We start from the raw sequence: 288,358 nt of genomic DNA on the forward strand, positions 1-288,358 counted from the left end.
GGTCCGCCAAACTGTTCACAAAATTACTGGGTTCGCACCATTCGAACTGTTAACTGGTCGCCTAATGCCAGGTCCTAGCTCCACCTTGGTTCCGCCGGCTGACTTGCCGACTCCGGATTTAACACATGCTGCGTACTGGAAGTATCTTCATGCACTTGTATCCAGTGTGTCTGCACAGGTCACGGAAAAGGCGGCTGTCAACACTTTGTCAACACCACGGGATCCCGGCATTACTCCATACGTCGACCTCCGAGTGCTGTCCCGGAAGTGGACTGACCCTCGCTGGAAAGGACCGTTAGGGTTCTGGCTAGAACCTCACACGCCATCCAATTGGAGACCAAGGGCCATAAGTGGTATCATTACTTAGCAGTTGAGACCGGCACCTGACTTTGTACCTGACAATGGTGAGCGTAAAAGTTGACTGCCCAGAAGGGCAGGTCAAGAGAGGAAAGGTGAAGATGATCAGAATTGAGTCTAAATCAAAGATGTCAACAATGTCAACAATGTCTGTGTCTGAAAAACAATTAGGACGCGAATGTCCGAGTTCTTTTACGATTACGATTTTATTGCTTTGCCTCGCATCAATATGCTTTGTGTGGACCATGCTGGCGCTCGAATCTGTTATACAGGATGAAAGAAGTGAAGGAGTGACTGTGGACAGCAATGGAACGGTGTGGTATGAGGCACGGCAAGGTGGTGGTGCTGAGCTGACACAGACACAACAAAAACTGATGAGTTTAAAATGAAATCAACCGACACAGGTGAGCACGTGGGGAAGCCTTTTTAATTGGACACCACAATGGAGGGATCTGGAAAAGAAAGTGGACACAGTTCGGCCCCAGGAGGTGTATTGGAACAGAGGCAAGAGGAGCATGGGTGAGAAGGTGGTCAGGATGAGGGAGGTTGGCCGACTCGGACGGGACCCATGCGGACAGGAACGAGACGTGGTTACAGACCAATTGTATTTTTGTTATGGGCCAGGTGTAAACGAGACAGTGATCATGTTAGACTTGAGTACTTTATCAATTGGGGGGTGGGCAGCAACCAAGTGGCTGCCATATGTATGGTATTTGGATTTGAGAGGATATGAGAGATCGCCGACATGGAGGACGGTCTCTCATATCATCAGTCAGACGTGGGACAGAGCAAGTTATGGGGGCAGTGAAAAAGCACAAATCTGGCAGGATAGACTTAGGAATGTAAGAGTGACTGGACAGGGAAACACCAAGTTTTTATCAATGACTCTGAACCAAACAAATTACCCCCTTCCAGGGAACGTGCCAAGGGGAGGAACTGAGTGGGCACCGGGATGTACGACGATAAGTGTTTGTGTTTACAAGGTGGGATGGGATCCCTGTACACATGTTTATTTGTGCCCCAACAAGGCGGCATTTGAGGAGTACGGTAGGAAGAATCAAACAGAGAGCAAAACCATCCTGACTAGAGGAGGAAAGTCGGTAAGTCTCGTTCAGGTTAAGGTGTTCCCCGGCTCAGGAGGGTAGATGATTGGTTCCTAAGTCACACGGGCATTTCATTGGTAACGAACAATTGGTTACTAATGGCTGAACAGGGAGCCAACACGACCAATGATAATTGTTTAGTGTGCCTTGAGGCACGCCCTCTTCTCTGCATAATTACAGCGGGAGTAATTGCCCCCAATTGCCTTGTGCAGTTTTTGTATAAGAAAATTTTAACTGGTAACTGCACTGAATTGGATAAAGTTTTCCCACTGACCGGGATGGAAAAGAAAAAGCCCATGATTAACATCCAGGTCGTGAAACAAAATTTTACGTCTCTGAAATTAAATGGAACTGGCGCAGGGATCGGTCGAATCCCAGAGCCATGGTGTATTGAGAATGTGTCTCTGCCACCAGGTACACCCCTTGCACATGCGGATGTATGGCTGTGGTGTGGAGGAAAAGTGTTATACGATAGATTGCCACCCAATGCCTCAGGTAAGTGCGCCCTGGTTACTCTGATCATGCCAGTTAGCGTGACGGCAGTGGATCTGGAACATACGCAGTGGGACCAGATTAATAGATTAGTGAAAGCCCCATTTTTAAATAGAAGGAAAAGAAATATGGCCGAATGGCTTAAACAAGGGGATCCGACATATATTGATCCAATTGGGGTGCCTAGAGGGGTACCTGATGAATATAAATTGGTAAATCAAGTGTCAGCAGGATTTGAGAGTATCTTCATATGGGTAACAATTAATAAAAATGTGGACAGGATTAATTACGTCCATTACAAAGTTCAGAGATTGGCAAATTTCACCACTGAGGCACTGACAGCAGTGCACGAACAGCTGGCACCCTCATCATTAATGACATTCCAAAACAGGATAGCTATTGACATGCTATTGGCAGAGAAAGGGGGTGTGTGCAGCATTTTTGGGGACCAGTGTTGTATGTTGATCCCCAATAACACAGCTCCAGATGGGCGACTCACCAGGGCATTGGATGGACTTCGGACACAGAGTAAGAAAATGAAAGAACACTCAGGAGTGGATACCAATTGGTACACTGAATGGCTGATTATGTTTGGAAGCTACAAAGGTTTGATCGGCTCTGTGCTAGTTTCTATTGCTGTGTTTGCGGCAATCATGGTGCTATGCAGATGTTGTTGTATACCATGTATTAGGTCTCTCACAGTCCGGACAATCGAGCGGACCCTGGGACTGCTCCCACCAGGTGGACAGTACATGATGCTTCCACAGAAGGACCCCCGGGAGGAGCAGACGGCTGTCGCCCTCAGAGAGTTTGGAGTGTGAATTGGCGGTGGTATGGCCTCAGTGGGCTGAGGCCATGAGAGGGAATAAAGGAAATGTATAAAAGTTAATCAACAAGGCGATGTATTTGCAATACTGCCTAATGTGTGAAAGTCTGTGGATGAAAAGTTGCAGTGTGAGAATGTGGCAAGAAAGTGATTACAGCAGATAGCGTGCTCGAACGGAATGTTCTTAACGGTTGGTGGTGACCACAATCAGGTGTGGGACGACGCATGACCCAGAGGGAGCCGGGAGCAACAAACATCAACAACCGCAGGCGGGAGGAGTCGGCCCACCATCCTGCGGACAAAGAACGACCAATGAGAGAGCGCTAAGGATAACTGCAGGGGACACATAACCAATAGTGAATTTGTAGACTGTACTTTTAAATTGTCCTGGGCAACTGTGATGTGGAGTACGTCGGCTGGAGGGAACGGAGACGTACAGGGTTGTATTGAGAGGGACCCGAGACCCAGTTGTTTGTACTAGTTTTGAAGGAATAAATCCACTCGCGTGTGAAAACGCCGGCTTCCTGGTCCTTTCTCTTGCAGAACGAGCGCGCAAATTGTTGGATGAGTGGTGGTCGGGTAAGGTCACAATTTGGAGTCAGATGATTAACGGACTTTTGTATTGATCTAAAATAATATCCAACAGTAATCAAATTGGAGCTGTATCGTTCGCGTCGCTCGGCCTAAGTTAGCCTAGGTTAGACTGCTAACAACAAAATGGCTCTTTTTTCTAATATTTACTGAGAAGGAAAACAAACGCTAGTATCTACACATCCTGCAAAACCTACATAATCTATATTACGAGGGTAGTGAGGACTCATAAGAAGTTGGCCAAGTGGAAACGCCAACTTAAAGTTGCTTATCGGCCTAGTATTCCTTAGCTTAGCTTGCTAACGAAGAGACGCGCTTGTGATCATTTCGTGGATATTGAAGAAAGATCAAACGTAAGCAACTTCATAACTTGTACAACGAGGGCTGTGAGGACTTAATGGAAAGTCTTATCTTAGTACATTTTGTACCCAAATTGGTGCCCTATTGTTCACATTGAAGCTGCTCTGCCCAAGTTAGTCTAGCCCGCTAACAACATTACCTACGTAGAGTATACACTGAGGACCAAACATTGAACGTGGACTCAACCTTCAACGACGAGAGTGACGGCCATTGCAGTTTGAATCCCTTCCATCCTCATATCATTTATATTTTCACACAGGTACCATGTGATTTGTGTACTGTCAGATTCCGCTTATCCGCAGGACTAATCGGGAGAAATGTCCTGACCGACTCTCCAGTTAAAGGATTAATCTACCCCTTTATCCCAGCCGACTCTAACGCCGTGCGTGCAGGAGGACGGGAGCTTCTTAAGTCGGTGTCGAGATGAATTCGCCTAGGTGTACTAACTGCCTTTAGTTTAGCAGAGCCAATCCGGTCTGCCATCACTTATCAGCCCTTGTCGAGTAACCTTACAGAGTAACAGGGTGATAAAGTGTTCGCTCTGCTTTTACAGCAGCTCCATCTCTTATGAATCGATTGCACTTGTCATTGACCTAGTAAATTTAACAATCCTTATTAGGATCGTACGGATTTGTTTTATTTTAAGCCAGAGATTATCAATGAGTGACTGATTAAAATGGAATTTTTACGACTAAATGATGTTAATGTCGATGACGTTCGATCTTTAATGAGGTAGAATGGTAATAATGAGATAACTCAATATAAGAATGACGAAGATAGATGGAAATTCTAAGAATTTAATAAAATGTTAAAAATGGTTCAGACAACATTCATTATACAGTCATTCCCGCCAGATGCGGGGTATGGTTGCGATGTTAAGGCAAAATTCGATGTTAATTGAACATAAATCAATAAAAGGAAAAATGATTAAAATGATAATACTGATTGTAAGTAGGATGAGATAAATGATAAAAATAATAAAAAGTAATAAAATGAAGTAAGATTAAAAGCATTCAAAAGCATTAGAAATTCGGGAAAATAGACATTTTTGAATGAGCCTGTTAGGGGTGATCAAGTCCTACATAGCTCGAAGCCTAATTTAGTAATAAGGATTTTTGGGATTAAGGATAAATTGTCAAACCAACTTGTCCTCCATAGGTAACCACGTAATATCGCTGGTATTATCCTGACATTACCTTATTATAGTAGTTGTTTTACTTGCACGCAATTTAAATGGAGTAGTCAAAAAAAGGCATCCCAAGTTGCACGAAGACTTCGAAGACTGCTTTCATTTGACCTTAACTTTAACATAGACTAGTCAGTATGTGAATTGTGTAACTTATGTGCTGACTTTGTTTATTTGATTGCTTCTTCTTTTTGACTATCTGCACCCCGTTGGGCAGAACAATATTGTGCTACAGGTCGGCTGGTCCCAACCCCAGATAAATGCAGAAGGGTGCATCAGGAAGGACATCCAGCGTAAAACTGAGCAAAACATATATGACCATTCATCATACGAATTCCATAACGGTTAGGTCATGGCCTGGGCTTCCTACGCCCGCCCGAGTGGTACTGCATGCCACATGCAGTCTGGTGTGGTGGAGAAATATGTTAGAATATTACAGGACATGTATGAGGGCATCAGAACATTGGTGAGATGTGCCGTTGTTGTGTCAGAAGAATTTAAGGTGCAGGTGGGACTACATCAGGGTTCTGCGCTGATCCCCTTCCTATTTGCGTTTGTAATGGATAGCCTGACAGACGATGTTAGACTGGAATCCCCTTGGACCATGATGTTCGCGGATGGTATTGTGAGGAGGCGGAGGAACAATTAGAAAGGTGGAGGAACGTACTGGAAAGGAGAGGAATGAAGATTGCCGTAGTAAAACAGAATATATGTGCATGAATGAGAGGGGCAGAGGAGGAAGAGTGAAGCTCCAGGGAGAAGAGATACCGAGGGTGGACAACTTCAAATACTTGGGGTCAACAATACAGAGCAATGCAGAGTATGGTAAGGAAGTGAAGAAACAGGTCCAAGCGGGGTGGAATAGTTCGCGGACGGTGTCTGGTGTTCTATGTGACAGAAGAGTCTAGAATAGTCTAGGATGAAGAGCAAGGTTTATAAAACAGTGGTGAGACAGTGGCCCTGAAGAGACAACAGGAAGCAGAACTGGAGGAAGCAGAAATGAAGATGCTGAGGTTCTCGGTCGGAGTGAACAGGCTGGATAGGATTAGAAATGAGTTAATTAGAGGGACAGCCAAAGTTGGATGTTTTGGAGATAAGGTCCGAGAGAGCAGACTTCGATGGTTTGGACATGTCCAGAGTTGAGAGAGTGAGTATGTTGGTAGAGAAGTGCTGAGGATTGAGCTGCCAGGCAAAAGAGCAAGAGGAAGACCAAAGAAAAGGTTGATGGATGTTGTGAGGGAGGACATGAGGGCAGTTGGGGTTAGAGAGGAAGAGGCAGGAGATAGGCTAAGATGGAAAAAGATGACACGCTGTGGCGACCCCTAACGGGACAAGCCGAAAGAAAAAGAGGAAGAAGTCAACAGTGTTCTAAGTTTTCAGGGTTCAAAAGATTACCAACATACCTCTGCAACTTGTCTTTTAACAAAAGCTCTTTTCAGTTTTAATACTTTCTGTGGGGGGGCTTCTGAGCTTGTTGCTCCTTGTCCAGGTTCAAGTTCATTTTTTGGTCCCATGTATGGTAGGCACTGATCCAGATTTCAATGTTGTTGTTTTTTTTACATTTAAAACCAGTAAAAGTCTGCGGTGAAATGTTCACTGCATAAGACAGACTGCTGACTGGGTTTGCACAAACTTGACCCACTGTCTTCTGAGGATTGGATCTCTGGAAAAATAATGTAAACTGTGACCAGAATAATACAAATTACTACAAAACTGAACCACACGCTTTTTTGCCATTGTTAGAGATTGACTTTAACTTAAAATCACTGAGGAATTCTCGAAACAAATTATTACAGATTTTTCTTTGGCGTCAACAAACAATGGTGCAAGTGTTATGTATATTTGTATTCTTTACTCTCTTTATTTTCCTTTCATGCTTTTACGTCGTTATGACGTGGATCTTTGTGATGTTGTTTTCCTTTCATACTTATAAGTCATTGTGATACGGTTTCCTTTCATGCTCTTGGGTCATTGTGATGTGGATCCTTTGTGATGCAGAATTTTAGAATGTTCCGAGGAGTGCCTATATAACGACAAGAGACTGTCAACGAGGCTTCTTACGACCTCACCGCTGCTCTGGGACAAAGTATGCTGCTTGTGACCAACTAGATAGACACCTGCTGCCTTTCATCTTTGGACACCTCTGGAAAATTCGCTAACTTGGAATATTCCCTGGAAAGAACATTTCCCTGTTTGGGAACATCCGCTAACTTGTAATGCCCGGTATTTTATCGTGTTTGTGTTGTATTGATCTGTGAGATTGAATTGTCTTAAACACAATACAACTGCCTTGTCACATTTTTCTGGTTTGAACAAAGGGGACGTTAGTCTAAATTCACACTTAACAAAATTGGGGGCTCGAGTTGGTGCTCATCCTATTGTCACTGTTTCTCCAGAGTGTTCGCCCAGTACAGTGAAGTTAGAGTGTGACTTTCCGGGTATTTTTCTGTCTTGTGCAGTGACTCGTTCAATGTCAAAAGATGTTTCTTCCAAAACTTCTTTGCCAAATTATTCCATTTGTGATTTATCAGATACATTTATGGTTCATTCTTTAGCCTCAGAGACTTACCTATGAACTCTTCCGGTCCTACTGATAATTTTTTTTTAAAGAACAAACAAATGAGTTGTATTGCTCTCATCTCCTCACCAGTTACTGATTGTACAGTTAATGATGATGCAAGCGTCAATGACATTGCTGATGATGTTGTGAGCATTGTCAAGTTTGATGATTTGAGTGATAATGCTTTGCCAAAGTTGTGAAATTCTAATGTGCTCGCTCACCTTGATGAGAAGTTGACACATTTGTCAGCTGACCAGAAAGCTGAAATGTCACAATTGCTTTTTGAGTTTTCTCACCTGTTTCCAGATGTGCCTGGCCGCACATACCTGGTTAGTCATGATATAGAAGTGGGTGATGCTGTGCCTGTGAAACAACACCCATATTGAATGAATCTTGGGAAGGGTAAAATTCTGCGGAAGGAGGTCTAGTAAATGCTTGACAATGACATGATTGAACCCAGTGACAGTCCGTGGAGTTTACCTAGTGTACTTGAGCCGAAGAGTGGTGGGGGTGGTTGGCGCTGTTAATGCATTGTCACGAACTGACCCTACCCTCTGCTGAGATTGGATTATTGCATTGATCATGTTGGTCAAGCTACGTGCAAAGTGATGTCGTTTGGCTAGAAGAATGCAGCAACATTCCAACGACTCGTCAAAAACGTGAATGATGTCATCGTTTACACCATGGAATAAGATGTTCACCTGAAGAGGATTCGGGATTTCTACGCGAGACTGTCGACTGGGAAACTGACTGTCAACCTTGCGAAGTGCAAGTTTGGAAGGGCTCAAGTTGAATTCGTGGGGCATGTTGTAGGGGACGGCCTGGTACAACCAGTTGGTGCTAATGTGGAGACTGTTGCATGTTTTCTAGTTCCACAGTGTCAGAGAGCTCATGAGATTCCTGGGCATGGCAGGGTATTACAGGAAATTTTGCCAAAATTTCTCTGGTTGTTGTGTTTCCACTTACTAACCTTTTGGGGAAAAGGGTTATATTTCGGTGGGATGGCAGTTGTCAAACTGCATTTGAAAGGGTCAAAGCCAGACTCATGAATTCTCCAGTGCAGTAGTCACTTTTACCATGGACCCATTCATATAAAAACATTGTGTTACCGGGCAGCTTTTGCTTCTTTAGGCTATCCTGCCAGAAGACGGTGCGGCAGATACCTAGATAAGACCTGGACGTCTGTATTGTACATTCCTTTGTAATAAATCCATTTGCTGTTAACTCGTCTAATCATTGGTCATCTCTTCCTCGATCCATGAACACGCATAGGGTCCAAACTCGCAAATCCCTACAATTTCTTGGTGACCCTGATCGTGAGTCGTGGGAGGTCGACGGACGTTGGCCATCGACAGATGACATTTTTTGGAGACATATGAGAAACACAAGAGTGTTTTACAGACAAGTCGAGGGTGATTGCCTGTACTTCTGACTTCTCCAGGTCGCAACGCACTTAAAAACAAAGGTAAGCAGAAGCCTCTTACTGAATGTCGAATTCTGCATATTGAACTGGCTAAATTTGAGAAGTCATTGGTATCAGATTTTTTCATGCCTCATGTGAATTATTGAATATGTGATGATAAAGAAGTGAGAATAACAGATAAAGAAGTGAGAATAAGAGAAGTTGTATATCCTGTTGTAACTGACGTATATTGTAGACCTACAATTACACTGTGAGGTTTAAATGTTACACCTAAGGGGGATAGGATCCCTTAAAAACAGAGGGTTTGCTGTCGGTTTGAGCCTGGGACATTGCAAGGTGACGTACGAAAAAAAACGAATAGTAAAGAAGTTCTGATTAGTTGTGCGATAGGAATTCGGTTGGGTTTAGTCGAAGAAGAGTGACCACTAAATAATCATGGATGGTGAATTTGATCATGAATATGCTGAATATAATCCGACTAAAGATGAAATGTACATTGAAATTGAGCGGCAAATGATGGCTAATGTTAACAAAAAAAAAAAAAAAAAAAAAAAAAAACAAAGAAAGGAAGCGTGCATTAAAATAATGGCAAAAGCACAATTTGCTTAAATTCACGATTGGGACAAACTGACGAAGTTATAGGAAATTGACATGACTATGTAAAACAGGGAAAGATGTGAGGGACAGATTAGATAAGGCCTCATGGAACAAAAAGAGCAAGTGTAAGAGAGAATTGAAAGAGGTGGACAGAGAAAGGCGCACTGTGCATTTAATGACAGTGACGATGGCAATGTAGAAGAAAAATGGTAATGGTAAGTCGAACGAAGGTAAAGTAAGTAAAGAAGATGGTACACTTACTCCCGGACCGGAGCCGACCGTGCCTCTGTATCCAACACTCCCTGCAGGCTCATTTAAAGTACTCATTGGAACCATATTGAGAGCACACTTCAGGCATCTGGCCACACCTGTCAGAGAGAGGTTCCCCACTCCTGTTACAGCCGCACCCACTTCTTTCCACTTTGTTAAGCGACCCACTTGAGCACTTGGTTAAGTGTACTAAACTTTAGACTGAATCAACTGGACGTCACCCTGGACAGTCTGGTTCGGAGGAGTCTATGTTCAGGACTGCGATCCTGGCAGGTCTCCCTTAACCAGTACAGACCACTTTTAAAGCTGACCCTGATCTCCTGTCCGGAGATGAGCCCAGATTGAGACGACACTTAATGCATCACCTCAAAATTTATTTAACCCAACAACAGGGTGAGGCTAATGAAATTACTGAACTCCAAAAACAACTTCTTAAATTACAAGTAGAAGGAAAAGTCCAAAACCACACCAGATGTAATTTTTTGGCAAGCACAACCACCTCAACAGGCACGTGGGTTCCGAGGTAATAGCCAGGGTAGATACGCAGGAAGGCGTGGAGGGGGCCGGGAGAGAGTGCAACAACATCAACGTGATCAAGGGTATTTTGGTTGTGGTTCTCCTGATCACTGGGCTCCTCCACCACAAGGTCCAATGCGAGGGCGTGGTGGCTGGTCCAACAATCGAGGGGGCCAAGGCACCAAACATCACATATGTTTCCTCTTCCGTATTAACATCTGCTCCCTCAGCCCAGGCAATAGAAGTGCTGGCACTCTGTCTTGGACTGGAACTGGCGGCCGGACAATCTGTCACTGTCTATTCTGACTCCGCTTACGCTGTCTTGGCTGCTGTGTTGGAATTGTCTGCATGGAAATGGAATGACTTTAAAACAGCCTGATGGACCTTTACTCCGTGATGTTTTGACTGAAACTCACTCTTTGGCCAATATTGGTCCCAGAGCCATGCTAACAAAATTCACATGTGGTGGCATCCTAAAATGTTTGACTTGTGTCACGCCCACTGTCATGACTGTAATATTTGCCAGCTACACAATGTTCACCCCACCCTTAGACCATTGCCAGGTTCTTTTGACCAAACCACCTGGCCCGGTGCTGAACTGGTCATGGATTTCACAGACATGATCACTCCTGTTCAAGGTAAGCGCTACCTTCTTGTTTTTGTTGACACCTTTTCCAGATGGCCTGAAGCCTACCCCTGCACTCGCGAAGACGCCATGTCGGTAATGAAAGCTTTGGTGAACCACTGGATTCCAACGCAGGGTTTCTCCACTCTTATCTGCTCGGACAATGATCCAGGACACTCTTCCATCACCACTTCCTGCACTTGATCTTCCTGAGTGGTCATTTGTCCATCTTAAATTACTCTCTCGTAAGTGGTCAGAACCCCGTTGGTCTGGCCCACACAAGTTGACTGCTCATACCTCCAAAGCCATCCGCTTGTAGGGAAAAGGAACTCAGTCGTTTTATTATTCTATGCTTCGCCCTACTACAAACTCTTAATTGCACTTTTATTTTATTGCTAACCATGATTCTTACAGATGGTCCGATTGCTTTTCGGACCAAGAGAGGGAGCGCAGGAATCTATCGTATTCTTATTATTGGTGTTACTATTGTTCTTGGTATTTTGATCTGGGAAATTGCTCAAAAATACCCTATACCCACCCCCTCAGTACCAGCCGTTAGCACAACCCACCCAGAAAATATTTATCAAAGAGCTAATAGCATATGGGGTGTGAGGTCTCGCTTCTCCTTCTTATTATTATTTCTTCTTCTTATTATTATTATTATTATTGCCGACGTTAGCCAAAACCGCAATGGAAAAATTGGAAAATCCCTGTGATAACCCCGACAAACGAATGGATGAGCTTTATTTTTGCTACAATGCTTCTAAATTCACTAGTGTACTTGTGCTAAATCTGAATTTGTTTTCTATTGAAGGCTAGTGAGTGGGGAGACTATGATTGGTATATAGATACGAGCAGATACACAAAGGCTGGGGGCTGGGGATATGTCTCACACCACTTTTGGGGATGGTGCGATAAGGTATCGTATGGATGGGAAAAATCCGCCAGAGACTGGCAACAGCGACTCTCTATCAGAAGAGGGCTGGCAAATAGAGAACCCCATTTGTTTCTGACCCTAAATACCACTTTTTCCCCTCTATTGGGATCTCCCCCTGCCGTTCATAATACCCCTCATTTCTCCTCCCCCATTAAGTGTTACACATTGGGCTTATGTGTTTACAAGGCTAACAAAGATGTACCATGTACCTATATACATTTTTGTCGAAATAAAACCACCTTTGATCTGACTAAACGTCAGCAAAACGAACCTACCCCACACTCATTAGTTCCCACAGGATTGAGCCGTGGCCCAGCCTCCAATAGTCGTATGAAGAGTTGTATTATAAATGAAGCCTTACCTGTTGATGAGTGGATTCGGGTTTTGACAGACATTAGCGCAGTAAACAATAATTGGTTACTAATGGCAGAACAAGCGGCTAATCAAACCCCAAATGACTCTTGTATGTATGGGATCTAGACCTTTGTTACGTGTTGTTTCCTCTTCTGTCAACTTCCACCTGTGTTCTAGATCTTGTGAAAAATTCTGTGCCGACTATAAATGAATCCAAAATTTATACTGCCCACCCAGCCCACAAGAACAAATGTGTTTAATCGTGGTGTGGCGCGCCAAAACTTCACCTGTATTTTCCTTAAACGTAATGGTGCCCCATTGGTAATATCTCTAATGATCAGTGTGCAGAGACCCACGAAACACTTTTTTTTTAAACCTGACAGCCGTGTTGATGTGTGGTGGTGGTGCGGAGGGGACCGTCTCTTCGACTGCCTCCCGCGCAACAGTGCGGGCAGATGTGCCTTAGTGACTTTACTTTTACCTATTTCCATTGTTCTTATCACCCTAAATAACCTGGGGGTTTCTCCAGAGCACTTCAAGAAAGCTCTTGGCCTACACCGTTCACGTAGGTCCAAACCTATCTGGCTCGGTGCTGACGACCCCACCTACATTGACGCTATTGGCGTCCCCTGTGGTGTCCCAGATGAGTATAAACTGGCTGATCAGGTAGTTGCTGGTTTTGAAAATATACCTGCACTTTTTGGTCTTTATTCCCCATTACTCCTTACGAAAATGTCGACTGTATCAATTATATACGTTATAATAACTACAATGTGCAAAGTTTGGGCAGTTTCACCCTTGAAGGACTTGAAGCTGTACATAAGCAACTTAAGGCTACATCTATCATGGCTTTCCAAAACAGAATCACATTAGATGCACTGTTGGCCGAGAAAAGAGGTGTTTGCAGAATAACACAACCTGGTGGACGCCTCATAAGGCGTAGATGGACTTAGAAACCTTACTAAGAAAATGAAGGAACACTCTGGTGTTCACTCATCTATGTGAGATAACTGGATGAATGTGTTTGGCAAATGGGGGTGGGGGGTGTCATTTTATCAATCTTTATCTCTCTGGCTGTCTTCACCCTCTATTCTCACCCTCTGTGGATGCTGTTGCATTCCTTGTATTCGTTGTCTTTTAACCCGTTTGATTGAGAAGGTGACTGGTGCCCCATCTGATGGCCATTCGCCCCCAGCCCCAGGTTGCTCCTCAAGATGATTTTATTGTTGCTATCGCTCCCCTTAAAAATTATGCTGAACTTCTACCGCTTCCTGATTTTCATGTTGTTGACATTCCCCATGATTGGATTGCCCTTGCTCATATTGTGTGGTTATTGTGTTCTACTTATATTTGAGTGTTGTTGCTTTTTTAGAAATGTTTTGCAGTTTTCGAGTTGTCTCGCAAATCCCTACACGAATAAACGACATGCTTTTGTTGACAACAACTGTTTATGATGGCAAATCAAACTGAATTACATTCATGATTAACAGGTGGAAGTCTCAACGCCTGCATGATGTATGAAAGCACAAGAAGTCGCATTAATGGCAAGAAGTACTTTTGTCATCGTTTGTTATCAACATCATAACAATGTTATTTAAAAGAATTCAAAGACTTATTGTACTCTAGTACAATAGTAGTACTCTAAAGTGTTGGTCTTAAATAAACATACAAATACACCTGTAGATATGTCGTACAGCTAAGGGTGACCACACTTTGCTAGCCACTGAGTCCCTAATGTTTCATTTTCTTACGGGGCAGAATATGCCACCGAGGCTTCCTCTGATTTAATTCTATCTGGTGTCAGATTCCGCTTATCTGCAGGACTAATTGGGACAAATGTCCTGACCGAGTCTCCAGTTAAAGGGTTAAGCTACCCCTTTACCCCAGCCAACTCTAACGCCGTGATCACTCCGGTTTTACAGCAGCTTCATCTCTTATGAATCGATTGCACTTGTCATTGACCTAGTAAATTTAACAATCCCTGTTAGGATCATACGGATTTGTTTTATCTTAAAGCAGAGATTATCAATGAATGACTGATTAAAATAGAATTTTACGACTAAATGATGTTAATGTCGTTGACGCTCGAGCTTTAATGAGGTTGAATGGTAATAATGAGACAACTCAATATAAGAATGACAAAGATAGATGAAAATGGAAATTTTAAGTATTTAATAAAATGATAAATATCATTCAGATAACATTCATTACTCGACAGTTACTCCCGCCAGTCGCAGGGTACGGTTGCAATGTTAAGGCAAAATTCAATGTAATTGAACATAAATCAATAAAAGGAAAAATGATTAAAATGATAATACTGATTGTAAGTAGGATGAGATAAATGATAAAAATAATAAAAAGTAATAAAATGAAGTAAGATTAAAAGCATTCAAAAGCATTAGAAATTCGGGAAAATAGACATTTTTGAGTGAGCCTATTAGGGGTAATCAAGTCCTACGAAGCTCGAAGCCTAATTTAGTAATCAGAAATTTTACGATTAAGGATAAATTGTCAAGCCAACTTGCCCTTCTTAGGTAACCATGTAATATCGCTGGTATTATCCCGCCATTACCTTATTATAGTAGTTTTACTCGCGCCCAATCTTAAAAGGAATCGTCAAAAATAAGCATCCCAAGTTGCTCGAAGACTTCTCCCCGCCAGCTTGCCACACGACTATTACTCCCGACAGAAGGACCTGTCTCTTTGTCAGCGAGAAATGAACAAAGAGACTCGGACTTCCGTATCGAAGGTTTTTATAGCTTTTTGGTGGAACATTCTGGAAGGTTTTTGGCTGTACCTACGCCCAGTGGGAAGGGCTCTCTTTGTTATCCTATTGAGCCCCTTTCGCCATCCCTGGGTTGACTTGTCACGCCCTTCTTAGCTCACTCAAATTAGGGCCAGGCACCCGCAAACTCAACTGTCATTTCGCCTTTAACCAACAGGTGCATCCTTTAAACACAACCTCAAACCTGGATTCAGTTTCACTCTAGTTCTTAAGCAATAGCATAAATGTATCAACATTCTTGTGAATACAATTCTCTCATGCATTCTCAGGCTTGTTCTCATTGGTTGCACATCGTGTGTTGCCTTCTCTGAGAGAGACAGTCATACACAGGTTATATTCTTTTCACAAAGCAGTTTCAAAGCATCATATTCTTTACGAAAGGTTCAATGGAAAAACAGTTAAGATCAGTTGCTTGCAAACATCCTGTGTGTGAGGGTGTCACAGGCTTCCTGTTCAGCAAACCAGCGATGGAGCAAACATCCCGTTTGTCACTTGCAGGCAGGTGTGCTTCGTCGTTGAAAAACCGTTGGAAACCGCAGGGTGTGAACAGCTGCTGAAACGCATTCTGTTGATGTCTTTATGTCAAAAACAAGATGTGAATACAAAAATATGAAAATGATTGCGTTCTTAAGGAATTTGATAGATGTATGTAATACAAAGATATAAAAATAATTGGGTTTTTAAGGTTACTGACTTTGGTATACGTATGCAGTGCGGTGAGATGCTAAGTGGGAAGGCTACGTTTATCAGAGAGATATTTGCTGTCCTGGTGACCCAATCAAGTATAATTTGTTTTGGCGACCTCTGGTATTCAATTTGAGAGTTGGTTCTAGGGCTCAGCTCAACACATGAACCCAAGCCAAACAAGCCAATTACTATCAATTCACTCCATTGCTATTCGTGGCATGGCAACTTACTTGACACTTAATTATATCAAAATTTCATGATACAGTCGGGCATTTTCACGTGTCCGATGGTGGTGGAGCTGCATGTGATTACACTCCAAATCGGCCTTGATTTCTTGGTTTACACACAGGATACGTCACATCCGCGCAAGCAGGTCATGTAAAATGCAAAACCCATGAAAATTCATAATTGCTGATAAAAATCACCATAACACCACCAAAACACTATTAAATGATATGAGATTAACCTCAAATTTTCAAAGTACAGTACATATGACCTATCGGATTAAGGATTTTCATTGTTCGGTGGAATATTTCTTTAAGTAGATGCCTCTGAGCATTTTAACATTTCTTGATCAAGTACATTCTCCCAAATTGTACATCATAGTTTATCCTTTTTTGGGCGAAAACTTTTTTTTTTTTTTTAATCAGGTGTCTCAAGCTGCTTCTGTGTTTGTAATGAGTTTTAGGGAATTGATTAAAGCTGCGATATGTAGTGTATTTTAGAGTGGCGTTAAATCAAATCTGAGTGATGAGAATTAAGATTTGAACGCAGAAAATAATATTGACAGACTCCCCGAATGGTTCCACTTCAGAGGAATTTTCTAACTATTAGCGGCTTTTAGTTAGCCAGTTCTTGGGTGACCACCTGGTGTTATTACTATGGGTCCTGTTTACAGATCTGCATTTATTGGTTTATTGCACTCAGGTATTCAATCCCCACATACTCTCCGCAGTCAGAAGAGGGGTACGTTTCATAGGTGAGGGGGACAAGGGAAGTTCCCCAGGAGAAATAGAAGAGGGAACCTTTTCTCCACGTTCAGGGGGGAAGATGGACTATTTTAAGCAGAGAATACGGTTGAGAGGGACTTTTTTTTTGCCTGGCTCTCCAACGCAACGCCTCATCTGAACTGTAGCTTGCAGCTGTGACACCTCTCAATAAATAATTAGCCCAAATGTCAGTCTCTGAGAGTGCTTCCTCTGCCTGCTGCCCTGACAAAAGGGTAAAATACACTTCAATGCAACACAGGAAACAAGATTTCAATTAATAGATTTATTTTGAGTGGTGAGTGACAAATGGTGTCTGTCTGAGCCATGCAGACATCAATTGTGAAATTGTGTGTTGTGTAGAAATATTTTGTCATTTATTTTTCTTTTAATATAACAAAGCCATTCCTTTAATGAGGTTAGGGTTAGGGTTGCATTTAGATGCAAACTTTTAAGGGTGTCCTTTATTGAAAAAAAAAAAATCCCCTTCTTCAAAGCGATTAGTATTTTAATTAGATTTAACACCTCAATGGAAATACAGTAAAAAGGTTCACGTAAGAATTATTATAAGTGCACCACTCCTGAGACTGGACATACGGCTCAGTCAGTACTCGATGGTCACAGCCTTTGTCTTCAAGTATTCATTGAGTGCCTCTTGGCCTGATGGAGTATCACAGACAGTAAATGTGAATTTTATTCATGACAAAATTCATACAGGGTTAGAAATTAGTCAAGTACAAAGTTCATGTGTAGTTAATAATGTGATTCTCACAGAAGTCAGTACTACAACTATATGGTGCCATTACTTGTGATGGACAGCAGTTGAATGAACTCAAAATCTTTGTGCAGCATTTTGTTAAATTTATTTACCAAATTTTTGTTGAGTTCCAGTTTGTATTAGAATTGGACAAAATAATGGTGTTGCAATGTTTTCAAGAATTCTTACCCAGGTCTTTGCCAAAGCCAGACTGTTTGAAGCCTCCAAATGGTGCAGCCACATCGGTCTTATTGTAGGTGTTTACAAAGACTGTACCAGCATTGAGTTTTTCACTGACATAAAGAGCTTTGTTAATGTCCTGTGTAAAAACACCTGAAGCAAGGCCATATTCTGTACGGTTTGCTCTTCTCAGGACATCATCCACTTCACTAAACCATGGACACAAAATGGACAAGGAAGTATGATGAAAACACGAATTTCCAAGAGTGATGTAATCTGTGATTTCAATTTACCCTGTCCTAAATTTGGAAATGATCATGATGGGGCCAAATGACTCTTCCTGAGCGATATGCATGTGGTCTTGCACATCACAGAACACAGTGGGTTCAAAGAAGAAACCTGTCAACAATTAAAGAAAGAACATTCAAAATATGGGGCAGTCAAAAAGTAATGAGCCCCATTTCATTTAACCTACAGATAATATATTTTTTGGCAGGCGGATTTCAGTTTGTAGTTGAAGTTATTTTTTTTAAGTACTCAAACTTTCATTCTAGACATTCTTTTTGACTGTGGTTTAGCAGTTTCCTTGCAGACATTTTGCAACCTATTGAAGCTATTTAGTGCTGGTTCCCTTTTTCCAAAGGATCCTTTTATCCATCCGTTGTCTTTACTGCTTATCCTCACAAGGGTTGCGAGGAAGCTGGAGCCTATCCCAGCTACAGTATCTTCTGGTGGGAGGTGTAGTGCACTAAACTGGTCACCACACAAGCACAGGGGACATATAAACAAACATCCATTTACACCTAGAGGCAATTTAGAGTCTTCAATCAAGCTACCAAACAAGTTTATGGGATGAGGGAGGAAACCCACACAGGCATGGGGAAAACATGCAAAGTTACCACAGGTGGGGCTGGGATTTGAACCCTGGTCCTAGAACTGTGAGACAGATGTACTACGCAGTGCTCCCCCTTTCCAAAGCAAGAAATGAAATAAAATAAATCACAGTTCCCTTCTTCTGTTAGTAATCTCAACAAAGGCTCATTTCCGAAATGACTGCCAGTAAGCTTCAAAGAGAAAAAATAAATCAATCAAACAAGTATGTAAACTACAAACCATGAAAATTTGAGAAAAAAAAAAACATTCTATTATTATTTTTTTTATTATTAAATTGGGCTCATTATTTTTTTGATTGCCACTTGTGCATATTGTACATATGCATCAACATTAATGGATAGCTAGAGACACCCAAGGCTGAAAAGCAGTTGGAGACAATGGCTTACCTGGCCGCTCAATCTGTTTACCACCATAGACCAGAATAGCTCCCTCACTGACCCCAGCCTCACAATATTTCACCAATTTGTCCAAATGGGCTTTGTGGTTTTGAGGACCATGATCTGTAGAACGGTCCAATGGATCACCAATCTTCATTTTTTTTATCTCTTCAACCTAACAAACAAATATTTTTATAAGATTTCATTTGCTTTTTGTTCCACCTAGTGTTGTGACTCAAGCATTGATTGATTGATAATTTAAGATGTCTAAGAGACCAGCAAACCTCAAGCATGATTGTATTAGCCATAGGATTAAATTACTATTTTGACAACAATAAAATAAAAACAGGAACACGCAAATATTGTAAAAATCTGGAATTATAAACAGAAAGTGAGAATCTGACAAAAGTCAATTTCACATTATATTTATTCCACATCAAACTTTATCTCAAGACACTATTAAGATTTTTCAGACACATTTTTCAGACTAGAAGTCAATTCAAAGCACAGTAACTCGCACTAGCCAAAGAATACATGATGAAGAAGAAAAAACCCGTAGTTACTATGGCACAGTTGCCATGGCAACACCAATAACTGATAAACTTGCATTCCTGCCTCTTGAACCTTAGCCAGACAGATTATTTTCACAAGCCACAGGAAACCTGGTTTATACATATAATGCCATAAAATTGTTTGCGCACCATGGGGGAGAATTGGTGAGTTTTGAACAATAGAAACCACAGACACACGCACACAGACACAAAGCAAAATCAGAATTTGCACATTCACATTTTATTTTTATTTTGTTTTTATTCATGTTCATGCTGTGTTTAACACAACAGAAGTTCGTTTACACAGTAAAGTACTAATTTCAGTCTACTTTTAACTCATACTCAAGGAAATTTTTGGAGGACTACTTTTTAGTTTTACTCGAGTCACATTATTGCTGGATAACATAACCCTTACTTGAGTACAATATTTGGCTACTCTACCCATCTCTGAAGTGGACATCCTCTAATGCTTCTCTTATGTTTAAAGTGTATGTAACGACAATTTTTGAGCGCAAGTTATCTTATCTGGATGAAAATATATGTTCAACTGTACCATAAATGCATATCTTGTTCGATGTTTTTACCGAAAAATGTAAATATTCATGTATTAAAGTCCGTAAACTTTGACCGAGTTTTCCGTATCTGACAAACGCCCCCTTCCGTGTGGTTTACCTCTGACATCACACAGAGGACTTGTCTGTGGAATGGCTTTATCGCTTGTAGCATTACTTGTTGACGCCGAAGAAAAACCCATTTGTTTCGAGAATTTCACAGTGATTGTAAGCTGAAATCGACCCGTAACAATGGTGAAGAAGTGTGTGGTTCAGTTTTGTCGCAATTTGAATTATTCTGGTCACAGTTTACATTATTTCTCCAAAGACCCCAGCCTCAGAAGACTTTCAAGGTTTGTGCAAACGAGAGCTAATGTTTCCAAACCCAGTCGGCAGTTTTTCATATGCAGTGAACATTTCACCCCAGACTCTTTTACTGGTGGAATCATGTCTGTGATGGGTTTTAAATGTAAAAACCTGGATCAGTGTCTACCATATAGCCAGTTCTGACATCTGAACAGACTGGTGTTGCTAAAGGGACCAAACGTGAACTTGGATCAGCCGCTGAACCTGGACACGATCCGACAAGCTCCGAAGCCCACCCCCCCTCCATTAGTCTTACAGGACCTGAAGTGGGAGATGAACATCAACTCTATACCCAAAAAAAGCTCACCAAAGGATGTACTTCTTGCGGCTTCTGAGGAATGGTGGAAAACAAGAGCAGGCTAGCTGACGAGCAAAATAGCTTTTACTGGAGATTACAAATAGACACCCAGCAAGCCGCACCACCTTCCACCCCACCATTTAACATCTATGAAAGGGACATTAGACAGATCTTCAAACAAGATCAACAAAGCGCCGGTCCCAGACCTTGTGTCCCCTTCCTGCCTCAAAATCTCCGCAGACCAACTGCTCCTGTCTTCACAAAGACCTTCAATAGGTCTCTAAAACAGTGTGAAATACAAACCTACTTCAAACGTTCCACCATTATAGCGGTCCCCAAAAAAGCACCAGTCTCAAGTCTTAATGACTACAGTCCTGTTGCTTTGACATCTGTGGTCATGAAGTCCTTTAAACACCTTGTGCTGAACCACCTCAAGAGCGTCACAGGCCCCCAGCTGGACCCACTGCAGTTTGCCTATCGGGCTAACAGGTCTGTGGATGATGCTGTCAACATGGGTCTTCACTTTATCCTTGAACATCTCGACAGCGAGGGTACCTATGCCTGTTCGTGGACTTCAGCTCTGCGTTTAACACCATCATCCCTGAACTCCTCTCCTCCAAACTTCTCCAGCTCAGCGTCTCGCCTGCCATCTCCCAGTGGATCTAGAAGGACACAGCATGTGAGGCTGGGGGACACCAACTCATCCATGCACACTATCAGCACCGTGGCACCCCAAGGTTGTGTCCTCTCCCCTCTGCTCTTTCCGCTCTAGACAAACGACTGCACCTCAAGGCATCCGACTGTCAAACTCTTGAAGTTCGCAGATGACACCACGGTCACCGGCTTCATCGAAGACGGCGAATAGTCTGCTTATCAACAGACAGTCAAGACTGGAGCTTTGGTGTGGTCAACACAGCCTGGTGTTGAACACTCTAAAGACTGTAGAGATGATTGTCGACTTCAGGAGGCATTATTCACCACAGCTGCCCTGACGCTGTCCAACCAGCTTGTGTCAACCGTCAAAACCTTCAGGTTCTTGGGAAGTACAGTCTCAAAGGACCTGAAGTGGGAGATGAACATTAACTCTATCCTAAAAAAAAAAAAAAAAAACAGAAAAGGATGAACTTCTTGCAGCTTTTGATGAAGCACGGTCTGTCACTTGAGCTGCTGAGACTGTTCTCCACAGCAGTCATCCAATCAGTACAGTGTACCTCCATCACAGTCTGGTTTGGGCCCGCCACAAAAAAGGACAGACTCCGACTGCAACGGATAATCAAAACAGCTGAACGGATTATTGGCACAACTCAACCCACTATTGAGGACTTGCACGCAACGAACTAGTTCCAGAGAAGGCAGAATTCTTTCGGATCCTCCATATCCTGGCCACCAGCTCTTATAGCTCCTTCCATCGGCAAAGCACTACAGCAGCAAATTTATTTTTAGCCTTGTGCCATTGTTGGGACACTCACTCACATCCTACTGGTCAAATCGATAATGGTATTTGTAAGATATTTTGTAGACTATCACACAATTCGTCACTTTAACCTGCTCCCTTTGTACAATTGTCATTGCACTGGTCTATCGTGGGAAACGCGAATGGGTAAAGGGTCTCTGTACAAGCTTTACACAATGTGGGACGTTGACACACTTACCTCTTACCTGTTCTAAGTGAAGAAGATTTTACATCTTGCATGCCTCTTACAGGGAATAGTTTCTATCAATAGAAATGTCTCTTGTTTATTGTTCTTGTTGATTTGTAGTTCTTTGTTCTGTATGTCATACCAGGGAAGCACTCACTGCCGGAGAAAAATTCCTTGTGTGTTTTTACACACTTGAACAATAAAGCTAATTCTGATTCTGTCACAAGAGCTGCTGAGACAGTTCTACACAGCGGTCATCCAATCGGTACTGTGTACCTCAATCACAGTCTGCTTTGGGGCTGCCACAAAAAAGTACTAACTCCGACTGCAACAGACAATCAAAACCACTGAACAGATTGTCGGCACAATTCTACCCACTATTGAAGTCTTGCAGGCCACTTGAACTAGGTCCAGAGCAAGCAGGATCCTTTCATACTGTCCACATTCTGGCCACCAGCTCTTCCAGCTCCTTCTGTTGGGTAGATGCTACAGATCAATGCCAATCAAAACTAGCAGGCATTCAAATATTTTTTCCCTCTGGCAATGAAGTCGTTAAATTCTTAATCAGTGAACCTACTATTTTCTGCCTTGTGCCGTTGTTCGGACACACCCTCATATCGTGCTGGTCGAATCAGTATTATTATTTGTAATATATTCTGTAGACTATCGCACGACTTGTCACTTTAAACTGCTCCCTTTGTACAATTGTCATTGCACTGGTCTAAAACGGGAACTACGAATGGGTAAGGGCACTCTGTACAAGCTTAACATAAATCGGGCCGTTGACGCACTCTCAAGTGTTCTAAATGAAGACTCCATTTTCCACATCTGTGACTCTTATAAGGAATCGTTCCTATTAACTGAATGTCTTGTTCTATGTTTTTGTCAGTTTGGTCTCTGTTCTGAATGCCATACCAGGGTGGCAGCAACAGCCTGAGACAAATTCCTTGTGTTGTTACACACTTGGCCAATAAACCTGATTCTGATAAACTAACTTTGAAATAAAAAATGGCCAATAAAAACAGAAAAATATTGTAGTTAATATTTTCATAATACTTTCCATTTAGGATGAGCTTTTGAAGATGGGACTAGTTAAAAAATTAAGTGAAACAGACAATGATTTAAGTAATTTTATCCATAATGAGAGTGCTTAAAGAGCATTATTCATGTGGCACAGATTGAAGATGGGATCAGGAACATCTTGAAGTGGTTTCGTGACATGATTTTCTGCAATCAGGTGATTACATAAAAATAATCATATATGACCCACTTGTCTTCAAGGTCAGAAAATTCAAAAATTCCCTTGAAGAGTAGCATAGCCAGGAATTATTCCATCTCTGTGATGCTTATATTGATTGGATCTTGCATAGAATAGAGATTAGTGTGGTACACTCTGTATCCAATAGTGTCATTTTTAAAGATTTTGAAGCAAGCAAGGGTGTCTTCACTTCATGAGGGAGGTAACATTTTTTTTCACGAGTCCGGAGTGGCTCAATGTCTGCCTTTTCCCTGATCTGAGGCTGGCTTGTAGTCTGCCTCGCTCTTCTTGTCTTTGCGGCTTTTTTTCCTTTCCTCCTGGTTGCTTTGAGAGGAGGTGCTGAAGATGAGTTTGCGCCAGTAACGTCGCCATCCTCAGCATCTGCTGGCATCTCCACAATTGTGTTAGAGTGCTCTTTCCTCTCCATCCAGCTTTGAGAGGCAGTGTTGGAGAGGAGTATTTCTCATCCAGGAAATGTCGTCTTCCCTGGCTGGCCGTCCAGTCTGGGTCAATAACCTCATCGTCACTGTCAGAGAGACCTTCTGCCTCTGAATCCTCTGGATCACCAGGTATCACTGGGAGAAGAGAATGGGCTTTCCTCTTTCTATAGAATATCGATGTGTCCACGTTGACTCACTGAAAACTGTGTTGCACAAAGTCTTGCTTGAATGATGTCCTGAGAACTGTCACTTATTTATTTCCAGTGAAATTAAGCCACTCCCACTCCTCCATTAGATTGAATAGTGTGACAATCATGTTAATGACTCGATATCACTAGTTTTGCATGTTGTTCAACAAGGTCCATCATCTTTTCTTTGTCTACAGAAATGAGTAAAGGTCAGTGCTAAATTACCAATGCCAGTCTGATTACACAAGACAATTTGTCTTGCTACTAGGATGGATGGTTGGCTAATCATGTCAACGATTCCAATCGTAAAAATCACTGAAACTCAGGTTATGAATACTAAAGCTACTTTGTACCTGCAAATTAACCAATTGACAGTTCTCCAAGCAGAGAATGTTTGCAGATGCATGCACGTGTGCCCTAATACAGCCTCAGTATCCCTTTGGCACAGTGTGTTTTTAAAATATTATTGCTTCCCTGTATTTATTTATTTTTCTTCAACAAGTTAATTATGTAAGCATCCAAAAACATTAATTTAACAAAAAAAAAAAGAAATTTTTTGAAAAAACTAACCAGAAATATGTTATGCATATGGGAGCCGTGCTTAAAGTTCATTATCACAAAAAAGTCTGTTCTTTTTGTGCATGACATGTACACCAAGTATAAAAAAAAGGTTTGAGATTTTCACTTCCAAGCAAATTTGTAAAATTTAAAAGATTCTAAATTTAGTGTGCCAAACGAATACACTTATTAAAAGGTGAACGCACATCACACAAGACGCCTTTGCTAAAAAAAAAAAAAAAAAAAAAAAAAAAAAAAAAAAAGCATGTCAAAGTTGCTTTAAAATTTGCTGAGCAACATTTGAACAAACCAATTAAATACACGGAGAACGTATTCTGGCCTGATGAGACCGAAATCAAACTCTTTCAATGACAGTGTACAGGTTTGTAGGAGAATTGGCACTATACATCTCCCTGAAAACACCATATCAACTCTGAAGTTCGAAGGTGGGAGCATCACAATGTGGGGCTACTTTTCAGTAAATGGTAAAAATAAATTTCACATTATTCAAAGAAGGCTGAATGGTCAAATGTACCGAGACATTCCTGACAAAACCCCTGCCATCTTAAATGATAAAAATGAAATGACGGTGGACATTTCAGCTGGATAACGATCCAAAACATATTCAGAGAGAAACTGTTAATTGGTTTCAAAGACCAAAAATAAAGCTCCTAGATTGGCCCAACCAATCACCTGACTTGAATCCAATCGAATTTTTATGGTATGAACTAAAACACAAGGTTCATAAAAGAAGCCCACAGAACCTTCAAGATTTGAAGACTACTTGTGTGGAGGAATGGGCCAAAATCACACCAGAGCAACGATATTCCTCCATACAGGAACTGTATGGAGGAATTAGTTGCATGCATTGAATCTGTCAATGGAAACAAGTCTTTTGTATGAAATATTAAATTAATACTAGCTAGCATGTTCAATACTTTTCCTGTGTCATTTTACAGTATTCCACGTAAGGTATAGGTTGTTTTCAAGTGACGTCACCTGTTGTGCTGCCTCGAATGGCGGCCATTTTTTATCACTGAGCACCGTTACTCATACATACACAAGGTGGACATTTGTTTCTAACTGCATTTATTGAAGATGCGACCGACAGCACATCAAGCCCAGATTGACTACTAGGCTACCTGGCATACACATATCATGGGACTCAGGACTGCGTCACAAAGGCGAAGTATTGTGCCCTTGATCTTTTACATTATGTGACAGAAATCACGAAAAAGGAGCAGTGGGATCGGACACTTGTCTGCTCAAGACACTTCTTAAATGGTTAATGCAGTCTAACCTTTTTATAGTTAGGTTGTTGTAGCTAACGAGTCTTTCGTCGGAAGTATGAGATGATGTCCCCAATTTCGCAGCTGGACTGGTGTACCGGATCGCGAGCCTCTTCGTCGAAAGGCTTTGAAGAAAACGCCGACTAGGAACTCTGGAAAAAGCTTCAGCGAATTGGCGAGAGTTGTTGAAAAAAAGTCAGAAGAAGGCTCTCTGATGGTTAGCAAGTCTTCTCTTGTGTACTTGAGTCCCGAGACGCCCGTGAAATACAAAAACACAAACAGTAATGGAGAGCATTCCGGAGACTGCCACAATGTTTGGTGTTAGGTTAAATGGTGGCGCGCAGTGGTGTATGTATAATTCAGCAAAAAATGTGACATCAGTGAAAACAACCTATTTTTTGAATTTCTTTATTCTACTTTGTTAGTATTCATGAATTTCTTGGACTGTTTGCAACATCTGGTGAAATTTCCATGTCAATAGGACCTTTGAAAATACATTTAATGACAAACATGTTGACGTGTTAAATACTTATTTCAGCTGCTGTAAGTCATTCCAGACTATAAATTGCCAGACCAACCAAACCATGAAAAAAGTGTGACCTATAGTCTGAAAAATAGGGTAGTTTGTTTTGACTCTGCTGTCTGGAGCTAGGTTGGCAATGCAAATGAAAACATTCTCAATTGCCTTACCTCGATAAGTAAGAGATGGTTAAAAAATACACAAGTAAAATAAATTTGCATCAGATCTAAAACCCCACTCCTCACACATTAAAGAGAACTACCTGAACACCCAACATGAACAAAAGACATACCACTTTAGTCACAAATTGGTCATGTATGCTCTCTTCCACAAACAGCCTGCCAGCAGCTATGCAGTTCTCTCCCTTGTTGAAGAACACTGAACTCATGCCCTGAAATACACATCACCCAGTAGTTTCATCGCTGAAGAGTGCACTACAAAAATGACAAATATACATACCATGCGCACAGCCTTGCCCATGTCACAGTCACTGAAGATGATGAGAGGGGATTTTCCTCCGAGTTCCAATGACACTTTTTTAACATTACTGATTGCACAGCTTTTGAAGAAGGACAATCAAGATAGAGTGAAGAAAATAAGTATTTGAACACCCAGCTATATTGCAAGTTCTCACACTTAGAAATCATGGAGGGGTCTGACATTTTCATTGTAGGTGCATGTCCACTGTGAGAAAGATAATCTAAAAAGAAAAATCCAGAAATAAAAACACACTTATTTTTTTAAAATTATTTATTTGTATGATACAACTGCAAATAAGTATTTGAACACCCGAGAAAACCAATGTTAATATTTGGTACAATAGCCTTTGTTTGCAATTCCAGAGGTGAAACATTTCCTGTAGTTGTTCATCAGGTTTGCACACTTTGTAGGAGGGATTTTGGCCCACTCCTCCACACAGACCATCTCTAGATCAGACAGGTTTCTGGGCTGTCGCTGAGAAACACGGAGTTTCAGTTCCCTCCAAAGATTTTCTATTGGGTTTAGGTCTGGAGACTGGCTAGGCCATGCCAGAACTTTGATATGCTTCTTACGGAGCCACTCCTTGGTTTGCTCGGCTGTGTGCTTTGGGTCATTGTTATGTTGAAAGACCCAGCCACGACCCATCATCAATGCTCTGACTGAGGGAAAGAGGTTGTTCCCCCAAATCTCACAATTCATGGCCGCGGTCATTCTCTCCTTAATACAGTGCAGCCCTCATGTCCCATGTGCAGAAAAACACCCCCAAAGCATAATGCTACCAACCCCATTCTTCACAGTAGGGATGGTGTTCTTTGGATGGAACTCATCATTCATCTTCCTCCAAACAATGTTAGTGGAATTATGACCAAAAAGTTCAATTTTGGTCTCATCTGACCACAAAGGTTTCTCCCATGACTCCTCTGTATCATCCAAATGGTCATTGGCAAACTCAAGACGGGCCTTGACATGTGCTGGTTTAAGCAGGGGAATCTTCCGTGACATGCATGATTTCAAACCATGACGTCTTAGTGGATTACCAACAGTCACCTTGGAAACGGTGGTCCCATCTTTTTTCAGGTCATTGACCAAGTCCTGTCGTGGATGGCAAAAGATGACACGCTGTGGCGACCCCTAACGGGACAAGCCGAAAGGAAAAGAAGAAGATTGACCAAGTCCTGTCGTGTAGTCCTTGGCTAATTCCTCACCTTTCTAAGGATCGTTGAGAAGTGATATCTTGCATGGGGCTCCACTCTGATCAAGATTGACCGTCATGTTTAGCTTCTTCCATTTTCTACTGATTGCTCCAACGGTGGACCATTTTCACCAAGCTTCTTGGCAATTTCTCCGTAGCCCTTTCCAGCCGTGTGGAGTTGTACAATTTTGTCTCTGGTGTCTTTGGACAGCTCTTTGGTCTTGGCCATGTTACAAGTTTGAGTCTTATTGATTGTATGGGGTGGACAGGTGTCTTTATGCAGCTAACGACCTCACACAGGTGCATCTGAATCGTTAAAAAAAAAAAAAATCATTCATTGTGATTTCTGGATTTTTCCTTCTCAGATTATCACTCTCACAGAGGAAATGCACCTACGATGAAAATTTCAGACCCCGCCATGATTCCTAAGTGGGAGAACTTGCAATACAGCAAGGTGTTCAAATACTCATTTTCTTCACTGTACATTAAAATGGTTATAAAATTACGTCTTATTGGTTTGATGAGTTTTCAAACTTGATTTGACCACTTACCTCTTCATGATGTGTTTACCAATTTTCGTGGAACCTGTGAATCCCAGTTTTCGGACATCAGGATGGTCAGATAGGCGCTGACCAACCAGAGTGCCTACAAGAGAGGTGACTTTTTTTTTTTTTTAAATACAAGTGGTTCAGTTTGATTTGGAATACAAGCAGATACAGCCACCAACAAAAGATGTAAAATATCTGTAAGAATCATATTGAGGTGCCAAGATCTAATAATGTAATAAATTGAAGAGAAGACTTCTTTTTCTTTCGGCTTGTCCTATTAGGGGTCGCCACAGCACATCATCTTTTTCCATTTAAGCCCATCATGTGCAACCTCCTCTCTAATACCCACTGTCATCATGTCCTCCCTCACAACATCCATCAACCTTTTCTTTGGTCTTCCTCTCACTCTTTTGCCTGGCAGCTCCATCCTCAGCACCTTTCGACCAACATACTCACTCTCTCGCCTCTGAACATGTCCAAACCATCAAAGTCTGCTCTCTCTCACCTTGTCTCCAAAACATCCAACTTTGGCTGTCCCTCTAATGAGCTCATTTCTAATCCTATCCAACCTGTTCACACCAACCGAGAACTTCAAGAGCTTCATTTCTGCTACCTCATGTTCTGCTTCCTGTTGTTTCTTCAGTGCCACCGTCTCTAATCCGTACATCATGGCCGGCCTCACCACTGTTTTATAAATTTTGCCCTTTATCCTGGCGGATACTCTTCTGTCACATAGAACACCAGACACCTTCCGCCAACTGTTCCACCCACTCTTTTGCCTGGAAGCTCCATCCTCAGGTCATTAATTAAAACAAACTTAGACAAAGTTTTGTTCGCTGCCGAAGTTGGGCAAAAGCATGTCTTGGTGGGTGTTCTTCATTGGTTTTCACCACTCTTTGGAGTTGGCAGACTGTAGGCATCATAAGTGGGAAACATAATGTTTAAATTTGAACGTTTCTGAAAGAACATGAAAGTTAGCCCCTGTTCCAGTCGGTTCTTGATTCTTGATTCTTGATGCCCAACCCTAATGACTATAGATGACAGGCCTACAATCATTGAGACCTGAGATTGCAGGTTTGTCGGGGGCTGGGATGGCCCCTCAGTCCAACACTTCGAATGTGATTATATTGTGCAAGTGTGGAAGTCTGACGAGCTCACCTCCGCTCTGAGCCTCACCTTATTCCGTGCAAAACATCAACCAAGTCCAATTGGGTGAGTGAAACATTAAAAAACTTCTACGCCAACATTGAGGCAACAAACAAGGTAAACGGGACAAAATTCACAAACTTTGTCTCACAGTATTACAAACAACCTTGTGCATCATCAGTGGGTAGGTAACGGAATCAACATTTTACAGCATTTGGTTCTATTACTTCAGTCTTCAAAATTCATGTAAAAGTAAAAGGCAGCAAGCCGAAATCAGGAAGTCAAGCAAAAACTTGTACATATAAACCATTTGATGTGTCTACTAATTGGATAATTGTAGGCATGTTTCTTAATTAATACAAAATGTAGTAGCACAGGGGTGCTCAATGTGTCGATTGCCATTCAATCGCGAGGCAGTTTTGGTCGATCGCGAGACGACGTGCCCAAAAAAAAAAAAGACGTCAGCCTGACCGATTGAAGCATTTTTGACAATGCCCGAGACCTGTTGTGCTGTTGGTTGTCACAATAGACTAGACGGTTCTTCAAAGATATCATTCTTGAGAATACCATCTGAAAAGACCAGAAAAGATAGATCGATTTCAACAATTAAACAGAATGAATGGTGCCTAATGAAATACACACACTTATGTAGCGATCATTTCATTTCAGGTATGAATTATTCTTCTCAATCTCAAATTCCCAAGAAGTATTTATAATGCCAAGTTGACTCATTGGAGAACAATGCGTATTTAAAAAAAATAATAAACCGTCTGTCACCAAGAGGTTTACGGAGGTAAGCTTATGGTAGTGTTACGCTTCCATGCACGGAGACGACTCCCTCTCCTAGATTTTTTTCCAATTATAGTTAATGAATGCGAGTTTGTGTAAAACCATGGGTCATTTATTTAAATATTGGTATTTGTATTGAAAAAAAATCTGAGTGGGTCCATCACTATGTGGGATTTATTCCTGATTGAGAACAGATCCAGCAACAAAGTATTTGTATGCGTCCAGACTTTTGTACGCTTTCAAACTCTTCTGTGTAAATCACGACGTCTTAATCACCAGATACATGTGAATAGCCAATTATCCAAGACAGAGAAGTGAATTAACAGTCAAATTTCATATCAGCGAAAACATCGACTTTGACATTAAATATGAATCCTCTTTGCCAAGTGTCTCTAATTTTTCCATGTACCTTCGTTTATTACAACTTTATAAATGTTTAACAGTATCAGGGAAAACCTCTTGGTTTCGTCTCAACAGAATTAACTTTCGACAATGCTTTGTTTGACCAGCAATGTAGATACGTTGCACGATCTCTATAGTTTACCTTACACTGCCTCCCTCCACTCTATAAAGGGGTACAATCATTCAACTCCGTCGAGTTGGCTTCCGGTCCCCGTACCAGAAACAACAAATTGAGGAGGCTCTGACCTGCACGACTGTACAGTAAATAAATCCTGCTGAATTTGGACCGAATGTGGTGAATACTCAACGTGGGACCCCACTGGTGACGACTTCAGTGGACTAAAATCATCATCTGTGTAATCTAAGTACCCAAATTGGAGCCGTCTGGGTTCGTGTTGAAGCTGCGTGGCCTAGCCTAGCCTAGACTAGACTAGCTCCTTGACATCAAGTCGCATACGTAAACAAATATTTGCTAAGGAGGTAAACATCAAACGCAAGTACTTATGCGACCTACAAAACCTAAGCATATCTGTCAACTTTTTGGAGTGCCAACCTGTATAAACTACCAAAAAAAATCCTTATAGACAGCAAACCAATCCTTATAACATACCGAAACAAAATATATGTCAAAGTAACGGAGGTAAAAAACACAAAGTTTTTCAATTATTTTTATTGTAGATCTCCATAATGATAATATCTGAAATTAATGTCTAATTAACAAAGTGTATTTAGTGGCATTGCTGTGTTCAGAATTGTATTTATGTGTAACTTTCTTCAACTCTAAATGCTGACCCTTCGGCTTGAAATTAGAGCATCCATTCGATTGACTTTGCATTGCAATAATGTGTTTCTGGAGCAAGTGATTTTCTGAACTCTGTGTGAACTTTTCTCACTACACTGAAGATCCTTTCACAGTCTGCATTGCTGTGAGGTAAGCAAACCACTGCTTCCATCACTTTGCTGAGATAATGGAACATTGGTTTGCTTGTAAAGGCTCCGTCACACCATGACGTTCTGGTCAACGTTCTCTGAACATTTCAATCGTTCTATTTTTCAGTGTTCTCAAATGAGGATGACACATCTGGCGTGTGATTAACGTGTGTCTAACGCACGAGAAGTGTGTAACAGCGACCATATAAGATACCCCTAAAAACCATTAGCGTGTGCTAACGTGTCACTGGCGCGCGACAAGCGATTTGTCAACGTTAGACGAGCGTGTTGAGCGTGTGACTAAACGGGTGAATGACGACAGAATATCGTTTTGCTGGCATGTAATTTTTATAGTGGAACGGGAACGAAAACGTTGGAAATTTCATACTCACTTCAGTTGTTCTCGTGAGTTTGAACAGTCAGCATCATGCCGCCTAGACGAAAAAAAGGTGTGGTGCGGACTTTAGCAACTAGCGCTGCAAGTAAGAATGCAAAACATCGGTTTATATACCCATATGCATGGACGTTCGGGAAACGCTCGAATGACGCTCAATGTTTGTTTGACTTTAGTTACACGCTGTGTCCGCTAGGGGATTGTTCAGTGGTCGTTGACAAGTCGCCAGTGAGTCGTTCACTGCAAAGCAAAAGATTAGGTAACAACCAAGTAACGCTAGAGTAACGACTGACTAACGATAGCCAAACGCGTGCAACACTCGGAGAACGTTAGTAAAACGTTCCACGCACGTTCTTGAACGTTCTGCAGCGTTTAAAATTAAACGTTGATGAACGCTGGTCTCGGTGAGAACTTTTGTGCATGTTCAAAACTTTTTTTCTGGACCGCCAAATTGGAGCCGTATTGTTCGCAGTGAAGTGATGTAATCTGAATGAGGTTACTGACTGTAAAGTTGTGGTAGGCGAGAGTGTAGGTCGACAGCATAGGATGGTGGTGTGTAGGATGGCTCTGGTAGTGTGTAGGAAGACTAAGAAACAAAGGTAGAGCAGAGTATCAGGTGCTGGAAGTTGAGAAAGGAAGAATGTTGTGTGGTCTTCCAGAAAGAGATGAGAGAGGCTCTAGATGGACGGCAGAGGAGGAACCGTGAAGCTCCAGGGAGACGAGATAGCGAGGCTGGACGACTTCAACGGACGACATGTGCACAGTGGGTGTTAGAGAGATTCAAGTACACAAGAGAGGACTTGCTAACCATCAAAGAGTCTTCTGGCTTTTTGTTGACAACTCTCGCCAATTTGCTGAATCTTTCTAATCCTTGAAGTCATCCACCCTCACTATCTCATCTCCCTGGAGCTTCACGTTTCCTCCGCCCCTCTCATTCACACACATATATTCTTTTACTTTGGCTAATCTTCATTCCTCTCCTTTCCAGTGCGTACGTACCTCCATCTTTCTAATTGTTCTTCCGCCTGCTCCCTGGTTTCACTGCAGATCACAATATCATCTGCAAAATCATGGTCCAATCATGGATTCCAGTTTAACCTCGTCTGTCAGCCTATCCATTACTACCACAAACAGGAAGGGGCTATGTGGATTTAATAATAACAATTAATCATGATAATTTTCCTTTCAGGGTTTCCATATCCAAAAGATCCTCAGTTATCTCGAAATTGTCATGAATGTCAGCGGCAGAACACACCAGAGGACCAAAATGCAAGACTCATAACAGGTTGTAGTATGAGCAGAGGATTTTAATGGCAGGCAAAAGGCAGTCAGTCCAAAAAGCAACAGTATCCAAAATTTGTGGCAAAAGGGAAGGTAAAAAACACAAGGCAAGGTCAGATTATCGTGACTCAAAAACGTTGAACAAGGTACAATAAATTACAATGACAAATAATGACATGACACACGAGGTTTATACAGTGAAGAAAGTAAGTATTTGAACACCCTGCTATATTCTCCCACTTGGAAATCATGGAGGGGTCTGAAATTTTCACCGTAAGTGAATGTCCACTGTGAATTAAAGAAATCTAAAAAGAAAAATCCAGAAATCACAATGTAAGATTTTCTAGTGATTTATTTATGTGATACAGCTGCAAATAAGTATTTGAACACCTAAGAAAACCAATATTAATATTTGGTACAGTAGCCTTTGTTTGCAATAACAGGGGTCAAACGTTTCCTGTAGTTGTTCACCAGGTTTGCACACACTGCAGGAGGGATTTTGGCCCACTCCTCCACAGAGATTTTCTCTAGATCAGATAGGTTTCTGGGCTGTCGCTGAGGAACATGGAGTTCCACCTTCGTCAAATGATTTTCTATTGGGTTTAGGTCTGGAACCTGGTTAGGCCACGCCAGAACCTTGATATGCTTCTTATGGAGCCACTCCTTGGTTTTCCTGGCTGTGTGCTTGAAAGACCCAGCCACGACCCATCTTCAATGCTCTAACTGAGGGAAAGAGGTTGTTCCCCAAAATCTCACAATACATGGCTACGGTCATTCTCTCCCTAATACAGAGCAGCCGTCCTGTCCCATGTGCAGAAAAAGACCCCGAAAGCATGATGCTCCACCCCCATGCTTCACAGGAGGGATGGTGTTCTTGGGATGGAACTCATCATTCATCTTCCTCCAAATACAGTTAGTGGAATTATGACCAAAGAGTTCCATTTCGTCTCATCTGACCACAACACCTTCTCCCCTGACTCCTCTGTATAATTCAAATGGTCATTGGCAAACTTAAGATGGGACTTGACATGTGCTAGTTTAAGCAGGGGAACCTTCCGTGCCATGCATGATTTCAAACCATGACGTCTTAGGGTATTACCAACAGTCACCTTGGAAACGGTGGTCCCATCTCTTTTCAGGTCATTGACCAAGTCCTCTTGTGCAGTCCTGGGCTGACACCATTTTAAGGATCATTGAGACCCCACGAGGTGATATTTTGCATGGGGCTCTACTCCGATTGAGATTGACCGTCATGTTTAGCTTCTTCCATTTTCTACTGATTGCTCCAACGGTGGACCATTTTCACCAAGCTGCTTGGCGATTTCGCCGTAGCCCTTTCCAGTCATGTGGAGTTGTACAATTTTTGTCTCTGGTGTCTTTGGGCAGCTCTTTGGTCTTGGCCATGTTAGAAGTTTGAGTCTTAGTGATTGTATGGTGTGGACAGGTGTCTTTATGCAGTTAACGACTTCACACATCTGATCTGCATCTGATTCAGGATAATACGTGGAGTGGAGGTGGACTTTTAAAGGCAGACTAACAGGTCTTTGAGGGTCAGAATTCTATCTGATAAACAGGTGTTCAAATACTTATTTGCAGCTGTATCACACATATAAATCGTTAAAAAAAATCATATAATGTGATTTCTGGATTTTTCTTTTTAGATTATCTCTCTCACAGTGGACATTGCACCTACGATGAAAATTTCAGACCCCTCCATGATTTCTAAGTGGAAGAACTTGCAATATGCCAGGGCGTTCAAATACTTATTTTCTTTACTGTATAACAAAGGCCTTGTATTGCGTTGAAGACAATTTAACCACACACAGTACAATACAACACAAAACAATAACAAAATAGAAGTACAAAGACAGTTTAGTAGTGTGTGATACGAGCTAACGAGCCAGACGACGTATACCGGTAGTCATCAAACTCAAACAACTTGTCCAAAACCCCACCCCACCGGCCACCGGTGTCTAGGCACCCCTGAAGTAAATACTTCACCCGGCATGGGTCCTCCTGAGTACGCTACACACACAAGACTTGTAAAACACTTGGGAAATCCAACAATTATAGGCCTATCATTTTGAATATTTAATCGGGTTCCTCGACCATCTGTCAGGGAGTCTGTTGGTTATAAGTGATTCACATATCATCTAAATATGGCTCAAAATGATAGGTTAATATTGCCCGTCATTTCACTTGATTCCGAGATGTTCTCTTCTTTGAAATGAGCTTCAGTCTCAGAAGGGGTGTCACAAAAATCCGAAAATCTCTCGTTCATCTCCCATAACAGGCAGGAAAGCGTATTTTCAATGGCAAATGACGTTGCAGGCAATATTGCTGCCACTGGGATGTTGAGTGAGACTTCAGCAACTTTGCGCATTAATGACACGCTCTCTACCCATTTTTTTTTTTCGGCTAGAAGTGAATAATATTATATGTAGTTTCCATAACATTATCTATTTTGAAATGTATATTTGGCTGTCAGTGCTAATTTAAAACACCTCCCGTCAGAGAAAGGGTTGTTGTCTTTTGCTTGTTGAAATGCCAGGAAATAACGAGTCTTCGTACTTGCTTCTTGCATGGAAGTTGCTCGAAAAAAGGTGTTTTGCTGAGGCTGCAAGATAGCTGTCAACCTGTCAGCTGTAGCTGAAGGTTCTTGTGCAGAAGGGTTGCTGGTGTAATTACATAGCATGTTCGGTGGAAAATGTATTCTTTTAAAACTGCAGCAGTTTCTTGGCAAAAGAAATCCAGCCTTGGACAGGACTTCAGTAAAAAAGTATTTTACCGTCCATTCTTTTCTAAACAATAGGCACTAACTGTCGACTTTTTTTTCCTTTGAGAATGCTGCAGATGGTATCTGATCTGACCCGTAGAAGAATGATAATTGGAAATGGGTCTCTATCATTCTTCTAGGGCCTGCAAAATCAAGTCACTGCGTCTACTACTCCAACAGGTGTTGAAATATCTGTCATTACAAGGCAAAATGAAATGCATGCAGTCATTCACATCAAACCCTAATTCTGTACCAATATTTCGGATAAGTCAGACCAAGCGGCTGGATCTGGCCCGCAGACCAAAGTTTTCCCATCTCTGTGGTTGGAGTAAAGGTGTCTGGTGATTCAGACCTCTGGTTGGGTCACCAATGGGAAACAGGTGAGGTGAGGACCACACAAAGGATGGATCTAAGTTTCCCTTGCGCAGACCCCCTCTGGTGCCAGGCCTGGAGGTGGAGCCCAAAGCAGAGCACCTGGTGGCGGGCCTGCACCCATGGGGATTGTCTGGACTCACCTCCACACACAGCTTGGGCTTTGGTACCAGTCCTCTTGAGAGGGGTTAGACTCTGTTCCACTCTGGAGTTGCCCACTATGAATGTCGCCGAGCAGCTGTGTGTATACTTACTACCCCACGGCTGGGCACTTGTATGTTGGGGTTCACCCCGGTGGATGAGAGGGCAGCATCCCTTCTCCTTCGGGTGACTGTTTGTGCCTATGCACCAAAAAACAGTGCACAGTACCCACCCTTTTTGGAGTCCTGAGAGGAAGTGCTGGAGAGCGCTCCTGCTAGGGACTCCACCATTCTGTTCTAGGACTTCAATGTTCATATGGGCAACGAAAGTGAGACCTTGAAGGGCTTGATTGGGAAGAACCCCCCCTGACCCCAATCAGAACCTGACTGGTGTTCTGATACTGGACTTCTGTGCTCATCACGGGTTGTCCATAATGACCACCATGTTCAAGCATGAGGTTGACCACATGACCACTTGGCACCAGGACACCTTAGGTTACAGTTCAATGATTCAGTTTGTGGTCGTGTCATCGGAATTGCAGCCTCATGTCTTGGACACCCGGGTGAAGAGGAGGTGTCAATTCATCACCACCTGATAATGAGTTGGCACCAATGGTGGGGGAAGATGCTGGTCCAATGTGGCAGGCCCAAATCTATTGTGAGAGTCTGCTGGGAACAGCTGGCAGAATTCCCTATCAGAAGGAGTTTCTATTCCCACCTCCGACAGAACTTTGCAGGGAAAGCGGGGGACATTGTGTTCGAGTGGACTGTGTTTCACATCTCCATTGCTGAGGCCGGCAACCGGAGCTGTGGCCTGTTGTGGCAACAATCCCTGAATATATTGGTGGACACCAACAGTGACATCAAGCTGAAGGACTCCAATCGGGCCTTTCTGGCGTGTGGGACTTCCAAGGGAGCTTATAGGTATCAGTTGACCAAGAAGAATGAGGCTTTGGTGGTCAGTGAACCAAAATCTCAGGTGGGGGAAGAGTTCTGTGAGGCCATAGAGAGGGTGAGAGGGTAGGAGAACGCAAAAGAGAAACCGTAAAAATGAGACCAGCTTGCTAGAACACGGGTTTATGTGCGTCCGATCAACCTATCTGCCACACCTGAATCAAGCAACGAGATGGATGATAGGCTGACATCAATGTTCCTTCTAATTTTTTTACGTCTAAGCAAACCCACTAAGCCCGTGAGCGCTCCCTTTGACCACTGTGAGCAACATTAGACGTATACATTGTGGTCAGATCAGTGTCATCCATTGAAGTTACATGGCTCATTAAAAGATTCAGATTACAGCCTTTATATTCCAATCAGAACATTTTAAAGAACATTTACATTTGTGTTTTTCCAAACTTACAATGAAAATTTCAACAAACAAAAAAATACTTTGCCAACTAAACCAAGCCAAATCTTCTTCTTCTTCTTTTCCTTTTGGCTTGTCCCGTTAGGGGCCGCCACAGCGTGTCATCTTTTTCCATCTTAGCCGATCTCCTGCATCTTCCTCTCTAACCCCAACTGCCCTCATGTCTTCCCTCACCACATCCATAAACCTTCTCTTTGGTCTTCCTCTCGCTCTTTTGCCTGGCATCTCCATTCTCAGCATCCTTCCACCAATATACTCACTCTGTCGCCTCTGAACATGTCCAAACCATCGAAGTCTGGTCTCTCGAATCTTGTCTCCAAAACATCCAACTTTGGCTGTCCCTCTAATGAGCTTGTTTCTAAACCTATCCAACCTGTTCACTCCGAGCGAGAACCTCAACATCTTCATTTTTGCTACCTCCAGTTCTGCTTCTTGTTGTTTCTTCAGTGCCACCATCTCTAGTCCGTACATCATGGCCGGCCTCACCATTGTTTTGTAAACTTTGCCCTTCATCCTAGCAGAGACTATGAACTATAAATTTGAAAGGTCGGTTCCAAATTTGTTTATTTATTTATTTTTTAATCCACAATGATATCCCTGTCTGTTTTTCTTGGTGTAATGTTATGTTTCCTCCTATATTTAAAATACAGAATTAGCTTTTTGTGCACTCTATTGTTTGTGCTTTAACCCTTGATCAAGCTGTGCCAAGGTGGAATTTTAACATTCCACACCATCCATCCTGCACGTTCTACTTTGGCTCCAGACCAGACCTTTCCACTCGAAAAAGAGAAAATATCATCCAGTTTCCAGACTTTTTCTTCTATTATTCACATACACCGACATTCATCCCATCTTAAAGCAACAGCTACTTTTGCCATTATTATCGAGAGTAAACATAAGCAGCATGTCTAGCTCATCTTTGCTCTACGTTGCCCAGACTGTTGCTAACTAAAGCAGCGGTGGAGGGCGCTGTCATTATAAACCACATTGATAGGCTGCGTAATAACGGTAATATTTGTAATTATGAGTGTACCCCTTTAAAGAGGAGTGGGGCGGTGTAAGGTAAACTATAGCCAGGAGAGTATGTGGCCGAGCAGCAGGTCATTGTGAGAGAAAATTACGTGTGCTGCCGAAATGTTAAAAAACGCCGTACGCCGTCTCGCGATTGGCCTAAACTCCCTCGCGATCGACCAGACACATTGAGCACCAATGGTTTAGATCAATAAAATTTTTGGACTAGGTTCTGTTAACTGTTGATATCTGTACTTCTCCATTTTCAAATAGGGACTGAGGCAGTAAGATGAGACATAAAACTAGTCTAACAGATATTTTATGAAAAGAATAGAAATAGTAACTTCTGTTGTAAATGATTATGAGACGGTTTGGAAATTTGTGCAGATTATTTTGAGAGTGTAATCAAGAAATAAGATAAAACAACGGAGACAAACTGTAAGAAAACGTTTTTAGTCGGTATGACACAACAATACTATTTTTTTAGATGTGCTCCAGCAAGTTTTCATGAAAAAAAAAAAATATGTCTGAGAATTTTATACAATAACGTTTTTTACCTGATCCAGGGAGAATATTAATCACTCCTTTGGGCAGTCCTGCTTTTGCTGCCAGTTCAGCAAATTTCAGGGCTGTCAGTGGAGTTACCTGGAAATGAAAATTATTTAAATTTTTCACAGCATGCAATTCCATGATGCATTACTGTATCATGTTATTGTAGAGGATAACCTGTGCAGGTTTTAGAACAACTGTATTTCCTGGTGCCAGACAGGCTGCAGTCTTCCAAGCCAGCATCATCAGAGGGTAATTCCAAGGAATAACAATGGCACAAACTCTGAAGAAAATGAAAGGAAGTAATTGCTTGTCATGTCATGTCATTATCCAAGCCACTTATCCTCACAAGGGTTGCAGGAAAGGTGGCGACTATCCCAGCAAGCTTTGAGCGAAAGGCAGACTACACCCTGCACTGGTCGCCAGCCAGTCGCAGGGGAGACATCGACACCATCACTGAGCGGGAATCAATCCCACGTTGCCCACACCAAAGGCAGGCGTGTGTACCACTACACTATTATTGCTTGTGACAACTCAATTTTACATCAATTCTACATTCTACACGAGGGGTGGGCAAACAATATCCCAAAGGGCAACACAATCCTAACCTCAGTTGTTTTCAGTGTGTATTTGCAGGCTTATGTAAAGCAGTAAATGGTGTTTTAACAACAATAGGATATTGACAGAGTTAACGTGAAACAAAATTATACTGTAAACCAGTTTAAAATTTCATACATTAACTTTTGGGGATTGATAACTTCGTTAAAATTCTCGATCTGACAAACTTTATCTGAAGAAACGTTAAATGCACTGGCCTCTCAAGGAATAAACATGAACTGTCTGGACCCACAATGTTTTGAAAATGCTGAAAGTTTAGTTCAACATAATCGGCGTGAGTGGCAACAAACTCACGATACATTGTACCAAACATTCCCGTTGGCAATCGTGATGTATTGTTGGGGGACGGAGGAACCACGCATTGCCCGACTGCTGTAAATAGGAGGCCGGCTTGCTAGAATGCGCCTTTTTGTGTATGCGCTCGACGTATTGGCCACACCTGAATCAAACGACGAGGTGGATGATGGTCTTTTTTTGGGGGGGCGGAGGGGGGTGGGGGGCACGCCTCGTGATCGACGCATTGAGCACCCCTGGTGTAACAGAATTTTTTTTTACATGGGTTATGATGTTGATAACTTTGGACGTAAATGCGCTCGCAGTACGTGAAGCAGGTCAGAACATGTGCTTTCGGCCTAACTTCAGTACACACTCATAACTTGCATTTCCTGTTTCCGGGTGAATACTGATTGTTTAGGAACGGGCTTGTTTAGTTAACGTTTATGAAAGAAACATCTAAATTAATGTCAAGACTGCACAAAATAAGCAACGTCTTTCAATATCTATTTTTTCTACTCGTAACAAATTCTAATGTCATGATTTTTCGTGCTCGACTATGCAATTTTCGAGTGCGAAGGCGAAAATGTGAGTGACTGCTATATATACAGTAAATATACCAGTTCAGTTCAATTGATATATATCCAGTCATCCATTTTCTTAGCTGCTTATCCTCACAAGGGTCACGGGAGTGCTGTAGCCTATCCCAGTTGTCAACGGATATGAGCAACTTGGTGAAAAAACCTCCACTGTTGGAGCAATCATTGGAAAATGGAAGAAGCTAAACATGACGGTCAATCTCAATCGGAGTGGAGCCCCATGCAAGATATCACCTCGTGGGGTGTCAATGATCCAAAGAAAGGTAAGGAATCAACCCATGGACAAGCACCTACAATGAAAATTTCAGACTCCATGATTTCTAAGTGGGAGAACTTGCAATATAGCAGGGTGTTCAATATTAAACCTGAAAAGTGGCCAAGCTGATCAAAGAGACAGGCGGGAGAGTACTTGGCGTGTCTTCTTGTAGGAAAGGGATAGGGAGACTTGGTGATGAAACACCCAAAATACAGGAAGTTATATAAGTGAGTTGAGTGGAATGATGTGAGATTGGCGAAGAAGTGTGACACTGACAGGACTGAGGGGAGGTGAAAAGGAACACATTGAGATGCGACGTAGGGCAAAGGTAGAGGTGGCAAAGGCTAAACAAGAGGCATATGAAGACATGTACACCAGGTTGGACACGAAAGAAGGAGAAAATGATCTCTACATGTTGGCCAGACAGAGTGATAGATATGGGAAGGATGTGCAGCAGGTAATGGTGATGAAGGATTGAGATGGAAATGTGTCGACTGGTGCCAGTAGAATGCTAAATGCTAAATAGAATACTTTGAGAAGTTGGTGAATGAAGAAAATGAGAGAGAAGGAAGAATAGGTGAGGCAAGTGTGAAGGACTAGGAAGTGGCAATGATTACTAAGGGGGAATTTAGAAAGGCACTAAAAAGAATGGGGAAAAAATGGAAAGGCAGTTGGTCTTGGTGACATACCCGTAGAAGTATGGAACCAATTTGGAGAGGTGGCTGTTGAGTTTTTGACCAACGTGTTAAATAGAAAACTAGCTGGTGAGAAAATGCCTGAAGAATGGTGGAAAAATGTGCTAGTTCCCATTTTAAAGAACAAATGCGATATTCAGAGCTGTGGGAGCAACAGGGGAATATAGTTGTTGAGCCACACAATGAAGTTATGGGAAACAGTAGTGGAGAGAAGACTCAGGACAGGATTATGTATCTGCGAGCAACAGTATGGCTTCATGCCTAGAAAAAATCCCACAGATGCATTATTTGCCTTGAGGATGCTCGTGGAAATGTATAGAAGGAGCTACATTGTGTCTTTGTGGATATAGAGAAAGCCTATGAAATAATACCAAGAGAGGAACTGTGGTACTGCAATGAGTATGGTGTGGCAGACAAATATGTTAGAATAGTACAGGACATGTATGAGGGCAGCAGAACAGTGGTAAGATGTGCCGTGGGTGTGACAGAAGAATTTAAGGTGGAGGTGGGACTGCATCAGGGATCAGATCTGACCCCCTTTTTGTTAGCTGTGGTAATGGATAGGCTGACAAATGAGGTGAGACTGGAATCCCTTTGACCATGATGTTTGCAGATGATATCATGGCATGCAGTAAGAGCAGGGAAAAGGTGGAGGAACAATTAGAAAGATGGAGCTATGCACTGGAAAGGAGAGCAATGAATATTAGCTGAAGTAAAACAGAATATATGTGTGTGAATGACAGGGGTGTAGGGGGAAGAGTGAGGCTCCAGGGAGAACAGATAGCGAGGGTGGATGACTTCAAATACTTGGGCTCAATAATCCAGAGCAATGGTGAGTGTGGTAAGGAATTGAAGAAATGGCTCCAAGAAGGTTGGAACAGCTGGTGGAGGGTATCTGGTGTGTTATGTGATGACACAATACCAAGAGGGGAAGTGTGGTAATGCATGCGTATGTCTGGTGTGGCGGAGAAATATATCAATTTTTAAGAACAAACAGAGGCTAGACTCAGGACAGAATTAATTATCTGCGAGCAACAGTATGGTTTCATGCCGAGAAAGAATACCATAGATGCATTATTTGGCTTGAGGATGCTTGTGGAAAAGTACAGAGAAGGACGAAGGAGCTACATTGTGTCTTTGTGGATATAAAGAAAGCCGATGATATAGTACCAAGAGAGGAACTATGATACTGTATTCGCAAGTCTGGTGTGGCGGAGAAATATGCTAGAATAGTACAAAACATGTATGAGGGCAGCAGAACAGCGGTGAGATGTGCCGTAGGTACGTCAGAAGAATTTAAGGTGGAGGTGGGACTGCATCAAGGATCCGCGCTGAGCCCCTTCCTGTTTGCGGTAGTAATCGGGTGACAGATGAGGGAGAAGAGAGAGCAAGGGCTTCAAATATTTAGGGGTCAACAATCCAGAGCAATGGTGGGTGTGGTAAGGAAGTGAAGAAACGGGTGCAAGCAGGTGGGAACAGCTGGCAGAAGGCGTTTGGTGTGTTATGTGACAGAAGAGTCCGCTTGGATGAAGGGCCAAGTTTATAAAACAGTGATGTACAGATTAGGGACGTTGACACTGAAGAGACAACACGAAGCAGAACTGGAGGTGGCAGAAACGAAGATGTTGAGGTTCTTGCTTGGAGTGAGCAGGATGGATCGGATTAGAAATGAGCTCATTAGAGGGACAGCCAAAGTTGGTTGTTGAGGAGACAAGGTTCGAGAGAGCACACTACCATGGTTTGGAGATGTCCAGAGGTGAGAGAGTGAGTATATTGGTAGAAGGGTGCTGAGGATGGAGCTGGCAGGCAAATGAGCAAGAGGAAGACCAAAGAGGTTGATCGATGTTGTGAGGGAAGACTTGAGGACAGTAGGGTGAGAGAGGAAGATGCAGGAGATAGGCTAAGATGGAAAAAGATGACACGCTGTGGCGACCCCTAAATGGACATGCCGAAAGGAAAAGATTTACAGTCATAGACCTTACATGACCACTCTTTTAAGACATTAACTGTCAGATACGCACAAACAATCAATACTAGCAGCCTCGCCCAACCTATACTCAGTTCAAATTACTGTGTTGTATTGGAAAAACAATAGACAATTATTGCTAATATGACGTGGATGCATGGCTCAATAATTGTTAAGAAATACTGCACTACAAAAAGATAATCAATAGCTCGATCTGTCATGAGGAGGGGGGTGGGGATGAATTCATTTGATAGGAATTTGATGGGCCCCCTATTTTGAATGTATTATTACCCTATTGGTTCCTTCTTGGTGAAGGTGAGGTTGCGGTTGGGTCTGGCTTGGTTGATTGGGATAGTGCTGCCCTGAAAACATACATGACAACAAAAACAAAAAAAAATTAGTTGTTTTTTGGCTTTGTCACTGTATTTTCACATTCATGTTTTTAAAAGGCCTATTACTTGAATCTTGTCACACCAGCCAGCGAAGTAGCGAAAGGTCTGGATTGACATCCCCACGTGGGTTTTGAGAGCCAGAGTGTAAACAGCTCCAGAGTCAATGGATTCAATCGTGGCCAACTCCTCCTGATGCTGCTCCATCAGATCAGCCAGCCTGTTGTAAGTTGGACACAGAGAAAAGCAAATGTACTTTGTCATACGCACAATATCTTTTTTTGCAAAATCAGAAGAGCTCATTTCCTAAATGCTCTTTTGCAACAAAATTCCACATCCATCCATTTTCTGAGCAGCGTATCTTCACAAAGTTGCGGGAGTGAATCCTATCCTAGCTACCAACGAACAAGAGTTGGGGTACACCCTGAACTGGTTGCCGGTCAATCGTAGGGCACATAGAGACTGACAACAGTTGCACCCACACTCTCCAAGAGTCTCCAATTAATGCATGTTTTGGGGATGTGGGAGGAGGGCCCGGAGAAAACCCACACAGGTACAGGGAAACATTGACATTGAACATTGATTTGAACCCTGGTCTACAGAAATGTGAGGCCAACGCTCTAACCAGTTGCTCCACCGTCCCGCTGCAATGAAATTCAAATTTAAGTGTGCAAAACCTATTTTTTGGTTGAACATTTTCAGTTTGAGTTCATTAGTTGTTTTAACAGGATAAAAGGTTTGAATAAAAACACTCAAAAATAATAGTGTTGCATCCAGTTGAGCAGACCGTGCCACGCTCTTGCTGCTGTGCTCTGCTGCCACTGCTCACTGGCTTCTTTTTAAGATTTGTTTCAGTATGTTCTCAGGTTTTAAACTTATTTTAATATTTTATTGCAAAATAATATAATCTATCCTTTTTCAAAATCATCCTCCAAAGTGCATTGACAATTTTGACCCAGCTTGTCACTCTATCTCGAAGGAAGAGCCTGGACACCCTGCGGAGGAAAAGTCATTTCAGCCACATTAATGCGAGATCTTCTTCTTTCGGTACAGTTCATGAGCATAGGTGAAGGTAGGGGCATAAATCGACTGATAAATTGAGAGCTTTGCCTTTCGACGAGGCTCCTTCTTTATCACAACGGACCAATATAAAGTTCGCATTGGTGCAGATGCAGCATCGATCTGCCTGGAGATCTACGGTTGCATTCTTCCTTCACTCCTGAACAAGACCCAAGATATTTGAACTCCTCCACTTTGGGAAATATCTCATCCTCGACCTGGAGAGCACACTCCACCCTTTTCCGACTGAGAACCATGGTTTCAGATTTAGAGGTGCTGATTCTCATCCCAGGTGGTTCACACTAAGGTGAAAACTGTTCCAGTGAGCATTGGAGATCACAGCTTGATGAAACCAACAGAACCACATCATCTGCAAAAAGAAAAGATACAATACCGAGGCCACCAAGCTGAAGCCCCTCTACACATCGGCAGCACCTAGAAATTCTATCCATAAAAGTTCTGATTCTACTGTTCACCAGTCTGCGGTCTTCGTTGTTGTATTTGACGCTTTATAATGCACCACAAATTTTTCAGGTCTGGAGTGCATGCAGACCTGTCTAATACCTACACTCTTTTACTATGAAATCAAACTGTTGTACCAGATATAGTGCTTTTACGTGTAAATTAAGAAAAATGAAATTTCTTTGACAAACCAGCAAAATATAACAAAAGAGTTATATTGCTTAAAGACAATTTAATTTAATAATTTAAATAAGAAAATTTATGATTACAATATCAAACTAATACAAACTACAGGTACAATACCAAATATGGCAGTTCAGTTTAGGTTGCACAATATGCGCGAAGTAACAAACCAACGTATAGTTACCACATTCAGAATGAATATCCCTGTAGGCGAATATCATTTACAGCGATGGAGTAATGACTCCAGAAATAAAGACGAGTGGCAGAGGGCAGATAGTTCGATTCACTACTTGGAAGAAGCACAGATTAAAAACCATCAAGTCCTTATATAGGCACTTCCGAAACCTTCTACAAAGATTCATGTCAGATTACATAATAAGGTTCTGATTTCCTGGACGTTCCACAAAGAGAATCCCATAACGAATGCAATACAATGCCATACACAAGCAACCAAATATAGACACTCATAACAATCTCCTGCTTATGCAGCCCAATGGGGGCACAAGCCAGCACAGGGAGAACATCCAAACTTCACACAGGCGGGGCCGAGATTTGAATCCACGGTCCCTTACAAATAATGGAGGGTTCTGAAATTTTCATCGTAGGTGCATGTCCACTGTGAGAGATAATGTAAAAAGAAAAATCCAGAAATCACAATGTATAAATGTTTAACAATTTGTGCGATACAGCTGCAAATAAGTATTTGAACACCTGTCTATCAGCTAGAATTCCAACCCTCAAAGACCAGTTAGTCCAACCTTTATAAGTCCACTTCCACTCCATGTATTTTCCTGAATATGATGGACTTATGTAAGGTCGTTAGCTGCATAAAGACACCTGTACACCCCATACAATCAGTTAGACTCAAACTTCTAACATGGCCAAGACCAAAGAGCTGTCCAAAGACACCACTGTTGGAGAAATTATTACAAAATGGAAGAAGCTAAACATGACGGTCAATTTTATTGGAGTGGAGCACCATCCAAGATATCATCTCGTGGGGTCTCAATGATCCTTAGAAAGAATCAGCCCAGGACTACATGACAGGACTTGGTCAATGACCTGAAAAGAGCTGGCACCACCGTTTCCAAGGTGACTGTTAGTAATTCCATTTCTATCCTTAATCACCCTGACCTGCTGCACACCCTTCCCATCTCTATCCCTCTGTCTGGCCAACCTGTAGAGCTCCTTTTCTCCTTCTTTCGTATCCAATGTCAGATTCCGCTTATCCGCAGGACTAATCGGGAGAAATGTCCTGACCGACTCTCCAGTTAAAGGGTTAAGCTACCCCTTTACCCTAGCCGACTCTAATGCCGTGCGTGCAGGAGGACGGGAGCTTCTTAAGTCGGTGTCGAGATGAATTCGCCTAGGTGTACTAACTGCCTTTAGTTTTGGAAAGCTAATCCAGTCTGCCTCCACTTGTCCACCCTGTCGAGTAACCATTCCGAGTAACAAGGTGATAAAGTGTTCGCTCTGCTTTTACAGCAGCTCCATCTCTTATGAATCGATTGCACTTTTCATTGACCTAGCAAATTTAACAATCCTTATTAGGATCGTACAGATTTGTTTTATCTTAAACCGGAAATTATCAATGAGTGACTGATTAAAATAGAATTTTTACGACTAAATGATGTTAATGTCGAGGATGTTCGATCTTTAATGAGGTAGAATGGTAATAATGAGATAATTCAATATAAGAATGACAAAGATAGATGAAGATGGAAATTTTATTAATTTAATACAACGATAAAGATTGTTCAGATAACATTCATTCTACAGTTATCCCCGCCAGACGTGAGGTAAGGAAATACGTTGACTGGTCCCAGTAGTGTGCTAAGTAGATGGAAAGAGTACTTTGAGAAGCTAATGAATGAAGAAAAGGAGGAGAAGGAAGAGTAGAAGAGGCAAGTGTGAAGGACCAGGAAGTGGCAATGATTAGTAGGGGGGGGCTTAGAAAGGCACTCCAAAGGATCAAAAATTGAAAGGCACTTGGGTCCTGATGATGGGATGATATGGGAGCAATTTGGAGAGGTGGCTGTGGAGTTTTTGACTAACTTATTCAACAGAATACTAGCAGGTGAGAAGATGCCTGAAGAATGGAGGAAAGTGTGCTAGTTCCCATTTTTAAGAACAAAGGCGATGTGCAGAGCTGTGGGAACTATAGAGGAATAAAGTTGATGAGCCACACAATGAAGTTATTTATAGTTAAGAGTTGTGGAGGCTAGACTCAGGACAGAAATATCTGTGTGCAACAGTATGGTTTCATGCCTAGAAAAATTACCGCAGATGCAATATTTGCCTTGAGGATGTTAGTGAAAAATAACAGAGGTCAGAGGGAGCTACACTGTGTCTTTATGGATCTAGAGAAAACCTATGATAGAATACGAAGAGAGGAACTGTGGTACTAAATGCGTAAATCAGGTGTGGCAGAGAAATATGTCAGGATAGTATAGGACATGTATGAGGGCAGCAGAACAGTGGTGAGGTGTGCTGTAGGTGTGACAGAAGAATTTAAGGTGGTGGTGGGACTGCATCAGGGATCAACTTGAAGTGTATCTTTATTGATGCGTATGTTTTGCTCACACATCCCAAATCATCAGTTAACCTTACTGGAGAGACCAGGGCATAGGAATTCGCCAGTTATTACCAGCTTAGTCATTATGATGAAGATAGTTTTTGATGCTCTTATTTTATGATGCGGTTCTCTTGTGATGCTCTTTGTTTTCTTTATTTTCCTTTCATACGTTTGTGATGGGGACCTTGCTGATAGAAGGGGAATGCTGTAAGTCCTCTGTATCTTGGCACTTGTGATCTGCAACAGCGATTGTTTGTCACTCATTTGTGCCCAGAATTTTCTGTAAGTAAAAGCTTCGAAGAAACTGTTCATCATCTCCAGCCTGTATTTGGATAACCAACATTCTCACTACCCAAAATTAAACGAACACGCGGAGGAAAAAGCGTCCTCCAACAATTGGTGACCCCGACGTGATTTCAGACTGAGGTGTTGGTTGACAGACAGAACATCGGCCGGCCAACAATTGAGAAGGTGAGAGGACATTTATCCTCCAAAAGCGATCTTCTGTTTGTTAACTGGTGTTGAGGTCCGTGTCACGTTTGAATTTGTGTCCGTGTGAAATTAGTTTCTGGCTGGTTGAACAGTTGGGAAATTGTGGGTGGTATAGTCCTGGTTTAGAGGCCCTGGTGGGACACTGTCGCGTCACACCTAAATGGTTGAAAAGCCGTAGAGTGTGTGGGCGTACCACTCTAAAAACGGGTTTAGAAGTGCCCTGTGATCGGAGGTTGTGCCGACACAAAAAGGTTGTAAATCCCGTGACTGGCAGACAGACCAGTGGGTTGAAGCCAGTCCAAAACTTTCTGAACTGAGAGGTTATCTCGTTCTTTCCGGAGAATCCTAGAGACTAGAATTCCTCATTCGAAATCAAAGGACGAAGTGTGCACTATAAAAAGTTGAGAAGAATAACCCGGATGAACAGAAGTTGAGAAGAATTACCCGGATGAACAGTGAAATGCACAATTGTTATTTTATTTTCGGAGTGGTTGTTTCGTTCTTTCAAGAATCCTAGAAACTACAATTCCTCAAATAAAATAAGATTTTCAGAGTACTTTTGAGAAAAAAAAAAGAAAAACAAGTGCTTTTGCTAAATTAAGGTCTGAGTACTTTTGTTTGTGTGGTATTGAGTACTTTTGAGAAAATAAAGAGGTTCGAGCACTTTTGACAAAAGATGATTTAAATCAAAATGCAGGGAGAGTTTGATAGGCAAAGTGAGTGGTTCGATTTGCGGCAAATACCAAACCATTCTGATTCGTGTGCTAAAAGAGCGGCAGCTCTAAAATTGGAAGTAGAAAAAACTAAGGTTGTCTCCAAAAGGTAAAAGGGTGAGAGAGAATGCTGAGAAAGTAGTGGAAATGAAAGCGAGAGCAAGGATGATGGCGATGGGATGTGCGTTAAAGTTGTCCCGTTTGGCTGTCAAGGAAGAGAGTGTTGGTCTGGTACCGAGAACACCCAAAGTGACCTCCGCGCCGCCTCATTACTTGGAGGTGAAACATCTTTCAGCGTTGTCTCCAAATGACCCATGTGTACCACCTTACCATGAAGCCAGGAAATTTCAGGCTCCAGTGTTGAATGTAACTGCCGGTCGACTTGAAGTACATGTAGCTGATCAAACGTCTCTCACAACAAACATCAAACATGAATACGGTTACAGTAATTGTGGCTGCTGGAGTGACCGCCGCCATTAAAGAATTAGAAGGAAAACTGAACAAAGTTGTAGATTTGAGAGCCGACCCATTCACACGTTTGAATCAGCTAGGAATGTACAATGCGGAATTAAATAGACATCAAGAGGTTCCACAAAATATTAGAGATCAACTTGAGAGGATCACCACTGAACATGAAGACAGAGCGAACGCTGAATTGGAAGAGCAGGAACGTGCCATCCGCGCTGAAAAAGAAGCAGCCCGACTGAAGAGGGAACCGGAATTTGCTGTCTACGCTGTTAGAGGCCCTTCAAGTGGGGAAGTGGAAAGCAGGTTGTACATTGATCCGTTACAGAACTAAGTAACAGAATTAAAGTGTTATGTCCAGAATCTTTCAGGTGCCCACCACAACTCTGTTCTGGATCAAACTGGAAGTCCTGAAGACCCCGAGAAATCATCCGAAGGTCCAGCTTCTCCTCATCGGCCTGTGACTCGTTCCCAAATCTTACAGGCTCCCATGTTGGCCAAAGTTAATCTTGCTACTGGTAACTCTGCTATGTTTTACAAACCTTTCTCTCCCACTGATGTGAGTGTGCTGATGCAGAAACTTCCACCTATGTGACCTGGTGGTGTCCATTGGCTTCAAGCAGTGCACAGAGCGGTTACAGGACAAATGTTAACAGCAGGTGATATCCGTGTCCTTCTTACACAGTCATGTCCGCTTTCACAGTTGAATACTCTGATGCAAAATTCAGGTTTTTCTTCTCTCCCCGAACATCAGGCTCTTACACGAGAAAATTATTTGACCTTGTCTACAGCACTGGACGCTTTGTTTCCACTTCCTGAGTGTGTTTTTTCAGATATAGTGTTTGCGCCCAAAGCAGATGAGGAGGCTGCGGCTTTTGTTGACTGAGCCATCACTGATTATACTCTGAAAACAGGACACACTCCTTGCATTTGCAAGTGTTCCAAGCAGCCATTTTGAAGGGCGTTCCCAAGTCTGTGGCGCAGGCCATGGAGGCCAATCCAGATCTTCCTGGTGCTGAGGTTGAGTGGTGGTTGTCACATCTTAAACATCATTTGAGGAGATATGCTAAAGAGAAAGAATCCAAGGTAGACAAAAAAGAAACACAATTTGCTATGTTGCAGTTGCAATATCTGAAAAATCAGGAAGAAACCACTCATGCTTGTGATCTCATCTCCCTCTGTCGGTTCCAAGTGCATGATGTATCAAGTAGGTTCATTCATAGGTCGAGGTGCGCCCCCTGGTGACCGTGACATATGCTTCAATTGTAGACGGTCTGGTCATTGGGCCCGCCCTTGCAGACAGCGACCTCAAGCATCTGGATGGAGAGGCAAAGGCCAACAACCTGCCCGTGGCTACAATCGACGAGGTTACAGCCAATCCCGAGAGAGAGGACATCTTACACAGCACCAGCAGCTACCACAACAGCAACAAGCATACCCCCCAGGGCTGAACCAACAGTATCTGCCTCCCTCTGGTCGACAGTTTCCGCAATTATGGTGCCCAGATTCCACTATCTTAGGCTTGCAGGAGCCTTTGATGATCCTGACGGTAGGAGGATCTGCTATATCATTTATGGTCGACACAGGAGCTCGGCATTTTACCATCACAGCTTTGCCACCTGATAGCTCTCTTACCAGAAAAAGCATCTCACTTGTTGGATTCAAGGGTGAATAAACTGCCCTGCAATTGACAACTCCAGTGACTGTTCAATGTTTTTTACAGACTTTTTTTGCATTCTTTTGTGTTTGCACCTAACTGTCCAGTCAATCTTTTGGGTAGAGATCTCATCGCCACATGCCCTCTCATCAAATGCAGCCCTGATGGACTTATCCTGGAACTTCTGGATAGTAACACCTACTGCTGATCTGCCGCCTCTGCCTCCAGTGCCACCTCCCAGTTTCAGCTTGTTGAACAACGCCCTGTGGCATGCGCCACTGCCGACATCCATTGGGCAAGAGTGGATATTGACTCCAGTGGTTGCTTCGAGGCTGAGCACTTTTGGACTATGTGGTCACCTTGGGTCCGTAATCGCAGATCTTATGATTATGGTAACTCATTGTATGCATTGCACTCTGTACTATGACAGATAAGGAGAAGAGATCTATAGAGAGGCATTTCAGGACATTGATAACAACATATGGGATTTGAACATGGGTGATTTGTTTGTGGGCAAACCAGGTGTTGCCTTTCAAATGGTAGAAGATCCTTATATGCCTCCTTGTCACCCACATGTCTCCTCGATGGTTTCGCCTCAGCACACAGCGAAGGATCTTGGTCCGTTTGTCCTGACATGCACACAGGCCACAGATTGGCAAAATTAATTTCACTCTCAATTGCTCTATTCCTCATCACTTGATGCTTATTGGATTCAGTCTAACACATTTTTGCCAACTTCTGTTTTGGAGCACCAGCTTCTGGATCGGCACCATGGGCGTGAAACAACCGACAGCGACTTTGCTGGTCAACTTCTTGATTCCCTTCCTGTGTCGCTGTGGTCAATGAATCCCACTGACGTTGGTCTCTGTAATGTCTTACCTGTTGCGTTTCTGATGAATCCAGGACGAATATATGTTCCCCAATACTCTGTAAAAGAGGCTGGGATGGTTGGCATTTCGAACACAATTGACGGCCTGCTATGTGAAATTCCTGAATCTGATGATAACACACCAATTTTACCGGTTGAAAAGAAAGACACTGGAAAGTTTCGGATGGTCCATGGCCTGCGAGCAATTAATGCGGCTGTTTTAACTCCCACTTTGCCAGTCCTGAACCCTCACTCGACACTGTCCCAAATTACATCAGCCCACACTCATTTCACTTGCATTGACTTGGCTATTGCTTTCTTTTGCATTCCTCTCCATCCCTCAATGAGCCAAATTTTTGCTTTCACTTGGAATGTTGTTTGTTACTCCTACAAGCGCCTGCCTCAAGGTTTTGTCCTTTCCCCCGGACTCTTCAACAACTGTCTTCGTCAGTTGCTGTCTCCGCTTGAATTGCCTCACGGAGTTCTCCTGGTGCAGTATGTGGATGAGCTCTTGCTGCCAGCTCCATCTGAAACTTCTTGTCTTGAAGCCACCAGGTCTTTGCTCTCTCATTTGGCCTCTGTTGGCCTGAAGTGTTCCAACTCCAAACTTCCAGACTCCACTCCTGGTGGCATCCTTTCTTGAGACAAATTGTTAAAGGTGAACTGCAGGACTTCAGCGTTTGCAGTAGGTATAACAGTATGCCTACAACAAAACCACCGCAGGGAGTACACGATCCGGACGTGGACGCTCCTGGTCAGGTGATTTCAATGGATTTTACTGACATGATTAAAACAGTGTCAGGTTACCGGTATTTGCTAGTTATAGTAGATTCCTTATCAGGATGGCCAGAAGCATATCCCTGCAAATCTGAAACAGCAAGCGTAGTGGTAAAACATTTGGTTAATCATTACATTCCAACGCGCGGGTTCCCTAGGAAAATAAGATCAGACAATGAATTTCAAAAACAAACATCTCCAGGCTGTATAAAAAACGTTACGTTTGAAACATCATTTTGATTCTGTGTATCATCCACAATCGCAAGGTCAGGTTGAGCGCATGAATAGGAACATAAAGGAAAAGATAGCTAAGGCTTTAGCTTCATCCATACTCAATTGGTTGCAAGCTCTTCCATTGGCATTGATGAACATTCTGATGTCATTAAATTCTTCTCAAGGATGGACTCCATTCGGGTGTCATACTAACAAACCGTTTCCTGCACCCACAGCTCCACTGGGTGTGGGTAAAGTTCCAGGCCCATCTGGGCTCAGGAAACTAACCACCAATTTCTCCCATTTGACAGAAAAACTACCAGACGGTCCCCTGGAAATGAACATTTGCGAATCTGTGTGGTTAAAAGTGATTAAACGACAATGGTCTGAACCTAGGTGGACAGGTCCCTTCCAAGTTACTGAGCGGACAGCCACAGAAGTACGTCTTGAAGGAAAGGGGGACATGTGGTTCCACATCTCGTCTACACGACCCGCCAGGTCCACCTCAGGCTCAGCGATCCCTCCACCTGATGACAACCGGAAAACCGTGTCTCCAGTGCCGGCTGGCACCCTTTAATGACATCATTCTACAAGGGTTGATTTCACAGTACACGGGCACAATAATCCTGGTGAATCAAGATGGGACTAGGTAGTCTAACCCCAAGGTCCTGAAGAAGCCAACTGCGCCCCAGCTCGACTCATCCCAGAGGAAAAGGTCCCCTCTCAGTGATGTTCAACATGAGTCCCTCTTCAACAAAGACATTGGCAGGGATAGCCATCGTCTAGGTCGTAGCCATCCTGGTGTGGTCAGGGGTCATTGCAGAAGCGACCTCAGGATGTCCCATCCCGAATTCACGCAGCATATTACAGGAGGGTTATATGTAATGTCCACCACCACTGGGACCAGCAAAGGAGAATGCCTAATGGTTCCGGGAAATGCTGGAGTTACGTTCGAATTCAATGTATGCAAATTTTACCCTTGTTCTTGGGCTCCTAATTATCAGTACTATCTGTCTTCTGTATCTTGGTTGTACTATACCACTGTAGTACGTACTCTGGGTCTGATTGGCAGATGTCCTGTGTCTATCATCCCCACCCTATCGACTGTGTGCAGATAGCTGAGCGCCTCAGTTTAGTACCAGTAGGGCCCCTTGGTGCAGGACATGCTCAATTGAGTTTATCAGTGGATCTTCGCTCACTGAACATCTTCTATCTTGACAACTGCGACTCCGCACGCTGGCCCCCGTCATATCCCCACCGCCTCAGGTTGTATAGATTTCTTGTTAACCCCATATGCTTTGAATGTGGACTTTACCCCTGTTCGTGTTTGTCGGAGATTCCTACAGCCTGCTCAAGAGCATAGACCAGGGCAGCTGGTTGAAGGCCAAGGAGCGGGAGTCCGTGCTCAGTTCACTCAACAAATATCTGTAGCAGACGCCCGGGGGTAGTGTCAGGGGTGAGAACAATTGGTAGCATTTCGTGGATGGAGAGAGCAGCGGCAGCCATTGCAGTGTACCCTGCAGCCGTCTGCCTAGTGTGTATGTTAGCAGGTCCCATTATGTTCCTGATATCCTCCCCTTAGATGCGCCAGGAAACGCGCCGTGTATTCTTCCAGTCATGTCTCAAGACATTCCACCAGAACCTTGTGAAGGGTGGGATACAATTCATCCCTTGTCTCCGGCAACTCCCGATGCGCCGGTTTTCTATGCCGGTAAAGTGTCCCTGAGTTCTACCTGCTTTTTTAAAAATTCGTCCACTGTCCCACATGAAGCGAAAGTTGGAATGATTCCCCAACAACACTGCCGGATTGTTCAGGTGACCAACAGGTCTGATGGATCGGAAGCCTTGACTCGCGGACGGGCGAACGTGTGGTGGTACTGTGGTGGAGTCACCCTATTCAATGTTCTCCCTTCTCGTTGGACAGGCCAATGCGCTCTGGTTTCTGCTATTTATCCAACCTTTGTCGCTCCACTAGATGCTCGTGCGAGTCTCCTCGAAGTAACAAACCAGGCCATTACACCATGTTACTGCTGTTCTATATATGACCCAAAGCACCCATTCTTTAACTCTCCAGTTTATATAGATGCCATAGGTGTACCCCGTGGTGTTCCGAAGGAATATAAACTTACTAATCAGATAGCTACAAGATTTGAGAGCCTTCCCTTGCTTTCTGCCATTTTTCCAGTCACCCCCAATAAGAACGTTGACCGCATTAATTATTTACATGACGACCAACAGCGTCTGGCAAATTACACCAGGGACAGCTTCGAGGCTGTCCATGAACAATTGGCTGCCACCTCTTTGATGACACTCCAGACCAACATAGCGGTGGACATGATCCTCGCAAAGAAGGGAGGTGTTTGTTTCATGTTCGTAGATCAATGTTGTACAGTTATTCCGAATAACACAGCCCCCGAGGGATCCCTCACCATCACTTTGCAGAAATTGCAGTCTTTGTCGAGTGAGATGAACTCCCACTCAGGAGTAGACACCTCCTTTATGGGATAATGCTCTTAGCGTCTTCAGCACGAGGCCTTGGTAACTTCGGTTCTTATCTCCGTTGCTGTTTTTTCAGCTCTCTATACTTTGTGTGTTTGTTGTTGTATTCCTTGTGTTCGATCATTGTGTCAGCGATTGATTACTGCCGCCATTGAGAAAAAGGACATGTTTGTTCCTCCACCCTATATGATGGCTGAATTGCTTGACTTCAAATACTTGGGCTCAACAATCCAGAGCAACGGTGAGTGCAATTTAAATGCTTTTCAAAGTTTGGTGTCTGCAACACTGGAGAATTCATGAGTATGGCTTTGACTTTTCAAATGCGTCTTGACAACTGCTATCCCACTGAAATGACACCTTTTTTCTGAAAAAGTTAGGAAATGGAGATACCACATCAGAGAAATTTTGGGAAAATTTTCTACATGAGCCTGGCATACCCAGGAATCTCATGAGTGCTCTCTTACACTGTGAAACCGGGAAATGTACAATAGCCTCAACTTTAGCACTATCTGGTTATACCACACCCTGTCCTACAATATGCACTAAAAATACAATTTGTGACTTTCCAAATTCACACTTCGCAAGATTGACAGTCAATTTCACTGCTGACAGATTATTGAACAATTCCTGAATTCTTTTCAGGTGATCGTCCCATTTCCTGGCGTAAATGATGTTATCCATGTTAGGCTTTGACACCTTCGAGACCTGATGTCACGTTGTTGACGAGCCTTGGGAACGTTGCTGGGGCGTTCTTCAAGCCGAACAGCACAACTTTGTCTTGAGAGATTGCATCAAGTGTCGCGAATGCCGAAATCGTCTTAGTAGGATCATTGAGCAGCACCTGTCAGAAGGCCTTCAAAAGGTCAAACTTACTCATATACTTAGCTTGACCAATGTGATCAATCTAATCATCCTCTCTCGGAATAGGGTAGGAGTGTATTGACAGTTTTCATGTCAGTGCAGCAGCGCCAACTCCCACCACTTTTTGGGACAAGAACACAAGGTGAACTACACAGCCTGTCACTGGGTTCAATAATCTCGCTGTCCAGCATGTACTTCACTTCTTTCCGCAGAATTTCACTTTTCGCAGGATTCATTTGATAGGTGTGTTGCTTCACAGGTACAGAATCAACTACATCTATATTATGACTAACAATACCTGTGCACCCAGACAGATCGGAAAATAAGTGGGATAACTCGAAAATCAAATGTGACATTTCAGCTTCCTGTTCAGCAGACAAATGTGTCAATTTCTCAGGTAAGCGAACACATCAGAGTTGCACAATTTTGGTGAAACATTATCATGCAAACCATCAAACATCACACTTCTAACATTATCATCAACATTGTTATTGACATGTACAACATCATCAACAGTCCAATAAGTAACTGGGGAGAGTGTAGCAACTGACTTGTTTGGTTTCTACTGTGTCATATTTCTTAATCATGTTCACATGACATAACTTTTTGTATTTATGATGACCAGGAGTTAGGATGATATAGTCTGTCGCTAACCTTTTTGTTGATCAGATATGGACCCTGATATCTAGCTCAGAGTGGTTGGTCAGGAAAGGGAAGCAAGACTAACCACTTTTTCACCAGGAATAAAACTTCTTTCTTTTGACTTTTTGTCAAAATTGTTTCATTTTGGCTTGAGAAGTTAAGTTTTGTCTGGCCAACTCCAAAGCTTTCGAAAGCCTGTTTGGAAAAGTAGAAATATTGTCCAAAAGATTGATCTTTGGATTGCGAATGAGCCATTGCTCTTTCAGATGCTTTGGTGGCCCGCTTACATTGTGACTAAAAACAAGCTCAAAGAGACTGAGCCCGAAATTTTCCTGAACTTATTTGCTGACAGCAAACAACAACCAATGCACACCCTCATACCAATCATTCATTGTCTCAAAACAATAAGTCTTGATCATAGCTTTCTAAGTCTGATGAAACCTATCTGGTGTTCCCTGCGACGCTGGATGATAAGCATAGACTTTACCTGTTGTATGCCCAACTGATACATTGCTTGTTGAAACACCATGGACATAAAATTTAAGCCATGATAGACTGGATAACGTTTGGCAAATGGAATATGCTAAAATTTTTTCACAGGTTTTGTTTACCCCCAAATGACCTGCCATGGGACTTTCATGTCCCAATGAAATTACATGATTTTGAAAAACATTTAGAACCACAATTTCTTCTTCTTTTCCTTTTGGCTTGTCCCATTAGGATTTAGAACCACAGTTTGAAGATGTAATTTACATTCATCTTCCGCAGGAATGTCTGGCGACCTATACTACCTCATCAAAACACCATCCTTAAAGTAATAATATGGCTGCTTACGAGCCTCCTCAAATGAAACTGCATTACTTGCCAACTTCTGAAACTTGGAATCGTCATTCTATCCACTAATAAGTTGCTTTCTTGACAAAAGTTGATCACCACCCAACAAATTGTCAGACTTATCAGTGTGACATGAAGGGTTACTCCCCATTGAAGATAAGTCATCAGCCTCAGCGTCAAAAGAATGAACCATAATTGTACTTGACGAATCATAAATGGCATAATTTGGCAAAGTCTTTGGAAGAAATGTCTTTCGGCTTTGAACGAGTCACTGCACAAGACTGAAAAATACCCGGAAAGTCACACTCCAACTTCTCTGTACTGACTGAACACTTCGGAAAACAGTGACATTAGGATCAGGACCACCTTGAGCTCCCATAAGATCGTTGACAATCAATAAATCAACACCTGGAATTGGAAGAGAGTCAAGAACACCAACTTTGACGATGTCAGGAATCAGATCTGAAGTCAAATTCACAAAATGTAAAGGTGCAAGAGAACTGCCACTTATACCCTGAAGAATAACATCTGAGTTAGCTGAAGACTCTGCAGAAAAAGGCAAAAAAATCCTTGAAAATCAGAGATTGAAGAGCTCCAGTGTCCCTTAGAAAACTAATGGGCCATGGGGTAGAATGATCTCCCATAAAGGAAACCGAATGCGTGTGAATGAAAGGCAAATACTCTTTCGGAATTTCAGAATCTAAGTTTGTAAAAAAATAAAATAAAAACTCTCCTCAGAACCACCTGGAAACAAAGGATTCGGTACGATTGATACAAAAGCGTTTGGGGAACCAGTGGACTAATTTTTGTACTTCATCTTAGGGTTAGGTCTAAGCACAGACAGGATCAGAGTCACACAAGTCACTAGAACAGTTGGGTTTAGACTGAAAATGTGACTGGTTGTCAGAAGAATTTTAACCTGCCTTATCACCCACCGACAACAAGTCGTCTTACCAGAAGAAACTTGGAATTGCCGGGAGAGTGAAAAGTCTTGTGAGTATAAAAATAATCATCTGCCAACACCGGTACATAGGTGATTGCCATTTGCTGAGGTTGAGCACTTCCAATGGTTACAAAGTAGTTCCTTACCTCCACGTAAGACCGGAACCATTTACGGACCGTTCCATTTAGTCCAACCCAAGTTTCCAGTCTGTTCAACAGTATATTATGATCTACCGTATCAAAAGCTGCACTGAGATCCAACAAGACCAAAATTGAGAACTTTCCTGAGTCAGTGTTCAACCATATACCATTTAGCCCTTTGATCAGAGCAGATTCTGTACTATGAGTTTCGAAACCTAATTGAAATTTGTCAAAAAGTAAATTTAAATTCAAGAAATTGCTGAATTGAATAAAAATCTTGGCTTTGAAAGTGAGGTTTGAAGTGGCTGTATAGCTTGCTAATATGAAATGGTTAAGTGCTCTGTTTTTTAGAAGAGACTTGACAGCAGCTACTTAAAGAGCTTTAGGAAACTCGCCAGATTGAAGTGAGCAATTGATTCTTTGCAGCAAATCACAGAGCACTGACTTCACAATAGTTTTAACAAAGTCAGATGATTTTGAGTCGAGGCAGCTCATTGATGGTTTCGGCTGCTGAAAGGTTTTCGCTGCAGTATTTTGGTCAACTGTACAAATTCTGACAAGGTAATACATTTATTTATTTTATTTTATTTTACTTATTAATTTACCTGGGTGGCTTCACTTTGTCAACCACAGTAAACAAAGTGCGAGTATTGTTGACGTTCTTACTGATGACCTCAGAAAAGTGTTGCTGTCTAGCACTGATGGACTCTTGCTTAAAATTACAAAGAAACTGTCTTTAGAGGTCATGGTCAATTTGGAGTTTAGTTTTTCTCCACTTGTGTTCTGCTTTCCTACACTTTGATTTAGAACTGCTGACCATCATTGTGCTCCTGCACGGTGTTTTAGGCCGCCTCAGGATGGTCTTAGTTTTAACAGGAGCGACAGCATTCAAGGCATTTGAGATTTTTGAGTTGAAATTGTCCAAAAGTTTAATTTTCTCAGCATTCAGAGTTTGTGGCACAGCTAGTCTCCATTTAGTGGCAGTGGTCTCATTTATGTACCTATTAGAGATTGAGGTTGTCTGAGCTTTTGGAAGAATGTGTAATTCACAAAATACACAAAAATGGTCAGAAATAGCCATATCATATCAATCAATAGAATTTCAACTTCCTTAGCGATGAGCCGGTCTAAGATGTGACCTTGAGTGAGTTTGCGTCTTAATATGTTGAGAGGTCAAATATGTCTGGTATGGCAGAAGGTTCTTTGGATGTCTTGTTTTTATTGTTAACATGAATGTTAAAGCCCCATGTTATGACAAAATAGTTTACTGTACATATAATAGACAGCAGTTCTGAAAAATCCTCCATAAATTTTCTATTGTATCTTAGAGGTATATCAATGATTAAAACAACAACCGTTGGGTCTTTAACTAAAAAACACAGATATTCAAAAGAGCTAAAAGCACCCAGGATAATTTCTTTATATTGAAATAATTTGGAAAAAACAGCAATACCACCACCCTTTTTTCCTGTTTGACACTTGTTCATAAAATTGAAATTTGCGGGTGTTGCGTCATTTCAAATGCTGTTATACCTACTTTCTGTTAACCACGTTTCATTTAATAAAAAAATCCAGATCATAGACTGTAATGATGAGATTAATCAACATTGACTTGTTACTTAGTGACCTCATATTAAAAACACCTAGTCTCGCAGAGATGACTGGAGACAATGGTTTGATGCATTCACATTTTACCCTCACTAACTTAGTAGTTCAGATTTTTATCTCTTTGACCAATTTTCTGTTCTTTGTATTTACAGGGATGAAAAATGCTTGATCTCCATAGGGATCTGAGTTATTCTGGAAAAGACCCGGCAAATATCAGTCAGATTACATGATGAGACTCTTCATGGTTGGAGGAGGGGCCTTTCGCATTTTAGTGGACGTGGGTGTCAGGCGAGGGATTTTGGCGTGGAACGGGCTGTACTCCAACGTTGACAATAGTCTTCAATCTATCCATCAAACTGAACATTGCATTCAGACCTGGAGAGGGGAAACCAACATCTACTGCAAATTGTTTGGTTGTCTATGTCATAGGGGGGAAATTCTGAGGTAAGGATGGTTCCAATGGGGCAGCAAGAGTTGTGGGCGATTCAAAGACCTGGCACATTCCATTTGTCATTTGCTCCTCTGATTGTTTGCATGACCCAAATGAGTCCATCTGCACCATGTCTCGCATTCTCTCTTGGTTCCTCTGATTGTTTGGGAATAACTGCATCCTTTCGTCCTTGGTTTTTGTAAACATTTTCGATGAATGACATACACGGCAAAACATATGAAGTACTTCTGAGCATCCCAGAGAGAGAGCGAGAGAGAGAGAGAGAGAGAGAGAGAGAGAGAGAGATAGAGAGAGAGAGAGAGAGAGAGAGAGAGAGAGTTGTGATTGGTGTAGATTTCAATGGACATGTTGGCGAAGGAAATAGGGGCGATGAAGAATTGATGGGTAAGTACGGCATTCAGCAAAGGACCTTTGAGGGGGGGATGGTGGTGGACTTAGCAGAAAGGATGGAATTGGATGTGGTGAATACTTATTTCCAGAAGAGAGTGGAACATAGAGTGACCTACACGAGTGGAGGTAGAACCACGCAGGTGGATTATATTTTGTGCAGTGTAATCTGAAGGAGGTTACCTACTTTAAGGTTGTGGTGGGGGAGACTGTAGCTCGACACCATAGGATGGTGGTGTGTAGGATGACTCTGGTACTGGGTAGGAAGACTAAGACAAAGGTAGAGCAGAGAATCAGGTGGTGGAAGTTGAGAAAGGAAGAATGTTGTGTGGCCTTCTGGAAAGAGGTGAGGCAGGCTCTAGATGGATAGGAAGAGCTCCCAAAAGACTGGAATACTACTGCCAAGGTATTCAGAGACCCACACAGGAGAGTACTTGGGGTGTCTCTGGTAGGAAAGGGGAGAAGGAGACTTAGTGGTGGAACGCCAAAATCAAGAAGTCATTTAAGGTAAGAGATTAGTGAAGAAGAAGTGGGACACGGAGAGGACTGAGGAGAGGCCTAAGGAATACACTGAGATCCGCCGTAGGGGAAAGGTAGAGGTGGCGAAGGCTAAACAAGAGGCATATGACTCCAGGTTCGATATGAAAGAAGGAGAACAGGAGCTCTACAGGTTGGCCAGATAGAGGGATAGAGATGTGAAGGATGTGTAGCATGTAAAGGTGATAAAGGATAGCGATGGAAATATGTTGACTGGTGCCAGTAGTGTCCTAAGTAGATGGAAAGAGTACTTTGAGAAGTTAATGAATGAAGGAAATGGGAGAAAAGGTAGAGTAGAAGAGGCAAGCGTGAATGACCGGGAAGTGGCATTGATTAGTCAGGGAGAAGTTAGAAAGGCACTGAACAGAATGAAAAATGGAAAGATACTTGGTCCCGATGACATACCAGTGGAGGTCGGGAAGCAATTTGGTGAGGTGGCTGTGGAGTTTTTGACCAACTTATTCAATAGAATACTAGCAGGAGAGAAGATGCCAGAAGAATGGAGGAAATGTTTACTAGTCCCCATTTTTAAGAACAAAGGCGATGTTCAGAACTGTGGAAACCACAGACGAATAAAGATGATGGTCCACACAATGAAGTTATGGGAAAGACTACTGAAGGTGAGACTCAGGACAGAGTGAGTCTCTGCGAGCAACAGTATGGTTTCATGTCTAGAAAGAGTACCATAGATGCATTATTTGCCCTGAGGATGCTCGTGGAAAAATACAGAGAAGGTCAGAAGGAGCTACAATTGTGTCTTTGTAGACCTAGAGAAAGGCTATGACAGAGTACCAAGAGAGGAACTTGCATACGCAAGTCTGGTGTGGCGGAGAAATATGTTAGAATAGTACAGGACATGTATGAGGGCAGCAGAACAGCAGTGAGATGTGCCGTTGGTGTGTCAGAAGAATTTAAGGTGGAGATGCGACTGCATCAAGGTTCCGCATTGATGCCCTTCCTGTTTGGAGTAGTATTGGATAGGCTGACAGACGAGGTTAGACTGGATTCCCCTTGGACCATGATGTTCGGAGATATTATGATCTGCAGTGAAAGCAGGGAACAGGCGGAGGAACAGTGAGAAAGATGGAGGTAGGCACTGGAAAGGAGAGGAATGAAGATTAGCCGAAGTCAAACAGAATATATGTGCATGAGTATGTGGGGCGGAGGTTAGAGACAGACTTTGATGGTTTGGACATGTTCAGAGGTGAGAAAGTGAGCATGTTGGTAGAAGGGTGCCGAGGATGGTGCTGCCAGGCAAAAGAGTGAGAGGAAGACCAAAGAATGTATGTTGTGAGGGACGACACGAGGACAGTGGGTGTTAGAGAGGAGGATACACGAGATAGGCTTAGATGGAAAAAGATGACACACTGTGGCGATCCTTAATGGGACAATCCGAAAGAAAAAAAACAAGAATAATGAAGTACACAGCAAAAAATGTTGGCAGTCAATAACTTAACTCCTTGTGTATTTAGCCAGAAACCGTCTGCTTTATAAATATGTCTATGCCCACAAAAAATACAGAAATTGTAAATGAAACACAGATAGTGTAGTACACACTTAGCTTAACCACATTGAACTGACGGAACCTCAAGAAACGTTCGTCTCCAAATACAAGTGGGAGTGGTTCCCTTCGAAAAACGTCATCTTCCAAACCTTGCACTTTTGTTAGGAGATCAATGAACTCTCGCTTCAGTACCTCTTATTGGTGCTTGAGAACATCAGGGCCCCTGTGTGTATCATGATAGATGTCGCAGTTGGGTGCTGTTCAGTGAACTGCAGGATGTTTTTGAGAGATAGACACTGTAACATGAGTAAAACATAGTACTTTGGTGTTCTTTTCACTGCAAAACCGTGTCACATTCTTGACGGCTCAATCACCAACTTATTAACGTAACTGTCCCCATTTTTTTTTTTTTAATTTGATACCTTTTAGTGTTGGTGGGGGATGAGCATTCTTTGCTAGGGTCTCATAAAAGTGGCTCAAATCTATTTGTAAGTCTGATGTCAATGTTTTGCATTGACTCATGTTCTTTTTTCTGACACTTTGCTGTAATGACCGTCGATGGGCGCTCACTTGGGGTTGAGGCAACCCGCAACGCAGTCCAGCCAAATCCCTTGGTAATCTGCTGGTGTTATTGTGTCTTCCTTTTTATATGTCCCATATCTTTGGGCTCTGGTCCCAGTAAAATCCAGGGAGAACTGTTGGAGGATCCATTATTGTTTCAGCAATCGACATCTATCCTCATTGTTGAGCTAAGTACATCTACATAGATTTCAAGACGGTAGATTTTCGATTCCAGAAGTGACATCCTCTGCAGTAGTCCACGATAGTCTTCCTAGCTATAAATATTCAATAGAATTTCTAAAGAAATCCATAGAATTCTATCGAATTTGTACAGAACAACTTGTTCTATAGAACTTTGGTTGTGATTTTCTATAGAATTCTATAGAAAGGTTTGAAGAACAGAAAGTGGCACAGTGCTTAATCTCAAATCTCTAGAATTTCTAAAGAAAATAAATTTTGGAGAACAATTTTCAAGCAATAGATTTAATACACATGCTGAAGTCACATAATAAAATGCATCAAGTACTTGTTACAATGTATAAAGACTGTCATGACTGGAGATTTCAAAATAGGGCAAGTCATGTAAGACAAGCCACTATTAAAAAGGCTACATCTTGAAAAATCGGAAACCAACTGTCAATATGTTGAAGAGGGGACTACGTTCACAAACCTTCAATCACTATCAAGCAACAACAGACCAAGCAGAAGTCATCTGTCCAAATCCAGATTTCAACCATTATTCTTTTAAAGATGCAGGTTGTGAAAACCACTCAATCAACTGGATTTTCCCCCATTACATCTTGAGTACAAACATAACCAACAAAAACAAACAGCTGAAATGTTTTTTTTCAAGTTCGAGTATTGACGTTTTCAGAGGGACCCACATTAACATTTTCAACTGTTCTCTATGGGGATAGATTTGCGTGTTTCACCTGCCACCTGGTGGCGGTGAGTTGGCCTCATGGCGCAACCATAACTGTAGGCGACAACCCGTAGTACTTTTTATTCAAAACATTTCTCTGTTTAAAACCTCAATCAAAACCTGTCGGTAAGTATATATTTTTTCCAAAGTACTTCATTTACGTTTTATTTGTACTTACAGATGCAGAAGAAAAATATGAAGGTGATATGACCGCTCAGACCGTTTTTAATGCTCGCAAAATTTTCGGATTTGTGGCTTTATATGCAATTTTATGCAATTGTAATGAAAATAAATGCAAACGGTAATAGTCAAGGTATCATCACTTAAATTTCATGAAAATTCGTAGAGAAACAAAAAAGTCACGACATTTTGAAGATCCTAATTAACCAGGAAGGTCAACTTTTTTTCTATTGTTTTGCCAATACCATAATTAGCCCATATTCCCAATCTTTAAATGGTCATAACCTTTATGTTATTTGAGCTATTGAGATAATTTAAGCAAGACTTTAAGGGGTTTTCAAAGCTCTTTCCATTGATAGTTTTTTTTAATTCGATCCATCCATTTTCTTAGCCGCTTATGCTCACAAGGGTTGCAGGAGTGGTGGAGCCTATCCCAGCTGTAAATGGGCAGAAGGCAGGGAACTGAACTAGAACATATGTAATAAAAAATTCGGAAGTTACATTAGTATATTGACCTATTTGGCAGGCAAAGCCACCTTGGCAAATCCTCTGAAGAAAAAAATATCTTCATCTTGACAGTGGTACACAATTTCAGTAAATGGAATCTTGCTACTCAAATATCAAATATATTAAATATCCTGAAACATTGGCCTCCATCATTGACAATATATATTATGTCTAATTAAGGGTGCCGGCTGTGCCGATGACATTTATAATTAATCAAAAATAACTGTTCTTTTTTCAGCTAACACAAAGTGGTTATGGTACCACCTCAACTTCCTTGGGGCAGAATAAGACGGGTATAGTGTAAAGTGACCAGTAAGTTATTTTTCCCAATTGTGCATGGTGAAATCATAATTGCATGTCTCATTTAAATTTCTCACTGCATGCATATCAACAGTCATGTCATGACTATAGCTATCGACTTGTCAGTGATGTGATATTGCAGGTGATGGTTTATTTTCTTTACAGCTCGAAAAGCCTCCAGAAAACCTGAAGTGGAGGATTCGGAAAGTGATGCCAGGCCTGTAATTGCCCTGCAAGACCATCAAAGTAAATGTATGTTTTGTTTAAAGGACTTTTTAAGAAGAAATCTGGCCCAAAAAGCACAATAAAAACATGGCTACTATGATATTCTGTTTAATTCATACTGTTTTAGGCAGTGGAACAGGTGGTTCACCGTCACCATGAAGAACCCTACGACATTCAAAACCAAGATATCTACCTTCAACCTCGAGCCATCCACCACCAAATATGAGCCTCTCCCATTCCTCCAAAGAGAGTTGGCCCATGTAAGAACCAAGTAAGCCAAATGTCTATGAATTTACTTAATTATTGTTATATTTGTGCTTTTGCATTGTGCATGTGTTGTTGTTCAGGGTTCAAAAAAAAAGTGCTGATGCTGCTTACTGAGATAAGGGACACCGTCAGGCATCAAGACCACCAAGACCAGAAGAGGACATCGAACGATGCACAGATAAAATCTCTGGCCGACTTCATTGTCCTTGAAGAGAAGGTGACGGAAGACCCTTCTGTTTCTGCAGAACTGGTATGATTAGGTATGTAAAAAGTAGTAGTGTTTAATTTTAACAACAAACAAATTCCTAATTTTTCCATCCTCTTTGATTTGCTGAAATTCCAGATGTTGAAAGTTGGAGGGGTAACCCTCAAGGAAAATGCCAAACGGATCCTAAAAACGTAATTAAATATTATATATTTTGTACAGAATGTTTTTTTTTTTTACCAGTAATATACACTTGAGAATCAGGTGAAGATTTTGTACTTATTTTAACTTTCAAATGATATTGCATTTATTAATACAATTGAAAGTTTGATAGATTCCGAACTGATATTTATATTGTTTGCCTCACATGATAATAACCAAGTCTCTTAATTTTGAATTCAGAATGTGTCTTGAGAAACCACGAGGGGACCCTGAGTGATGTGAAGTGCGGTCACGTCATGCCTGAAATATGCACCTGACAGATGAGAGCGTAGTGACAGGAAACAGGACAGGAGGAACCCAGATGGACAGTAAATATGAGAGACACAGTTAAAGTTCACATAGTGGAATAATATATTTTATTTTGTTTGTAACATAATTTATGCAAAAAGATATTTGTTCTAAATGGAAAAAAGTAATTTGTTCCAAATGTTAAACATGTATTACTGTATGCTGAATAACCTTATTGTAATTGTCTGTAATTTGACCTCTCCTCGAGCCATTACCTAATCGTGGTGGAGGGGTTTGTATGTCACGATGATCCGAGGAGCTAAATTGTCTGGGGCTTCATGCCCCTGGTAGGGTCACCCATGGCCCTCCTCTGGAGCCAGGCCTAGCCTAGAGGTGGGGCTCGAAGCCGAGCGCCTAGTGGACGCGCCTGCATCCGCGGGGCTTGGCCAGGCACAGCCCAAAAGGGTAATATGGGTCCCCCTTCCCATGGCCTTACCACCTGTGAGAGGAACCATAGGGGTCGGGTGTGAAGTGAGTTGGGTGGTGGCCAAAGGCGATCCGAACCCCGGCTACAGAAAATACCGCTAGGGACATGGAATGTCACCTCTTGAGACCTCTCGAGAAGTTCCGACTAGATATAGTCGGACTCCCCTCTACGCACCACTTGGGCTCTGGTACCACTCCTCTTGAGAGGGGTTAGACCAGGAGTGTCAAACTCCCTTTGGTCTGCGGGCCGAATACAGCTTAATTTGAGATCAAGCGAGCCGGACCAGTAAACTCATTGCAAAATTACATAGAACTAACAATAAGCCCACTTTTTTCCTTTGTATTAGTCACCAATACTAATAATTAGTGCAAAGAATGAATAAATTCTCAAAATGTTTATTAACGGAATTTTCCTTTTACATTATGAACAATATATTATGAACAAGAGAATAACATAAGAACATAAATAAAGTATGTGCAATTTTAACAACACTTTTACACAGTTAAACATATATTTAAGTGTGTTGTACATAAAACTGATCACAGAAATAGTAACAATGTTCCAAAAACATTTAGTACCAGCCTTGTGGAACTTAAAAACACTGTTTTTCAACATCTGGAAAGCAATTTGAACAAATGAATAACTTTCACAGCAATTATTCGTCTTGCTTGGAATTTGCCCTTGAAACTTGACATCGTTTATCCTGCACAAGTGCATCAATATGAGGCATCATGTCCTGAGAAGCAGCCAATTTCAGAATCTCATTCAAATGCTTATGTGTGAGCTTTGAGCGCAGGTTTGTTTTATTAATGTTCATTAGTGAGAAAACTTGCTCACAAAGGTAGGTTGCCCCAAACATGGACAATGTTTTAGCAGCTAGTGCTGTCAATGCGGGATAGCCTGGTAGGAGGTACTTGTAAAATGTGTCCAAGCTTACAGAGGCAAATCTGTCCCTCAGTTCTACATCACACTGCAAATCAATGATTTCAAGTTGCATGGCAACGGGCAAATCAGAAGCTTTGACTGTGAATGGTGAGCGAAAAACTGCAAAATCTGTTTCGAGTTAGCTAAAAACCTGAAATCTTTTCTCAAACTCCATCAACAGCCCTGAAATCTTCTCTTTGTACCGTTCCACGTCAGAATTAACGCTTGCTGCGCACATATTTTTTAAACAGGGAAAATGAGCAGGGTCACCGCTTGCCACCTGCGTCTCCCATAACCCGAGCTTTAACTTGAATGCACGTATGCTGTCATAATACCGTGTTACGATTTTTTTTGCCTCCCTGCAACATTCTGTTAAGAATATTCAAGTGCTCAGTGATGTCAACCATAAACGCAAGGTCCTGCAGCCACAGATGGCACTGTAATTCCTTAACAGGTTTACCTTTTTTCTCCATGAATTGTCCGATTTCATCACGTAAATAAAAGAAGCGCTTTAGCACAGCACCTCTGCTTAACCATCGTACGTTTGTGTGATAAGGCACACCGTGGATAATGTTACGGTCACTGAGAAAGCTGTCAAATTGACGATGATTGAGACCTCTGGCTCGGATGAAACTAACAGTTCAGACAACCACCTCCATGACGTGATCCAGTCTTAGCGATTTGCTGCATAATGCCTCCTGATGCAAAATGCAATGAAATGTCCAAAAATTACCTCCCCCATTTGCGGCTTGTACTTTATCTCTGAACTTTGTCACAACACCTGCCTTTTTACCCATCATTGACGGCGCACCATCAGTAGCCAGGCTTACGGCGCGTGACCACTCCGCTCCGACTCTGTCCAGCGCTCCAACGACAGAGCTGAAAATGTCCTCAGCTGTTGTGGTGTCGATCATCGGCACCAGCTCGAGAAACTCCTCTGTGACATTCAAAGTCTTGTCAACTCCACGAATGAATATGGCCAGTTGAGCGACGTCCGTGATATCAGTACTCTCATCAATCGCAACAGAAAATGCCACAAATGACCCCACTTTGCGTTTTAGTTGGTGGTCCAAATCTGCAGAGAGTTCCGAAATCCTGTCTGCCACGGTATTTCTTGTCAAGCTTATATTGGCGAAAGCATGTCGCTTCTCAGGACACACAATTTCAGCAGCCGTCAGCAAGCAGTTTTTGATGAACTCTCCATCACTGTACGGCTTTGATGCCATTGCTTTTGGCCCGCAATTAGGTAGCTGGCTTTCACCGCAGCATCACTGGCTTCTCGGCTCCGGGTGAAAACAGATTGCTGTTTCTTCAGACGCGCCATCATTTCATTTACCTTCTGTTTTCTCAATTCTCCATGCAAACTGTTGTATTTTTCACCATGCTGAGTTTCGTAATGCCCCCGAATATTGTATTCTTTAAGCACCGAAACTTGCTGCTGGCACACCAGGCACACGGGTTTCCCATTCACCTCCGTGAACATATAAGAACATGTCCATTTTTCTTGAAAAGTCAGACACTCTGTGTCTACTTTTCTCCTTTTTGACAAAGACATTTTGCTGATGAGGGTGCGAGGCAAACGGAAAAGTAGATAATGCAATTGTCGCCAATAGACGCTGTAGAGACGTTCAATTTTACCAGGTCAAGGTGGTCCTAGTTCCGCCGCAGTGTTGCTTTCATGTTGTCTGCACGTACTAAAACGCTGCGCCCCCTAGCGGATAATACAAGAACTACAAATTTTAAAGAAAATTCATATTTTTTTTATACAATGCAGCTTTCTTCCCCGGGCCGTACCAAACCACCAGACGGGCCGGATCCGGACACCCCTGGGTTAGACTCTATTCCACTCTGGAGTTGCCCACGGGGTTGGACGCCAACCAGGTACGTTGGGGTTTACCCCGGTGGATGAGAGGGTAGCCTCCCTATGCCTGCAGGTAGGGGGATGGGTCCTGACTGTTATTTGTGCTTATGCACCAAACAGCAGTTCAGAGTATCCACGCTTTATGGAGTCCTTAGAGGGAGTGCTGGAGAGCGCCCCCTCTGGCGACTCCTCATTCTGCTGTCAATCCCCACGTGGGCAATGACAGTGAGACCTGGAAGGGCAGGATTGGGAAGAAGCCCCCCCGATCAGAACTCGAGTGGTGTTCTGTTACTGGACTGGATTGTCCATAACGAACACAATGTTCAGGCATAAGGGTGTTCACGTGTCCACCTGGCACCAGGACACCCGAGGTCACAGCTTGATTAACTTTGTGATCGTGTCAATCGGACTTGCAACCTCATGTCTTGGACACTCGGGTGAAGACGGGCGGAGCTGTCAACTGATCACCACCTGGTGGTGAGTTGGCTCCGATGGTAGGGGATGATGGCAGCCCGACATGGCAGGCCCAAACGTATTGTGAGGGTCTGCTGGGAACGGCTGGCAGATTCCACTGTCAGAAGGAATTTCAACTCCCACGTCTGAAAGAACTTTACTCACGTCCCGGAGGAGGCATGGTACATTAAGTCCAAGTGGACGATGTTCTGCACCTCCATCGCTTCGGTGGCCGACTGGAGCTGTGGCTATAAGATGGTCGGGGCCTGTCATGGTGGCAACCCACGAACACCTTGGTGGACACCAACAGTGAGGGATGCTGTAAAGTTGAAGAAATTATTAACTATTGGGCATTTCTGGCCTGTGGGACTCCCGAGGCAAATAGGTACCGGCTGGCGAAACAGAATGTAGCGTCGGTGGTCGCTGAGGCAAAAATCCGGGCATGGCAGGAGTTCAGTGAGGCCATGGAGAACGACTTTAGGACGACTTCGAGGACATTCTGGTCCACCGTCCGGTGTCTCAGGAGTCTTTTCTCAGGTGTTCAAATACTTATTTGCAGCTGTATCACACAAATAAATCGTAAAAAAACTGGACATTGTGATTTCTGGATTTTTCTTTTTAGATTATCTCTCTCACAGTGGACATGCATCTACGATGAAAATTTCATACCCCTCCATGATTTCTTGTGGGAGAACTTGCAATATAGCAGGGTGTTCAAATACTTCTTTTCTTCACTGTAAATAGTGAAGTGCAAAAGTGTGCCAATCCTTGGCTTCAAATCTTGCAAAGCCCTGCGCCTCATCAAAGTGGTGTATATGGTCAACTGTGAAAAAGTAAAGAGCATCCAGTCAGACCACAATGCAGCACTGTGGAGGCACAAGCCAGTGCAATCTGTAGGCTGGTCCCAAAAGCAGAGGGCTGCGTCAGGAAGGGTATCCGGTGTAAAACCGTGCCAAACAAATATGAGCATTCATCTAAAGAATACCATACCGGCTCGATTGTGGCCTAGGTTAACAATGCCCACCCCCGGCACCGTTAACCTGCAGGGCGTAGGTGGAAACTCAGCAACTACGCGTCGAAGACAAAGAAGAGGAGGAAAGCAGATTCATTGGCAGAAGAAGAGGAATGCACAGAGCCCTACAACTGAGTGTAATGACTTTGAAATTTGGGACTATGAGAAGAAAAGCTCAAGAGTTGGTTGACATGATGAATAGGAGAAAGGTTGATATATTGTGCATCCAAGAGAGCAGGTGCAAAGGTCGTAAGGCTAGATGTTTAGGAACAGGGTTTAAATTATTTTACCATGGAGTAGATGGGAAGAGGCAGCACGGTGGATCAGCTGGTAAAAGCATCGGCCTCAAAGTTCTGAGGACCCGGGTTCGATCCCGGCCCCGCCTGTGTGGAGTTTGCATGTTCTCCCTGTGCCTGCATGGGTTTTCTCCAGGCACTTCGGTTTCCTCCCATATCTCAAAAACATGCAACATTAATTGGACACTCTAAATTACCCCAAGGTGTGATTGTGAGTGCGACTGTTGTCTATCTCCATGTGCCCTGCGATTGGCTGGGAACCAGTTCAGGGTGTCCCCTGCCTCCTGCCCATTGACGGCTGGGATAGGCTCCAGCAACTTCCCACAACCCTCGTGACCATAAGCAGAAAAAGAAAATGGTTGGATGGATAGATCGGTAGAGTAATGGAGTAGGCATTATTTTAAAGGAAGAGCTGGCTAAGATTGTCTTGAAGGAGAAAAGAGTATCAGATTGAGTGATAAGCCTCAAACTTGAACTTGAGGGCGTTATGTATAATGTGATAATGCTATGACCCACAGATAGGATGTGACCTAGAGTTGAAAGTGAAATTTATGAAGGAACTAGATAAAGTACTTCTGAGCATCCCAGATAGAGAGTTGTGATTGCTCTTGATTGTAATGGACAATGTTCGACGAAGAAGTGACGGATAAGTACAGCATCCAGAAAAGGAACATGGAGGGACAGATGGTGGTAGAGTTTGGAAAAAGTATGGAAATGCAGTCGTGAGCACTTTTTTACAGAAGAGAGAGAAACATAGAGTGACCGACAAGAGCGGAAGTAGAAGCTCGCCAGTGGATTGTGTTTTGTGTAGACGATGTAATCTGAAGGAGGTTACTGACTTTAAGGTAGTTGTAGGGGAGAGTGAAGGTCAACAACATAAGATGGTGGTGAGTATAATGACTCTGGTGGTGGGTAAGAAAATTAAAAGGACAAAGGTAGAGCAGAGAACCATGTGGTAAGAGATAGTGAGTGTGGAAGAGTGACAGAAGAGTCTCTGCTAGGATGAAGGGCAAAATTTATAAAACAGTGGTAAATCCGCCCATGATGTACGGATTAGAGATGGTGGCACTGAAGAGACAGGAAGAAGAGATGGAGGTGGTAGAAATGAAGATGTTGAGGTTCTCGCTAGGAGTGAGCAGGTTGGATAGGATTCGAAATGAGCTCATTGAGGGACAGCCAAAGTTGGATGTTTTGGAGACAAGGTTCGGGAGAGAAGACTTTGATGGTTTGAACATCTCCAGAGGCGAGAGAGTGAGTATATTGGTAGAAGGCTGCTGAGGATTGAGCTGCCAGAGACAAAGAGAAGGTTGATTGATGTTGTGAATGAAGACATGAGGGCAATTGGTGTTAGAGAAGATGCAGGAGATAGGCCAAGATGGAAAAAGATGACACGCTTTGGCAACCCCTGAACGTACAAGCCGAAAGGAAAAGAAGATCAAGTTCGACCACATCCTTGATGAATATTGAGATATTTTCAAAGGCAATGGCACATTCCCAGCCGAGTCCAGTTTTAGAATTGACCATAATGTGGCACCAGATGTTTTGCCCACCCCGAAGGGTACCATTTTCCCTTAAAGAGTGTCTAAAGACATGGAAAGAGACGGAATAATATGCAAGGTGACAGAGCCAACCAAGTGGGTTAATGCCCTGGTTGTGTGTGAAAAACCAAAGACACACAAACTTGGGGTGTGCCTAGATCCGAGACCATTAAACAAAGCCACACTGACCCCTACCCCTATTGGAGGATGTGACATCCAAGTTAGCAGGGGCAAAGTATTTCAGCACCCTGCATGCAAGATATTGGCCAATCAAGTTAAGCAACACTCACAACGTTTAACACAATACATGGAAGGTATTGTTTCCCTCAGGCTCTCCTTTGGTATCATGTCCGGCCAGGACGAATTTTATAGTAGGGTGGCTGAGACGTATGACGGCCTGAGTGGACTCGCGTGCATTGTGGACGACGTTGTCGTGTTTGTAAAAAAACAAAGCAGGAGCACGACACCAACCTCCGAATCATGCTCTCTCAGAGAGATAGGCATACACCTGAACCCACATCTGTGTTTCTGAGGTGAGTTACTGTGACCACAAGCTCACAGCCGACGGTCTGAAACCAGACCCACTCAAGGTGAATGCCATCAGACACATCACCACCAACTCATGAGGCAGAGCTTGAAACAGTGCTTGGTATGGTTAACTACCTGACAAGATTTGCGCCCAATCTAGGTGACATGTGTGCAACACTCTGAGAACTGCTTTGGCAAGAAACAGAGTTCAAGTGGGACACAACGCATGAAAATGCATTCCAGAAGATGAAGGCGATCATCACAGAGAAGCCAGGGCCAGTGTTGGCCTATTTTGATCCTGAAAAAGAAGTCATACTACAAGTGGGTGCATCAAAACATGGCCTAGGTGCAACCATCATGCAGGAAGGCAGGCCAATAGCATATACAGCTAAGATGCTCAACAGCACAGAACAAAATTACGCACAAATTGAGTAGGAACTGTATGCAGTCCCGCTTGGGTGTAAGAGGTTCCAAAAATATCTCTACGGGTGAAACATGACTATGGAATCCAATCACAAACCACTGGACACCATTCTCCAAAAAAACCATCGCTCTCGCTCCACCGTGCTTGCAGCTCATGATGTTTGCATTACAAAAATACAGTATTACTCTTACCCACAGATCAGGCAAAGAGATCCCGATGGCCAACACACTGTCAAGAAAATTCACAGATGAAGATGACGAGTCTCAATCAGAGGCTATAGAGACAAGTCCTCACTGTCATCAGCACAGCTTTTATCTTGAAGGTCTTTTGACATATGAACACTGTAACCAGAGGTGATTGATGCATTTGTGCTCAGGTGAGGAATAAAGAAAGAAGCCACATGTGAATCCGTTAATCTCAGAATGAGCTATAGTACTTCTTGTATATAGCAAGATCATAAAACATCTGTTTACACATTATAGCCCAAAAAGAAAACTGGGTTTTTTAGCAATGCTGGTCCAGCCGAAAGAAAAGCAATAACCATGGAACCGAAGCTTAACATCATAAAAAGAAGAAAGGAGTAACACCGATGAACATTGGCAAAGACTTGGGCTTCAGTCGGTCGACCGTAGCGATCATTACTAAGGACAAAGCTCATATTTTAGTGCACGTGAAGGATTTCGCCTCTATGAGGGATACTGTCATGAAGCAACTTTTTTTTGAGGAGAAAAAAAAAAAACTAAAACCAAGCAACGTTCTTCAATTGTTGCCGAGATGGAAAGATTACTTACGTTACGGATCGAGGATAAGAATCAACGTAGGTGTAAAATCAGCCTAATATTCATTAAGGGAAAAGACATGGAGTATTTTCCTAAACTTTGAAAGAGCGGAAAGGTAATTTACCGCTAGTAAGGGCTACCTGCACATGCTTCCTGAACAATAGCTAAGCACAACCTCCCCTCCTTCTTCACCATTATCTTCTCACAGTAATAGTAAGTACAGCATCTTTTTTTTTTAAATGTATTTTAGTTTTTTATACAAAGTATTTTAACCTAAGTTTTGACTAACGGTGAAATCTGACTTACACAGAAATTCAGGTTATGTCGCCAGCGTAGGAAGAGCTCTCTTTCGTAGATCGAGGACTCCATGGATACAATAGATATTGCATGCCTCGTCACTTTAAACAGCATACACTCCTTTAAGTCTTGACATCTTTTGTACAAATGTCATTGCAATGGACTATCGCTCTAATGGCGACTGTCACTCCTCTGAATGGTAGAAGACACTCCAACTTGGCACAACTGTGAGTTCTTAAAAAAAAAAAAAAGTTCCTTGTCAATGACTGTTGACTGTCTGTTGTTCTTCGTACTCAACATGTATGTCATACTAGGGTGTCACCAACTGCTGGAGACAAATTCCTTGTCTGTTGTTATATACTGTGTCAATAAAGCTGATTCTGTTGCAGCACAATGTATTGACATCATTGGTCATTTGGTTTACTTTCCATACATACACAGTGAATGTGCTGACAATTTCAACCTTCCTAGCTTAGCGTTGCAGCGGGCACAGAGCTCAAAATGAGGTGTCATATCTACAACATCTGTAGAAAGGAGTAATGCAGACGGTGGGCAGCAGTGATGCCCCAAAGAGCAAGTTGACAACTGCAAGAATGATAAAAAAAAAAATTCCAGTAATGGCATCAACTTATCAACATTGACTAGTCTATCTTTATACTCGAAAACAAAAAAAATCCAAGGTCCTTCAAAACCTAATGCACCCCCATGGCCCCTTAGTCTTTAATGAAGCTAAGAAGCATTTTTTGGTTATGTGGAGAAAAAAAACAGTACCACACCAAACACAAGTACAAGGAGAAAATGCATGCTCTACATTAAGATGATGTCACACAAATTTGAAACGCAATCACTAAAAATTGCACTAACTTGTAAAGGAGTCTGCCTCTATCTCTTGGGTTCATTTTGCCCCACTCTCCCTCTTCAAACGCATCCTTAGCAGCAGTAACAGCTTTGTCCACATCACTATTCTGCGCCAGGGACACATCACAGATGGCCTGCAGAACAGACATACACACATTATACATGTGGTACCCCAAACAAACATGTGAATCTTGTATATAGATTGATAACAATCAATGTTAGTTTTGGTATTTTTCAAGGTTATCGAAAGAAATTCAAACTCAAACTCGCCCAAATTAGTGTACTACAGGACAATATTTTTACATGGAAAAAAAATATAAAAACTTGAGGTCCAATTAACATTTATAACAAAAGTGTTTTCATTTACTGTCCCATCTGTTGGGTTTATGGTCTTGTAAACGTTTGCTCCCTCAGCATCAACAAACTCCCCATTGATGAAAAGTTGATATGGCATTTTAACAGTCATGTTGTTGATGTTTTTCTCCACCTGAGAAAGAGAAATAAATGGAAGAAAAACACTTTGCTAGCATTGTATACTAGAGTCAGAAAAACACATGTGGTTTTCCTCTGCCTGTTGCAAAAACATGTATAAAATGTTAAATTAATGTTACATATTCAATGGTCAGTTCTTCTTCATTTCCCTCCCCTCGAAGCTTCCTGACACACATCTGGACAAAATCCTGGAAGGTTGTGTTCATGTAGACGTCCTCGTTTTGTAATTGGCAAGTACTTGCACACAGTTTCACCTCCTCTACGAGCCTTAAAACGACAACAAACTGAACAATGTGATAAACTACCACATGTGAAGCAAGTAGAATATCTATATTACTATTCAACCATATAAATTACGGAAACAATGCAATAATTGTATTTTAGTTTTTTTTTTTTTTGTTTTTACCTGACTACATCCATGGAGGCAGCTCCAGATTTGAAGAAATCAGTAGAGTCTTCAATCTGACTGACATTAGTCAGAATACTCTGCCACACTGACTGCAAGAAGAGAAAACAGTTTTATTTTCTTAAACATTATAATATAAATAATGACAATGTATTAATTTATTAATCAATATCACAGACGCTACCTTGATTTGTTCAGCAAAGTTTTTCTCTTCCTCAGTTAGCTCCACAGCAGCACTACTTCCTGTGCAAAAGTACTGTGAGGCAGGTATCATCTTCCCATCTTCAAATTGCACATTCTGTACCAACAGCTAAATGTGGAAGGAGTTGAAAAAGACAATTTAAATGTTTACCCATAAATATTTTATATAGTTCAACCACAAATACAAAGGATTCTACACACAAGAGACATCATACAGGAGCAATAATTGAGAAGTGGTGTGTACAGAGTATCCCACAGCCGTATCCTCGGGTAAAGTGAAGTTGTTGCAATCTCTTGATTTACCAGTTTGCCATGTTTGAAAAGAAAAAGGAATTCCTGTGGACTTCAGCTTATTCACAGTTAAAATAAAACACGAGTAAGCAGTGTTACGTTGTAATAAGTGTTGCACAGCAACCATATTACAGGTAGTGTGACACAAACAGGTGCATCACAAAGATACTTCCCGACTGCTAATGACATTGATAAAATGACAAGTAAATGATTCAGAATCTAACATACCATTATGCCATTAACATTGCAGTTGTCGTAAGGGGAACTTTTAGACAAACGTCAAGCTGCCATGCAACATGTTTGAAGAGAAAATGGACCTCTCAGGTCCATGAAAAATAGTCTGCTGGCAGTTAATTTATCTTCACCAATTATATAGATGTTCAGTTGTCAATTGGCGTATATTGGTAGGGAAACAATACAGCCGTTGGGTAGTTGATGGGCATATATGAGACAGGTGTAGCTCATACCATCAGCGCAGGTCAGCTGCCACCAGTTGTCAGAGACTCAGAACACATGAGTGAATTAAAACTTAATGTTTCATCTTCCCAGGGCACTAGACTTATTAAAGCTTCTGGAGTACAGACTTAATAATGCGCTTCGCTGTAAGTCTTCGTAAGAATGCAAGGTTGCACAATTCTGAGAAAGAATGGTTACCTTTCAGGGTTACTCCATTCACTCCAGTGTGTAAATGGACAGAAGGTGCACTAATTATAAAGTGAGCCCTACAATGGGTGCAATCAGAAAAGTGCAGAGCTGTTAAGTATGCAGGAGAACATGCTTGTGATTGACCTATTTGTGTTTTTTTTCCTTTACCAGATCCCATTTTTAGCTCTTCATTAAAAACAACATACGGGTATTTTTGTGCTCATTGGCTGTTTATACTACAGGTCAATGAAATTCTCTTTTTGACCAGAGGTAACATGGACATTTTTTTCCCATGTGAGCCTGAACAGTACTTTAAACATTTTTTAGATTAATTTAAATTGGACATGCATCCGATGTGACTGCAGTCAGGTCGTTCATGTCGCTTCTCATTCGACCTTTTCTAGTGTTCTCTGCAGCATTTGCACAATCAATATGGTCCCAGACTATCGCACAAATACTCAACTTTAAACTGCACACACTCCTTGACGTTTTGACACCCTGTGCACAATGGTCATTGTACTGGACTATTGCTCTAATAGACATTAACTGGTCTAAATGCAAGAAGACTCCGCATCCTTTGACTGTGAGTTAAAATAAATAAGTAAATGTCTTCTGCCAATTGACTGTCTGCTGTTGTACTCAACATGTTTGTCGTACGAGGACAGCTACAACTCCTGGAGACAAATTCCTTGTGTTGTTTACATATTCTTCCAATAAAACTGATTCTGATTTCTTTCATGAACGATTCATTCAAAAGAGTGATTTTTTTTAGTATACAAACTGAAATGAATCTGTTTGTGATTATCCTCTCCTCCAAACTTCTCCAGCTCAGTGTCTCAGCTGCCATCTCTCGGTGGATCTACAACTTCCTGACAGGCAGGACACAACAGGTGAGGCTTTGGGACACCACCTCATCTACACGCACTCTCGGTACAGGGGTACCCCAAGGTTGTGTCCTCTCTCCTCTGCTCTTCTCATGCTACACTAACGACTGCACCTCGTGGTATCCGACTGTGAAACTCCTGAAGCTCGCAGTTGACATCACAGTCATCGGCCTCATCAAAGACGGCAACGAGTCTGCGTATCAACAGGAAGTGACAAGACTAGAGCTTTGGTGTGGTCAACATAACCGACCGTTAAACACTCTTAAGACTCAAGAGATGATTGTGGACTTCAGGAGGCATCCTTCACCACAGCCGCCCCTGATGCTCTCCAACTGTCGTGCGTCAACCGTCGAGACCTTCAAGTTCTTGGCAATTACACTCTCAGAGGACCTGAAGTGGGAGGCGAACATCAATTCCATCCTCAAAAAAAGCCCAGTAAAGGATGTACTTCTTGCAGCTTCTGAGGAAGTACAGTCTGTCACAAGAGCTGGTGAGACAGTTCTACACAGCGGTCATCCTATCAGTACTGAGTACCTCTATCACAGTCTGGTCTGGGGCTGCCACAAAAAAGGACAAAGACTGCAAGGGACAATGAAAACCGCTGAATGGATTGTTGGCACCATGCTACCCACTATTGAAGACTTGCACGGAACGCGAACTTGGTCCAGAGCATGCAGGATCCTTTTGGATCCTCCAAATCCTGACCACCAGCTCTTCCAGCTCCTTCCACCAGGAAACCGCTACAGATCAATGAAAGTCAAAGGTAGCAGGCATTCGAGCATTTTTTTCGGTCTGGCAATTAAGTCATAAAATTTTTGATCAGCGAACCTACTATTTTTTTTTGTTTTGTGCCATGTTAGGACACTCACTCAATTCTTGCTGGTCCAATCACACACGCACGCACACTCATATGTGTGTGTGTGTGTATATATATATATATATATATATATATATATATATATATATATATGTTGTTGTTGTTTCTTTCGGCTTCTCCCTTTCGGGGTCGCCACAGCGTATCATCTCAGATGAACGCACATATATGTTTGGCACAATTTTTACGCTGGATGCCCTTCCTGCCGCAACCCTTCTCAGGGAGTGGAGGCCCCAGTGGGATACGAACCCACAACCCGTGTCCAACTTCCGGAGAAAAAATCCTTGTGCGTTTTTACACACTGGGCCAATAAAGCTGATTCTTATTACGATGAAATGGTTGAACTGAACTGTTGAAGCATTCTGTCTCTTCTGAATATTCGCCAAATGCGACCCTTATGAGGATAACGGGGTTGGAAAATGGATGGATGGACCAATGAGCAGCCAGCATGCAGGGTAGGCGAAGGGAGCGGTAATGGGACTTCAATAATTTGCCATGTAATTTGCGATACCCTAGCGTTGTTACTCAGTTTGGCCAATTATCAATGAGGAGCCACCATCTGGCAGCGCCGTGCAGGTATGGGAGGGACTAAAGGGTATGTAAAGTCTTCAATGCACCTTTTGCTTATATTATACAGTTTTTTTATGCTGAATCCGAATCTGAACTCCATTATGAAGGAAACATTTTTATTTTTCGATTATCGGCAAAAAATGATCACACATTGCTGGTTTTGCAGGTAATACACGACCACACAACGGAAAAACCCGAGAAGGGACGTGACATCAGAAGTTGATATAAATATCAAGGCGGCCATTTGACTCCATTATAAAAATGACACTAAATTTTTCGATACTTCGAGCGAGAATATGTTTCTGAAGGGTCCCAGGAGATGGTGAGGAATACGAACTTTATAAAGGCATTAAAGGTTGTCAATTTCAGCCAGTTAGACAGGACACAGTAATATGGAGTAGCTGATGGTGTAGTGGTAAACACGCCTTTGGTCCGGGCAGTGTGGGATTGATTCCCGGTGAGTGATGGTGTAGATATCTGCCCAGCGACTGACTGGCGACCAGTTCAGGGTGTAGTCCACTTTTTGTCCAAAGCTACCTGGGATAGCCTCTAGCTTTCCTACAACCCTTGTGAGGATAAGCGGTTTGGATAAAGAAATGCCATGACATTCAAATGCAGACGAAATAGCTGGCAGTCAAGGTGCCGAGCAAGCACTCAGACCCAGGGAGGACAACATGGCTCGTGTTGGAAACACTCACTGGTAAGCATTTGTGAAGTTGTTTAGTTTATTTACCCATAAACTGATAAGTAGTATGTATACTTCAATATCCTGAATGGATATACAAATTTTTCAGTCTTGTTTTAAAATTATGCAAACGACGTGTATTTAGCCGAAGTTGGTATATTTTCACAAATAACTATTTTAATGAACAAAATCCATTTAAAACGTTGTCACGTTAATTTTAGAGCAATAGCTGGACATAACTTGCTTCACCAGAAACATAATTTCACATGGTTAAACTGATGCCATAACCAGACAGTACCCAGACCCATTCATCTCCATTTTAGTCACTTTAGTCAAATTTCCCAAGATGTCATGAGCAAAACCGCTAAACTTTATAATGAAAGCTGTAAACCGGTATCTTGTGGTTTTGTTTGGGCACCAAATGCTTAAAATAGAAATGTAAATGGGGTAGATGGTTCTGTGTACTGGACTGATATGGGTCTTTGAGTTGTATAACTTTGTGAATGTGAATAGATTAACTTTTTTTTATTGTAGCCACAGTTGTGCATGTACAAGCTGCATACCCATGGAAACAACAGAAGAAACCATAAAATTGCAGATTATCCAGACCATCAGCGGCAACACACCCAGGTTTTATTTTCAATAGTCGTAACTCATGAGTACTTGAGCTTGCCGATCTCCAATTCAGGAAACAGTATCGGCAGGGATTGGATTTTCCACAACATCAGTGAGAGCTATTTTAAAAATTATTAATATTAATATTTCTCCAAATCAGCCCAGCTTTTTGCCATTTACATTCAGATTTTTCAAAATAAAGAATTCACATTTCTATTTTTCCTGCTAAAAGCAGCATTTGTCCAATCAATGGTTGTTCAAACAAAGTCCATTCTGGACAATTGTCACATGAGTATATTTTATATATTTTTAGATTAATGCGACATACATTTATAGACAGCTTGTGAGATGGTGTTAGGGAAAAGTGTGCCACTTCCATCCTTCTGTGTGTCTAAGATTTGTGGCAGATGGCCAAGAGTACACAGGATTTAAATGGTCTACATTCTGTATTTTTTTCGTTTTGTCTTTGTGTAAATGTTGACATATATGTTTGTTTATGAAGTAAACATACACCACAGAACTAAAATCATGGTCCACACCACCACAGATGCATTATATGCCTTGAGTATGGTTGTGGAAAAATACAGAGAAGGTCAGAGGGAGCTGAATTGTGTCTTTGTGGATCTAGAGAAACCCTATGAGAGTACCGAGAGAGGAACTGTGGTACTGCATGCGTGAGTCTGGTGTGGTGGAGAAATATGTTAGAATAGTACAGGACATGTACAAGGGCAGCAGAACAGCGGTGAGATGTGCCGTGGGTGTGACTGAAGAATTTCAGGTGGAGGTGGGACTGCATCAGGGATCAGCTCTGAGCCCCTTCCTGTTTGCTGTGGTAATGGATAGGCTGACAGATGAGGTGAGACTGGAATCCACTCGGACCATGATTTTTGCAGATGATATCATGGTATGCAGTGAAAGCAGGGAAAAGGTGGAGGTATGCACTGGAAAGGAGAGCAATGAATATTAGCAGAAGTAAGTAATATATGTGCGTGAATGACAGGGGTGGAGGGGGAAGAGTGAGGCTCCAAGGAGAAGAGATAGTGAGGGTGGATGACTTCAAATTCTTGGGGTCAACAATCCAGAGCAAGGGTGAGTGTGGTAAGGAATTCAAGAAACAGGTCCAAGCAGGTTGGAACACCTGGCGGAAGGTATCTGGTGTGTTATCTGACAGAAGAGTCTCTGCTAGGATGAAGGGCAATGTTTAAAAACGATGGGGAGGCCAGCCATGATGTATGGATTAGAGACCGTGGCACTTAAGAGACAACAGTGGCAGTAATGAAGATGTTGATATTCTCTCTATGAGTGAGCAGGTTTAGCTCATTAGAGGGACAGCCAAAGTTGGATGTTTTGGAGAAAAGGTTCGAGAGAGCAGACTTCAATGGTTTGGACGTGTCCAGAGGTGAGAGAGTGAGTGAGAAGGGTGCTGAAGCTGCCAGGCAAAAGAGTGAGAGGAAGACCAAAGAGAAGGTTTGTGGATGTGGTGAGGGAAGACATGAGGGCACTTGGTGTTAGAGAGGAAGATGCAGGAGATCGGCTTAGATGGAAAAAGATGACATGCTGTGGCGAACCCTAATGGGACAAGCCGAAAGGAAAAGAAGAAGACTTTTGGTTCATTTAGGGAGACTTTCGGTTTATTTTGCAGCATTTCCTGTTCATGTCGAGGCCACTTGTAAATTATAAGGGACTACCTGTTAATTTTGGGCTAATTCCCAGTCACTTACTGTTCATTTTGGGGGAATTCCTGTCCATTTTGAGGGTTCTTATGGGTCACTTCCTATTAACGCTCGGGTACTTACAAGTTGGGCATTTCTTGGCCACATCCTGTTCAATATAGGGACACTTCAAGTTCATTAAGGGGCATTCCTGGGTCACTTCCCGTTTGTTACAGGCATTTTATTTTCATTTTGGGGCACTTTACGGTCACTTCCATTTCATTTCACGTTCATGCATGTTCAATAACAACAAATCGTGTGTCAAGTAAGTTGCCATGCCACGAATAGCAATGGAGCGAATTGATAGCAATTGGTTTGTATGACTTGGGTTCATGTGTTGAGCTGAGCCCTAGAACCAAGTCTCAAATTGAACACCAGATGTCGCCAAACAAAATTATACTTGAATGGGGTCACCAGCACGGCAAAGATCTCTCTGATAAATGTAGCCTTCCCACTTAGCATCTCACCTCATTGCATACATATACCAAAGTCATTAACTTTATATACCTGATTATTTTTCACATCTTTGTATTACATACATATATCAAGGTCAGCAACCTTAAGAACCCAATTATTGTCATATCTTTGTATTCACATCTTGTTTTTGACATAAAGACATCAACAGGATGCAGCTGCTCACACCCTGCGGGTTCCAACGGTTTTTCAACGGCGAAGCACACCGGCCTGCAAGTGACAAACTAGATGTTTGCTGCACAACTGGGTTGCTGAACAGGAAGCCTGTCACCCTTGAGTTACCACACAGGATGTTTGCAAGCGACTGATTGAAACTGTTTTTCCATTAAACCTTTAGCAGAGAATATGATGCTTTGAAACTGCTTTGTGAAAAGAATACAAACTATATATGAGTGTCCTCTCTCAGAAAAGGCAAACACGATGTGCAACCAACAGAAACAAGCCTGAGAATGCATGAGAGAATTGTATTCACAAGAATGTTGATACATTTATGCTATTGCTTAAAAACTAGGGTGAATCTGAACGCAAGTTTGTGGTTACATTTTAAAGATGCACTTATTGATTAAAGGGAAAATGACAGTTGAGTTTGCGGGCGCCTGGCCCAAAATTGAGTGGAGCTAAGAGGGGCGTGATAAGTTAACCCAGGGATGGTGAAAGGGGCCCAATAGGATAACAAAGTAAGCCCTTCCCACTGGGTGTTGATTCAGCCAATATTTTCCAGAATGTTCCACTAAAAAGCTATAAAAACCTTGGATACGGAAGTCCGGGGCTTTTTGTTTGTTTCTTGCTGACAAAGAGACAAGGTCCTTCTATAGGTGTAATAGTCATGTGGCAAGCTGGCAGGGAGAAGTCTTCGAGCAACTTGGGATGCTTATTTTTGACTACTCAATTTAAGATTGGGCGCAAGTAAAACAACTACTATAATAAGGTAATGGCAGGATAATACTAGCGATATTACGTTGTTACCTATGGAGGACAAGTTGTCTTGACAATTTATCCGTAATCCCGAAAATCCTTATTACTAAATTAGGCTTCGAGCTATGAAGGACTTGATCACCCCGAACAGGCTCACTCAAAAATGTCTATTTTCCCGAATTTCTGATGCTTTTGAATGCTTTTAATCTTACTTCATTTTTATTACTTTTTACTGTTTTTATCATTTATCTCATCCTACTTACCACCAGTATTATCATTTTAATAATTTTTCCTTTTATTGATTTATGTTCAATTAACATCGAATTTTGCCTTAACATCGCAACCGCGTCTGGCGAGAATGACTGTCGAGTAATAAATGTTATCTGAACAATTTTTATCATTTTGTTAAATACTTAAAACTTCCATTTTCATCTATCTTTTTCATTCTTATATTGAGTTGTTTCATTATTACCATTCAACCTCATTAAAGATCGAGCGTCAACGACATTAACATCATTTAGTTATAAAATTCTATTTTAATCAGTCACTCATTGATAATCTCCGGTTTAAGATAAAACAAATCTGTACGATCCTAACAAGGATTGTTATTACTAGATCAATGACAAGTGCAATCGATTCATAAGAGATGAAGCTGCTGTAAAAACGGAGCGATCACTTTGTCACCCTGTTACTATGTAAGGTTACTCGACAAGGGCTGATAAGTGAGGGCAGACCGGATTGGCTCTGCAAAACTGAAGGCAGTTAGTACACTTAGGCGAATTCATATCGACACTGACTTAAGAAGCTCCCGTCCTCCTGCATGCACGGCGTTAGAGTTGGCTGGGGTAAAGGGGTAGTTTAACCCTTTAACTGGAGAGTCGGTCGGGACATTTCTCCCGATTAGTCCTGTGGCTAAGCGGAATCTGTCACGTGGTTTTCAGCCAGACTTAGGCAACTACGCCAGGCTAAAGAGATTGCATATCATAGTGGGGACAGGGCCCTCTAAAATCGCACAAGAAATCAACCGACTAAAGAAATTAACATTGCAAAGAGAGACTATGCAGGTAAACTGCAAAAACATCTCGGCGCTATTGACTCCAAACCAGTTTGGCATGGTCTACAATCTCTCACTAACTACAATCGACGTTCAAACCCGATAGAAAACAAGAGCAGGCAGGCCGACGACCTAAATACAGTGAAGAAAATAAGTATTTGAACACCCTGCTATTTTACAAGTTCTCCTACTTACAAATCATGGAGGGGTCTGAAATATTCATCATAGGTGCATGTCCACTGTGTGAGAGATAATCTAAAAAAAAAAAAATCCAGAAATCACTATGTATGATTTTTTTAATGATTTAGTGGAGTGATACAGCTGCAAATAAATATTTGAACACCCGAGAAAAACATTGTTAATATTTGGTACAGTAGCTTTTGTTTGCAATTACTGAGGTCAACCATTTCCTCGTTGTTCACCAGGTTTGCACATAATGCAGGAGGGATTTTGGCCCACTCCTCCACACAGATCTTCTCTAGATCAGACAGGTTTCTGGGCTGTCACTGAGAAACACAGCGTTTCAGCTCCCTCCAAAGATTTTCTATTGGCTTTAGGTCTGGAGACTGCCATGCCAGAAGATTGATATGCTTCTTACGCAGCCAATTCTTGGTATTCCTGGCTGTGTGCTTCGGCTTGTTATCATGTTGAAAGACTCAGGCATGACCCATGCTCTGACTGAGGGAAAGAGGTTGTTCCCCAAAATCTCACAATACATGGCCGCGGTTCATCCTCTCCTTAATTCAGTGGAGTTGTCCTGTCCCATGTGTAGAAAAAAACCCCATCATTCGTATTCCTCCAAACACGGTTTGTGGAATTATGACCAAAAAGTTCAATTTTGGTCTCATCCGACCACAAATCTTTCGCCCATGAATTGTCTGTATCATCCAAATGGTCATTGGCAAACTTAAGACGGGCCTTGACATGTGCTGGTTTAACCAGGGGAACCTTCCGTGCCATGCATGATTTCAAACCAAGACATCTTAGTGTATTACTAACAGTCACCTTGGAAACGGTGGTCCCAGCTCTTTTCAGGTCATTAACGAAGTCCTGTCGTGTAGTTCTGGGCTGATTCCTCACCTTTTTAAGGATCATTGAGACCCCACGAGGTGATATCTTGTGTGGGGCTCCACTCCGATTGAGATTGATTGCACTCACAATCACACCTAGGGGTAATTTAGAGTCTCCAAATAATGTATGTTTTTGGGATGTTGGAGGAAACTGGAGTGCCTGGAGAAAACTCACGTGATCATTTCTAAATATGGGATGGTAATTGCGCTTTGACATGAGGGCCTTTGAAACTGAGCAACTGGAGTGTGAAATGGCCTTAAGACAGCAGGAAATTGTTTTAAATTGTGGAACAAAATGCACATGTCCTTTAAAAAACATTTAGTAAGCAGCATATTCTCTAGAGTGAAATGAGAGGATAACTTACTGCCTTACTGTCATTGCCAAAGAGCATCAGGCCTTCTTTCGTGACAATGCCAGGTCGACTTGCACCAAGAATTTCCAGGAGCTTCCCATTTGCATTGGTGGCATTATTCACCAATGTGGAGCTATAGAAAGTCACCTTCTATACAAAGAGACACAACACAACAGCTATTCAGGAAATTGCAGGGCTTTCCATTGTTTGGAGTGTAGCACCATTGGAGATACTAGAGAACATCATCAGGCACATCTTGAGATAAGGTAGTGGAAATCTACAGACATTGTAAGAATAATTGTCAATATAATTATCGTACATTTGCTACAATGAAAAAACTGCTTCTGCTCCAAATAATGTGGCAGCCACTTAACAGGAGATAGCGCAAGAAGAAGAACATCTAATCAGCAGAACTGTTAGAACCAGGAGCACTTGTTGTCTGTTAAATAAGTGATTGCAAACTTGACCACACATGTATTCAGCAATCTTCCACACACATAAACAAACAGGTACATTGTGTTCCAACTATGTTTTGCTTCCCTGTCTCCTTTTTGGAACACTGATGGAAAAAAGGGGTGTTTGAAACCAAATAAATAGAGGTGTTGAGGTGAGGATAATCAGAAAGTGCAGTAGTGAATTGTACGAGACAGTTCCTCTCCTCGCTAGCTGTCAAACCTGAACTGATGTCTGCTTCTTTTTGTGTCATGTTTAATAAATGCCTAACTGGCAAACCTGACAGACAACCAATGTTCCCTCTAAGCTGTGCAACTGAACATTTGCACACTTGTCACACACTCTCAGCGCAGAGGAAAACAGATCCAGTGCAGTGAACTTCAGGCTGACATGTTCTGTTTTGTTTTTTTTTTGTTTTTTTTTTTTTAAACACGGCAGCACAGGGCCTTTCACAAAGAGCTGCTGCTCAGCCACACCGGGCCACACACGGTACTTCCTTGTTTACACTGCCCCCCCTCCATTTTAAAGGGGTACACTCATAATTACAAACACCAGGGTAGGTGAATAATAAAAGAAAAAGTGGTGATACTGGACGAGATTTTCTCTTTTTTTAGTAAAAGGTCTGGTCTGAAGCTGAAGTACAAAGTACAGGATGAGATGGTGTGTAATGTGAAATTTCCACCTTGGCACAGCCTGATCAAGGATGAAAGCACAGACAATACAGTGCACAAAAAGCTAATTCTGTATTTTAAATATACGAGGCAACATAACATCAACACTAAAACTGTTTGGGAGCATCATTCCGCTTTCAACATGCATAAGATATTGTGAAAGCAATAATTCAGTTTTACACCAAGAAAAACAAACGGGGATATCATTGTGGGTTAAAAAAAAAAAAGAAAAAAAGTTGGAAGCGACATTTGAAATTTATAGTTAATAGTTGGCTTGTATTTCTATTGTAATGTATTTTTTTGTTTACACTTTCAGTTTAAATTAGCAAAAACACAACATTGTTCTTAATTTTTCTGATGGGAATGTAATTTGAACCTTTTAATGAGCCATGTAACTTCAATGGATGACACTGATTGACCACAGTGCATACATCTGTTGTTGCTCACAGTAGTCAAGGAGCCACTCACGGGCTTATTGTGTTTGCTTAGACATGTCAAAAATTAGAGGGAACATTGTAGACAACTGCAATGAATTCCGTTAGACCACCTCCAATTATATACGTACAGTGGCGGAAATAATTATTTGATCCCTCACTGATTTTGTAGTAGCGACTGATGGTGTATTGGTACATTTGCAAGACTTTGGTGGAGGCAGCATGGGTTCATTTCCCACTCAGTGACAGTGTGAATATGAGTGAGAGTTATGACAATTGTGTTTATTGTTGAATCATACAAACTATCCATCCATCATCTGGGCCATTTATCATCACAAAGGTCACGGGAGTGCTGGAGGTTATCCCAGCTATCTTCAGGGAGGAGGGTGGACACACCCTGAAATGGTTGCCACAAAATCGCAGGGCACGTTCAAACAAACAGCCGCACTCACAATCACACCTAGGGGCAATTTAAAGTGTCCAATAAATGTTGCATGCTTTTTGGATGTGGGAGGAAACTGGAGTGGCCAGAGAAAACCCACGCAGGCGCGGAGAGAAGCTGCAAACTCCACACATGCGGGTCCGGTCCTGGTCCTCAGAACTGTGAGGCCAACGCTCAATGGCTGCACCAACGTGCCGCCTATAAAAAACATAATTGTCTCATTGATCAAAACTATTTTATTCTCAGATTCATCCATTCAGCGATGTTCTGAGCTACTTCTGCTTACAACTGCAATTTATCAATGGTTACGGGGGAAAATCAAAGTTCATATATACCTGTCCACCAATTTCTGCCCATGCACCAGGAACTTTGTCATTTCCTCTGATCCAGTTGTGGAGAGCTTCAGCAGGAAGGTTCCAGTTGATCTACAAAGGAAATTGTGTATATAAATAAACACAGCCATGTATATAGAATTTAATTTAATTGGTGTTGTATGTAATGTTGAAGGAATCCGGAGTGGCCGGAGAAAACCCACGCAGGCACAGGGAGAACGTGCAAACTCCACACATGTGGGACCGGGATCGAACCTGGGACCTCAGAACTGTGAGGCCAAAGCTTTCCAGCTGATTCACCGCGCCGCCTTATTAATTATTCTTTTGAAGAATATTTATGATACTCTATTAACAAAATTCATTTATCTATCAGTGTTCTACATCTGTTATCATCATGATGGCTATGGCTAATCTGGAATATATCCCAGCTAACTATGGTCAGGAAGCTGGGTACACCCTGAAATCGTTGCCAGTCAATCACAGGGAAAATATAAACAACCGTGATGAGCAGAGGAGGCAGTAAAACTTGTTCACGTGTAAATATAAAGTAATAACAATATACAAAGGAAAATCACAAAGATAGTGTTGTGACAGTGAAGGCATGCATTTCTTTGCACTTTTCTATTCAGTAGACCTTCACTGTGGATTGTATGATCAACAATGACCACCAACAATGTAATTTTCCTTAATACATTACAAAGGAAGTATTGTACATTTTTTTGTAAAATGCTAGACAGATAGGCTTCTTCTTCTTCAAGTAATCAGATATAAATGATTGCCTACTAATTGTTCCCTCAATAGTAATTATTACGAGTTTGATGAAGTAACTAATCTGATTCAACTTCAAGTCCACTTTTTCTTCAATACGGTCACGGGCCTGCTGCAGCCTTTTCCAGCTATATTTGGGCGACAGGTGGTGTACACCCTGAATTGGAGAGAACACGTAAACTCCACAAAAGTGTGGCCTGGTTTGAATCCAAGCTCTCAGAAATATGACGAAAGTGTGCTCATCCACCGTACTGGTCCTGTAATCTGATTACTGACCTCAATTCAGTATTGCATTACATTGTTTGTTACCTAAAATGGCCATCATTTTGGTCAACACTGATAGCTGGATAGTGTCTGGGTGTCTGGCCAGTGGGACCCAGATGAAGCTATTCTTTTGAATGCTCAGAAAGTGGAGTTTAAGTTGTACTTATTTTTATCTGTTCCAGTACTTATTTTATTCATTTATGTTTTAAACATGTCAATAACTGCAGTTGAGGTGCTCCCTTAAAAGGTCTTCAAATATAAAGTTTTCCCAAACTAAATTATGGGACTGTTGCTGTTGTTGATGCGAGTGGTTTTATGCCCACAGTTCTCTTGTCCTTCCTCTGGTTGCTCAACTCTTGTCTCTCTCTCTCCGTCACTCTCTATTTCTCTCTCTACCTCTTGACACTGTCCCTCTACTCTTCCTCATCATCTAAACCAATCATGGCAGACAGACGCCCCACAGAGCCCATGTTCTATTTGACGTTTCTTCCTTTGAAGTAGTTTAACCCACCGCAATGTGCAGATTTGTGTGGGTTTGGTAGTTGGTTATATAACTGTGACAGATGAGGTTAGACTGAAATCCACTTGGACCATGATGTTCGCAGATGTCATTGTGATCGGCAGTGAAAGCAGGGAGAAACAATAAGAAAGATGGAGGCATGCACTGAAAAGGAGAGGAATGAAGATTAGCCAAAGTAAAATAGAATATATGTGCGTGAATGAGAGGGGTTGAGGGGGAATAGTGAGTCTCCAGGAAAAAGAGATAGCGAAGGTGGACGACTTCGAATCCTTGGGGTCAGCAATCTAGAGCAATGGTGAGTGTGGTAACGAAGTGAAGAAACAGGTCCAAGCAGGTTGGAACAGCTGGCGGAAGGTGTCTGGTGTATTATGTGACAGAAGAGTCTCTGCTAGGATGAAGGGCAAAGTTTATAAAACAGTGGTGAGGCCAGCCATGATGTACAGATTGGAAATGGTAGCACTGAAGAAACAACAGGAAGCAGAACTGGAGGTAGCGGAAATGAAGATGTTGAGGTTCTATCTAGGAGTGACCAGGTTGGATAGGATTGGAAATTAGCTCATTAGAGGGACAGTTTTGGAGACAAGGTTCGAGAGAGCATACTTCGATGGTTTGGACATGTCCAGAGGCGAGAGAGTGAGTATATTGGTAGAAGGGTGTTGAGGATGGAGCTGCCAGGCAAAAGCGCGAGAGGAAGACCAAAAAGAAGGTTAATGGATGTTGTGAGGGAAGACATGAGGGGAGTTGGTGTTCGAGAGGAAGATGCAGGAGCTCGGCCAGATGTAAAAAGATGACATGCTGTCGTGACCCCTAACGGGACAAGTCTAAAGGAAAAGAGAAGAAAAATTCTGTAGGTGTTACGACAGCGTTGCTTCGTAGTAAAAGTCTCCCAGTACTAAACTGGCCTGCCTACAGTGCAGACCAGTATTCTATTGATAATCTGTGGTGCATTACAAAGCATAAATTACAACAACGGAGACCCTGGACTGTTGAACAGCTGAAGCTGTACTTGAAGCAATAATTGGATGGATCTGTGAGAATGATTGACAGCTCCCTTTTGACTGAACAGTGAGCGTCATTTTCTGAACTCCGCCCATGGTATCCACATCTGGGATCTTGTACAGTACAATGATGATGAACATCTCCTGGAATGTGACAAGGGGCATGCACTACAAATTGACAAAGACTATTTATATATACTATATTTTCACCATGATTAATTATTTATTTCAGTATTTTAACCTGTAGTTCACATCTGTCTGACAAAGAATCAGTTTTCTTTTCCTCCTTTCTGTTGGTCGAGCTACAACTACTTCACTCATCCGCACTGGTTTGATTTTGGACCCTCTGGGTGGTTTATTCCACTGCTGTGGCAGAGACGTGCAGCTTTGCTCACACGCCACGTGAGAAAAGTTATTGAGTTTGAGCCCTTGTAGATTTTTAATCAAACCAATAATATGGGAGCACACCAGCACACACCAATGGGCCAACACATTGCAGAAACTTTAACTGCCGTTCCCATTTGGGAAACCTTGACATTATGAATATATTCCTGTTGAAAGTAATTCAAGCCTTTCTGAACACTCACTCTCGATATGTCTGATATAATGGGCGCAAAGGAAACAGAAATATTATCAGGAATTCGCTCTAACGAATCGCTCATAACATGCTTCAGGCGCACTACGTCTGCCATTTTGATCGGTAGCTTGGGGTGCCTAACAACAGTATCTAAGTAGGCGTGGCTTAGGCGCCCTGCGCCGATCCATCCATTGGAAAGAATTCCACCTCCAAAGCTTCAATAATTAGTGTCTTAAGCTCCCAAAGGTTTAGTGAATGTTGTTAAAAGAAAAGGCGATGCGACATAGTTGTCAACATGACCCTGTCCCATCTTTTTTGGAATATGCTGCTGCCATAAGATTCCAAGTTCATGAGGATTTGCTAAAAACAAAGTTTATCAGTTTGAAAGTTAAATATCTTGTCTTTGAAGTGTATTCAATGTAATAAAAGTTGAACATGATTTGCATATCATTGTATTCTGTTTTTATGTTTAACCCAAGATCCCAACTTTGTTGGAACTGGGATTCTAATAATCACTCAAGACACGATAAGATTATATTCATGAATCTACATCCTCATCATTACACAATTCATTTTCAAGGACGGAGGATGGAGCTGCCAGGCAAAAAAGCGAGAGGAAAACCAAAGAGAAGGTTGTGAGGGAAGACACGAGGGCAGTTGGTGTTAGAGAGGAAGATGTAGAAAGATAGGCTCACGTGGAAAAAGATGACGTACTGTGGCAACCCCTAACGGGAGAAGCCGAAAGGAGAAGATATAGAAAATACAGTTGAGATGACTGGACTTTGGTTAACAATAACATCTATGTTTTATGACTTGGAGATGTGCCACAAGGTGATATGATTCATAGCCATTAATATTCCTATTTTCACCTAGGAACACTCCCAGCCACAATCTACAGATCCGTGTCATTTGACTGCAAGGATGCCCTAGTTATTTTTAAAATAGAATTGCTTTGATATTTTTTTTTATCTCGGTCATAGCAGTTGTGTATAACTGTACAGTTTTCTTTTTAATGGACATGTGAAGTAGAACTGGGCCGAAGATTCACCTTCAAACAAGCCAATAACCCACACGGCTAAAATACCGAAGGAGTGACTTCAGAACAACTCCGTGACTGTTCTTGAATGGCCTGCCCAGAGCCCTAACTTAAACCAAATTGAGCCTCTCTAGAAATGAACTGAAAATCCATCAAACCTGACAGAACTTGAGAGGACCAGCAAAAGGAATGGCAGAGGATCCTCAAATCCAGATGTGAAAAACTTATTACATTATTCCCAAAAAGACACTTGGCTGTATTCCTTCAAAATGGTGCTTCTTCTAAATACTGAGAAAAGGGTCGGAATATTTATGGCTGTGAGATTTTAGTTTCTTTTTTTAATAAACCTGTAAAAATGTTAATTCTTTTTTTTTCCCTTTCAGTACAAGGCGCTGTGTTTTTTAATTAGGAAAGACTAACTTAAATGATTAAGGCAAATGATTGCAATATAAAATCTGAATACTTTCTGTACCCACTGTACATACATACATACCGGACACCCATACATACTGTACAAACTGTAAAAATATTAATAAAAGTATACTTCTTTCAAAACAGTAGCAATGGAAGGTGTTTTGCTCAAAATGTGTTACCTTTGCATTGTCTTTTTTCTGGATGCACTCATATGTGGCTCCTTCTGGGGGCTGTGGAATCCGTGGAGCCTTGCTCTTTGCAATCAACCTCACTGCCTCTACCTGTTACCAGAAAAAAATACTTGAAATATAAGGTGTGTGTCAGAAAGGTTCCAGGACTGGGATCACCAGATATTTTTACATACACTTTGATTTATGCCAAGTTCCCACCAGACACGTGTTGGGCGTTTCAAGTGGCGTGATTACATACAAACAAAATTTCAATGAAGATGGAAGGTTGTGTTAAACAAATAAAAAACGAATACAAGTACAATGATGGCAACACAGTGGAGCAGCTGGAGAGCATTGGCCTCACAGTTCTGAGGACCAGGGTTCAAATCCATACCTCGCCTGTGTGGAGTTTGCATATTCTCCTCGTCCCTGCGTGGGTTTTCTCCAGTCAATCCGGGATCCTCCCACATCCCAAAAACATACATTAATTAGAGACTCTAAATTGCCCCTATGTGTGATTGTGAGTGCAACTGTCTGTTTCCATGTGCCCTGCGATTTGCTGGCAACCATTTGAGGGTGAACCCTCCCTCCTGCCCGATGACACCTGGGATTGGCTCCAGCACTCCCATGACCCCTTGTGAGGATAAGCAGCTTAGAAAACAGATGGATGGATGTACAATGATTTGCAAATCATATTCACATATTTAATTGAATGCACTACCAAGACAGGATATTTAATGGTCAAACTGATAAACTGCTGTTTTGAGCAGATAATTATTAACTTGAAATTTTATGGCTGGAAAACGTTCCAAAAAAGCTAGGACAGGGGCATTTTTACCACTGCTACTTAAGCAACATTCAATAACTATTTGGGAACTGACGACATTAATTGTTGAAGCTTTGTTGGTGGAATTCTTTCTGTCATGATCCTGCCGCTCCAGCACGAGCTGTGCGGGTGTGCGCGCAGGTGCGCGGATTGGAGGGTGCACACCTGCGCCTCATTCGGCCTGATTATGCTGTGGATTTATATGCCCCCGATGACAACTGGCCGGGGCCAGTTCGTATGATCTTCATGTCCCGTTCGTGTGCTCCGGTATCCCTGATCGAACCTGTGTGTACCGACCTTCGCATGTTCTCCGACCAACCTTGTAAGCCTGACTCCTTTGATACTTCTGCCTGCGTTGATTGTTCTCCCGTGTACCGACTCCTGCCTGCCCGCTCACCTACTCTCTTCGCCCGACGTCCCAACTACCGCTGCTGCACCGGACTGCCTGCTCAATCCCCTACCTCTGCATATAATAAACACGTCTCTTCTTAAACTACCTTGCGTCTTCCGAGTTCCTGCATTTGGGTCCTACTCTCGCTCCGAACGAACTGCCCAATACAGGACCCAGCAGGAAAGACCCGGCGTCGCCGGGACCGACGCAAGGTAGACCGTCTGCCGGAGGACCAAGCCTGTCCGATCCGGGTAGGCTCCCTGATGTCCTCCGCTTCCGTGTCTTACGCTCCGCCAGCGAGGTATGAATACGTCCCGAACACGACCCGTCCGGCTCCTCATATTCTTCTGGACTCTGACTTTTCGGAATATGAGGAGGACCGCGATTTGTATGACCGGCTGCCTGAGTACGACTCCGACGACTTTGATTTTGAATCTCTTTGCCCGGATTTTCTTCCCAGTCAGTTTGCTCCGTCTCCCCGTGTTTCCAGCACCCGAGCGTCTTCGCCCTGTAGGTCCAAGTACACCAATCTGTACGAGGGAACCCGCTTGGCCATCTACCCGGGACCTCCGCGTGGCGGCCAGAGGAGACGCCCCGGCCGGGCGCTCCCTTGTGCCTCCCGCTGCGCGGCAACTAAGACACAGTCCTCCCACTCCTCGCCGGCAACGGCGAAGCCCGCAGACGCGCAGCTGGTGGCAAAGCTTCCAGCCCAGAGGGAGGAGGAGCCGCCAAATCACAAGGCGTTCTACCGTGAAATGCGGGCGGAGATAGAGCGGCAGAGCGTCGAATTGGCGGCTCTCACGGCCCAGGTCCGGCAAGGATTGGCGAACCAGCCGAGCTACTCTGACGTCGCAATGGCGACGGACTCGCTGCTGATGCTGGTTCACGTGGCAGTTGGAACTGACCCGCTCCCGAGACACGCCCACGTGTCAGTTTCGACTGACTCTCTGCCGACTCTCGTTCACGTTGCCCTGGGAACGGATTCGCCACCGCGCCACGCCCACGTTGCTGTTCAACGGATACACTGCAAGCTCACGTGGGAGTGGGGACCGACCCGATGCCGCCTCACGTTGGTGTCCAGGAGGTGGCGACGTCTCCACAGCCGCTTCTCGTCCGTGCTCTGGAGTACCAGTGGCGACCGGCCCGCGGACGCTCCACACTCCTGCTCTGTCGGCGACGAGCACGTCCATACGTTCCCGTCCAGGAGGTGGCGACGGTGACACTGACGTTGCCTTCTCACGTTGCCGTCCAGGAGGGGGCGATGGTGTCGCCGCCTTCTCACGTTGCCGTCCAGGAAGGGGCGATGGTGTCGTTGCCGTCCAGGAGGGGGCGATGGTGTCGCCGCCTTCTCACGTTCCTGTCCAGGAGGGGGCGATGGTGTCGCCCCCTTCTCACGTTCCTGCCCAGGAGGGGGCGATGGTGTCGCAGCCTTCTCACGTTCCTGTCCAGGAGGGGGCGATGGTGTCGCAGCCTTCTCATGTTCCTGTCCAGGAGGAGCTCGGGAGTTCTGTGGAGCCACCCTGGAGCTGGAGAGACTTCGGGATGGTGGCGGTCATTGCTCTGGTCCTTCTCTCCATCATCCTATTCGCTCCAGATGGCTCCCAGCCGCTTCATGACCTGGCCTCGTTGGCGACCAATCCCTGGTCGTCTTGCAACGACGGCATGGGAGGTTCTCGTCCGGAGCAGTGGCCGGCCTCGTTCTGGTTCCTGCTTTGCCGTTTGGTTCCTCACAGAGGTCGTCCGCCCGAATCGCCCCTTGTGGACCCTGGTGCTTGGCGTCCGGGTCGTCCTCCTGACCTGTCCACCCGGACGCCTTGTGTTTGGTGGCCTGGAAGGGGGGGGGTGCCCTCTTCCAGACACCCCTTCCGCCCACCCCTGCCGGTGTTAATTATTGTCTGTTTTTTTTTCGTTTAGGCACGTCTGGGAGCCGTGCCTTTGAGGGAGGGGGGGGTACTGTCATGATCCTGCCGCTCCAGCACGAGCTGTGCGGGTGTCCGCGCAGGTGCGCTGATTGGAGGGTGCACACCTGCGCCTCATTCGGCCTGATTATGCTGTGGATATATATGACCCCGATGACAACTGGCCGGGGCCAGTTCGTATGATCTTCATGTCCTGTTCGTGTGCTCCGGTATCCCTGATTGAACCTGTGTGTACCGACCTTCGCATGTTCTCCGACCAACCTTGTAAGCCTGACTCCTTTGATACTTCTGCCTGCGTTGATTGTTCCCCTGTGTACCGACTCCTGCCTGTCCGCTCATCTGTTCTCTTCGCCCGACATCCCAACAACCGCTGCTGCACCAGACTGCCTGCTCGATGCCCTACCTCTGCATATAATAAACGTGTCTCTTCTTGAACTACCTTGCATCTTGCGAGTTCCTGCATTTGGGTCCTACTCTCGTTCCGATGGGCCGTGACACTTTCCCATTATAGATAGGTTTCCAATGTCACCACCACCTTTAGACCAATCATATAAATCAACAATTGAAAAAAATTCATGCTTCACCTGTGTTCTTTGACCTCCATGACACACAAGATGGTGTAATCGGAAACCTATCCATTGCAAGTTTATAATTTGTTACACATTTTCAATGGATGACAGAGCTGGACTGCAGTCACCTCAGTCTCATACCTGCACTCTTTCACTGCGAAGCCACTCTTTTGTAAAACCTGCAGAATGTGGTTTGCAATTCATTGTCTTGCTGAAATAAACAGGAATCCAGGAAAAAGATAGCAACATATGTTTATCCGAAACCTGTATGTACCTGTATGTGCCTCACAGATGTGTAGATGACGATCATGGCATGAACACAGCACCATATACCACGACAGATGTTGGCTTTTTAACTTTTCATTCAAAACTGTCCAGATGGTTCTTTTCTTCTTTGGCCTAGATAACATGCCAGCCACATATTACATAACCAATTTGAAATGTGGACTCATCAGACCACAGAACAATTTTCCACTTTGCATCAGTCTCTGGTCCAGAGAACAACTTTTAACAAATTGCCCAATTGCACAGCCTTAAGGGTGTGTATATCATGAATGCTGAGTGTTGTTGGTTTTCTGAAAATGTACTGCACTTACCGATAATTTCTTTGACACGTAGCAATAAAAAAATTACTTAAAATCTGGATTAGGCTCATTTGTCACATTGAGTTGCTATTATTTTGAACACTACTGTATTCTTAAAGGTCTTATCCAGAGGAAATGTATGTATGACAAAAATTGGTGACTTAACTTAGTGTATTGTTGACAGTAAGGTCTTCTTGAAATTTGACTACGGCGGTGTGTGCTCTCAAGTATTAGGTGCATTATTTACGCGGGCATCACTGCAACTGCCGTGCAGAAAGCAAAAGAGAGATCGTAAATAGGAGGCCAGCTTAGTAGAATGCACCTTTGTGTGTGTGCGCGATCGGTGCACATGTGATGGATGATAGGCTGATGTCTTTTTTTTTTTTTGGGATGCCATCACGTGATCGACCAAAACTATGACACGTTGAGCCCCCCTGTTATAAGGTATATAGATTGGAGGTCTCTGGCGAACTGTAATCGATTCTCTTTGGCTCCAAAAACCTGGATTTTGTTTTTGTTTAACTGCAAAAAGTTGTGACAGGCAGGCAGTCAGGTGCAGCAGCGGTAGTTGGGACGTCGGGCGAAGAGAGCAGGTGAGCGGGCAGGCAGGAGTTGGTACACGGGAGAACGATCAAAGCAGGCAGAAGTGTCAAAGGAGTCAGGCTTACGGGGTTGGTCGGAGAACAGGCGAAGGTCGGTACACACGGGTTGTCGATCAGGGATACGGGAGTACTCGAACGGGACATGAAGCTCAACGACTCAGGCAGGGCAGTATTCATCAGGGTCATATAAATACACAGAATAATCAGCCCGCATGAGGCGCAGGTGTGCGCCTCCCAATCAGCGCAACCGCGCGGACACTTGCACAGCCCGGGTTGGAGCGGCAGGATCATGACAGTATCCCCCCCTCAAAGGCACGGCTCCCAGACGTGCCTAAACGAAAGAAACAGACAATAATTAAAACAGGCAGGGGTGGGTGGAAGGGGGGTCCAGAGGAGGCCACGCCCCCCCCAAACCCCAGTCTGGTGGCCATCCAGGCCACCAAACGCAAGGCGTCCGGGTGGACAGGTCAGGAGGACGACCCGGACACCAAGCACCAGGATCCCCACGGGGCAATTCGGGCGGACGACTTCTGTGAGGAACCAAATGGCGAAGCAGGAACCAAACTGAGGCAGGCCACTGCTCCGGACGAGAACCTCCCACGTCGTGGTTGCGAGACGACCAGGGACTGGTCGCCACCGAGGCTTGGTCAGGAGGCAGCCCTGGATTGGTCACCAACGAGGCCAGGTCATGAAGTGGCTGGGAGCCCTCAGGAGCGAAGAGGATGATGGAGAGAAGGACCAGAGCCATGACCGCCACCATCTCAGCCATCCCGAAGTCTCTCCAGGTGGCTCCACAGAACTCCCCAGCTCCTGTCGCCGTCAAGACAAGGGCGTGGGACGGCCGTGGACCGGTCGCTGCTGGTATTCCTGGACAGGAACGTCAGAAGGCGGCGCCAGTGCCACCTCCTCCTGGACGGCAACATGAGAAGGCGGCGCCAGTGCCACCTCCTCCTGGACGGCAAAGTGAGAAGGCGGCGCCAGTGCCACCTCCTCCTGGACGGCAAAGTGAGAAGGCGGCGCCAGTGCCACCTCCTCCTGGACGGCAACGTGAGAAGGTGGCGCCAGTGCCACCTCCTCCTGGACAGGAACGTGAGAAGGCGGCGTCTGTGCCACCTCCTCCTGGACAGGAACGTGAGAAGGCGGCGCCAGTGCCACCTCCTCCTGGACAGGAACGTGAGAAGGCGGCGTCAGTGCCACCTCCTCCTGGACAGGAACGTGAGAAGGTGGTGGCACCATTGCCACCTCCTGGACGGAACATATGGACGTGCCCGTCGCCGTCGGAGCAGGAACAGGGGACGACCGCGGACCGGTCGCCGACAGAGCAGGAACGGGGAGCGACCGCGGACCGGTCGCCACTGGTACTCCAGGGCACGGACGAGAAGCGGCTGTGGAGACGTTGCCACCTCCTGGACAGCAGCGTGAGGCGGCATCGGGTCGGTCCCCACTTCCACGTGAGCTTGCAGTGCATTCGTTGAAACAGCAACAGCGCGGTGGCGGATCCGTTTCCAGGACGACTTGAACCAGAGTCGGCAGAGAGTAATTCCAAATTGACACGTGGGCGTGTCTCGGGAGCGGGTCAGTTACAACTGCCGCGTGAGCTCTGCTCGGAACGGCCAAAACTTCGACGTAGGAATGGCGAGGTGACGAGTCCGTTCCCACTGCGACGTGCACTTGGCAAGTTGGCGGGTCCGTTCCCACTGCAGCGTGCGCTTGGCGAGGTGGCGGGTCTGTTTCCACGGCGACTGAACGAGAGTAGGCAGAGAGTCAGTCGAAACTGACTCGTGGGCGTGCCTCGGGAGCGGGACAGTTCCAACTGCCGCGTGAGCATGAGTCCGTAATGAGTCCGTCGAAACTGCGACGTGGACATGTCGATGTCGCGGACCCGTTCCCACTGCCACGTGCGCTTGGAGAGGTGGCGGGTCTGTTCCCACTGGAGCGTGAACCTGCGTCAGTAGCGACTCGGCGAGTCCGTCGAAGTTGAAACCCTAGCTCGGCTGGTTCGCCAATCCTTGCCGGACCTAGGCCGTGAGAGCCGCCGATTCGGCGCTCTGCCGCTCTATCCCCGCCCGCATTTCGTGGCAGAACGCCTCGTGATTTGGCGGCTCTTCCTCCCTCGGGGCTGGAAGCTTCGCCACCAGCTGCAGGTCTGCCAGTTTTACCGTTGCCGGCGAGGAGTGGTAGGACGGTGTCTTAGTTGCCACGCAGCGGGAGGCATAAAGGACCGCCCGGCCGGGGTGTCTCCTCTGGCCGCCACGCGGAGGTCCCGGGTAGATGGCCAAGCGGGTTCCCTCATACGGATTGGTGTACTTGGACCTACCGGGCGAAGACGCTCGGGTGCTGGAAACGCGGGGAGACGGAGCAGACTGACTGGGATGAAAAGCCGGGCAAAGAGATTCAAAATCAAAGTCGTCGGAGTCGTACTCAGGCAGCCGGTCATACAAATCGTGGTCCTCCTCATATTCCGAAAAGTCAGAGTCCAGAAGAATATGAGGAGCCGGACGGATCGTGTTCGGGACGTATTCATACCTTGCTGGCGGAGCGTAAGACACGGAAGCGGAGGACATCAGGGAGCCTACCCGGATCGGACAGGCTTGGTCCTCCGGCAGACGGTCTACCTTGCGTCGGTCCCGGCGACGCCAGGTCTTTCCTGCTGGGCCAGTTCGTTCTGTCACGTCCCATCGGAGCGAGAGTAGGACCCAAATGCAGGAACTCGGAAGACGCAAGGTAGTTCAAGAAGAGACGCGTTTATTATATGCAGAGGTAGGGGATCTAGCAGGCAGTCCGGTGCAGCAGCGGTAGTTGGGACGTCGGGCGAAGAGAGTAGGTGAGCGGGCAGGCAGGAGTCGGTACACGGGAGAACGATCAAAGCAGGCAGAAGTGTCAAAGGAGTCAGGCTTACGGGGTTGGTCGGAGAACAGGCGAAGGTCGGTACACACGGGTTGTCGATTAGGGATACGGGAGTACTCGAACGGGACATGAAGCTCAACGACTCAGGCCTGGCCCAGTCGTCATCCGGGTCATATAAATACACAGAATAATCAGCCCGCATGAGGCGCAGGTGTGCGCCTCCCAATCAGCGCAACTGCGCGGACACCTGCACAGCCCGGGCTGGAGCGGCAGGATCATGACACATCCATGCTTTTATCTCAAGTAGACTTGCCTATTGTCATGGTCTTCTGACTGGATCCCCAAAAAGAGGATTAAACAATTAATTGCAGCTTGTTCAGAATGCTGCAGCGTGGGTTGTGACCATAACGAATCAGTCAGAGCATCCATCTATCCATATATTTTCTGAGTCACTGATCCTCATGAGGGTCACAAGGTGCTGGAGCCACCCTGAACTAGATGCTAGCCAATCATGATCAGAGCATTTAGAGGGTTCCCTCATACTTCATGCTTCACTTTTTGCGGCTTCAGTGCTTCGCAGTTTTTTTTTATTAATAGTAAAAAAAAAACCTGAAAAATACAGCCAGATTGGCACATTGTGGAAAGACGCGCGTGAATAGTTTCCAGCTCGACATTGACCAATGACAGCATGAGTGGCTTTATCCTGTGAGCTAATTGGTTGTGCATCATTGAAGCCTCACTCAGCAACTTTCCCTCGTTGCTGTTGCCTCCTCCACACTGTTGACTGTCTCGTATATGTGCTGTATCTTTGTATTGTGTTCGTGATAACTTTTTTGTGAAGCGATAAAAGTTTTTGATTATGTAGTTACAGTTCCACCTCAGTGTTGTGCCCAGCGGAAGCTTCCTACGCAGCGTCAAAGAAGTGGTAACTCTGCGCGCTTTTATCCTATTTGGGAGCACTTTTGTAATTTTTAGGATCCAGCAGGAGAAATCAACCGCATTGTGCATCAATTGCACACACTGTGTTATCTACTGGGATGTCCTCCAGGACTCCAGACAGGGCACTTTTCTCCTTGTTGGAACCTGCATCGTGATTTCCCCCCCGAAACAGGCCTTTATTGGAAGAGGACACTTACGGATACTTCTTAAAGGGCCGTGTAGCAACAATTTTACTACCACCAAGATAAAAGAAGAGTTCCTCTTCCACCCTCTTCTTCCAGGTTCTTTTGAACAAGTGCCACCAGTCCATTTTTTCTCCCTGTCATTAATGGAGCTCCATCAGTTGTAATTCCAACAAACGTCTTCCATGGCAAACCAGCTCCCAATGGCATCACACAGCTGGTGAAATATCTCCAGAGCGGTAGTCTGACTGTGCATTGGAATTACTGTGAGCAACTCCTCCATTGCTTCAAAACTGTCATCAACACCACGGACATATATATTTTCAAAAAGACCCAGTTTGTCATGGAAAATGGATTGTACATGTGGAAAGGACGAGCACTCCGTGGATTCCAAATGACAAGTATGTCTGCATAGAGCTACTCAAAAAAACAATAGTTGGGGGCTCGGGATGTAATCCTCTCATAACGTAACAAAAGATCCACGTACATAAGTCAGGGTTGCTAAATCTGTCGATGTGCGCGTCGTACAGCTTCCGTGCAACAGCATGGCCTTGTGGATCGCCTTGTCGACACGCTCTCTGCTCATATTTCTTTTTTCGTATAGACATTGAAGTGAATAACATTACAATATCTGTTTTAAAATGTTTATAGGCATTACAGTGGTGCTTTAAGATGAATAGAAAATGAAATGGGAAATGTGCATACTACTATACCAAATGTAATGCTTGTGGAAGGAAAATACGTCATATTTGAGTTTTCTCTCTGCTCGGTTTCATGTTTTCTGTTCTGACAATTTCAAGCCTTACTCTGACTACTGTACATACAGTCCCCCTTGACCACACTTACAGTGCCTTTGACTCCCTCTGGAAAGAGAAATCTTTTGTAGATTGTGTTGACAGTATCATTTTCTTCAACATCACACTCCCTCTGTAGCAGAATTGGTCCTGTATCAAGTCCATCATCAGCCCAGAACACAGTGAACCCACCCTTTTTGTCACCATGGATCAAGGTCCTGTTGGGTGTGAAATAATGGATCTAAAACTGGATGAAGGACAGACTTTTGAACAGTACTTTATGTCACTCACCAGTTTATAGCAGAGGCTCCCCTATGGCGAGGCAACAGTGAAGGGTGGTAAATGATGGAGCCATGTTTGGGATAGTCAATAACCTCCATGGGAATGAACTGGGAGCAGAAGGGCATGACATTCAGTTCAGCAGCTGTGGCTTTGTATTGGGCCACAACCTCAGGTATGGCCTGGCCCTTTAGACGCCAGCGAGGAAACTTGAACACGGTGACGCCATCCTTTTCTGCTTCTGTAGCTGTGGTAAAAACAGAATTTAACTCTTAAACCAGGGGTGTCAAATATACGGCCCACCAGGGGATCAGGTCCGGCCCACGGGATGAACATTATATTACATTGTACATTTTGACTTTTAAAAAAAGATAAACTGCAGTTCCAATTAAGCCACTAAGGGTGTACTGTCTTAGTCCTAGACTAGAGTAGTGATAGTCACTGTTTTAGAAAAGACATGTCACACTCCACTGCCATGGGACTAAGAACAGATAGCAGCAACAAGGATTCTAGGTCTGTATTTAGCATTTTGTCATTTCCTTGGAATTTTATCTGCTTTTAATTTGCCCGTGACATACTCATCAAAAATCAAAGAATATAATCTTCGGCACCATCTTCGCAGTTCTTAGTTTACACAGACAACTGCGAAGACAGAAGATAAATGAAATGTTGGTGAGTCTGAGCAAACTGCAGTCTATTTTCCCCAGCAGCAGAGAGATGAGCAATCCCGCAGTGAACGTCAGCTACATGATTGCTAGTAAAATAGCATTAGATCAAAGCCATACTGTGAGGGGGAGTTTGTTAAAACTTGCTAGCGAAAGGCTGCAGAAATTTGGTGTCCTGAGAAGTGACAAGCTTTTGCCAAAGTTAGCCTGACGAGGAATAATGTCACAGAGGATTTTGGAACTATTGACAAAATAACCGAGCTGGTGAGAAAATGGCTGATGAATGGAGGAAAAGTGTCCTGGTTCCCATTTTAACGAACAAAGGCGATTTGGAGAGGTGTGGGAACTATAGAGGAATAAAGTTGATGAGCCACACAATGAAGTTATGGAAAGAGTAGTGGAGGCAAGAATCAGGATAGAAGTATCTGCAAACAACAGTATGGTTTCATGCCTAGAAAGAGTACCACAGATGCATGATTTGCCAAGAGGATGCTTGTGGAAAAGTACAGACACGGTCAGAAGGAGCTACCTTGTGTCTTTGTGGATCTAGAGAAAGCCTGTGACAGAGTACCAAGACAGGAACTGTGGTACTGCATGCGCAAGTCTGCTGTGGCGGAGAAATATGTCAGAATAGTTCAGAACATGTATGAATGCAGCAGAATATTGATGATGTGTGCTGTTGTTGTGGCAGCAGAATTTAAGGTGGAGGTGGGACTGCATCAGAGATCAGCTCTGTGCTCCTTCCTGTTTGCTGTGGTAATGGATAGGCTGACAGATGAGGTTAGACTGGAATCCCCTTGGACCACGGTGTTTGCAGATGCCATTGTGATTTGCAATGAAAGCAGAGAGCAGGTGGAGGAACAATTTGAAAAATTTAGGCATGTACTGGAAAGGAGGGGAATGAAGATTAGCCGAAGTAAAACAGAACATATGTGCGTGAATGAGAGGGGTGGAGTGGAAGGAGGGAAAGGAAGGAATAGAGATGGTGACGGTGGATGACTTCAGATCCTTAGGGTCAACAATCCAGACTAAAGGTGACTGTGGTATGGAAATGAACAAAAGTGTCCAAGCAGGTTTGAACAGCTGGCAGAAGGTGGCTGGTGAGTTATGTGACAAAAGAGTCTCTGCTACGATAAGGGGTAAAGTTTATAAAACATACATACAAACATATAAAAGTTTATATAGTGAAGCCAACCATGATGTACGGATTACAGAGGATGGCACTGAAGAGAAAAGAGGAAGCAGCACTGGAGGTGGCAAAAATGAAGATGTTGGTTCTCTCTAAGAGTGAGAAGGTTGAATAGGATTAGAAATGAGCTCATGAGAGATGTTTAGGAGACAAGGTTCAAGAGAGCAAACTTCGATGGTTTTGACAAGACCAGAGGCGAAAGAGTGAGTATATTGGTAGAAGTGTGATGACGATGGAGCTACCAGGCAAAAGAGCGAGAGACCAAAGAGTAGGTTGATGGATGTTGTGAGGGAACACTTAAGGGCACTTGGTGTTAGAGAAGAAAATGCAGGCGATAAACTCACATAGAAAAAGATGACACGCCGTGGCGACCCAGAACGGGACAAGCCGAATGGAAAAGACGACAATATTGTAAAAGGACAATTCATTAAATATGAAGGTTTATACAATGTATTTGTTCTTTTTTTTACACTAAAACAAAGTAATTTGTTGTTACTTTCATGTAATTACATGATGAGTTCACTGGTCAGCCCCCCTTGACATCAGATCAGGTTGTATCTGGTCCCCAGACCGAAATGAGTCTGTGTTAAAGTGTATTGGCAGGTAAGTCCAGTTTTTGCCATGCAATATCCCCACTTGAAACCCACAGGTTGAACTGGAATTCACTCAAATGACCTTTCCCTTTTTATCAACTATTTGTGTAAAAGCAGTTTTAAGACATCTCAACAAGCCTTTTGTCATTGCATGAGCCGTGTGTATGCGTGTGTATCCACAGAAACATTTTTGTATTTCCTTCCATTTTTCATATCTGTACTAAAAGATCTAAAAGATTTTCTTCATCCACAAAACGTGACTTCATACTCCATTCTCCATATACCCCTGAGACTGCCGCCACCTTCTTGCTCAATTTTGCACCATAATCAAATGTATTATCTGGTCATTCAGGTCCATTTGATCAAGCAAACAGGATTGCAGTCACCATTGTTGTTGCTTTGTCCCTTGCTACAAAAAAGAAAGTTTAAATAGCGACCAGAAATTACCAAAATGTGCTGAGGAAATGCCACCCTATGGCAACATGGAGAAGAAATACTCAACATTTTCAAAACTGTCCGCATGGGTTGCACTCAAGTATAAGGGGAAAGTACATGCAGGAGAGCCGTAGTGACATCAGCATGGTCCCCGCACATGCGGGTATCAAGACACCTTACAGCTCAAGTGTCGTCAAACGGATGATTTTTGGTATATTTTTAATGAAAAACCCACAGCCAATATGGTGTTTTTTCGCCACAAAACATGATTTTGACGTATACAGCTTTTTGTAATTCCCGCCATGAAAATCCTCTCAGGAATATGTTGTCAAGAAGCAGGAAGTGACGTAAAGGACAGTGGCGCCCCCTCATGGACTCGTTTGTTTCCATTAGTTTTACCTCAGTGAAGGTAGCTCGTTGTTCTTTCGTGTTAGCCAAAATGCCGGCTCATTGCATTGCTGAACATTGCTTGAACACTTGGGAGAATGGAATTACCCTTCATAAATTTGAAAGAGACCATGTTCGTTGTGAAAAATGGATTGCACAGGTGGAAAGGACGAGAGCTTTGTGGGTTCCAAATAACAGGTAGGTGTGTATACAGCTAATAAAAAAAAAAAAAAAAAAGTGTTTGGGGCGGACCACGTAATCGGTCTCTCTCATAATGTAACAAAAGATCCGCGTATGAAATGTGTCAATGTGCGCGTCACCCAGCCAACAATGTCTCACTCAGCCTGCAACATAGCTCGGCTCCACCCCCTCCTTATGTAGCACGACGGGCCGAAACTCAGCCACACCGGCTAAGGCGCCGTGTTCGGCGGTCAGATCTTCCGCGGGCTTTGCGATGGGGGCGGCTCTGAAAAACCCAGCCGAGAATGCGTTACTCAGTTGCGTGTGAGCATGAAGCTCGCTGGCTCGACTGTGAACACAAAGCAGCACCGCTCGACTCCGTCATAAGCCACACCGGCCGGCTGAGATGAGCCGCGATGGCTCATCTCCGCCACGGAAGTGGATCGGACGAGATGCGGTTTGGCCGTGATGGCATATCATCTGAATATGGCTCGAAACAATAGTGTAACATTGCCCTGAGGGCTCGAAACACTAATGTAATATTGCCCCGGTAACTTCACTCGGTTGTGTGGTGTTGTCCTTTTCGAAAAGAGCTTCCGTGTCAGAAGGGGCGTTGGAAAAATCCGAATATCTCTGTTGTTCGGCTTCCATAGTAGCAGGCACTGCGCGTTTTCAACTGCGGAAGTGACGATGACGTCAAGGACAGATAACGCGACGAATATGGCCACCACTTGGATGTCGTGGGACACTCAATCGCGCAACTTTGTGCATGGATGACGCGCTCTCCGCTCATTTTTTTTTTCCCGGATAGACATTGATGTGAATACTGTTATATATATTTTTCATTACAATATCTATTTTAGAATGTTTATAGGGATGTCACCCACACTTTAAATCTTTGTTAACGACCATTTCTCCTTGGTCAAGATAATACATCCCACCTTATAGGTGTGGCGTATCAAGATGCGGATTAAACACCATTATTAATGCACAGGCAAGCCTTTGGCTGGCCACAATGAAAGCCCACTCTGAATTGTGCATATTTGCTTAATTGTGGGGGTAATGAGGGGGCTCAGGACCCCCACAATTAAGTGGGGGTGTTACAAAACCAGTCAGTATCTGGTACGACCATCCTGCCTTACGTAGTGCAACACATCTTTGCAAAGAGCATGTTGTTGATTGTGACCGGTGGAATCTTGGTCCACCTTTGTGCAAAATTGCTTAATATGAGCAAGAAATGGAACATGCTGTTGTATACACCGTTCCAGCACATCCCAAACATGCACTTGTAGAAGACCTGAGTACCGGCTTCAATCCTAGACCCGTCTGTGTGGAGTTTGCATGTTATCCCTGTGCCTGCGTGGGTTTTCTCCAGCCACTCCGGTTTCCTTCCACATTCCAAAAACATGCAACATCGCAGCTGGGACAGGTTCCGGAACTCCTTGCGGCCCTTGTGAGGATAAGCGGCAAAGAAAATGTATGTAAGTATATATATCCCAAGCCCAGATAAATGCAGAGGGTTGCGTCAGGAAGGGCATCCGGCGTAAAACAGTGCCAAAAAAATATGAGCGTTCATCTCAAGAATACCATACTGGATCGGTCGTGGCCCGGGTTAACAAGGCCTGCCCCTGAAACTGTTAACCTGCAGGGCGTTGGTGTTGTAGTTCTTGTAAAAAAAATACTAATAATAAAATAAAATAATAATGAAAAAAAATGGTGGTGCGCAAGGATGCAGGCTCTCCCTATCAGCACTTGTGTCTTTATTTTGTATTTGTTTGTTTGGGCACTTTGATCATGTATGTCTCGGTGCTACACCCGTCAGTAACTTTTGGACTTTGGATACCAACACAAATCGCAGTTTCAAGGGACTTTCACTGCTAATCTGAAATTCCAGATAAGTTAACGAGACCACCTGGCTCGCTGTCGATTGATCGGAGGAGGGAGAGAAAGCAGAAGCAGGACGTCGGTCTGGCTGCCTGCTTAGGTTAAAGAACAACTCACAAGGACCACTGCTTCCATCGGCAACAAAATGAACGAGCTGGACTTACAACTTCCACATAATTCCTGTGTTCACGACTGCATCCTCATCATCCACATCATCATCATAACGGAGACCTTGTTGATCCGAACATTCCAGATGCTCGCATGCAGCAAGCAGGCAACACCCTTCACCACTCGGATCAGCCTGAAAACGCTGGCAAAAGCAGAATTGGCGTTCTCTGTGTGTATGTGCATGACGACTGGTGAAACAACAGGGTGATTGAGAGACACTGTTCCCCTGACAGTACATTAGTTAAATGCTGGCCCTTTTACGTCCCGAGGGAGCTAACTGTAGCCATCATCATGGGTGTTTGTATCCCACCGATTGCTCACGTGAAAGCTGCACGCTGACAAATGCTGAACGTTATAAATGAACAAGAGCCGGCCCACCCACACAAGGGCGTTTACAAGTTAGGAGGGGACTTTAACAAGGACAATGGGAAGACGCTACTCCCGAAGTTCCACCAACATGTTAAAGGTCCAACAATGGGTCAAAATACTTTAGACCACATGTACTCCAACATCAAGCACGATTAAAGAACCAAACCCATGCCTCACACTGGTGAGTGAGACCCCATCTCCTTGCTCCTCATCCCTTAATATATATCACCGTCAGATGCAGATCCAAAACCATCACAAAGACTGTAAAAACCTGCCCAAACTGTGCATGCAGTGAACTGCAGGACTGCTTTCAACAAACAGGCTGGGAGCTATTTGCACACCAGGCCTTGGATCGATACACAGGTACTGTCCTGGACTACATCAGATTCTGTATGGAAAATGTGTGTAATGAAAAGCATCAGGGTTTTTCCAAATCAGAAACCCTGGATGACCAGCCAGGTCTGATTACTGCTCAGGGCCCGTGATGGTGGTTTCAGGTCATTTAGCAGAGCTCTTGACAGCATAGCTTGGGTTGATCTGAAAAAAGGGATCGAAAATTCCCAAAAGGGGAGGATAGAGTCCCATCTTGGCAGCAACAAAGCACGGGAGGTCTGGCAGGGTCTACAGATACTCACAAATTCATAGGCTGTGAGGCAACATCGGGAGACACAAGCGAGTCATTGGCAGAGGAGCTCAACATCTTCTTTGCTCACTTAGATTCATCTTCGGTCTTCACCCCATCCAAGCTCCAGTCACTCTCCACTTACTGTTCAGGATCACGATATGAGGAGTGTGTTCCTGTCCTGGACGAGGTACGATGAGCATGTGTCTACCAGCTCTCCACAGCATCTTCTGCATGATCTCCAACATCTCACTGGCCCAAGCAGTTATCCTCATCTGCTTGAACTCTACAACAATCATTTCCATCCCCAAAAATAAATTATCTAGCCCCATTGACAATCGCTCTGTTGCCCTTTAACGTGTCATTATGAAGTGTTTGGAGAGACTGGTTCTGTAGTACATCAAAGACTGCCTCCGCCCAACTTCAACTCCCACCAGTTCGCATACCAGGCAAAGAGATCAACAGAGGACCCCATCGTCATAGCTCTGCACGTTGCGTTGAGTCACCTGGAACAGGAACAGCCGCAGAGCTATGCAAGGATGCTCTTTGTAAATTACAGCCCGGCCTTTACATCAAATCATTTCAGACATTCTGATGACTAAACTGGACATCTTGGCCCTGCTTCTTCTCATATACACCTGGATCAAGGACGTTTTGACAGACACACCCCTGACGGTGAACCTCAAATGGGCATAGGGTTATCCTGCTGAACGGGTTAAACGGTTCAGGTCCTACTTGGAGGAAAGGAACTACTTTGTAACCATTGGAAATGTTCAATCTCAACAAATGGCAATGATCTATGGGGTCCTTCAAGGGTCAATTCCTGGATCCCTCCTGTTCACCCTGAATATGCTATTCTTGGGTCAAAATTTTCAGAACTTTAATTTTGACTATCATGGCTATGCAGGTTTAGCAGTCTCTCCAGATGACTAGTGTTGTGTCACTGTCTTCTTTTTCTTTCGTCTTGTCCCGTGAGAGGTCGCCACAGCGTGTCATCATTTTGCATCTAAGCCTCTAACACCAACTACCCTCATGTCTTTCCTCACAACATCCATCAAACTTCTCTTTTGTTCTTTTCGCTCTTTTCCCTGGCAGCTCCATCCTCAACACCCTTCTACCAATAAACACACTCTGTCACCTCTAGACTTGTCAAAACCATCTAAGTCTGCTCTCTTGAACCATGTCTCCAAAACATCTAACTTTGGCGGTCTCTCATGAGCTCATTTCTAATCCTATCCAACCTGCTCACTCCTAGAGAAAACCTCAACATCTTCATTTCTGCCACCTACAGGTCTGCTTCTTGTTTTTTCTTCAGTACCATTGTCTCTAAGAATCTTTTGTCACATAACACACCAGACACCTTCCACCAGCTGTTCAAACCTACTTGAACCCTTTTTTCCACTTGCTTACCACACTCATCATGGTCTGGATTGTTGACCCTAACGATATGACGTCATCCACCCTCAGCATATCTTTTCCTTCCTTTCCCTCCTTCCACTCCACTCCTCTAATTCACGCACATATATTCTGTTTTACTTCAGTTAATCTTCATTCCTCATCTTTCCATTGCATGCCTCCATCTCTCCAATTCTCACTTTAAACTGCTCCCTTTGTACAATTGACATACTTATATTATCATTGTTACACTTATCTGTGTAGCTTTTACATCTTTCATGCCTTATAAAGAATAGTTTCTTTAAACAGAAATGTCTCTTGTTCTTTGTTCTTGTTGTTATGCTGTGCCTTGTTCTTTGTTCTGAATGTTGTACCAGGGCAGCAACGACTGCAGGAGAAAAATTCCTCGTGTGTTTTTACACACTTGGGCATTTAAGCTGATTCTGATTGTAATTGTTCCGCCACTGCTCCCTGCTTTCACTGGAGATCACAATATCATCTGCGAACATCATAGTCCAAGGGGATTCCAGTCTAACCTCATCTGTCAGCCTATCCATTACCACAGTAAACAGGAAGGTGCTCAGACCTGATCCCTGATGCAGTCTTACCTCCATCTTAAATTGTTCTGTTACACCGACAGCACACCTCACCACTGTTCCGCTGTCCTCTTCCATGTCCTGAACGATTCTGACGTATTTCTCCCCCACACCAGACTTACGCATCCAGTTCCACAATTCCTGTCTTGGTACTTTGTCATAGGTTTTCTATAAAATCCAAAGAGATCTAGAGTCTAGATCCACAAAGACACAATATAGCTCCTTTTGACCTTCTTCGTACTTTTCCACAAGCATCCTCAAGGAAAATAATGCATCTGTGGTACTCTTTCTAGGAATGTCCCACTTCTTTACAAACCTCTTTCCTTGTATGACTTCCTTTATTTATGGGGTTCAATCAGCAAGTCTCCTCCTCCCCTTTCCTACCAGAAGACACACTAAGTACTTTACTCAACCTGTCGCTCTGATTTCCTTGGGTGTCGTTGTCCAGTCTTCCGGGAGCTCCTGCTGTCTGTTGAGAGCCTGTCTCACCTCTTTCCGAAAGGCTGCACAACATTCTTCCTTTCTCAGCTTCCACCAAATTGTTCTCTACTCTACCTTTGTCTTCTTAATCTTCCTCCCCACCAGACAGACCAGAGTCATTCTACACACCACCATCTTCTGCTATCGAGCTATACTTTTCCCTACCACTACCTGACAAACACCTGCAGATGACATCGTCTGCAAAAAATGTACTCCACCTGCGTGCTTCTACCTGCACTCATGTAGGTCAACCTACGTTCCTGCCTCTTTTAGAAAAAAGCGTTCACTTCTCCCATTTTCATTCTTTTTGCAAAGTCCACCACCATCTGACCCTCAAAGTTCCTTGCCTGGATGCCGTACTTACCCATGACTTCTTCATCGCCCCTGTTTCCTTCACCAACATGTCCATTAGAATCTGCACCAATTACAACTATCTCTGTGTCTGGGATGCTCAGAACTCCTTGATCTCGTTCCTTCCAGAATTTCTCTTTCGACTCGCGATCACATCCTACCCGTGGAGCATCGCTGCAAATCACATTATACTTGTTCCATCTCAAAAACATCAAGAGTGAAAGCTGGCATGTGGCAAGCAAACCAGGAAAAACTCATTCATTTGTTTATCTTAAGTACACTCGACTCTTGTAAATGTCTTCTGACTGGACTCCCCCAAAAAAGCATTAAACAGCTGCTGGGGCTTTGGAGTGAGGGGGAAGAAGACCCTGCGCTCGTCCCGTCCAGGGTTAGAGAAAACTTCGGCTGCAGATGTAGAATGGCTTCCCTGGATTTATCTTTCCACATGACTCTTTTTGTTATTTGACAACTTTTCATTACAAAGCATTGACAATGAAAGCAAATTACTCAGTCTAAGAATTGTTGAATTCTCTGTCCTCCTCACTTTTCGCCTTTTCCCTTTGTGATCCACCATGGCCCATCAGAGACCCGACGGTTTTTTTGTGACAACCACCAGTCACGTCAAGCTCAAAGAAACCCGCGTTGCAGGCTATGACACAAATCTTTGTAAACCGAAATGTTGACATTTAATCTTGTACACATGGGAAAATATTAGGATTTTGTCACATTTCTCCTCCTGTAGAAACCATATTAAAACCAAAAATATCCCCCCCATCCATGTCCACTTTCATACTTCTTCTTTTCCTATATGAAAAAGCTCCAGGGAGCCACTAATGCAGGGCTAAAGGCCACATGCGGCTCAGGAGCCACCGGTTGCTGAGCCCTGCTCCAACCAGTCGGCCAGCCTCCCTCCTTTTCTTAACAGTATTTTTCAATCTTCTCGCCTTTGCATGGTCTTCTGTTGAATATGAGTGAACGGGAACTTGAAGGATAGATTATAAATTTAATGTGGAAGCACTTGAATGAATTTGTGTGAAAAAAAAAATTAACAATTCAGTGAACGAATCTTTTGAATTAATCCTTCCTTATTCTAATGATTTAGTACACTCAAACGAACTGCCGTCCCCGTCACTACAACACTCCAGAATAGAACATTTTTATTCGAGGGTGTACCACATTGTGTGAGCCACCCTCTGCATTTGCTGGGCAATTGCATTCCATGCTGCTGCCCCCTACACACACACACATACACAATGAATGGGAAAGTCGGTGGCTCTAGCAGGTTGCCAAGTGCAGTGTAGAGCTTCTCAAAAGTGGTCACGAGCTCAGAGGATAATCAGCCACTCCAGCATTCTTTTAAGTTGCATATTCAGTAAAAGTACTTGTAATATACAGTATTAATTTTTGCCTTCATGTGCTGTTTTGCACGAGAATTAAGATAGTTTGTGCTCTCTGAAGATTCCTTTATGTCTAGCATTATGTCTGTTGTCTGCCGTTTTGTCAATGCAATCCAAACAATTGACACGGATTTTTGTATTTGATTGCGTGGTCATTTTATGTTCATTTTATTTTCAGTTTCACCCTTGCTTCATCAATAATCCTGAAAAAACTACATTCACTGTCTTGATTGGAGTAAAGCTCTTATCTGCCTGTCAACAAACATGGACAGCACGCAGCCATGCACATACACATAATATACATATACACGTACACACATCATCCATCCTCCGAGTCACTTATCCTGACAAAGGGTCGTGGGAGTGCTGGAGTCTATCTATTGGGCAGGAGGTGGGGCACACCCCAAACTGGTTGCCAGCTAACAGCAGGGCACAAAAAGACAAACATGAGTCACACTCAATTTCACAGCTCAAGAAAATTTTGTGTCTCCAATTAATGCATGACTTTGGGATGTGGCAAGAAACCAGATTCCCTGGAGAAAACCCACGCAGGGACAGGGACAAAATGCAAAATCCACCCAGGCGTTCCCGGGATTTGAAACCCGGTCCTGTGAGGCCAATACCCTAACCTGACGGCCACCATGCTGCCACACATCCATATACATAATATTTTTGAAATATGTTTTGTAAAACGTCTCAGTATTTACTTTTTTAATTGATTTTTTTTCACACATAGTTTTCATAATTTCATTTGTTTTTATTTACTACAATGACAGCTTTGCATTTACATTTAGTGTAATTATGATTTGTTATTGTAGAGCAATACAGTGTATATGTAAAATATGTATAAAAACTACAACAGAGTATTAAGAAAAGCACTTTATTACAATTTATGATGAATAACGCTGCAATCCAAGTTAGGATAAAAAAGTTGCTGTCCTGTCCTTTGTCCAAGGCCGAATTGGCACTTCATGTAGTCTTCTTCTTCTTCTTCTTTTCCTTTCGGCTTGTCCCGTTAGGGGTCGCCACAGCTTGTCATCTTTTGCCATCTTAGCCTATCTCCTGCATCTTCCTCTGTAACCCCAACTGCCCTCATGTCTTCCCTCACCACATCCATAAACCTTCTCTTTGGTCTTCCTCTCGCTCTTTTGCCTGGGAGCTCCATCCTAAGCATCCTTCTACCAATATACTCACTCTCTCGCCTCTGAACATGTCCAAACCATCGAAGTCTGCTCTCTCGAATCTTGTCTCCAAAACATCCAGCTTTGGCTGTCCCTCTAATGAGCTCATTTCTAATCCTATCCAACCTGGTCACTCCGAGCGAGAACCTCAACATCTTCATTTCTGCCACCTCCAGTTCAACTTCCTGTTGTTTCTTCAGTGCCACTGTCTCTAATCCGTACATCATGGCCGGCCTCACCACTGTTTTGTAAACTTTGCCCTTCATCCTAGCAGACACTCTTCTGTCACATAACACACCAGACACCTTTCGCCAGCTGTTCCAACCTGCTTGGACCCGTTTCTTCACTTCCTGACCACACTCTCCATTGCTCTGTATTGTTGACCCCAAGTATTTGAAGTCGTCGACCCTCGCTATCTCTTCTCCCTGTAGCCTCACTCTTCCCCCTCCACTTTTCTCATTCACGCACATATATTCTGTTTTACTTCGGCTAATCTTCATTCCTCTCCTTTCCAGTGCATGTCTCCATCTTTCCAATTGTTCCTCTGCATGCTCCCTGCTTTCACTGCATATGACAATATCATCTGCGAACATCATGGTCCAAGGGGATTCCAGTCTAACCTCATCTGTCAGCCTATCCATTACCACTGCAAACAGGAAGGGGCTCAGAGCTGATCCCTGATGCAGTCCCACCTCCACCTTAAATTCCTCTGTCACACCTAAGGCACACCTCACCATTGTTCTGCTGCCATCATACATGTCCTGTACTATTTTAACATACTTCTCTGCCACACCAGACTTACGCATGCAGTACCACAGTTCCTCTCTTGGTACTCTGTCATAGGCTTTCTCTAGATCCACAAAGACGCAATGTAGCTCCTTCTGACCTTCTCTGTACTTTTCCACGAGCATCCTCAAGGCAAATAATGCATCTGTGGTACTCTTTCTAGGCATGAAACCATACTGTTGCTCGCAGATACTTACTTCTGTCCTGAGTCTAGCCTCCACTACTCTTTCCCATAACTTCATTGTGTGGCTCATCAACTTTATTCCTCTATAGTTCCCACAGCTCTGAACATCCCCTTTGTTCTTAAAAATGGGAACTAGAAAACTTTTCCGCCATTCTTCAGGCATCTTTTCGCCCGCTAGTATTCTGTTGAATAAGTTGGTCAAAAACTCCACAGCCATCTCTCCAAATTGCTTCCATACCTCTACCGGTATGTCATCAGGACCAACTGCCTTTCCAGTTTTCATCCTTTGTAGTGCCTTTCTGACTTCCCCCTTAGTAATCATTTCCACTTCCTGGTCCTTCACTCTTGCCTCTTCAACTCTTCCTTCTCTCTCATTTTCTTCATTCATCAACTTCTCAAAGTATTCTTTCCATCTATTTAGTACACTACCGGCACCAGTCAACACATTTCCATCTCTATCCTTAATCACCCTGACCTGCTGCACATCCTTCCCATCTCTATCCCTCTGTCTGGCCAACCTGTAGAGATCCTTTTCTCCTTCTTTTGTGTCCAACCTGGTGTACATGTCTTCATATGCCTCTTGTTTAGCCTTTGCCACCTCTACCTTTGCCCTACGTCGCATCTCGATGTACTCCTTTCGCCTCTCCTCAGTCCTCTCAGTATCCCACTTCTTCTTCGCTAATCTCTTTCCTTGTATGACTCCCTGTATTTTGGGGTTCCACCACCAAGTCTCCTTCTCCCCTTTCCTACCAGATGACACACCAAGTACTCTCCTGCCTGTCTCTCTGATCACCTTGGCTGTCGTCGTCCAGTCTTCCGGGAGCTTCGGTTGTCCATCGAGAGCCTGTCTCACCTCTTTCCGGAAGGCTGCACAACATTCTTCCTTTTTCAGCTTCCACCACATGGTTCTCTGCTCTACCTTTGTCTTCTTAATCTTCCTACCCACCACCAGAATCATCCTACATACTACCATCCTATGCTGTCGAGCTACACTCTCCCCTACCACTACTTTACAGTCAGTAACCTCCTTCAGATTACATCGTCTGCACAAAATATAATCTACCTGCGTGGTTCTACCTCCGCTCTTGTAGGTCACTATATGTTCCTCCCTCTTCTGGAAATAAGTGTTCACTACAGCCATCTCCATCCTTTTTGCAAAGTCCACCACCATCTGCCCTTCAAAGTTCCTTTCCTGGATGCCGTACTTACCCATCACTTCTTCATCGCCCCTGTTTCCTTTACCAATATGTCCATTACAATCTGCACCAATCACAACTCTCTCGCTGTCTGGGATGCTCAGAACTACTTCATCTAGTTCCTTCCAGAATTTCTCTTTCAACTCTTGGTCACATCCTACCTGTGGTGCATAGCCGCTAACCACATTATACATAACACCCTCAATTTCAAATTTTAGTCTCATCACTCGATCTGATACTCTTTTCACCTCCAAGACATTCTTAGCCAGCTCTTCCTTTAAAATAACCCCTACTCCATTTCTCTTCCCATCTACTCCGTGGTAGAATAATTTAAACCCTGCTCCCAAACTTCTAGCCTTACTACCTTTCCACCTGCTCTCTTGGATGCACAGAATATCAACCTTTCTCCTAATCATCATGTCAACCAACTCCTGTGCTTTTCCTGTCATAGTCCCAACATTCAAAGTCCCTACACTCAGTTGTAGGCTCTGTGCATTCCTCTTTTTCTTCTGACGCTGGATACGGTTTCCTCCTCTTCTTTGTCTTCGACCCACAGTAGCTGAATTTCCACCGACGCCCTGCAGGTTAGCAGTGCCGGGGGGGGGGGCGTTGTTAACCCGGGCCACGACCGATCCGGTATGGGATTCTTTAGATGAACGCTCATATTTGTTTGGCACAGTTTTTACGCCGGATGCCCTTCCTGACGCAACCCTCTGCATTTATCCGGGCTTGGGACCGGCCTACAGATTGCACTGGTTTGTGCCCCCATAGGGCTGCATTTGGCACTTCATGTAGTATTAGTCTTTTTGTTACTTCTCCATTGATGTGCCTAACATGTAGGCACTTTCTTTTGCCTTCCATAAGCATCCTTCTACACCCAGGTGTAATAAATGTTACCAGGTAGTGATATCCGTTTCAGTGCCTCAGGAATGAATGTGCGTTAACCCCTAAAGACTAATTCTTTAATTAAAAAGTAAGGCCTGATTTCACTGAGTACATGACTTGCGTTTTGGACAACTCTGGCTCGTTGTTTAAAGGAGTAACTAACACTTTGTGTCTTTTATTTGGCAGACCTCATACATAGTTTGTCTGATGAGAACAATAAGTGTTCCACCATGTTGACTGTCTCTAATTCAGCCTCCACTGATACACTCTTGGGAAGATAAGCTCAACTTCTGGTCTCTGCTAGTTACTAGACATCCTACAAGCAGCTAGTAGGATGTCTCTTCCTGCGACATAGATGATACCCTGCACCCTTTTACAACTGTCTGTTCCAGTAACTGCACAACAGCACAGATGTTTTTCTAGATATGCTCTGAGGCCACTTACTGTGAAGTGTGTATGATGTATGTAGTCTCATTTTGCCTCATTCTGAATTTTTCTTTTTTAGGTTTTATACTGGTCTGTACCTATCCAGAAATTGTTTTTTATGATGACCCTTAGGTATATTCCGGTTGACTATTTTCAAGCCAGGCTATAAAATGATGGATTTTTGTGGCTTAAATACTGGGTGAATGTGTGTACATACTGTAAATGCAACTAAATTTGCAGTAATTTGGCTTCTTGACCATCTTGTGTTGCAGTCTTCAAAGTTAATGCATCCCTTGTCTTGAGTTTACAGATGACAATCTTGACAAAAATAAACTGTAGCAATATACTAAAATAAAATACCCGTGCCCCAACATGTGATGTTCTTACCCAGTGGGTCAGCCTTGCCATCCTTGTCAGGGATGGTGAATATTCCAACAATGGTATGGCCATCTCTTCTAAGCTCCTTATAAACCTCTTGCCCGAACAGACTCTGACCAATCACAGCAATCTTCATCGTCAAACCTTGGTGGGTTCTTGAGGGAGTTGAGGCGTTATATATGAGATAAATAAATACATGAGTTTTAACATCCATCCATCCATTTCTAGGTTGGGTCACGTGGGCAGTAGCTTTAGCAGGGGTATTTTGTCCAACTTGAAGATGATTATGTTCATTTTATTTATTGATTTATTCTTATTTCATTATGTTCATGTTCAGAATATTGGTGTATTCAATGCCTTGGAAATTCTTTTGTACCCTTCTCCAGACTAAATGAGTGTTCTGATGCTGTGAAAACACTAGGGACCATGGCCTGTGTCGTAAAATGTGACTACAAAATTTCATGAAAGGCCACTAGAACATCAGATCTTAATCTGCAGTTAATCAGACGCACTTTAATTGGTGGCATGTGGGTTTAACAAACTTAACATGTTTGAATGTAACTGCTTACTTCTGAACACAGCCACACCGTTATAAATGTGTGTAAGCTTCTGCAGCCACATTATCGCTGTTTATTTTTCCATCCTCTCTCTAATATAGGTTCTGCTTTTTTTTTTTAATCCCGTTGTTGTTGTTATAGGTCACACTAATGGTGGAATGAATTCTGAAAGATTTGTGTCAGGCTTGTTTTTTATATAAAACCCTGGCATTTGTACAGGGGTAATAGACTTTTTATATCTTTTGTAATGTTCTTATGAAATTTGGAGATTGAGTGTATGTAAATTGGTCATGATAAAGCAAATGCCCCATTCTCGAACATGTATAGAATAAAAATGTAAACTAGAGATGTATGTATTTTGCTTTCTTTGTGCAAACATGCAAAGTCAGTCTTGCCTAACTGGGTCCAAAGAACAAATTTGTGTCGTTATGATGTTTTCAACATAATATTGGTGTTCTGAAGTATGTACATGTGTTTAGATTATGTAATGTGTTACAAGATGAGTAACTAATAATATTTTCAGGAATGTTTCACAGAAATATTTAAAATGATTTGGATCAAAACCCATACAAGCTCAATATTGCGAGGAGAGGTTTTGAAGGATAGTGCAGTAGTTTACCTTTAATTACTATGACATCTATTCATACAAACGCTTAATTTGTTCTAAACAACGTTATCCAACTGAAAAGGGATCCTGTTGAAGTTATTCTCTAGGTAGAATGTTGACCTGTTTCATTTATGACTAATCACATCACCAATCTTTGTTCAATGTTTAATAGTTCACCCCACAACATGGAACAAGGTCCATATTTTAAACATTTTGAGTCTCTCTGGCAAACTTGAGTCTGTTACTTCTGCACAGCTTCGCGTCAATCTGTGTGTGTTATAGGTAAATTATCTGAGTACACACACACACACACACACGTGTATATAGATATATAGATAATCTGTGTGCGTGTTTCTTACCTCTTTGTGCACTTCCAGCACTGTAGTAGTCCAAAGAGAGTGATTAGTTTAAGACAGGAGCTTTTATTCTCTCAACCACACATACAAGCAATACATTGCGTAACACAAGCGTTACAAGCGATTGGACGGGCCAAACATGAGATAGCAAGGAACCAGCCTATCAGATCAGCTGTCGATGTCTTTGAATAAACCGAATCACAAACTGCTGGCAACAGATAATCGCTCCAGCATTTCTCAAAAGCAAATTATTTTTGTTTGTGCCAAAAAGGCTTAATAATTTCCAAGTACCTCTCTGAGACAGCAATGCTTTGGAAGTGTATTACTCTATTTGTCTTAATTAATTAGACTTGCTATGGATTATGTTGCTAAAGCATACTTTCTCCGTGTATGGCTAGGTGGTCATATCTAAAATCTGAGTGGCAAAGGTGGTGTGATGTGCCTAGTGTGCTTGTTGTGGAGTTGTGCTCGTCACTTTTCACTTCCGACTTACACCGCTGGTTAGCATTTAGGCAAAAAGTGGAGCCGAGTGTGTAAGTTTTCCTCTGCCAGTACATAAAGTCTCCACCACAAGACCTATGGTTCAGTGGCTCAACCGCGCTAACACTTGGGCAACTGAGTACATTGTGGACTCGGGCAGAACTGCCAAGGACTCAGAGGAGGTTTGGACCCCAGAAAAGTGGCATGCAGGCGTGTGGATACGCCCTGGTGCCTCGCGATCCAAACCTCCAGCTTTGGGGAATTTGCTCTCCTGCATGCAGGAATCTCTGGAGAGAAGAAGGCTAAGGGAATAAATACTAACAGAAAATCCAGAGCCAGAGTCCCTAAAATGGTTTGACGCAGAATTCAGGCCGTTCCAGCAACTCCTGTGACGGCACAGTTCTTCAGTACATTCAATTCATTTAAGTCCCTGGCTGAATGCTCCCTGATGCTGGCCACTCATTGGTCATCTGCCAGAGTGAGTGACAACGGCAGCAATCGCAATCACATTTCAGTCTTTTAATTGATTTCTCCCTCTGCCTGCACCTTGGCTACTCATTGGTCATTCGCAAAAGATTCAGAAGTGACACAAGTCAACAGCAGTTCCATTTCCGTTCCAAGCAGACACCCTCATGGTTCCTCAAACACCAAATAATTTCATAAACCGATTCCCTTGTTTGTTCATGAATAGGATACATTCTTCTGAAAAAAAAAAATACATTCGCAAATGAAACACTAGCGAACTTCCCAACACACCCTATGTTGATCTGTCTTTATGTGTCAGTGTGACTAAGTGTAATAAAATGTTTATAAGGATGTGTATCAGTAATGGGATGTACAGTATCACACAAAAGTGTATGTAGTGTGGTGTAACTATGCATTTGAGTAGACTATGTAATTTTATTAAATAAATCAGAGAGGTATGGGATTAGGAGACAAGGTGACTACAGATTAACTGGGTAAAAAAATTACAGCAAGGCAAATCCAAGTCACATATACCCCAAGGGTCAATTTTGGGACCTAAATTGTTCATTATGTACATAATCATATTTATTATGTTACCAATATTTTGAATGATGCCTTTGCTGATGATACAAATGATTTTGGTACTGTGAGTAACCTGCAGCAGTAACTGGGGGTTGCCTCTATAGAGTTGGAGAAGCTCAAAGTTGTGGTTTCACAATAAAATATCTTTGAACATCCAAAAAACAAATTATGATTTTCAGGAAAATGGATAAAAATGTCGAAATGATGCTAGAGGTAATGATTGCTGAAAAACCATAAACCATAACTTGAGCAAGTAAACCTCATATCCAACACACCAGACCCACACAGAATGGGGATTTTATGTAGAACAAGACGCGTAATACAATAAATCACTGCACACTCTATCAGGGCAGCATGGTGAAATTGTGGTTAGCACATCTGCATCATAGTCCTCAAGGGGCATCTTAAAATCCGGCCTAGCCTTTGTGGAATTTGCATGCTCTCCCCATGTGCCAACGTTGGGTTTTCTCTGATTTCTGTACTCCAGTTTCCTCCCACATCCCGAAAATATGCATGGTCGGTTTATTGAAGACTCAAAATTGCCCGTAGGTGTGAATGTGACTGAGTGGTTGTTTGTTTATACAGTACAGGTCTGTGCCCTGTGATTGGCTAGTAACCAGTCCAGGGAGGACCCAGCCTCATGCCCAGTCAGTTGGGATTGGCTCCAGCACATATGCAACCCAAGTGAGCGTTAAGTGTTATGGAAATGAATGAATAAATGAATGAACACTAGTGTTACCATATATGACTTAAGGGAAATGTGGGGAACCACATACTGTATAAAAGCAATCTTCAGATGATATGCAACATGCAAACACAACATAAGGATAGTGCACAATGTGAGATACACAAATTATTTTTTCTTTTTAAAAACAAAGGCATCGAAAATTAAGTATTTGGTTGATTGTAAAACAGCACACATTTTCGATAAAGCAAGTACAATCCCCTTTCAGGAAAATAAATGTTTACGGAAAGAGATGGTATGAATAGCCGAAAAGAGAAAGGGAATTTTAAACAAGTTGTCGTACCGTGCATAAGTCTAGTGAGTGAAAATGTGGAATAATCACTGGACATGAAAGAAAGTTAAGTGTTGTCCATTTAAAAACAAAATCTAAAAATGACCCTTTCGAAAAGTATTGTTTCGTAGAAATATGCTTTAGTGTTTTGTACCTTGAAATCTTTGACTTACCTGACGTTTGGGGAACCACACACTGTATGAAAGCACTCTTCAGCTTATATGCACCATGAAAAAACAAGACAAGAATAGTGCACAATGCAGGATTCTACAAACAGACCCAATATTTATTTATTTAAAATCACGGGCATCGGAATTTAAAGATCTGGTTGACTGTAAAATAGCACACATTTTGTGTAAAGAAAGGAACAGTTCCCTTTCAGGAAATTAAAAAAAAACTCAAGGAAAAGAGGGTGCGTATAACATGAGAGAAAGAGAATTTTAAAAAAGTGTTCGTACAAGACTTACTGAGCAAAACTGAAATAATCACTGGAAATGAAAGAATGTTTAGTCCGTTTGAAAACAAAATCCAAAAATGGAACATTTGGAAAGTATTGTTTAATAGTAAAACGGTTTTGTGTTTTGTTTTGGAACAGACATAAATGCTTGATTTTCGTCTTCAATGTGTGTGTACGTATACAAGTACATAAATATGCGTGTGTGTAAAGGTGATGCATATGCTCTCCCAATGGCACTCACACATACATGAGTTTGGTGGTATAAATATCTGTACTAACTCAATTCCAATTAAGTTGGGACGTCATGTTAAACAAAAACAGAATACAATGATTTGGAAATCATGTTCAACATATATTTTGTTGAATGCACTACAAAGAGATCTAATATTCAAATTGATAACCTTTGTTTTTAGCAAATAATTATTAACTTTGAATTTTACAGCTGCAACACCTTCCAAAAAAAGATAGGACACTTGGCAAAAAAGACTGAGAAAGTTGAGGAATGGTAATCAAACACCTCTTTGGAACAAAAACACAGGTTAGGGTGCCATGTTTTGGTATGAAAGGAGCTTCCCAAAATTGCTCAGTCATTCACAAGCAAAGATGGGGCGAGGTTCAGCGCTTTGTGAACAAGTGTGCGAGAAAATAGTTGAAGCCTTTAAGGACAAATTTCCTCAACATAAAATTGCAAGGAATTTAGGGATTTCATCATCTATGGTCCATATTATCATCAAAAGATTCATAGAATCTGGAGAAATCCCTGCATGGAAGCGGCAAGGGCGAAGACCAACATTAAATGCCCGTGACCTTCGATCCCTCAGGCGGCACTGCATCAAAAACTGTAGTTGACAAGTCCACATACAACAAGACCCAGAAACACCGCCAGCTTCTCTGGACCCGAGCTGATCAAAGATGGACAGATGCAAAGTGGAAAAGTGTTCTGTGGTCGACAAGTCCACATTTCAAATTGTTTTTGGAAATTGTGGATGTTGTGTCCTCCGCCCAGAGGAAAAGAACCATCTGGACTGTTATGGACGCAAAGTTCAAAAGCTAGCATCTATGATGGGATGGGGCTGTGTTCGTGCCAGTGGCATGGGTAACTTTTCAGACCCCTGTGCTTATTTCAGCAAAATAATGCTTAAACACATTCTAATGCACCCCTACAGGAGCACAAGCCAGTACAGTCTCTAGGCCGGTCCCAAGTCCGGATAAATGCAGAGGGTTGCATAAGGAAGGGCATCCAGCGTAAAACTGTGACAAATAAATATGAGCATTCATAGATGGAAAAAGATGACACGCTATCGCAACCCCTAATGGGACAAGCCAAAAGAAAAAAGAAGATCTAAAGAATACTATACCGGACCGGTCATGGCTCTGGTTAACAACGCCCGGCTCGGTGTGATGATCTGAACGGTCCCCCATGGTGTAAAATCTCCTTGTGATTAATCCGCATGCATTACTAACAGGGCAATTCTGGGTACGTAGAAGACGCATACTGGGAAATACCCCAGTGTCATAGTTCTCCTTCTAAATAGAGGGAGCTAACATATGTTATATCCTAATGTTGGATGGATGTTTTAGACTGGCCGGAAGTTTACAAAATACACTTGTATGCACATTAATCATAAGGAGATTATTCAGCACCGGGATCGTTCAGACCATCACACCGGCACTGTTAACCTGCAGGGGGTCGGTGGAAATTCAGGTACTGTGGGTTGAAGCCAGAGAAAAGGAGGACAGGGGATTCATCGGCAGAAGAAGAAGATGAATTCACAGAGCCTACAGCTGAGTGTAAGACTTTGAATGTTGGGACTATGACATGAAAAGCTCAGGAGTTGTTTGACATGATGATTAGGAGAAAGGTAGATATATGGTGCATCCAAGAGACCAGGTGGAAAGGTAGTAAGGCTAGACGTCTAGGAGCAGGATTTAAATTATTTTACAATGGAGTAGAAGGGAAGACAAATGGAGTAGGGATTATTTTAAAGGAAGAGCGGGCTAAGAATGTCTTGGAAAAGAAGAAAGAAAAGAATATCAGATCGAGTGATGAGGCTGAAATTTGAAATTGAGGGTGTTATGGATAATGTGATTCGCGGCTGTCTGCCACTGTTAGGATGTGACCGAGAGTTGAAAGAGAAATTGAATAGATGAAGTAGTTCTGAGCATCCCAGACAGTGAGAGAGTTGTGATTTGTGCAGATTGTAATGGACATGTTAAAGAAAACAGGGGCGACAAAGAAGTGATGGTTAAGTATGACATACAGAAAAGGAACTTTGAGGGACAGATGGTGGTGGAAAAGTACAGAAATGTCAGAAGGAACTACATTGTGTCTTTATGGATCTTGAGAAAGCCTATGACAAGAGTGCCAAGAGAAAAACTGTGGTACTGCATGCGTAAATCAGGTGGAGCAGAGAAATATGTCAGAATAGTATAGGACATGTATGAGAGCAGCAGAACAGTGCTGAGGTGTTCTGAAGCTGTGGCAGCAGAATTTAAGGTGGAGGTGGGACTGCATCAGGGATCAACTCTGAGCCCCTTCCTGTTTGCTGTGGTAATGGATAGGCTGACAGATGAAGTTAGACTGGAATCCCCTTGGACCATGATGTTTGCAGATGATATTGTAATCTGTAATGAAAGTAGGGAGCAGGTGTAGGAACAATTAGAAAGATGGAGGATTACACAGGAAAGGAGAGGAATGAAGATTAGTTGAAGTAAAACAGAATATACATGTGTGAATGAGAGTGGTGAAGGGGGAAGAGTGAGGCTCCAGGGAGATGACATAGTAAGGATAGAGACTTCAATTACTTGGGGTCAACAATTCAGAGCCATGGTGAGTGTGTAAAGGAAGTGAAGAAAGGGGTCCAAGCAGGTTGGAACAACTGGTGGAAGTTGTCTGGTGTGTTCTGTGACAGAAGAGTTTCTGCTAGGATGAAGGGCAATGTTTATAAAACAGTGGTGAGGCCAGTCATAATGTATGGATTAGAGACCGTGGCACTGAAGACACAACAGGAAGCAGAGCTGAAAGTGGCAGAAATGAACATGGAGTGAGCAGGTCGGATAGGATTAGAAATTAGCTCATTAGAGGGACAGCCAAAGTTGAATGTTTTGGAGACAACGTTCAAGAAAGTGACTTTGATGGTTTGGACATGTCCAGAGGCGAGAGAGTCAGTATATTGGTAGAAGGGTTCTGAGGATGGAGCTGCCAGCCAAAAGAGCGAGAGGAAGACCAAAGAGAAGGTTGATAGATGATGTGAGGGAAGACACGAGGGCCGTTGGTGTTCTAGAGGAAGATGCAGAAGCTAGGATTAGTTGGAAAAAGATGACACGATGTGGTGATTCCTAACAGGACAAGCCGAAAGGAAAAGAAGAAGAAGAAGAATGCCAAACAACATTCTGTAGGTGTTACAACAGCGTGGCTTTGTCGTAAAAGACTCCGGGTACTCTACTGGCCTGCCTGCAGTCCAGACCAGTCTCCCATTGAAAATGTGTGGTGCATTACGAAGCATAAATTACAACAACGGAGACTCTGGACTGTTGAATAGCAGAAGCTGTACTTGAAGCAAGAATTGGAAAGAATCTCACCTGCAAAGATTCAATATGTAGTGTCTTGAGTTCCCAAATGTTTATTTAATGTTAAAAGAAAAGGCGACGCGACATAGTTGTAAACATGACCCTGTCCCAGCTCTTTTGGAATGTGCTGCAGCAATAAGATTCTCAGTTCATGATTTACTAAAAACAAAGTTCATCAGTTTGAATGTTAAATATCTTGTCTTTAAAGTGTATTCAGTTTAATAAAAGTTGAACATGATTTGCATATCATTATATTCTGTTTTTATGTTTCATCCAAGATCCCAACTTCATTGGAATTGAGTTTGTAATAATCACTCAAGACACCTTAATAAAATTCTATTCATGAATCTACATCCTCATCATTACACAATTCATTTTAAAGCTTAAACTTCCTGTGGCTTTACAAAAGTTCACAAACAATTATTAGAAATGGAAATCGTGGAAAATTTGGAAACTGGATTTCTGAAGTCAGTTGACATGTAAAACTGTTTGAATGGACTTAGGGTGAACAAAAATATGAGTCAATTACTCAAGTTATGAAAGCTCATTTTTAATTACAACTTTTCACCCTCATCATGATGTTAGTCTCTGTTGACGAGAAGGAATTATACCAGGGCATCTAATATACTGGTATGCTGAAATTACATTTGTGTTCTGTCTTGAATTACATTCAGTTTCTAAAATTGCAGGATACCTGTCTTAATAGAAACAATAGGACCATATTTCATTTTTTTCTTCAGGTACATTATCAATGGGTTTGACCAAATCCTTCCTGTTCGACAAAGTAAATTGGGATTAAGTTCAAATTCTCCTACTACAGTACAAAATGGATGGATGGATTATATTTTTTTAAGTCAACACTAAAGTCACACTAACTGCATAGAAAAGATTGGTCAAACTTGGCTGCATTTTTTTGATGTAAATATTATCCAGTGGCATGGAAGGAGTAACCTGTGATCGGTCACTCTAGGTCTTGGAGGTTGATTGTGCTTCCTGTGAATTGAGAGTTGTCAGAGCCACAGTTTTCCTCTGTGATTACCATGGTTTCCTGTGAGAAAATGTGAAAGTTTGTTTTCTGTTTTGCATCAAAGAGGATCTAAGAAGGAAAAAAAAACTTGTTTATTCTGCATCACATGACTGTTAATTTCCATACATATGCTTTCACATTCCTTTTCTACTTTAAGATTTATGCCCCCCTGCCCATGGAAAGTCACTTGCCATGAGAATTTCGGAGATTATGCATGCTGTGAACAAACAGAAAGAAAAACATACCTGTAAAATGTTGACAGGAAGGTCACCGGTGAGCTGAGAATGAGAGGCTGAGGGCTGGGAGCTGAGCTGAAAGGCTATATCACCCTCACTTGTTGGGTCATCCTGAACAATGTAATAAACAGATCACAATGACAAACAGCGGCTTTGCTTTTGTACAACCCAAAAATTCAAACCACAAATAAACAAACAAACAAATGAAATAAATAAACAATTCCAGGACTTTGAACTGACCAACCAAACATGATACATAGGTGTCATGGTCCTGCCGGTCCAGCCTTGGCTGTGCGGGTTGCCGCGCTGATTGAGAGGCGCACACCTGCGCCTCATGCTGGCTGATTGGCCCGGTGTATATAGGACCATGGGGACGACTGATCTGGCGCCAAATCATTGCAGTTCATGCCCCGTTCCAGCACTCCCGTATCTCTGATCGTATTCCTGTGAGTACCGACCTCCGCCTGTCCTCCGACCAACCCTGTAAGCCTGACTCCTTTGATACTCCTGCCTCCTTTGATCGATCTCCCGTGTACCATCTCCTGCCTGCCTGCTGACCTGCTCTCTACGCCCGACGTCCTGACTACTGCTGCTGCACCTGACTGCCTGCCCAATCCCTGACCGTGGAACAATAAACGTTTTTCCCGAATTATCTCTGCGTCTCCCGTGTACTCCTGCATTTGGCCCCTACCTCCGTCTCGATGGGCCGTGAAAATAGGGTGGTGTTTACAGTGTTTACAGTCAAAAAGATGAGAATTGTGTCCCAATATTGATGGACCTGACCACAATTTAATCAGTGCGATATAATGGTGGTCATGCCATGGCATGGGTATGCATGATTTCCAATGGATCTGGTCCACTTGCATTTATTGATGATGGGACTGCTGACAAAAGCAGGATGATGATGAATTACTGTTTCCGGCAATATTATTGCGTCTATTCAATCACATGCTTCAAAATTGATTGAACAGCTCTTCACAGTGCAGGTGGTAATGACCCGAAGCATCCTGAAAAAGCAACCAAAGAGATTTATTAAATTTTTTACAAAGAGGTTTATTGGCAGTTTGAATACCTGCCTTAGTTTGGTTCCCGTGAAGGTAAAAGGTGCAACTGATTGTGCTATTCAGAAGCTCTGATGAGGTTTTGCTGCCAGGGCAAGGGACATGCCACCATGTATTATTTTCCTAAATTGTTTCTTTCAAAGGGCAATAAAGCCTCTGCTACAGGTCGACAGTTTGTTCCTCCAATAGATACTTTTCACAGACGTCACGCCCACCACGTGTTTGTTTGTTTTGGACAGCAAGATCGTGTCTACATATCATGGCTAGGAAGCGATAAATATTTACTGTAATGTTTTGGCTACGGTTATCGTTTGATCTTCTATCTTGGTCATCCTTTGACAAACGAACACTGTAACCAAAAGTGATTGAGGCACTTGTGCTGCCGTGAGGAATAAAGAAAAAAAGAAGCCACATGTGAAACAGAGCATTGTGTCGACGTCAGCGGGGAGCGACAAGACAGGACGATATGGAAGTGAGCTAGAGAGGTTGGGAAGCGAAATAAATATCACCCACCTTAAAAAGTACAGTTGGACCCACATCTACGCTATTCAATAACACAAGAGCAATATCATCATCATATAATCATGGTGTCAGTGTGACGGAAACATAACTACGGATTCAAGAGAAAGAAAAAAAAACCGAACTCATGGGGGGAAAAAAACGAACGAAGATGACGACGAGGCGATCAGTGTTCCAAACTCACCCAAGTCACGCTCGAAAAAAAGCGATCGGCATAGCCAGCTGCCACAAGTTAGCAAAAGTGCAGCTAAAGGCTATGGACAGCCACGAGGGTCACGTGATCCACTGCAGAGGAGGTTAGAGCTCCTATTGGAATACAGAGTGCACAGCACTTTGCCGGGAATGTCCACTTTTTGTTTGTGTTCGGTTAGACATGTTGATACCGTTTTCGGTCCTATCTGCATGGTTACACTTTTTTCAAGCCATGCCCGTCTGAAACAGTTTTTGATTCCAGCATTCTCGTCAATTGCCCTCGCTCGATCTTCATCCTTTTTTTCTAACACCTTCGCCATCGTAAAACTATGAACACACCGTCGCTCAGTTCGCGCTATCACTTGGCTAACTAACAAGTTACACTGCGATTTCTGAGAACCGAGAACACATGTAGATGGCAATGGTGAAACTTGATTAACCACTAAAACGATTGGATTGTCATACTGTATAAATCTGTTGTCCAATCGAGTAATCTACCGCAAACGAGTTTTAATGTTTATGTCGCAAAATGCTAATATTTACACTACTAGAATAGTCATTTTGGTCTGAAAAAGTCGGAAATCCGCCGATCGGCGGAAAATTATCATCCTTGTAAAGGGGAAGTCCAGTTGTTTGGATTAACAATGTATCCGATAGGTCATGTCATATGTACTGTACCTTGAAAATTTGAGGTTAATCCTCTATCACTTAATGGTGTTTTGAGAAGATTTTTATCGACAATTACGAATTTTCATGGGTGCCGCCATTTTTGCGAGTCACATGACCTACATGCGCGGATGTGACGTATTACTTGCGCAAACGAAATCATCGTAGTGTCTTCACATGCGGTACCAACACGATCGGATACGGTAAAATACCTTACTGTATCGCGAAATTTTGCCATAATTTGGATAGAAATAATCCGCGGAATGTTTGGTGGTATGTTCTGTCCAGTAAGAAAAAGTATCATTTAAGGATCTGAAACCGGAGTGCCCAGAGGAAACCTACGCAGGCAGGGGGAGAACATGCAAACTCCACAATCACTCTCTCTCTCTCTCTCACTCTCACACACACTCTCACACACACACACACCACACACACACACACACACACACCACACACACACACACACAACACACACACACACACACACACACACACACAACACACACACACACACACACACACACACACAAAAATTCCCCAGGTCCTTTCCCACAATATAAGGCCTACCATTCACTGATGGGTTCTATTATCCTTCATGGCCACGAGCGCTGTCCTCAGTGCAGTCTTCCGCTGGCTGGCCTAAACGCACTCCAAAATCGATAGGATGTATAATGGTATGTCCCACGCATCGGCCTCTGCATAGTCAGACATGCGTCATTCCCTTCCAAAGAACCATCTGAATATTTAACATTTACAGCCATAGGTTCAAATCTGTATGGACGCATTCCTCCGTCTTCCCAAGCAACCAATACTGCTATTTTTTCATCAGATAAGGATAAATCCGAGAAAGCAGCGCTGTCCATGATTGTGTAGGAATGTAACCGAGCCATTGCTTACACACTTAATCCATTCGTGGGCAGGGTTCGATTTTTGGGACGAGATTATAAATTAGTAAAATTATTATATAACCTAACCATAAATGAAAAAAGTGTTATTTCCTATTCGTTCCAACACAGGGCCATAGGGAGCTGGATCTTAATGTCGCGTGCATCGGCCTCCGAGTAGTCAGACTCCGCGTCATTCCCTTCCGAAGAACCATTCAAATATTCAATATTTACAGCCAGAGGTTCATATCTGTATGGAGGTATTCCTCCTTCTTTCTGATCAACCGATACTGCTATTTCTTCATCAGATGAGGATAAATCCGAGCAATCAGTGCTGGCTATAATTGTGTCCCAATGTAAGCGAGGCTTTGCTGGGGCACGTATTACGTCACATCCGCGCATGTAGGTCATGTGACTCGCCAAAATGGCGGCACCCATGAAAATTCGTAATTGCCGATAAAAACCTTCTCAAAACACCATTAAATGATAGAGGATTAACCTCAAATTTTCAAGGTACAGTACATATGACATGACCTATCAGATACATTGTTAATCCAAACGACCGGACTTCTCCTTTAATAAACTAAGTAATAAAGTACGTAAGAAAGAAAAATAAAGAGAATAAAGAATAAATAACTAAAATATAGACACACATAAGTGTCAACTACCACTTTTTTCACTCATGCTGAGCACTGGATCAGTTAGTAAATGTTTTCCTTCCTCTCCGTATATTTGCAACACACTCAAGGCAGACTACATTTCTTTGGCCACGTGTTCAACTGAAAATTGAGTTGGTTCAAAAATTCACAAAAAACTTGTACTTTCGGTCACTATGATTTGACGGGCATGTAAGCACCTGTGCGCTCCCGCACTTGCAAATCTGCATAGTCGAGCACGAAAAATCACGCACGTAAAATTTGTTATGAGTAAAAATACATAGATATTGAAAGATGTTGCTTATTTTGTGTACTCTTGATCAATGTTCCCTCCACGGTGCGCCACTGCGCAATTGCGCACTTGTCGCACACCCTCAGCGCACATGAAAACCGATCCAGCACAGTGAACCACAGCCTGACGTCCTTAACAACGAGCTGCTGCACAGCCTGCTTCTACTTCCTGGTTTACCTGACACTGCCCCATCCACTCTTAAAGTGACTCACTCATAATTACAAACAGAACACACACCCGCAACTTTAAATCTGCGGGCATGACTTGTGGACCAGACCCATAACTTTATATCTGCGGGCATGACTGGCCACACCGATACATTTGTGATGTGAGTGACTGTACTTTACCATGGTGCGCTAGCGTGTGACAAGGCATATCGAAAGTGCTTGCGTGTGATTTGGTGATGCTCGTATATTAATGGGAAATCAAGAGCATCATGGGTAAAGATTGAGGTCCTTCCTAGCCAATGGGAGAGCGGCTCTTCCTCGCCACTTTCAAAGGTACAGGATATTTACGTTTGGTGGAATTTGGGGGCTGCAAATAGCAGCGCCTATTTTTGCCTTTCGCATCCAAATTTTCCTTTGTAACGAGAATATTTTTCTGAAAAGGCATTTCGGAACCTGAAATTTTCATTAAGAGAGACATTCGTAAGTAGAGGTACAACTGTAATGGCGTGATCGTTTTGATATAAACATGGGTTAAAGTGGGCATAAACTGTCCACATCAATTTTGATCATTTATTGCTGTTTGTAAAAATGTTATGAGCCTTTTCTCTAAATATATTGATTGAGGAAAAGAAAAAAAAAAGAAAAGAAGGGAATGTTCAATTTCAGCGAGACTTGGTGTCATGGCCAAGCTCCAGGAGACTCAGTTTTCTTTCTTTTCACGGTAAAAAAAAATAATAATAAAATAAAATAAAAAAATAAATATTGGGACCATCGGCCCAGTGGCCAGCTTTTTGTCGGGAGTGGCTGTGGCCACAACCAATGCTCCCTCTAATTTTTTTTCATGTCTGCGCAAACATATTGAGCCCCTGAGCGGTCCCTTTGACCACTATGAGCAACTTCAGACGTTAAGTTACATGGCTTATTAAAAGAATCAGATTAAAGCATTTACATAGCCATCTGAACACTTAAGAATTATTTTATTGAAGTTTTTCCAAACTTACAATGAAAATGTCAACAGACGTTTGTTCTTTTAACTACACTAAAAATACATTGCTAAACAAACCAAGCCAACTATAAATTCAATTGCCCGCTGCCAAGTTTATTTCATTTATTTTCTTAAATTCACCATCATATCCCCATCTGTTTTTCTTGGTGTAAAACTGAATTATTGCTTGCACAATATTCTTTTGCAGTGCATACGGACAGCTGAATGCTAGCTTCCGCGCTGAGCCCCTTCATGTTTGCAGTTGTAATTGATAGGCTGACAGATGTGGTTAGACTGGATTCCCCTTGGACCATGATGTTTACAGATGATATTGTGATCTACAGTGAAAGCAGGGAACAGGCGGAGGAACAGTAAGAAAGATGGCAGGTTAGGAAAGGAGAGGAAGAGGAATGAAGATTAGCCTTAGTAAAACAGAATATATGTGTGTGAATGAGAGGGGCGCAGGAAGAAGAGTAAAGCTCCAGGGAGAAGAGATAGCGAAGGTGGACGACTTCAAATACTTGGGGTCAACAATAAAGAGCAATGGAGAAACGGGTCCAAGCGGGGTGGAACAGTAGGCGGAAGGTGTCCGGTGTTCTATGTGATAGAAGAGTATCCGCCAGGATGAAAGGCAAAATTTATAAAACAGTGGTGAGGCCGGCCATGATGTACGGATTAGAGACGGTGGCCCTGAAGAAGAAACAGGAAGCAGAACTGGAGGTAGCAGAAATTAAGATGCTGAGGTTCTCGCTTGGTGTGAACAGGTTGGATAGGATTACAAATGAGCTCATTAGAGGGACAGCCAAAGTTACATACTTTGGAGACAAGGTTCGAGAGAGCAGACTTTGATGGGTTTGGACATGTTCAGAGGCGAGAGAGTGAGTATTTTGGTAGAAGGGTGCTGAGGATGGAGCTGCCAGGCAAAAGAGCGAGAGGAAGACCAAAGAGTCAGTTGATGGATGTTGTGAGGGAGGACATGAGGACAGTGGGTGTTAGAGGAGGATGCGCGAGATAGGATTAGATGGAAAAAGATGACACGCTGTGGCGACCCCTAACGGGACAAGCCGAAAGACAAAGATGAAAATGTAAAATACACAACCAGGTTTGTATGCCTTTGTATTCTGTGTGGTTGGTTACATTTCACGGAGGGCTGGGGGGCGGGGTTCTGGTCCCAATTAACCACGAAAAACGAGGTATTACTGTACTCAGGTACTGTCCTCGGATACTGAGTACAGTGCCATGTGATTGCGAATTTGTGAAACTGACAAGAGAGATGGATTCCAGTTGATGGCTACCACAAAATTCTCGATGAGAAGTAACTTGCTTCGAGTTCAATTCGTTGACCAGTCTCAGCTCGTTCCTTTTCTCTTTGGCACTCTCCCCCAACGAAGTACTGATCCCGATTCTCAACTTACATCTGCGTACAATTCTTGCTTTCAAATTATTTGTACGGAATGTGACGTTTGAGGTAGTCCAGCTTCCAATGTAGCCACACATTTCCTTCCGTAGACTTGTTTTCTACTTTCACTTTGCAACATTTTTCGGACCAGACATTTCTCGGTCAAACAAAATAAATCTCACCAACTTTCATCACCTTTTCTTCTATTTGCACATAGTCTGACAGTCATTGTATCTTAAAATAAAAGCATCTTTTTTTTTTTTTTTGCTCTCACCACGAGCGGAAATTTAAGCAGTTTTTCTCCCTCTTCTTCGCCCTACGACACCCAGACCGCTTTGACAACTCACAACACAACCTGGCGGTGGACACTGTCATTGTAAACGTCAGTTGACGGGCTGTGTACCCATGTGAATCAGATGCAGTCAGTCACCCCTCACTCATTGACTCATGTTGCAAAATGGCACAAAGAAAATTCTATAGTTGTATGTTATATTACTATATATATTATTATAGTACTTTCAATTCGGGGTTTTTTTTTTTTTTGTGCGCAACACAATGTCTGTGCGCAGGGACCACATCAGCAATGTGCAATTGCGAATGCATGCAGCTTGGAGAGAACATTGGCCACAACATAGGTCTTACCCCGCTGAGTGAAAACATTTGGATTCGACGAAGCTAACTCGGCTGGTGTTAGCTACATTTCAAAAGCAAAGGCAGTCCTTCAATCTATCAATCCATTATCTGACCAGTTTATGCTCACAAGGTTCACGGGAGTACTGGAGTCTATCCCAGGTACACCCTGAACTGGTTGCCAGCCTCGTCGCACTAGTTCACACTACAGTGTAACATCTGTTGCCAGTACTGATTTGAATTTTCCATTTCGTCTATCTTGCAGGAATTCAACAACCGCAAGACAAACATTGTTTAGGATTGCAACTAAGCAAAGTTTTTTTTGTTTTTACCCTTGCAAAAAGACTAACTATCCATCCATCCATCTTCTATCGCTTATCCGAGGTCGGATCGCAGGGTCAGTAGCTTTAACAGACTTCCCTCTGCTCAGCTACTTCATTCGACGGGGGATCCCAAGGCGTTCAAAGGTCAGTCGAGAGATGTAGTTTCTCCAGCGTGTCCTGGGTCATGTCCACGGTCTCCTCCTTCCCTCACCAGGAAGGTGTCCAGGAGGCATCCGAATCAGACACCCAAGCCACTTCATTTGTCTCCTCTCAATGCAGAGGAGCAGCGGCTCTACTCTGAGCTCCTCCCGTATGACCGAGGTTCTCACCTTCTCTCTAATGGAGAGCCTGTACACCCTGTGGAGGAAACTCATTTGGGCCGCTTGTATTTGTGATCTTGTTCTTTCGGTCAGAACCCACAGCTCATGAGTAGGAATGTAGATCAACCAGTACATTGAGGGCTTCGACTTTCGACTTAGCTCCTTCTTTACCACAATGTACCGATACAAAGTCTGCATCACTGCAGATGTTTCACTGATCCGCCTGTCAATGTCGTGTTCCATTCTTCCATCACTCATGAACAAGACCCCAAGATACTTGAACTCCTCCACTTGGGGCAGGATCTCATCCATAACCTGGAGAAGGCACGCCACCCATTTCTGACTTAGATTTGGATGTGCCAATTCCCATCCCAACCGCTTCACACACGGCTGTGAACCGCCTCAGTGAGAGTTGGAGATCACTGCTTGATGAAGCCGATGGAACTACACCATCTGCAAAAAGCAAAGATGCAATACTGAGCTCACCGAACCAGAACCCCCTACACCTTGGCTGCACCTAGAAATTATGTCCATAAATTTTATAAACAGAATTGGTGACAAAGGGCAGCCTTGGCAGAGTCCAACCCTCACAGGAAACAAGTCCGACTTACTGCCGGCAATGTGGACCAAAAGCATACGGTCATATAGGGACCAAAAAGCCTATATCAGTTAATTGGTACCAGAACCACCCATGAAAAGTGAAAAACTGCAAAGTAGTGGGGGATGTATTTTTATGTTGGTACCATAATGTTTAAAATATGCAAACAGTATTTGTTCTTTGCATATTTGAGACAAAAAGAGGTATTTAGTTAAATCTTTAATCGTAAAACCTTATAAATATAATACATACAGTATTATGGATACATAATATAATTGTAAATTATAAAGCACTAAATGTATTATATCACTGTATAGTCTTCTTAAAATCTTATATCTGTAGCACGTACTGTGAGACAAACTGCCTTTTTTGGGGGGGGAACCCAGCGATGCACTGAATCTGCGATTGGTGATCCACGAAGTAGAGAGGTATTACTCCCGGCAGAGGTCGAGTACGAATGCACAACAATATAATTGATTAACTTATAAAACCGCATGTACAAAACAAAATATTGGCTAACTAGATTTTAAAGTCTTGGGTTAATCGTCTGCTATGCATCACATAAGTGTATTTTTATCTTAAACCATGCAACAAAGATAAAGTAAAAAAAAAAGGTGTTTAAGAAAACCAGTTTTAATAGTTTTAATACTATATAAAACAAAGAAATCTCCATTTTAGTTGTCAACTATGTATCAGTCACTGTGATTTGACGGATTCACACTCACAAATCTGCACAGTCAAGCATGAAAAATCACGCGTGTAAAATTTGTTACGAGTAGAAATACATAGAAATTGAAAGATTTAGCTTATTTTGTGTAGTCTTGACATTAATTTAAGTGTTTGGTTCAGAAACGTTGCTAACAGTACAAGCTGATCCTAAACAATCAGTATTCACCCAGAAACAGGAAATGCAAGTTATCGTACAGAGCATCTTCGGACGTTATGCCAAAAGCACATGTTCTGCGCTTCTTCACGTATTGTGAGCGCATTTATGTCGAAAGTTATCAACGTCATGAGTCATGTCAAAGGAAATTCAGCTACACAAAAAACATTTCTGAGCGATAACAGGTAATTTTCAGTATTTAACTATAATAAGTATGAGTTTGTGATTTACTTTGATTTGATCTAAGTTCTAACGTTAGACTAGTTTGTCCATTTATCTAAATGCAAATGGTTATTTTCCCCCGTGGTACCGCATCATCATTTTTTTTTTCCCCGCTTTTGGAAGATATAGATCACAGATGTCAAAACTCTGGCCCGCGGGCCAAATATAATCTATGACACACTTGTTTGGTTCCATATTAAAAGGTTAATCTGTTCAACCTTGGCCCGTGGTTTTGTTCAATTGTAAATTTTGGCCCTCTGTGAATTTGAGTTTGACACCCTTGATATAGATCATCTACTGCTATCTTTCATCAATGGATTGACAATAGATACCACCGTAAATTACGCTTGATTAGAACAATACATCATGATTGGAATGTTTGTCACAATGTATCGCTAGTTTGTTGCAACTAACACCGATTATGATTAACGAAACTTTCAGCATTTTCAAATCATTGCGGGTATAGACCGTGTTTATTCCATGACAGGAAAGTGCATTTAATTTTCTTCAGATTAAGTCTGTCAGATCACAAATTTTTATTGATGAAAAATTTTAAATACTGTTTTATATCATGTTCTCATGAAAGTTTTGTTTTATTAGTTGTGTATTTGTTCATTTTAGTTTTAATTTAAAGTTATGTTATATTAATCTAAGAAGTTTTAAAATTATGTTTTTTCCCCTAATTCAGGAACATACTAGTGTTCCTTCCCTAATTACACCCGCAACGTTATATCTGCAGGAATTGCTGACAACACCCGTACATTTTTCAAATATGACACATCAGTATTTACCATTATTGAGTAACACAGGGATATATCCGAACACATTCATAGAGAAAAGGAAGCAGAACTGGAGGTAGCAGAAATGAAGATGCTGAGGTTCTCGGTCGGAGTGAACATGTTGGATAGGATTACAAATGAGTTAATTAGAGGGACAGCCAAAGTTGGATGTTTTGGAGATAAGGTTCGAGAGAGCAGACTTCAATGGTTTGGACATGTCCAGAGGTGAGAGAATGAGTATATTGGTAGAAGGGTGTTGAGGATGGAGCTGCCAGGCAAAAGAGCGAGAGGAAGACCAAAGAAAAGGTTGATGGATGTTGTGAGGGAAGACATGAGGCCAGTGGGTGTTACAGAGGAAGATGCACGAGATAGGGTTAGATGACGCACTATGGCGACCCCTAACGGGACAAGCTGAAAGGAAAAGAAGAAGAAGCATATCCTTTTCACATGACTTATACGATCTCTCCTCCCCTCCTTTATCACAAATACATTGGAACCTCAGAATTCAAACATCTCGGTGGTTGTACATAGTTTTTGGACAAGAAAATCTGTGGAAAAATGCCTCGGTTTTTTACCCAATTCTCTGGGCCCGAACAAGTGTGCAAAGTGAAACACATTGACCAGGTAGCCCAATCGAGTGGAGCGATGACGTATGCACATGGAGCGTTGCCGAGGGGAGCCACTGCTCACTTCGAGTGAAGCAGTCACTCACAGCAAGCTGTTGCGTGCTCATAGCACAGCTTGTGCTTCTCAAGATTGTTTTATATTTTTCCAGTATTTTCATTGCCATGGGCCCAAAGAGAGACAGTGGTGATCCCAGCAGTGAAGGAAAAGGAAAGTTTAGAAAACCACAGTGGATCAAAGTATGCTAAGTACGGAAATGTGGTGCATGTTTGTTCCGGCTCTTGCTAGGTCAGTCGACTATTTTGATGATCCTAAAGAATTAAAAATGTAATAAATGGCAGCTAGTGTTGCCAAATGAGTGACTTGCATGACAAAGCAAAAGCCAAATTGAAGAAAAGGAGAAACTACAGGAGAATTACGCAGTCAAATCATTGAGGGGTGACTTTGACACTTCTTCCTTCCCTACCGAGTCCCTCCAATGCCATCGCACCACCACCAAAAAGGTAAATGATACACATCTGCGTTGCTTCAAGTTTGTGTATTTTTTTATCATTGAAATGTAGTGTGTACATGTTTTTACATAGAAAGGAATTAAAATAAGACCTTGGAGGTTGGGAATGGATTAAACTTATTTACATTATTTCCTATGGGAAAATATGTTGCTGAAGTTGATCAACTTAAATTTTGAACACTTCCTTAAAAAAATTACGTTCCAAATTCTGAGGTTCCGCTGTATCGCTGAGTGAGATTCTGTCCCCTTCAGTCGTTGACATGGTAAGATCTTTGTTTTCTGCTTTCAACAAGAGGAATGAATAGTTTTAATGTAAAGTGTTAAAAAAAAGTTAACTCTTGTTTAACCATCAACTTTATTGGTTGGTTCCAAAGAGTGGTGTCAAATTCATAATACCGTGTTTTATAATTAAGAATTATGTTATACATTTATAATACTGAATACAAATGGCAGCTGGATTTGAATCGTTCCTGTGTTGGTGGTGTGCAAACAACAAGAGCACGGAGATAATAAACTACAATGTAGTACTATACTCAGACATACTCAGTCTGACCCAAAAAATTTAAGGGCTTTTTAGGGGCATTCTTAGGGGCCGACACGAAAAATTTAGGGCCATCGTGGAAATTCAAGAGTAAGGAAAAAAGACACCCAATGGTGCCATCAACCATTCTTGGTTCATCAAAGGTTCCAGTACCTCAGTACCTGTGACAGTGATCACCTGTCGCCCCTTGTGGTAGTTTTCATTGATATGACCATTGTCAACGTCTTCACATAGTCTACAGAAAAACAGATTCTAACTACTATTTTAGCTTTATACACATTTACAAATGTCTTCTATAGATGTCTGTCTCAGCACCCCTACTCTAGCTCCTTGAGCCTACCCAGTGACTCCTCTATTTGTTGCTGCAGAGGTGCTAAAGTGGCTCTCTTGTCCTTTGCTCTGCCTCTGAGTGCATTGGCCTCGGTTATAAACCTCAGATTCCTCTTTTCTTCTGCCTACTCACACACCCTGTCAGCCTTCTCAATAAGCGTAGATATGTCAGTCTCTATTCTGGCTTTTTTTTGGCTTTGAGGCTGTCTATCTCTGCCTTAGCTGACTTCCTCTTCTCTGCCTGTTTTGATGCATCCTTCTTTTCCTCCTCAAGATGCTGGACGTAAATACTTCTGGCAGAAGACGCAGCGACCAACAGCTCCTTTGTGATAGGCACCATGTCAGCCCCGCCATATTGCTGGACCACCTCCACTATTTGCCTCCGTTTGTGGAGAAGCCTTTTTCCGCAGATGCCTGTCCATGGGACAGGGGCAGCAGCTGCTTTATGACCCCCCTTAGCTCCTGGAACTGCTGGCTTTCCTGCTGATGCAGAGTGGAGTGGAAGAGCGTGTCCAGCCTGTCCTGAGAGATGTTGAAATCAGATAAAGCGACCCTAATCTCCTCATCTTCTTGGATCTTTTCACTCAGTCTGGAATACTGGAACAGAATCCTGTCGCAATTGCTTTCCGCCACCCATCTGTGATCCACAATGATGTTCAAGGTTTTTGGGAGTTTTTTGTTGTTGTTCTCCTTCTCATCTTTCATGGCAATCTGCCGAGGGTCCATCCAGTTTAGTAGGCGGACTAAACTGTATATGATGGGGCCTTCTACAGCAAATTTTCCATCATGTTGACCAGGAATGTTTGGCAGCTAATTCTAAATTCCTGGTTTACACAGTCAGTTGAAATGCCAGATTTCAGAAGTAGTCTCTCAGCAGCAAAGCCTATGCCTATTTTCGATAAATCCACCCAGTGTGACCCAGTGTTAGTGTCACCCACATTAATCTGGACAAGGCTGGTGAGGGAGGTTGCCTTTTCTTTAAGGACTTCAAGCTTGATGAACCTTTCCATCAGAGTCTTGATGAGGGTGCCCATGTCCTTTGCGATGAAGGGAAGCATAGGCTTGTCAGTCTGGTACAATTTCAGGAATGGTTCCACCAGCCTGGCGCATATGAGAAAGAAGTGAAGCTTGGCAACAAAGATGGGGTCCTGTGCTGCTTTCTGAACAACAGTGAAGGAGCTGTTGGTTGGGCAGGTCATCTTCTTCGTCCTTGCTGCCTCTCAATAATCTCGTGCGTGTGGCATCTTGGTGATGGCTCTCTCTGCCACATTAATGTTTTCAAGCCATCTGTGCTTGTAGAACATGAAAGGGAGCGTGTTGGATCCAGTGACTTGTTTAAAGTTCTTGCGCCTGGCAGGTGCTTCGCAAAACAAGTTGTAGAGGGTGGACAGAAAATCTTCCACCCCCCATCCAGCTGCCACGCAACCAATTCGAAATGCATTATAGAGGATGTGTAGACCGCAGCTTCCAGTCTGAAGCATGCGGCGGGTGGTCATCTTTTCTATTTGTTCTTGAATAGATTTGTACAGCTTCCAATTAACATTGGGGCCATCCATTGAGAGCTGGAGCAGCTTTTGGTGACTGAAGTCACACACGATAGGGTCCAGACGCTCCTGAAGATCAGTTGCTACTGAATGTCCCAAGAATTCAGAGGTTAGGTAGAAAGTGCGGACCCGGTCATCTATCCACAATCACACATGAATGTTCAGCTGCTTCTCTTGCATCTCATGATTTAGAGACTCAAAGAGGAGGACATACTCTGAATCAGCCTTCACTTTCTGCCCCAGTAGAGATGAAAAGTGGGCAGCGATGCCAAATGTAGCCAGGTACGAAGTCTTCCTTTCCCTACAGTGGTAGTTTTTAGCAATGTCACTGTCTGGAAACATGACTGCAAACACTTTCGAATTATTTTCACAAGAGTTGTAACTGTAATGGCTGCAGATCACTTTTAAAGTCCACATGATCTCTTCCTTTAACGAGTCCGTTTTCATGTATTGAACTACATTCATAAAGCCTGACTTCTGGCTGGTTGAAGTCGATGACTGGACAACTGTAGGTGTGCATGCACTGCCATTACCACTGCCTGAAGTTGATGCTTCACTATCTTGATATTTTGACAGAAACAGATTCATACCAACGGAAGATGAGACAGTCTTCGCCAAATCAGCGTGTCTCGGGTTTTTCCGGTGCGACTCCAGTGCTTTGACGCGTATCTTTCCAAGCTGGTAACTCTGTTTGCACAGATGGCAGCAGAACATGTGCCGATCTTTTGGATCTCGATGAACCCAGCTCCCAAACTCCTTACTTTCAACCCAAGCATCTTGCAAAATGCACTTCCCCATGATACAAGTTTGATCGATCAAAGAAGTACGCTACGTCGTCAGGAAGACTAAGCGTAATGCCTACTCACGGAAACGAACAATGGAATATCGACGACAAGATGGCGACTAGTTGTGAACACAGTGACTTCCGTTGACAATTTCCGGCTGTTTTGGACGCCAGCCGGATCGCAATTTTTTTTTTTAGATAAAAGATTTATATTTTTTAGGGAGAATTTTGGCAGTAGATGTCCTCCTATTGATTTTTTTTAAATTTAAGGCCTTTTTAAGGGCTTGACCGGTTTTCGCTGAATTATTCGTACTTTTAGGGGCCCCTCAATGCACTCTCGGAAATTTAGGGGTTTTTAGGGACTTTTAGCGCCGCATGCGAACCCTGCTACATCCACTACAATGTCCAAAATCGGGAAATTGGACTCAAAAATGTTTTCGAGGCTGAACATGAGCACCTCGCAGCCACTTATTTAATGGCATTTCAAAACCAAATAGCCATGGACATGATCCTGGCTGAAAAAGGTGGTGTCTGCGCTCTCTTTGGGGAGCGATGTTGCATCTTCATTCTGAACCGTATGGCTGCTGAAAAGTAGTCTGACCAGGACTATAGAAGGCCTTAGTGTCCTCGACGGTAACAGGAATAGGCACTCTGATGTTGACACCTCCATGTGGGACAAATGGATGAGTGTGTTCGGTAAATAAGAAGCACAAGTCTCATCTATTTTAATTTCAATGCGGTTGTCGCAGCCATTTTTACTTTGTGTGGTTGTTGTTGTATTCTCTGTCTGTGCTCTTGCCTAAATAGAATTATTACCACAGCAATCACACCCAAAGAGAACAAATAGTGCAGATGTATCCTTTGCTGGGGTAATCTAGTCGAAAATCTAGCGTGTCTATTTTGGGTGATGTGAGAATTTAAGCAAATACTAGATAAACAGGAGGGAAATGTTGGATTAATTGGAGATAAAGTTGTCTCATATTTGCTCTCTTGGATGCTTTTAATGCCTCTTTGCTTAATGTGATGCAATCAAGAACCCATTGGGTGCCATGGAAACTTTTGCTGTGATGTGCTTAAACAATGTGATGGAATCAAGTTACATTGGGTGCCGTGGAAACACCCGACAGCAAGGTGCCGTGGAAACATCAGACAGGGATGCAGCAGACAACATAAAAACTGACCATCTCGAGAGGGTGATGAAGACATTGCAAAGACTCACACTGGCTATTTTTGTCACAGTTGCTTTCTTTGTCACATTTACTTTGCTGTGATGCGGACCTCACGAAGGAATAAAAATGGGGATTCATGGAGATGTGCGCAGAGCGGGTTGGAGATTGTGAAAGAGATACATCCCAAGTTCTCCTCGCAAGCAAGATGTTCCTCTTGTTTTCCTTCCTAGAGAAATTGCATTTTAAATGTCCTGGGTTGTGTGAGCCTGGCTATCACCGGATCCTCTATCACCGGACACGTCAATGACCATGCCCCTGAAGAAGTTGTCCCTGACTATGCATAAGGCTGTGTAAACCTGACAATGTTATATATTTATAATATTGTATATATTATATTTATTAGGTTTCATCATTAAAGATTTAACTAAATACGTCTTTTCGTCTCAAATACACGAGGTACAAATACTGTTTACATATTTTAGATTTGTATGGTACAAGGATCACCTAACGCGGATTTCTGAGCCGCCCCCCCCCCCCCCCAAAAAAAAAGCTGGATCGCTACGTACTACAGTACTGTACTGTATATTGCAGGGGAAGGTTATGCGCTATCCCCAGCGCAATGACATGGATCAATGAAAAAAAAAAAAAAAAAAAAGCCAGCATACATTAGTACAGTACTGTAATAAGCTTGGGGCGACGACATGCTGTACATTACTGCACATACAGTAGTGGGATCATCCCTGGGTGGTGTCATCCCCACTGCAACATGGACCAATTAGATCATGTGTGGATTTAGTATCTCGTGAGCTGACTTGCTGTGCATCATCACATGCAAACCGGCAAATCTTACTCACTTCCTCCTCTTCATCGTCCTCCATTCCGACACAATTTGATAGTTCTACTGAACGACACTAGTTTACAATGCCACCAAAGCGTTTCGCTGACGAGAAAGCTTCCTCAGATGCACCAAAGCAGAAGAGGAAGATGATGACAATCCCCAAAAAAATGAAACTGCTGGATAAGCTCAAAGACAGCAGGAGTTACGCTTCTGAGGTGTGCCATTATGACGTGAATGAATCCACGGTTTGTTGCATAAGAAAGGACGAGGTAAACATCCGTAAAACTGTGTCAATGATCGTTAACTAGGAAGTGAAACGTGTGGTGACTCCGCGGAATAAAAGAATTGTACGCATGAAAGCCGCACTAACTTTGTAGATTGAAGATTGTCGGAAGAAAGCGGTGCGTTTGGACACAAACATGATCAGGACCAAAGCCCTCTTCGAACAAATCTTGTGCGATGAAGAGGGTGAAGAAAGTGACGACAAACCTTGAGCCAGCACTAGCACTGTGAGGACTGATTCTCCCCCTGGAGGACTTGGCTTTTCCGCAAGCAAAGGTTGGTTCGCGAAATTAAAAAATTGTTATAGCTTAAAAAGCACGCCTCTCTTTGGCAAGGCTTCCTCAGCAGACACAGATGCCGCCCGTCGTTATGTTGAGGAGGAATGTCTGCAGCTCATCAGAGTGGAAGATTACCTCCCAGAGCAGGTCTTTAACATGGATGAAGCAGGTCTGTTTTGGAAAAGGATGCCTTTGCGCAAATTCCTCTTCAGGGAGAAAGTAAAGAGGCCAGGCTTCAAGACCCGACTGTGTGACTGTCGTCATGTGTGGGAATACAGCTGATTTCCTGTTGAAACCAGGCTTCATTTATAAAGCAAAACATCCACGAGCTTTTAAAAAATAAAATAAGGCTCTGCTCTCAGTTTATTGGATGCACAAGTCCAAGGCTTGGATCACAAAGACTCTTTCAAATGAGTGGTTCCCCCATTGCTTCATCCCCTCAGATGAAGTTGCATCTGGCTGAAAAGGGCCTCCCCTTTAAGGTCCTTCTCCTGATAGACTGTGCAGGAGGCCATGAAACGGACCTGCAGTATGACTGGGTCGAAATAGAATTTCTTCCGCCAAACACCACATCTCTTACTCAGCCAAAGGATCAAGGTGTCATTTGTGCCTTTAAGGAACTCTACACCCGCTCCACAATGTAGGGCCTCATCTCGGCAACTGATGACAACAGCAACAAATTTAATGTGAAAGACGACTGGCGTTTTTACGACATGGGCACACGTTTGTGTAATATCCAGGAGGAATTAAGGGATATGAACAGTGAGACGATAAGTTCAAGATGGAAAAAATTATGGCCTAAAGGACGACCATCCTGCCATTACTCCTGATGAAATTCATCACTCAGCAATGGAGAAGGCGGTGAAGCTGGCTCACAATATTAGGGATGAGGATTTGTGGACATGACACAGCAAGACATCTGCGCCCTAATTGAATGCCACATGGAACCACTGACTGACAATGACCTTCTTGACTTGACAAGGGCTGCAAGTGACGAAGACAATGACAAGGAGGAACCTGAAAACTGTGGCCTTACCCTGGAGAACCTGCAACAGTTGTCCAACATGGTAAGGGAAGTGCAAAACCTCACACTGGAAATAGACAACATGTTACGAGCTGTCGAGTTCGGCAATCGTGTTGAGGAGGTAATGTCTCTGTACAGAGGAATTTTGGAGCATCATAAAAAACAAAAACAACTCCCCATCACGATGTTCTTCTCAAAAATAAAGCCCTCTGTTACACCGTTTGCACCTCCACTAAAAGAATGACCTGACATTATGAAAATAAAAACAACTAGTTGTAATACTGTTGTAATTTTTGTCTCAAGCATGCAAATTAAAAATCCTGTACTGTTGACATATTTTAAACATTTGGGTAACCAAACCCACACACACACACACACACACACACACACACACACACACACACACACTGCACGCACAAAGCAAATTTATTTGTATAGCGCATTTCATACACAAGGTAACTCAATGCGTTTTACATGATTGAATTAATGATGATTGATTAAATTATTAATTGAAAACAAAACAAAGAGATAAAACATTTAAAACGAGATAAAAACAATAACAATGACAAAATATAAAAAAAAAATTAAAACCGCATACAATGCAAGTAATATGGTCAAAACGTGGATATATTCTAAAAAAGCAAGAGAAAAAAAAAAGTGTTTTTAACCTGGATTTAAAAACATTCACACTTGGGGCTGACCCCACCTCTGTTGGCAACTTATTCCATTTGTGTGCAGCGTAATAGCTAAATGCTGCTTCACCATGTTTGCTTTGGACTCTGCACTCCACTATTTGACCTGAGTCAGTCGATCTCAGAACTCTACTGGGTTTGTATTCTGTCAGCATTTCTTTCATGTATTCAGGACCAAAATCATTTAGTGATTTATAGACCAGTAGCACAACTTAAAAATCTGTTCTAAAGGTGACTGAAAGCCAGTGCAAGGACTTTAGGATTGGCATTACATGCTCTGACCGCTTTGTTTTGGTCAGAAAGCGAGCTGCAGCATTCTGAATTAGCTGTTTAATAATTTTTTGGGGGAGTCCAGTTAGAAGACCATTACAGTAGTCAAGTCTACTTGAGATAAAAGCATGGAAGAGCTTTTCCTGGTCTGCTCGACACATACAAGACTTCACTGCAGATATGTTTTTCAGATGGTAGAAGGCAGTTTTTGTGATTGATTTGATATGATTGTTGAAAGTCAGGTCGGAATCAATCACAACACCAAGGTTTCGGACTTGGTCTGTGATTTTTAAAGATAAAGAGTCCAGGTGTTTACTAACAGCAATTCTTTTTTCTTTATTGCCAAAACAAACATCGGCAGCGGCTCCAGCAGAAGTCTCTGAGTGATGAATGGCAAGTATACAGAAATACAATATAGTGTTTCTTATTATTTTCCTTTCGGCTTGTCCCATTTGGGGTCGCCAGAGCATGTCATCTTTTTCCATCTAAGCCTATCTCATGCATCTTCCTCTCTAACTCCCACTGTCCTCATGTCTTCCCTCACAACATCCATCAACCTTTTCTTTAGTTTTCCTCTTGCAATTTTGCCTGGCAGCTCCATCCTGAGTACCCTTCTACCAATATACTCACTCACTCACCTCTGAACATGTTCAAACCATCAAAGTCTGCTCTCTCGAACCTTGTCCAGAAAACATCCAAGTATGGCTGTTCCGCTAATGAGCTCACTTGTAATCCCTATGCAACCTGATCACTCCGAGCAAGAACCTCAACAGCTTCATTTCTGCCACCTCCATTTCTGCTTCCTGTTGTCTCTTCAGTGCCACCGTCTCTAATCCGTACATCATGGCCAGCCTCATCATTCTTTTATAAAGTTTGCCCCTCATCTTAGCGGAGACTCTTCTGTCACGTAACACACCAGACATGTTCCAACCTGCTTGGACCCGTTTCTTCACTTTCCTTACCACTCTCACCATTGCTCTGGATTGTTGACCCTAAATATTTGAAGTCGTCCACTCTCGCTATCTCTTCTCCCTGTAGCCTCACTCTTCCCCCTCCACTATTCTCATTCACGCACATATATTCTGTTTTACTTCGGCTAATCTTCATTCCTCTTCTTTCCAGTGCATGTCTCCTTCTTTCTAATTGTTCCTCTGCATGCTCCCTGTTTCACTGCATATCACAATATCATCTACGAACATCATGGTCCAAGGGGATTCCAGTCTAACCTCATCTGTCAGCCTATCCATTAACACCGCAAACAGGAAGGGGCTCAGAGCTGATCCCTGATGCAGTCCCACCTCGACCTTAAATTCCTCTGTCACACCTAAGGCACACCTCACCATTGTTCTGCTGCCATCATACATGCCCTGTACTATTTTAACATACTTCTCTGCCACACCAGACTTACGCATGCAGTACCACAGTTCCTCTCTTGATACTCTGTCATAGGCTTTCTCTAGATCCACAAAGACACAATGTAGCTCCTTCTGACCTTCTCTGTACTTTTCCACTAGCATCCTCAAGGCAAATAATGCATCTGTGGTACTCTTTCTAGGCATGAAACCATACTGTTGCTCGCAGATACTTACTTCTGTCCTGAGTCTAGCCTCCAATACTCTTTCCCATAACTTCATTGTGTGGCTCATCAACTTTATTCCTCTATAGTTCCCACAGCTCTGAACATCCCCTTTATTCTTAAAAATGGGAACTAGAACACTTTTCCTCCATTCTTCAGGCATCTTTTCGCCCGCTAGTATTCTGTTGAATAAGTAAGTCAAAAACTCTACAGCCATCTCTCTAAATTGCTTCCATACCTCTACCAGTATGTCATCAGGACCAACTGCCTTTCCATTTTTCATCCTTTGTAGTGCCTTTCTGACTTCCCCCTTAATAATCATTGCCACTTCCTGGTCCTTCACACTTACCTCTTCAACTCTTCCTTCTCTCTGATTTTCTTCATCAAATTCTTTCCATCTATTTAGCACACTACTGGCACCAGTCAACACATTTCCATCTCTATCCTTAATCACCCTTACCTGCTGCACATCCTTCACACCCGTACATTTTTCAAATATGACACATCAGTATGTACCATTATTGAGTAACCAAGGGATATATCCGAACACATTCATAGAGAAAAGGAAGCAGAATTGGAGGTGGCAGAAATGAAGATGTTGAGGTTCTCGCTCAGAGTGACCAGGTTGGATAGGATTAGAAATGAGCTCATTAGAGGGACAGCCAAAGTTGGATTTTTTGCTGACAAGGTTCGAGAGCGCAGACTTCGATGGTTTGGACATGTTCAGAGGCAAGAGAGTGAGTATATTGGTGGTAGGGTGCTGAGGATGGAGCTGCCAGGCAAAAGGGCGCGAGGAAGACCAAAGAGAAGGTTTATGGATGTGGTGAGGGAAGACATGAGGGCAGTTGGGGTTAGAGAGGAAGATGCAGGAGATAGGCTAAGATGGCAAAAGATGACACGCTGTGGCGACCCCTAACGGGACAAGCCGAAAGGAAAAGAAGAAGAAGAAGACGATGACAATTGTGCAAAGAGAGCATTTTAAAGTGACGGATTGTGCGATAGTGTACAAAATATAAAATACAAATAAAATAAAATACAAAATATATTACTAATAACTGATTAACTAACTGATTGGACCAGAAGGATGTGAGCGTGTCATGTGAGTGTGTTTCCCAACAATGGCAAAAGGCAGAAAATAGTAGGTTCGCTAATCAAGAATTTAATGACATAGTAGCCTGAAGGAAAAAATGTTCAAATGCCTGCGAGTTTTGACTTGGATTGAGTGTCATCTTTTTCCATGTGCACTGATCTCCAGCATCTTCCTCCCTAACACCTACTGCCCTCATGTCTTCCCTCACAACATCCATCAACCTTCTCTTTGGTCTTCCTCTCGCTCTTTTGCCTGGCAGCGCCATCTTCAGCACCCTTCTACCAATATACTCACTCTCTCACCTCTGGACTTGTCCAAACAATCGAAGTCTGCTCTCTCGAACCTTGTCTCTAAAACCCCCAACTTTGGCTGTCCCTCTAATGAGCTCATTTCTCATCCTATCCAACCTCCTCATTCCTAGAGAGAACATCAACATCTTCATTTTCTGCCACCTCCATTTCAGCTTCCTGTTTTCTCTTCAGTGCCACCATCTCTAATCCATACATCATGGCCTCACCATTGTTTTATAAACTTTGGTCTTCATTCTAGCAGAGGCTCTTCTGACACATAACACACCAGACACCTTCAACCAGCTGTTGCAACCTGCTTGGACCCCTTTCTTCACTTCCTTACCACACTCAACCTAACTCTTTCCCCTCGACCCCTATCATTCATATATTCTGTTTTACATTGGGGAATAGTCACTCTGGCAGCAGAGTGTGAAGCGAATCGGATGAGAATCAGCACCTCCAAATCTGAGAGTATGGTCCTCAGTCAGAAAAGCGTGGCATGCCCGCTCCAGGTCGGGGATGAGATCCTTCCCCAAGTGGAGAAGTTCAAGTATCTTGGGGCCTTGTTCATGAGTGAGGGAAGAATGGAGAGGGAGATCGACAGATGAATCGGTGCAGCATCTGCAGTGATGCGGACTTTCTATCGGTCTGTTGTGGTAAAGAGGGAGATAGGTCGTAAGACAAAGCTCTCAATTTACCAGTCGATTTACGTTCCTACCGCCACCTATAGGCATGAGCTGTGGGTCGTGACCAAAAGAACAAGATCCTGGATACAAGCAGCCGAAATGAGTTTTCTCTTCAGGATGTCCGGGCTCTCCTTTAGAGATAGGGTGAGAAGCTCAGTTATCCAGGAGGGGCTGAGTGTCGAGCCGCTACTCCTTCGCATTGAGAGGAGACAGATAAAGTGGCTGATTCGGATGCCTCCTGGACCTCTCCCTGGTGAGGTGTTTCGGGCATGTCCCACCGGAAAGAGACCCAGAGGACGACCTCGGACATGCTGGAGAGACTATGTTTCTTGGTTGGCTTGGGAACACCTATGGATCCCTCCGGAAGAGCTGGAAGAAGTGGCTGGGTAAAGTCTCGGTATCCCTGCTGAAGCTACTTCCCCCGCGACCCAACCCGGAAAAGCGGTATATAATGGATGGATAATCATCAATCGTCTCCTTTCCAATGTGTGCCTCCATCTTTCTAATTGTTCCTCCGCCTGCTCCCTGCTTTCACTGGATATCACAATATCTGCGAACATCATGGTCCAAGGTGATTTCCGTCGAACCTCATCTGTCAGCCTATCCATTACCACAGCAAACAGGAAGGGGCTCAGAGCTGATCCCTGATGCAGTCCCACCTCCACCTTATATTTTTCTGACACACCAACGGCACACCTCACCGCTGTTCTGCTGCTCTCATACATGTACAGTACTATTCTAACATATTTCTCCGCCACACCAGACTTACGCATGCAGTACCACAGTTCCTCTCTTGGTACTCTGCCATAGGCTTTATTTAGAACCACAAAGACACAATGTAGCTCCTTCTGACCTTCTCTGTACTTTTCCACTAGCAAACTCAAGGCAAATACAGTGAATACTCGGTTCTTGAACGTCCCTGTTGACAAACAAATCTGTTTTGTAACGAAAATTTCTATATAGAAAAAGAAACATTTCTTTGCTTCTGTTTTTGAACGAAAAACCAGTGCTCGAACACCCCAAAAAAACACATATCGCGCGAGGCCCAACCAGCTGACCCACGGCGCACTCTCTTATTGTAAATTGCAACGCGCCGCGAAAAAAAAAAAACGGAAATAACATAACGCGTGAGGTCCGACCACCTGACCCACAACGCAAAACTCCAAAGAAGGCAAGTGGAAGTAGTAGGGCTGCTGGTGCTGAAAAAGGAAAGTTGTGCATAAAACTGTCGACTTTAATAAAGAATTGATTGTCAAATACGAATCTGGTGTGCGTGTTTCTGAGCTATCGAAGGAGTATGGCATGGCGAAATAGACGATAACCACCATTCTGAAAAAAAAAGGACGCCCTTAAAGCAAGTTATGTTGCTAGAGGAGGAACCATGTTGAGCAAGCAGAGGTCACAGATCTTGGAGGAAGTTGAAAAGTTGCTTTTAATTTTCATAAATGAACAACAGTTAGCTGGGATTGTTTCAAAGATTCCGTTAACTCTAGCTTCTTATTGCTTCTTTAACGTTATTCTGCATGTTTGTTAATAAAAAAAAGTTTACTAGGCTGGCAATGCACTCTCGGCCGAGCCTACTCTACTACTAAAGCATACATTTTAAGCAAAAACTAAATATATTTCTTAAATCATTTTATTATATTCAGTATTTAAACTCCATGTATTTCTACTATGCAGTTCATTATCAGGAAAAGCCCAAAAAATGCTTTAAAAATTGTTATTTTTTAGGCTTGGAACACATTATTTCTTTTTCCATTAATTGTAATGGGAAATATTGATTTGGTTTTCGAACAAATGACTCTTGAACCAGCTTCTGGAACGGATTGTGGTCGAAAACCAAGGTTGTACTGTAATGAATCTGTTTTACTCTTTCCAGGCATGAAACTATAGTGTTCCTTGCAGATAATTCTGTCCTGAGTCTAGCCTCCACTACTCTTTCCCATAACTTCATTGTGTGGCTCATTATCTTTATTCCTCTGTAGTTTCCAAAGTTCTGAACATCGCCTTTGTTCTTAAAAATGGGAACCAGCACACTTTTCCTTCATTCTTCAGGCATCTTCTCACCCACTAGTATTATTTTAAATAAGTTGGTTAAAAAAAAAAAAAAAAAAAACTCTGCATCCACCTCTCCAAATTGCTTCCATACCTCCACAGGTATGTCATCAGGAACAACTGCCTTTCCATCTTTCATCCTCTGTAGTCCCTGTCTAACTTCCCCATTACTAATCATTGCCACTACCTAGTCCTTCATACTTGCCTGTTCTACTCTTCCTTCTCTCGCATTTTCTTCATTCATCAACTTCTCAAAGTATTATTTCCATCTATTTGCCACACTACTGGCACAAGTCAACACATTTCCATCTCTATCCTTAATCACCCTTACCTGCTGCACATCCTTCCCATCTCTATCCCTGTCTGGCCAACCTGTAGAGATCTTTTTCTCCTTCTTTCATGTCGAACCTAGTGTCGCCATATGCCTCATGTTTAGCCTTCGCTAACTCTACCTTTACCCTACGTCACATATCAATCTGTATACCTTCTGGCTCTCCTCAGTCCTCTCAGTGTCCCACTTCCTCTTCACTAACCTCTTTCCTTGTATAGTAATATCCTGCCAGTCTCGCTGATCACCTTGGCTGGAGTAGTCCAGTCTTCCGGGAGCTCCTCCTGTCCATTGAGAGCCTGTCTCACCTCTTTCTGAAAGGCTGCATAACATTCTTCATCTCTCTTTGACTATTATTAATGATTGTTGTAAAGACAAATTAAAAAAAAAAACAATAAGTACAAATAATAAAAGTACACACCTAGCAAAGTACAAATACAGATAATTCCCAATATTTTCAGCATATGGATAGCACCAAATAGGTGGTGTGCATTGTAAATTGGTAGAAGGGTTTTCCTGATTTGATAGGTCAATTTTGGGGGTGCGCATTGTACTTCAGGACGCATAATACACGACAAAGTGTGTGTGTGTTTCTTTCGGCTTGTCCCTTTCGGGGTCGCCACAGCGTATCATCTCGGATGAACGCATATATATGTTTGGCACAATTTTTACACCGGATGCCCTTCCCGACGCAACCCTTCTCAGGGAGTGGAGGCCCCAGTGGGATACGAACCCACAACCCCTGGTTTACCAAACCAGTGCTCTAACCACTTTAACTTTAGGATGTGAGCATTAAGTTTAAAGTATAAATTTAGATTTAATCAATTTTGGAATAGTAATATGACAAAATGTCAAGTGGTTTGAATACTTTTCAGATCCACGTTACCTTCACTAATGTATCGTGCGTGCTCACTGGTTGACAATGTTCCAAACCAAAAGTGCTGGCATCACCCCAAATTTGTATGCAACCCCGAATGCGCCATCAGATACACCTAACGCAGCAGTTAAGTCATTATTTTAGTAAATATTTGTATGAATAAGGCTTGTTGGCCATACATATAAACAATGAACAAAAGGGAAAACAGGTACAGCCGTAACGGAGCATGCCTTCTGCAATGTGACAATGTATTCATCCAAGCAAACTAGTTCATTGCATGCAATCCCAAAACAGTCCATCTGTGCTGTTGTATACATAGGAGCCCCTGTATTATGGCTCATAATCTCACCTGTAGTAGCTGAATTTGAACAAACTGAGCCCCAGTGACAGAGTTTAGACCCCCATAAGGAGCTGCATCTCTGTCATCATAGTGAGCACTAGATTGAGCGGATTTGTCTCCTTTTGGTTTTCTCTGAGTCGATCCAGAAGACCCTGAATTTAAAAAAAAAAAAAAAGAGAGAGAGAAAATAATTAGTTTGTGATCAAGTCAGTTTAGGTTATTTCAAAAGGGGTATATCACTGGGCATTTCAAATAATGTTACCAGAGACTGAAGGGCAAATCTGCTTCTTCCTCTTGGCCACCTGAATTGCTCTGTAGTCTGTCCTTGCAGAGCCACCATTCTGCCAGAAAAGATAATTTTGGTCACTACAGTTTCCTTCAGCAAACCAAAGCTCTTTTGGGTGACAGTAAGCAGAGCACTGTCTAGCAAAGACCAGAGCCAAAGGTAAAAAAAAATTGTAACACATAGAGTGGAACTTCAGTTCACAACAGGCCTCTGTTCACAAACAAATCAAGTTTCAAACAAATATTGCACTTGGTTCATGAACTGCCAGTCTTAGTTATAGGATAGACGCGAAATGGTCAGTTGTGCTTACTTTTGCACAGTGTGTATACTGCTTGCCCCATAGGTCAAATATTTCAGGTATTTGTTATTTTCTGTAAATCACCCCACAGTATGGCTTCAAAGAAATGAGAAACTATGTGACAGTGAGTAAGAGCAATTGATAAAAATATTGCAAAAAGTTTATTAAAAAAAAAGGTAACTGTAATAAAACTAAACTGTGGTCAACAGGACCACAAAGCGTCAGATGGTAGGGGTTTATGTATCAAGAAGAAAATGAAGGTTTAATTATAACTTTTGGTTGGCACAGTGGATCAGCTGGAAAGCGTAAAGCGTTGGCCTCACAGTTCACAGGTCCGTGCAGTTTGTATGTTCTCCCCATACCTAAGTGGGTTTTCTCCGAGCACTCCAGTTTCCTCCCACATCCCAAAAGCATGCAACATTAATTGGACACTTGAAATTTCCCCTAGGTGTGATTGTGAGTGCAACTCTTGTCTCTTTCTATGTGCCCTGCGATTGGCTGGCAACCAGTTCAGGGAGCACACTGCCTCCTGCCCGTTGACAGATGGGATAAAGTCCAGCACACTTGCGATCCTAGATAAGCAGCTAAGAAAATGGATGGATGGATTATAACTATAGTTCTTTTTAACTAAACCCCATTAAAAAAAAGCAAGCATATCTTAGGTGAGGACTGAAATGGAATAAATCTGTTTCCGTTCATTTGGAAATGGGGAAATTGCTTATGTTTGAGAACAGAAGGAATAATGGTCGTGAAATGACATTCCACTTTACATATATTATAAAAAATAGATCAGGTTTGGCGAACCAGCGGCTCTTTGCCTGTTTTCATGTGGCTCTTATGAAGCCAATGAAAGTATATAAAAACATTGCTTTTTCTTAATATGCGTGTGCACTTCACTTGAGTTTATTACAGTATTTTCGCAAAACTGAACATAAAATGATAATACCTCAGTTTCCCCATCAGATCGCGAACTTTTGAGTAAATTTCTTTTTTTTTTTTTTTTTTTTCAAAATGGCAGGGAAATATCCACAGTTAAATGAAAATATGTGGATGAACACAGGACGTTTTTACCAGAGTCGGAGTGCTCATACTTTTTTGATGAGCGTAACTACAAACCACTCTGCATTTTGTGTCGAATTTCTTTATTGCATTTCAAAGCTTCAATTCTTCATTCAGTGTCATTTCTAGGAATTTCCGAAAAGGACTGAATTTCACAGTCACAAGTTGGTCACTGAAAAATAATCAAGCTCTCACCACTGACACCCTTGTAAAAGAACTGCTTCAAGTGGCAACAATGGAATACAAGCCAGATTTGAAATAGATTGCTCAACGCAAGGAATGTATAAAGTGCCACTAATTAAAGTGAGAGTAAAAGAAAAATACTGTTGTTAAATACCATAAATACTATATATTGTATTTATTATATTTTTGTTTGTGGACTTGGTTAAGCTGGTAGTTTGTCTGTGCACAAAATTTTCATTTTTAAAATTACTGGCATGTTGTCTTGATACTCTGCTGAGTCTATCATGTTGGCAGGTGACATTTATAATAAAACTGTCTCAGCAAAGGTCGATGTGTGAGGAGGGAATGATGTTCATGCACATGATGCGGCTCTTTGCCGTAACAGTAAAAAAATGCGGCTCTTGATGACTGGTTTGCCACCCTTGAAATAATTATATATATATTAAAAAAAAAATCATCCATGTGCACCTTCATCTGAATCTGCACCTAAATCTAATACTTTCTACCTTCAGGCAGTTTTATGGACATTGATTCAATACGCTTCCTGAAAACATTACCTAATAATTAAACATTAAAAAAAAAATTATGCATCCCAAGAAATTGCAGCGCGATACTGTATTAATTTGTCTTTTTGCGACCTTAAGATGAAACTGTGACTAGGGAAAATAAAGAGGTGAGAACCTTTGCTCCTTCTTGACTTCCCAGTAACGCTATACAATAGAGAAGAGTTACGCCCCTCCCTGGCCACCCACCTCCACCATCTTCGCAGGTGAGCGCACCAGTTGTGAAACTGGGGCAACTGCCAAGGAGGCTGTGGGTTCTACGCCAAGAGCACTGGAAGACCTGAGAGGGTGCTGAAGTGTGGGGTCTGGAAGTGCACAGGTACCCTGCATGGAGAGAGATGTAAGTGTGCCCAAAGCCTCTGGTGTGACACTCTGCACATCATCAAGATTGAGGGTGCCCTGAGGGGGTAAAACATCCCCCACTGTGCCACCCAAACTGTTATGGGGACCCATTTCAATACTCTGTGCCAGTATGAGAGAGTCCACGGGCCTTGCAAATGTGGTGCTGTTAGAAGTGCAAAGTGGTGTGCCAACTGTAGACGGGTCAACAGTAAGGATGCCTGAGCTGACCATGGAGAGGTCCATAGTGAAATTTCCACTGGAGTTTAAGTTGTTCCCACCAAAAGGAATCCCAACACCAGCACCAGCCGGTGATGTTGTGGTTCCAGACAGAGAGAAAAGTGAGCTGAGGTCCAAGTTCATCAGCTGGTCACTCCCAGGAATAGTTGGCCCGGAAATTGTTACTTGAGTGGGGCTAATTAGCTCACTGCTAGGGGTCAGTGTGGGTGTGGTCTCCATCTGCTTCATAACATCTAGAAGAGAAGAGAAGAGGACTAATCTTTGTTAAAACTGCTAAAGACAAGATCTGCAAGGAAAACCTTTCAGCCCCTGGTTATTGGTTTCATAGGAAATAAAAATACAGCCTTTGGAAAAACAGATAAGTGAATAAAGTTTGAGACTCCACATTGAAAAATTTAGAACTGAAGAAGCCTTTTGGATTAAAGGTGAAACACTGTCAACAAACAAAACTTTCCAATTGTCTCAATTTTAATTTTGGAGATTACCATTTGTTGGATGACTGATAATCTACATAGACACAATGAGGACAATAACTCTTACAGACCAGGGCTAAGATGGTGTTGTTTAAGCATGTGACTCTTAAGAGTGCTGCGGGAGGAGAAGTGCTTGGAGCAGGTGGCCACAGGACATCGAGTACGAAGTGTGCTTGCGTCCTGCTTATGTTTCTTGGTGTGGATGTAGAGGCTGCTGCGAGCTGAAAATTTAGCATTACAACCTGAAGAACAGAAAAGACAAAAATGGTTTAGTTAAAACTGTCATTTTGACAATTTCACCACCAGCAGCTCACAATAACACACACAAACACACACAAACACACACACACACACACACACACACACACGCACATTAGTTTTCACTCAAACATTATCATGTTCAGTTTTAGCCACAATGACTGCACTATATATTCTCTGTAGCATTGTCACTTGGAAGGTGTGGCAAAAGACAACCCGATTAAATATAGGATGAGATGGTTATAACCGTGTGCAACTTAAATGTCTCCGCAGACGTACTTAATTCATCCCCATAGCTAAGTGCTGTCTCCTCCTCTTTTCCTTCCAAATCCCCATCTACAAAAACTAGCTCTAGGGACATGGAATGTCACCTCTCTGGCAAAGAAGGAGCATGAAATGGTACGTGAGGTCGAGAGCTTCACACGAGATATCGCTTCGCTTCGAGTTGGAGGGACGGGTCCTGACTATTGCTGGTGCCTATGCACCAAACAACAGTTCAGAGGACCCAATGTTTTTGGAATCCTGGAGAGTCCTCTCTCTGGGGACTTAATCATTCTGGTTGGGGACTTCAATGCCCAATGACAGTGAGACCTGGAAGGGCGTGATTGGGAAAAATGACCCTACCGATCATGACCCGAGTGGTGTTTTGTTACTAGACTTCTGTGCTCATCATGAACGAACATAACGAACACTATATGTTCAGGCATAAGCGTGTCCACATAAGCGTGTCCACATCTGCACTTGGCACCAGGACATCCGAGGTTGCAGTTCAATGATCGACTTTGTGGTTGTGTCATCGGCCTTGCGGCCATATGTTTTGGACATTCGGGTGAAGAGAGGGGTAGACATGTCAATTGATCACCACCTGGTGGTTGTCCAAGATGGTGGGGGAAGATTCCAGTCAGACGTGGCAGGACCAAACGTATTGTGAGATTATGCTGGGAACGACTGGCAGATTCCCCTGTCAGAAGAATTTTCAAATCCCACCTCTGAACTAACTTTGTTCATGTTCTGTGGGAGTCTGGGCTCTCCCTTAGAGATACGGTGAGAAGCTCGGTCATTGGGTGGGACTCAGTGTCAAGCCGCTGCTCCTCGACATTGAGAGGAGCCAGATGATGTGGCAGGGGCATCTGATCCAAACGCCTCCCGGACGTCTCTCTGGTGAGGTGTTCCAGGCATGTCCTACCTGAAAGAGACACCGGCGATGACCCCGTGGAGAGATTATATCTCTTGCCTGGGAACAACTCATCAACCCTCCGTAGTCTGGCTATTCCTGCTAAAGCTACTGCCCCCACAGCCCAATCAGGAAAAGCAGTAGAAGATGTATGGATACAACAGATTACAACAATACATGAATCTGCTTAATTCTTTAAAATGCAAAACCTAACAGGAAAATATTTATTATAATGCAGTCCTATGGGGGCACAAGTGCAATGGGTAGGTGGGTCCTAAGCCCGGATGAATGCAGAGGGTTGCGTGATGAAGGGTATCCGGTGTAAAACTGCGCCAAACACATATGACCGTTCATCTAAAGAATCCCATACCAGATCGGTCGTGGCCCAGGTTAACAAAGTCTACCCCTGGCACCGTTACCTGCAGGGAATCAGTGGAAATTCAACGACTGTGGGTTGAACACAAAGGAGGAGGAAAGCGGATTTGTCGGCAGAAGAAGAGGAGGAATGCACAGAGCCTACAACTGAGTGTAGGGAATTTGAATGTTGGGACTATGACTGGAAAAGCCCAGGAGTTGGTTGACAAGATGATCAGGAGAAAGGTAGATATATTGTGCATCCAAGGGAGCAGGTGGAAGATGAGTAAGGCTAGAAGTTCAGGGGCAGCGTTTAAATTATTTTACCATAGAGGAGATTGGAAGAGAAATGGAGTAGGAGTCATTTTAAAGGAACAGCTGGCGAAGAACCTCTTGGAGAATGAGAATGATTGTTGAGGCTAAAACTTGACATTGAAAGTGTTATGTATAATGCGGCTTTGCACCACATCTAGGATGTGACCTACAGTTTAAAGAAAAACTGTGGAAGGAACACTATTTGTGATAGGTGCAGATTGTAATGGGCATGGTGAAAGAAACAGTAGTGGCAACCAGGAAAAGAACTTTGAGGGACAGATGGTGGTGGACTTTGCAAAAAAGATGGAAATGGCAGTAGTGAACACTTTTTTCCAGAAGAGGCAGGAACATAGGGTCACCGACAAGACCGGAGGTAGAAGCACGTAGGTGGATTTTATTTTGTGGAGACGATGTCATCTGAAGGAGGTTACTGAATGTAAGGTAGTGGTGGTGGTGGACAGTATAGGATGGGGGTGTGTAGAATGACGAGTGGTGGGAGGAATATTAAATACAGGAAGTCCGACAAAGATAGAGGTTGACGAAGAAGTGGGACACTAAAAGGACTGTGGAGAGGCGAAAGGAATACATTGAGATGCAGCATACAGTGCCTTGTGAAAGTATTCGGGCCCCTTGAACTTTTCAACCTTTCGCCACATTTTAGGCTTCAAACAAAGATACAGGATTGAAATTTTTTGTCAAGAATCAACAACAAGTGGGACATAATCGTGAAGTGGAACAAAATTTCTTGGATATTTTGTACTTTTTTAACAAAAAAACTGAAAAGTGGGCCATGCAATATTACTATTATTATTATTTACTTTCAGTGCAGCAAACTCACTCCAGAAGTTCAGTGAGGGGCTCTGAATGATCCAATGTTGACTGATGATGATAAACAGAATCCACCTGTATGTAATCAAGTCTCCGTTTTAATGCACCTGATCTGTGATAGTCTCAGGATTCTGTTTAAAGTGGGAAGACCATCATGAAGACCAATGAACATACCAGGTAGGTGTGACACACTGTTGTGGAGAGGTTTAAAGCCAGATTCAGATACAAAAACATTTCCCAAGCTTTAAACATCTCAAGGAGCACTGTGCAAGCAATCATATAATCATATCAAGGAGTATCAGACCACTGCAAATCTACCAACACCTGGCCCTCCCTCTAAACTTTCACCTTGAACAAGGGGAACAGGGTTCATACACTTCCTGTGAATCAAAATTCCATGAATTTTCCATGACTTTCCAAGTATTAAATACTAAATTCCATGAGTAATATTGGATTGACTGATTGTGGTAGACATCAATATTTCAGCTATATTATCGTGTGTTTTCACTTAAACAATAAGTTGGCCCAGATGGTCAATGGCAAACTTAAGACGGGCCTTGACATGTGGTGGTTAAAGAAGGAGAACCTTCCGTGCCATGCATGATTTCAAACCATGACGTCTCAGTGTATTACCAACAGTCACCTTGGAAACAGTGGTCCCAGCTCTTTTCAGGTCATTGACCAAGTACTGACGAATAGTCCTGGGCTGATACCTTACCTTTCTAAGGCTCATTGAGACCCCACGAGGTGATATCTTGCATGGGGCTCCACTCCGAAATATTCACGTTTTGGTAGAATGTGGCAAACATACTAAATTATATGAAAGGTGTTATTTTTATTCGTCTAAAGGTAAACACAAGTAGGGCTTTGCCACCTTCTTAGTAACAATGACCTTTCCAACATGTTGGCATGACGATCAGTCAGGCTTGCTAATTTATGGTAAATACATCTGCCTGGGAAGTCCAATCAAAGATGCGTGAAGTCATGACATTCTTGCGTCATCTGATTGGAGAAGTACACCTCAAACTCACTAGTGTTTAAATTGGATTGGAGCAAACAGCGCCCCATGTGGAAGTCAAAGTCTTGGGCACAAAATAGTTAATAAATTAGCAATAATTGAAATATAAAGGTAGCAAGTGACATTTACATCATTTGTAACTGTGTAAAATATCACATGTGGTGGAAGTGCTTGTGACTGGTCTCCTCAACTACTGTAATTTATCCAAAGCAGGTCCCAAACACACTGGCAGAACCTCTGGCTGATGCCCTAGCGTAGTAGTCTGGTGCAGAGTAATATTCAAAAATAACATTGGTGTGTGGACGGTGGATGTGTGAAATGGTTCTATCTGACAGCGTTCAAGGAATAGAAAACAGGCTTTGATGACAGCGATGGCTGCAGCGACAGTGTTTGTATCCTAAACGGGTGATAAACGGGTGTACTGTAATTTATGTTCATCACAAGCACTCGTTCCTTCATTTTTATATTATAATATAATAAGAATAAATGTTACTCTCTTATCAAATCTGTACAGTATAGATGACCATAAAATTATAACATTTGAAGAATCTACCTTCAGCATGGCAATGAAAGGGCTTGGTGCCAAGATGAGTGATACTGTGACCTTTGAGGTGCTCTGCTCGGGTAAAGGATTTCCCACAACCTTCCTCAGTGCAGACAAAGCGACGATCATCATCATGTTTTCTGTCAAACAGAACAAAGAGGAATGCAGTGTATGACTTTTTATTTTTATAAATGCATCTTTGACATGAACAGGAGAGGTCATCAGAATCAGCATCAGGATCAGCATAAAAAAAACAAGGAATTTTTCCAGCAGTCGGTGCTACCCTGGTACAACATGCAGAACAAAGAACAAGGAACAACATAGCAACAAGAAAAAGAAGAACAAGAGACATCTCTTTATAGGAACTATTCCTGATAAGACGTGCAAGATGTAAAATCTATATAGATAACTGTGAACAATGTCAATTGTGCAAAGGGAGCAGTTTAAAGTGACGATACGTGCTGTCTACAAATAAACTATAAATAGAGAGAGAGAGAGCGAGAGCGAGAGAGCGAGAGAGCGAGAGAGAGAGAGAGAGAGAGAGAGAGAGAGAGAGAGAGACATCTGAGATGTCCCGCTGTGGCCACCCCTAACGGGAGAAGCCGAAAGAAAACACACAGTGATTGCCATATGAATAGGGAAAAGGAATCGAAAAGAGAAGTGATACAAAAATGGAAATTAAACTGTTTAACACAGTGGTCCTCAATTTTTTCCACACTAAGTACCATCTAGAGATTTTTTTGCAGTCCAACTGCCACCATGATGACCAACATTGAAATGCAGGAGTGTAGGCCTGAGTCCACACCATCACCATCGCCCCCAAAAATGTATGATTTTATGACCAAAAATTAGTTTAAAAAAAAAAAGGAATACTATTATTGTCAGGAATGCAAGGTACTAATGTTATGGACTTTGAATAGTAATATTACTTTCAAATAGTGGTTCTTAAAGTGCTACTTACACAAAAATCACATTTTAAAATGGGTATTGTTATCAAAACTACAAATACTGTAATTTCTCAAAAATAACCCGCAAATATTTACAAAAATATTTTGAAAAAGTTAATAGCGCATATTAATTTAGGTATGGATGAAAAATAAAAAATGCAATCACATTGTATAGTTGTATACAGGTACATATAGTATTAAAAAAAAGGTATACATATACATTTCGATATGATATTCGAGGTCTTATGTTACACATTTATTAAGGTAATGCGCCCCCCCAACCTGAACTCTATGACCTCCTCGGGGAGCTTGCATTTTACGATTGTTCGCGTCGCGTGTTTGTTGCGACTTCACCAAAGATCAGAAACGACGGCCCATGAGATTTTTAACGTAAACCAAGACAAAAAAAGTCGACTACAACGGCTAACTTTGCAGCTACTTTTAAGAGAAATGTGTCATAACTCATCTGGATCAGACAGGTTTCTGGGCTATCTCTGAGAAACATGGAGTTTTAGCTCTCTCCAAAGGTTTTCTATTGGGTTTATGTCTGGAGACTAGCTAGGCCACGCCAGAACCTTGATAAGCTTCTTACAGAGCCACTCCTAGGTTTTCCTGGTTGTGTGGTTTGGGTCATTGTCATGTTGAAAGACCGAGTCACAACCCATCTTCGATGCTCTGAGGTTGTTCCCCAAAATCTCACAATACATGGCCGCAGTCATCCTCTCCTTAATACGGTGCAGTCGTCCTGTCCCAGTAGGGATGGTTTTCTTGGGATGGAACTGATCATTCGTCTTCCTCCAAACACGGATAGTGGAATTATGACCAAAAAGTTCCATTTTGGTATCATCTGACCACAAAACCTTCTCCCAGAACTCCTCTGGATCATCCAAATGGTCATTGGCAAACTTAAGACGGGCCTTGACATGTGCAGGTTTAACCAGGGGAACCTTCCGTTCCATGCATGATTTCAAACCATGACGTCTTAATTTATTACCAATAGTCACCTTGGAAACTGTGGTCTGAGCTCTTTTCAGGTCATTGACCAAGTCCTGACATGTAGTCCTGGGCTGATTCCTCACCTTTCTAAGGTTCATTGGACCCCACGAGGTGATATCTTGCATGGGGCTCCACTCCATTTGAGATTGACCGTCATGTTTAGCTTCTTCCATTTTCTAATGATTGGTCCAACAGTGGACCTTTTTTTTCTCCCACAAAGCTGCTTAGCAATTTCTCCGTAGAGTTGTCCAATTTTGTCTCTGGTGTCTTCGGACAGGTATTTGGTCTTGGCCATGTTACAGGTTTGAGTCTTGCTGATTGTATGGGGTGCACAGGAGTCTTTATGTAGCTAACGACCTCACACAGGTGCATCTGATTCAGGAGAATACATGGAGTGGAGGTGGAGTTTTAAAGGCGGACTAACAGGTCGTTGAGAGTCAAAAATTCTAGCTGATAGACAGGTGTTCAAATACTTATTTGCAGCTGTTATCACACAAATCGTTCAAAAAAAAAAAAAAAATCATACATTGTGATTTCTGGATTTTTCTTTTTAGAGTCCACTCCCTCACAGTGGAAATTCACCTACAATAAAAATTTCAGACCCCTCTATGATTTCTAAGTGGGAGAACTTGAAATATAGCAGGGTGTTCAAATACTTATTTTCTTCACTGTAACTGCCTCAAACTCCAAAATCTGAAACCTCTTTAGCACTATCAAATGAAGTTACCTCTTCACTAGCAAACTCTACGGAACTGTCATTGTCCCTTTTATGAGCGTTTCTAAATTTGTGATGGTCAGCTTCGGGCTCTAACTCATAAGCTTTCATAAGAGTCTTTTAGACAAAATTATAATCAGAACTCTGCTCTTCAGAAAGGGCTGAATATGTTTGCAATAAAGGTCCATGACTCTTTTGGTGACAAGAGGTTTTCAGCAACTTTCTTGACGTGCAGAAAGTCCTTAACTACTTCTTTCTCATTGAAAGAAGGAAGCTGGCATGCCTTGTAATATAATATCAAAATGTAAAGAACTAACTGATGAAGCAGAGGGACTTTCAGGTTTTTTCAGTTCAATCTCTTTTTGTTTCCAATTTTCTAAGTTCTATTTCTTATTTTGTGTCTCTCAATCTGAATTTGTAATTCCAGTTTCTTTAATTCCAAAAAGTCTGGAGGTTTCTTTTTTTATGGCCAAAACATCAGGTCCAAAAACTTCTTCAATGAAATGATTCAGAACAATTTTCAAAATTTGAAATTTCCTCATAGCAGGTTTGGCATCAAGTTTGAAATGACTAGAAATTTGCAAAAGATCAGATTTGCACAAGGCACTGATTGCTTCAGAGATAGGGGACGCGAGAAAATCCTTAAGTTGAAACGCCAATTTGCTGGCTTCACAGTTCAGTTGCAAATATGAAGAAAATTAAATATTTGTAAAAATTGTCTCAAATGTTGAATAAATTCCATCCCGGACAAGCCCCTAATTTTTTTACATGTAAATTTAGAATATTGAAATCCACTTTGTTGGACCAGCAAAATATATATATAAAAAAAACTGTTGTATTACATTAAGACAATTTAATTACACACAAGATTTAAGATTAAAAAAATCAAACTAATACAAAATAGAGGGACAATGGCAAATATGGCAGTGTAGGTTGCACAACATGAGTTAACTAACTCAACAGCATATCGTCACCACAGTCCGAATGAATGTCCCAGTCAGCGAATGTGATTTCCAGCAATGGAGTAATGAATACAGAAATATCCAAAAATGAGCGGCAGAAGTCAGATAATCCAAGTCGTTACTTGTAAGAAGCACACCCTAAAAATCATCCAGTCCTGATATAGGCAGTCCACTTCCCGAACGTTTAAGAAATATCCGTGTCTGATGACGTAATAAAGTCCCCACTTCCAGAACGTTCCACAAAGATCCACATCAGATAACATAATAAAGTCCCCACTTCCAGTACGTTCCACAAAGATCCACGTCAGATAACATAATAAAGTCCCCACTTCCAGAACGTTCCACAAAGATCCACGTCAGATAACATAATAAAGTCCCCACTTCCAGAAAGTTCCACAAAGAGACTCTACCACTCTGCCCAGGAGCTGTGACGGCTTGGATCTGCCACGTATATATCCCGCCGAGAAAAAAAACTCTACATTTGTCAGAAGTCACAACAAATAGTGTAGTTCCAGACGAGTCTTACGGACTGGACGACAACATGACACGTCCCATAATGAATGCAATACAATGTTCTACATAACTAAATATAGATACTCTTAATACTAAGCGACACAAAATTCCTTCTCTACAATAAGATATTAAGGACAAAATTAGAAGAGGTGAAAGAAGTGAAGAAAAATCTAAAAGGAGTATCGCCAACCAGGTTTTGTGTGTTAGTAAGTAGACAGTATACATTTGACAAAGAAATACAACAAATAAATGGAAAAACATGAATACCAAGCTTTAATGGCACAAATCCTTGGGATTAGATTGAACATGGCCATGAAAAAATGAGCACAAAGAATTATATTTGATGTAAATGGGCTACGTTCCAACAATTTCCCCTGGTGGGAAGTAGAAATACCAGCAGTGTGGGCCATAAGGATCATTCAGAGATCCTCACTGAACTACTGGAGTGGGTTTGCTGCACTGAGAGTGGAGGAGCCAAATAATATTGCACGCCCCACTTTTCAGGTTTTTATCTGTTAAAAGTATAAAACATCCAATAAGTTTTGTTCCACTTCACGGTTGTGTCCCACTTGTTGATTCGTGACAAAAAATGTAATGCTATATCTTTCTGTTTGAAGCCTGAAATGTGGCGAAAGGTTGAAATGTTCAAGGGGACCGAATACTTTCACAAGGCATTGTACGTACTGTACTGTTGACATTTTAAAATGGAGCCTTACGGGGGCACAAGCCAGTGGAATCTGTAGGACGGTTCCAAGCCCGGATAAATACAGAAGGTTGCGTCAAGAAGGGAATCTGGCGTAAAACTGTGCCAAACAAATGAGCGTTCATCTAAAGAATACCATACCGGATCGGTCGTGGCCCGGGTTGACAACACCCGCCCCCGTTAACTTGCAGGGCGTCGGTGGAAATTCAGCTGCTGTGGGTCGAAGACAAATAAGAGGAGGAAAGCGGATTCGTCGGCAGAAGATGAGGAGGAATGCACAGAGCCTACAACTGAGTGTGGGGACTTTGAATGTTGGGACTATGAGAAGAAAAGATCAGGAGTTGGTTGACATGATGAGGAGGAGAAAGGTTGATCTATTGTGCATCCAAAAGAGCAGGCGGAAAGGTAGTAAGGCTAGAGGTTCAGAAGCAGAGTTTAAATTATTTTACCATGGAGCAGATGGGAAGAGAAATGGAATAGTGGTTATTTTAAAAGGAAGAGGCAGCTAAGAATGTCTTGCAAGTTAAGAGATCGAGTGATGAGTTTGAAATTGAGGGTGTTCTGTATAATGTGACTAGCTGCTATACCTTACAGGTAGGATGTGACCTAGAGTTGAAAGAGAAATTCTGGAAGGAACTGGATGACGTAGTTCTGAGCATCCCAGACAGTGAGAGTTGTGATTGGTGCAGATTGTAATGGACATGTGGGTGAAGGAAACAGGGGGGGTTAAGAAGTGATGGGTAAGTAGAGCATCCAGGAAAGGAACTTTGAAAGAGAGATAGTGGTGGACTTTGCAGAAAGGATGGAAATGGCAGTTGTGAACAATTTTTTCCAGAAGAGGCAGGAACATATAGTGACCTACAAGAGCGGAGGTAGAAGAACGCAGGTGGATTATATTTTATGCAGATGATGTAATCTGAAGGTTACTATCTGTAAGGTAGTGGTAGGGGAGAGTGTAGCTCGACAGCATAGGATGGTGCTGTGTAGGATGACTGGTGGTGGGTAGGAAGATAAAGAAGACAAAAGGTAGAGCAGAGAATCTTGTGGTGGAATAATGTTGTGTGGCCTTTCGGTTAGTCATAAAGCATAAGAGATTCATGAAGAAGAAGTGGGACAACGAGAGAACAGAGGCAGGTGGAAGGTATAAATATTGAGATGAGACCTAGGGCAAAGATAGAGGTCACAAAGGCTAAATCAGAGGCTGATGACATGTACACCAGGTTTGACACGAAAGAAGGAGAAAAGGATCATTACAGGTTGACCAGACAGAGGGATACAGATGGGAAGGATGTGCACCAGGTAAGGGTGATTAAGGATCGAGATAAAAATGTGTTGACTGGTGCTAGTAGTATGCTAAATCGATGGAAAGAATACTTTAAGAAGTTGATGAAGAAAATGAGAGAAAGAATAGCAGAAGAGCCAAGTGTGAAGGACGAGGAAGTGGCAATGATTAGTCAGGGTGAAGTTAGAAAGGCAATAAAGAGGATGATAAATGGAAAGGCACTTGGTCCTGATGACATACCGGTTGAGGCTGGCAATGAGCTATGAGCTCAACCGGCAGTGAGGATCGGGGGCTGACGGGGGCGATCGCCTGCCCTAAGTACTGGGAATAGCGCAATGCAAGTGCACAACACGCCGCGGCTTCCGTCCTTTCCAGTAAAGAATGCATTCAGCATGCCAAATTTACATAATCGTGAAATGCTCACAGTGTGGGTCTTAAAGGAACACTTTGTCGAAACTAATAGGAAAGGAGCACACATTAAGTTTAGTAGATGAAGGTTCAGTGTTTCTTTAATGCGAGTTATCCACAGATTTAACCAAGAAACATCTCTAAATTGGAAAAGTATTATTGAAATTCCTCTCTCGCTCAGACATTCCAATGAGCCCGGCTGGAAAACTGACAGCCAATCAGCGTTTGCAGTGCTAACCTGTCCTGACCCCCTTGATCGTGGAAATGTTTCACTGAGCGGAGAATGTCCAATATCTGCGATTTTGTGGCCGATTATTGTGAAAAATAATTACAAACAAAACAAAAATAGCATGATGTACAATGTTCGACCCTGTGCGTTTGAGCCAGAATACACACAAGCCGGCACTTGATGTGTTGGAGAGGGGGCGTGGCACTAACGCCGAACAACAACAGTCCCAATATATGTACCATGGAGATTTGTTTGATCCTTTTCTGAGGAGTTGGTTTAGATGTAGAGAATATCCAGTAGGCACGGACAGACTTTTTTTTTTTTAACCCCAAGTTGTATTTTTTAAGCAGCCAGCCTCTCGCAATCGACCGGCTGGTTGTTGCATGTGTGGATCGCCGTAAATATTAACCGGGAAGTGTTGTGTGCTCAGAGCCAACAAAGCAAGTAAAACCGCGAGTCGATGCTTCGTGTTATTACTACTCCCGCCATTGAGCAAACTAAACAAAAATAACAATGTATAATGTTCAAGCGTTTGACCCAGAATACACACAGGCGGAACTCGACGTGTTGGGAGGGGCGTGGCGGTGACGACGAACAATAACTGTCTCATTACAAGGATCGCGGAGATTTGAAACTTTTCTGAGAGGTGTGGCCAGACTTTTTTTTTTTACCCCAAGTTGTACTTTTCAAGCAGCTAGCCTCTCACAAATGACTGGCGGCGGGGGTGGGGGGCACGGGGGTTGCACGCGCACCAAGGTGATTCAGCAGATCCAAGCCAGCCAGCCAGAGTAAAAACTGTAAAATACGCCTGAGTCCCTGTTAATAATTTCCTGTCACACCCCATAGATTCTTAACAGCAGCTACTTTATGGGCTTTGGGAAACTTGCCAGACTGAAGTGAGCAATTGATTATTTGCTGCAAATCAAGTAGCACTGACTGCACAATCTTCTTTTTCTTTCGGCTTGTCCCGTTAGGGGTCACCAGAGCGTGTCATCTTTTTCCATCTAAGCCTATCTCCTGCATCCTTCTCTTGAACACCCAGTGTCCTCATGTCCTCCCTCACAACATCCAACAACCTTTTCTTTGGTCTTCCTCTCGCTCTTTTGCTTGGTAGCTCCACCCTCAGCACCCTTCTATCAACACACTCACTCTCTCGCCTGTGAACATGTCCAAACCATTGAAGTCCGCTATGCCCCAGGCCTTAGATTGATCATTGAAATTAAATTAGTTATTTCTAAAAACTAATATTTACATCCGACAAAGGAGGTCTTTAGTCATTGTTTTATTATTTGCTAGTTATGCTATTCTGGTTGCTGTGGTGTGATAATTTTTGTTTCGATGTCACACAGTGAGTGTGACCAAGATCGTCAGTATTGACCTGCCTACACAGGTAGTGTGTGGGGCAGTCTAAGCTTCGTTTGCGTATGGATGTAAAAAGCAATTATAGCTCTCGACTTCGTGAGTGTCATCAAATGGTAGCTTACATAACTCACTCAAACACCTGCCAACATAGATGCTAACAATGGAACCAATGTGTTCAAGTGTACTTCATTGGACAAGTCACACAACAATTCTGCACATAAAAGTATCCTGTCCATTTTGGAGAAAATTTAAGACTATCTAATAGTTGAAAATATGGGAAATATCATATTGTGCAATTTGTGTCATTAAAAGTACGTGAACGTACCTAAAGCAAGCCTTACATGAAGGTCCTTCCCTGTCCTGAGCCAATTTTTTTCTTATAACACAGTCAGCACTCATGTTGTCATCCCTACTGTAACGGCATTTGAGTACACCTGATAAAAGCCCACTGATCTACAAATACAGGATGCGCTGGTATCGGAATAAAAGATTTTATTGCTGTATTCTGAAATAGTTTTATCGTGAAAGAGTTAAGCTGTCTCGTACTCTGATCCACAGATTGCATGTTATTTCTCAGCAATCTTTTCTCTCCCATGGAGCCAACTTTATTTTTCAGTAATTTGAGTGACCATCAGATATTTACAATTTTTAAAAGACAGGAAAAAAACTATAAATACTACTATATGAAAATAATTTTTTGATTCACTACTCAATAACCCTACTGTTCCCAAAAGCGACGCGGAGTACCATAACTTCTCAGAAATAAAGCGCAATTTTTTCCCAAAATATTTTCAAAAAGCTGATACAGCGCATTATATTTAGGTATGGGTGAAAAATAATAAATACATTCACACTGTATAGTCGTATACAGGTGCACAGGGAGGTAAAAAATGGTATACATATACATTTCGATATGATATTCGATGTCTTGTGTAACACAGATATATATTACAGTAATGTGCGCCCCCAACATGAGCTCTCTGACCATCTCGGGGGGAGCTTTGCATTTTAGGATCGTTTGCGAAGCATATTTGTTGCTACTGCACCAAACATCTGAAACGACTGCCCATGAGTTTGCTTTAACTTAAACTAAGAGGAAAAATGTCGACTACAGCGACTAGTTGTGCAGCCACTTTTAAAAGAAACGTGTCATCACTGATGCAAGGAACCCGGAAGCAGCACGCCAGTCATAAACAACGAGAGCTCAATGGCTTCAGGTCATTATCAAAGCAACGTAAGCTCAAACTACGTAGTATAAGCGTAATGAGTACCTTAAAAAAAAAAAAAAAAAAAAGGGATAGCGCACTAATAAGAAAAAAAAGTGAGCATTTCATGTCCCATTACGCTCGTTTATACGTAGTTTTAGCTCACGTTTCGATCGCCACGAGACGCCATAGGAAAGCTATGACAGATTGTAGCCGAACGGAGGGCAAGAGGCTGCGCTGCTGAACCAAAACTCTTGGGATTCAAAAGACAATTCCTCACAAATGCCATGGATGGCACAGTGGATGCTGTGGGAGCAAGATGGGATGTTCATGATACAATGCAGGAGGTACCAGAAGTGGTCCAAGTCACTGAGTTTAACAGTGACGCAAAGTCATGAGTCTGATACTTCTTTTGAAGTCTTGGCCGAGGATATGTAATTTAGAGGATAAACTGCACTATGCACAAATGTTTTCCGCACAAATATTTAATGCAAAAAATTTTAAGTTTAAACAGTGTGAAACAGTTTATTTAATTATTTAAGACTAATATGTGTTGTCAACAGTAATAATAAAATGTTATGCCATCATTGAGCATTTATTTGAGTTGATTGAGGGATTCTGTTCTGACAATTACAGGGACCAGGATAAGCGTGTCCTGTGGACTGTCCCGATTTATATATTACCGCTAAATAAGCACATGCACAATGATTATTATTAAGGATTGTTGTACAGACAGTTTTTGAAAAACAATACAAGTACAAACCTAACAAAATGTAAATACATATAATTCCGAATATTTTGACCATATGGGTGCGCTTTGTACATTGGTAGAAGGGTTTTCCTTATTTTTTTAGGTCAACTTTGGGGGTGCGCATTATACTTCAGGACGCATTATACTCGAGAAATTACGGTAAATGTTTTCCTCAGACGATCAATGACGTCACTGATCGGATCAGAGAATGATATCTAAACCAATCAGCTGATCCGCCAAAAAAAATCCAATTTTCAGCCGATCCAATCAGGCTGATCAAATCGGTGTCGTCCATTGTCGACACACAAACAGCCACATAAACATGCACATATTCAGAGTTCCAATGCACACAGTTCAGTTACCATTGCAGAGTTTAGTTCCAAATGTGAAAATTATAGGTAATGGTGTTCTTGTACATAAATTGATGTAAAAAAGAAAACTACATTATCTTGTGGTAAAATTGTCACAAAAAGTGTCACAGTTATTAAAAATGTTGTACTGTATTGAATTTTCACAAAAACCTACATTTCTGTTTTCCTCTTACCATAGAGGAATTTTGTTAAAACGTACACATGTTCTACGACCAATTATCCCAGATTGGAAAAGGGTAGAAAACTTTTTTTTGTTTGAAAGATGAAATCTAATCTTTCATTTGCTGGCTGGCAGATAGCCATCCGTCCGTCCATCAGTTTTCTGAGCCACTTACCCTCACAAAGGTGCCTTGAAAGATTGTCTAAAATGACTGGGACTGAGATTGGCTGAGATTAAAGGAATTAAATGTCTTTTTAGTGTATTCAATTAAACATAGGTCTAACATGATTTGCAAACAATTGTATTCTTTTTTTTTTTTTTAACAACATCCCCACTTCATTGGAATTGTTCCATTCTTTATCAATGACGTGTCAATTTTAGCCATGCAGAGCCACCAATCTTCCGTTAATCTGGATCATATTTATAATGATATTTAGGCGCACCTCTGGGCATGACTCTTGATACTCAAAGTGAAGGCTTACTTACCGTTTGTGACGGAGCAATTTTGACATGCTTGTAAAGGACCAGCCACACCCTTCTGAGTCGCAAACAAATGGCCTCTCACCTAGAAAGGTAGAAACTGGGTGTTCATAAAATAAGACTTAAATTTGAAAAGTTGACAGCAATTATCCATCTTAATTTAGGATAGTACTGTATTCTTGACCCATTTGATAATTAATAAATACTGTGAAACAAATCCCAAACCCATCCTGCCATCCATGGACAGATAGCCGCACTGTTGATTTTTTTTTTTTTTTTAAACAAATTATTCCACTGATTATCGCTTCAGAAATAAATGGATTTTTCATAATTAGACAGCAAATACTGATACAAAATACAGATGTGGGGGCCGGGGGCAGATATTTATCTCCACTTAAGAACACACACAAGGGGAATTTGACGTGTTGGGAGGGACGTGGAGCTGACGACGAACAATAACAGTCCCATGAAATGGACCGCGGAGATTTGATGCCTTTCTGAGGAGTTAGTTTAGATGGAGAAAATATATAGCAGGTGGATAGCAAAGCTTCTCGCAATCCAGCAGCGGTGTGGTGGGGGTGGGGTGCAGGCGCGGATTGCCGTAAATAGTAACCAGGAGGTGTTGTGTTCAGAGAGCCAGCAAAGCGAGTTGAAGCTCCGTGTTATTACTATACCATAGAGCAAATAAAATAAAAATAACAATGTACAATGTTCAAGCGTTTGAGCCAGAACATACACGCAGGCGGAATTCAACGTGTTGGGAGGGACGTGGCGCTGATGACGAACAATAACAGTCCCATGAAATTGATTGCGGAGATTTGATGCTTTTCTGAGGAGTTGGTTTAGATGTAGAGAATATATACTAGGTGGCCAGACATATATGTACATTATATATATATATATATATATATATATATTTTTTTTTTTTTTTTTTTTTAAACACCAAGTTGTACTTTTCAAGCTGCAAAGCTCATCGCGATCCACGGGCGGCTGGGTGGTTGGCGGTTGTTGCATGCGCGGATCGCTGTAAATAGTAACTAGGTAGTGTTACACGTATAAATCCATCCATCCATTTTCTTCGCCGCACAATGATCGAAGGTGTGCTGGAGCCTATCCCAGCTGTCTACGGGCAGGAGCCAAGTTTACACACACGCAGACACAGGTAGACCATACAAACTCCACACACGGATGTCGGGATTGCACAGCTGCGCCACCCTCGTAACGTATGTTGTTGCTTTACCATACCAGCACGAGAGGCTATAACTTAGCGGCTATTAACCAGTAATGATTAAATGCGTGCAAATTTCCCCGCTGATGAATGAGTCTCAACTGTGACAGCCACAGCTTTATCCTGTCAGGTTGACCCCACGGGAGGTTAAAGAAAGACAAATTTGGGTGTGTTTTCTCAGTTGGTGCAGAACAAGTTGGCATCTTGGCTTATCTAGAATGAATGGTCTGTAATGCTAAACACCGGCGACGTCATGGGCGTAGTCAAGGATGTTTCTTACGCGTTTGGCTTGAAAGCTGCCACATATCCAGATTTTGCTAGGATTCAGATATGTTCTTTATTTTCAACTTTTTATTCAATTACTGTACAAAATATGTGTAATAAAAATATTACTTCACATTGGAGGGTTCATTGTACATATGAATTCTAAGGAGAGTCTTCCTTTAATTTACGTGTTGATTTCATAAACCTTGTTCACAAAACAAGCCTGTTTTTAAACAATCAGTATTCACCCAGTAACAGGAAATCCAAGTTAACCGTACTGAGCATGTTCGGAAGTTACGCCAAAACCACATAATCTGAGTTGCTTCACATACTGCGAGCACATTTATGTCGAAAGTCATCAACATCATGAGCCATGTCATTGGAAATTCAGTTAAAATGAAAACATTTCTGGGACAAAACACAGGTAATGTTTCAGTATCTAACTATAATTAGTATGAGATTGTGATTTACTTCAACTTGATCTAAGTTCTAACGTTAGTCTGTCCATGTATCTAAATGCGAATGATCATTTTCCCCTGTAGTACACGTTATCTTGAAGTTGAAAACTTTTCCCCTCTACTTGCTCTAGGAAGATATAGATCATCTACTGGTAGCTTTCATCAATGGATTGACAATAGATACCGCCGTAAACTACGCTTAGATGGAATAGACTGGAGGAATAGACTGTTTGTGTTTATTCCTTGACAGGCCAGGGCATTTAACTTTTCTTCAGATAAAGTTTGTCAGATGAAGAATTTTTATTGATGAAAAATTTTAAATACCGTTTTATGTCATGTTCTACTAATAGATGAAATGGAAATTATCATTTCTGAGTAGAAATGTTTGTTTTCTATTTTAGTTAGGTATTTGTTAATTTTATTTTTAATTTGCAGTTATGTTATATTAATCCAGTAAGTTATTTTAAGGTCTTGAGATTCCATCTCTAATCATACCTGCACCTTTATCTGGGAGCATGACTGACCACACCCGTACATTTTTTCAAATGTGAGTGACTGGTATTGCATTTCAATTGAGGAAAACATGTAATGTTATATTACAGCCACAGGATTGCGCCAGAGATGGCAAAATAATTGTCAGGCATCAGTGAGACCCAGTGAAGCCAAACCAGGAAAGAGCAGGCTGAGCAGTGGCATAAAAAGCGGAATTGGCATCTTCATTAGGGCGCAGACCAGGAGTGTCAACCTCATTTCACATTGTGGGCCACATACAGCCTCGGGAGATATCAAGTGGGCCAGGCCATTAATATTATACCATACTCTGCTATAAATAACCAATATACATGTCTTTCCTTTGTTTTGGTGTAAAGAAAAAGAAAATAAGGAAAATGTTGAAATTTAATGAACATTGCTTTTACAAAACATTTTATGAAACATCAGATTTCCTTAGACAAATGTGCAATTTATTTTCATCATTCACATATATGCATTGCAACTGATACGACTGATTGTACAAAGGCACAAAACATAAACAAGTAATTGGTATTGAAAAATATAGTAATGCACTAAGATTAAATGATAATTATAAAGAAAGGAATTTTTAAACCATTTACATATGTGCAAATAAAATCTAAATTTAATCGTTTACAATCGCACAGCTCACCTCCCCACACCTTACAAACTAAGGAGAATGCTATTAAATGTGTAAAGAAGAAAGTATTCACATGTTCTGAAAATGTGTAAATTTCATAAACGCACATACAATTCATAATGAAAATTCAGAGGTCCATGAACAGTAACCACCATACTTTTTTGTAGTAAAGTTGCTGACTAACAAACTGCACATTTTTGTTGTGGTGTCCATCATTGGCAACAACTGAAGAAACTCTTCAGTAACAGTCAATGTCTCATCAACTCCACGAATAAATGATGCCAGTTGTGCCACTTCTGTGATGTTAGTGCTCTCATCATTTGCATCAGAAACCGCAATAAATGACAGGACTCTCTGTTTCAATTGTCTGTCTAAATCTGCTGATAGGTCCGAAATCCTCACTGCTATCGTATTCCTCGTCAGGCTTCTTCTTCTTCTTCTTTTCCTTTCGGCTTGTCCCGTTAGGGGTCGCTACAGCGTGTCATCTTTTCCATCTTAGCCTATCTTCTGCATCTTCCTCTCTAACCCCAACTGCCCTCGTGTCTTCCTCACCACATCCATAAACCTTCTCTTTGGTCTTCCTCTCGCTAGCAGCTCCATCCTCAGCATCCTTCCACCAATATACTCACGCGCCTCTGAACATGTCCAAACCATCGAAGTCTGCTCTCTCAAATCCTGTCTCCAAAACATCCAATTTTGGCTGTACCTTTAATGAGCTCATTTCTAATCATATCCAACCAGCTCACTCCAAGCGAGAACCTCAACATCTTCATTTCTGCTACCTCCAGTTCTGCTTCCTGTTGTTTCTTCAGTGCCACCATTTCTAATCCGTACATCATGGCCGGCTCACCACTGTTTTGTGAACTTTGCCCTTCATCCTAGCAGGGACACTTCTGTCACATAACAAACCAGACACCTTCCGCCAGCTGTTCCAACCTGCTTAGACCCGTTTCTTCACTTCCTGACCACACTCACCGTTGCTCTGGATTGTTGACCCTAAATATTTGAAGTCCTCCACCCTCGCTATCTCTTCTCCCTGGAGCCTCACTCTTCCCCCTCCATCTTTCTCATTCACACACAATTGTTCCTCTGCATGCTCCCTGCTTTCACTGCATATCACAATATCATCTGTGAACATCATGGTCAAAGGGTATTCCAGTCGAACCTCATCTGTCAGCCTATCCATTACCACTGCAAACAGGAAGGGGCTCAGAGCTGATCCCTGATGCAGTCCCACCTCCACCATAAATTCTTCTGTCACACCTTCGGCACACCCCACCATTGTTCTGCTGCCATCATACATGTCCTGTACTATTTTAACATACTTCTCTGCCACACCAGACTTACGCATGCAGTACCACAGTTCCTCTCTTGGTACGCTGTCATAGGCTTTCTCTAGACCCACAAAGACACAATGTAGCTCCTTCTGACCTTCTCTGTACTTTTCCACTAGCATCCTCAAGGCAAATAATGCAACTGTGGTACTCTTTCTAGGCATGAAACCATACTGTTACTCGCAGATACTTACTTCTGTCCTGAATCTTGCCTCCACTATTCTTTCCCATAACTTCATTGTGTGGCTCATCAACTTTATTCCTCTATAATTCCCACAGCTCTGAACATCGCCTTTGTTCTTAAAAATGGGAACTAGAACACTTTTCCTCCATTCTTCAGGCATCTTTTCGCCGGCTAGTATTCTGTTGAATAAGTTGGTCAAAAACTCCACAGCCATCTCTCCAAATTGCTTCCATACCTCCACTGGTATTGTCATCAGGAGCAACTGCCTTTCCATTTTTCATCCTTTTCGTGCCTTTCTGACTTCCCCCTTACTAATCATTGCCACTTCCTGGTCCTTCACACTTGCCTCTTCAACTCTTCCTTCTCTCTCATTTTTTTCATTCATCAACTTCTGAAAGTATTCTTTCCATCTATTTAGCACACTACTGGCACCAGTCAACACATTTCTTCCATCTCTATCCTTAATCACCCTTACCTGCTGCACATCCTTCACATCTCTATCCCTCTGTCTGGCCAACCTATTGTCAAGTAGGTTGCCATACAACAAATAGCAATGGAGCGAATTGATAACAATGGGCTTGTATGGCTTGGGTCCATGTGTTGAGCTGAACCCTAGCACCAACTCTCAAATTGAACACCAGATGTCCCCAAATTATACTTGAAAGGGTCACCAGCACGTCAAAGATCTCTGATAAACGTAGCCTACCCACTTAGCATCTCATTGCATTGCATACATATACCAAAGTCAGTAACCTTATATAAACCTGATTATTTTTCACATCTTTGTATTAGATACATATATCGGTGTTAGCAACCTTAAGAACCCAATTATTTTCATATCTTTGTATTCACATCTTATTTTTGACATAAAGACATCAACAGGATGCAGCTGCCGGGTCACACCCAACGCTTTTTCAAGACGTTTGCAGCATCGAGTTACTGAACAGGAAGCCCATCACACTCAAGTCAGCACGCAGGATGTCTGCAAGCAGAAATTGATTTAAACTATTTTTCCATTAAACTTTTAGCAGAAAATATGATTCTTTGAAACGGCTTTGTGAAAAGAATATAACCTGTGTATGACTGTCTCTCTCAGACAAGGCAACACGATGAGATACCAACTAAAACAAGCCTGAGAATGCATGAGAGAATTGTATTCAAAAGAATGTTGACACATTTATGCTATTGCTCAAAACTAGGGTGAAACCGAACGAGAGTTTGTGGATACATTTTTAAAGATGCATTTATTGATTAAAGGGAAAATGACAAAATTGAGTGAAGCTAAGAAGGGTGTGACAACTCAAGCCAGGAATGGCGAAAGGCGCCTAATAAGATGAACCAAGTGAGCCCTTCCCACTAGGCCTGGATTCAGCCAACATTTTCCAGAATGTTCCACCAAAAAGCTATAAAAACCTTGGATACGGATGTTCGGGGCTTTTTGTTCGGTTCTCGCTGACAAAGCGACAAGGTCTTTCTATTGGTGCAATAGTTATAATACCAGCGATATTATGCGGTTACCTATGAAGGACAAGTTGGCTTGACAATTTATCCTTAATCCCGAAAATCCTTATTACTAAATTAGGCTTCGACTTCGACTTGATCACTAACAGGCTCACTCAAAAATGTCTATTTTCCAGAATTTCTGATGCTTTTAAATGCTTTGAATCTCACTTCATTTATATTGCTTTTTACTATTTTTATCATTTATCTCATCCTACTTACCATCAGAAATATCATTTTAATAATTTTTACTTTTATTGATTTATGTTCAATTAACATCGAATTTTGCCTTAACATCGCAACCATACCCCGTGTTTGGCGGGAATGACTGTCGAGTAATGAATGTTATCTGAATAATTTTTATCATTTTAATCATTTTTTCTTTTATTGATTTATGTTCAATTAACATCGAATTTTGCCTTCACATCACAACCATACCCCGCGTCTGGCGGGAAAGACTGTTGACTAATGAATGTTATCTGAACAATTTTTATCATTTTATTAAATTCTTAAAATTTCCATCTTCATCTGTTTGTCATTCTTATATTGAATTATCTCATTATTACCATTCTACCTCATTAAAGATCGAGCGTCAATGACATTAACATCATTTAGTCCTAAAATTCTATTTTAATCAGTCACTCATTGATAATCTCCGCTTTAAGATAAAACAAATCCGTACGATCCTAACAAGGATTGTTAAATTTACTAGGTCAATGACAAGTGCAATCGATTCATAAGAGATGAAGCTGATGTAAAAGCGGAGCGAACACTTTGTCACCTAGTTACTCTGAAAGGTTACTCGACAAGGGCTGATAAGTGGGGCCAGATCGGATTGGCTCTGCAAAACTAAAGGCAGTTAGTACACCTAGGCGAATTCATCTCGACACCGACTTAAGAAGCTCCCGTCCTCCTGCACCACGGCGTTAGAGTCGGCTGGGGTAAAGGGGTCGCTTAACCCTTTAACTGGAGAGTCGGTCAGGACATTTCTCCCGATCAGTCCTGCGGATAAGCGGAATCTGACACTGTAGAGATGCTTTTCTCTTTCTTTCGTGTCCAACCTGTTGTACATGTCTTCATATGCCTCTTGTTTAGCCTTTGCCACCTCTACCTTTGCCCTACGTCGCATCTTGATGTACTCCTTTCGCCTCTCCTCAGTCCTCTCAGTGTCCCACTTCTTCTTCGCTAATGTCTTTCCTTGTATGACTCCCTGAATTTTGGGGTTCCACCACCAAGTCTCCTTCTCCCCTTTCCTACCAGATGACACACCAAGTACTCTCCTGCCTGTCTCTCTGATTACCTTGGCTGTCGTAGTCCAGTCTTCCGGGAGCTTCGCTGTCCATCGAGAGCCTGTCTCACCTCTTTCCAAAAGGCCGCACAACAGTCTTCCTTTCTCAGCTTCCACCACAAGGTTCTCTGCTCTACCTTTGTCTTCTTAATCTTCCTACCCACCACCAGAGTCATCCTACACACCACCATCCTATGCTGTTCGGCTACACTCTCCCTTACCACTACTTTACAGTCAGTAAACTCCTTCAGATTACATCGTCTGCACAAAATATAATCCACCTGCGTTCTTCTACCTCCGCTCTTGTAGGTCACTATATGTTCCTCCCTCTTCTGGAAATAAGTGTTCACTACACCCATCTCCATCCTTTTTGCAAAGTCCACCACCATCTGTCCCTCAAAGTTCCTTTCCTGGATGCCGTACTTACCCATCACTTCTTCATCGCCCCTGTTTCCTTTACCAATATGTCCATTACAATCTGCACCAATCACAACTCTCTCGCTGTCTGGGATGCTCAGAACTACTTCATCTAGTTCCTTCCAGAATTTCTCTTTCAACTCTAGGTCATATCCTACCTGTGGGGCATAGCCGCTAACTACATTATACATAACACCGTCAATTTCAAATTTTAGTTTCATCACTCGATCTGATACTCTTTTCACCGAGACATTCTTAGCCAGCTTTTCCTTTAAAATAACCCCTACTCCATTTCTCTTCCCATCTAACTCCATGGTAGAATAATTTAACAAAGTCACCGTCGGAATACGGATTTGTTGCTTATGCTATTTTGCGAGCAATTAGGTAGCTGGCTTTTACCGCTGTTTCACTGATGTGTCGGCTCTGGATGACAGTTGACTGCTGTTTCCTCAGACCCACCTGCAATTCGTTGATCTTATCTCTTCTCTCTTGCAAGCGTCATGTTTTTCGCTGTGAAGAGTCTAGTAGTGGGGTTGAATATTATATATATATATACACACACACATTTTGTGTATGGGAAAATTCTACACTGCGTGTCGACTTTTCTGTTTGGATCATGACATTTGGACTAATGAGGGTGTAGCGGAGAGGTAGAGACCAGGGTTAAAACAACGTTGTAACAAGCAGAAGATACCGGATTGATACCATCTGCTGTGTTAGGCCTGTCTCAGAGTTGTCTTCTTATCTGATCAAAACAATGTTGTCTTGTACTCTGATCAAAACAGTGTGCCCCCAGGGGATAATGAACAAATGGCATCTTATTGAAAATATTTATTCAGTCTTTTATGCATTTTTTTTCACTTTTAAATTATCCTGTGGGCCTGATCAAACCTCCTTGTGAGCCGGTTCCAGCCCACAGGCCATATGTTTGACACCCCTGGCGTAGCGGACTATCTGTTAATTTTAGTAAAGAAGTAATTTCAAAATTGGAGAATGCAATGTAGTACACCTACTTGGCGAGTTTGCTAACTGTAGATGTAACATAACCAAAGTACTACATGCAGTACCACAGAAGTAACCTTGTAAAAAACAAACTATATGCCGGGGAGTTATCTTCAAAGTTGACATTTGCCGCACTTGCCACAAAAGAGGCCTATGAACAACGAAGGATATCTCATCAATGATATTTGCTACGGAAGAGGCCTACTATGAACAACAACGGATATCTCGTCAAACTTATTCGCCGTGTCTTTGAATTTTTATATGCTGATACAAGCATTAAGAAGAAAAAGTCAATGCAGGGGATGAAGCTCGTACAGGAAGTCTACTATGGCCTTTTTTTTTTTAAACATCGTTTTTTTGGGTGGGTGGATACTTTCACGAACAGGTCCTACAGCTTTGGTCAGATTACTTTCAAACCTCCCGTGTACCATCTTTAGACGTGACATTAAAGGTACCGAAAATCATTTTGATACGACAAATTATAGACTGGGAGGACCTTCAAACATTTCCTTCAATTTTCCATGACAAAACAAAAATGCACTAAAACGTACTTGAAAGCATCCGTCTCACATTTCTTGTACTTTTCACGGAGAGATACCATACTCTCTGCCTACCGATATTGACACCAAATGTATAAAAACTTCAAAGACACCCATACCCTAAACCCAACACAAAGTTCGCTGCTACTTCGTAATCATACAATTCACCCTTTTTACACGGTTACTGCTGTCGTACTTTCTTTACCTCTCTCTTTACTAAACTCAACAGATACCGGTCTAGGCTGTTTTGAAGATGGCATCTGCTTTTTAGGCGGGACAGCTCTTTCCTGACCTGATTTAGATGTTAATATCCATCTATTCATGCATAATTCGGCTCCGATAAGGCTCTGTGGGATGTTCAAATACGGGATGTCACGCTACGGGTTATCAAGTGGGCTACCTTCCGTCATCAAGTGTTTCCCTGATAGACCTACGACACTCTCGAGAGGGTTCAGCAGTGAATCCCAGCATCCCAGGTTCACCCCCTAGGTGCCATCAGTTCTCCTGAAGATCCAATTGGGGTCTTTCCTCTTTATCCACAGCCACTGGCTGGCCTTTTCCACCACCTTGGAGAGATCTCTGACTGCCTGCCGATGGGCATTCCGTCTGATTCCCATCTCTCTCAGTAGCCTGAATGTTGAAGAGGCTATAAATCCTCTGCAGCCAACTTTCACCAGGGGTACCTCTGTTCTCCAACCTTGCTGTTGCACTTCGGCTGCAAGTCCTGCATACCTCAGCCACTTCCGCTCATACGTCTCCTCGACTGCACCCTCCCAGGGCACTGTGAGCTCAATAATGTAGACGAGTTTGAGAGAGGCAGACCAAAGCACTAGATCTGGTCATACGCTGGTAGTTGCAATCTCAGATGGAAAGCAGAACTTCTTGTCCAGGTTTGCCAGCAGCTTCCATTCTCGTGCACTCCCCAGCTGTCCGGTGTCTTGTTGCTATGGCCAGTTTGACTCTCCCCCTCCCGAACAAACAGCCTTGGTTGCCAGTTGGCTGACAGGGGTGGGAGGGTGTTCACCCTCATCCGCTGGTTCTCTAGAACACCAGCGAGACACTTCAGCACTTGGTTGTGCCACCAGGTGTAACGGCCTTGAGTAAGGGTGGTCTTGCAACCAAACAGGATGTGCTTCAGTGTTGCAGGACTTCGGTATAACAGCCACTTGGGATCTTTGGCATACCACTGGTTTAGGTTCATGGGAGAAGGCAAGACGTCATAAACAGCTCTGATGCTAAAGTTTGCCCTGAATGCCTCCATCTCCCACAGCTCTTTCCAGGTGATTTTCCTTGCCTCCACTCATCCCCAGGCCAACCACTGCCCTTGCTTAGCCTGCGACAAACCTTGGGCACACCGTTGTGCTTCCTCTTCTCGACGTACCTCCTGGACCACCAGCTTCCGCTGCTCAGCAGTAGTGGCCTTGCTCCCTCAGGGTTCATACTCAGTTTGACCAAAAAAAATTAAGGGCTTTTAAGGGGTATTCTTAGGGGCTGACACGACAAATTTAGGGCTGACACGGAAAAAATTTAGGGCCATCGTGGGAAATCAACAGTAAGGAAAAAAAGACTCACCCAATGGTGCCATCAACCGTTCTTGGTACATCAAATGTTCCAGTACCTCAGTACCTGTGACAGTGATCACCTGTTGCCCCTTGTGGTAGTTCTCATTGATATGACCATTGTCAACGTCTTCACATAACAGCCTACAGAAAAACAGATTCTAACTACAATTGCAACTATATACACAAATGTCTTCTACTGATATCCGTCTCAGCACCCCTACTCTTCTCCTTGAGCATACCCAGTGCCTCCTCTATTTGTTGCTGCAGAGGTACCAAAGTGGCTCTCTTGTCCTTTTGCTCTGCCTCTGAGTGCATTGGCCTCGGTGATAAACCTCAGATTCCTCTTTTCATCTGCCTCCTCACACACCCTGTCAGCCTTCTCGATAAGAGTAGATATGTCAGTCTCTAATCTGTCTTTTTTGGCTTTGAGGCAGTAGAGATGAAAAGTGGGCAGCGATGCCAAATGTAGCCAGCTACGAAGTCTTCCTTTCCCCACAGTGGTAGTTTTTAGCAATATCAATTGTCTGGGAACAAGACTGCAAACACTTTGGAATTATTTTCACAAGATTTGTAACTGTAATGGCTGCAGATCATTTTTAAAGTCCACACGATCTCTGCCTTTAACGAGTCCGTCTTCGTGTATTGAACTACGTTATTAAAGCCTGACTTCTGGCTGGTTGAAGTCAATGGCTGGACAACTGTAGGTGCGCATGCACTGCTAGTGCCACTGCCTGAAGTTGATGCTTCACTATCTTGATATTTTGGAAACAGATTCATACCCACGGAAGATGAGAGTCTTTGCCAAATCAGCGTGTCTCCTGTTTTTCCAGTGCGACTCCAGCACTTTGACGCCCATCTTTTCAAGCTGGTAACTCTGCTTGCACAGATGGCAGTAAAACATGTGCCGATCTTTTGGATCTCGACGAACCCAGCTCCCAAACTTGAAAAATGCACTTCCCCATGATACAAGTTGGATCGATGAAAGAACTACGCTACGTCGTAACGAAGACGAAGTGAAATGCCTACCCACGGAAACAAACAATGGAATATCGACAAGATGGTGACTAGTTGTCAACACTGTGACTTCCATTGACAATTTCCGGCTGTTTTGGACGCCAGACGGATCACCATTTCTTTTAAATAAAAGATTAAATTTTTTTAGGGAGAATTTTGGTTGTAGAGGTCCTCCCTTTGATTTTTTTTAAATTTAAGGCCTTTTTAGGGGCTTGACCGGTTTTCGCGGATTTTTAAGGACTTTTAGGAGCCCCTAAATGCACCTTCGAAAATTTGGGGTTTTTTAGGGACTTTTAGGCCGCGTGCGAACCCTGCATACTTGCCCCGAGCACAAGGCCACTCCTCCCCTCCTGCACTCGGCCAACGATGTCCTTGTGTCTGAGTGTTGCCTTTGCCTGTTCGGTTCCAGCCAGCGGTGTCCCCTTCCTGCCACTGGCCAGGATGGGGGCAGTCTGGGATACAAGCTGATCGCTGGAATCTACGAGCATCATTTTGAGTCTTACTTTGGCACACTTGTACCCCTCTGCCAGGCTAGAAATGAGCAGGTATAAGATCCCTTTACCGTAGAGCCCCAATGCTGCTGAGGCACCAGGGAATGCCAAGCCACTTCCTCACAAACAAGCTGATCAGTCTCTCCAGTTTTTCTACCTTTGAGAGTGGGATCTCATAGAGAGTTAAGGGGTCAAAGGTGTCGTGGACGTAACCCGTACTGCAAGCACCAGAGCCTCAACTTCCCAGGAAGCAGGGTTCTGTCGAACCTTTCTAGGCCACTGGCCACATCCTTTCTGAGCAGCTCTACTTGCTCTTTGTCCTTAAAAGAGGCAACGTACCACCGGCCTAAGCTCTTCATAGGCTTCTCGGAGACAGTTGGAATTGGTTCTTCACCAATGTCAAAGCGGTGGTTCGACAGTTTTCCCTTGACGATGGAGATGCTTGTAGATTTACTCGGCTTGATCCTCATGCGGGCAAGCTTGATGTTTTCCTAGAGCTTTTTTTTTCGTTTTTGAAAAAAAAAAAAAAAAAAAGGTATACATATACATTTCGATATGATACTCGATGTTTTCTGTTACACATAATTCCCCAACCTGAGCTCTCTGAGCTCCTCGGGGATCTTGCATTTTACAATGGTTAGCATAGCATGTTAACCATGTTGGATTGCATGTTATCTCTCAGCAGTCTTCTCTCTCTCCCATGGAGCTAACCTTTTTATTTTTCAATAATTTTAGTGACCATCAGATATTTATAGTACGTAAAAAGATATATATAATATATATAATATATATATATATATATATAAATACTACTATATGAAAATAGGTTTTCGATTCAGTCATATTCCCAAAAGCGATGCGGAAAGCTCTCAGAAATAATGCGCAATTTAATAATGCGCAAAATATTTTCAAAAAGTTAATACAGCGCATTATATTTAGGTATGGGTGAAAAATAATAAATACAATCACACTGTATAGTCGTATACAGGTGCACAGGGAGGTAAAAAAAAATTGTATACATATACATTTCGATATGATATTCGATATCTTGTGTAACACATATATATATTACCGTAATGTGTGCCCCCAACATGAGCTCTCTGACCACCTCGGGGGAGCTTTGCATTTTCCGATCGTTTGCGTAACATATTTGTTGCTACTGCACCAAAAATCAGAAATGACTGCCCGAGAGTTTGTTTCAACTCAAACTAAGACAAAAAATGTTGACGACAACAGCTAGTTGTGCAGCTGCTTTTAAAAGAAATGTCATCACTCGTGCCGATGACGCCGCAAACCCAGACGTAATGCGGCAGTCCGAAACAATGATAGCTCATTGGCTTCAGGTGGGTATCAAAACAACGTGAGCTCAAACGAAATAATACACAGCAGATAGTAACAATAATTCACAGTAGGGATGGTATTCTTGGGATGCAACTCATCATTCGTCGTCCTCCAAACACGGTTAGTGGAATTGTGACCAAAAAGTTCCATTTAGGTCTCATCTCACCACAAAACATTCTCCCATGACTCCTCTGTATCATCCAAATGGTCATTGGCAAACTTAACACGGGCCTTGACGTGCTGGTTTAAGCAGGGGAACCTTCCATGCCATGCATGATTTTGAACCATGACATCTTACCAACAGTCACCTTGGAGACGGTGGTCCCAGATCTTTTCAGGTCATTGACCAAGTCCTGTCGTGTAGTCCTGGGCTGATTCCTCACCTTTCTGAGGATCATTGAGACCACACAAGGTGATATCTTGCATGGGGCTCCACTCAGATTGAGATTGACCATCATTTTTAGCTTCTTCCATTTTCTAATGATTGCTCCAACAGTGGAACTTTTTTCACCAAGCTGCTTGGCAATTTCTCCGTAGCCCTTTCCAGCCGTGAGTAGTACAGTTTTGTCTCTGGTGTCTTTGGACAGCTCTTTGGTCTTGGCCATGTTACAAGTTTGAGTATTACTGATTGTATGAGATGGACACGTGTCTTTATGCAGCTAACAAAATCACACAGGTGCATCTGATTCAGGATAATACATGGAGTGGAGGTGGACTTTTAATGGTCTTAGAGGGTCAGAATTCTAGCTGAAAGACATGTGTTCAAATACTTATTTGCAGCTTTATCACGCAAATTGTTCAAAAAAATCATACATTGTGATTTATGGATTTTTCTTTTTAGATTATCTCTCTCACAGTGGACATGCACCTATGATGAAAATTTCAGACCCCTCCATAATTTCTAAGTGGGAGAACTTGCAATATAGCAGGGTGTTCAAATACTCATTTTCTTCACTGCTTCACTTCACTTCATATTACTGCTACATCAGCACATGCACAATGATTATTATTAATGATTGTTGTATGGACATTTTTTTTGAAAAACAAAAGTATAAACCTCACAAAATATAAATACAAATAACTCCCAATATTTTGAGCATATGGGTAGCAGCAAATTGGTGGTGCGGATTGTACATTGGTAGAAGGGTTTTTTTTTTTTTTTTTTTTTTTTTTAATTTTAGGGGTGCGCACTATACTCGGGAAATTTCGGTAACTTCCTTATTTCTCAACCGATTCGCACCGTTCCAACTTCTACGTGTTCACCTCCAAGCCAACCTGTGAACACGTATCATTTCCCACAATTCTCAACATTTAAAAATAAAAGCTCAGTCCCCTAACTAGGCAACTAAATATCCAGCATACACAGTTACCTTCAGAAATGATATAACCATATTACAGGTTTTTCGAGATATGAGCTGTTATTCAAATAAATGTCTGCTTGACATGCGAGCGCAGACGTAAGACCTAAGTTCTTGGCATTAAACTCAAATCAACTAACTTCATAATGCGCATCAATTTAACAAATGGTGAACATTTAAACAAGAGGTTTCAAGCCGTTTAATGCCACTCCCAGTTGAATTTTATGGTCAAACAAAGCACAGAATAAATCTAAAACAACTACAGCTTTAATTTAGGATAGTCTTAATGCTTCCAAAGACGGACCAAATGAAAGGAAAACACCATGGAAATGCTCACAGTTCGCAAATGAGTCATTCCATCGATAAGGTGAAATGTTACGAGCAATTCTTAAAAGCAAAATACATTAAGGCATCAAATATTAACACACAAGTATTGTCCTTAATCAGTTAACATTTAGATATCTTTCTTCTTTTCCTTTCGGCTTGTCCCGTGAGGGGTCGCCACAGCGTGTCATCTTTTGCCATTTTAGCCTATCTGCATCTTCCTCTCTAACCCCAACTGCCTTCATGTCTTTCCTCACCACATCCATAAACCTTCTCTTTGGTTTTCCTCGCGCCCTTTTGCCTGGCAGCTCCATCCTCAGCACCCTACCACCAATATACTCACTCTCTTGCCTCTGAACATGTCCAAACCATCGAAGTCTGCTCTCTCGAACCTTGTCAGCAAAACATCCAACTTTGGCTGTCCCTCTAATGAGCTCATTTCTAATTCTATCCAACCTGCTCACTCCGAGCGAGAACCTCAATATCTTCATTTCTGCCACCTCCAGTTCTGCTTCCTGTTGTTTCTTCAGTGCCACCGTCTCTATAATCTGTACATCATGGCCGGCCTCACCACTGTTTTGTAAACTTTGCCCTTAATCCTAGCAGAGACTCATCTGTCACATAACACACCCGACACCTTTTGCCAGCTGTTCCAATCTGCTTGGACCCGTTTCTTCACTTCCTTACCACACTCACCATTGCTCTGGATTGTTGACCCCAAGTATTTGAAGTCATCCACCCTCACTATCTCTTCTCCCTGTAGCCTCACTCTTCCCCCTCCACTTTTCTCATTCACGCACATATATTCTGTTTTACTTCAGCTAATCGTCAATCCTCTCCTTTCCAGTGCATGTCTCCATCTTTCTAATTGTTCCTCTGCATGCTCCCTGCTTTCACTGCATATCACAATATCATCTGCGAACATCATGGTCCAAGGGGATTCCAGTCTAACTTCATCTGTCAGCCTATCCATTACCACCACAAAGAGGAAGGGGCTCAGAGCTGATCCTTTATGCAGTCCCACCTCGACCTTAAATTCCTCTGTCACACCTAAGGCACACTTCACCATTGTTCTGCTGCCATCATACATGTCCTGTACTATTTTAACATACTTCTCTGCCACACCAGACTTACGCATGCAGTACCACAGTTCCTCTCTTGGTACTCTGTCATAGGCTTTCTCTAGATCCACAAAGACACAATGTAGCTCCTTCTGACCTTCTCTGTACTTTTCCACTAGCATCCTCAAGGCAAATAATGCATCTGTGGTACTCTTTCTAGGCATGAAACCATACTGTTGCTCGCAGATACTTACTTCTGTCCTGAATCTTGCCTCCACTACTCTTTCCCATAACTTCATTGAGTGGCTCATCAACTTTATTCCTCAATAGTTCCCACAGGTCTGAACATCGCCTTTGTTCTTAAAAATGGGGACTAGTACACTTTTCCTCCATTCTTCAGGCATCTTTTCGTCCACTAGTATTCTGTTGAATAAGTTGGTCAAAAACTCCACAGCCATCCCTCCAAATTGCTTCCATACCTCTACAGCTATGTCATCAGGACCAACCGCCTTTCCATTTTTCATCCTTTGTAGTGCTTTTCTGACTTCCCCCTTAGTAATCATTGGCACTTCCTGGTCCTTCACACTTGCCTCTTCAACTCTTCCTTCTCTCTCATTTTCTTCATTCAACTTCCCAAAGTATTCTTTCCATCTATTTAGCACACTTCCGGCACCAGTCAACACATTTCCATCTCTATCTTTAATCACCCTTACCTGCTGCACATCCTTCTCTATCCCTCTGTCTGGCCAACCTGTAGAGATTCTTTTCTCCTTCTTTCGTGTCCAACCTGGTGTACATGTCTTCATATGCCTCTTGTTTAGCCTTTGCCACCTCTACCTTTGCCCTACGTCGCATCTTGATGTACTCCTTTCGCCTTTCCTCTGTCCTCTCAGTATCCCACTTCTTCTTCGCTATCTCTTTCCTTGTATGTGTTCACATTTAGATACACAATATTGTAAAGAATTTTCCACCAAACGCATTTTTGTGATTTTTTTAAACCACCGTCGAAGTGTGATATTTTAGCAGTCATCAATGGAAATTGAAATTGTGTGAAAAATATCTGCAAAAATCAAGCAACCACTTCGCAAATCAGCCGCTAAAAGGGTGCGCTTCCCATTCAACACAAATTAATGACATTCCACAGCGAGATTTCTGATAGGAACTTATGAGAAATAGGCATCAACCTCCTTACTTAGTCAGTCAAAATGCTTTACACGCAACAGGCAACTCAACTTCATAACCGTAAACAAACAACGACCATTTTATGACTTCTATTTGGAATTTATGCAATAATCTCCAAAATCAATCATCAAAGGTTCAATCCATTGCTTCAGGAGTAAGGGGTTTTATTCACTTAAATTTTGAAGTATTGGTTCTATTTTCGTTCAAGCGACTTTGATAAAAATAAAAAGGGTCGATGAATTTGCGATCCTCAATTATCCAGAATCATTTTTGACTTACATACGGCAACATCTGAGCTTAAAGGAAGTCTCCTCAGAATTCATATGTACAAAAAAACCCTCGAATGTGACATAATATTATTACATATATTTTGTACAGTAATTGGGAAAAAAAGTTGAAAATGAAGAACATATTTTAAATCCAAGCAAAATCTGGATATGTGCCAGCTTTCAGAGCCAAACCGAAAGAAACATCATTGACCCTGCCCCTGACGTTGCCGGTGCTTAGCATTAAAGACCATTTGTTCTAGCTAAGCCAAGATGCCGACTTGTTCTGCACCAAAACTGAAAAAAACGCACCCAAATTTGTCCTTCTTTAACCTCCCGTGGGGTCAACCTGACAGGATAAAGCTGTGGCTGTTACAGTTGAGGCTCATTTATCAGCGGGGAAAGTTGCACGCATTTAATCATTACTGGTTATTATCCTCTAAATTATAGCCTGTCGTGCTAAACTTGCCTCTGCCCGTTGACAGCTGGGATAGGCTCCAGCACACCTTCGACCATTGTGCGGCCAAGAAAGTGGATGGATGGATGGACATATACGTGTAACACTTTCCTGTTACTATTTACGGCGATCTAATTTCCAGCCAGGCTAATTGGAATGTCTGAGTGAGAGAGGAATTTCGATAATACTTTTCTAATTTAGAGATGTTTCTTGGTGAAATCTGCAAATAACTCTGGCATTAAAAGAAATTCTGAACCCTCATCTACTAACTTTTAATATGTGCTCCTATTCCTATTAGTTTTGACAAAGTTTGCCTTTAATGGTAACACGGAAGTGGCGGTAACACCTGCCGGGTAATTGCTGTCAAGAAAATGTCAAAATGTTACACAATTTGATCTCAAAGGTTCAAGTTAGTAATAAAGATTAAAAGTGAGTTTGTATAAAATTAGATATTTTCTTGGATGATTAATTTTAAAGGTCAAGTGTTAATTCAAGTGTTTTATTATGTTACTAATGAAAAAACGGCAGCCGGTATGGACCTATCTGTTTTTTCACCACAAAACATGATTTTGACGTAAATGGATTTTTGTCAATCCCGCCATGAAAATCCTCTCGAGGGATTTGATTTTGACAAGAAGCAGGAAGTAACGTTGGAGGCAGGTGCGCGATCAAGCGGACTTGTTTATTATTTCTATTAGCTTTACCTGCAGGAAGATAGCTAGTTGTTCCTTCGTGTGAGCCAAAATGCCGGGTCGCTGGATTGCTGGATATTGCTCCAACACTCGGGAGGATGGAGTTACCCTCCATAAGTTTCCAAGAGACCCAGTTCGTCGTGAAAAATGGATTGCAAGGGTGCAAAGGACAAGAGCGTTGCGGGTTTCAAATGATAGGTAGGTGTGTATACAGCTACTAAAAAAAAATAATAGTTTGGTGCGGACCACGTAATCTGTCACAACGTAACAAAAGATCAGTGTACGTACGACAGGGGTGCTAAATGTGTTGATGTGCGCGTCGGGCTCGCCGGCGAAGGCTGCCGCGTCGTGCCTTGCGGACGAGGACAGCTTTGGCCAGGCTGGCTCATACATACTGTCTGGGAGTCTGTCGCCGCTGGGTCCGCCGGTCACGACTTCGGCGCGGCGTCCACTGGTCACGTCTTTGGCTGGGGTGCTTCATTTTCGGCACCGACGTGGCTTATCACCTCACCAAGCCGGGCCGCTTTATGCCGTTGTCGTCGCACGCAGCCGCGTACGCTACATACTGTCGGGGAGTCTGTTGTTAGTTAGAAGTGATCCGCATAACACCTAAATATGGCTCGAAACAATAGTGTAACATCGCCTCGGACACTTCACTCAATTGTGAGAAGTTCTCTTCGAAAAGAGATTCCGTGTCTGAAGGGGTGTGTCCCACAGTAAGGGCCACAGCGTGTTTTCCAATGGCGAATATCCCGGGTGATGTCACAGGCAGGAGATGCGGCCAATACGGCGACGACTTGGATGTGCACTCTCCGCTCATATTTATTCTTTTTGAATGGACATTGAAGTGAATAATAATATATGCATTTTTCATTTCAATATCTATTTTAGAATGTTTATAGGAATGACACTTCTATCGCTAGTGCACAAGCTATTTTCTGTTCTCCTGACCGAACTCCTGATTTGCTGGCAATTTTGACAAATCAAAGCAGTGTTGAGGATGTGGGTCATGATTACGTGCACTTTAATCAAAATTAAAATTTGATTCAGTTCCAAATAAGAACGCCTCCTTTTAAATGTTTTTAACTATCATCATCAAACTGTGTACAACCTCTGTGGAATGGCCCATCATAGTTTTAGAACCCATCCATCATTATATATGACAAATTACGGTAAACCAAACCAACCTACTGTAATTTCTGTAGTATCGTCCTGAAGTATAATGCGCACCTCCAATTTTGACCTAAAAAAAAAAAAAAATCAGGAAAACCCTTCTACCAATGTGCAATGCGCACCACCAATTTGCTGCTAATCATATGCTCAAAATATTAGGAATTACCTGTATTTATATTTTGTTAGGTTTGTACTTTTATTGCTTGTACTTGTGTTGTTTAAAAAAAAAATCTGTACCACAATCATTAATATTAATAATAATAATAATAATAATAATAATAATAATAATAATAATAATAATCTTTGTGCATGTACTGATGCAGCGGTAATATACAATATTATCTTGGGACAGGCCATAGGACATGCTTCTCCTGGTCCCTGCAATTCTCAGAACAGAATCACTCAACCAACTCAAATCAATGCACAACAATGGCATAACATTTTATCAATAGTTGATAACACATATTACGGTCTTAAATAAACAATTTAACACTGTTTAACACTGTTTGAACTTTTTTTGCATTAAATATTTGTGCATAAAACATATGTGCATAGTGCAGTTTATCCACTATATTACACATCATTGGCCAAGACTTCAAAAGATGCATCTGACTCATCTCCAATCTGAAAAATATCCATTGTAGCTGCCTTTGTGCATCACTGTCAATCTCATCATTGATGTATTAGTCTACTTCTGGTGCTTCCTGCAGTTATGAACAGTGATCCCATCTTTCTCCCACAGTATGTCATCCATTGTGCCATCCATGGCATTTGTGAGAAAACATTTTTTGAATCCTAAGAGTCTTGGTTCCCTTTATTTGTCATTATTGTCAGGGCTCTGAGGGGAAGGTCCACCGTGCTAAAAGCGCAGCCTCTTGCCCCCGTTTGGCTACATCTGTAGTAGCCCTTCATAGCGTCAGGTCGCGATCAAAACCAAAGCTCAAGCTACGTAGAAATGAGCGTAATGGGCACTTTAAAAAAAAAAAAATTGCGAGCATTTCAAATGTGCACGCTATCTTTTTTTGTTTTTAATCATCGTACGGTCGTACTACATAGTTTCAGCTCACTTTGTTTTGCTTCCGGTTTGGCCGCATCATCGGCCGGAGTGAAACATTTCTTTTAAAAGCGGCTGCACAACTAATCCTTGTAGTCGACATTTTTTGTCTTCGTTTAAGTTAAAACAAACTCAGGGGCAGTCATTTCTGATGTTTGGTGGAGTAGCAACAAATATCCTACGCTAATGATCATAAAATACAAAGCTCCCCCTCCAGGAGGTCAGAGTTCAGGTTGGTGGCGTACATTGCCGCAATGTATATAAATCTGTAACATAACACATCGAATATCATATTGAAATTTATATTTATACCTTTTTTTAACCACTCTATGTACCTGTATACAACTATACAATCTGATTGTATTTTTTTTTCATCCATACCTAAATATAATGGGCTCTATTGACTTTGAAAATATTATGGGAAAAAATTGCACATTATTTTTGAGAAATTACAGTAATTTCAGCCAAGATTTGTACAGCTTTTCAAAAGTCGTCAATTGTTCTTTACACACTGCATTGTTAGTAGATTCAATGGCTGCCTCTCTTTCACAAGTGATGCAACACCATGCTGTATATACTGTGGGCACTCTTACACTATTGCATTAATATTTGCATTGCTGGACAAATCGTTACGTAATTGCAAGATGACAAGTAATAGAAAATGCAACATCATGTTTTTTGCTATGAGTTGAAGAAAGTGGCTGGGACAGCTGTGTTTCAAGTGGCCTTTTTCCACTGCGGTTTTAAGTTGTGCTGTTTTTCTTGTGACCTTAAACAAATGTAATATACCAGGTCATTGTGAGTGTGATGGCTGTATTAATCTGGCTTGTATCTAAAATGTTTCCACATCATAGTGACATTAGACTTTGAACTAATTCCATTGATGCTGCTAATCTTTCTGTAACTGTGGAGCTACTTGCCTGCCGTCAGAAAACATGGCTTTGTCCATGCGAGTGCCCACATTTGAAAAGCATCAAACAGTTACACGCTTGCACACACAGACACAATCAAAGACATATTGCGAGAGTCCAACCTAGGATGACCAGCCCTTCACTATCTCTGATTTCTCTATCTATCGAGAGCATTTTTTCCTTCCTCCTAGTAATCCATAGCCTTGCATTCTCAGGTGTAGATTGATTTTACATTATGGATCCCTGTTCATATTTGTGTCTCTCAGAAGCGGGAAACAAATCAAATGAGACCCTGAGATTACAGCAATTTATGGAGAGGTAAAACAGCAAACAAAGTCTATTGTTCTTCGACTGTACCATACAATTGTGCTTCCCGGCGACTACGTGGGCATTCCAGAAAGCCGAGCACACTGATGGATGTAACGTTACGCATGAGGCACAAAGAAGTTAAAGCTTTACTTTGTATTTAATTCTGTTTTTATAAAGCACAGTAACATTGAGTGTTATTTTTTCCTTAAAAAAACTAAACTTCTGGGGGAAAGGGGGGGTGCCGAGGAGGAAAGGGATGATGAAATTTCCTTACATTTCAATGGGGAAATGTGATTTGAGATGAGTATTTTGAGTTAAGATCATGGGCACAGAATGAATTCAAATTGTATCTCAAGTCACCACTATATCTCAATCAAGTAAATCAGTAATATTTTAACTCTTACGAAGCATCAACTTACCGGTGTGACTTCGCAAATGGATCTTGAGTCGACAAGCCTTGTCATACATCTTGGCACATCCTGGATAGGTGCAGGTGAAATGGCCTGTTTCTCTGAAGTGAGTGCGATTATGGGAGTAGAGGGCGCTGAAGGTGATGAAGGTTTTCTCACAACCTTAAAAAAAGAACAATTAAATGTCCTGTGTTATACAAAGCCCTTCACAAATGACATTGATAATGCAAGGAATAACGTAGAACAGACTTTGATAAACCTGGGGGTTGATAAATTTGTGTAGACCTCCAATAAGGTGTTAAAAAAAAAAGGTTCCGATTTCCCAAGTGACCCTAAAAATTCCCGCCCATGAAATTGCGCGCTGCTGCAGAAGCACAGCGTTAAGTCAATTGTTTGACAGCAGTCGCAGCGGTGGCAGCGTGGACGTGTGCCACTTTGTCGTCCACCACCATTCAGGATAAGGACCTTTACTACACTAATATCTTCAAGGTGGCGAGACATAAAATACATTTGTCAGTTGTCAAGCATTGTTTTAGTGAAATTTAACTTCAGGACATCATAGCAAAAGCAAGAGTGGGCAGTTTATCCTCTTCCCCATGCAATACACACAACACTCAGCGAGTCAAATACGAACTCTTTCCTTCAAAACTCACAGACAGATAAACTAATTAAATTAAATTTAGCTAGCTGGTCGGACATGAAGTTTCATAGATGCTGTGATTGTGGGCGTTTCAGTACAGCGCAGTAACATAACTAGGGGTAGAACATTTTTGATAAATCATAGAAGCCTTCATTCTGGCTGATAGGCATGCAAAAGTCTCTTTTTGTCTCCTTCTGGCTGATGCACTGTAAAGTAGAAAGGCCCCTAAAATATAATGCCAACCGTGGAATGCAGATCAATATGAAGTGGCATTTGCAGGCTCGATAAAATAGGTGGAAGATGCTAGGTAAAGCCCAAGTGAACTTACAAAGCAGTATTTAAATGGTAATTTCATTTGTTGAGCTTTTTCATTTGTTAAATAAAACTTTTTAACCTGTGCTGTGTGTGAATAATTAATGGCCCCCAAACCCAACTGGTTGGGCCATCCTGAACAGCAACAACTGAAACCAAGTGCTTTCTATGACTGGGATTGAGTCTTTCACACCTGTTTGGAGTTGTTTTGGCCCACTTTTCCTTGTAGAATAGTTTGAATTCAGCAAAATTTGAGGGTTTAAGCATGATTGGCCTTTTTAAGGTCATCCCACAGCATTTCACATTTCTGGACTTTGACGAGGCCGCCTCTCAATGACAGGCAGGGAAAGAGTTTGAACTGGGTGTGTGAGAGCAAAAAAATTCCAACAAGATATAGTCTGACTCACATCCATACACTGCTTGGGCTCTGACACCAGTCCACTTGAGTCTGTTCTACTCTGGAGTTGTCCGTGGTGAGGGGTTGGAGTCTGTTCTACTCAGGAGTTGTCCGCAGTGAGAGGCGTCGAGCAGGTATGGTATACTTATTGCCCCCTGGCTGTATACTGGGGTTGACCCTTGGAGACGTGAAGGAAGAGGGGGTCAGGTCCTGGCTGTTTTTTGTGCCTATGCACCAAACAACAGTTCAGAGTACCCATCTTTTTTTAACTCAGAGGTGGTGGTAGAGCGTTAGAGAGCATTCACCCTGGGGACTCCATTGTTCTGCTAGGCGATTTCAATGCTCATGTGGGCAATGACAGGGAGACTTGAAATGATTGTGAGGAACAAACCCCCCATCACAACTCGAGCGGTGTTCGGTTATTGGACTGTGCTCATAATTGATTGTCCATAAAAAACACCATGTTCAAGCATAAGGGTGTCCACACCCGTACTTGGCACTAAGACACGCTAAAGCGCAGTTGGATGATCAACTTTGTGATCATGTCATCGAATTGCGGCTGCATTTCTTGGCCACTCGGGTGAAGAAAAGGGCGGAGCTGTCAACTAATCACCACTGGAGGTGAGTTGGCTCTGATGGTGTGGGAAAATCCAGGTCAGACATGGCAGAGCCAAATGTATTGTGAGGATCTGCTGCAAACTGCTGGCACATCCAACAGAACTTTGCTCATGTAGCGGGGTTGGCGGGGGCCATTGTGACCATGTGGACGATCTTCCACGCCTTGATTGCTGAGGCAGCCTACTGGAGTTGTCGCCGCAAGGTCCTCCAGGCAATGACCAAACACGTTGGTGGTGTGAGGGATGTTGTCAAGCAGAAGAAGGTGACCTATAGGGCTTTTTGGCCTGTGGGACTCCCGAGGAAAATGATAGGTACCAGTTGGCCAAGAAGATTGCAGCTTTGGTTGTCGCTGAAGCAAAAATTTGGACATGGAAAGAGTTTGGTGAGGCCATGGAGAAAGACTTCAAGATAGCTTTTAAGAAACTGTAGTTCACCATTCGGCCTCTCGGGAGGGGGAAGCAGTGCAACATCAACAATGTGTAAAGTGATGATAGGGCGCTGCTGATCTGGACTTGGGACATTGTGAGTTGGTGGGAGAATACTTCGAAGACCTCCTCAATTACCCCGACATGCCTTCTCATGAGGAAACAAGTCTGGGTTCTCTACGGCGGGCTCTTCCATTTCTGGGCTTGAGGTCACTTTCAAAAGCTCCTTGGTAGAAAGGCCCAAGGAGTGGATGAGAATCACCTAGAGTTCCTAAAGGATCTGGATGTCGTAGGGCTGTCCGAGTTGACACGCCTCTGCAACAAAGTATGGAAATCGGGGACAGCATCTCTGGACTGTCAGACTGGTGGGGGACCAGAGGGTGTGTTCCAACTCCAGGGGCATCGCACTCCTCACCCTCCCTAGTAAGTTCTATTCAGGGGTGGTAGCGATAAGGATTTGCTGGGAAGTGAAATCCCAGATTTAGGAGGAGCAGTGCGGTTTTCTTTCTGGCCGTGGAACAGTGGACGAGCTGTACACGCTCAGCAGGGCCCTCGAGGGTCGATGGGAGTTCGCACAAACAGTCTCAATGTGTTTAGTGGACTTGAAGAAGCCATTCCGCTGTGTACCTCAGGGATTCCTGTGGAGGGTGCTTCAAGAGTATGGGGAGAACAAACCCCTGATACAGGTTGTTCGGTCCTGTACAACCATTGTCAGAATTTGGTCCACATTGTAAGTTACACTTTGATTTGATCTGAAGGCATTTCTCACCTTCGTTAAGCTGGACTCGTTTCCGGTGAGGGCTGGACTCCACCAAGGCTGCCCTTTGTCACTGATTCTGGTCATAACTTTTATTGGACAGAATATCTGGGGCAGTCAAGGCATAGAGGGGGTCTTGTTTGGTGGCCTTAGTATTGCATCTCTGCTTTGACAGATAATGTTGTTCTGTTGGCTTCATTAACATGTGATCTCCAAATCTCACTGGAGCGGTTTGCAGCCGGATGTGAAACAGTTCCAATGAGAATTAGGACCCCTAAATTGGAGACCATAATCCTCAGTCGGAAAAGGCTGCCGTGCCCTATCCAGGTTATGAATGAGATCCTGCCCCAACTGGAGGACTTCAAGTGTCTTGTTCACAAGTGAGGGAAGAATGGAATGCAAGATCAACAAGCTGATCCGTACAGCGTCTGCACTAATTCCGACTTTGCATCGGTCCGTTGAGGTACACTATAAGCTAAGTCGAAAGGCGGCTATCACTAGGATAGCCTCAAGCACTCCCGTGAACCTTGGAAGGATAAGTGGCTCAGGGAAAGGATGGATGGATGCTGTGCATGCAATAGAACTGTAACTTTTATTTTGAAATGTTCGTATTTACAATAAAGAAAATTATTTGAATTACATGTTCTCCTACTTAGAAATCATGGAGGGGTCTGAAAATTTCATCGAAGGTGCATGTCCACTGTGAGAGAGATAATCTAAAGAGAAAAATCCAGACATCACTATGTATGCTAAAAAGAAAAATCCAGAAATCATTATGTATGATTTTTTTTTTAAACAAATTGTGTGATACAGCTGCAAATAAGTATTTGAAGACCCGTCTCTCAGGTAAAATTCTGTCCCTCAAAGACCTGTTAGTCCGCCTTTAAAAGTCCACCTCCACTCCATGTATTATCCTGAATCAGATGCACCTGTGTGAGGTTGTTAGCTGCATAAAGAAACCTGTTTACCCCATACAATCAGTAAGACTCAAACTTGTAACATGGCCAAGACAAAAGAGCTGTCCAAAGACAGCAAAGACAAAATTGTACAACTCCACATCGCTGGAAAGGGCTACGGAGAAATTGCCAAGCAGCTTGGTGAAAAAAGGTCCACTGTTGGAGCAATCATTAGAAAATGGAAGAAGCTAAACATGACAGTCAATCTCAATCGGAGTGGAGCCCCATGGAAGATATCACCTCGTGGGGTCTCAATGATCCTCAAAAAGGTGAGGAATCAGCCCAGGACTACACGGTAGGACTTGGTCAATGAAATGAAAACAGCTGGGACCACCGGCTCCAAGGTGACTGTTGGTAATACACTAAGACGTCATGGTTTGAAATCATGCATGGCACGCAAGGTTCCCCTGCTTATACCAGCACATGTCAAGGCCCGTCTTAAATTTGCCAAATACCATTTGGCTGATACAGAGGAGTCATGGGAGAATGTTTTGTGGTCAGATGAGAACACAATGGAACTTTTTGGTCATAATTCCACGAAGCGTAATTGGGGGAAGACGAATGATGAGTTCCATCCCAAGAACACCATCAAAACTGTGAAACATAGGGGTGGTAGCATCATGCTTTGAGGGTGTTTTTCTGCACATGGGATAGGACGACTGCTCTGTTTTAAGGAGAGAATGACTGCAGCCATGTTTTGTGAGATTTTGGAGAAAAACCTCTTTCCCTCAGTCAGAGCATTGAAGATGGGTTTTGGCTGAGTCTTTCAACATGACAATGACCTGAAGCACACAGCAAGGGAAACCAAGGAGTGGCTCCGTAAGAAGCATATCAAGGTCCTGGCGTGGCCTAGCCAGTTTCCAGACCTAAACCCAGTCAAAAATCTTTGGAGGGAGATGAAACTCCATGTTTCTCAGCGACAGCCCAGAAACCTCTATGATCTAGAGAAGATCTGTGTGGAGGAGTGGGCCAAAATCCCTCCTGCAGTGTGTGCAAACCTGGTGAACAACTACAGGAAATGTTTGACATCTAAAATCCAAATAAAGACAATTGCACCAAATATTAACATCGTTTTTTTCCAGGCGTTCAAATAGTATGGGGAGAACAAACCCCTGATATAGCTGTATCACACAAATAAATCTTTTGAAAAAATTATACATTGAGATTTCTGGGTTTTTCTTTTTAGATTATCTCTCTTACAGTTGACATGCACGTGGGATGAACATTTCAGATCCCTCCATGATTTCTAAGTGGGAGAACTTGCAATATAGCAGGGTGTTCAAATACTTACTGTCTTCACTGTAGATACAGTGCCTCATGAAAGTATTCGGCCCCCTTGAACTTTTCGCCACATTTCAGGCTTCAAACATGAAGATATAATGTAATTTTTTTTGTCAAGAATCAACAACAAGTGGGACACAATTGTGAAGTGGAACAAAATTTATTGGCTATTTTAAACTTTTTTTAACAAATAAAAAACTGCAAAGTGGGGCGTGCAATATTATTTTGCCCCTTTACTTTCAGTGCAGTAAACTCACTCCAGAAATTCAGTGAGGATCTCTGAATGATCCAATGTTGACTGATGATGGTAAATTGAATCCACCTGTGTGTAATCAAATCTCCGTATAAATGCACCTGCTCTGTGATAGTCTCAGGGTTCTGTACACACTAGGCAGGTCCAAGGTACTTTTGTGGAGAAGTTTCAAGCCGGATTTGGAAACAAAAAGATTCCCTAAGCTTTAAACGTCTCAGGAAGCACTGTGCAATCAATCATATTGAAATGGAAGGAGTGTCAGACCACTGCAAATCTACTGAGACTCGGCCGTCCCTCTAAACCAGGGGTGTCAAACATACGGCCCGTGGGCCAGATCCGGCGCGTCTGGTGGTTTGGTACGGCCCGGGGAAGAAAGCTGCATTGCATAAAAAAAAATATGTATTTTCTTTAAAATTTGTAGTTCTTGTATTATCCGCTAGGGGGCGCAGTGTTTTAGTACATGCAGACAACATGAAAGCAACACTGCGGCGGAACTAGGATCACCTTGACCTGGTAAAATTGAACGTCTGTACAGCGTCTACGGCGACAATTGCATTATCTACTTTTCCGTTTGCCTCGCACCCTCATCAGCAAAATGTCTTTGTCAAAAAGGAGAAAAGTAGACACAGAGTGTCTGACTTTTCAAGAAAAATGGACATGTTCTTATATGTTCACGGAGGTGAATGGGAAACCCGTGTGCCTGGTGTGCCAGCAGCAAGTTTCGGTGCTTAAAGAATACAATATTCGGTGCCATTCCGAAACTCAGCATGGTGAAAAATACAACAGTTTGCATGGAGAATTGAGAAAACAGAAGGTAAATGAAATGATGGCGCGTCTGAAGAAAAAGTAATCTGTTTTCACCCGGAGCCGAGAAGCCAGTGATGCTGCGGTGAAAGCCAGCTACCTAATTGCGAGCCAAATAGCAATGGCATCAAAGCCATACAGTGATGGAGAGTTCATCAAAAACTGCTTGCTGACGGCTGCTGAAATTGTGTGTCAGGAGAAGCGACATGCTTTCGCCAATATAAGCTTGACAAGAATTACCGTGGCAGACAGGATTTCGGAACTCTCTGCAGATTTGGACCACCAACTAAAACGCAAAGTGGGGTCATTTGTGGCATTTTCTGTTGCGATTGATGAGAGTACTGATATCACGGACGTCGCTCAACTGGCCATATTCATTCGTGGAGTTGACAAGACCTTGAATGTCACAGAGGAGTTTCTCGAACTGGTGCCGATGATCGACACCACAACAGCTGAGGACATTTTCAGCTCCGTCGTTGGAGCGCTGGACAGAGTCGGAGCGGAGTGGTCACGCGCCGTAAGCCTGGCTACTGATGGTGCGCCGTCAATGATCGGTAAAAAGGCAGGTGTTGTGACAAAGTTCAGAGATAAAGTACAAGCCGCAAATGGGGGAGGTAATTTTTGGACATTTCATTGCATTTTGCATCAGGAGGCATTATGCAGCAAATCGCTAAGACTGGATCACGTCATGGAGGTGGTTGTCCAAACTGTTAATTTCATCCGAGCCAGAGGTCTCAATCATCGTCAATTTGACAGCTTTCTCAGTGACTGTAACATTATCCATGGTGTGCCTTATCACACAAACGTACGATGGTTAAGCAGAGGTGCTGTGCTAAAGCGCTTCTTTGATTTACGTGATGAAATCGGACAATTCATGGAGAAAAAAGGTAAACCTGTTAAGGAATTACAGTGCCATCTGTGGCTGCAGGACCTTGCGTTTATGGTTGACATCACTGAGCACTTGAATATTCTTAACAAAATGTTGCAGGGAGGCAAAAAAAATCGTAACACGGTATTATGACAGCATACGTGCATTCAAGTTAAAGCTCGGGTTATGGGAGACGCAGGTGGCAAGCGGTGACCCTGCTCATTTTCCCTGTTTAAAAGATATGTGCGCAGCAAGTGTTAATTCTGACGTGAAACGATACAAAGAGATGATTTCAGGGCTGTTGATGGAGTTTGAGAAAAGATTTCAGGTTTTTAGCGAACTCGAAACAGATTTTGCAGTTTTTCGCTCACCATTCACAGTCAAAGCTTCTGATTTGCCCGTTGCCATGCAACTTGAAATCATTGATTTGAAGTGTGATGTAGAACTGAATGACAGATTTGCCTCTGTAAGCTTGGACACATTTTACAAGTACCTCCTACCAGGCGATCCCGCAATGACAGCACTAGCTGCTAAAACATTGTCCATGTTTGGGACAACCTACCTTTGTGAGCAAGTTTTCTCACTAATGAACATTAATAAAACAGCTGCGCTCAAAGCTCACACATAAGCATTTTGAATGAGATTCTGAAATTGGCTGCTTCTCAGGACATGATGCCTCATAATGATGCACTTGTGCAGGATAAACGATGTCAAGTTTCAAGGGCAAATTCCAAGCAAGACGAATAATTGCTGTGAAAGTTATTCATTTGTTCAAATTGCTTTCCAGATGTTGAAAAACTGTGTTTTTAAGTTCCACAAGGCTGGTACTAAATGCTTTTGGAACATTGTTACTATTTCTGTGATCAGGTTTATGTACAACACAGTTAAATATATGTTTAACTGTGTAAAAGTGTTGTTAAAATTGCACATACTTTATTTATGTTCCTATGTTATTCTCTTGTTCATAATATATTGTTCATAATGTAAAAGGAAAATTCTGTTAATAAACATTTTGATAATTTACTCATTCTTTGCAATAATTATTAGTATCAGTGACTAATACAAAGGAAAAAAGTGGGCTTATTGTTAGTTCTATGTAATTTTGCAATGAGTTTACTAGTCCGGCCCGCTTGATCTCAAATTAAGCTGTATTCGGCCCGCAGACCAAAGGGAGTTTGACACCCCTGCTCTAAACGTTCACCTCGAAAAAGTAGAAGACTGATCAGAGATGTAGTCAAGAGACCCATGATCACTCTGGATGAACGGCAGAGATCGACAGCTGATGTGGGAGAGTCTGTTAATAGGACAACATCCAGTCGTACACTGCACAAATCTGGCCTTTATGGAAGAGTAGCTAGAAGAAAGCCATTTCTCAAAGATATCCATAAAAAGTTTCGTTTAAAGTTTGCCACAAGCTGCCTGGGAAACACACCAAACATGTGGAAGAAGGTACTCTAGTCAGATGAAACCAAAATTGAACTTTTTGGCCACAATGCAAAACGATGTTTGGCCTAAAAGCAACACAGCTCATCCCCCTGAACACACCATCCCCACTGTCAAACATGGTGGTGGCAGCATCATGGTTTGGACCGGCTTTTCTTCAGCAGGGAAAGGGAAGGTGGTTAAAATTTATGGGAAGATGAATGGAGCCAAATACAGGACCATTCTGGAAGAAAACCTGATACTGGGATGGAGATTTACTGTATCTTCCAACAGGACAATAATCCAAAACATAAAGCCAAATCTACAATGGAATGGTTCACAAATAAACTTATCCAGGTGTTAGAATGGCCAAATCAAAGTCAAGACCTGAATCCAATCGTGAATCTATGGGAAGAGCCGAAGACTGCTGTTCACAAACGCTCTCCATCAACCTCACTAAGCTCAAGCTGTTTTGCAAGGAAGAATGAGCAAGAATTTCAGTCTCTCCGTGTGCAAAACTGATAGAGACAGACCCCAGGGGACTTGCAGATGTAATTGCAGCAAAAGATGGTGCTACAAAGTATTAATGCAAGGGGGCTGAATAATATTGCACGCCCCACTTTTCAGGTTTTTATTTGTTAAAAAAAGTTTAAAATATCTAATGATTTTGTCCCACTTGTTGATTCTTGACAAAAAAATTTAATTTTATATCTTTATGTTTGAAGCCTGAAATGTGGTGAAAGTTTGAAAAATTCAACGGGGTTCAAATACTTTCACAAGGTACTGTATGTATCAAATTGGCCTCCTGACTTCTCGTTGGTCTTTGCTGCCCCCCACAATATAACCCCATTTAAAATAGCTTTCTTGCTCAGTAGCTGTTATTAACCTCTTGTTCAGTAGCTGGTAGTAACCTAACAGATCCTATCACAAATCATTTTGTTCCTTGCTGTTTTTGTCATAATTCCTGCATGATAATTCTCATCATTGTTGTAGCTGCTACTACTGCCACTACTATTACAAGGATCAGTGAATTTGAGTTAATCACTATGACTGTTGCGTCCTTCGGAGAACAGCTCTTAGCATGACCCAGCGGGCTACGAAGCAGTGGACTCACTTTGAAGCTCAGGTTGAAAGGGGAGGGGCTGTTTGGCTGCATGGGTATGCATGATTCTTGTGGTGGGCCAAAACCTAGGGTAACAGTAATGTAATGCAAACCCCTGTACATACATCGCACATGCATATCTTCCTCTGCAATGTTTGCACACTGGAAAATAAATTACATCTACAAATGTTAGCAACAACACACAACGGCCCTCCTACGTTCGACAGGGCCAGTACAAGTCCGTATCCACTCATGATACGCGTCGGCTGGCTTGCTCAGCAGGAAAACTCCTGACCACCCAGCCCACCTGGGCCAGCCACAAATTCAAATAGCTTTAAAATAACATTGTACATGAATGATCGTTGCCTTTAACAATGTTTAAAATTATTATTATATTTAAACCTGTGTATTATTAGTTAGAAAACAAAGATTGAGTTAATACTGTGTTATTGATTGCACAATAAAATAAATGTATCTCATCTCAATCTCATTGTACTAGTGTATTGCTGTAACAATAAAATGCCACTATTATTGTAATTATGATTACATTACAGGTTGATTATGAGTTATTAGTACAATATTTTTAAATTATATTTTAGGAATAAAAAGGCATATTATACAACCAGATTGTTGTAAAACAATTATGTACAATATACATAAATAGGAGGTACCCGCGTCAGGTTTCTATCAGTTTGGGGGGTTCTTGGCCAGGAAATCACTGAAGACTGATGTAAATCACTTTTTAAAAATGGTATTGGCTACCGCTATCGGTTTGAAGAAACAGCCAGTTGTTGGTTTCAGTTGCAAAAGCGTTATTGTGTTTCCCTGCCTATATTATAGATTTTCTTGAACACATACAAAAACCTAGCATTAATACCAGTAGACCATTTTGGATTTGTTTATTGTACTTTCATTGCTATGTAACAGTGCAAAGTACGCCCTAAAAATTCTTCATCTTCTTAATAGTATATTTAATAAAAAGTAATAAATGGTGAGTTTTAGGGAAAAAAGTGGTAAATCCAACAACTGCATCTCTGAAGAACCCATAGTAGTACTGTAGTACATACTGAGAAATACATTTTGTCTACAGCGAGGTGCCGCTTAGGATGATTACAAAAAAGTTACCTGGGAACTCGCACTTGTGGGGCCTCTGTGGCTCAAAGTGGACTCTTTGGTGATTGCCAAGTCGTGCTGCACTGCGGAACCTTTCATTACAGATCTCACAAATGAAGGTATCATCTTGCTCATGGACTTTGGTATGAGCCTTTAGATTGTACACTGTGGTGAAACATCGGCCACAGCCTTCAAAATGACAAGTATGTGGTCGTTGCTTGTTGTGGGACTGAAGATGCCGCTTTAGTTTATAGGATGTGGCAAACGCCCAGCCACAGCCTTCTAATGTACATTGGTAGGGGCGTGGGTCTTCTGCATGGTTCAGGAGATGAACCCTCAGTTTTTGCCTTGTATCAAAAGCACAGGAGCAGCCCATTTTTGGGCAGGCAAAAGAAACTGCTATCCCATTGTTGGTCCAAGAGAGGGCTCCACATTTAAAGTGTTTGTTTGTTATGGTAGGTTTAGGTGATGTAACCATATCCACCTCGGTTATTTCATGCAGGACACCTGCCTCCTTCTTGATAATGGGAAAGCAGTGAAGAGAAGTGCTCAAGGTGGGCAAAGACATGTTGTCCATTAGAGACTGCTCAGAGTCACGTACAGGCACCCCTGGCCTGACTTCTTCCTGGTTACTGGAACATGCTAATGCGCTGATCTTTCCTATTGCTTTAGTGCTACTATCATAGTTGAGAAGGACAATCTCTCTATCCTCTTTCACTCCTAAATGTTCCTTTAAACTGACCAAATCGTCCTCTTTGTGAACATATCCGTCAGATGGGGCAGCCAGTGTCAATGTTCCATTCTCTATGGTTACAATTATGGTTTGATTGTTTATCATAATGGTTCCAGAAAAGGTTTCATTGGCATCCATACCTGAGACAAGACTACTTGAGTTTGCAGCGTCATCAAGTCTCGCAGATTCCAAAATCAACTGCGAGGCCTCCATAGTTTCCACAATGTCCGAATTCATTGAAATCAACTCATCATTACGTCCCTGGAAGGGAAGCTCCCCCGACGCCTTTCCTTCACTGTTTTCATTACATATCTGGCCACATATCTTCTCGCCATATTTGTTGGTCAAAACAACATCCTCGACAGTACGGTAATAGTGGGATTGTTGAGTACAGACCTTGTTTGAAGAAACATTCACATAATTATCCACGTCCGTATTTTTCCAATCATGTGAATCTAGCCGATTTGGGTGCTCTTTGAAAGAGCTAAGGTGACAATTACTCGCGTTTCCAACCTCCATGGGCTCATGGGAAGTCGCTGGAGAGAACACAGGTCCTGCTGTTTTCATTTTGTTCCACGATTTCATTTGAGACGATGAGCGCAGTCCATCTTTGTTTGCATCACAATTTTGATCATCCTTAAATACGTTGAAAACTAGAACTAGTTCTTTAGTGTTGTCTTTGCTCTCCTTTGAAGTAATTGTATCTGCCCCATTCGTGCTGTGTTTGGCTAGCGAGGGCTGCTCGGAGCCCCTGTTCCCACGCCGATGCGGTAAAAGTGGAAACGGTAACGTCAGCCGATGCTGAGGCGTCGGTTCCTCTTCCCCTTCTGCTGGAGTCGGCGCCATTTGCAATATTAAATCCAAGTTCCCCACTTCAGCTCTCCGGCCACAATGAACAATATTCGACGTACTTAATATGTCGTGGTTGCAGTTGTCTTGCTCTGTGTTCATGTTACCAAGTGTCTCATTCTGGTCCGGTATATTGTTTTTGTCGATGAGATGCAGCTTGTTGACTGGTGACAAATCCACCTCGCCCCCATATTCAGCCAGTTTGTGAAGCAGATATGTTCTCGATCTGATGTTCTCGTTTCCAAATTGAGGCGATTCCGATTGTAGATCTGCCTCAGTTTCTTTGGAAGTAAAATGATACGTTGACCCACTAACTGGTCCCAAGCCAGACGACGTGTCTGTGCGTGTGGCGCCATGTTGCGAGTGAACGTTTTCGGCATGTGAAAGCCCCTGGATTTCCATCTTGGTATCCCTGTAGCACTTACACAGAATAGACCCGCCCAAGGAAGATGGAGGTGACGATTGCATTTGTCACGGTCATTGATGTTTGTTTGCGTTAAAACATCCAATTCCAATACTAGATGCTGTTTTTGATGCTTCAATATAATGAAGGTCTATAATGGTAATTTTCGAATGATTTTATCAATCATGGTAAAGACAGAGGCGGCATGTTATGTGAGACAGCTGTAAAGCGTTGGCCTCACAATTCTGAGGACCCAGTTTAAATCCCAGCCCCGCCTGTATGGAGTTTGCAAGTTATGGAATTTGCATTTTCTCCCTGTGCCTGCGTGGGTTTTCTCCGGTCACTCCGGTTTCTTCCCACATCCCAAAACCATACAACATTAACTGGACACTAAATTGCCCATAGGTGTGATTGTGTGTCCGATTGTTTGTCTCAGTGTGCCCTGCGATTGGCTGGCAATCAGTTCATTGTACTCCCCCTTATGCGCGATGCAGCTGGGATAGGCTCCAACACTCCCACCACCCTTGTGAGGATAAGCGGCTAAGAAAATGGATGGTTGGGTAGACAGAGGGAAATCAGTTCATACTACTGATATAAGTATTTGAATTGTTGGCAGTTAGCCAAAACATGGTATTATTTTCAAAGGAAAAAATTCAAAAGTAGTATTTTACAAACTTTTAAAAGGGAAATGTCATCCCTGTTAGGTATCCAAAATAATTTATGATTTGCAATGTTTTCTGAAGATGTTTTTACATTTTTGTAAAAATAGGATTTTTCTCCAATTGTTAAATTTGTCTTTTCCATGAAAAATAACACAAATGCATCTTCATGTCTTCGGAGTTCCTTCTTTTGTGGTTATAATACAAATGGTCCTTCTTTGGTAGTGAAGTATGTCTTGTGCCCCTATTTAGTCATAACTGCATAATTTCCCCATGTCCTCAGTGGGGCTCCGTTCTGTAGCCAGATGTGTCCTTGAGTGATATCGCGCATCTCTGCATCTAGGCTAACCTTGCTGAAATATATACTGGACACTTTGTAGTGATCCATTGCCAGCTAGAACCAGTTTAGACAGAAACTTTGTCTCAGTGGAAAGCCCTGATGTCATGCCACAGGTTTGATACCACCCATGATCCGCCCTTCTGACAAGATAAAAGATGTGTGCTTTCTCTGTTCCTTCGCACTTATCTCCTACAGCCATTGTCTGTAACTCATAGGTGCCCAGATTATTCTGTAAGTAAAAAGCTTCAAAGAAACTGTTCATCTCCACCCTGTATTTGGATAGCCAAAATTCTCACTACCCGAAATTAAACGAACACGCGGAGGAGAAAAAGCGTCCTCCAACAGTAGTCTTCGCCCTTAATGTCACTGGAGAGTTTCAGTTTAACAAACTGGACATAGTTTTTAAATCAGCTTCTTCAAATTCGTATTGTTTTTCCATTTTCTCAACATATCATTTCAACAGCTTTGATTTGAAAATTATGCCGAATAGCAAAGTCTTTGCTTGGTTTTGTGTACTGGCTGGTGAGAGGTGGTGGTGCTTGGGCGTCAGCAGAGGAAGTTGTTAGGTCCGCATCCACATAGAGGGTCCGGAGCTCTTCTAACAGGCGTTCCACATACCTTGATACATGGAAATTACATTACTTCATACATATGCAGATACTGCTGTCCTGGTTTACTCCTTCATCCTATAGGTATAGTATTTTTTTAACATGGATTTGGAAACCATACCACACCAACAATCATATGAGGCATTGAAATTAATTCAAATTCAGATTTATAAAATTTATCTGACCCCCTTATTCACAGATCTGAGGACTACATGTACAAGAAAACTGTAACATGATGTATTATTAAACTTACTCTTAATCTTTCTCGTTTTTCATAGGCTCGTCTTTTACATTTGGGGTTACAATTCTCTTTGTCTGGTGAAAGGCATTAGTGGATAATTGGACAGGCACGAGGTATTAACTTTGGCCTGAACTCGTCACTCCGGAAGAGCAACAACAAAAACAGTCCGTGCGGAACCCGCACCCCAACTCGAGGTCCCGCCGGTGAATTATGTAAACACCACTATGGTACTGTTTTTTGGTATTGTACTTACATTTGTTGGATATTTTATTTCTAAATCATCATAAACTTAAGTTAGTAATCTGACTCCAATTTGTGACCTTACCCAACTGCCACTCATCCAACAATATGCGCGCTCGTTCTGCAATAGAAAGGCATCAGGAAGCCGGCATTTCACACACGAGTGGATTTATTCCTTCAACACACACCTGGGTCTCGGGTCCCTCTCATTACAACCCTGTACGTCTCTGTTCCCTCAGCCGACGTACTCTACATCCGAGTTTCCCAGAACAATTTTAAAGTACAATCTACTGATTCACTATTGGTTCTGAGTCTCCTTCAGGTATCCTTGGCGCTCTCTCATTGGTCTCCTTTGGTCCGCCGGATGTTGGCCCGACTCCTCCCCTGCAGACTTGCGTGCTGGCTCCTCCTGGTGGTGGTTTCCTGACAGTAGTTTTTCCACCAACTGCCTCCGAGTCCTCCCGTCTCCGCATCCTCCTTGCAGTTAGCACCGTCTGTTCTAAAACATTCCATTCTTGCACCACATACCCTGTTTCGTTCCACCAGTCACACGCTCAGCACTTTACAGTCTCACACTTTCATACACAGGATGTAGCAACATCTAATGAACTACTTTAAGCTCAAACTCTTATATTCCTTTACATTTAAAACGAGGTAGATACTAAATACTAAAAAATTTAACACATACGTACTTACTTGCTACCAAAGCCAAGTGAACGCTGCACCGGGTTTTCAAAGAAATCCTCCGTGAAATGCTTGGAACATATTACTGTCCACTGGTTTTTTGCTACAGCTGTTCGGTTAAAGCCGGTTATGAAACATGTACAAATTCCACCATCTCCTAAACATCACATGGATATGGATTAGCTGACATATATATCTGTATTGGTATTGTACTTACATTTAAAACGAGCTAGATACTAAATACTAAAAATTGAACCGTACGTACGTACTTGCTACCAAAGCCAAGTGAACGCTGCACCGGGTTTTCAAAGAAATCCTCCGTGAAATCCTTGGAACATATTACTGTCCACTGTTTTTTTGCTACAGCTGTTCGTTTAAAGCCGGTTATGAAAGTAAGCGTTTTTTTGCGATCCCTAGTGCGCATGCACTGCTTACCACTGCCTGAAGTTGATGCTTCACTATCTTGATATTTTAGAAACAGATTCATACCGACGGAAGATGAGAGCGTCTTCGGCAAATCAGCGTGTCTCCTCTTTTTCCGGTGCGACTCCAGCGCTTTGACGCCCATCTTTTCAAGCTGGTAACTCAGCTTGCACAGATGGCAGTAAAACATGTGCCGATCTTTTGGATCTCGACGAACCCAGCTCCCGAACTCCTTACTTTCAACCCAAGCATATTGAAAAATGCACTTCCCCGTGATACAAGTTGGATCGATGAAAGAACTACGCTACTTCCTAACGAAGACGAAGTGAAATGCCTACTCACAGAAACAAACAATGGAATATCGACAAGATGGCGACTAGTTGTCAACACAGTGACTTCAGTTGACAATTTCCGGCTGATTTGGACGCCAGATGGATCGCTATTTTTTTTTTTTTAAATAAAAGATTAATTTGTTTTTTAGGGAGAATTTTGGTGGTAGAGGTCCTCCCTTTGATTTTTTTTTTAATTTAAGGCCTTTTTAGGGCCTTGACCGGTTTTCGCGGATTTTAAGGACTTTTAGGAGCCTCTAAATGCACCTTCGAAAATTTAGGGGTTTTTAGGGACTTTTAGGGCCGCGTGCGAACCCTAAGTGTGCAAATTTCATCATCTCCTAAACATCACATGGATACGGATTAGCTGACATATATATCTGTATTGGTATTGTACTTACATTTAAAACAAGCAAGATACTAAATACTAAAAAAATTAACATGTATGTACTTACTTGCTACCAAAGCCAAGTGAACGCTGCACCGGATTTTCAAAGAAATACTCCGTGAAATGCTTGGAACATATTACTGTCCACTTTAATTTGTAAGTCTAATGCGCCCGCTTTGTGTTCACAAACCTGGTCCATAACCTGACTATCTGTTCATCTTTCAGCCAGTCAGCCAGTCATGTAAGCTGACTACGTCGGACTTCCTCATTATTTTGCTAGCTTTTTCACTCTCTGGCTAAATGTTTTTTATGTGACGTCACATTCCAGAGAGATCCGGAACTTGCCGAATCTAAGCAACATTTCGAACAAAATCTTGAGACTGACTTTGACGCTAATTTAATTTATTTCTGCTGTGTTGAGAATTTGTAAAATATTTTTTAAATGAAATTCTAGCTACATTTGTATGATAGACACATCAAATACATTTCCTCTAGATTACACCTTTAACTTCTGAATAATTATTTTAAAAATTAACATACAATTCGTTTTGATCATACAGGTCAAAGCAATATCATGCACTAGAAAAATTGATTATCCAAAAGTAGAACTGTTTTCCAGAATTTTGAGGTCCACTTTTCGGCTAAACTCAATTGTATTTATTGAGCACTTTCAAACTACCAAGTCTGAAACAAAGTGAAATTAGGTACAGGATTCAATACCTTCAAAGGAAGACTCAAGTGAACAAGAAATACAAAAAAATAAACAAAAAACGTTAGGTATGCTGATGTCAAAAAAGCACCCTCTGAAATTCATTTATATAGCAGTCTTGCAAATGTGCTGAGGTAAGTCCTTCCTCAAAATTAAGCAAATAAAATCATAGACAGTGCTGCCATCCACATATCTGTATGATATGTCTCATCTTTCTTAGAATGCACAAACATTGTAGACCTTTAAACATATGCACTTGAAACCACATGTTTAAATTTTTAAATATGTATATATTAATACATAATTACATATAATATTAAAGATAAGTTTAAATAATGTATATACTACATTGGTTGCCAGCTAATTAGAGGACAGATGAAAATAACCAACCATTGGCACTGACAATCACACCTACGAACAATTTCGCAAGAATGTTGGAGCCCATCCCAGCTGACAATGGAAAAGAGGCAAGCTGCACCACAAACTAGTTTCCAAACAATCACAGGGCACGAAGAAAAAAAACACTCACATTCACAATAACGATCAATTTAGTCTTCAATTAACCTACCATGCATGTTTTATCAGACTGAACATTTACTGTTTTAGGTCAGTTAGGACTAACAAAATTATTTCTATTTGCTAATCATCTAAATAATAGGAGAATTCTTTGAGAACGTTTTTCATTACTTTCTTCATTAAAAAAAAGAAAAAAATATATATATATGATGGAAAACCTTCAATGAAATGCATGTTTTCAGAGTTTTGTCTGTGCAAGCTGGAGAACACCATCCCAACTTTGAACTTCAGAGGTGGCAATTGTGCGATTGTTTTTCTGCAGGAGGAACTGGGGTACTTCATAAAATATGGCATCATGAAAAAACAACATGTAGTGGAAACACTGCAGCACCATCTGAAGGTGTTGGCCAGGAAGTGAAAGCATGGGCGCAAATGGGTCTTTTAAATGGACAATGACCCGAAGCAGACTGCTAAACTGGTTCCAAAGGATTAAGGATAAAGCCTGTGATAACGGGTGGCAATCTCTATGCTGTGAATTCAAATTTATTGAAAATTTAAGGGAACACCGAAAAAAAAAGTGTGCAAACAAGGTGGACTACAAACTTGGCTCTGGCACACCAGTTCTATCAGGATCAATGGCCCAAAGTTCGTGCCAACTATTGTAAAAATCGTATGAAAGGATCTCGAAAATGTTTTACCAAAATCAGTTTAAAGGCAATGGTATTAAATAGTATTTCCATTTAGGTTAACTTCTGATTTTGAAGAAAATAATGAAAATTTGTGTTGAAAAAAAATCCTTGTTGAATTGTGGTAATTTCTAACTGAGCTAAAAGATATGTGTGATATCATATCAAAGTGAGAAAAAGTATTTTTTATATAGTCTATGTAAACTTCTGGTTCAGGCAGGGGGCGGGGGGCGCAACAAGTCAGAGATCAAGAGCCACATTTTTTTACTGGTATGTCAAAGAGCCACATCATTCACATGAAAGACCCAAAGAGACACATCATACAGCCGCGTTCAAAATAATAGCAGTCAAATGTGACTAACCAGATTAATCCACATTTTCAGTATATATTTTTTTATTTCTACATGTCAAACAAGTTACCAGTAGGTGGAATAGATTCTCAGAAAACCAACAAGACACAACATGCATGATATAGACACTAAAAAGCCTGTGCACTTGGGCAGTTTGTTTAAGAGTGTGGTAAAAAAACAAAAATTGCAGTTTGGTATTCGATCAGTGAGGTCATCAATTTTGTGAAAAACAGGTGTGAATAAGGTGAGCCCTATTTAAGAATGAAACCAGCACCTGTAGAACATGCATTTCTCCATGAAAGCCTGAGAAAAATGGGTCGTTCAACACATTGTTCAGAAGAACAGCCTACTTTGATGAAAGCTTTGATTGGAGGAGGGTTAACCATTTAAAGAGGTGCAAAAAATTATAGGCCGTTCCGCTAAAATGACCTCTAATCCCTTAAAATGAAGAGGAAAACCAGACACGTGGCAGAAAACAGAAGAGAACCATCAAAATGGATTCCAGAATAATAATGGAAAAGGCTCAGCCAATGATCACTTCCAGCATGATTAAAGATAGTCTGGAGTTACCTATAAGTACTATGACAGTGAGAAGACGTCTGTGTGAAGTTAATCTATTTACAAGAAAGCACTGCAAAGTCCTTCTGTTAAAAAAAAAAAAAAGGCAGGTGCAGAAGAAGCTACAATTTCCCAAAGACCACATGAATGGCACTAAAAAGAAATGGAGGAACTTTTTGTGAACTGAGAGTAAAATTAATCTGTCATTTTTGAAGTGTGTTTGTCTCATCTGCCAGTCTACCATCGCAATACCAAAGAAGGGAAACGTGGAGTGGAATTTTCAGACTATTCATGGAAAATACGACACCAACTTCTCGCCGAAAAGCAAGCTGAGAAAGAGAAAGGTTAAGGAGCTCAAATCCCAGTTGTCCGGACACCAGTCATGTTTCACTCAACAAACTTCAAAAGGGAAAGCTGCCACCAAAGCATCATTCCATGTGACTCACGTCATCATTAAAAACATTAAGTCCTTCCAAGACAGAGAAATGGTAAAAGAGACATTCATTGAAGCAGCACTCATTGTTCCAGGACTTTAAAAATAAGGTAGAGATATCTTCAATCAAAGCTCTGCAGCTTTCAAGACGTACAGTCACACGACACTGTGAAGCCATGGCTAAGGATTTAACCCGGCAATTGTGGCAGGACATCAGAGATTGTGTTTCTCACTGCAGTTGAACGAATGTTAAGAGTGGTCGCAATCATCCTTCTCCAGATGTTCATGGAATAATCGTCTTTGAAGATATCTGGCTCGAATAGAAAAGGTGATCTTTGTTGCCACATCCATGATCTCTTTCATGTTTACCATTTTAGCACATTACGCTTGTTGATGGATTATGTAACGGTACTTCAAAAAGTTTGGGAATGCATCGTTCTGCCTCCAATTGGCAGTTCACACGCCCAACCATTGCAGGTGCTCCATCTGTGGTGATAAGACACCAATTTGTACACTGGGAGCTGAGTTTTCACGATAAAGTTATTAAACATCTGAAATATATCCTCTCCCTGCTTCTGTTCTTTCATGGGAAGTACTGTTAATAGCTCCTCTCTTGCAGTGGTATCACAAAACCATATGAATGAAAATTCATATCTGGACTGTGTCACTCACATCCCTGGCTGTTGTTTCTACATACTGACGTGAGATGGCTTAGTCATGGGAAATTTCTCTAAAGATTTCGAGAGCTCTGTCTGGAGATTGAGTTTTTCCTGTGTGTTTGCACATGCAGAATATAAGCAACTAAATGGGGGTCAGTGGTATTTAGACTTGGCATATTTAATCCATCTGACAAACTTGTTGAATGACTTTAATCTTGAGCTGCAAGGAAACGACAAAACAGTGACCAATATGATCAGCTAAGTAAATGCTTTTAAATGAAAAATGCAACAAAACTCCTCAAAGCTGCAGCACCATGATTTGGCAAATTTCCAGAAGCTGGCGTCAGAGCTGGCCCGTGAGCAACTTACACCACACGGAGCAGATTGACAATTGTCTGTCAGAGTTTGACAAATTCTTTCAGGACTATTCTCTGCTTGAGCAAGTCGCTACATTAATGTTCTACCCTTTTCAGGAAGATGTTGAGTTTGATTCACTCTCATCAAACATTTCAGCACTATTTCACATGAACTCTTCTGGAGTGCAAGATGAGATATTAACTCTACAAACTGACACTGAGCTAAAGTCGAGAGCTCGTGGACAGTTCAGAAGAAAAGCATGCAACATGAGGAATTTCCTTGACTGCATTATCCGGATCCCCTTATTTATGTGAATCAGCCTTTTCCTACATGAAGATTATTAAGCCAAATACCGTTCCACCATGACTAATGAGCAAGGCCTCTTTTGGAAGAGGACATCTGCGCATACTTATTCAAGGACCGTTTTTACGATCATCATGTTGCAATTCTGCAGGTGAGTTAATTTGAAAGCTCTACGAGCCTCTCCTTCACCGTGTGTGTGTGTGTGGAGCGAGAGAGGGGTGGGGGAGTGAAAGAGATGAGACTCCGCAGGTGTGTGGAAACACAGCGTGAGCAGGTGCTCGTGTGTAGTTCACAAGTTTAGGTGGGGCGACTGGGGAAAAGTAGTTTTTAAGAGAGGACACGTTGATGCTGAGTACTTAATGAATCCAATAAAGCCTTCCGAGTAGCAAAACGGTACTTCGTACCATTGTTGTTTGCACCACCATGGTGTCTCCCCTGCATTTCCCGATCGTGGTCAGGCGACTGTTGCAGGAAAGATTAAATGTTTTATAATTAAAGATTTAAGTAAATACATGCACTATTGTAATCTTGGGCTCAAATATGTAAAGTATATATACTGTTTATATATTTTAATCAATCTGGTACCCAGATACATGAAAATTCCCGGAGTGTGTTTGTGTGTGGGGTGGAGGGGCATCCTACTTTCCGTTTTTTCACATTTTGCGGGGGGGTTCTGGTCCCCATTAACTGCGAAAAACGAGGAATATCTGAATGCTGGGTCTTGTTGGTTTTCTAAGAATCTACTGCACCTACTGATAATGTTTGACATGTAACAAAAAAATATTGAAAACGTGGATTAATTTGGTTAGCCACATTGGACTGCTTTTATTTTTAACATTACACCACACATGAACATCATTCACTCTTCACACATACTTTTACTCAGCCAGATTGATTGTAAATCTCACACACCAACACAATAAAAATGGACTCTTACATAGAACTAAGACCAGTAACTAAAATATTAAAATTGTGTGTTCTTTCTCACACAGACAAACTACCAGTTCAACCAAGTCTGTCTCTTTATGTCACAATTTCCATCTATTTCAACACCAAAATACTCAAATGATTGGAGGTCTGGAGGAAACTGTGAATCAGTAGCCATGATAATGTCTGATATTCTCTGTTTAGTGTGGCAGGACAATTGAAAGTCTAATACCATTTGTTTAAGATTTCAGTGACGTCACTGAGGCATTTTTTTTAAGAAATTCCCCTTCATTGTATGGATCTTTGACCCTTGCAATGTTCCAAGCCAGTTGACACGATGTAAGCGTTCGTCTATGGATGCTTCATTTTTGTTTTTAACTTATTATTAATGTTGAATTATTTTTCAAAGTGGCTAATTTGACTCCAAAGTTCAGTCACTTTTAGAAATTACAGGTTAATGTTAATATGGAGTGAGCTGAAGTGAAGATTTGAAGTTGTGAAATGCATGATGGAAACAAAAGGCAGAGTGACTGGCCATCGCCCTCAACAACAAAAAAATGAGCTCTTCTGCAATGCCAAAAACGTACTGTGTTCATCACTATATTTTCATCTAACTGTGAATTTTTCCCTTCCATTTTGAGAGCAAAGTTGACAAATTATTTTCTCCAAAGATCTCGATCCGACTGAGAAGCCTTGTGCTATTTCTATTCAATGTGCATGCCAGTTTTGCATAAATACCGTGTTAGGCTTTCCTGCTATGGTCACCTGACCGTGGTTGGGAAGCAAAGTGGAGACATCTTCTCCGCGGCCAAGGTTGTCATCTTCTGGGTTAACTTTCTTCTCTTGTTACACAGGAGAGCTGCGTGGTGGGAACGATAATGCCCAGAAGCACTGATTTGGTGCATGAATGGCTTTAATGGCCCCTCTTGACATTCAACATCAACATGTCCTGCCCTAATCACTACTCCGCAAGTCTTCCCCGGTCGCCATCAAAAAACTCTTTCACTTGGGCATGCTCTTTTATAGGGTTAGTTTCACTCACACATCGACGCACATGCCCACACACAATGATGTTGTTGTCACAATACCCACAACAACCTTAATAAACTCAATCAAAGCGCACACGCAAGTGCCGGAAATAACGGAACCAAAGCACGCTGGCAACTACTGTCATGAACTCAAGCCAACCACGCGCGCATGCACTTTAAAAACCACGACGAGCCACCCAGACCAAAGCCGGGTTAACAAGGCCGGCGGTGATCCACAAGGCCGGCTCAGCCTTGTTGACAACCCCGGTGGCCATCCACAAGGCCTGTGGAGGCCGTCCTTCAGTGGCTGCTGCACGAAAGCCTTCCGATGGGCACATTGACACATTTAGCACCCCTGATTTATGGATTACGCCACCCACCCAACTATTGTTTTTTTTTAGATGCTGTATACACATCTACCTGTCATTTGGAACCCATGATGCTCTCGTCCTTTGCACCTGTGAAGTCAATTTTTCACCACAAACCGGGTCTTTTGGAATAGTATGAAGAGCGAACCCTCCTCCCGAGTGTTCAAGCAATATCCACCAATTCAACGAGTCGGCATTTTCGCTAACACGAAAGAAGAACAAGCGACCTCCCAGCAGGTAAAACTAGTATAAACATACGAGACCGCTTGAGTGTGCTACTGCCTGTACGTCACTTTCTGCTTCTTCTCGAAAACAAATCCTTCGAGAGGATTTTCATGGCGGGAATTACAAAAGTCTAAATCATGTTTTGTGGTGAAAAAAAGATGGGTCCATACCGGGTGCCGTTTTTTCATTAATAACATCCTAAAAATAATGCATTTCATGACAGTGGACCTTTATAGAAGGCAACAAGCAAGAACTTTAGATGCAGCGTCAGAAAACAATTCCAAAAATACCAAAGCAGATTCACTAAGAGTATAAAACGAAGGAATTTTTGGCACTTTGTTAGAGTCCACAAATTATTTGATGGATGGATCTGATGAAGCAGGGCGTCTCAGCAATCACATTAAAAGAGACTTAGACAAGAGTGTTGGTACTTCGAAGGCCGACACCTCGGGCAAACTGCTCAAGCAGGCCTGTGATTGCCCCAGAGGGACTGGACACTCCAGACTTTAAACCCACAGTAGAGCTGTAGGCCGCCAGGAATATTTTCCGAACAGCTTCGAGACGGGCTTGCCGTTCTGAGGCCAAGGGAAACCTATGTGGGGAGGAGGGAGGTAAGTGGGAGAGAGCATATATCATTGACCTTCTGGCAATTGTGCAGTATGTTAACATGACATCAGAGAAAAACAATTTATGGTATTCATTAGATCCAACTTTCATCTTAAATTGAGATAAATAAAAATTTAACAAATATTGTTCATTACCCAAGTGGGATGGAAGGTTTACTCACATCCGCCCATTGGGTCCTTCCTGTTGAAAGCTGATGGGTAAGAGGGAGTCATAAGGAACAGCAATACCAGATGAGGCCGAAGTCAGAGGTGGATGGAAGGGAGGATGATCATGGATGCTACCACAACCAGAAACTATCTGCCAACTACCATACTCTGTAGACAGAGAAGACCCTGACCAAGTGTAGTCTGCTGCAAACCTGTGGTTAAAAATTACAGTTTTTACTTCCATACACCTGAAAAAATGAAGGGGGTTATTATCAAAAGTTTAGATATGCTGATCTAATCTTACAAAAATATGCAGACTCAAGGATGCCTGAGTATCAAATTCAAACCAGCTGCAAAGCTGGCATTTGAAGAAGAACCAAGCTGATGAGCGAATGATTGGATTGAAGAATTTGTATAAATAACCTCCCACGAAAGTTTGAACTTAGTTATATCAACAGTTACCTTCGGCCAGGGACAGTCAATGGCCTGCTGCCTGCGTGTGTGACGACGTGTTCAGAGTGGTTGGACGAGGATGAACTGGAAGGCATGGTCTCACTGAGGGGATGTGTGAGCTGTTCATCCAGGAGGTTTTGTTTGTTCCATGTGACCATTTGAGGAGAGGAAGCAGTGCGTTTTTTCCTAAGGAATGAAATATATTAACTAAAGAAAACCTTGAGGGATGCACAGTAGACCAGGTTCTATTCCAATGCAATTAACAACAGCCTTGGTAACTCCAAACACCTTTTCTCAATAATAAATCACCTTCTCAAACACCCTTCACTTTCCCAATCCGCGGCCACAGAGGTGTAACGTACATCAGTTGTTTTTTTTAAATCAACAAAAAGTTTCCTCCCTTTATCGATGCCATGCAAAAGAGGTAGAGGATAATTAGTCATAGATTGTTGTGATTACATTTCGTAATTATAAAAATGAAGTCATCCACCTGTTCACTGGATCCACTCCTTACAGACCTGTTGTAAATCAACAACTCGCCATCTTTCATCTCATCAACAAGATCATAAACCACTCTCTCCTGACAGCGGTAAAGACTGTGACCAAATTGGTCACATTGCCGACTTCATGTTTTATGCGGTTAAATATTTTATTTTGTTGCACTTGTCTAAGTGCTTATTGGTTGAAAGTGGCCTTTTTTCTTACTGTAGTCTGCAAGTTGCAAGATCCACAACAGACATACAGACAGAGAGAGAGCGAGAGACAGACAGACAGATTCATTATTGGGAATTCCTTTGAATTGAAGGTGAACCACTGCAATACGAGTTGTTGTCTGCTTCTTCATAATTGACTGACACTGAATTTGAAGTTAGTTCATTCTGTTGTGACATAATCCCTAACATCGCTCCATTGTTAACACATTTAACAAAAACATTCATAAAGTAATTGTATAATTGTAGACATGTTTCCTAATATAACAAGTTATGCTGTAATTTTTCATGTATGATACGGAAGATTTTCCCAAAATATTTTCAAAAACTCAATAACGTGTATTATATTTAGGTATAGATTAAAAATAAAAATAAAATCACGTTGTATAGTCATATACAAGTACATAGGGTAGTAATTTCAAAATGATATCCGATTTCTAATGTTACACATTTAAATGTACAATAATCCCTCTCTACTTCGTGCTTCACCTATTGCTGGTTCAGTGCATCGTGTGTCCCCCCCCCCAAAAAAAAAAAAAACAAAACCCAGATCAGCATACAGTACACACTCTTATCACGGGAAGATGCATTGATACAAGGGGAGTGATGGTACCCGGCACGACATCGATCAATGAGACCATGTATGGATTTATCTCATGAACTGATTGGCTGGGCATCATCAAAGGACTACCCAGCAACTTAAGTTGCACCTTCTCCCTTGTTCTTACTAGCTGCCATTTTCTGCGTTGTTGACTGTGCGCGCGATAACCTCGTGTTCACAATGCCGCCAAAGCTCTGTACTGATGTTAAAGCTTCCTCCGAAGCACCCAAATGGATGATCGGCGAAAAGTAAAACTTTCAGATATGATCAAAGATGGCGGGAGTTACAATTTTGTGGCGCTATTTTGGCTTGAATAAATCAGCGGTGCGCTACATAAAGAAGGATGTTTTAAAAATCTTTAAAACCACTTCAATAATAAGTGAAGTGTGTGATCATGAAGAGGTTGAAGAATGTACTGACGAATCTCAAGCTGTGAGGAGGGATTCACCGCCTTGAGGATGAGACCTTTCGGCAAACAAAAGTTGAATTGAAAAATTTCAAAAGCGTTACGCCCTCAGAAGCGTCCGAGAATATAATACGAGCTGTCAAGTTTAGCCATTGAATTGACGGGGTTATGTCCTTGTGCAGGGGAATTTTGAAGAAGGGGGTTTGTATTCCATTGGGATTCTTTTCATGTGTTCAGGGCCTAAACCATTTTGTTCTTTATCGACCAGTAGCAGAAGTTTGAAATCTATTCTAATGATTACTGGAATCCATTAAAAAGGCTTTAGAATTGGGAGTTATATGCTCTGACCAATTTGTTCTGGTCAAAACCTGAGCTGCAGCATTCTGAGCAAGCTGCAGCTGTTCAATGCTCTTTCTGGGGAGCCCAGTCAGAAGACCATTACAATATAGTGTAATGGTCAATGTAGTGAAGTCTATATGAGTGTAGGAATAATTGTGAATTTAATTATCATACATCTGCTTTACAAAAAGAAATGCTTTACTCTGCTCTGATAATGTGTCACCCGCTTAACAGCAGACAGCACAAGAACATGAACATCTAATTAGCAGAACTGTGAGAACCAAAAGCACCTGTTGTCTGTTAAAGAAATGATGACCACACATGTACTCAGTAATCTTCCACACACATGCACACACACACGAACAAACAGACACACTTTGTTTCCAACTATGTTTTGCTCTCCAGTCTCCTTTTTGTAACATCCATGTCAATAAGAGGCGTTTTGAAACTAAATAAATTGAGGTGCTGAGGAGAGGATAATCAGAGAGAGCAGTGGTGAATTTTACGAGACAGTTTGTCTCCTCTCTCCTCGCGATCTGTGAAACTTGATCTGGTGTCTTTGGTTCCTTTTTTGTTACGTTTAATGAATATCTAATTGGTAAACCTGACATTTACTTGGTCCTTTGATCCGGATCTCAAGATGTCTTGAGATTTCCAGGGGATGAGTCGACGTCCGGCCAAAGACCATGGCCACGGCACTTGAGACCCTTTCCGGGACTGTGCCTCAGCTTTGCGTATGGAGACTGAGGGTTGACGAGAAGCCGAAGGAAGTGGAGACATCTCTGGTGAGTAAGAAACTCACACACTCATGAGGAATGAGTGTATTTGCACGTTTGGGCGACTGCGGCTAAAGCAAACCTCAAAAATACTAGTACCTATCGAGTGGACAAATTTGTCTATCTTCTTCTTTCGGCTCGCCCCGTTAGGTGTCGCCACAGCGTGTCATCTTTTTCCATCTAACCCTATCTCGTGCATCCTTCTCTCTAACACCCACTGTCCTCATGTCCTCCCTCACAACATCCATCAACCTTTTCTTTGGTCTTCTTCTCACTCTTTTGCCTGGCAGCTCCATCCTCAGCACCCATCTACCAACATACTCCCTCTCTCGCCTCTAAACATGTCCAAACCGTCGAAGTCAGCTCTCTCTAACCTTGTCTCCAAAACATCCAACTGAGGCTGTCCCTTTAATAAGCTAATTTCTAAACCTATCCAACCTGTTCACACCAAGCGAGAACCTCAGCATCTTCATTTCTGCTACCTCCAGCTCTGCTTCCTGCTGTTTCTTCAGAGCAACCGTCTCTAATCCATACATCATGGCCGGCCTCACCACTGTTTCATAAACTTTGCCCTTCATCCGAGCGGATACTCTTCTGTCACATAGAACACCAGGCACCTTCCACCAACTGTTCCATCCCGCTTGGACCTGTATTGTTGACCCCAAGTATTTGAAGTCATCCACCCTCGCTATCTCTTCTCCCTGGAGCTTCACTCTTCCTCCTCCATCCCTCTCATTCACACACACATTATTTTACTTTGGCTCATCTTCATTCCTGTCTTTCCAGTGCGTACCTCCATCTTTCTAATTGTTCCTTCGCCTGTTCCCTGCTTTTAGTGCAGATCACAATCTCATCTGCTAACATCATGGTCCAAAAAGGTTCCAGTCTAACCTCATCTGTCAGCCTATCCATGACTACCGCAAACAGGAAGGGGCTCAGCGCAGAACCCTGACGCAGTCCCACCTTAAGTCCTTATCAAACACCTACGGCACATCTCACTGCTGTTCTGCTCCCCTCGTACATGTCCTGAACTACTCTAACATATTTCTCCGCCACACCAGTACCACAGTTCCTCTCTTGGTACTCTGTCATAGGGCTCTCCGTGTCCCACTTCTTCTTCGCTAATCTCTTTCCTTGGATGACTTCCTGCATTTTTGGGTTCCACCACCAAGTCTCCTTCTCCCCTTTCCTACCAGAAGACACCTCAAGTACTCTCCTGCCTGCCTCTCTGAATACCTTGGCAGTAGTATTCCAGTCTTCTGGGGGCTCTTCCTGACCATCGAGAGCCTGCCTCACCTCTTTTTGAAATGCCACACAATATTCTTCTTTTCTCAACTTTCACCACTGATTCTCTGCTCTACCTTTGTCTTCTTAATGTTCCTACCCGCTACCAGAGTCATCTTACACACCACCATCCTATGCTGTTGAGCTACACTCTCCCCCACCACCACTTTACAGTTGGCAACCTCCTTAAGATTACATCAGTTTATAAAACAGTGGTGAGGCCGGCCATGATGTACAGGTTATAGACGGTGGCACTGAAGAAACCACAGGAAGCAGAGCTAGAGGTTGCAGAAATGAAGATGCTGAGGTTCTCGCTTGGAGTCAACAGGGTGGATAGGTTTAGAAATTAGCTCATTAGAGGGACAGCCAAATTTGGATGTTTTGGAGACAAGGTTAGAGAGCGCAGACTTAGATGGTTTGGACATGTGCAGGGACGAGAGAGTGAGTATATTGGTAGGAAGGTGCTGAGGATGGAGCTGCCAGGCAAAAGAGCGAGAGGAAGACCAAAGAAAAGGTTAATGGATGTTGTGAGGGAGGACATGAGCACAGTGGGTGTCAGAGAGGAAGATCAACGGGATAAGCTTCGATGGAAAAAGATGACACGCTGTGGCGACCCCTAACGGGACAAGCCGAAAGGAAAAGAAGAAGACTGTCAGACGGTGGCCGAGACATCGAGATGAAGAAGCTTGGAGGAGAGGAGTTTGGAGAGAATGGTGCTGAATGCTGAGCTGAGGTCCACAAATAGGATCCTTGCGTAGGTCCCCACACTGACGAGGTGTTCTCGGACAGAGTGCACTCCATGTTGAGTGCATCATACGCAGACCTATTTTCTTGGTAGGCAATCAGCAGTGGGTCCAGCAGGAGACCTGTGACACTCTTGAGGTGGTCAATCACAATACATTCAAAGGACTTCATGACCATCAGGCATTGCAGTCATTCAGACATGATATTGCAAGGTTTCTTTGGGACTGGTATGATTGTGGTGCGTTTGAAGCAGGATGGTGCTTCATACAGTTCCAGAGATCTGATGATGATCTTTGTGAAGACTAGATCAAGGTCATGTGCAGTGACTTTGAGGTAGGAAGGGGATAACGTCCGGGCCGACCGCTTTGCTAATTTCTTTTGTTTTAAGATGCATTTCACGTGCTGTTTGTGGGTGGTCAATGCAAAATTCAGAGCTGTTGAAGTGGTCGGGAGGTTGGTGGGTGTGGGGTGTGAAAATGTTGAAGTCGTCAGTAAATTATTCTTTTCTGATTGGGCGGGGGTCACTTGTAGTTGCTGAATAATTGTTATAGATGTCAGACATTCAATTGTAGGAAAATTGTTATTTTCGAGTTGATCTACCTAATTTCTCTTTACAATGTGAATTTCTTTATTCTCCTGATTTGTAGCGCAATTTTACAGGGTTCTGTCCCCACTTTGATCGGCATCTAGACCTGCGCGAGGGATAGCAGAGTATGTGTCATTTAGAATTGTTTAGCAGTGGTGTAGAATGTTATTTCCCTGGTTGGACAGTCAATACGTTGCTTGTGTTTAGGGAGTTCGTGGTTGAGTTAAGAGCTATGAAAGTAAGTATTTGAACACCCTATTCTCTTGCAAGTTCTCCCACTTAGAAAAAATGGAGGGCTCTGAAATTTTCATCGTAGGTGCATGTCCACAGTGAGAGAGATAATCTAAAAAGAAAAATCCAGAATTCACAATGTATGTTTTTTTTAACCATTTATTAGTGCGATACAGCTGCAAATAAGTATTTGAACACCTGAGAAAACCAATGTTACTATTTGGAACAGTAGCCTTTTTTTGCAATTACAGAAGTCATACGTTTCCTGTAGTGGTTTACCAGGTTTGCACACACTGCAGGAGGGATTGTGGATCACTCCTCTACATAGATCTTCTCTCGATCAGACAGGTTTCTGGACTGTCACTGAGAAACACAGAGTTTCAGCTCCCTACAAAGATTTTCTACTGGGTTTAGGTCTGGAGACTGGCTGGGCCATGCCAGAACCTTGATATGCTTCTTACGGAGCCACTCCTTGGTTTTCCTAGTTGTGCGCTTCGGGTCATTGTCATGTTGAAAGACCCAGCCATGACCCATCTTCAATGCTCTGACAGAGGGAAAGAGGTTGTTCTCAAAAATCTCACAATACATGGCCACGGTCATCTTCTCCTTAATACAGTGCAGTCATCCTCTCCCATGTGCAGAAAAACACCCCCAAAGCATGATGCTACCACGCCCATGCTTCACAGTAGGGATGGTGTTCTTCGGATGGAACTCATCATTCGTCTTCCTCCAAACACGGTTAGTGGAAGTGTGACCAAAAAGTTTCTTTTTGCTATCATCTGACAACAAAACATTCTCCCGTGACTCCTCTGTATCATCCAAATGGTCATTGGCAAACTTAAGACGGGCCTTCACATGTGCTGGTTTGGTTTGAGCAGGGGAACCTTCCATGCCATGGATGATTTCAAACCATGACGTCTTAGTGTATTACCAACTGTCACCTTGGAAACAGCTCTTTTCAGGTCATTGACCAAGTCCTGTCGTGTAGTCCTGGGCTGATTCCTCACCTTTCTAAGGATCATTGAGACCCTACGAAGTGATATCTTGCATAGGGCTCCACTCCGATTGAGATTGACCGTCATGTTTAGCTTCTTCCATTTTCTAATGATTGCTCCAACAGGGGACCTTTTTTCACCAAGCTGCTTGGCAAATTCTCCATAGCCCTTGATAGCCATGTGGAGTTGTATAATTTTGTCCTTTGGTGTCTTTGGACAGCTCTTAGGTCTTGGCCATGTTACAAATTTGATTCTTACTGATTGTATGGGGTGGACAGGTGTCTTTATGCAGCTAACGACATCACACAGGTGCATCTGATTCAGGTTCATACATGGAGTGGAGGTGGACTTTTAAAGGCGAACTAACAGGTCTTTGAGGGTCAGAATTCTTGCTGATAGATTCAAATACTTATTTGCAGCTGTATCACACAAATACTTAAAAAAATCATACATTGTGATATCTGGATTTTCCTTTTTAGAGTATCTCTCACAGTGGACATGCAAGGAAGAAGGACAAAGTTCAAATACAGCGACTCGACATCCAGGTTGAAAGTGAAGTGCTGTGACATCGGTATATTATTTTTGGTTGATATAGAAACATATCCTTCCCCCTTTTGTTTTCCCTGATAACTCTGTGATGTGATTGCCTCAAGTAGTTGGAAGCTTCGAAGCCTTATGATGCCATTGGGGGTACATTAACAAATCCATGTTTCCGTGATGCACAGGGTGGCAGAACGTCCACATGATTTTTTTTTTTTTTTTTTTTGCAAAATAAGTTTGCATACCAAACAAGAACCATCTGACATGATTTAGAAAAACTCCCCATCACCCACGTGTGTGACACTAACCAAGTGGGAAGTGGAGCCTGGCTGGAGAGGTCCACAGTGTCACTTGTGAAGCTGGAAGTCACACCAACCTCCTCAGTGATGAGGGAAAAGTCACTGCTCAGACTTGTCACACTTCCACGATCCCTGGATTCTGAGACACACACAACAGGAGGTAGTTTTTAACGGAATGTTTTTCACGTTGTCCACAGAGAAACTACAGTGCCATTTCACCACTGTGCGGTCTTATAGTTTGGAGAGTCAAACATAGGGGCTGAGGTGAAAGTAACAACTGTGAGGACCAGTATTGCGTCAAGGCCACAATGACTGCAGTTTGCATAAATCACAGAATCAGAGGAACCAAGATTTTAGGAAATTAAAAAAAAAAAAAACATTAGGAACCTGTCACAAACAAGGACAAGGGGTAGGACCCAAATACAGGACTCTAAGGCAGTGACATGATTTCGAGGCTGTTTTTATTCCAGGCAGAGGACATACACAGGAAGGCAGTCCAACAAAGGCACAAAAACACGTGGCAAAAGGCAAGGTCCATGTAGGAATAATTGTGAACATAATGATCATACATTACTTCCAATAAAGAAATGCTTTACTCTGCTCGAGGTAACGTGGCAGGCGTGTAGCAAGAGATAGTACAAAAACAAGAACATCTAATCGTCAGAACTGTTAGAACCAGGAGCACCTGTTGTCTGTTAAAGAAATGATAAGCACACATGTACTCTGGAATCGTCCACACATATGCACGCACACACACGTGCACACACACACACACACGAACAAACAAGTACACTTTGTTTCCAACCTGTTTTGCTCGCCCGTCTCGTTTTTGTAACATCCATGTAAATCAGGGGTGTTTTGAAACAAAATAAATGAAGGTGCTGAGGAGAGGATAATCAGAGAATAAAAAGTATGAGACAGTGCCTCTCTGGTGTCTTTGTGTCATTTTTGTCCTGTTTAATGAATGTCTTACTGGTAAACCTGATATTTACTTGGTCCTTCAAGCCAGAACTCAAGATACCTGAGGTTTTCCAGGGGCTAAGTCGACGTCCAGGCAAAGACCGTGGCCACGCCACTTGAGACCCTTTCCGGGACTGGGCATCAGCTTTGCGTCTGGAGACTGAGGGTTGACGAGAAGCCGAAGGAAGTAAAGACATTTCTGGTGAGTAGGAAACTCACACACTCATTAGGAATAAGTGAATTTGCTCGTTTGGGCAACTGCGGCAGAACCAAATCTCAAATACTAGTCCCTATCAAATAGACAAATTAGTCTATAATAAGAGAGAAAAGGGCAACGTGTGTCCTGTACGTACTTGAGCTCTGTGAAATGTGTGCATGTGTAAAAGTGTGAGTAGTGGTTCGCTACCTCATTTGAACAGGAATATGAGTGACTACTGTTTGAGGATGCAGCGGTAAGAATTCTCTGCGACTTGTGGTAGAAGCTTGAGAATTACCTCAAACAGAAAGTAATTGTCATCCTGTTCAGGGGGGAGTCAGTATAGTCAGTCTTGGTCTTAGGGTGAGTCACCCAGATGGAAAGGTGAGCAAAGTCCGGCATAAGGTGGGTGCAGATTGATAGTATCTGAAAATACCCGAAGGCTGGTGAAGATGTAAGACACCTGACTCATTTCGGGGTGACTTGGTCGACATGACTTCAAAATGGCTAAATAATATGATTGCATGTTGGGCTGCAACGTTGACAGCCATAATATTTTTGTTCAGATGGTAACTTTTGGCACCTATAAAGCTGACAAAAACAAAAGTATTTAAACCGAAAAAGCGTGAGGAAGATTTTTTTTTGTTTACACATGGGAAACAACTGGTTGTTATTAATGTAGAAGGCATTTAACAGGTTAACTATAGTTGCATCACCTGCATGGGCCCTAGTCCACTAATACGTGTCATTCAGCAGAAATCCCACAACAGTATTCCCTGGAAGTAATGATGAAAACAACTCCTAACACCACTTGTCAGAAATGGAATAGTGTTTATCCAACAACTAAGGCAGGAAATGATAAACCGATGTTTTCTACTAATGTTGCATTGGCTAACTTCTCCTGTGTTAGTTTACAGGGACAGGTGTTAAGGTGGGAAGTCTCAACAAAACATGGTGTCATGATATCCATCGCCAAACTGCCCCACTGCTCCCATTCAACGATGTGTGGTGGTGGTGTGTTGCTCAAAAGTTGTATGACACACGGATGAATGCATCAGGATTGTATCCACTGGTTATCACTGCTCTTATCTGTGACTGTGTTTCCACCCACAGCAGACGATATACAATTGGCCACATCCATTTTTGGACCTCCCCCGCTGTTTCTCCCGAAAGCGAAGGTCCTCTTGGAAATGTGGAGATCCGACATCAATGCAATTGGCATCCCTCGAGGCGTACCAGATGAGTAGAAGTTCGCAAAACAGATTGCTGCAGGATGGGAATCCATCTTGTTGCGGACAACCCCAAATAAAAATGTTGACAGACTCAACTACATACATTACAATATACAGAAACTCGGTAACTATACGGAAGTAGGTTTTATTGCCATAAGAAAACAACAAGCTGCAACCTCACTCATGACGTTCCAACACCGCATCACGGTAGACATGCTCCTGGCTGGGAAGGGTGTTCGGTGACCAGTATTGTACGTTTAGTCCAAAAACATGAAAAGGAGGTTGGATAAGTACAAGGCAAAATCAAGACTTAATTAGACTTGGCTGTGGTGGCACAGGACCACTGGCCGTGACAACAAGGTGAATACACAATAAGAAGCTCGTATAATCATGCAGACTAATGCAGTCTTATACAATGAAGTGGCAAATAGTAACACAACACACAAGCCTTAAATACATGGCATAATTAGAGCCAATTGGGCACAGTTGAGGAGCTTCTGCCAGAGGCAGACTAGCACAGGGCAGTGGCCTACCCACGTCCCTAACAGAACCTGCGAAAAACTGAAAAATGTCAAAACATTGTATTGTATACTGTTGTCAGAAAAATGGATTTGAACCAAAATGAAGACACCAATGGTTACAACCTTTGAAAAAGATGTGACGAGCTACCTGCTGCGTTGTCAAGAGATAGAAGGGATCAGTTTACAACATTGCACATCTCGTCTACAACCTTGCGTCTGGTTACACCAAAGGCATGAGAAAGTTGACAGAAAAATTGTAGGGGGATCTGGGGATATCCCGCAGGCTCCCGCAGAGAATTTTTACATTTTATTTGAACATGAATTAAGAAACCTGGACGAGAGTAAAACAAGGCAAAAACAAAAAAACAAACAAAAAAAAAAGCAGAATAACATATTTACACCACTGAATACAGGATTCAGGATTTCAAATTGCAACAATGTTTCTTTGTATCCTAATGTTTTATTTTTTAATCATTTACAGAAGGTACATCAAGTAGCAATGGGGTTGTTGATGGCTGGTCCGCTACTGGATGGAAAAACGAGAAAAGTCCCATTCAGGGAAACCTCTGGGCTCCTGGGTGTTGCTGCGGACTTGGACTCAGATCAACCAGCAGATTTCAACAGACGACATATGAGCTTCTTGAACATATTGTTGAAGAAACAACCAAACAAGCTTGCTCGCAATTTTTGGGACGCACAAGCCAGTAGTCTCCCACATAGCAGAAGCAATGTGTGGAAACCACTCACAGTTCCAGAGCTAAAAACTCGTTTTCATTTCAAGAGGTATTAAATAAAAAAAAGTAAATGGACTGGCCTCTGAGGCAAACCAATAGCAAGGACCAGTTCCCAAATAATCTGGTGGTTCCATCATCTCAACAAAAACGCATCATGTGATGCATCAGATAAAATGCGGCCAGTGCGGGACTATTTGGTGCCAAAATTCAAGACACTGTACCAACCTGAAAACAATCTGAATAGATGATGGAATAATGAAGTGGTATGGGCGCCTGTCTTTCCGAGTATACAAGCCACAAAAACCTGTCAAGCAAGTACGGAATAAAACCCTATATCCTGTGCAATTCAAACACAGGACATTGTTTCAATATGCTGCCGTACATGGGGGTATCATGATGGCTACATACTGTATATAGACAACATTTACTATTCTGTTAGCCTTTGTGAGCAGGTCCTTGAAGAAGACACAAAAGTGTGCGAGAAATTGAGGAGGAACAGAGGTAAACCTCAGCCAATAACAGAGGCAAAAAGTGTACTTTGGCGGCTGAGGGAAAGGCTGCCTACAATAATTGCAGGGTTAGGATTGTTGCATGGCAGGACAAACGAACGGTAAAATTGATTACAACCTGCCATGAAGACACAATGCAAACAGTGAATGTGTAGAAAAAAAAAAAGACATAAAAAAGGTGCCCGTTTCCAAGCCAGTGTGTATGTGTGACGTGTCAATGATTAATGTGTCCTGCATTTCATATTTGGTCTCGCAGCTAGCAACAGTGAAGAAAATGAGCATTTTAACACCCTGCTATATTGCACGTTCTCCCACTTATTATTATGAATATTATGATCACTCTGGATGAACTGGAGAGCTATAGAGCTGTGGTGGGAGAGTCTGTCCATCGGACATCAATCAGTCGTACACTGCACAAATCTGACCTTTATGGAAGAGTGGCAAGAAGAAAGCCATTTCTCAAAGATATCCATAAAAAGTCACATTTAAAGTTTGCCACAAGCCACCTGGGAGATACACCAAACATGTGGAAGAAGGTGCTCTGGTCAGATGAAACCAAAATCTAACTTTTTGGCCACAATGCAAAACGATATGTTTGTCAAAAAAGCAACACAGCTCATCACCCTGAACATACCATCCCCAATCAAACATGGTGGTGGCAGCCTCATGGTTGAGGCTTACTTTTCTTCACCAGGGACAGAATAGGATTAAAATTGATGGAAAGATGAATGGAGCCAAACACAGGATCATTCTGGAAGAAAACCTGTTGGTGTCTGCAAAAGACCCGACACTGGGAGGGAGATTTATCCAACAGGACAATGATCCAAAACATAAAGCCAAATCTACAATGGAATAGTTCACAACTAAACGTATACAGGTGTTAGAATGGCCAAGTAAAAGTCCAGACCTGAACCCAATTGAGAATCTGTGGGCAGAGCTGAAGACTGCTGTTAATAAACACTTTTCATGTAACCTCATTGAGCTCGAGCTGTTTTGCAAGGAAGAATGGGAAAGAATTTCAGTCTCTCAATGTGCAAAACTGACAGAGATAGACCCCATGCGACTTGCAGCTGTAATTGCAGCAAAATGTGGCACTACAAAGTATTAATGCAAGGGGGCCAAATAATATTGCACACCCCACTTTTCAGGTTTTTATTTGTAAAAATGTTTTAAATATCCAATAAATTTGTAGTTGATTCTTGACAAGGAAAACATTTATCTTTATGTGTGAAGCCTGCAATGTGGCGAAAGGTTGAAAAGTTCAAGTGGGCCGAATACTTTCACAAGGCACTGTAAAAGGCGCGCGATTGGTCCCCAGCTTAACATCGAACAATGAGAGCATGTGTGGATTTATCTCGTGAGGTGATCAGATGCACATCATCGAAGCCTCACCCAGCAACTTCCATTCCAACCTCCTTCCTTTCTGCCATTTTTGTTGACGCTATAAACTCCGCTATATCCTATCGCGTTGACAATGCCGCCGAAGCGTTGCGCTAATGCGAAAGCTTCCTTCAAAGCACCCAATGGGAAGAGGAAGATGATGACGATCAGCGAAATAGTAAAACTTTTGGATATGATCGAAGACGGCAGAAGTTCATCTGTCAAGAGGTGGTGGCAAAATTCAAAGAATCTGCGGAGACACTATGAATCCCATCACAAAGACAAGTACGATAGCTTGCAAGGCCAAATGCGAGCAGACAAACTGTCAAACCTAAAAAGTGGAATGTTAGCTCAGCAAAATACATTTGTACGCCAAGCTCAACTTAACCAGTCACCTGTTCGGGCGAGCTTTCAGGTTGCTCAACTGATAGCAAGCAGTGGTACACCTGTCACTGATTGAGATTTTGCCAAAAAATCCATGAATGCTGTCGCGGAGGAGGTGTGTCCTGAGAAGAAAGACGTCTTTAATAGTCGAGTCTATCAGCGAGTACAATCACCAGACATATTGAAGAAATCGTGGAGTAAGTGGCTAAGAAAATGGATGGATAAAACTTTACCATTTCAACAGCATTTACACTCACATCTTGATGTTGAAAAGTGTCTCCATTTCATCTCTGGACTTGGCCGACTGACAGCAGTGCTACTGCTACTGGCAATCACATTAGTATAAAAGTATAAAATTTTTTGTAGATGAGTTAAAGCAGTCAAACTTCAACTGTCCCGCTGGGGACTCTATCGTTCTGGTGGGGGACTTCAATAGTCACGTGGACAATGACAGTGAGACCTGGAAGAGTGTGACTGGATAGAATGGCACCCCCAATCATAATCTGAGCAGTGTTCTGCTTTTGGACTTCTGTGCTCATCACAGATTGTCTATAACAGAAGTGTCAAACTCATTTCACATTGTGGGGCACATACAGCCTCGGTAGATGTCAAGTGGGCCGGACCATTACAATTATATCATCCTCTACTATAAATAACCAAAATATCATGTCTTTCCTTTGTTTTGGTGTAAAGAAGCACAAGAACATTGGGAAAATGTTGAAATTGAATGAACAATCCTTTTACAAACATTTTATGAAACATTAGATTTCCTTAGACAAATGTGCAATTTACTTTTATCATTCACATATATGCATTACAACTGATCCCACTGGTTGTACAAAGGCACAAAACATCAACAAGTAATTGGTATTGAAAAATATAGTAATGCACTAAGATTAAATGAGATTTATAAAGAAATTATTTTTTTAAACCATTTACATATGTGCAAATAAAATCTAAATTTAATCGTATATAATCCCACAGCTCACCTCTCCACACCTTACAAACTAAGGAAGAGTGCTATTAAGTGTGTAAAGAAGATTAATTAAACATTAAACTGCACATTTTTGTTTTGGTGCCCATCATTGGCACCAACTCAAGAAACTCTTCAGTAACAGTCAATGTCTCATCAACTCCATGAATAAATAACACCAGTTGTGCCGCTTCTGTGATGTCAGTGCTCTCGTCATTTGCAACGGAAAATGCAATAAATGACATGACTCTCTGTTTCAATTGGCTGTCTAAATCTGCTGATAGGTCCGAAACGCTCTCTGCTATCGTATTCCACGTCAGGCTAATATTGGGAAACGCTTGTCCGTTCTCGGGACATACAAGTTCAGCTGCCTTCATCATGCATCGTGTAAGAAAGTCACCGTCGGAATACGGCTTTGATGCTAATGCTATTTTGCTAGAAATTAGGAAGATGGCTTTTACCGCTGCTTCGCTGATGTGTCGGCTCTGGATGACAGTTGACTGCTGTTTCCTCAGACAAGCCTACAATTTGTTGATCTTATCTCTTCTCTCTTGCAAGCCGTCATATTTTTTGCTGTGAAGAGTCTCATAGTGCCGTCAAATATCATATTCATATAATATATATCCAAAACGTTTTGCAAACACACCAAGCACAAAGGTTTTCTGTGCATTTCTATCAATAAATAGGACGTGGTCCATTTTTCATTGAAAATTCTACACTGCGTATCGACTTTTCTCCTTTTCGATAATGACATTTTGACTAAGGAGAGTCCAGCAGAGAGGTAGAAACCAAGGTTAAAACAAAGTTGTAACAAGCAGCAGATACCGCATTGATACCATCTGCTGTGTTGGGCATGTCTCAGAGTTGTCTTCTTCTCTGATCAAAACAATGTGCCCCTCATGGATAATCAACAAATGGCATCTTATTGAAAATATTTATTCTGTGTCTTTTATGCATTTTTTCCACTTTTAAATTATCCTGTGGGCCTGATCAAACCTCCTTGTGGGCCGGTTCTGCACCACGGGCCGTATGTTTGACACCAGTGGTCAAGCATCCAGTGTCTTACGAGGGAGACCCAGTCCACTGTCAACACTGTGTGTAGTGACAATGGGGCGCTGCTGAGCTCCACTTGGGACATTGTGAATCGGTGGGGAGAATACTTGGAATATCTCAATTGAAGGGGGGTCTCCAATCACAGACATCACTTCAAGTTGGTTAAAAAGCTCCTTGTTGCCAAGGGCCAGGGGTAGATGAGAGTCACCTACAGTTCTTTAAGGCTCTAGATGTTGTGGGGCTGTTCTGGTTGACACGCCTCTGCAATATTGTGTGAACATCAGGGACAGAGCCTCAGGATTGGCAGACTGGGGAGGTTGTCCTCCTTTTTAAGAAGAGGGACTGGAAGGTACAGTGAAGAAAATAAGCATTTGAGCACCATGCTATGTTGCAACTTCTCCAATTTAGAAATCGTGGATGGGCCTGAAATTTTCATCACAGGTAAATGTCCACAATGTATGATTTTTAACAATTTATTTGTGTGATACAGCTGCAAATAAGTATTTGAACACCTGAGAAAACCAATGTTAATATTTGGTACAGGAGCCTTTGTTTGCAAATACAGATGTCAAACGTTTCCTGTAGTTGTTCACCAGGTTTGCAAACACTGGAGGAGGGATTTTGGCCCATTCTTCCACACAGATCTTCTCTAAATCAGCCAGGTTTCTGGGCTGTCGCTGAGAAACATGGAGTTTCAGCTCCCTCCATAGATTTTCTATTGGGTTTAGGTCTGGAGACTGGCTAGGCAACGCCAGAACCTTGATATGCTTCTTACGGAGCCACTCCTTGGTTTTCCTGACCGTGTGCTTCCTGTCATTGTCATGTTGAAAGATCCAGCCATGACCCATCTTTAATGCTTTGACTGAGGGAAAGAGGTTGTTCCCCAAAATCTCACAATACATGGCCGCGGTCATCCTTTCCTTAATACAGTGCAGTCGTCCTGTCCCATGTGCAGAAACACACCCCCAAAGCATGATGATAACACCCCCATGCTTCACAGTTTGGATGGTGTTCTTGGGATGGAACTCATCATTTGCCTTCCTCCAAACACGATTAGTGGAATTATGACTTTGACCTCGACAGACTGTCTTTGTAAGAGTTAGTTTGAGCTAGACACCAACACTTTTCTGAAATCATGAGTAAGAACCTCAACCATACTCGTGCTCTATTTGCTGTGGTTGACAAGCTGACACCACCACCCCCCCATTCCAAATCAGATAGATCCAGAACCCGTTACAGCTGACAAATGCAATGAGTTTGCCTGTTATTTTAGTGAAAAAATACTATCCTTCAGGTCAAATGTCAGCACAAAGCAACAAAAAGATAGAATGAACTCACATCTGAAGCCACCAAAGAAAACTCTTAACTGTAATAATTTGATACAGTTGACCAAAAACTGTTGAGAAAACTGTTCAGCAGTTGAAACCATTAATGAGCTGTCTCAACCCAATACCATCTGACTTTTTCAAAACAATTGTGAAGGTAGAGTAGAAGAGGCAAGCGTGACTGGGAAGTGGCTTTGATTAGTAAGGGAGAAGTTAGAAATACACTGAACAGAATGAAAAATGGAAAGACAGTTAGTCCCAATGACATACCAGTGGAGGTATGGAAGCAATTTGGTGAAGTGACTGTGGAGTTTTTGACCAACTTATTCAATCGAATACTAGCGGGAGAGAAGATGCCAGAAGAATGGAGGAAAAGTGTGCTATTTCCCATTTTTTAAAACAAAGGCGATGTTCAGAACAGTGGAAACTACAGAGGAATAAAGATCAGCCACATAATGAAGTTATGGAAAAGAGTAGTGGAGGCTAGACTCAGGACAGAATTATCTGCAAGGAACACTATAGTTTCATGCCTGGAAAGAGTAAAACAGATTCATTACAGTAGAACCTTGGTTGGATGTTTTGGAGACAAGGTGAGAGAGCACAGACTTCGATGGTTTGAACATGTTCAGAGGCGAAACAGTACGTATGTTGGTAGAAGGGTGCTGAGGATGGACTGCCAGGCAAAAGAGTGAGAGGAAGACCAAAGAAAAGGTTGATGGATGTTGTGAGGGAGGACATGAGGACAGTGGGTGTTAGAGAGGAGGATGCACGAGATAGGCTTAGATGGAAAAAGTTGACACGTTGTGGCGACCCCTCACAGGACAAGCCGAAAGAAAAAGAAGATTGTGAAGTCAGTGCTACTTGATTTGCAGCACATAATCAATTGCTCACTTCAGTTTGGCGAGTTTACCAAAGCCCATAAAGTAGCTGCTGTTAAGCCTCTTCTAAAAAAACAGAGCATTGGACGATTCCATGTTAGCAAGTTAGCATCGCAAATCTCCCGTTCTTAGCCAAGGTTCTTGAGAAAGTTATTTTATTATTTTTAATCAAGTCAGCAATTTCTTAAATTTAAATGGCCTTTTTTGTCAATTATGTTTCCGAACTCATCACAGTAAAGAATCTGCTCTTATCAAAGTGATATCAAAGGAGTTACTTTGTGACCATTGGAGATGCTCGGTGTCAGCGAATGGCAATGACCTTCTCTCCTGTTCAGCCTGTTTATGCTACCCTTGGGTCAAATTCTTCAAAACTTTAATTTTGAATACCATAGCTATGGAGATGACAGAGTTATCTTTACCAGTGTCTCCAGATGACTACAGTTCAATTGAGGTATTGTGCCACTGTCTAAATCAGATAACTGGATGAGCCAAAATTTTGTTCAACTAAATCATAACAAAATTGAGACAATTGTTTTTGGCAATAAAGAAAAGAGAATTGCTATTAGTAAACACCTGGACTCTCTATCATTAAAAACCAAAGCCCAAGTCCGAAGCAATGGTGTTCTGATTGATTCCGACCTGACTTTCAACAATCACATCAAATCAATCGCAAAAACTGCCTTTGACCATCTGAACAACATATCTCGAGTGTCTTGTATGTGTCAAGCAGACCCCGAAAAGCTCATCCATGCTTTTATCTCAAGTAGAATTGACCGTAATGGTCTTCTGACTGGACTCCCACTTAAAAAAGTATTAAATAGTTGCAGCTCAGATTCTGACCAAAACAAAGCGGTCAGAGGATATAACTCCAATCCTAAAGTCCTTGTACTGGCTTCCAGTCAGCTTTAGTATAGATTTTAAAGTTCTGCTACTGGTCTATAAATCACAAAATGATTTAGGTCCTGATTACATGAAATAAATGCTTACGTAATACAAACCCAGTAGAGCTCTGAGATCGACTGACTCAGGTCAAATAGTGGAGCGCAGAGTCCAAAGCAAACCTGGTGAAGCAGCATCTACCTATTATGCTGCACACAAATGGAATAAGTTTCCAACAGAGGTGAGGTCAGCCCCAAGTGTGAATATTTTTAAATCCAAGTTGAAAATTGTTGTTTTTCGAATGCTTTTTCGAATATATTCACTTTTTGATCACATTACTTGCACTGTATGCGGTTTTGTCTTTTTTTCAATATTTTGTCATTTTTATTATTTTTTTATCCAGTTTTAAGTGTTTTATCTCTTATTTTTCAAATGCCTTTAATCATGTAAAGCCCATTGAGTTACCTCGTGTATGAAATGCACTATACAAATAAAATTGCTTTGCTTACATTGTGATTTCTGGATTTTTCTTTTTAGATTATCTCTCTCACAGTGGATATGCACCTGTGATGAAAATTTCAGACCCCTCCATGATTTCTAAGTGGGAGAACTTGCTATACAGCACGGTGTTCAAATACTTATTTTCTTCACTGTTGCAGGGTGTTCAAATAGTTATTTTCTTCATTGTATGTTCCAACTAGAGGGGGATCACACTTCTCAGCTTCCTTGGTAAGGTCTATTTAGGGGTGCTGGGGAGGAGGGTCCATCGGGAAGTTAAATCTCAGTTTCAGGAGGAGCAAAGGTTTTTGTCCTTCCCGTGTAACACACCATCAGCAGGGTCCTCGAGGGTGCATGGGAGTATGCCCAAACAGTGTACATGTGTTTTGTGGACTTGGAGAAGGTGTCCCTTGGAGAAATTAAGAGTGAGGGGAAAATGGAACATGAGATCAACAGGCAGCTCAGTGCAATGTCTGCAGTGATGCAAACTTTGTCTCGTCCGTTGTGGTAAATAAGTTCCTAAGTTGAAGAGCAAAGCTCTCCATTTACCACTCGAGCTACGTTCCTACCCTTACCTTTGGTAATGAGATGTGGGTAATGACCGAAAGAAAAAGATCCCGGACACAAAAGAGGTGGATGAAGTGCCTACGGAGAGGGAAGTGTGGGCTTCCCTGCTTAAGTCCTCCCACCACACCCCCCTCCTCCCTGTGACCCGACATCGGATCTGAGGTAGAAGATGGATGGATATATTTAGGGCTAGATTTCTGGAGTAATTTGTTGGATACATCTATTGTGTTGGTCTTACTATTGAAAAATTTTAGTCAATGGTGCTGATGATAAACTTCCTCCTGAAAAATTGCAGGCTAAATGGCAATTGCAATATTTGTTTAAAAGAAACGAAAAAAATTGGTATTTTCCCAGATCATTCATCCCTACTGCTGATTGATGACAAGGTAGTTTTAATTGTTAAAGCATATCAGCTTCCCAGTGAAAATTACAAGTTTTGTGTGGCTCAAGGTTTAGTCATATAAATATGCAATAATGTGGCTAACTACGAACAAGTGTGGCTTGGTGATTTTACTACAGGTTAGCCATATTGCCTCAGAAGCTTCATGTCTCAGTGCCAACGCTGCTAGTCAGTCCTTGTGAAACCAAAGATTACTGAGGTACGGTGCATTTAGTTTTTTTTTTAATTAGGTGTTTGTAGCTAAAGTGTGAGACAAACTACCATCTACTAATTCCTTAACTGTTTTGACATATGAGATGGATCTGAATTTTTGCCCTTATAATGTATCAAAATGTTACGTGCTGAAAAAAATGTTTAAACCTGAATGTAAGAAAATGTAGTCTATCGGGTCAGTGTCTTGAGTGTTGGGGTAACCTTGCAAACCCTTTGGAGGGACTACTGTTGACTTACTTAATTGGCAGAGGTCCTCCACTGTAAAATCACAATCTTTGCACTGGGAGTTCTTCCTTCTGTGACAAACACAACATATTGAAGTTCAACATAGAATCAGAAGGGCATTATGAGTTGTATGACTGGAAAGCATTTTTAATATGTACAAACAAGGACAAAACTGTTCGTGCCCCTCTGTTATGAGGGAAAAACTCAAGAGTGGCCACAGAAATAACTTGAATCTGACAAAAGTAATGGATAAAAATGGAATGAGGATTCACCAAGGAAATAAAACAAAATTTTAATTGTGGCTCAACCAAAGTATTTAAATACACTCCTGAAATAGGCTTGGATAAAAATGATCGTACCCATCCATTCATTGTCCTTTGCCTGTGTGGGATCAGGTCACGTGAAAAGCAGCTTAATGAGAATAAGAATCATCTTTTTTTGTCATGTACAGGTATGTCAAAAATACACTAGGAATTTGTCTCCAGTCGTTGGAGCTGCTCAAGTACGAAAGCGGTCAATTGAAAGAGAAAACATTTGAGAGATAAAAAAAAAAAAAGTCATTGTTACTGAGCAATAAAAGGTTACCCAGTAACGTGGTAGTGCTGATTTTTTTTTTTTTTTTTTGGGGGGGGGGTAACTGTTAAAGCGATAGTGTTCAAATTTAGAGCAGTTTGAAATGACTAATGCAACAATTGTCTGGTGCAGTGACAATTGTGGAAATAGAACTAATACTTTAATAAATGTATGCGGTTTAAAGTCACCAATAGAGTTATGTTATAATCTGGAATCTGCAATGCCAATTGTGCAAATCTGCAGACACCAAGCATGAGTGACTAGTGTTGGTCAACCACAGATCTGCAAGTAATGCAGAGTGGCAGTATTACTACAGTAAGTGCACGAATAATGTAAAATGGCCTGACGGAGATGAAATACAAGTGAGACAAAACTGGCAAAATATTATAGGAATTGTAAGGTAAGTGTTTAAGAAGTTAACGGCAAGAGGGAAGAAGCTGTTGGTATGTGTGCTAGTTCAGTATGTGGCAGGTCCAAGAGGATTTTGTTATGGCAGCGTGCTATTCCATGCAGGGGAATACCGACAATAATTCAATGAGTTTTGATTGCCATTCCACTCCAAACACCAAAAAAGGAGTTTGTCCTTTTTTATGGCAGTACCAAACCAGAGAGTGATGATTCTGAATATGGTGGATGAACACAGGATTGACTCGATGACTATTGTATAGAGCTGCACCAAAACCTACCGTGGCAGGACATGCTTCCTAAGAACCTGCAGGAAGTACACTCTTCTCCTGACCCTTCTTGAAGATGGAGTCGATGATGGTCACGCTATTCAGTTCCTGACAGAGCTTAATTCCCAAGAACTTTAAGGTCTCAACAGTTGACACGGGGCAGTTAGCGTGAGGGGGTGCTGTAGCAAAGGGGGCCTTCTTAAGTCCACGATCATCTCTACACTATTGAGCGTATTCAGCTCCCGATTGGGTCAGCTGCACCACAGCTCCAGCCGCTCCGCTTCCTATGAATATGTAGACTTGTCACAGTCCTGGATGAGGCAGATGACTTGGTGTGGTCTGCAAAAAGAGAAAAGAAACAGAGATAACACTTCTTGGGGCAACTCAATGCTGGTGTTGTGTGTAAATGACATGGTGTCCCCAGCCATGTCCTGCCCATCAAGAAGCTGTAAATCCATTGCCAGATGGTCGGCGAGATGCTGATCTGAACAAGCTTTGAGGAGAGGAGTTTGGGGATGATGGTGTTGAACACAGAGCAGAGGTCTACAAACAGGATCCTCGCATAGGCCCGTGTACCGTCGAGGTGTTCTCAGATGATGTGCAGTTCCATGTCGACTATGTCTTCCACAGACCTTCTTATCTCAGTAGGCAAACTGCAGGGGCTCCAGCAGGGCACCAGTGACGCTCTTGAGATGGTCCAGCAAAAGCCATTAAAAGGAATTCATGACCACAGATGTTGGGGCGACAGGCCGATAGTCATTCAGACCCGAGATTCTCGGGTTTCTTGGGGACAGGATGGTACATCACATAGTTCCAGAAATGTATTTAAAGTCTGTGTGAAGACTGGAGCAAGTTGGTCCATGCAGACTTTGAGGCAGGATGAAGACAGGTATAGGGGCCACCACTTTGTTGATCATTTGTTATTTAAAAATATGTTGCACATCCTGTCTGTGGATGGTTTAGTGGGAGTCAGATGTAGGATGGTGGTCAGGGAGGCAGAGGAGTGGCTTTGGGGTGTCCTTTTCAAATCTGGAGTCGAAAGTGTTCAAGTTGTAAGCTCATGATTTATTGTTCTCAGTTTGGGGGGATGGTCCCTTAAAATTGCTAACTAATTTTGCAATTGTAATCCAGAACTGACAGATTTAGCATTGTGAACGGTAATTTGTTTCTCGTTTTACTACATAATTTCTCTTTAATGTCTTTAGTCAACTACTTTCTACCACAATTATACAGGGCCCACCCCCACTTCAATAGGCACCCTCTTTTGCCTGGGAAAGTTGCTTAACTTTGAGAGTAAACCACGGCTTGTTGTTATTGAAGTTGTAAAATTATTTTGTTGGTACACACACCTCTTCACAGAAACTGAAATAGGATGTAACAGTGTCAACACACACACACACACACACACACACACACACACACACACACACTTGTTAACTCACAAAGACATTGTGACTAACCACAAATTTGGGAGAGTGCAATTTCACAAGCCACACCCAAACCTGATAACCAACATACTTGTGGGGGAGAGGATGTGTAGAGCCTTGACCTTACAGTTCTGAGGACCAGGGTTCAATCCCCCCCCCTCCCCAAAATGTGTGGAGTTTTCTCCGGGCACTCTGGTTCCCTCCCACATACCAAAAACATGCATTAATTGGAGACTTTAAATTGCCCTTTGGTGTGAATGTGACTGTGACTGTTGTTCATCTCTATGTGCCCCAATGTGCGATAAGATGACAACCAATTCAGCCCCTGCCTCCTGCCCATTGACAGCTGGGATTGGCTCCAGCACCTCCGCGAACCGAGTGAGGATGAGTGGCTCAGAAAATGGACAGATGGATAGATATATATATTTTTTGTGTGTCTCACACACCATTTTTGTCCAGGCATGTTTTGTGAGCTTGTTATTAAAATAATTATTTTGTGTAATTTTCATTGTTTAATTTTAATGACATTTTTATTTATTATAATTTTTGTCAGATTAAAGTTATATCAGTGACCACTTTGGGGTTTTGCTTCATTATAAATGGTGTATCAGCAACTTCTCCACATGTTTAAATCATATCAGGTAGGTAAAAGAAATTATCCTATTAAACAAATGAACACACCTGTCTTTTTTAATTGCAGAGAACTTCTCTGAGATGATGTGCTTCAAAAAGTTGAAGCAAAAAAAGAAAATCTGTAGGAGGAAAGAACTGTTTCTAATTAATGGGCGTTACAAAAAGCATTTTATCAAAAACAATTTGGGTTTACTCATCTTTAAGGGTGATTTATTATGTACAGGACAAATGTGACAAATGTAAATATACCTCTTCCCCCTTGGAAAGTCGGTCTGGCAGCATGTGACTAGAAATACAAACAAGAATAATAAATCTTTAGGAGATACTGAAGTTGCAGTTGAAAAAGAGAAAATCAACAGTAAAATCAGTAGTTGGGATTTTTCTTTCAGACAGCATGGAGACAACTTGAAAAAGTCCTTTAACATCCTTGTTGCATTGTATGATGATAATTTGTAAGCACCTGTTCATAAATAATATAAACATAAAAATCAGTAATGCTGTACAAATAAAAGTTTTCAAATGTGTTCAACATTGTAATGCAAGTTTAAAATATGTATTAATTATAAATGCATTGAAAAAGTGAATTCCCAAAATAACTGGCTGTCAATCTGAAAGATCTGGACTCAAGAGAGGATAGATGGGCTCGAGGTACTGTAAGGAGCATTGAGAAAAGATGGATGAGGGAAGCGAAAATCAGGGAGTTCCAGTTCAAGGAGGGACATGAAAGTGAGAATGCACCTGTATTTAAAATCACTCTTTAACCAGCAATCAGTACAGGTTCTTGTTGATTAAGAGATCCACCCATCCCTTTTCTGAGACGCTTCTCCTCACAAGGGTCGTGGGAGTGCTAGAGCCTGTGCCAGCTATTATCAGGCAGAAAGCGAGGTACACCCTGTACTGGGTGCCAGCCAATCACAGGGCACATGGAGACAGACAACAGTCGAAATCACAATCACACCAAGGGGCAATTTAGAGTGTCTAATTAATGCATGTTTTTGGGTGCCTGCGTGTGTTTTTCCAGGGTGCCTGGAGAAAACCCACGCAGGCACGGGGAGAACATGCAAACCCCACACAGGCGGGGCCGGGTATTGAACCCCAGTCGTCAGAACTGTTAGGTCAACGCTTTAATCAGCTACCCCACCTTGCCACCCTTAAAAGGACATTTCGGTCCTAATGTAGTCAATCTGGATTTGTTGAAATGCTCTTAAAATTGTTTGGGAAAGTCCAAATGAAAGACACAGATAAGATATTACAGAGCTAACCAGAAAAAGAATTCTCAAAACTGGACTACCAATTTACAGGCGTTCTAACAAAAGAAGGAAGACCAATGCTGAAAATCAAAGATCTGCGTCAATGACTAGATCAGAAAAAAGTTTAGCATTTTTTAATGTCATGCTGCTAAGTGAATGGAAAATATGCCACTCCATGTTACTGTAAATTTATATCATTGTCTCACCTGCCGTCACCCTAAGTGTACGTCACTCGTGCAGTCCTAATTCAGTACATTTGAGAAAGATCGGTAAGAACTGCAACTGTGTGAAGCTGTCCGCATTCAAGGTTAAGTATGCAGATTAATCTTTGCCAGTTATGCTGCGGACCTCGTGTGCACTCACTGCTAGGCACTAGCCGCTAACACGAGCAAAGTACTGCTGTATTTATACATTTTTAATCAATGACTGCATCATTTTTGTAGGGGGTGCATTAAATTAGCGAATGAAGATGAGTATTAATATGGGATGGTGTTGTGTTGATGTTGGTCACAGCAGTTTAAGATGGTAATTATTAGTTAGGCTATCAACTTCAACGATGCCAAAACAATAGTCACCTGGGACTCCGTCATTTGCTGGCTAGATTAGTGTAACTGTCAACTGTGTTACATGTCATTAAATAATTACTGTCGATTTGGTTGCAAATAAAACTGTCAGGAATGGTGTATACACGTCACATTTTGGCAAATTCAGACTACTGAGAGTGAAAACACGATGGCCTTCATGAGTGAATAGATGCAATTTTTAGAAGAAATACTTTGGACATTTAAGTAGTTGCCTGAGACTGACTGGCGACTGATTAAGGATGTAGTCCAGTTTTTGCCTGAAGTAAGCTGGGATACGGTCCACCACCCTGCGACTCTAATCAGGATAAGCGGTGTTGACAATGGATGGATGGATGGGTGGATAGATTTAAGTAAACAGCAGAAAAAGAACATTTACTGTGCCTTGTGAAAGCATTCGGCCCCCTTGAAAGTTTCAACCTTTTGCCACATTTCAGGCTTCAAACATTAAGATATATGATTAAATTTTTTTGCTATGAATAAACAAGTGGGACACCATTGTGAAGTGGAACAAAATTTTTTGGTTATTTTAAACCTGAAAAGTGGGGCGTGCAATATTATCCAGCCCCCTTGCAATAATACTTGGTAGCGCCGCCTTTTTGCTGTAATTACGGTTGCAAGTCACTTGGGCTATCAGTTTTGCACAGAGATACTGAAATTCTTACCCATTCCTCCTTGCAAAACAGCTCAAGGTCCGTGAGGTTTGATGGAGAGCGTTCATGAACCGCAGTCTTCAGCTGTGCCCAGATTCTTGATTGGATTCAGGTCTGGACTTTGAGTTGGCCATTCTAACACCTGGATACGTTTTTTGTGAACCATTCCACTGTAGATTTGGCTTCATATTTTGGATCATTGTCCTGTTGGAAGATGTGGCGACCCCTAACGGGACAAGCCGAAAGGAAAAGAAGAAGAAGAAGTCCTGTTGGAAGATTAATCTCCGTCCCAGTGTCAGGTTTTTTGTAGACTCCAACAAGTTTTCTTCCAGAATGGTCCTGTCTTTGACTCCCTTCATCTTCCCATCAATTTTAACCATATTCCCTGTGTGTATCCAGGATGATGAGCTGTTTTGTTTTTACGTCAAATATATCGTTTTCCATTGTGGCCAAAAAGTTAGATTTTGGTTTCATCTGACCAGTGCACCTTCTTCCACATGTTAGTGTGTGTCCCAGGTAGCTTGTGGTAAACTTTAAACAAGACTTTTTATGGATCTTTGAGAAATGGCTTTCTTCTTGCCACTCTTCCACAAAGGCCAGATTTGTGCACTGTACGAATGATTTTTGTCCGACGGACAGACTCTCCCACCTCAGCTGTACCTCTGTGCAGTTCATCCAGAGTGATCATGGGCCTCTTGGCTGCATCTCTTATCCGTCTTCTTGTTCGAGGTGAAAGTTTAGAGGGACGGCCAGGTCTTGGTAGAGTTGCAATGATCTGAGACTCCTTCCATTTCAATATAATTGCTTGCATAGTGCTCCTTAAGATGTTTAAACCTTAGGAAATCATGTTGCATGCAAATCCGGCTTTAAAATTCTCCACAACAGTATCCTGGACCTGCCTGGTGTGTTTCTTGGTTTTCATGATGCTTTCTGCACTTAAAACAGAACCCTGAGACTATCACAGAGCACGTGCATTTATACGGAGACTTGTTTACACACAGGTGGATTCGATTTATCATCATCAGTCAACACTGGATTATTCTGAGATCCTCACTGAACTTCTGGAGAGAGTTTGTTGCACTGAAACTAAAGGGGTCGAATGATATTACACGCCACACTTTTCATTTTTTTTTTTTTTAAAACTATAACATATCCAATAAATTTCATTCAACTTCATGATTGTGTCCCACTTGTTGATTCTTGACCAAAAAAATAAATTTTATATCTTTATGTTTGAAGTGTGAAATGTGGTGAAAGGTTGAAAAATTCAAGGAGGCCGAATACTTTCACAAGGCACTGTAGAATATAAAGAAGTTATTACATATTCGGTTTATTTCCCATTTAAAGCATCAGAGAACTTCGGCTTTACCAAACATTTGCACAATGCTTGCTCGTATCAGTTATATGAGCACTGTTACTAATATTCACTATTTAATACCCAAACATGAACCAGTCGTAAGCAATTGTCAGATATAGGATCTCCGATGCTTCCAGGCTCTTGTGTACAGCTCCGTCCTGCAAAAAAATAGATGTTACCAATCAAGTCAATTAGTTGTGGTGTAAATCAATCCTTTTCACTAGTGTTTAATTACCTTGTATTCAGATATTATAAGATTCCATTATGTTTGTTGAAGTCAATAAAAATGGAATAATTTCTTAATGAAAGTATACTGGTTTGAGAGAGAATACCAGTGACAGGAATGTTCAAGAGACTACAAAAGCTACATGGTTGTGTGCTTTAAAAAGAACTCTGATTGTAAGGGTTGTTTGGTTGATATGATGTCTTTTGATGTAAGTAACATAATAAGACAACTTTCAGAAGCCATATCCAGGTTTATATATTTTTATGAAATTTTATTTGAAAATTGGTGGCCATTGTCATCCGGAATCTATGGTTAGTGACGTGAAAAGGGGGTAACCCCAGTATCGCCAGTGTTTTTAGCTTTAGCCTTCACATCCTGGTCATGAGATCTTCCAGCTCCTTCCATCGGTGGGCGCTACCGGTCAATGCAAAACAAAACGAGCAGGTATGCCAACAGCTTCTTCCCTTCAGCAATTAAATTACTAAATTCTTAAACAGCTAACTTACGATTCAACTGCAAAATGCTGTCAATTTTCTGACTCAAGTTGTTGTTGTCACATCCAGCTGGGCCAATCAGTATTAGTATTACATATGATAGGCTATCGTACGACCCGTGACTTTAAACTGCATACACTCCTTGAAGTCTTGACACCCTTTGCACAATTGTCATGACTACATTTCTAATGGGCACTCTAACTGCTCTAAATGTTAGATGACTGCATTCCTACACAACTTTTCAGTTTTTATAAGAAGAAAAAAAAAGTTACTTATCAATTGACTGTCTATTGTTCTTCGTACTCAAGGTGTATGTTGTAGTGGGGCAGGACCAACTACCAGAGACAAATTCCTTGTTTGTTGTTACATACCTGGCCAATAAAAGTTGAATCTAAGCTGAATCTGACTATGATCACATTTAGGTACAGAAGCAGCTGCTACAGCAATGAACACATGAGTCTTTTCTGTTTGAGCCAGTGTGTGATCAAAGACATGAGTAAAGGTATGACTTAAGTGGAAATCCAGTGCTTTCTATGAACAGTGTATCAATATGTTATGTAATATGTACCCTATTTTGACAATGTGATGTCCTCTCTCCTCTTTCATTTAATAGTGTTTTGAGAAGATTTTTATCGACAATGACGAATTTTCAGGGGGGCTGCCATTTTCGCAAGTCACATGATCTACGTAGGCGTATGTGACGTGTACCGTGCCTTTCCAAACGCTGGATAACATGGGACACCATTATGCCCAGCGCTGATTTCTCGGATTTATCCTCATCTGATGAAGAAATAGCAGTGTTGGTTGATCGGGAAGACGGAGGAATACTTCCATACAGATTTGAACCTGTGGCTATAATTAATGTTGAATATTGGGAGGGTTATTTGGGCGGAATGACACGGAGTCTGACTACTCGGAGACCTACGTGTGACATAGATGCGTAAACAAAGGCTCCCGGGAGCTCCGGGCTGGCAGCCCCGGATGGTTCTTCGGACGGGAATGACGCGGAGTCTGACGAGCGAGCGTGGCAGCATGCTTCAAGCCGAACTTTCAGGTAGCGGAGGGCTTTAGCTGAACTTTGGTGGTGGCGGAGGCCTTTAGTCTAGCTTCGGCGTCTGGGGCTAACGGCCTCTGCCGCCTGGAAGCTCGCTCGCGGGCGCCGTCGGAGCTTGTGGCCCGCCTTCGGATGTGGCGGAGGCCTTTAGCCTAGCTTCGGAATCTACTACATACTACATGACCTATTGATACACTGTTCATGCAAAGCACTGGATTTCCCCTTTAAGTACATTGGGCCATCATCCTAACAATGAAATATGTCACAATACTGACAGTTGGTTTGACCATTATGGCTTTTTCTGACATTCTGTACATGTGCATATAACGGCACATTCTATAAAGCTTGCAATTTTGCTTCCAATTTAGGAGGCTAAACTTAAGGGTATAAAATGAGTGGGGGGAAAAACTAAAACATACCACTACTATAGACAATGGGAGGGTAACTTTTTTTTTCACTTTCATTTTCAATGTATGTTTGCCTCATTTGCCAGTCTGCATTCACTAAACTAAAAAAGAGATATGTCAAGCTACATTTTCAGACTGTTCATAAAAACTATGACACTGACTGAAGGAATTGAAATCTCGGTTGTCAAGACAGCAGACATTTTTAAAACTTCTAAGTTCAAAAGCAAAGCCAGCCACCGAAGCTTCGTTCTGGGTGAGTCACTCAATCATTAAGATCAAGAAATCCTTCCAAGATGGAGGTATGGTCAAAGAGAAATTCATTGAAGAAGCTTATTTGTTTTAAAACAAACCAAAAATACTATCTTCGATCAGAGTTCTACAGCTATCAAGATCTAGTGTAACATGGAGCACTGAAGCCATGGCCGAGGAATTGACCAAGCAATTTTAGAAGTACATCGCAGACTGCAAGCGCTCCTCACTGCAGCTGGATGAGATGAGATGCAGACCTGAGTGACACAGCCCAGTTGTGCATTTTTATTCAGATGGTACTAACTGATATGACCGCTAAAGAGGAACTGTTAACAGACCTGCCCATGAAAAAAAACACGTGAGAAGAGGACATGCAGCAGTGTTCAAAATAAGAGCAGTCCAATGCGAATAACTAGATCAATCCCTGTTTCCATTCTATTTTTTTTTTTGCCCAGCAAAATAAACGGAACTTAATCCAATCGAGAACTTCTGGGGAGACAGAGATGCTGTTTCTGAAGAAAAACCAAGAAATGCAAATAATTTATGCAATGTCATTAAGGAATCTTGGAGTGGAATTACAGCTGAAAGGTGCCACAATTTCATTGACTCCATTCCAGATGTGAAGCATTTATAAAAAAAAAAAAAAAACCTGTGGTCTTAATATTAGTTTAGTGATTCAATGGATTGGTAAATCCTAGAAACAAAACCGTTTGTACAAAACAGTTTTGAGTTTGTGAAGTCAACGACAGACTCCTATTTTTTTTTTAACACCTCTTTCAAAAAATGGTCCAATTGACCAGTCTTAAGGGTGGGTATATCATGAATGCTGGATCTGTTGGTTTTATGCGAATCAATAGCACCTGCTGGTAACTTGTTTGATCTTAAGTACAGTAATTTCCGGCTTATAGGCCGCAACTATTTTCACACACCTTTCAACCCTAAGCGAGGTTTTCTCCAGTGACAGTAAAAAAAAAAGAAAAAAAACAAAGTAGACTGGACTCAAGCAACACCCTTTGGGTGTCATTGTCTTCCATCACTAGCAGATGGGCCTATCTCTGTTCACTATTAAGTTCTATAGATGTGTTATAGACTAACTGCTTGTGCTGGGACCACTCATAATAATAATGATGTAATATTAAGATATCTTCAGTGGAAATGGAAATTATTCAGATCCCCTTAAATTTTTCACTTTGTTAAATTGAAGACATTTTCTAAAATCATTTAAATTATTTCAGCATTAATGTACACACAGCACCCCATATTGACAGAAATGAACATTTTTTGGCAGATTGATTTAGAAAAAAAAAAAAAAAGAAAAAAAAGAAAAACTACACAAAGCCATAACTATTTAGACTCTTTGCTCAGTATTTAGTAGAAGCAAACTTTCAACCTAATACAGCCATGTGTCTTTTGGGGAATGATACAGTAAATTTTTCGCACCTGGATTTGGGGAGCCTCTGCCATTCCTCATTGTAGATCCTCTCCAGTACCGTCAGGGTGGTGAACATTGGTGGACAAACATTTTAAGGTCTCGCAGAGATCATCAATTGGGTTTAGGTCAGGGCTCTGTCTTGGCCATTCAAGAACAGACCATAGTTCTGAAGCCATTCCATTATTTTAGCTGTGTGCTTAGTGTCATTGTCTTGTTGGAAGGTGAAATTTCAGCCCAGTCTCAGGTCCTGAACACTGTGGAGGTTTTCGTCTAGGATATAACTGCACTTGGCCGCATTCATCTTTCCTTCGATTGCAACTATCATCTTTTCCCTGCTGCTGGAAAACACCATCACAGCAAGATGCTGCTACCACCATGCTTCACAGTTGGGACTGTATTGGACAGGATGAGCAGTGCCTGGTTTTCTCCACACATAACCCTGAGAATTAAGGCCAAAAAGTTTTATCATCTTGTAGTCCTTCAGGTGTTTTTTTTTTTTTTCAAGCAAAGTCCTCTTGGACTGAGGAGAGGTGGCCATTGTCATCATCCGGAATCTATCTAGGAAAGTATGGCCACTCTAGCAATTAATCTCATCTGGTGGAGGGGTGCCAACCTCACGACTACATCTCAGGAGCTCAGCCAAAGTGACCTTTAGGATCTCTTTACCGCTCTCACTAAAGGGCTCTTCTGCACCCGATTGCTGAATTTGAACATCTCAAGAAGGGTTCTGGTCATCCTAAACATCCTCCATTTCAGGATTATGGAGACCACTCTGCTCTTAGGAACCTCAAATTGATCTGATTTTTTTTTTTTTTTTTTTGGTAACCTTGGCCATTTTCTGTGCCTTGGCACAATTCTGTCTCTGAGCTCTTCTGGCAGTTCCTTAGACATTATGATTCTCATTTGTTCTGACATGGATTGAGCTTTAATGCATAGTATAGATAGGTGTGTGGCTTCCCTAATCAAGTCCAATCAGTGCAATCAAACACAGCTGGACTTCATTAAAGGTGTAGAACCATCTCAAGGACGATCAAAAGGAATTAACAGCCCCCGAGTAAAATATGAGTGTCACAGCAAAGGGTCATAATACTGGCTGTGCTATATTTCATTGTTTCTTTTAAATAAACAAGCATTTCAAACATTTCTACAATTCTGCTTTTTTTCTGTCGATAGTGGGTTCTGTGTGTACATGAATAAAAAAATAAAAAAATATTATTTTTTTGGGGGGGGGCAATTTTAAGGGGGTCTGAATACTTTTTGCAGCCACTGTAAGCAAAAGAAATGCACGGTAGCAAACAGCAACTGTTATACATCGTCAATACTAGAATGCTTTGTGCACGCAAATACTAAATTGTATAAACTTGTAAATAATGTACCACTGTATTTCAAATGTAGAATTTCTATTTTAAGAACTATTTGTCATTACAATCATGGTTCCTTTTAAAACTGTAGCACATTTCTGTGGTCCAAATCCATCGATGGGTTTGCAAACTTTGTTTCCCCTTTTGAGTTCCTATTTTTGAAATTTTAAAAACCAACTAACCAAAATGTGTCACTGCAAAAAAACTCAGTTCACTTTAAAGAAATGTAATTTATCCATATTCACACACTGAAAAGAATATATTGGTTATTAATATCAGTATGTTAACAATCACATATGCTTAATTTAAAGACATGCTCAGTAACAAGTTAAATTGCTGTGCTAGCACATGACAAAGTGAACCACACTAAGGAAAACAAACTATGATTTAGAATTGACTCAAGTGACTTAATTATGCTCGTGAAAAAGCACCTTTTATGGAGCACAGGGTGATAGACAGTGTAAAGTATCAACTTACTGCCCAAAGAGACAGCCTGAGGAGGGAAACAAATAGAGGTGTTCGGTCCCACCCTGATATGCAGTGCACAAGAAGGCCACTCTCATCTGTAAACAAGAGCATGTGAATTTTTCATTTAAAACACCTTCACTTCGTATCATTATTTTCAACTTGATATTTTTACTCCCACAAAGGAAGTTGTCTCTTTGAAGGACTTAGTTTGGTGACCAATGAGGAAGCTAGAACAATCCCATGGTAATTTTGGATGGACCTGGTAACTGTTGCGAGTCATTTGTGAAGAATATATGAAGAGTTTGTTTTCAAAATGAGACATAGGCATTTTTTTCCAGATTTACGAAACTCACGCCAAAATTATCCATTCAGAGGTGGATAATTTTGGCGCGAGTTTCGTAAATCTGAAAAAAATGCCTATGTCTCGTTTTGAAAACAAACTCTTCATATGAGAGTTGAGGTTGCTCGGTCAAACTATTTTAAACGTTTCCCTGTCTTCCAGGGACCAATTTTGAAAACAACTGTTGCCTCATTTGATGTCCATCCTGCGTCCTAGATGAACAAAAATTGACGGAAAAAGCTTTGTGAACGTGTCCTCTGACACAATATTGCTTATCTACATACTGTAGTGTCAAAATAATAGCAGTCCAATGTGACAAACCAGATTAAACTAAATTTTCAGTATAGTTTTTATTGCTACATATCAAAACAAGTTACCATCAGGGCAGTAGATTCTCAGAAAACCAACAAGACTCAGCATTCATTATATACACACTTCTAAGGCTGAGCAATTGGGGAGTTTGTTGAAAGGGGTGTGTAAAAAAAAAATAGCAGTCTGCCATTGACTTTAGAAACTCAAAGTTATTTTGTATGAACTTTTCTGTTTGTAAGACTTACCAGTCCTTTGAATCAAATAATAGAATAAATATTTAGCGGTATGACCATGGTCTTTTTATAACTGCTTCACCTCTGTGTGGCATGGAGTCAACCAACTTGCAGCCTCTTCCATACACATCCGTGAGCGGCACTCTCTGCCGCTCGGTTGATTGGGAAGACAGGGGAATACTTCCATACAGATTTGAACCTGTGGCTGTAAATAATGCCACAGAGCGGCGGAGCCGTGAGCTGAGCTTCGTCGGTTCTTCGGGCGGAATGACACGGAGTCTGATGAGCTCGCCTCCCCGAGCTGTGAAGGGAGTTCCCTGTCCGAGCGAGCTCACGGCTCCGCCGCTCTTATGGAAGTATTCCTCTGTCTTCCCGATCAACCGATACTGCTATTTCTTCATCAGATGAGGATAAATCTGAGAAGTCTGCGCTCACCATAATGGTGTCCCATGTAATTAAGCGTTTGAAACGGCACGTAACATGTCATATACGCCCATATAGGTCATGTGACTCGCGAAAATGGCAGCGCCCCTGAAAATTCATAATTGTCGATAAAAATCTTCTCAAAACACTACTAAATGACAGTGGATTTAACATTACATTGTCAAGATAGAGTACATATTACATGACCTATTGGATACATTGTTAATGCAAACCACTGGATTTCCCCTTTAAGAACTGTTAACTTGGCATTCATATGACTCGGGTAGAAGTAAAATGTAGTCCTCCAAAAGATAACCTGAGGAAGAGCAAAAAAGTTCACTGTGAAATAACGACTCAAATACTGAGTAAATCGTGAGGAACTTCCATCCATCTTCTATTGCTTTTCTGGGTGGGGTCACGGGGGCAGTAGCTTAAGCATACCCAGACTTCCCTTTCCCCAGCCATTTCATCCAGCTTTTCCGGAGGGATCCCGGGGCGTTCCCAGGTCAGCCAAGAGAAATATTCTCTACAGTGTGTCCTCGGTCATATCCGAGGTCTCTTTCTGGTTGGACGTGCTGAAACACCTCACCATGAAGAAGTCTAAGTGGCATCTGTATCAGATGCCCCAGCCACCTCATCTGGCCCCTCTCAATACTGAGCCCCTCCGGATCTTTAAGGGAGAGCACGGACACCCTCCTCCAGATGCTGGACTGGCAGAAGACGCAGCGACCAACAGCTCCTTTGTGATGGGCACCATGTCAGGCCCTCCATCCACTATTTGCCTCCGAGCAATCAGTGACTCCTTGCTTAGGTTGTCCTCAGGGACCTCCTTGTTTGTGGAGAAGCCTCTTTCTCTATCCTATAACAATTGCTTTCCTCGAGCCTTCTGTGATCCACCATGATGTTCAAGGTTTTTTGGAGTTTTTTGTTGTTGTACTCCTTCTCATCTTTCATGGCAATCTGTCAAGGGTCCATCCAGCTTGGTAGGCGGACTAAACTGTATATGATGGGGGCCTTCTCCAGCAAGATTTCTATCATGTTTACCAGGAAAGTTTGGCAGCTAATTCTAAATTCCTGGTTTACACAGTCAGTTGCAATTCCAGATTTCAGAAGCAGTCTCTCAGCAGCAAAGCCTATGCCTACTTTTGATAAATCCTCCCAGCGTGACTTGTCACCCACATTACTCTTGACAAGGCCGGTGAAGGAGGCTGCCTTTTCTTTAAGGACTTCAGGCTTGATGAACTTTTCAATCAGAGTCTTGATGAGGGTGCCCATCTCCTTTGCGATGAAGGGAAGCATAGCCTTGTCAGTCTGGTACAATTTCAGGAATGGTTCCACCAGCCTGGCGCACATAAGAAAGAAGTGAAGCTTGGCAACAAAGATGGGGTCCTGTGCTGCTTTCTGAACAACAATGAAGGAGCTATTGGTTGGGCAGGTCACCTTCTTCGTCCTTGCTGCCTCGCAATAATCTCGTATGTGTGGCATTAGGGTGATGGCTCTCTCTGCCACATTAATGTTTTCAAGCCATCTGTGCTTGCAGAACATGAGAGGGAGAGTGTTGATTCCAGTGACTCGTTTAAAGTCCTCACGACTGGCAGGGGCATCGCAAAACAAGTTGTAGAGGTTGGACAGAAAATTTTCAACCCACCATCCAGCTGCTTCGCAACCGATTCGAAATGCATTATGGAGGATGTGTAGACCGCAGCTTTCAGTCTGCAGCATGCGGCGGGTGGTCATCTTTTCTATTTGCTCTTGAATAGATTTGTACAGCTTCCAATTAACATTGGGGCCATCCATCGAGAGCTGGAGCAGCTTTTGGTGACCAAAGTTCCACACACAATAGGGTCCAGACGCTCCTGAAGATCAGTTGCTGCTGAATGTACCAAGAATTCAGAGGTGAGGTAGCAAGTGCGGACCCGGTCATCCATCCACAATCGCACATGAATGTCCAGCTGCTTCTCTTGCATCTCATGCAGGGTTCATACTCAGTCTGACCCAAAAAATTTAAGGGCTTTTTAGGGGCATTCTTAGGGGCTGACACGGAAAAAATTTAGGGCAGACACGAAAAATTTAGGGCCATCGTGGGAAATCAATAGTAATGAAAAAAAGACTCACCCAATGGTGCCATCAACCGTTCTTGATTCATCAAATGTTCCAGTATCTCAGTACCTGTGACAGTGATCACCTGTCGCCCATTGTGGTAGTTCTCATTGATATGACCATTGTCAACGTTTTGACATAACAGTATACAGAAAAACAGATTCCAACTACAATTGGAACTATAGCCACAAACGTCTTCTACTGATGTCTGTCTCAGCACCCCTACTCTAGCTCCTTGAGCCTACCCAGTGCCTCCTCTATTTGTTGCTGCAGAGGTGCCAAAGTGTCTCTCTTGTCCTTTGCTTTGTCTCTGAGTGCATTGGCCTCAGTGATAAACCTCAGATTCCTCTTTTCTTCTGCCTCCTCACACAGCCTGTCAGCCTTCTCAATAAGCGTAGATATGTCAGTCTCTATTCTGGCTTTTTTGGCTTTGAGGCAGTAGAGATGAAAAGTGGGCAGCGATGTCAAATGTAGCCAGGTACGAAGTCTTCCTTTCCCCACAGTGGTAGTTTTTAGCAATGTCACTGTCTGGGAACATGACTGCAAACACTTTTGAATTATTTTCACAAGATTTGTAACTGTATTGGCCGCAGATCACTTTTAAAGTCTACACGATCTCTGCCTTTAACGAGTCCATCTTCGTGTATTGAACTACATTCATGAAGCCTGACTTCTGGCTGGTTAAAGTCAATGGCTGGACAGCAGTAGGTGCGCATTAGGGATCACAACCGGTTACAAATAACCGGTTATTTTTTAAAACTGAAACCGTAATCGGACTTTCGAAATCGGTTAAAATTTCCAATCATTTCTTCTGGTTCCGGTACTCCACATTGCGCTATGTTTTCAACATCATTTCCACTTTTTTCAAGTTTCGCTGTTAGAGTAAAGTTGGACTCAAAAGAACATTCAGTTAGATCAAAGAAACATCAAACATGGCATCGAAGAAACGCTCAGTATACTTTCATGCTCTTTCTGAAAGTCCAAAAGAAGAATGTCAACATTAAAACATTTTTACAAAAAAAAATACAAAAATTGTTACTTTCACGAGTGCGTTGTTGAAAGCCACAATCAACAAGCTTGCTTGTCAATATTGTATACAAACTACCTCATTACCGCGGAGTAAATTAACGATCGATCGTGTAGCGCCGGAGAAAAGGAGTCGGAGGCGGAGTGTCGGACACAGGAAGAAAACTTGTTTTATTGGCAGACATCAAAACACTCCTTGCATAACGGGGGGAACTCTGTGAACTCGTCACTCCGGAAGAGCAACAACAAAAACAGTCCGTGCAGAACCCCGCACCCCAGCTCGAGGTCCGGCGGGTGAATTATGTAAACACCACTGTGGTGCCGGTTTTAAAACCGGTTAATCGTTTTTTTGTTACATCTGTTCGGTTAAAACCGGTTATGAAAGTAAGCGTTTTTTTTGCAATCCCTAGTGCGCATGCACTGCCAGTACCACTGCCTGAAGTTGATGCTTCACTATCTTGATATTTTAGAAACAGATTCATACCAACGGAAGATGAGAGAGTCTTCACCAAATCAGCGTGTCTCCTGTTTTTCCGGTGCGACTCCAGCGCTTTGATGCCCATCTTTTCAAGCTGGTCACTCTGCTTGCACAGATGGCAGTAAAACATGTGCCAATCTTTTGGATCTCGACGAACCCAGCTCCCGAACTCCTTACTTTCAACCCAAGCATATTGAAAAATGCACTTCCCCGTGATACAAGTTGGATCGATGAAAGAACTATGCTACTTCGTAACGAAGACGAAGTGAAATGTCTACTCACGGAAACAAACAATGGAATATCGACAAGATGGCGAGTAGTTGTCAACACGGTGACTTCCGTTCATAATTTCCGGCTGTTTTAGACGCCAGACGAATCGCTATTTTTTTTTTTTTTGCATAAAAGATATATTTTTTAGGGAAAATTTTGGTGGTAGAGGTCCTCCCTTTGATATTTTTTTAATTTAAGGCCTTTTTAGGGGCTTGACCGGTTTTCACAGATTTTTAATGACTTTTAGGGGCCCTTAAATGCACCTTCGAAAATTTAGGGGTTTTTAGGGACTTTTAGGGCCGCGTGCGAACCCTGTCATGATTTAGAGACTCAAAGAGGAGGACATACTCTGATTCAGCCTTCACTTTCTGCCTCAGTAGAGATGAAAAGTGGGCAGCGATGCCAAATGTAGCCAGGTACGAAGTCTTCCTTTCTCCACAGTGGTAGTTTTTAGCAATGTCACTTTCTGGAAACATGACTGCAAACACTTTTGAATTATTTTCACAAGATTTGTAACTGTAACAGCTGCAGATCACTTTTAAAGTCCACACGATCTCTGCCTTTAACGAGTCCGTTTTCGTGTATTGAACTACATTCATAAAGCCTGACTTCTGGCTGGTTGAAGTCGATGACTGGACAACTGTTGGTGCGCATGCACTGCCAGTACTACTGCCTGAAGTTGATGCTTCACTATCTTGATATTTTGACAGAAACAGATTCATACTAACAGAAGATGAGACAGTCTTCGCCAAATCAACGTGTCTCCTGTTTTTCCCGGTGCAACTTCAGTGCTTTGACGACCATCTTTCCAAGCTGGTAACGCTGTTTGCACAGATGACAGTTGAACATGTGCCGATCTTTTGGATCTCGACAAACCCAGCTCCAAAACTCTTTACTTTCAACCCACACATCTTGAAAAATCCACTTCCCCATTATACAAGTTGGATCGATCAAAGAACTACGCTACCAAGATGAAGTGAAATGCCTACTCACGGAAACAAATAATGGAATATCGACGAAAAGTCGGCGACTAGTAGTGAAGACAGAGTGACTTCCGTTGACAATTTCCGGCTGTTTTGGACGCCAGACGGATCTCTATTTTTTTTAAATAAAAGATTCCTTTTTTTAGGGAGAATTTTGGCGGTAGAGGTCCTCCCTTTGATTTTTTTACATTTAAGGCCTTTTTAAGGACTTGACCGGTTTTCAGTGAATTTTGAGGACTTTTAGGGGCCCCTAAATGCACCCTCAGAAATTTAGGGTTTTTTAGGGACTTTTAGGGCCACGTGCGAATCCTGTTTATGGAGCCGTACTTTGAATGTTTGAATCCTGATGTTGCTGCATGTGTGTGTGCGTGCACAGTTAAATCTCCAACAATACCTACAATTTACTGTATCGTTTACCGGAATAATAGATAAATGCTCTGCAGGTATTTTGTCCCACTCATCTTTGCAAAATTGTTTCAACTCTGTCATATGGGGGGGTGTCTCTCATGAACGGCCCATTTACAGGATCTCAATTAGATTTAAATCCAGACTTTGGCTTTTTTTTTCCCCATTCAGAGGCACAGTTTCTGGTGTCTTTTGGATCATTGTCCTGTTGCATAATCCAAGAGCACTTCAGTTTGAGAACACGAACTGATGGCTGGATGTTGTCCTTCAGGATTTTTGGTACACAGCAGAAAGGCTGCATTGTTCCATCAATCACAGTAAGTTGTCCTGGTCCTGAGGCAGCCCCAGATCATCACGCTGCCATCACTGTGCATAATGTTCTGTTTATCAAATGCTTTGCCATTAAGGCCACACACCTTACAAGAGTTTAAATTTTTGACTCGTCTGTCCACAGAATGTTTCTCCAAAAGTCTTGAGGCTCATCAAGATGGGGCTTTTTTTGGGCAAAAAAGAGTGACCGGCCTTTGTTTTCTTTGCTAACAGCAGGGGCTTTTACCTGGAAAATCTTCAGTGGGTGCCATGTTTGGCCAGTGTCTTATAGTAGAGTCATGGAACACTGGTCTTCACTAAAGCTAAAGGCCTCCCTCCCTCCACACGGGACCCCGACCAGTTTGCATATCGGTCTACCCACTCTACCGATGATGCCATCTTAATTGCCCTACACTCACCCTTTACCCACCTGGAGACCAAAGACTCACTTGTCAGAATCAAGCTCATCGACTTCATCTTAGCATTCAATGCCATCATCCCCCAGCACCTCATACTCAAAATAGACCTGCTGGGACTCAACACCTCCCCATGCAACTGGCTGTTGGACTTCCTAATGGGGAGATCACAGCCAGTTCGGGTCAGCAGCAATACCTCTAACACCCTCATGTTGAACACAGTGCAACCATGCGTGGTTAGCACGTTCGACGTCACTCTGCTGACCCACATCTGCGCACCCACATGAGGCTTGAACCACTTCATCAAGTTTGCAGAGAACACGACTGTGGTGAGTCTCGCAAACTACAATGAGAAAAGATATAGGAGTAAGGTGAGCCACCTGGCTATGTGGTGGAAGGACAACAACCTCGACCTGAATGTGGAGAAGACTAAGGAGATCATAGTGGACTTCAGACGAGGGCACACTCAGCATCCCCTGCTAAAGATCAAGGGTGCTGCAGTACAGTGGGTGAACAATGCCAAATTCCTGGATGTACACATATGTGTACACACAGACCTGTGTACACGTGTATGTACACAGGAAAATTAAGAAGACAAAGGGAGAGAAGAGAATCAGGTGGTGGAATTTGAGAAAAGAAGAATGTTATGTGGCATTTCGAAGAGATGTGAGGCAGGCTCTCGATGGTCTGGAAGAGCCCCCCCAGAAGACTGGAATACCACTGCCGAGGTATTCAGAGAGACAGGCAGGAGAGTACTTGGTGTGTCTTCTGGTAGGAAAGGAGAGGAGACTTGATGGTGGAACCCCAAGATATAGGAAGTCATACAAAGAAAAAGGTTAGCGAAGAAGAAGTGGGACACCTAGAGTACTGAGGAGACGCCAAAGGAATACATTGAGATGCGACGTAAGAAAGGTAGAGGTGGCGAAGGCTATACAAGAGGCATATGACGACATGTACACCAGGTTGGACATGAAAAAAAGGAGAAAAGGATCTCTACAGGTTGGCCAGACAGAGGCATGGAGTTGGGAAGGATGTGCAGCAGGTAAAAGTGATTAAGGATAGAGACGGAAATGTAATGAGTGGTGCCAGTAGTGTGCTAAATAAATGGAAAGACTACTTTGAGAAATTGATGAATGAAGAAAATGAGAGAGAAGGAAGAGTAGAAGAGACAAGTTTGAAGGATTAGGAAGTGCCAATGATTACTATGGGGTAAGTTAGAAAGGCACCACAAAGGATGAAAAAATGGAAAGGCAATTCCCAGGAGGCACAAGACGTGGCTTCAACATTGAATTTACGTTATATTAGGTCGCGACGTCGAGCAACCTAAATTCAATGTGAATTCCACAGTTGAATGACAATATATTTTTGTCGTTGTCAAAAGACGTTTACACCTTGATTCCCCGTGGATGTCGCAACTAAATTAACCACGGGTACATGTTAATTCACAACTTGTCTAGATGTGTCAGTGACTGGCTGAAAATATTTCCATGATGCACTGCACATAACGCTGCCATTCCTAGTTTTCAAATCGTTGGCAATCTTTCGTTGTGATTAACAAATTTTATTATAACTAATCTGTCCAAACTATCAGTCCGCACGTCCAGGCTGTGAGGTCCCACAGTGGCCGATAGTTTCAGTTCATGTCAGCCGTACATTATCCGCCCGAGCTGTAGTGGGAACTTCCATGGGGTTAGGAGATAACAAGGACGCCGGGTCGACAGATGAAGGTGACGACGTTCTCTGTGTGTGGGATAGGTTTGCATGTTTTGCCTGCCAGCAGGTGGCGTTATAACGTTTTCCCACACACCACCTGAGACGTCTGTCGTGAGTGGTGTAACATCTGCTGCAGGGATGGCTAGCTAACCGCCATTTCCACTCTCTCTCAATTGAGATTGAGCGCCCGTGTGTCTTCCACCGTGGGGAATCCTGCCACCGAGAAGCGGAACGAGCTAGAGAGCAGTGAGTCCGGCATCTGTTGGCCTTCGGGCGGCTTTCATTGTTAGTTTCTTCACGAGGTTCATGAACCTTGAATGTGCAGGTAGCTAGCGAACCTAGCCCGCTACCTAGCTAGCTAACGTAGCCCGCTAGCTATCTACCCACCATAACTGCAAGATAGAGCCATCTGTCACCAGCCACTTTTGATTTAAATAACACCTAACATTTTTAGAATAAGTTATTATACAGCGTTTGCTCGTGTCCATTTTATTCACGCAACCAAGCCAGGAGGAATGTCAGTATGTGACTGTTTCAGTGAGCAACATTTTGTGAACTTTTTTCAAAAGCCATTTGAATCAAAACTGATTAATATAATGTACTTGCACAATGAAGTGCAGAATTGTAGGAGAATAATTTTGTTGATGAAACAAGATCTGAAAAGGAAAGTGGCATGCCTCCCTTATCATCATGGATTAGTCTTCTCTTTTGGATGGCATGAAAATGTGAGTTCAGGGATAGTTGGCATGGCTTGTTTCTATTTTTTCAACAATATGATGACATATATAAAGTTGCGGGTGTGATTAGGGATGGAATCTCAAGACCTTAAAATAACTCAGGTTATAGACGGTTTTCGACAACGTGACTACATCCGGAACACCTGGCCGTGTTGGATGGGTTCACTCTACTGATGCGCCATTCACTCTAATGCTTTTAGAGTTACACAAATGTTCGTATGACTGTTAAAAGTGACGCACGATAGCTAAAAAGACTTTGGAAAGTTATCGGTGATCACTGGATGTTGTTTCAAGAAACCGTTACGCCAAGAATTGTGCTTTGATCGACAATATCGTCCCATAATCCTTGGAGAAACACAAATGGAGCACACAACTGTGGGCGTCAGTAACCTATTCAGACATCATCAACTATCTCCTCTTCTCGACAAGCGCTTATACCGTGGGACAACTAAAGAATTACAAAGGTCTGAAGCCCTACAACCAATTCATCAATGTTTGGGTTCGTCATGCGGCGATATCCATTTTAAGCAACCTGTCTCGCCACACTGCTAAGGTTAGTTTACCGCACAATGCAATTTAAATATGTACCGCGTGATTATAGTCAGCCTTATGTTAAATTATGTTGATTATACCAACAAAAGCGGTGTAGATTATTATTTTCATTTTTGTTACAGAGAGGGAGAGAGAGAGGTTCGACCGGGACAAGTCCCAAGTGGAGCCCGCACCTTTTTCTCCATTTCCACGGCTACATTTTTAACTCAACTAACAAAACAGCTAGCGGTGCGGTAACTCATTTTTGCAAACTTATTTTAATGAAACAGAAGATACAGATTTTGGAGACATGCATTGCATTCACACATGAGTATTGTGTTTGGCTGCTAGATCAGCTCTGCTAATACAAGACACCCACAATTGTCGATGTTTGGTTGATAACAGCTCTGTTTTCTCACACTGGTTCTTGATCACAGCTGGCAGTCGAAAGAAAGACAATTTACAACACCCGTTTGAGCAACTGATAACAGCAGTGTGCCCCCATTCATACGCCTTTCTAAAATGATTCCTGGTTAGTTACGTGTGTTTACGTGAATTCACCAAACCAACATGGCGCCCGCAATTAAAATCGAAAGGTGTGTGACGTCAGTTGAAAACAGTCTATACCTGAGTATATAGTTGTTACATAATACCATCATAATAATTTGACACTGCACAGACTAAGACAGAATTTTTAAAGAGGTCAATAGAGATTCAATTTATAAACTAAATATTCATATAATCAAAGCATTTTATTTCATCATGATGTATTGTAATAATCCAGTGTAATTTAAGCGCAGTGGCGCAGTTTAGAGGGTACACTGGTCCAGACTACACAAAATAAGCGACGTCTTTCAATATCTATGCATTTCTACTCGTAACAAATTTTAAACGTGATTTTTCGAGCTCGACTGTACAGATTTGTGAGTAGGATGCAACGCGGGCCCATACGTGCCCGTCAAATCACAGTGACTGGTTTACTAATTGATTTCATTTATTTTGACATGTTGTGTTTGTGTGTCTGTCAGTGTTACATCAAGATGTGGGCCAGAGGAGTGTGGATTGAAGGAAATGTGGTGCTTTTATAAGAAGAAATCTCGCCTAAAAAGCACAATAAAAAACATGATCACTCCAATACTCTGTTTTATTCGTATTGTTCTAGGCAGTGGATCAGGATGTTTATGGTCACCATGAAGAACCCCGAGACATTCAAAACAAAGCCATCTCCCATCAACCTCAAGCCATCCACCACCACCAACCACGAGCCTCTCTCATTTCTTTAAAGAGAGTTGGCCCACGTCCGAAGAAAGTAAGCCAAATGTCTACAAATAACTCATCTTCAGACATTTGTGTCATATTTGTGTTTTTGGATTGTACGTGTGTTGTTGTTCAGGGTTCCAGAAAAAAAGTGCTGAGGCTGCTTACAGAGATAAGGGACACTGCCAGGCATCATGACATAGGGCAGCACAAGAAGAGGACATGGACATTGTAGAGATAAAATCTTTGGCTGAATTCATTGTCTTTGAACAGAAGGTGATGGAAGACCCCTCTACTTTTGCAAAACTGGTATGATCAAGTATGGAAAAAGTAGTTTAATTTTCACAACAAACTAATTTGGAATTTTGCCATCCTCTTTCATTTGCAGAAATCACAAATGTTCAAAGTTGGAGGGGTAACGCTCAAAGAAAATATCAAACGGATCCTGAAGAGGTATATTGTATATTTTGTACAGAATGTATTTTTTTTACCAGTAATATATAGTTGAGAATCAGGTGAAGATTTCGTACTTGTGTTAACTTTCAAACGATATTGCATTTATTAATACAATTGAAAGTATTTTGTGTGCTGTATGCCTGACAGATACAGTGGCAGGAAACAGGACAGGAGGAACCCAGATGGAGACTAAATATGAGAGACACCTAGTTAAAGTTCACATAGTGGAATATTAAATTATATTTTATTTTGTTTGTGACATAATTTAAGACAAAAGTTATCTGTTCTAAATAATGGATAAAAGTCATTTGTTCTAAATCTTAAACATACTTGTATTACTGTGGGCTCTTTAACCTAATTGTAATTTGACTTCCATAACTGATAGGTCATGGCCTGGGCTAACGACGCGCGCCCCTGCTACTGTGAATTTGCAAGGCATAGGAAGAAATTCAGGTAATGTAGGACGAAGTCAAAAAAAGAGAAAGAAAGCAACTTAGTCGGCAGAAGAAGAAGAGGCATGCACAGTCCCTACAACTGTGTGTAGGGACTTTGAATGTTGGGACTACGACAGGAAACGTTCAGGAGTTAGTTGATATGATGTTTAGGAGAAAGGTGGATGGATTGTGCATCCAAGAGAGCAAGTGGAAAGGGAGTAAGGCGAGAAGCTTAGGATCAGGGTTTAAATTCTTTTACCATGGAGTAGATGGGAAGAGAAATGGATAAGGGGTTATTTTAAAGGAAGTGCTGGCGAAGAATGTCTTGGAGGTGAAAAGAGTATCAGATCGAAATATGAGGCTAAAATTTGAAATTGATGCCCCACATGTAGGATGTGACCTTGAGATGAAAGAGAAATTTTGGAGGGAACTAGACGAAGTTGTTCTGAGAGAGAGAGAGAGAGAGAGAGAGAGAGAGAGAGAGAAAGAGAGAGAGAGAGAGAGAGAGTTGTGATTGTTGCAGATTTCAATGGAGATGTTGGCGAAGGAAACAGTGGTGATGAAGAAATGAGAGATAAGTACGGCATTAAACAAAGGAACTTGGGGGGTCAGATGGTGGTGGACTTTGCAAAAAGTATGTAATTGGCAGTGGTGAACACTTATTTCCAGAAGAAACAGGAACATAGTGGCCAACAGGAGCGTAAGTAGGAGCACACAGGTGGATTATATTTTGTGCAGGTGATGTAATCCGAAGGAGGTTACTGATTCTAAGGTTGTGGTGGGAGAGAGTGTTGCTCGACAGCATAGGATGGTGGTGTTTAGGATGACTCTGGTAGCGGATAGGAAGATTAAGAAGACAAAGGTAGACCAGAGAATCAGGTGGTGGAAGTTGAGGAAGGAAGAATGTCGTGTGGCCTTTTGGAAAGAGGTGAGCTAGGCTCTCGATAGAGAGGAGGAGCTCCCAGAAGGTTGGATGACGACAACCAAGGTGATCAGAAAGACAGGCAGGAGAGTACTTGTTGTGTTTTCTGGTAGGAAAGGGAAGAAGGAGACTTGGTGGTGGAACCCCAAAATACAGGAAGTCATACAAGGAAAGAGGTTAGTGAAGAAGACGTGGGACACTGAGAGGACCGAGGAGAAGCAAAAGGAATACACAGAGATGCGACGGAGGGCAAAGGTAGAGGTGGTGAAGGCTAAACAAGAGGCATATGACAATATGTATGCAAGGTTGGACGCAAAAGAGGGAGAAAAGGACCTCAACAAGTTGACCAGACAGAGGAATAGAGATGGGAAGGATGTGCAACAAGTAAATGTGATTAAGGATCGTGATGGAAATATGTTGACGGGTGCCAGTAGTGTACTGAATAAAATGAAAAATGGAAAGACAGTTGGTCCTGATGACATACCAGTGGAGGTATGGAAGCAATTTGGAGAGGTGGATGTGGAGTTTTTGACCAACTTATTCAATACAATACTAACAGGACAAAAGATAGCAGAAGAATGTCGAAAAAGTGTGTTAGTCCCCATTTTTAAGAACAAAGGCGATGTTCCGAGCTGTGGAAACTATAAAGGAATAAAGATGATGAGCCACACAATGAAGTTATGGGAAAGAGTAGTGGAGGCTAGACTCAGGACAGAAGTAAGTATCTGTGAGCAACAGTATGGTTTCATGCCTAGAAAGAGTACCACAGATACATTATTTCCCTTGAGGATGCTCGTGGAAAAGTACAGAGAAGGTCAGAAGGAGCTACATTGTGTCTTTGTAGACCTAGAGAAAGCCTATGACAGAGTACCAAGAGAGGGACTGCTTGCGCAAGTCTGGTGTGGCGGAGAAATATGTTAGAATAGTACAGGACATGTATGAGGACATTAGAACAGCTGTGAGGTGTGCCGTTGGTGTGTCAGGAGAATTTAAGGTGGAGGTGGGACTGCATCAGGGATCTGCGGTGAGCCCCTTCCTGTTTGCGGTAGTAATGGATAGGCTGACAGATGAGGTTAGACTGGAATCCCCTTGGACTATGATGTTCGCAGATGATATTGTGATCTGCAGTGAAAGCAGGCAGGAGGCGGAGGAACAATTAGAAAGATGGAGGCACGCACTGGAAGAGGAATGAAGATTAGCCGAAGTAAAACGGAATATATGTGCATGAATGTGAGGGGCAGAGGAGGAAGAGTGACGCTCCAGGGAGAAGAGAAAGCTAGGGTGGATGACTTCAAATACTTGGGGTCAACAATAAGGAGCAATGGAGAGTGTGGTAAAGAAGTGAAAAACGGGTCCAAGCAGGGTGAAACAGTTGGCGGAAGGTATCAGGTGTTCTATGCGACAGAAGAGTCTCGACGAGGATGAAGGGCAAACTTTATCAAACAGTGGTGATGGCAGCCATGATGTATAGATTAGAGATGGTGGCACTGAAGAAACAACAGGAAGCAGAACTGGAGGTCGCAGAAATGAAGATGCTGAGGTTCTCGCTTGGAGTGAACAGGTTGGATAGGATTAGAAACAAGCTCATTAGAGGGACAGCCAAAGTTGGATGTTTTGAAGACAAGGTTTGAGAGAGCAGACTTTGATGGTTTGGACATGTTCAGAGGTGAGAGAGTATATTGGTGGAAGGGTGCTGAGGATGGAGCTGCCAGGCAAAAGAGTGAGAGGAAGACCAAAGAAAAGGTTGATGGATGTTGTGAGGGAGCCCATGAGGACAGTGAGTGTCAGAGAAGAAGATGCACGAGCTCAGCTTAGATAGAAAAAGATGACGCCCTGTGGTGACCCCTAATGGGACAAGCCAAATGGAAAAGAAGAAGTATAACCTAATTGTAATTGTTTGTAGTTTTATTGAAAAACAGTCTGGTTTCACACTGCATAACAAAAGTTTCAATCTATAATGTTTAAATGGCTCAATTTCCATGTAGCATCGCAACGTTGATTGTATGTTGGATTGTCACGTCAATGTAATTTCCAAATACACTGTAAAAGCAATGTTGTTTCAACGTTTCAACGTTGTAAGACAATGTGGATTCTTGGTTGGATTGTTACGTTGGCACAATTTACAAATACAATGTGAAAGGAACGTTTTTGCAACGTTAGACCTGGATGTTGCTTCAACTTTAAACCCACATCTTGTGCCTGGTGGGTTAGTCCTGATGACATACCTGTGGAGGTATGGAAGCAATTTGGAGAGGTGGCTGTGGACTTTTAGACCAACTTATTAAACAGAATACTAGCAGGCGAGAAGATGCCTGAAGAATGGAGAAAAATATGCTCATTCCCTTCTTTAAGAACAAAGGGGATGTTCAGAGCTGTCGGAACTATAGAGGAAAAAAGTTGATGGGCCACACTAATTTATGGGAAAGAGTAGTGGAGGGTAGACTCAGAACAGAAGTATCCGCGAGCAACAGTATGGCTTCATGCCTAGAAAGAGTACCACAGATGCATTATTTGACTTGAGGATGCTCATGGAAAAGTACAGAGAAGGTCAGAAGGAGCTACATTGTGTCATTGTGGATCAAGAGAAAGCCTATGACAGAGTACCAAGAGAGGAACTGTGGAACTGCATGTGTAAGTCTGGTGTGGCGGAGAAATATGCTAGAATAATACAGGACATGTATGATGGAAGCAGAACAATGGTGAGGTGTGCCGTAGGTGTGACAGAAGAATTTAAGGTGGAGGAGGGACTGCATCAGGGATCAGCTCTGAGCCCCTTCCTGTTTGCTGTGGTAATGGATAGGCTGACAGATGAGATTGGACTAGAATCCCCTTGGACCATGATGTTCTCAGATGATATTGTGATATAAAGTGAAAGCAGGGACCAGATGGAGGAACAATTAGAAAGTTGTAGGCCTGCACTGAAAAGGAGATGAGCCGAAGTAAAACAGAATATATGGACGTGAATGAGAGGTGTGGAAGGGGAAGAGTGAGGTTCCGGGGAGTGGAGGTTTGGTAAGAAAGTGAAGAAATTAGTCCAAGCAGGTTGGAATAGGTGGCGGAGGGTTTCTGGTGTGTTACGTGACAGAAGAGTCTCTGCTCGGATGAAGGGCAAAGTTTATAAAACAGTGGTGAGGCCAGCTATGATGTACGGATTAGAGACGATGGCGCTGAAGAGACAACAGGAAGCAGAACTGGAGGTGGCAGAAATGAAAATGTTGAGGTTCTCTCTCTGAGTGACCATGTTGGATAGGATTTGAAATGAGCTCATAGAGGCTCAATTTCCATGTAGCCAAAGTTGGATGTATTGGAGACAAGTTTTGAGAGAGCAGACTTCAATGGTTTGAATATGTCCAGAGGCGGGAGAGTGAGTATATTGGTAGAAAGGTGCTGAGGATGGAGCTGCCAGGAAAAAGAGCAAGAGGAAGACCAAAGAGAAGCTTGATGGATGTTGTGAGGGAAGACATGAGGGCAGTTGGTGTTTGAGAGGAAGATGCAGGAGATGGGCTTGATGGAAAAAGATGACACACTGTGGTGACCCGTCAAAGGACAAGCCGAAAGGAAAAGAAAAAGCAACTGCAAGTCATGATAGCTTAGCAATTAGCATTGCTTTAAAATCATCTTCAGTTATTCATTCCTTGTTCTCTCTTTGTGACACTTGTAAGAAGCATGATAATAAGTGTAGCTTATTTGCTACCTGGAGACAATGATTAGTGCTTTACAATGAGTTGCCACTGAAACTCAAGAGAACCTTTGCCTATATGGCTTGGCAGCAAGGGGAGGTAATAAAATTGTGAGCACCAAAGAACTGCTTAATGTGGATGTGCCAGTAATGGTAGACGTTTTTTCCCAATATCCACAACAATCACTGTTGCCATTTGTCGGCCAACTTGTTAAGAATATTTGTTTATATGTGCCCTGCAACTGCCTGGCAAACAATTAAGTGTGTACCCTGCCTCCTGCCTGAAGATACCTACGATGGGCTCCAGCACTCCCACAATACTTGTGAGGATAAGCGGTTCAGAAAATGGATGGGCGGACAGTCATTGTTTAGTGATCTGCATAACAGAAGACAGATGTTCCGTAAGGTTTACTAGCACAGAAAAGAGTTGCAATATACAGAGAGGGACCAAACAATGAACCGCTGCAAAGTAACGATGTACAGTATAATTCTCATTGATGGAGCTATTTCTCATTTAAAAAAATATAACAATAATTAACTCCCTACCATCACTGTTGATGATATGCAGAAGTAGCTTCAGGTAGTTCTGCGTCTGCTCCACCAGGTCCCATGACTGAAAACACACAGAGGACAAAACACAAAACAGATTCTGTAATGAAGGTGCTACAACTGGATAGACAGCAAGTTAAGAGTCAAGGAGATGAAATGGAGGTTTAGCAGTGCCTGTCAGATTTATCACCAGGCCGGTGGGAGCCTATCATTCAAAAGACATGAAAAATGTGACCATGTTACTTGTTTTTGTCGTGAATATTCCGTTAAATTGCAGCCATTCGTATTCTGAAATGGATGCTCTCTCTCTCACCTGGAACACCAAGGGAACTACATCAGGATGCTTTTCAAAGACTTTAGTTCAGCCTTTAATAACATCATCCCAGGTATTTTTGTTGGCAATCTCTCCCTCCTTGGACTATCTCCTTCCATCTGCTGCTGGATTAAAGACTTCCTCACAAATTGTCCACAGTCTGTCGGACTTAGCCCACACCTCTCTGCCTCAATCACCCTCAGGACCGGGTCCCCCCAAGGCTATGTACTGAGCCCTCTGCAATAATCTCTGTACACATATGACTGCATACAAGCCCATCCCAGGAACTCCATTATCAAATTTGCTGATGATACCACCGTGATCGGGCTCATCTCAGAAGGAGATGAGTCTGCCTACAGAGACGAGATTGGTAAATTGGTGTTCTGTAAGCAACCTTACACTGAACACCAAAAACACGAAGGAAATCATCCTGGACTTCACACCATTTATGTTGTAAAGTGCGGTGTCAACCCGGTCCCACTGTTCATCAATGGGGAGTTGTGTGGAGAGAGTCCGCTTCTTCAAATTTCTGGGAGTCTACATCACGGACAAACTCACTTGGACTGTAAATACCACTGTGGTGGTGAAAAAGGCCCAGCAGCAATTCCACTTCCAGAGAGTGCTCAGGAAGAAAAACTTGGAAGCTAAGCTGCTGCAGGCCTTCTACAGAACACCATGGAGAGCATCCTCACATAATGCATCACAGTGTGGTATGCTGGATGCACAGCTGCGGAGAGGAAAGCTCTGCAAAGTGGTCAACAGTGCCCAGAAGATCACTGGCTGCTCTCTGCCCTCCCTAGATGACATTGCCAACGTCCGCTATCACAGCAGAGTCACTAACATTGTAATGGACTCTTCACATCCTGGTCATCACCTGTTTAACCTGTTGCCCTCAGGCAGGCAGTACAGGTCCCAGAAAATACAGACAAGGACAGCTTTTTCCCTAGAGTTATCAATTCCTTGAACTCAAAACCAGTAAACATAACAGTACTGTAATGGAATATTATGCAACAGCACTTTTGTGTATTTATTTTTTTTTTTTTAGAAATAACTCTGCCTTGATGTTTTATCTGTTATTTTAACCTAAGATGTTCTTTGATTTTTTTATTCTATTTTATTGCACCTTGTGGAGAAGCACTCATTTTGTTGTATGCACAGCATATAATGACATTAAAGGCTTTTGATTGATTGATAACTGTCTTGTTTTGTCTCTGTCCCTCTAACTTTAATATAACGAAAGGACTTTTCATCTAATCTCTAGTAAAGGGTGACAACTCATAAGACTTGTACCTTTTCCTCTCTTTGCAAAGACTTTTTGTAATGAAATTACACAAAGACAAGATTGTCTCTTTGCTTATGGTGTGAGAAAAAGATTTTGCCGAAACAGTTGGTGTCAGAAGTGGGATTCCATTGATTGTCGCTCCAGAGGCTCTCCCGACCGGTGAGGGATCATTCGGGACGAGCGTACTAATCCTGCTTTTACCAAAGAATAAGGACGGGCTACTGCTTGACTGCCTTCCTGGATCGGCCATCACCTCGGGATTCCAAACGAACCACAACAAAGAATTACAGTAAAGAATTTTACCATTTATTTCTTGATTTTTGGTGGGAAGAATCTTGTCTTTGTATTAAGGGGTATTGGTAGTTCTTCTCCCCATGTTCCATTGGTAGGGTACAGGTCTGTACCATAAAGTACAGTTCAGTGAGGGGTTCAAGGCTGCAAGATCTAACTGTGTGGGGTTTGTGTTCCCAGGTTTAAAATTCAGTGAGGTGTTACCATATAGCAGGGGATAGAGTTCCTGGCCTTAAACTCAGTGAGGGAGTCGGCGCCTCAAGATCTGACGGTGAGGGATTTGTGTCCTTAAGACCCAACAGTTAGGGGTTTGAGGCCCCGAAAATTTCATACAAGACATTCAAATATTGTGATAAATAGAAGCACTTCTAGAAAATGGCGAGTGGGAAGAGAAAAACCAGTGATAAGAGCAAACACAGGGATTTACCAGTGTACACATCACCAATCATGACCCATATGAGGGGGAAATATGTGGAGAAATCTACAATGCGGGAAGAGAAACGCGGGACGTTTAAGTATCCAGCAGTTTCAACATTTAAAGGTCCACTGACAGCCAAAGATACATTTTAAAATAGTTATGAAAACTACATATAATATTTTTCATTTCAATGTCCATACGAAAAAAAAAGCAAGCGGCGAGCATGTCAATGCGTAAAGTTGCGGAAGTCTCACTCGACATCCCAGTGGCAGCCATATTGCCTGCAACGTCATTTGCAGATGTCACATTGGGACAGTGGCCATTGAGAATACGCTGCACCACCTGCTATGGGAGATGAACAAAAGTGATTTTCGGATTTTTCTGACACCCCTTCTGAGACTGAAGCTAATTTCGAAGAAGAGAACAGCTCAGAATCAAGTGAAGTGACCAGGCGCATATTACCCTGTGGTTTCAAGCCATATTTAGATGATATGCGGATCACTTCTAACTAACAACAGAGTCCCCGACAGATGGACGAGGAACTCGATGATATATTCATTGATATGACAGGCCTGTAATTGTTCTATTTCCTAACTCTTTTACAAGTCTTGTGTATGTAGCGTACTCAGGAGGACCCATGCCGGGCAAAGTAACTAATTCAGGGGTGCTGTAGGAATAATTGTGAATATAATGATTATACATCTGCATTATACATCTGCTTCCAGTAAAGAAACGCTTTGCTCTGTTCTAGATAACGTGGCAGCCGCCGAGCAGGAGATAGCAAGAACAAAAACATCTAATCATCAGAACTGTTAGAACTGCTGCCTGTTAAAGAAATGATGACCACACATGCACACACACATGAACAAATAAGTACACTTTGTTTCCAACTGTTTTGCTTGCCGTCTTCTTTTTGTAACATTCATGTAAATAAGGGGCGTAATTGTACGACACAGTTGCTCTCCTCTCTCCTCGCAAGACTTGAGCTGGTGTCTTTGCTTCCTTTTTGTCCAGTTTAATGAATGTCTAATTGGTAAACATGACATTTACTTGGTCCTTCGAGCCGGATCTCAAGATACCTGAGGTTTCCACGGGCTGAGTCGACATCCAGGCAAAGACCGTGGCCACGGCTCTTGAGACCCTTTCCGGGACTGGGCCTCGACTTTGCGCCTGGAGGCTGAGGGTTGACGAGAAGCTGAAGGAAGTGAAGACATCTCTGGTGAGTAGGAAACTCCCACACTCATGAGGAATGAGTGAATACGCATCTGGGTAACTACGGCAGAACCAAACCTCGAGAATACTAGTCCCTATCGAGTAGACTAATTAGTCTATAAAACCGAGAAAAGGGCAACATGTGTCCTGTACGTGAGGTCCGTGAAACGTGTGCATGTGTAAAAGTGTAAGTGGAGGTTCGCTACCTCATTTGAAGAGGAAATTGAGTGACAACTGTTTGAGGATGCAGAGGTAAGAATTCTCCGCCACTTGTGGTAGAAGCTTGAGAATTACCTCAAACAGAAAGTAATTGTCACCCTGTTCAGGGGGAAGTCAGTATAGTCACCCTAGGTGAACCACTGACTCCAACAGGGGAAAAACAAATAGCAAAATAGTTGATAAATAGCAAAATAGTTGTTACAGAAAATCTAAAAAAAAATGTAAAAAAAAAAAATGAATGTGTAAGGACTAGAAGTTTGTAGAAAGCCAATGTCCCACTAAAACATCTAAATTTGTTGCTAACAGAATATGGCTTTTGCTGGCCAGATCAACATACACACAAAAAATATATATAGTTAACCAGCAGGATAAAATAAGAGAGAAACACACACATACAAAAAAGAAAAAAAATGGACTCAAGATGATGTGAAAACAGCCATAAAATGTATCACATCTCCTAGAGTTGATGGAACATAATTCTTCCAGGGAACGGAAGACTTGAGAAAATCTTACAACATAAATGGTGTGCAAGTACAAGAAAGTTGGAGGACAGCAAAGTACTTTCTCACAGCACCAGGGAGTTCAAAGGTTAATATAGCACACTTCTGCTAGATTTAGACAAAAAGCATTTTTTTTTCTGCCATTGGAAGAGCAAAACAAAACAACAATGAACCATTTGAAGAATATAGAATTGGAATGACTGCATGTTTTAAAGCAAACAGTGGCATTCATGAAGATCACACTTCAGGGAGTGTGTATCAAGAGCAATTAAAAAATGCTCTTCATGCGAATTCAAATAATCCTACAAAACAATGGACTGAAAAACATTGGGTTGGCAAACCGACTGGCAGCCTATAACAATACGTGAACCAAGCACTACAAGCAGAAAAGAGTGCTACAAAATAAGAAAAAGAAAGTTGACACCTTTCTGACAGAGGAAGAAATTTATGGAACTTTATGCAAAACATTTAATAATCGTGGCCATAGATGAGGAAGAGGCAGGGGAAGAGTAATGGGGAGGAGATGCAAATTTGATCAAAAAGAAATTATTTGCTGGTGTTGTGGAAAAAAATGTCACATTTCACGTGACTGCCCTAAAATAAAACACCCACCACCGATAACTAGAGCAGCATTATCCTCATCAAAATGTCACAACTAATGCTCCCAAAATGCAACTTTTAATTTGCCCCAATACAACATGAGATGGCTTGCTGAAACTAGGACAGGGCTTGATTCCCTCTCTGACAGGAAATATAGAAGTAAAAAGAAAAACAAGGAATTACTGGGAGGACAGTTAAATATCTTACAAAATAGGAGCCCAACACTTTTAGATACTCCAAACACACCTCTCACAAGAAAAGGAGATCTCTTGCTGCAAACAGCTGGAGACATTATTGAACAACCACAAAATGACGTAGGAAGTGACTCATTGCATGTGACTATGTAGTATAAGACACTGTAAACTTATAACAGCCCACACCAGACAAAATCATGATTGATTATCTGTACTCAAATGGTATATCAGTCGTGGTGGCAGGAACAAGACTGACTGACAAACTAAATGCATTACACAGGGAATGGACAGCACCACACACGTCATTGGACAAACAAATTTAACAGGAGTGGAAGAGTTTGGGACAATTTGTATTGGTAGCACAAAATGTTCCTGAATGGACAGAAAAAGAACCACATTTGGATTAGGACGACTTAACTGTACAGACTCGGGATTGCAAAAAAACGCTTACTTTCATAACGGGTTTTAACCGAACAGCTGTAGAAAAAAAACAATTAACCGGGTTTAAAACCGGTACCATTGTGGTGTTTACATAATTCACCCCCGGGACCTCGAGTTGGGGTGCGGGGTTCCGCACGGACTGTTTTTGTTGTTGCTCTTCCGGAGTGACGAGTTCACAGAGTTCCCCCCGTTATGCGAGTAGTGTTTTGATGTCTGCCAATAAAACAAGTTTTGTTCCTGTGCCCGACACTCCGCCTCCGACTCCTTTTCTCCGGCGCTACACCATCGATCGTTAATTTACTCCGCGGTAATGGGGTAGTTTGTATACAATATAACAAACAAGCTTGTTGAATGTGGCTTTCAACAACGCACTCGTGTAAGTTAAATTTTTGTTATTTTTTTTGTAAAAATGTTTTAATGTTAATGTTTAATGTTAATGCAGCCCTATGGGGGCACAAACCAGTGCAATCTGTAGGCCGGTCCCAAGCATGGATAAATGCAGAGGGTTGCGTCAGGAAGGGCATCCGGCGTAAAAACTGTGCCAAACAAATATGAGCGTTCATCTAAAGAATCCCATACCGGATCGGTCGTGGCCCGGGTTAACAACGCCCGCCCCCGGCACTGCTAACCTGCAGGGCCTCGGTGGAAATTCAGCTACTGTGGGTCGAAGACAAAGAAGAGGAGGAAACCGGATCCAGCGTCAGAAGAAAAAGAGGAATGCACAGAGCCTACAACTGAGTGTAGGGACTTTGAATGTTGGGACTATGACAGTTAGAAGTGCTGCCTGTTAAAGAAATGATGACCACACATATACTCACCAATTTTCCCACACACATGCACACACACATGAACAAGTACACTTTGTTTCCAACTCTTTTGCTTGCAGTCTCCTTTTTGTAACATCCATGTAAATAATGGGTGTCTTAAAATTAAATAGAGGTGGTGAGGAGAGGATAATCAGAGAGTGGAGTAGTGAATTGTACAAGACAGTTCCTCTCCTCTCTCCTTGCGAGACTTGAGCTGGTGTCTTTGCTTCCTTTTTGTCCAGTTTAATGAATGTCTAATTGGTAAACCTGACAGGTGCCCAGACACCGGTGGCTGATGTGGGGGAAGAGCTCCTTTCTCTTCGCTACACACGGCCAAAACACCTCCCTGCCCAATCCACCTCCGCATCGAGGCCAGCGCCGGGCCACCGGCAGGCTACATCATCGCCAGGCCGGCGGCGGGCTACATCATCGCCAGGCCGGCGGCGGACTACAACAACGCCGGGCCACCAGCAGACAACAACAACGACGGGCTGCGCACATCGACACATTTAGCACCCCTGATTTATGTACTTTATGAAGTTATTATGACGCGGATCTTTTTGTTACGTTCTGAGAGAAGGATTACGTCGTCGGACGCGGATGTAGCTTTTTATTATTGCTGCTTTAGGAGAAGTTTTTCGAGTTTGGTGACTATCATCTAGTTAGCTAGTATTACACGCTACTAAACTGTCTTTGTACTTCTATTCTGTTATTGTTTTATGTTGTATTGTATGACTAAATTGTCCTAAACTCAATATAAGTGCTTTTTTATGTTTTGCCCGTAAGACCAAAAGGATTTATTCAAAATTCACACGTAACATATGCTATAAACTATTGGACAAATTAGTCCCCCACTGCTATTATCTTTTTAATAGTTCTATTCACACGTCATTTAGAATTCACAAAGCTCTCGTCCTTTGCACCTGTACAATCATTTTTCACGACGAACTGGGTGTTTGGAAAAGTGTGAAGAGTGAATCCATCCTCCCGAGTGTTCGAGCAATATCCAGCAATACAACAATCCGGCATTATGGCTAACAGGCAGAAAAAAATGCTACTTTTCTGCCGGTAAAACAGGTATAAACCCACAAAGCCGCCAATGTAGGCATCTGCAAAAAATGTCACTTTCTGGTTCTTCAACACAAATGCCTTGAGAGGATTTTCATGGCAGGAGATGCAAAAATCCACATTCAATATCATCTTGACGTGTGGTGAAAAAATGGATAGGTCAATTCCGGCTGACTTTTTTTAATGAAAAACATACTAAAAAATTATGTTTTAAATGTCAGTGGACATTTAAAAGAAGGTTGGAGGAGTTGAAGACTAGTTTAAAGAAGAACAAAACAATTAAAATTAAGGATTTAGAAGACGAAAAATTCTGGATATTTGGATATATGGTTGACAGAAGCTAATTAAGCGAGAGAGGAGAAAGAATTTGGAAGGGGAAAAGTGAAATAAATAAAGTGAAAATAGAGTATAAAGAAACTGATGACTGTGTATCTCCTCCTGTGACACTGTGTCTGAGGTTGCCTGGTGGAATAAGTCAGGACAACAGCAGTGACTGGTTGCCCCATATCCTACACAAGTCAAACAGAAACCTGAGCAACCAAGTAACGATGATGACCAGTGGCCCCCTCCTCTGCTTACAACCACTCCATTCCCTCCCCTCTGCACACAAGCTGTTATTGTTGCTGCTGCTCCCTCCTCCTCTCAGCCGGTTCAGCTGGCTGCTGCTGGCAGCTTGCCACCTCTTGTCATGGGACAGGAAAAATGGGTCCTGGGTCCCAGAAGGCTAAAATGGATCCGAACTTCCGTATGCCAATGATGAATGGTTGGGGATGAAAGGCCAATCAAAGAGTGGCCACATCCCAAAGACGGTGGCCAAAAGCTGCGTCGAGCTTTCCTCCAGTTAACCTGACAGTGGAGGCCCATTGGCAGTGAGGTCCGCAAAATTCTTCTCTTCCATTTTGGAGCGGAGAATTTTGGCGAAATTCATATGATAGAGGAACAGGGGGAGTATGACCAGCTGCAAGCGAGCACTGCCTCTTCGAACTCGAATGGACAATGGGAAGTGCGAATAACAGTCATAGGGGAGGCGTGAATGGTGCACTTCCCACTCTGCCCAGACCTGTCACGGATGCGCGCCTGCGTGAAAGCAGCAGGGAGACAGCAGCTGAGTATTTGCACAACCTCATGGACATTTGTGAAAGCCATTTTGGACTTTCTAAACCAGCCACTTATGATGACAAGGAGAGTCCCTTCAAGTCCATTGTGAAAGCAGCATTTGTGGATGGTCAACGTTCCTCATTGACCAAAATCATGGCTAACACCCTGATTGGCGGCTGGTCAAAAAAACGCCTGGCAGAAATTATGCAACATGTCAAACACGCTGAGACCAAAGAATGCAACCAGAAAAAGAAGGAAGAAGAGGATTTGGTAAAGGCATCACTGAATGTACAACCAGCGATGGCAGAACAATTTCAAAGCAGAAGACACGGTAGACAAGGCATGATACATGGAGGGGGTAGAAGAGGCTGTGACAATGCCAACTGGGAGGGTGGTGACTTCAATCATGACACTTGCCACTACTGTGGAGAGAAGGGACATTGGCAAATGGACTGCCCGAAAAGAAGTCAAAATGTTATCCCAAACTGTTACAGGCGGAGTGGGGGGATCAGCTCGCGTGGTGTCGCATCTGACTGATTCCTGACAGGCCCAAGAGCAGCACAGTTGACCGGTGATAAACAAACACACACAAAAAACAGAAAAGATATATTTACATACCCTGGTTCATGTGCATTCAACGGCTTTGGGCCAGATGTGCTGTTCAAGCATCTGTTTGTGGTGTGATCCACATGTCCAATCAATTTGGTGGGAAGGGATCTCATGCTGAAAAAATACACTGCCGATGGTTTTGAAATTACGCATCTGGTAAAGTGTGGAATCCTCACTTGTGAGATTCAGCCCCAACAACCCTCAATACATCATTGGGGAATCAGCGATCCAATTAGCAGGTCAGTTCATTTCTCACAGTTCTGACATAATTAGCAGCAATAAATTGCATTGTTCAACAGGTGCATGAAAGACCAGAGCAACAGTTTGAGACTTGACAGAGGCCGAAATGACCCCCTTAAGTGTCACTGACATCTAGAACATAAAATTTAGTATGTTGTTCACCAAAAAAAAAATCATCCAGAATGGACTCATCCCTTTGTTCACAGCACGTCAGAATGTTGGTGTATATCAATTTTTCCATCTCCCGCCATGAAAAGTCTCTCAAGGGTTTTGTGTTAAAGAAGAACCATGAAGTGTTATTTTTTGCAGACGCCTACAGTGGCGGGGTCAAGTGTTTATACCTATTGTACCAGTGAGAAATTTGCCTTTTTCTAGCCAAAACGCCGGCTCGTTGTTTTGCTGGATTTTGCTCGATCACTCGGGAGGATGGATTCACTCTTCACACGTTTCCAAACGACCTGTTGAGAAAAATGTATTGCACAGGTGCAAAGGACAAGAGCTATGTATGTTACAAATGACAGGTAGGTGTGTATGGAGTTATAAAAAAATAATAGTTGAGGGGACTAATTTGCCTCACAATTTATAGCATATGTTACGTGTGAATATAATAAATATAAACCCCATGATCAAACTGGCAAAATATAAAAAAACACTTGTATTGCGTTTAAGATTTTATTTAATCACACAATACAATACAACACAAAACAACAACAAAATAGAAGTACAAAGACAGTCTAGTAGCATGTAACACAAGCTAACTAGCCAAAACGTATGGTCACCAGACTCGTCTGTGTACTTCTCCGAAAGCAGCAGTATAAATAAAAAGCTCCCTCAAGAGCCATCCTTGTTCTTATAGGAACATTCTAAAAGTCCGCGTCCGACAACATAATACTTCTCTGAGAAGATAACAAAATAACTAAGTCATAATAACTTAATAAAGTCAGGGGTGCTCAATGTGTCGATGTGTGCCGGCCACCGTTAGCAGTGGCTCGGGCCGCCGTTTCACCCAACGCAGAGGTGGGTCGCGCTGTGAGGCTGGCTGGCCCGTGCTGACGCACCATTGACAAGGATGAAAAAAGAGCTCTCACCCTCACCGGCCACCGGTGTCTGGGCACTTCTGACGTAATTACTTTGCCCAGCATGAGTCCTCTTGATTACGCTACATCCACAAGACTTGTAAAAGGGTTAGGAAATCAAACAATTATGGGCCAGTCATTTTGAATATTTCATTGGGTCATTTGTCCTGCTCATCTGTCTGTTGCGGTGCCTGTTGTTAGTGGAGAAGTAATCCGCATATCGTCTAAATATGGCTTGGAACAATATGGTAAAATGGCCCCGGTCGCTTCACTCGCTTCTGAGATATTTTCTTCTTCGAAAAGAGATTCAGTCTCAGAAGGGGCGTCGGAAAAATCCGAAAATCGCTCTCATTCATCTGCCATTGCATTTGGCACAGCATGTTTTCAATGCAGGGGGCTCTAGTGTGATGTATGCACAAGACATCACAGACAATATTGCCGGCACTGGGATCTCGAGTCATACTTTTGATAAAACGCTCCCAGCTCACTTTTTCCGACTAGTATTATCATCAAAGTATTATATGTAGATTTGACAACAAAATCTATTTTAAAATGTGTATTTTGGTGTCAGTGGCATCAAATAGTGGTCTTTTTTTGTGAGAAAGACTATTGCCCAGCATCTGTCTCACAAACACCAGCGTACTGTCTTTGATGTTTTCTGTTCAGCACCACACATTTCTTTGGCAAAACAACCTGCGGAAAAATGTCAGGATGTAGGCCCGTTTATCGATGTCAGCACGCAACTGATTGGGCACGAACATCAGGTCCGACAATGTGCTTTCAGATTCTGTCAATGCACGGAGAAAGGCATTTAGTGCCACATACGTGCCCCGCACTCTGTTTATCTCACATTGAAGTCGACCTTGATCTAATATCAATCGTTTCACACACAAACTCCAATGGACATTTCTCCTCTGCTGGAGCAGGTCCCATCAATACTGTGGGGGACCAATAAGCATGATGTTGGGCTAATTAAAACCTGTCCACCGGTTCAGATTGAGCCAAAATCATCTTATTGCCCTAGACAATGTCAATACCCATTGCACGCAGATGTTGTTGACGGTAATCAACCAGTATTTTAAACATTACTCAAACTTGCAATTATTGTACAATGTGATAATTCTCCAGTTCAAACAACGACATTTACGTCGGGAAAAAAAAAATAAAATCAGAACTCGAGGTCAGCCAACTGAATGCCAGTTTGTTTAAGATTTGCAAGTTGCTAATGCTGCAATAAATGCTCTGGTTCCTTGTGTGTCAAACCTTTATACCATTTTGAGTCACGTTCCACTTGGCACCAATTTTAGCAAGTGCGCACTTATCGCGCACTCTCAGCTCACAAGAAAACCTATTCGGTACAGTGAAGGCACTGCAAATGAATTAGATGTATCAAGTTTTTCCTGTATCATTTTGCCGTGTAATTCGGTGAGTGACAGCTGTCCAGCCAATCATACGAGACGATGCAAATACGTTACGCAACCAATCACGGCATTGACAGTACTTGCGCTTGTGCTGTGCTCATGCACACGCCATAACAATAACAGTGCGGTAGAGTTCAGTAATGCTAATGCTAACCCCATACCATGGCGATTTGAATGGGTAGTGAATGTGATGCGTCGGCTCCCCAAACCAACGTAAAAAAGAACTGTGGTTCTTTAAAGATGGAATGGCTGTCGGAGTATGTGCAAATAGAAGACCAAGCGGTGAAACTGGGTAAGATCTTTACTTTTTTGAGTAAGAAAAAGTTCTCTGCCTAACATGCAACGACGCTAAAGTTGTCAAAGGAAGCTCGACTCAAAGCAACAACTCAAGCAACACATTCAGCAGAAAAGTAATTTGAATGCTATTGGAATTATACAAAGACTCAAGATGGGAAAAAGGAGTGGTACATTATTGCGAGAGAGCGCAAATGACCGGGAGAAAAAGAAGTTGTCGCACGCACACAAAAATCTGACCCTGAGAATGTTAAAGTTCTCATTGGCAATATTTTATGTGTCATTAAAATTAATGCATCAATGCTGTCAGTTCAACGCTTACGACCATGCTACCCTGAGAATGGCCGATCACATCAGATCTCGGAAGCTAAGCGGCTATGGTTAGTACTTGGATGGGAGACCGCCTGGGAATACCACATGCTGTAAGCTTCTCTCTCCGGCTAAAGGCAGAGGGTTTGCGTCAGGAAGGGCATCCGATGTAAGTGTACCAAACAAATGTGCTAACGCTGTGGTGACCGCTAACGGGACAAGCCGAAAGGAAAAGAAGAAGAATGCT

General features: G+C 42.4%; 3 protein-coding genes and 1 long non-coding RNA gene across 21 annotated transcripts in view; 1 reads left to right on the forward strand and 3 right to left on the reverse strand.

Moving 5' to 3' along the window:
* Window positions 1–14,413: 14,413 nt before the first annotated feature.
* On the reverse strand, window positions 14,414–123,248 carry aldh1l1 (aldehyde dehydrogenase 1 family, member L1). Of its 4 annotated transcripts, none has more exons than XM_061831978.1 (23): window positions 123,161–123,248; window positions 121,647–121,792; window positions 105,903–106,137; window positions 105,664–105,829; window positions 95,968–96,069; window positions 91,215–91,304; window positions 88,892–89,029; window positions 78,721–78,846; window positions 78,537–78,628; window positions 78,250–78,397; window positions 78,006–78,125; window positions 77,645–77,772; window positions 44,764–44,914; window positions 44,597–44,667; window positions 40,076–40,181; window positions 39,907–39,994; window positions 28,746–28,839; window positions 26,982–27,081; window positions 26,815–26,913; window positions 18,873–19,038; window positions 17,886–17,991; window positions 17,602–17,801; window positions 14,414–17,315 (listed from the first exon to the last, which is right to left on the reverse strand). In XM_061831978.1, the coding sequence occupies exons 2-23, from the start codon at window positions 121,771–121,773 to the stop codon at window positions 17,260–17,262; spliced, it is 2,709 nt and encodes a 902-aa protein (XP_061687962.1). In that variant the 5' UTR covers window positions 121,774–121,792; window positions 123,161–123,248; the 3' UTR covers window positions 14,414–17,259. The 4 variants fall into 4 exon arrangements, 3 of the variants coding, with proteins under 3 accessions (XP_061687962.1, XP_061687961.1, XP_061687963.1); XM_061831977.1 differs by having other exon boundaries at window positions 28,746–28,854; XM_061831979.1 differs by lacking the exon at window positions 121,647–121,792 and having other exon boundaries at window positions 28,746–28,854; window positions 123,161–123,175.
* Window positions 123,249–125,983: 2,735 nt separating this feature from the next.
* si:dkey-156n14.3 (zinc finger protein ZXDC) lies at window positions 125,984–213,018 on the reverse strand. Of its 7 annotated transcripts, XM_061831389.1 has the most exons (12): window positions 199,690–199,826; window positions 197,015–197,066; window positions 196,219–196,388; window positions 176,718–176,796; window positions 165,637–165,767; window positions 161,208–161,378; window positions 160,274–160,896; window positions 157,958–158,036; window positions 157,705–157,847; window positions 156,727–156,828; window positions 131,000–131,101; window positions 125,984–130,823 (listed from the first exon to the last, which is right to left on the reverse strand). In XM_061831389.1, exons 4-12 carry the CDS (start codon window positions 176,741–176,743, stop codon window positions 130,689–130,691), a joined length of 1,512 nt encoding a protein of 503 aa, XP_061687373.1. In that variant the 5' UTR covers window positions 176,744–176,796; window positions 196,219–196,388; window positions 197,015–197,066; window positions 199,690–199,826; the 3' UTR covers window positions 125,984–130,688. The 7 variants fall into 7 exon arrangements, 6 of the variants coding, with proteins under 6 accessions (XP_061687373.1, XP_061687368.1, XP_061687369.1 ...); XM_061831384.1 differs by lacking the exons at window positions 196,219–196,388; window positions 197,015–197,066 and adding an exon at window positions 210,641–213,018 and having other exon boundaries at window positions 199,690–199,842; XM_061831385.1 differs by lacking the exons at window positions 196,219–196,388; window positions 197,015–197,066 and adding an exon at window positions 210,641–213,013 and having other exon boundaries at window positions 125,984–130,775; window positions 199,690–199,842.
* Window positions 213,019–218,610: 5,592 nt separating this feature from the next.
* The window catches only part of mtmr14 (myotubularin related protein 14), a 114,432-nt gene continuing 44,684 nt past the window's right edge, over window positions 218,611–288,358 (reverse strand). For all 8 annotated transcript variants that reach the window (XM_061833435.1, XM_061833442.1, XM_061833439.1 and 5 more), the window contains 10 exons: window positions 275,718–275,784; window positions 258,157–258,242; window positions 252,538–252,614; window positions 248,865–248,901; window positions 248,664–248,734; window positions 245,321–245,379; window positions 232,391–232,520; window positions 224,880–225,056; window positions 224,432–224,629; window positions 218,611–224,236 (listed from right to left, as the gene is read on the reverse strand). In XM_061833435.1, the coding sequence (XP_061689419.1) occupies window positions 224,056–224,236; window positions 224,432–224,629; window positions 224,880–225,056; window positions 232,391–232,520; window positions 245,321–245,379; window positions 248,664–248,734; window positions 248,865–248,901; window positions 252,538–252,614; window positions 258,157–258,242; window positions 275,718–275,784 (1,083 nt within the window). In that variant the 3' untranslated portion in view covers window positions 218,611–224,055. The remainder of the gene's footprint in view (window positions 224,237–224,431; window positions 224,630–224,879; window positions 225,057–232,390; window positions 232,521–245,320; window positions 245,380–248,663; window positions 248,735–248,864; window positions 248,902–252,537; window positions 252,615–258,156; window positions 258,243–275,717; window positions 275,785–288,358) is intronic.
* Window positions 287,609–288,358, forward strand: part of LOC133507892 (uncharacterized) — a 20,565-nt gene continuing 19,815 nt past the window's right edge. For both annotated transcript variants that reach the window (XR_009796934.1, XR_009796935.1), the window contains exon 1: window positions 287,609–287,800. This is a non-coding gene — a long non-coding RNA (uncharacterized LOC133507892). The remainder of the gene's footprint in view (window positions 287,801–288,358) is intronic.

The sequence above is a fragment of the Syngnathoides biaculeatus genome, chromosome 10, assembly GCF_019802595.1.
Source record: "Syngnathoides biaculeatus isolate LvHL_M chromosome 10, ASM1980259v1, whole genome shotgun sequence".
Lineage (NCBI taxonomy): Eukaryota > Metazoa > Chordata > Actinopteri > Syngnathiformes > Syngnathidae > Syngnathoides > Syngnathoides biaculeatus.

What these genes read in the sequence shown, in the direction of transcription:
- aldh1l1 (XM_061831977.1), bottom strand. Translation starts at nt 121,773, where the DNA reads ATGAAGATTGCTGTGATTGGTCAGAGTCTGTTCGGGCAAGAGGTTTAT. An exon ending in AAGAACTGACCATTGAATAT is followed by an intron (nt 78,126 to 78,249) that starts GTAACATTAATT and finishes TCTCTTTCTCAG; the next exon opens with GTGGAGAAAAACATCAACAA. An exon ending in TTGTTCTAAAACCTGCACAG is followed by an intron (nt 39,995 to 40,075) that starts GTTATCCTCTAC and finishes TTTCATTTCCAG; the next exon opens with GTAACTCCACTGACAGCCCT.
- si:dkey-156n14.3 (XM_061831384.1), bottom strand. Translation starts at nt 212,678, where the DNA reads ATGCAATCGTCACCTCCATCTTCCTTGGGCGGGTCTATTCTGTGTAAG. An exon ending in GATTTGCCCTTCAGTCTCTG is followed by an intron (nt 157,848 to 157,957) that starts GTAACATTATTT and finishes TTTTAAATTCAG; the next exon opens with GGTCTTCTGGATCGACTCAG. An exon ending in TTCCTGTCAACATTTTACAG is followed by an intron (nt 130,824 to 130,999) that starts GTATGTTTTTCT and finishes TTTCCTTCTTAG; the next exon opens with ATCCTCTTTGATGCAAAACA.